Here is a 288,358-nt window from a genome sequence, read left to right as displayed (position 1 = left end):
CTACTGTTTAAAAAAATAATTATCTGACCAGGTTGATTTTCACAGTAATGACAGATCGTTTTTTTTTTATTATTAAATATTGATAGTAACAGGCTCTTAATTATCATTTTAAAAAGTCTTATTTATTTATTTAAAACAAAATGTAGATTTTTTTTTTTTGTCTGCATATTTGCATGGAAATATGACCCAGACATTTATTTGTGATATTTACCCAGGGCAGCGTGCTTTCCCCATCTTCATAACCTGAATGGTGCACATCAAAAACAATATCACGTTGTCATTTTCTTTCCACGTGTTTACCTGCCACATGTCTGTATAATAATAATTTCTTTTGTCCCCATTAATAAGATGAATGTGAGTCTGTAAGGAAAGCAAATATTCATTTAATAGACCAGATATTCCCTGAGTGTTTAGTGATCATTAAAACAGCCTGTTTGTCCATATAGTTGTTAGACCTGATGCATACACTGCACACACGAGCAGCCGGCATCTACAGCTCTTGGGCAGAGGAACAGCGCCATCTAGAGGATGCTGGCAGAAAGATCGAGGCGGACTCTCAAACACTGTGGTCCAGCTGCTGGTGTCCACTCCTTCAAGGTCAGAGACGAGTCAACAGCATATTTGCAAGCCTCAGTGTCAATCAGAATTCATACATATGCTTACAATATTTTGGTTTTGTTGTAAAATGAGTTAAACCTCTCCCTTGTAATATCTGATGAAATATTATTGAATGTATAAAAGAAACTGGATGTTCAGAGATGTGCTATAACATATGCATTTTGGCCTTGTAGGAATGGCTTGGTTGTGCTGTGATGCACGGAGACAAGTCCGCATGCAAGCTCTCACCTACCTACAGAGAGCACTTCTTGTGCACGATCTACAAACTCTGGACGCGGTGGAGTGGGAGTCCTGCTTCAACAAGGTGAACTAGCTCTGTTTGTATCTGTAGTTGAGGAGTTTAACATTTTCATTTTTGGAAAACAATTCCTTCAATAAAAAGAACTGAGAAAAGATGGTGATGTCTGTCTTTATTCAGGTCCTGTTTCCTCTGCTGACAAAACTCCTAGACAACATCAGTCCAGCTGATGTGGGCGGCATGGAAGAGACCAGGATGAGGGCCTGCACACTGCTTTCTAAGGTCTGGCCTAGGATTTCTTTGCTCTCTAATCCTAACTTAATCCTGAATGAATTGAAAGGAGATTATGCTGATTTTCATTTGTTGAAGTGATTTTGATAAGTGTTTTTGGTCTCCTCAGGTGTTCCTGCAGCATCTCTCTCCTCTGCTCTCTCTGCCCACTTTTGCTGCCCTCTGGCTCACCATTCTAGACTTCATGGACAAGTACATGCATGCTGGCTCCAGCGACCTTCTGGTGAGATCTCAGATGAGCATAAGAATCACCTGTACTGACTTGAAAGAAATGCATTTGGAACTACATGGGATTTTTTTTTTAATGATATCAAATTATTATTATTTTTTTATAAATAATGTCCGTTTATGTGTGAATGATTCCTTGTTCAGGTTAAGGGTGTCTGATATTGATGATATTAGATTGGGAATTATTAAAATGTCTCCACAATCTGCCTTTGCAGAGAGATGGGTAATATCGTGCCACAGTATGCATTCTATCATATGCAGTTCAAAGCCTGTTTTTTAATCTCTATTGTGGTTACACTCATGTGACATTGCATTTCATTGTCATCACGGAAGTTTATTTGCATGCATTTTAAAGCCTTGGCTTCAAACGATTTTACACGCATGCTGTTCTGTTCTGATTTTTCTGAGTGCACATTACCAAAGCATGCACAGAAAGCCAGTGTGTGAGTACTAAACTAAGATCTCTTTCATATCTTACTGTGCTTAAACTGTCAAATACACACAAGGTTCAGAAACACAATCGGTTGTTTTAACGAAGTACAAATATGTATCAATATATTGGATATGCGGATTGTCTTAAAGTTACAGCAGCCTAATATTCCTGCTGCTGTCTGTGTCCTAAAGGTGCAGTAAGTGATTTCTGAGAAACACTGTTGATATTTGAAATCAACCCAAATAAACACACTCCTCCCTTCATTGTTCCACCCTCAAAATGCATAAAACACGCAATGCAAGAGTGGATGTCTGTATCATAGCTGAAGCAAAGCAATATAATGCTTCGCAAAAAATAAAGTGAAGATGATGCACAAAAAACAAGGATAAACAAAATAGAACACTGTACACAAGAGTATATAAAAGCAAATATATAAAAGCAGCTCCAGACAATGACACTCAACTGTCCTGTTACTAAAGCTAACATTCAACAACAGCATATCTTGATTCTGTGAAACAGCAAAATCATAATCCTTCTGTTGTAATGTCTCTCAGCCATTTCTCTTTCTACAGTCTTTCTTCAAATCTCCCTCTTGCTCTCTCCCTCTCCTCCCCCATCATGAGTGTATACCCCCTACTGCTGATTGGCTACAAGTGTGTTGTGGTTCCTGGTCCGTTCTACTTTCAACAGCTTCTTTCAGAGATTGCTTACAGCACGTTTAATGTTAAACAAACAACACAAGAACAAGAGAAAATCAATCACTGTTCTTGACTGAAGAACTTTTGTAGCTTTAATAAGAATCAATGTATATTTAATTCATACAGTGAAGACTAAGCAGTGTTTTATTTTTTACATTTGATTTTTTGCTTGAATGCTACAGTTAAATAGACCTACTGTAGCTGAAAAAATGAAAGCAGTTTATTTAATTTGTATCTTATATTGTATTTGTCCTATTGTTAGTCATTTGCGTAATTACCTTATGTTTTGTTATCTTGTACGGCTATATATTTAAAGTAAAGAAATTAGTTTGGCTGTACTGCTCAGTAACTTGCAAAATAATCTTAAAAACCAAAATGAAAAATAATTGAGATACAATCGTGGATTGTGATCCTGCTTGAAACAAATGTGGTATGTTATTTTTGCTATATCGCCCACCCCTAGTTCAGGTGTACAAGATTTACAGCAGAAAAGTTCTTAAATCCTGAACGCTGATGAGTGTCTGACTTTTGGTGCACAGCTGGAGGCGATCCCCGAGTCTCTGAAGAACATGCTGTTGGTGATGGACACAGCAGGGATCTTTCACAGTGCAGACTCTCGTACAGGCTACTCTGACCTGTGGGAAATAACCTGGGAAAGAATTGACTGTTTCCTGCCCCGGCTAAAGGAGGAGCTCTTCAAACAGGCTGTCATCCCAGGCAATGATCACTCAAATATCCATTTACCATGTAACTGAGTTCAACCACATAACACGTTAACTGATACCTTTTGGTTTTTGTACAGAACCAGTGTGTAATGTTCCCGTGGAGCCCGTCCCACAGCCTGTTGCTGTTACTCCAGCCTCTCCCCCTGTGCCAGTCCCCTCACCAGTGCCAGTTGCCCCTGCAGAGCCAAATATTCCCAGCAGACCCTCGTCGCCTCGGGATATGCAGACACCTAGTGCCAACGGTGATCGTAAGCGTTATTGGTTATATGCTGAAGTAGAAAAGTTATTTTAAATTGTGATCTTTAATTTATTTGCAATAACTGTTTTTACTGTATTTTTTTTACCAAATAACTGCAGCCTTGGTGAGCAGAAGAGACATCTTTTCAAAAAGATGTAAAAAAAAAAAAAAAAAATTTTTCTGGTAGTGTATGTGGAAACTGTAATGCATTTATGATACTTTAATGAATAGAAAGTTCAAAAGATCAGTATTTATTAATAAATCTTTTATTTATAATGTTTCTTTACTGTTACTATTGATTTAATGCAATTGAATGCATCCTTGCTGAATAAAAGCATTCATTTCTTTTTTTTCTTTTTTTTCATCTTGGTCAAAATGTGGATAATTTTCAAAGCACAACTTCCTTTTTCTGTGTGCAGGAACAGATAGATCATCTCCAGTTCCTCCCTCAACACCTCCGATGCCCACTCCAACAAAGATGAGTCCTCCAGTGTCCCCGCCCCCTCTCGGCCAGTCTCCACTCATCCTGCAGCCCCTCGCCTCTCCGCTGCAAGTGGGCGTTCCCCCGATGTCCCTGCCAATCATTCTGAACCCGGCTCTCATAGAGGCTACCTCACCCGTGCCCCTGCTCCCCCGCCCCTCCGCTGACTGACCCGCCCGTCAAACGGAGGCCGACAGAGTGCCGCGGCGTTTGAAGGAGAAACACAGTGGAAGAAGCGTCTGATTTCACTGTTCTCCTGTTCTCCTGTAGCCCACACTATTCGATTATGTAACAGCAGGACCTGGAATAAGAGCGCATGAGAGGACATTGACATGCATGGTTGCCTCTCTTCGTTTCAAACATCAAAGCAACTCCCAAACTGCTCGGACTCGAATGTCCTTCAGTAAGAGATATTACATAGATGATCATATTTATTCAAAACCGGAAGGTGTCACCATGGAGGACAGTTCATTATTGAAGAGACTACATTTATTTCAGTCAGGGGGGGTCTGGTAGGTTAGCTGCACCTGTCAGAGCAGGTTTTTAATGTACTAGTGCTCAGTCGTTACTCGTGAGATTTAGTCAGTGATGACAGAATGGCTGATTGGTAGAGGTATCGCACACTGGGTCCAGCTAATGATACCATAATAATTACACTGCTCAAGCTAATTGAACCTGTACAGTATGATGAAGAAAACGTAATTTATTTTGACAATTCATATTGTTTCTTATTGTGGCTTTTACACTTTAATTACATTGCTTTACCGTAAATTGGTCCAGAGAACATGGTCACAGAAGTAGCCACTTATTTTTGCCATACATGGTTCCTTAGTGGGGAAATTAAAGGGTTCATTCACCCAAAAATGAACATTCTGTCATAATTGACTCACCCTGGTGACGTTCCAAACCTTTATGACTTTCTTTCTTCTGTAGAACACAAAAGAATGTTGACTTTCCATTGTATGGACCTTTGTATTTTTCAAAATATATTTTTTGTTCCACAGAAGAAAGAAAGTCATACAGATTTGATTTGACATGAGGGTGAGTAAATAATGACAGAATGTTCATTTTTGGATGAACTGTCCCTTTAAGTCTACAAAAGTTATTTTGGTTGATGATAATAAAATATGGCTTGTTCCCACTAGACTTGTTTTGATGATGCCACATAATTCATTATCGTGCACCTCTACAACATTCCAGACACGTCACTAATGTTTTCAACTAAATGAACCAGGTGAACTCTGAATGTCAGGTTTTATTTTATTTGGATGGGTTTATTTTATTCGCAAGTCGTCTTAAAGAGAGAGTTTTGTTGCTCAGGTTTATGCTGTATCGCTGTGGCGCTTCTGCTCTTTAAAAGTTTCCCTTTTGAGAATTTCTCCTGGCCATGATCATGATGATATTGATCAGTTCTTTCAACTATGCGTTTCTGCTGTTCTTTCTATCAACCATATCCCTTTATTGTGGTGATCTCGACTCTGGAAGTTTAGCAACCACTTTTAGTTTTTTATGAATTAATGAATGCTTCATAAAAAGTTGATGCCAGAAGAGAGCTGTTAAATTCACTAATATAAAAATATAATATGTTCTCAGACCCGCACCTGCGCTTGCATCAGCCGAGAGCTCCCGAGAACAGCTCAAGTTCATCTAGAGATCAGTGTATGACCTGAGACTCGTGGTTTCTCCTCTCAGCATGTATGTTTGGATCAGAAACTGTAGGTGCTTTAAGGAGTTGTACTGTAATTTAATGTAGATTGTCACTGCTGTACTTCAGTGACAGAAGATCAATGAAACCAACACAAACCTAAGAGGTGGCTGTGGACAGATGGACATTTTCTTTTCTTTTGTATGTGCACTTGTTGTACTGCATTCTTAGATACATCAGGAACTAATTCTGTAGTCAACAGGTAACTCAATGAAAATAATCTGTATATATGAATAAAAGTTAATGTACTTTTTACAATGTAATAAATATATGGTAAATATCCTAATCATGTGATACTGTGTTCCTCTTACATGTCAATTTTATTTTATTGCTTTCTTTTAACAAGCTGAGACCCAGTCATTTACTTAAAGTGACACTTTCAATAAAACTTTGCTGCCTATATGACAGAAAGGCAAAATATTTTTTGAAATCGCTGATACTGTACTTGACTAGAGAGAAAGCAGAGAAGAAAAAAAAGCTATTGTCTTCCCTTTGCCAAATAGGTGGGGAAACTTCAACCCATAATGCACTGGGCATGTTGCGTCAAAGGCCACTTCCACCAATCTGCAATGAATACACTTATCAGAATCAAATATAAGGTCTTTGCCAGAGTCAAATGGACTACTTGCACAACTGCTTCCGCTTTCTACTTATTACAACTCTGGAGTTTCTGGTAACAGCGTTCAGCGCACCTACATACATGAGAACGCAGATTATTACGTTTTATGGCTGTCAATTGATTAAAACAGTGAATCATGTTCTCTGCGTTAACATGAATTATCTTGAACTTGCCTAAATGTTCCTATAAATATATTTTCTTTCCAGCTGTGCATTCTGAATAATAAATCAATATATTTCCCCATAACCTGCAGCAGTCCAGTGCTCGTCTTATTATCCATGTTTTCTCTTACTGATCATATTTCATACCTGTTGAGTTTACATTTATAAATTAATTTGACTGATAAAACTAATTGCTTGTGTGTGCTGGTGCTCTTAGTCCAGTCTTTTAAAATATTTGAATAAAATAAGGCACAGTACATGCCTTAAATAAATTTGACGATGTTAAATATTTAATTACTCTTAAACCGTAACCCACACACACAGCAGAATGACAGTAAACTACTTTGAATATTAATTAAGAATTTTGGGCATACACATGTAAATTACATACAGTAAAATGATTGACAATGAAAAATGACACAATGATTAAAATATTTAATGCAAAATAAATAAAGGTTCGTATTCATCAGATAGGCCATCTGGTATATTTGCTTTACCAGCAGCTGCTTAAAACTTAATGTTCAGTTGAGTTTGGAAAATTCTTTACACAGTAGCCTAATCATCAGAATATCTCTTATCCTGTCTCTGAAAATGTCCAGATTTAAAAAAAAAATCTTGCAGACACCCATTTTAGGTTGCGTTTAGTCAACTAGGTAACTAAACTAGCACATTGAAAATATACATAACCGGAAATAAATTAGTTGTTCTATTTCAAAACGGAAGTGCGTCACAAGTAGTCAGCGTTTCTTTAGTAAGAAATACTATTTAGCAAACTTTTAGTAATACAATGGTGTCAACTTATATTGTTCCAATCCCGGCTGCAAGAATCAAAGAGTAAACGTTTAGCAGGAGTGAATTATTCGTTTTCCACCCCAGTGAAGCTTCCAGAGAACACTGCAATGGAAAAAACTGAATAACCAACGTGTTTGTAGTCAACATTTCAAACTGGATGACAACAAACACAGTGTTTTAGGCCAAAAGGAGGGGAAAACTGGCGTTCTGTCAGTTCCACCCAATCCACCGAAGCTAACGCCGTCGCATACAGGTAAGAAGAGCTGTTGCTTGCTATACTGTAAAAAAAAAAAAAAAAATCCAGAATGCTAGATATAAAACGATTTGTGATGAACCTACCCTTACAAAAACTGTTCTGTTAATAACCCTCTGTCAACCCCACTGTCCGTGGATTTCTGTAGTTTTCACGAAATCCTGGAGCTGTCAAAAGTCATAGACAACAATACAAAGCGAGCTGAAAATTGGCGACGTTACTTTAGATAGTTCACCCAAAATGAATGAACATTCTGTCATTATCTATCCTCATGTCGTTTATGGAACATAAACATATATTTTGTTTTATCAATTTAAGTCTACAAAACTGTTTGGAATTACATTGTGTGATGGCAGTATTTTTATTGTGTGCCAATTATTTATTTAACCTTATGTTTCAGCGTCCATGAAATAAAAAAAGAAAGATATTTGGCAGAATATTTCCCATTCGATAAAAGTGGATACGTTCAAACGGAAAGTTTTTTTTTTTTTTTTTTTTCCAGCAATTCACAATTTGCTTCATTCTATACCTATGATTTTGATTGTATAAATCCCCATCCACATTAGTTCTGTGCAAAACTGCTGCTTGGATGTTCTGTTTATCTTTTGTGTTTCATTGAAGAAAGAAATTATGGGTTTGGATTTGGAAGGTTGTGATCAGTGTTGGGGAAAGTTACTTTTGAAAGTAATGTGTGTTACGATATTGCATTACTCCCTCAAAAAGTAACTAATTGTGTAACTTAGTTACCTTTAATGGAAAGTAATGTGTTGCGTTACTTTTCCTTACCTTTTTATTTTTTAAGGCCCTTTCACACCAAAAGTGCAATAAATAAGCATCAGGTTGAACTGAAGTGAGTTTAAATAGGCTACACAAAGTATATTTGTGTTATTCAACATATTTAATTATTGCAGGTTTGCATCATATTCTAAGTTTGTATTTCACTGTTTTTATTCATTTTTAAGAATACTGAATCTGTTTCTGTGAGATGAGTAAATGCTTACATTTAGTCTAGAACTACAGTAACAATCATGTTTACACAGCGCACACAATGCTTCTGCACTTATGTCTTCTCAACATGGGGACAGGAGAGCTGTCAGTCAATAAATGGAAAAACAAGGTAACTGGATTATTTTTGGGAAAAGTAACTCCGATATTTTGTTGTTAAAAAGTAATCTGATTACGTTACTTGTAATGTGTTACTACCCCCAACACTTGTTGTGTCTGAGTAAATGTTTTGAGCAAACTATTGCATTTAGTTGTATATAAATGGAAGCTCATCCTGTGGTGTAAAACATTTTTTTTATTTCAAAGCTGAACAAGAAACACTTTTTTTTTGATAAACCAAAACTGTCAGAAACCACACTTGATATCTAGCCAAAAACAACGCTGAAAAGTTCAACTCTGAACATGGAATGTAAAAACAAGTTCATTCTAAGGATAAAAATGGCAAACAATGAAGATTAAGTTCATCTAGTCTAAATGAATGTATTTTCTTTAAAAGGAGAACAGTGAAACATAAATGTGTACAGTACATCACTCACAAATATCCTTGTTTAAACACCTTCAAATTATCTGCTGTCAAAAACATATACCTACAACATCTTTCACCAAGCTGCACTACACTCCACTTAGAACGCTCTTACTAGCCTGGATGCACTCTCTGCTAAAGCTCATGTTCAACTCATTTTACCTTCCCTCAATGTCGAGGCCGACAAAACCAGTCAAAGCAAAGCTAAAACAGAGCTGCATCGAGGCCGTTACGCTTTCAAAGAAATCAAACCCCCGACCGAACATCACTTGGTGTCCATCTTGGCCATCTCCTGCAGGTATATCCCAATGCTCTCGCTGTCAAACAGAACAAAGTAAATGTTCTTCAGAGAGGATGTGGTTGCTGAGACAAAATGGTTTGAAATGGCCTTCAGTATTAGCTGGGCTGCTGTCTGCTTTGGGAAACCATTTCTGCGGGAACAAAAGTAAAAAAGTGAGATGATTTAAATTTTCTGGAAACTATTTCTGGTCATAACCGCATCGAAACTCGGTTAACTACTGATCTGTAAGCCTGTGCTTACTTCGCAGTCGCAACTATCTTCAATGGCTTGTAGACGCGTTTGATTTTGAGAAAGTGAAGTGTAGGTAATTTTAAGCCCCATGTTTCTGATGCTCACCGTCCAGCGGGTAGTGAAGGGAAGGCCACCGATTTGAGCTTTTTCTCCTCGGCAGCAGACAAACAGTTCTTGACCGTTTTCTCGAGCTGATCTTCGCACTTCTCTGAACCCCATTGAGGGACGTGACAATGGATGATGAAACGTGCTGCCATCCCATTGGCTTGACTCACAGCCACTGCAAAGCAGAGGGAATAAGAAATACTCCAGTCACAACAACAACACAAACTTTTTTTTTTTTTATAACCTACAGTGGATTTCTTCTCTCTTTCTTGTTTTACTTTTAAAGGGGTGATGAACTGAGAAATCAAATTTTCCTTTAGCTTTTGACATATAAGAGGTCATCATACTATAAGAATATCCTGTAAGTTTCAGAACTGAAAACTTCCTTGTTAGTCCAATAAAAGCTTTTATTGACACCAGGCACAGCGAACGACAGGTTTTTCAAAGTGGGGATCTATGACGTCAAAGGGTATCAAACACCGCCTCCGCAGAAGAAGATCAATGCCTACTTCAGCACTGCCTCTTTAGCCCCGCCCACCGATTCGCGCATTACATGAAACTCATTATATTATGCAAAACTGTTATCCAATCATAGCAGTGGGCGTTTACTTCCGAGTCTTCAATGCGGCACGCCCATAAAAAACGAGTGTTTCAGGAGCTAGGCTCAAAACCAGGGTAGAAAATAGCCCATTACTTAATTTTGATGTTTTTGAATGTAAAAACCAAGCGAACGTCATAAGTTGACCTCAGACAACAATATAAAAAAATTTAAAAAGCCAGTTCATGACCCCTTTAATCACTTTTTGACCAAAAACAGTTTGGGCTGATTTTTTCCATCTTTGTAAGATACTTATTAGGCTAGTACTTCAAAAAGACCCCCAACACACAATCCAATGTTGCACTCGTTAACAAGTTTTACTTTACACAAGCACTAACAAGCCTATCTAGCCCATTAAATATTTCAGTACTACAGAACTGCTCATTCAGTACTGACTTTTTTAGATTCTGCTCATTTCCATGACTTTTCCAGGCCTGTAAATGATCAGTGTATTATTCCTGATATTTCCAGGTTTTCCATGACAGCTGTACTTTTTTCTGTATTAAAATATTTAACAAGGTCATTTCCTGCCCCTTTGAACATTTCTAGAGCACACACTAATTTGAGTCTGCTTTCTGTCGGCTTGTGTCAAGCTGTGTGTGTGTGTGTGTGTGTGTTTAACCTGATGCAACCTCCAAAGGACCCTGGCTTTTTCTCAGCTCCTTGACGGTCTCTAAGAAATCTTTTCCTCCTGCTTTCTCCAGAGCGTTACCTGTATCAAAGGAAAACTTAATAGCTTTTGACACATTTAAAAAATAGGTCTCTTGACAATTTTGTATTAGCTAACAACAATAGCTCTGCTTCCATCCACTCATTTTTATGCACATTTTGGGATATCTCATTAAAAACGCTGAACGGAAACGCCTAGATGAACAAAAAAAAATAATATATGTATGTGCTCAATTGAGGTGGTTCATTTTTTTTTATCCACTAAAAACATATGCACATTAACTACAATGGAAACACATTTACTGAATAAATCCCTCGATGTGCAACAAAAAAGCTAACATGACTTTGCCTCAACAGAGGATGTGATTGGATAACTGGACTAACCCAGCGGACCAATCGCATCGCACAGCATCTCAAATGTTGGTTTGATCATTCTGAAATGCCTGAGCCAAAGTCTGTCATCAGAATGATTTGGTTTAATTCCCTCCAAGAAGCATCTCATATGATTGCATTCCCAAACATCAGGCAAGATCACATTACGGCGTTCACTGTATTTCGTCAGCGCGCTCTGAGACGCAAGTCATTTATGATGTAGGAAAATAGAGCCAATTGCAGCAACTTCCATTTTTATTACAGATATTTTGTGCCAATTTCCCAGGAAGTGACGATTTTGTTCTCTTGAACACATGGGATTGGAAATGGTTAATTTTGCAACTTTGAATGGAAACATAGCTAATATTAATAATCTTGTAGTGTACTGACCGATTCCCTCTTTCAGATCAATCTCTGCGTTTGTGGGATTGATGATTCCCTCCACTTTGATCGTTCCGATTTTGCTGATTTCACTCTCTGTAAGGGACAGCTGATAAAGAAACCAGAGTTAACTCCTTATGCCATAAATCGCCAGGGTATTAGCTTTGCTACCATCAATTTCTGCAGAAATGTTGTCACAATGCATGATTTTACTGCCAATATAAGATTTTAAGGTGCCTTTTCTTTGTGAAAGATTTGTGGTGGAGTTTGTTCCATTTAAGTGATTTTGAAATGATTCATTTCTAATAATTTTTTGTAAATATTTACTATCTTTAGGTAGCATGATATCACATATAATTGCTTAATATTGGCCATAAAAAAATGTAAAGTTATATATGCTAATTATATGTAGTTATATTCCTAAATGTACCTTGCATTCAAAGGTATACAAAGTTTATAATGTGCTCTATAAGTGTTAAAACAACTTAAAATTACATCCTTTGAAGCTATTTTCACCTTTTGTCCAAGGAACAAGCTTTTCGCGGAGAGAATAGTAAATCCCTCTCCTGGTCCGTCTTCCACTGTTGTGTTGGCATCTGCTTCTTTGTCATTCTCTGTGCTTTTCTGCAGAAAGAAACATTTGTTGTATTCTCAGAGTCAAACATGGTACCAACGTATGCAAGTCCTGCACTTACTTTGGGTTTGCGGCCTGGTTTTCCTTTGCTCTTTTTGCTGGGTTTCTTGATGGGTTTCCTGTTCGCCCTCTTCTCCGGAACGGTCACCTGAGTCTCCACCTTCACCTTGCCGCCTCTCTTCTTGGAGAGCAGCTCAGGATGGATGCGAGGCAGAACTCCACCATTTGATATAGTCACCCCTCTGAGCAACTATTCAATAATACATCAAAACAATGGCATTGCTATTATTATTATTATTAGAAATATTAGAACAAAAGTAAAAATCTGCTCTTAAACATTTTGCTTCGCTGTATACGGTTAATTAGCCTACATGGGATAGAAGTGGGCTACTCAAACAAAGGTGGCAAATTCATTGCTTTTAATGCTCTACCTCCATGGTAGACTACAAAAAAGTGAGTTGTTTTTGGACAAGAATGTGCTAAATATTAACCCTAACCGCCCTCAGTCTATTTTAACATGTAACTCATTACCTGGTTGAGTTCTTCGTCATTGGCCACTGCCAGCTTGATGTGTCGTGGAGTGATTCTCCCCTTCTTGTTGTCTCTTGCTGCATTTCCAGCCAACTCCAAAATCTCAGCTACAAAAACATCAGAGCAATAAGAACCATTTTTAATAATTGAGCACCAATAATTGAGCACCAAATCAGCATGTTAGAATGATTTCTGAAAGTTCATGTGACACTGAAGACTGGCGGAATGATGCTGAAAATTCAGCGTTACCATCACAGGAATAACATTACATTTTAAAATACATTACAATAGAAAACGGTTACAGCCTTGGTGAACATAAGAGATTTCTTTATACATGAAAAATAAAGAAGTCCCTTATGGTTCTTAATAAAGACTTTTAAAAAACATTATTCAAACATATTTCAATCTTTTGACGGCCAGTGTAATTCAATTATTCATAATGAAAATAGGATATATACAAATTTTTGGTGGAAAGAAAAGCATCTGCTTGCTTTCTTGATTCCCACCTGCTAAGTACTCAATGACAGCTGCCATGTAGACGGGGGCGCCCATGCCAATGCGATACTTATGGGTTCCTGTGCGCAAGTAACGCATCATCCTCCCGACAGGAAAAATGACTCCTGCTCGGGCAGACCGAGACAGCTTGGTGATCTTTTTCTTTCCTCCTCTGGCTGACATCCTGCCTTTGCTGTGGTGAAAAATGAAAACATTTCTTCAATAATCATCTTTTTGATCAAGTAAACAATCCATTCAGCAACATGTAATCAAAACATCAATCATGTGAGTGACAGAGCAGACCCACCTCCTCTTGACTCACAGTGCCACTGGATGGAGTACCTACAGATAAATCAAGACAAAATGATTCATTGGTTAACATCCTGAATGTGACTGAACTCAACAGTCTCCATCTGCTTCAACAGATAATGATCACAGACACTCTTATCCATGTTAATGACTAAACTAGAACAAGAATAAAGCTAATACAAACACACGTTTAAAAGTTACAGCTTGGGTTTCTTCCATCTGTTGTATTATGTATTAAAACCCGAAGCCTTAGGGTGATATATCCTGTTCATTGCGATATCCGAAGAAAATTCAAAGTCTCAAAGTTTAGTTGGAAACTAAGGTGGGACTTTAGTAAAAGGGTAATTGTTAACATTTTGCGAATAAAAACAGGTATGAATATTTAAGGCCAAAGTATACAGTTTTGACGCAAACACTATAGCCGAACACATTGCCTTTCAAAGTGTATTTAATTTGATCGGGTACACAAACACAGGTTATCGTCGAATGCACAGTGGAAAGTTTCATTCTTGTTCAGTGTCTGCACTGTTTCTGCACTCCAGTCTTTGTACTGGTTTAAACGTGCACGTCTAGATGTTGCATCTATATTAGTTAGTTATTTTCGTCTCATCTGTTTGTTTTTCATCTTTGAATTGAATGTTACATTAGTTAATTATTAGGGATGCACAATATATCGAAATATCACAAATGTACATGCGATATGCAAATCGCAGCGGCTTGCAATAACTGGGGTCATGAACAAAAGACAGAGAAAATCACTCGCTGCTCTTGACTGAATAACTTATGTAGCTTTAATAAGAATCAGTGTATATATAATTCATACAGTGTTTTATGTTTACATTTGATTATTCAGTTTCTGTAGTTAAATCTAATGCAGGCCAGCCTGAAACCTAAACCCCCTGGTTTACACTGATGTTAAAATGACACTTACTACTTATGCTAGAGTAAAACACTGCTGTTCACTTCCAGAAGTTGTAGGGATGCTTTCTTCTGACAAAAAAAAAAAGTGAAAAGTATGTAGGTTAGAAAATTTTAAGTATAACTTAAGTTTATTTTACACACTTTAAGATGTATCATATAGCATATTGAATATTGCATTAGTTAATGGGTTAGGCTATCGCAAATCGCATTTTTCTTCCATATTGTGCAGCCCTATTAATTGTTTAGCTAACTAACGTTACTCCATATAAACTTAATCAGGATTCCTGATTAATAATAATAATAATAACATTTGTACCATTGCTGTTTGTCTTGCTGCTAGGCAGATTTACAAGACTAATAAATATTTCATGTCATATTTATTTGGTAAGTATCTATCTATCTATCTATCTATCTATCTATCTATCATAAAGCACGAAAATTACACCTTTTTTTTTTTTTTTTTTAAATGTGACCCGGGGTCTGTGAATGGCAGACTGTGAACTACCGCGTCGACAGACAAGGGCTCTTCTCTCGGCACAGCCTGCAGCGACCCCGCACTGCCATCCCAATTTAAAGGCGCAGCGCATGTTTTAAGATAAACAGCGAAGATTTATAAACATAGAGCGCGATTCCTCCCCGCTATGAAAAGTTTCGCCACAAATATATGTAATGAAAGACCCGCCTCCCGCCAGCAACAGCACGTTAACACCATTATATTCATCCGGGATGCGGTACGTGATCGAGAGGCCGTCGCCGAATCCGCGATTCAAAACGTATTATCAAAGGCCTCGCCTTCGCTTCACTGTTTTTTCATCAAATGCACATGCAAATCCGGACATGTTTGTTTTCAAACCACATTAGATCGTGCACAAATACATATTCTTGGTTTTTAACCCTGCTCCTCCCACATTAACTCACCCCCATTTTGTTTTTACCTCGTTGCATTTATATAGATTAAACACCCAATCTACATCGCAAGCGAGTGATGCGTTTCGACGCGACGCGACTGAAGCGTTGTTATTATCATCGCATCTGCAAGCGAGCTGCGTTCAGCTTCGTTTTTATATGGCGTATCGTCGCGCGCGTCGTGTACCGTGAGCTCGAGCTGTATTCGCATGCATCGCATCGCGCGCTTATCAACACAATACATCGTGCCAATATTTACCTGTTTGTTCTCTACAAATGCGTCATGTACGAAATATATCTGTCCTCTGACAGGCGCAAATAAGGAGTTCCTGGTATTCCTATTCCCTGTCCTTGTGTGCTGAGCCTCTCTGCTGTTCCTTAAAAAAAAATTGAGACAGAGAGAGACCGCGAAAAACTACAGCAGCCAGTACCACCGTACTGTCGATGGAGGCAGGCTTTAGGCTACTGCTGCTGCTTCTCATTTAAAAAAACATTACATTCAAGATATCAAATACAGTAACGCACCCAATGCAATCCATGCAAAATGCATATAGGCAAATAAGGGACATTATGTGGATATAATGATAATATAATATCAAGCCATAATTTCTCATCTAAGAGGTAGTTGAGAGCAGCATGCAAAAATAATTCGTCACAGACAGCTGCAGGTGTCTGGGTGATTGATGCTTACTGTAAAAAAAAAAAAATCTGTCTCTTCACCTGGTCCCTACTCGAGTAAGTGGTGATCTTCATTCGTTTTCACATGAATAGACTCTCTCCTGACGCCTGATGAACTCGATCTGATATGCACTTTTAAAAACGAACCTTCCGCAGACACGAATAATGGCCTGTTTCAATTGCGTTTAGTGTCTGTGAAATCTGTGCTAGACTAAACTGGTTCCACAGAGGGCAGTATTAGATCACAGTTAAAATATACTTGTTTGGTTGTTGTGATCCGGTAGGGGGCGGAATTGTATTATATTTTCTCTGACAAGGACAGGCATTGCTCGGGGACGAACTATATTAAAATATTTTATGTATTTGAATGTACATTTAATATGCGTTGTTTAAAATGCATGTTAATTAGCGTGTTAAAAAAAAAAAGAAGTTACACGTGGCAAGACTGAGTTTAATATTTAATTGTCATTTAATGATTTTATGTTTTCACTCAAAATATCCCAAAATACCCAAAATGTTTACATGTGAATAAAAGCCTAAATTCAATCTGATCATTATATAATGTGATCGAGTCTCTTCAGAATCTTTGGACTAAACCATTCAATTTATATGGATTAGTTATACAATCTTTTTATGAACTTTTTGAAGCGTCAAAGTGGTAGTTGCGTAGCTGTAAATGGAGAGACAGAAATCGCTCAGATTTCATAAAAAATATCTTCATTTGTGTTCCGAAGATAAACAAAAGTCTTTGGAATGACATGAGGGTGAGTAAATGATGACAGAATTTTCATTTGGGGGTTGAAAAATTACTTATCGTATATAAACTCCGAACTCTTGGCTGATCTAACCAAACCTTTCGCTAAGAAGAAGCGCTCCACTCTTTTTTGTTCCAGTGAAAAGGAGCCATTTTAAACAAAAGAATACTCTACAGTTATGTTCAAGCGTCTGAATGCATTTATTTATTTTATTATTTGAGTTTTGTGAATTGTTAAAAGATAAGTGCACCTCTGATGCTCTAGGTAAAAAGGATATTCCACTATATTTTAGCATGAATATTTTCTTACCCACTATTTTACATGCATATGTAGCCTATTTGATTACTTATTGTAATTGATTTTCAATCATTTTACATACGTGCTTCTTTAAAAGAGAACTACAGGATTTTGTGTGAACATGCTAATGAACAAATACTAGCCTATACACAGAAATGTATTTTGTATGTGCTAAATGTTTAGATGGTAAGCGACAGCAAAAATAGCAAAATCTAGTTCTGATTCATTAATAAAGCCCAGCCACTACCATTGTAGGACACAGTTCTGTGGATAGAAAGAGTCTGCAATACCCATTGTGTAGCAGATTCCTTAAGTTACCACAGTGAGACATTGAAAATGATTTCCCCAGCCCTGCATGCTCTTTTTGGGCATTTTCAGAGATAAAGCAAGCCTTGCCTTTAGAACGGGCCCAGGAGCATGCTGGGAAGAGTGACATGCGTGCTCTTAGCCAGACTGAATTGTCTAAACACCTGGTTCCAGCAATCTAAACACAGAGCTTGTGATGACTGGTCCTGGTCTACAGGGGCCCTCGGCTCTAGCATCTCTATGATATTACGCTCACATAGAAGTATGGCATATGCTCAATTAAATGTGATTTTTGGAAAAATGCCGTCCACTTAAGGGACTAAAATTATGTGATTGTGCTGAAAATCATTTTCTTTTCTTTTAATACTGCAAACTGAATGTCAATACAGACAGTTTGTTTATTTGTGATGAAATCTGATTTCTCAAAATATACATATGGTACCAAGCATAAAAACCGAGCATGTGTTCCATGCAAAATGAAGCTATTTTTGAATGATTTCCATCTGTGTTTTCTTATAGCTGTTTGGTGTCTTGACTGTGAATTAATTTTCCCTACTTGCTTATTTTAGCACTATTCCAAGTAATACGCCACTGATATATGTGTATATACCTTGTTATTCTCTCTAGATGTTTGAGCAAGTTATTATGGGAACCTGTCAATTTATTTAGTTTTAATGTATTGCCCATTATACATTTATCCTTTAGATTGCATTTTAAATGGAAAACTTGAGGCTTCAGTTTCATACATTTGAGCCTGGTTTCCATTGATGTTAGCTTGTTGTCTTAGTTGTTGTCAAGTTGAGATGTTTTGTCAAGTTATACCTGGTCTTGTAAGTCTCTGTTAGTTGTATATTTATGCAGAAATTTTTACATTGATAGAGAGTTTAGAAAGATCACCTGCAGATTTGAATCAGAATTGGGACATATTCTGATTATGTAAGAAGCGTAACCCTGATGACCAGTTTAAAGCCAGTGACACACTTAACGACTAGCTGAAACATTCTGAGACTGAACTGAACACACTTACAGACTGTTTTCAACGACTCGAGCAGATTGTACATCGACTGAACTCGGTGCTTTTGGGCATGATCAGTCTTATCAAATTACATTCATAATCGGCCTTACAGTTGTTGAGCGTGTCCCCAGCTTAAGACAATATTCAGTTTTTTATAAAGACAGTTGGCATATGCCTGTAGTGATTTGAATTTTGGTTCACCTTATCAGGAATATTTTCTTGACTAATGTTGATATGTGGCCAGTCTTTTTATGATGTCATCAAGACTTTATATATCAAAACAAGTGCACGAGTTGTTTGTGAGGAGTCCTTAACAGGAACAAACTGTCCTGCCAGGGGCACGATTAAAAAACCCAGCAGCAAAATAACCCCCATCACGCAGCTCCTGCATGGCTACCTTTGACAGGTATTTTTAGGCCTCAGACAAGTAGGCGATGGTGCGTCTCCCAGACCAGAATCCACAAAAAGAGAACACCCTTGGGGATGCTGTGAATAGGCTCTGTTCTGTTTAACCCGTCCTTCTAAGGTCTAGTGTCATTCAGAAAGAGCTTTAAAGAGAGAGAGAAAGATAGAGAGGGTAACAGAGGAAGGGTTTCAGATTACACTCAAAGGGGGCTGTCGTGTCAAAATAGGCCTTCAGAGTGGCGACAAACCATGGGCCACCGACCTTACCCCTTTGCCAAGCCGAACATTCCTGCCGGATATTTTTAGAGGTGGCATTTAAAGTTGGCAGAGTATCAACTCCCAGGCAATCTGCAGTATTTCCTGTTCCTGTAAAAGAGGGAGGTCTGCAACAAAAACGCCCACCCTGACAGGGCCTGTCTAAAAATAGATGCTTTACCTCAATTTTATAATTCTTTCAATTTCATTTACAAACCAGCACACAATAGAGCATTGTCCATTATTGAAAGTGATTAATTGTGGTCCTCCAACCGAAACTAAGGTGACGTACACACACTGATGCAGATCTGTGAAAAGGCTGTGAGCGGTTGCTTTGATCACTGTTTATGGATGACCAACACAACTTTGCTAGTTAAAGGCAATGTTTTTCATAAACACTTCAACTGGTTATACTGGTTGAAACTCTCTTCACATCCTGATAGCAATCGAGACGTGTTCTAAATATTAACAAATGTACATATATCTTCTGTGGAGTCTCAGGGCCAAAATATTTTCCTCCGATCATTGCATTCAATCCGAATGCAATTATAGGATGTCCTACCGGCCTGTCAGCCTATGTATTTGCATACCTTCGCGCACCCTGCTCGCAATGGCATCATGTCATCAGCGTGTTCGAGGCTATGCAGAGTTGTAGACAGACATTCACCGAGTGCCACAAACAAACAGCCAAAACAACAAGCTTATGCTCATAATTATCGTAAATAAGGGATGACAACCCGTGACGTTCTACTCTGAGCTGTTCTTTGTTTATTAGTTACTTTGGTAACATTATCGACGCCTAAATGAATCTGTAGCAGTCAGGCGGTACATGAGTTCATGTGTTTTGAAGGAGACGTGAACACATTAGGATTTCATGTAGTCCCATTATTTCCCCTCATAGAGCACTGGATTTGAGCCATCTCTGTTTGTATCTGCTCTGTGGAGAGCAAGCTGTCACTTATCTGACACTTAATGTTTGCTCTGCATTAAAAGAATACCCTTGACTCTGCCCACAGGGAGACATAGATCATTGGAAGTGTGTGAAATGAACAAGACAGCTTCCCTGTTAACAAGGGCAGCGGTAGTGAAATCAGCTCTAGTGTCACAGATGCTTGAATAAGTGCCTGCTTTTTTGTTGGAGCTGGGATAGACAGGATGGTGATGACAGCATGTTTCCTAAAGATAGTGTTTTCCGTGACATGGGCTAATTGGCGATGAAAGGCTGAACGGAACTGGCATTGTCGGATCTGAGTTTATGATCCTCTGACAAACTGAGAGTTTTATTGTACTCTTCCTTGATGTTATGAGTAAAATCCATGCATAAATTATTTTATTGTTTCCAAAGCGTAAAATCTATACTCAAGATGGTCTTTTCCATGACCTCACACTTACAGAATAAGGTTGAAAAGTATGAGTTCGTCAACGTGTGACTAGGTTTGCCAACAGCAATATAATATAATCAATTCCATTTTTTTAATACTATTTCAGTAAAAATGGCAGATGACAATTGACTAATTGTATGCCTTGTGCATAAAAATATGAATTAGGTGGTTAAACGCATTTTATCTATCTTTACCGACTAAAGTGTCACACACCATTATACACATACCAATTTAGCTTCTACTTTGGAAAATTATAACACTAGAAACAAATCCCTTCCTCGTGTACCACCTGATGTGCCGTTCAAAATAGTAACAGCAAAAGTAAGGCACAATTTGCAGTTGGCAGCCACTGTGTGAGATGCAAACCATTTGACATCTTTCGATGTTTGTATAAGTGAAACAGCTTGTAGGTCAGGACTTGATTTTATTCATCAGGAGTTAATTAGATTGTGACAAATGTGCATTACAGACCAGAGGCATCAGGCAAGGGGTCAAGGTTTTGGATGGGTTAGCATGGTCCAATTAGCCCCTGCTGGCAGATGCCATAACTACACCATTTTGGTAGCCAAAAAAATAAAAATAAAAAATAATTATAATTCTGTCTCCTTGACAGACATTCAAAAGTACCTGTGTATTGTAACAATATTTAGGGGTCAGACACCATAAATAGAGACCCCAAACTCGGCAGGATGGTCCCAACTGTGCGCCGTTTTTCAGGCGCACAGACACACACCTGTGCGACACTAGGTGGCACTATAATAAGGCAATTTGCATTTTGGATTGTAATTTTGAAACCATAAGGGCTAGAAACAATCCCCCCAATCCATGAGTCAGGCCCTACAAAATGTATATCTCCAATTTCATTTCCACCTATAAAATCTTTGGATTTTCTTCAAAACATACTTTTTCTAACCCCTCCTAGGCCGTTTGGTCTGATCTTCATTGAAATAGGCAGACAGCAGCTAGAGACAGTGCTGGCAAAAGAATTTTGATTTGTCAAACCATTGCAAAGATATAAGTTAATTGGCCAGACAATAACCATTTTTATGATTTGGCCTATAATGCAATGTCCAAGGGTAGCGAAACTTGACTCACAGGACAATCTGAGGATGCACATCAAGTTTCAGTAGGGGGTTTTAGCCAATAGGGGGCGCTATACCTAAAAACATTATGACTCCACAACTGTATGATTCATTAAGTTGAAAATTGGTGCATGTCTTCTGTGGTTGACGTCCTTGCATATCTAATATAAATCAGATACTTTAAAAAAACATGGCCAACAGCAGCCAATCAAATTTCAGTGGTTAATAACATCACATCTGAATGGCCTACTCTTACAAAAATGGATATATTTGTACATTCCATTAACAGTTTCTCATTGTTATGTCATTACTATGAGAAATATTCTCAATATAAAGAGATGATAATTGATAAATATTTGCCAAAACTCACTAGTTCTCCCAGAAATGAAAATTGTTATCATTTACTCCCCCTCATGCCATTGCAAAAGCTTATAACCTTCTTTCATTTCAACACAAAAGAAGATATTTAGCAGAACGTTTTAACTGTTTTTGTACAAACAATGAAATTCAAAGGGGCCCAAAACAGGACCAATAACACTACTTAAAGCCTTTATGTATAATGCATTATAAAGGTATTCATAATGTACATTACAATGCATTATATATTTCATAAATAAATAAATTGCAAAATTTAAAAGCATTATAATATTTGCAGATCACTTGTAACATCTAAAAATGGTTGTTTTTCATGTGTTTAATGCATTATACGTTCTAAAGGTGTAATGTATTATAATGTGGTTACAATAATTCATGAGACTGTACAATGCATTATATGGTGCTTTCCAAGGAATAATCAATGCATTATATATATAAAGCATTTAATGTTACTACTTTTGTGATTCACCGAAGAAAGAAAGTCATACAGGCTTGGAACGACATACGGGTGAGTGAATGATGACAGATGTTACAGTGAACTATCCCTTTACTGTCTTAGTGGTTTGACACATAGAGGTGCAGACCCTTCTCTAACACTCACTCGGTACCTGGAGGAGTGTGTCATGCAGCATATGTCAGACCTGGAGAAGACTTTGGATCTGGCCAGCGTCCTAGCTTTGCATCCATCTGGAAAACAAGTCTGGCCCATAAATCAGAGGATCCGGAGAGATATGCTATCACAGGCTGGCAACAGGACCCGCAACAGAAATGGGGGTCTATCATGAAAAAAGAGAAAAGTTACGACAGCAACATATAGAATTGCCTTCACAAATACAGATGTTTCTGGAAGTGAAGCAACTCCTTTCCCAGCAACAGCGTTCACCATCTGCTGAATCGCTCAGTTCACCTTTTCTGTGTACCCCTGCGCACCAAGCGCTTACCCAAGATAAACACTGCTATGTTGTGTGAAATGAGAGAGAAGTGAAGTGAAGTAGAACATTCGAATCTGAGCACTGACAGGGAAGCAGAGGTTTGATTGTGTTAAATGAATCCGCAATTAATCTTTGTGGAAAAGTTTATTATGCCCACCAAGACTTAATTAATTTGAAATATATTGTCAAATGTAATTTATTCCTGTGATGGCAAAGTTGAATTTTCATCATCATTATGCTAGTCTTCAGTGTCACATGATCCTTGCTGATTTGCTGCTCAAGAAACATTTCTTCTTTTATCAGTTTTGGAAAGGGTTGTGCTACTTAATATTTTTGTAAAAACCATGATACATTTTTTCTGGATTCTTTGATGAATAGAAACTTCAAAAGAACAGTGTTCTTTTATATGTGGCTTTTATATGGTTTTAATTGTGAAAGGTAGTGAGGTTCCGCTCTGCTTTTCCACGTAATACCTAATGGTACTGCCTCTATATTTATCCAGTATTGTTTGTATGGGATACTAGTGTTGGGCTTCAAAGGGATGCACACATGAGCAGCCTGCATGCCGCCATGTCTTTGAAATTCAACACTGTTATGTGATGTTGTTGCGGTAACTGTCCTTCAAAGTGACGAGCCAATAAACAAGGGGCCTAAACAGGACGTTTCAGAGTTGTCAAGACGTAGTTAGTATACAAGACTTTCACTATTAGCATAATGAATTAAATGTGTTTCTGTAGTGTAAATGTATTATTTCATAATAGTTATGATGATGTTAGTATTTTGACACATTTTTCACTGGAGTTTGTGGATGTAAATATCACGATGAATACCCCCGACAGTCATTGATTGTGACCCAGCAGGGGGCATTCTTACATCTGAGCTGGACACGGAAACAAAGGCTGTGACATGAGCTCCATTCATTGCGTCTCCACTTTTTATTTTTAGATGTGGCCAGGCACACTTTTGCAAAGCAGGTTCAGTGACCTCTGGAGCCACACTCATAATGGGGTGGTGACCTGTTGGCAGAGCAACCCGAAACAAATCCTTGACCCCTTGGGGACGGCCCGTGTGGCTCAGGCTTTCAGATATGCATCACCCCATTGCCTTTAATGGCTATGAAGAACTTCACCACAAGCCTGCTGTGTGTTTAATTCAGCCAGTGGAGGCTATATAAATATATAGATAAATGAATATGGAAACGACACACCTGTTGCTTAGTTGTACCAACAACACATAATGATGGAGAAGTGCAAAAGAGGTGTACCAGCTCCATCTCTGATCAGTTCATCAGATCAAATGTAATCCCTGCAAATAATTGCTGATCACAGGAGTGAAGCTGGTATCTAGTCAACAGGTTCTCTTGAAGTTACGAGCAAACATTCTTCCAGTAACATTGATAGCACCTTCTTTCAAAAGTATCTGGTCTTTAATTTTTGTCCCCACGACTTACTAATACTGTACATCAGCACGTTTTACTTATTTGTTCCTCGCTTTAAGTAAATTGTGTGCACAATATTATAATTTGTTTCCTCGTTTTCCCAAAAGTGGCCACGTTGTAATAATTTGTTCTTTTGTTTTTAGTTAAATCAAAATGAGGAAACAAATAACTTCAACATGGCCATGATTTACTAAAACTAGGGAACGAATTCTTACTCTCTCTATATATATTAGTCTGCATTTCATGTGCGGGGCTCCATAACTTTCAGATGTTTTTTCCTGATATGATGCACAATCCCGATATGATTTATGAATATAGCTGCGGAAGAAAGACACCTGTCCACTCCTCCATCACCAGACCGTCCTGCAATCTGACACAGCGTGCTAACCTGAGCAAGAATGTCACCCTGCGTGCCCCCGAGGTCAACACAGGGCATGTCTCAATGACAGACCTCTTCAGCGCGGCCTTGTTCCTCCAGCCCTGTGACGGCATGAGTGACACTGACTCACCTGCACCTCTGACCTCTGACCTTCCCTAAAATATACAGTGGGGTTCAAAAACAAAAAAGTTTATATATATATATATATATATATATATATAAAAAAGAAACAAAGACTTACTATGGTATAAAATTAAAAAGCAACATTTAAGATTCTGCACTATTTCTAGATCGCTAACTAATCATGTGACTCTTTGTACAGACTATGTAAGATCTTCTTGCTTCCATCAAATCATGCTGGAGAACATTCATATCGTTTTACATAAACTTGTGGAGCTCAAGCAGCTCAAGCAAAATACTAAGCAAATACTAAGACATTTTTTAATTTGTGTTAATTTGTTCAGTTCAACTTTGGGAGAATGCAAAATAGAAGCATTTTACCAGTGGCCTCTAGCTTTTAGATCCCACTGTTGTGTAATTTTGAAAACTGTAATGTTCTCCTGCACAATAACTTGCAGCACTTTCATATGCAGACAATAGAACATGTTATGGATATCCACAGTATACGACCAACAAAGCTGCCAAATGAAACAAACGCAATCTCAAGACTAACTGGTGTTGGACATTCTTAGCGCTGTGTGGATGACAGGTCCTTGAGAAAGAGGGTGATTTGTGGATGTTAAGGGAAGGGTTATGCTACAGCGACCCTGTAGGAGGCCCAAAGTAGCTCTGCAGCCTTTGCATGCCTGAAGATGTAGAGGACGAGATCCACAACCTCATTGCACGGCGCAGGACATGTGACATTTCCAGGTGGTCACTGCTTACACTGACCTGAATTCAAGGACTTTTCTCTGTGTGCTGAAAATGCTATAGTAAAACCAAAACCAGCCTTTGACTTTATCTCCAGCTAATCTATCTTATCTTCAGCACAAATCTGAATCTTTTAATTTTTGGGTTTCTCTTTATTTTGATGGTCCCTTTAACACATTCTGTTGACTAAGTAACATTGCACCTACATGTCTACTAACTCTTATTAGAGGATTAGTAGACTGGTAGGGTTTGAATAAGTTGGCATGTACTTGCAAAGGTACTTTTAGTTAGTAGAATGTCTGTTGGAGGACCATCACAATAAAGAGTTAGATATTAAGCAGACAGTCTACTAATACTCTGAGAGTTAGTTGACGTACTTGCAAAGTTACTTATAGTCAACAGAATGTTTAAAATGGATCATCAAAATCAAGTTTAAAACTAACTGTTTACTAAAATTGATATTTTAGTGCAACAGCCGCTATGATCCACACGGAGATCTGATCTCACCATCATCGAGTCCATCTGTGATTACATGAAGAAACAGAAAAAACTGAGACAGACTAAATCCAGAAGAACTCTTGAAGAAACCTACCTGCAAAAGTGCAGTTCTGTGATAAGGTTTAGGTTATAAATATTTTTGAAAGCATCCTCCCTTTACAGCATTTTTATCTAATATTTTTCACAGAACTGTACTTTTGCAGATAGGTTTCGTCAAGAGTTCTTCTGGATTTAGTCTCAGTTTTTTCTTTTTCTTCATGTAATCACAGACAGACTTGATGATGGAGAGATCAGATCTCCGTGCAGAACATCCCGGCTGTTGTCAGACTCCTTGTGCATACACAAATCTCACTGGATTATTACAATTAATGGCAAAAGGAATGTTTGGAAATGTAAACTGATATTTCCTACTGACACACTACTGCAAAAGATATAAATAACTGGCTTAAACCCATATTTATTTGGGTGAAAATACTAACGTGCCTAAGACTTCAGTATATTGGCAATGATGTGTATTGAATAGGGAAAAGATGTGAGTGTGATCTGATCACCCAACCCAAACATATGGTTTGCATCAGGTTTATTTGATTCGTTTTGTGTGTTCCTCCTTGAAATGTCCAAGGCAGATATACGGATTCTGGAAATGGTGTTCCCACTAAAAACAGCATGCTGGTTGAACAGATGTTAAAACGGTTTTAGAAGAGCCCGTGTATGAAAGTTAACCCGATGTGAAAAAAGGAAGATCTTTAAATAATCTTGTGACTGTACAGCTTTTGAGACTATAACATCAATCCACCACAACAATGGTGAAAAACAAATTGAACTGCAGCCAAGCAAGAACAGCTGACCTTTTGCATAAAGAAGTCACATGATCAGTCTCTCAAATTTGATTAGTGGCCTAGTGCCAAGTTTAAATGAATTTTTTTATTTTTTTATTTCAGTGTGGCGTGAGACTTTTGGATCTTCTCTGAGGCTTTCTACCATATCTTCACTATTTCTGCTGGTCTCTGTGGTGGTTTACTATGAGGTACTATGTGGTTTAACCTCAAAACCCATTATGTCCTCTGGAGATTTGTTCCCCATGAGTTTTCCCTCTCTTCATTCTCTCTTAAGAGATGCAGAGCGGCACTCGTCCGCGTCACCACAGTTATCTTCAGCGCAGCTCAAAGCTCAAATCCTCACCACACTATAATTACAGTCTGGCTAGCCTTTCAAGGGACGTGCTCACTTGAAAGCTTTTCTGTTCTTTTTGAAATGATATACGGCCTGTCCTGCGACCCTCAGAACTAAGAGGGAGATGAAAGGTCCCGGCCAAGAATGGGACTCTGTCAGAGACGAGTTCTGACCACAGAAGACCAGTGAAATCACCCTGATCCTGACCACTGTGTGCAGGAGAAACTATAGACTAGCTGGATCCATCTTGATTTATAGCATTAAGTTTTTAATAATTTATTTTTGCGTTTTGGACATTTTCTTGGTAAGCCATAATTTATATATAAATATAAATTATATATATTATTTTTTTAGGTTTAACCCCAAATATCCAATGAGCTATCAGACTTGTTAAAATCCTACATAACTTTATGTATAGGTGAGGAAAGTTTGGATTAAAAAAAATCATAACAGGCCATAATTCATTAATATGCTTCAGATAAACCGCAAGTTTAAAATGTGTTGCAGAAAGTTATGCAAAACATTTAAGCACTAAAAAAGCAGCAGAGTTATGCAGGTATTTAATGGGCTGGCAGCGTCTTATAGGAACGCACTATGTAAGATTATATCCGAGTGAATCAGCCAATGAGACGCTGAGCTTGCATGGCTGAAAAGTGTCCATTGGAAATGAGTAGAACATTTAGCTCCGCCCCTGTGCTTTGAAGGTTCTCATGTCTCTCATGCCACACATTGAAGACAAGTCCTTGAGGAAGGTGTGAATAACTGTAGCGATGAAGAGATGGGAAACGGATGCTCAGCCCTACAGTGTCATCTCTGTACGACACCAAACCTTGACTAAAAGACACAGCTTGAACGTTTTACAGACTGTTTGTCATGTTGCTTTGCTTGCTGCATATTTGAAATGGACTTTTAGGGTTTGAGTGACAACTTATTGTGGTCAATTAAGCAGAATAACATACAGTAGTCATATGCACTTAATGTTCTCATACAAGACACAAAGTAGCTGTGGAAAATACCAAAATTAGAACTTATTTTACCCAGTTGCTGTTTAATCACTTGGTCATAATGAGTCATAATTAGTGCACTTCTCCTGTAGTTTGACTATAACCTAAAAAACATTAATCTGTTCCTAATTAAATCGTGGTTTTGCTATGCTTGCATTTTTATTTTACAGCCCCTAGAAAACCCATTATGCTTCATTTCTGCAAAACTGCATGATGATGAGTGCTTCGAGGGGAAAAGTCCAAATGCAGACATGGAGCAAAGATAGAGAGAACTTGGCTCCGGAATTCAAATACCATATCCTAGATCTAAAAATATTGAAGCATTTATAGCACCTGTGTTCTGTTACATGCTATATGTGTCATATTAATCTGATTGAGAATTCGTTTTCGGTGTTTTGAAGAGAGTGATTTATTTAGTTCCTTGTTTGTCATTATGAAGGCAATGAAAGTTCATTAGATGAATTTGGCTCATTTTTGACTCATTTAAAGGTGAGTAATAGCAGACCAGCACAGCAAATATGTATCATAAGTAATGTTGCTGATGTGCAGCAATGATTTCTAGGTTGGCCAAAAAAAATAATACAAAAAAAATCATTGTATTATTTCATTAAGATATTATACTTTTGACCTATTTATTTATTTATTTATTTATTTTGATGACTTTTAACTGTACTAACATAAAGACTTTTTGTTCTTTCAGATAAGATTTTTAGCACTTTAGCGTACATTTTAAACATAAAGCGTAAGATTGCATACAGCATAGCTTAGTATTGCTGTAGCATAGCAAAAACCGTTTCAAAGAGGCAGATGAATCAAGCATAAAAAAAGAAACATCCTGTAAAAGAAGAGCTAATATATCAGCATGTGAGTCTGGTAATGAGCTGGCTAGAGGGACACAGTGACGTGCTCTTTCACTGCTCTGTGGATGCGTGGAAACATGAATGGCATAAAAGTGGGCCCGCGTCTATCTTTAGGGCATGTTCAGCTGTAGGCATAATACTCCCAGATGCCTGGGAACTATCAATTACACAGCTCTAGCACTCCAAAGGGCTGTCCTATCCCCCTCGGAAAAGGATGTTTGTGTTGTCTGTCCACCTTCTGGACAAGTGTTTCCCGTTGAACCTCTGTGGGCATACTGCCATGTAATGGAAAGCAAAATAAGTCATTCCCTATAGAGACTGGGAGTTATATATGGACCAGAAGTGTATTTAAAAAGTCACCTTGTGTATGATATGAATAAATACTGAAAGGCTGTCATGCTAGGTCCGGGTGAGTTTGATAAGAATATGAAGCCAAATCCATTTGTTGAAACAGAAATCTTTTGTAACATTATAAATGTCTTTACTTTCACGTGTAATCAATTGAATGCATCCTTACTGAATAAAAGTAGGGTACAATGCGGTAGGATGCCACCTAATATTTTACCATAAATTATCTTATGTCTTGTAGCACATAACATTACAATACTATCGAACATAAACAAGCTCTTACTTGTACCAGCTGACTGCAAATTCATTTCAGCATTGACAGCTCAGAGTAGAACGTCACGGGTTGCCATCTCGTAATTATGGTTATGACATGGTGTGAGCGCAGCATAAGCTCATTGTTTTGGTTCAGGAGGAACTTTAAAAGGTGGCGGCTGTTTGTTTGTGGCACTCTGTGACTGTCTGTCTACAACTCTGCTTAGCCTCGAACACGCTGATGACGTGATGTCAGCATGACCAGGGTGCGTGGAGGTATGCAAATACATGTTGGCAGGCCAGTAGGACATCCAATCATTGCATTCGGACTGAATGCAATGATTGGACGCAAATGTTTTGCTCCTGAGACTTCCACAGAAGATTTATGTACTTTTTATATATATATATATATATATATATATATATATATATATATATATATATATATATATATATATATATATATATATATATATATATATATATATTTATATTTAGAACACTTTTCTTATTGATTGCTATCAGGATGTGAAGAGTTTCAACCAGTATAACAAAAATTGTTTATGAAAAACTTTGTCTACCCTATCTTTAACATTTTTGACACACAATTAATGCATCATCATACTGCACATGCTAAACTTATATCTTACATGTCATGTTAAATAGGCCTATGTTACAATTTAAAAGTAAATGCCCATTTTTCTTGAGGGGGGCATCTTAACCTTTTCATTTTGTTTAGCTTTTTAGGTATTTACTTGTAGTCTCTGCACTTTATACTGAGTAGAAGAAAGTACTTTAACTGAAAAAAATTATACCCTTCACCTTTAACGCAATAAAAAAGATATAACGACAGTAATAAGGCACCATCATTCAGATTACTGTCATCTAGCAGTCTGCTGAGGGTAATAATATGTACGTTTACAGTGCACACTACTTATTTTGGTCTCACCCTATCACCAGCGCTGGACCCTTTCTCTGGGCGCCTCCTTCTCCCCATCCCAGATCTCCATCCTCCTCCCTCAGCTCCTCAATTCAGACGGCTGTCCCAGTGTGGCTGTTAAAATCATCAGGTCGGCTTGTTGGAGGGAGAATGAATCACATTGTAATAACAGACGTCAGCAGGTTTGAGGGGGAGGTCTGAGCTACCTGCCATAAATCACCTGCCCACCGCCTGCTTCAAGTGTCCAGTTCGGTGCGGACAGCAACGTGTAATCCGCACTTCTTAAGTGCTGTATTGAGTGCCGTATAATTTAGTGTGAGAAATTCCGAGAGACTTCCTGTTTGTCCTTTGTTTTAGAATGAACTTGTTCAGGTTTTGTTCAGCCATAGAACTGTAGTGATTAATAGCAGAAACTCAAAGTTCAAAAGTTGTACTTGGCAGAATCAAAGGGCTTTTAAGAATGACATGAATTCTGCTAGCCATCTATTTTAAAGGAAGTACACTCTAGAAATATGTTGGTTGAAATAGCTGGTCATTACCATTGTTTAATGTGCAGTGCTACCATTATGAAATATCTGAAATCATTGACTAGTGAAGTTTTTGAATATATGAAATGTATAATATCACATTGGCATATGTCTTCAGACCCAGCTAATTTGATTTAATTGACATGAATTGTAAAATATAATTATAAAGAGATTGACCGCCCTGTAGAGCAGCTTTAACATTAATGTTTGGGTGAACTGTCATTAAAGTCTTTTTGGAAGAAAGCAAAATAGTAATTTATGCAGGTTTTACATATTTATTTGAGTGGACAGTAAACTCAGCAGTGGGTGAAGGCTCAGAACTGTAAGGCTCTTTTGAAGTCTGACCTTCTTCCTCTAGCCACAGGTACCCGTGAGAGCCAAGGACAGGTTTACACCGCGAAGGGCTAGAGACTGACCACACTTCCACATAAAACACTTTAATCCAAACTCTCTTTTTCTTTCATGAGCACAGCTCACATCTGCACATTTGAAAGGCTGACTGCAGAGTTCTTTGAGAAGCAGATGTGCTCGTGCATAAACATGGAAACATTAGAGTTGGTCTAGGGTGGGTCTGGTACGGGGATCAGGTTAGCGATGTCTGCTGCTTCTAGACACAATTTTTTTGTCTTATTTAATTTGAAGTTCTAAATCTCCCTCTAGAGGTATATAATAGGTATAGCCTACATAATTTGGCCATAAAAATGGCTTATTTCTTCTATAGCAATAGAAAAATAGTTCCAACAGAAGCCAAAGCAACACAGACTGAAAGCCAGTCTGGAACAGCATATGTGAGTGGAGCGGAGCGACAGATTTACCCTCTTTGCTCAAAAGCTGTGTCCCGATTCAAAGGTTGCATAAAGACTGCAAAGGTCAAACCAAGTGTTGTTTAAGTGTAACTTTGCCGATTTTCAACCCACTTTGTATTGCTACAGTGTCAGTAGTACAGTATATGTAGTCCTAAATGAACAATGTTTTCTCGTTTTCCATGTTAGCTGGACTTTTCAGCAAAAGTTCCCCAAAATGCATCATCTGGTGGACTTTTGATAGCTCGAGGGCTTTGGTGCAAGCTACAGATTATACTTTAGGTTTTTCAGAGGTTTTTTTAGGCAACATATGAAAGAACCTTCAAATTGGGTCAGCCTTCGTTGCACCGCATCCTTCGAATGCAGCCCTCAAAGGATGCAGCCTCTGAATTGGGACTCAGCTAAAGTGTTCCATAATCACTCCGATTCAAATCCACTCCGATTCAAATCCACTCCAGGCTTTTCTTACTGAAATCGCAGTAGCTGCTATTTCAAGGTCACTGGTCCCGTCACACATGGAGACTGCACATTTGGAGACACTAATTACTAACACACTTCAGAGTTTTCACATAACGGTTTCTTTTGACTTTCATGATACCTGCTGAAAACATGCCACTGAGGACCAGTGAGGTGCTTTGTGTAGTCTAGAGAAGAACTTGATGATGAAACCTGTCATGAGCAAGTCCTTGGGTCACACTGAAAAGGAATTTGCAAATACTTCACGTCTTAAGAGAAAAAAGACAGAATTTGTGTTCCCATGCATATAAATTGATGTTGTTATGATAGACGTGGTAGGTCAGTCCATTTTGGAGATGGGAGTTTTTGTGGGGAGCTTTTCTGTTGAGTATCTAAACACATCCACATTGTTTCCCGAACACTCTGACACAAGCTTTTAAAGAAGGCTGTACTATTATTAACAGTCAGAGCACAATCCCAGTCCAGGATGCTGCCACCCCTGTCAAACCCTGTCATAACATTGCTCCTTTTTACTTCGGTGTGACTGGCATATTTTGAGAAACAAAAGAAACAACACAGACCTCACATGTGGCCACTGCTTTCACTGGATTTAAAGTCGTTGCTTGAAAGAGACAAAAGTAAATAAAGCCAGACACTTACTCAAAAGGGATGGTCTTACATTTAGGGGCTTACTGTTCTGGATGTTTATATATCTATATAGCTATATCTATCTATCTATCTATCTATCTATCTATCTATATATATATATATATATATATATATATATATATATATATATATCATCCGCATGTATATATCATGTCTATACTTAGCAAAAAAAGAAATGGCCCCTTTTCAGGATGCTGTATTTTAAAGATAATTTTGTAAAATCCAAATAAGCTTTACAGATTTATATTAGAAAATATTTAAACAATATTTTTCATGCTCAACCATAAACAATTATTGCACATTCACCTGTGGAACAGTCCTTAAGACATTAACGGTTTACAAGCGGTAGACGATTAAAGTCAGTTACAATAACTTATGACATTAAAGATACTGACTCTGAAAAACACCAGGAGGAGATACACAGGGTCCCAAATGTTAGTCATATTTGAAAAACGCTTCTCTGCTTGTCTGTTAATAATAAATAATGCCAATAACATGAGCGTTTCAACCTTTTAAACATTTTTTTTTTCTTTGTGATAATTCTGGACAGTTACACCACCTAAACATTTCTGATATTAAGCCCAATAAAAAATTATCAATAAAATATTTTATTCAGAAATAGAAAGCATGTTCATCATGTAAGATGTGCATTCAAATCATTGGCCATTTGAATTAAATTTTTAGTGTAGCTTTGATGCTAGATCTGGGAGGAAAATATCATCACATCATTGAACTAAATATAAGAGGTGAGAATAGCATGAGTTGATAGCAGAACGTACAGAATGGATATGAAATGTAAGTGCTCTCAGGTAATAACACTTCCTGTGCAGATTATTACGGCAATACCTTTGTCATTAAACTGTCATTTTAAAATACTAATGAAATAACAAATGATCTCCATAAAACCATTCGCCCACTGGGCAAACGGAACAGCATGTCTGCTTCTGTGAGTAAATGTATTCTCTATTCACTAAAGCTTGGGCTTATCTATCATCCATATTACTTGTGCTGACATCCAGAGCCTGCCAGCTGTTTTCACTTTTCCTCAAAAGTAGACTATTTAATGCTTAAGCATACTGCTCTCTCCTGTGATCTCCTAAATAACCGATGGACACACTCCAAGTCATCCTCTAGGCTTTTTTAACTGTTAGAAACAGGGCAGCGTACGTCCCACAGCTGATGACAATCATAGCAACACACTCCCGGCAATCAGTATTTATCTTAGATGAGGTGACATGAAGCCTTGGACTCTTCAAACAAAAGCCACCTCGTGATTTTAAGCTTTGGGTAAACCACACAATTATCCCAACATACTGGCAAAGCTCATTAACTGCGTTTTCAAAAAACAGTTCATGGTGTGCTTTGGGTTTGACCCTGAAGGAAAAGTGCTGTCCTTTAACAATCCCTATTACTCAATGGCGGTTGCTCAATTGGCCCCTAAAGTATGTGATTTATAATCTACCATCTTTGCTCATAGTCACAGAACGTTTTGAGCCAATCACCTGAGCCGTAAATGCCTCATGAAAAATCACATGACTTAACAATAAGGGTATCCTGCTGACCTGGGGTGAGTGTGAGAGAGTTTTAGGCCACTTGATGAAACCGCCTCTAAAAACGTACGTTTATTGATCTTGTGCATAAGTTTTTATGCCTCACAAACGTACTTATTTAGGGCCAGATTTACTAAACAGTGCAAAATTACATGAGAGCACAATTTTCAAAAAAGCGCCGATGGGAGTGGAATCATTTTCATAATGACCAACGCAATCTACCAAGACCAGTGCAAATTAGCGTCTGGTTTAAGACATGTTTTTTTGGGGGGGGGCAGTAAATAATGGCGCAAATACCAGTAAATTGACTAGCGCAAACCTTAGTAAATCACCTTGCATGATTCATTTAAATACTCATATACATTTTCTCATAACTAATAACCTCCCATAAATTTTGTGTCTGAAATGGAAGCTCCTACAAATGCATCTGCAATAAGGTCAGGCACAAAAATAACCCTGTCCAAGCCTTTTCAGCACAAGTTTTTCACTTCATGTCTTCAGTAAATTCTGACAGTAGTTTTTTAACGGCAAAAGCGCTGCGCTGGCGCAAGCTGTTAGTAAATCTGACCCTTAATATTCTGTGAAGTATTCAACAATGTTGTTGCAAATTCTGCTGATTTGTCTTCAAGAGGATGTTAAGCTGGATAACATAGATTGCAAAATTATCTTACATAAACATCAGTAAGAATGTGTAGAAATAATCAATAATATTTTGTATTGCCATAATTTTACAATAAAGTGTGTTAATGAATTTATGGAGTTATTGAGGATCGCTGTATCATTTCTAGAATTTTGCAATTTTTTTTGGAGGTTACACTATTTTAAGGTGACATAGTTACTTACTCAAATAAATACTGAGTAATATTAATTAACTACATGTACTTACTATAGAGTTACGGTAAGGGTTAGGTACTTGTAATTATGCATAATTAACTGTTATTACTATAGTAAGTACATGTAGTAACCTATAACTACGTCACCTTAAAACAGTTATTTTAAATTATAGTAATCTATCACAATATTACCATTTGTACTGTATTTTTGATAAATAAATGCAGCCTTGGTGAGTATAAGAAACTTCTTTGAAACATCTTACCAACCTAATCATTTTATTTATTTATTAAGTGTTCATTCCTAAAATTAAAAGATCATTCTTTCAAAGTGGGACCATTAAAAATGTTACTAAATGACTAAACTCTCTAGAAAGGTTAAGGAGTGTCAGAGGCTGCTGACATCACTTGACCGGTCACATGATTGATCTGTCCTCCTGAGGAACAGAGGAAGCCAAATCCAGCCTTAGAATTGAATGTCTGTTCCTCTGCAACAACGGATGGAATGAATATTTGAGCATAATCACACAGGACATTTATCACTATCATATGAAACCAACTGAACTTTGAAAAGCAGAACATCTGCATCTAAATTTAGCTCAAGATGGGTAACTGTAAGGACAGTACTATAGCATTCGGTCACCACACAAAATAATTCATTGCGGTTTCGGTCTCTAGACGCATGTGTCCTTTTTAGGTGGTTTCTGATTAAGCTCTAAATCACGTTGTAATCATAAATTTTCCTCTACAGATTCCAGCAGCATTTCTGCATGACTTGAGTTGAGTATCGATAGAGCAGAGCAGAGCAGACGGGGCAGATAAAACACTCTGCTGCATCCTCTCATGTTGTTTCTCAAGTCCTCGTCTGAAAAAGGCATCAGCAGTCTCTCTGAGAGAACTAGAACCCATTCAAGCCCACCGGGACTTGCGCAGGGTGCCTTTTCTCACATATCCCACTGTGGGGCGGAGCAGCATTCTTGTGATGTTTTCAAAAACAAAGTAGAAAAGCAGACTGCGTATAGGATTTGTGTGGAAAAGGAACCCTGCTTATTAACAGTGTCTGTTTATGACGGTTTGCATCAGTGAGAAGGAACTGAAGTTAGGAGATTGACACAGGATCTGTGAGCACAGAAAGCTCTGAAGAAGTAGAAAGCCTGTCATTGTATGAATAGTTCACCCATAAATGAAAATGTTGTCATCACTTACTCACCCACCCTCAAGTTGTTTCAAACCTGTATGAGTTTTTCTTCTGCTGAACACAAAAGAAGATATTTTAAAGAATGTTGGTAGCCAAACAGTTGATGGGCCTCATTGACTTCCATATAATCTTGTTCCTACCATGGAAGTCAATGGCTACCATCAACTGTTTGGTTACCAACATTCTTTAAAATATCTTCTTTTGTGTTCAGCAGAAGAAAGAAACTCATATAGGTTTGGAACAACTTGAGAGTGAATAAGTGATGACAACATTTTTATTTTTGGGTGAACTATTCCTTTAAATACTTTGCCTATTATTATTATTTATTTATTTTGTATTAGATTCCAGGAAGAATACACCCCTTTTATCATATTATTATTTCATAAAAAGGTTTCACTAAATATTAATTAATATTTCAAAAACTTTTATCCAACAAAGTTATGCAATTTAGTCGGATGCAGAAACATGCAGAAGAAACCCCACAGGTGATGATGTCATATGATGTCACAGAGAGCCTGCTATATTGCAGTTCAAAAGTTTGTGGTTGGCAGGATTTTTTTTTTTTAAGTCTCTTATGCTCGCCTTAATTTATTTGATCTAAAATGTAGTAAATATAGTTATATTGTGAAATTTGATTACAATTTAAAATAACTGTTTTTCATTTACAGCATTATAGCCACAGCATTTATTTGAAATAGAAATCTTTTGTTAGCTTATAAATATCTTTACTGTCACTTTTGAATGCAAATTTAATGCATCCCTGCTGAATAAAAGCATTACTTTCTTCAAAAAAAAGCAACAAAAAAAATCCTGCATCATATATATTCAAGGTGTAAAGAAAATGTTATTACTTTCACCAAATTACATTTTTATTAAATTAAATTGAAACTTCTTAAAAATTGTACAAGTTTAAAAGCGCATAAAACTAACATGAGTTCATTTCTAAGAACTTGGCACATGTATTTGGCACATGTATTTCCTTTTCTTTAACCTGGACATTTATGATACTATATTTTCATTCTAATTTGGCTCCAAAAAGTCTGTGGTTTGGGTGCCTTGTGAAATTCTTGACATGGTCCACAAAACCAGGGTAAGGTATATGCCCTGCGATAATTAGCTGTCAGGTTGAGGTATTACTCAAAAAAGGAAGTAATTCACAAACCAACAGGGGACGATATGCTGGGCTTTATGAAGAGACATTCTCATTACCGGCCAATCTTTATGGTGAGACAGTCCAATCTAAAGAGCGGCTCCTTCTCCCAAAAACCAGCTGTCTGTCTTTTGTTAAGGTTGAGCCTTTTTTCCGCCACAGGGAGTTGGGGAGAGAAACGCGGGATGCTCCCTCCCCTCTTGCCCTGATGGGCTTTGCAGGTTTGGGAATCAGGAGAGAGAGTGAGAGGGATATGTTTGTTGTGTTAGGGGAGAGATAGTTGGACTGGGAAAGTGATCAGGACACATGATAGGGGATGTAATGAAAGCGTCTTCCTTTTGCAATGCATTGTTCTCACTCTCTCTTCCGATCTCTTTCTCTTGTCTCCTGCATGTCACACCTGCTGTGCATCTCATGTCTCCAGCTCTCTGTCTCATCCCCAATTTCACTTCCTGTGTCTCTTTCCTCCAACACAAGTCCCACCACCAGGCACTACTTCAAGGTTTAGTGTGATTTGAGCTCAAATGACAGCATTTGTGGGATAATTAAGTACTATAGAATGTAATTTTGACGCATCCCTCAGTTTTCTAAATCATGGTTATACTTGTTTCTGCTGTTGGTGGTTCGATAACTCTGAATGATTCTGTTCCATTAATGATTGTTTTAGTACTTTTAAGGAAAATATATTTGGTAACAAAGAATGCAAAAAGTGGTAACAGTTTAAAATTTTACTGTCAAATGAATGGGCCCCATTCACTTAGCGTGTGTACGCACATATTTGTGTTGTAATAAATCGTTTCACCAATAACTTTTGTATTAAAATGTATTTATGCAAAAACCACCAACTCTGCATGGTCAATAGTGTTAAGATGAAATTTTATACATACCATAAGGGATTTCATCTTAAACGTATTTCTTCATACAGTGAAAAAGTAAGAAAAGGTGCGATGTAGATTGAGTGAAGTTGTATAAAAATGTAGATATGCATATGTACAGATGGGTCTGTATAAAAGGTGTTGATTGTATTTGAGCTGGTCTTGAGGATGGCACACTTGCTCAGCATACTTTTAGGCTAGAGAGCATCTTTAGAAAGTCTGTTGGCTGAGAGAGATGAAAAGGCTGTAAAGGAAGCCCTTAAATAGAGATGGTTTGGGTGTGTTTTAATTCAAATTACTAACCTTGGGCACATGGTAGCTCATTTAGAATATTTTAAATGAATTAACATTAGAGTGAGATTAAGAACCAATTCATAATTTTAGAATTAGGTCGACATTTTTGTGAGAAGTTCTCCTGTACGTACAAATTCAAAATAATCCATGTAATTATTAGCAAATTAGACCCAATGTATATCATTAATAAAACATTGTATTATGAACTAAACTTATTAGTTATTTGTGTGTGTTTGACCTACTAATAATAACTGGTTCCCTTTCGAGGGAACATTTTATTGATGCTATGGGAACGCTTTAGCGAAACCGGTGTCTGAAGCATGTGTGAAATTACGCCAATCTTATTGGCCACGGCAGTCATATGATGTCACCATGGGTGTGCCAGCATGTTTATAAAAGGGCGCCCTCATTAAACATCACCTGCTTCTTTGTCTTCAGAAAGCTGTTTTTTTGTGTGTGAGTGTGGAAATCTCCATGATTGTTTGTCTATTTTCGAACCAAATATGGTTTCCCCTACTACCTCCCTTTGCCCTGCATACGAGAATTTGGTCAGAATGATGGCCTGTGTTGTAGGCTTGATTCTGAGCAGACTCGGCTTTAAGAAGTTAATTCCTCACCGTGTACAGCACAGTCTGGAGGCGATAGTGTAGATCCGATTGGAGGTTTCGCATGAGATCGAAAAAGTTCCCCATGCAGATTTTGCCGAATTTGTCACTCTGACCAACAAAAGGCTGCAAAAGGCTGAGACTTATGTATGAACTGATTTATACATTGCTATGTTAATTGACAATACCAAAATTCCTATTTATACCTATCCAATACCTATTTTTTCAGGGAAATTAAAAAAAAAATCTGGGTTGTTAGCTGAAGGAACAAGTCGAAATTATTTTTAGTGGTAATCAATATTGTGCTGTTGATTGTGCCGCTGCAAATGCTGTTGAATTAATAAAGCTCAACTTAAACAGAGAACTCTTTCATCGCTGCCTTCAATTGTCAATCAAGGTCCTTCCCTCATTTTGTGTCAGTTAAAAGACAGTGGGATCAGAGAGGATATGGATGTTGGGTCACCAGTGGGTAGGGGTTTATAGCCTTCTCTGCTTACCCGGAGGCAAGGCAATGGCACGGCCAATCCCACAGTACATAAAACTGTCACACACCAACTGATGGTGATGAACAGTCACCGCCAACGTGCACATCACTGGACATTAAATAAATCCTTAAAATGAGCATTAGATGGTCTGAGTGTAATATCCTACAAACTATAAAGGGAAGGCCAGAGCTCCTAAAAATAGCTATTACTAAAGTTTTTTTTTATGACCTGTCCAATAAAACCACTATGGCATTTTAATGTGGACTTAATCTAATGAGAATGTGGCCTTGCATTACCTTTGCTCAGAGATTGTTTTATCCATTCAAGCTAAAATGATTTAGGAAATCATCAAAACACTCTTTATTCTCGTTGACCTGCAATAAAAAGGTTCATGTCTGTTGTAATAATGACTTGAATCAGTAAGCAAATTAAGCTAGCATGTGCTTTTTTAGTTAACAGAACACTTGAGGATAATTAGCTCTGGTGTTGATTCCAAAAGCCCTTTGGCTGATGATGTCACGTCACCATTAAGAACATGTTTATCATGAGATTCCACCATGATCACGGCTCAACTTGCTTTTCAGTTAGACAGCCTTTTCCCTCATAATGGCTCATTTGACCCATATGTTTAATGGATGTGGAGTACTTTCAAGGATTTTTACTCGCGTTGCAGCGTTCTTTTTCGCCTGCTGGGTCAGTTATGTTTTTCATGCGCGTTCCTGGGTCAAAAGAAACAAAGATGTGTGTGATGGAATGGCAGCTCTGAAGGAAATCTCCATCTCCAGCCTTCACAGCCTCATTGTCCCTCCAGGGGGTAAAGAGGTCCTTCTGAGGGCCAAAGTCCTAGCGCCCCCTATAAGTGCTTCTTAAGCTTCCTGCCATGGCCTGGCTTTGTTCTGCTGTTGTGAGAACAGGGGCTACACACAGAGTGCAGTGCCTGTGAGCATATGTTCTTCTAATTTGCTTTGATAACTGCCAGATGATGAGGCCGGGGCCCCTTTCGAGTCTGTGCCGTGAGGACCAGGATGGGACTTGTCTGGAAAGAGGAACGGTGGGAAGCCTAGAGATCTGTTCCTGGAATGAGGTCCCGCTTTCTCTTCCTGTGACATGGAGGCTGTTTCGGTCACTTCCCTGTTAGTGAACCTGCATCTGTTGTAAGAAAGTATCAAGGAACAAAAAGAAAATGCTGATGCTCTAAAAGATCTATAATGAATTTGTAAACCATATATTTCTGGTATCATAGATACAGTTCAAAAGTTTGGGGTCAGCAAGATTTCATATTTTTTCCTTGAAATTCTGACTTTTTTTCTCAGAATTGTGATATAAACTTGCAATGCAAGTTATAAAGTCAGAATTGCAAGATATAAACTCGCAATTATTAGAATTGTTGAATTGTAGATCATTGCGAGTTTATATCTCACAATTCTGAGAAAAAGTCTGAATTGTGAGATACAAACTTGCATTTGGCTATTTTTATCCAGCTATTTCCATTTATGGATGGAATGTACAACAGATTGTGAACAGACAGTGGGTGGTCTGAGAAACGAGACTAGACATATTTGTTGATCCTGGAACAACATTCCAATCAACCAATCAGATTTGAGGGACAAGTTTACAGTTTACAGTTTATGTCAAGTTTGGGTTAGGGTTTGGTGCGTCTACATCAGTGTTGTTTACCTACCATTTCCCTCTGATTTTAGGGATAAGTTATGGGTAGGGTTGGGTTTAGGGGTAGGGATTACATTTTCGGACATGTTACAGGATCAACAAAATATGTTGACCCAGGACCTTGTCTAACTTGGCAAAATCAGGACGTGTACTTGACATGATGGAGAAAAAGTATTGATGAACTGAGTTATCAGAGAGATGCAAAACTACTCTTCATAACCGGCTCACTGAAGTGCCTTGAAATGCGCAGCATTATTCAATGTGTTGATAATTTCCACTCAAACAGGAAGACAGGGTGGGACATTGAACATCTCCTGCCCTTTTTTAAGTAGTCAATAGCGTTTGGTTTATATCACATCTCGGCCAGAGCTGTTGAGCTCGGTAAAGCCACAGTTTCCTCCTAATCTCCAACCATTTCTCCTCCTAATCTCATCCATTATTGCTTTAAAATACAGTATTCTGTTCAGAATTCAAATGGGTCTGATATGTTTTGTGGTCTGCGCCGACTCGTGCATATGATCCGCTCTGTGCTGTCGTGTCTCTGGACCAGAGCAGACTGTGTGTGTGCGCAGTGGCGGTTCGCATGATACTAACGTGAAACCAGACTTCATTTGCCTCAATGGAAAGCATATTTACACTGGCTGAATCATTCCCTATCCCCTATATAGTGCACTATGTGAAAATAGTAAATGTGTGAACAAGTGACCGATTTTAGCCGCAGTTTCAGCGTCTATTTATTAATTAGATAATTTATTAATTATCTATTATAAATTGCTACAGTGTCTTTCATAATTTATTAATTATCTATTATAAATTGCTACAGTGTCTTTCATTTGCTCACAAAATGTGTTTCTTTAGTGTGTTATAGTTACTTCACTGGTCATGAAACTGTTCCTCAATTGTCCAATATAATCTGCTAGTTTTAAATCTGCACTCTCAAAGGCCTTCCACTCTGCAGAGCTGTTTATTTTATGTATCGTTCCTCTGTGCACTAATGGTATCATTTGTAATGTGGATAGCTGGAGCCGGTGACGTTCTTTTTTGAGAAGTCTGTGGAGTAGAGTGTGTCCATAACTCATGGATCTCTTCACTCTCGCAGCTGTCTGGGCAATTATGTCCTGCACACCCTCACAGACACACAGAGCGGAGATGAGATGGCACATTTTAGCAATCAGTGACAAGTCTCCACTTTGTAATTTAGTGCTAATGTCTATTTCAGAAATGAGTCAATCGGCTGGAAGGCAAGGTCACGTCATCCAGAGATGAGAAACAGCAGATGATCACTGCGATTTTAAATTATCCGATTATCTTTAAGCAAAGATTACTTTCAAAACTAAAAATTGGACAATTCTGGATAACTCTATCATAGTTAATTCAACTTCAGATATTGTTTTACTAACATACTTTTACACTAAGTAATATAATTTACCCAGCTAGATTATTTTTAATTGATCTTAACTGTGTTTAGAATTTAATTTAAATTTATTGTATTTAGTTTTCATTGCTAATTGTTCTCCTGCCTTTCTTCATGAGCAGAATATCCTCTTGCCAGGGCGTTATTGTTAACGAGTCTTGTTAGTGATTTAAGTCAATTTTTTTTTTAAGAAATTGTTACTTTTATTCAGCAAACATGCATTAAACTGATCAAAAGTGACAGTAAATACATTTCTAAGATTTCTAGTTCAAAAGATTTCTATTTCAAATAAATGCTGTTCTTTTTAATTTTGTTAATCAAAGAATTCTGGAAAAAAAATGTATCATGGTTTCCACAAAAATATTAAGCAGCACAACTGTTTTCAACATTGATGCTAAAAAAAAATCTGCTTTGCATCACAAATCTATTAAAAATATTAACATTAAAAAGTTATTTTAAATTGTAATAATATTTCACAATTGCTGTTTTTACAATATTTTTGATCAAATAAATGCAACCTTCCTGAGCATAAGAGATTTCCATCAAAAACATTTAAATATCTTAATATCTTCCCCAAACTTTTGAATGGTACTAAATATGTTACAAAACTGAAAATTATTTTAAATAATTGTTGAAAGCACAAAAAGTATCTTGAAATGATAGATAGCCGTTATATTTTCCACAGAAATGACCCTATAGATGAACCTCCTGTGCATGTAATCATTTGAAACCATGACCAGGAAGCAATTAGTTACTGTAGGGCTGGAGTTCGGACTGCAGGTCAGCCCGACAGATATTTCCACTAAAGCCCTGTCTCAGGAGTGAAGAGCTGGTTTCGTGCGATGCGGTTTCCGTAGGGTGGAGAAAAACAAAAGATACTATAAATATCCATTGAAAAAGCCACACTAGGTAAGCAGCAGTGAAGGAAATCACTTAAAGTGCTATGTGTCACTGCTGCTATGTAATGTCACATTCCGCTCTATGCTTCTGCGCTCCAGAATGGGCTAAACGTTTTTTTTTTTTTTACGCCGTAGCCAATAAATCTGTTTTGCCTCGGTAGATTTAAAGCACAAAGCATTAAATATAAAATATTTCAGTAAGCCGAGGTCACAGTGTTAAAGACGTAAACGTTGAGCTGAAACTTGGGGAAAAAGTTTCCAACAGTAATTAGACAACAGAAGTAAAAACATAGTATTTTACAGGGTTGAATATAGCTGTCAGCATGGTGATAAAATGTGAAAGATTTCCCTTCTGTTCTGTCCTCACAGGACTTCACTCAGCACTGATCTAGAGGTGGTCAGACAGTAGTGAACCAGGATAACAACAACGGAGTCAGCCAGATCCAGGCTATTAAATGCTCCATCAAGTAAGTTTTATTGAGCTGTATTGGGTAAACACTGCATGGAAGAGCAATAATAGTGACATCTTTCAACCGTTTTTTTTTTCTTTCGAAAAATTTGACTGGTCCTCATGATGGTCCACAGAATATGAAAGTCTAATGTGTTGAGAAGGGGCCAACTAAAAAAAATGTTGGCAAATCACACATTCAATGTCATTATTACCTGACAGATACCACTGAGAGCTGTGTGGTCACATTTACTCTTGCTTTAGAAAAATCTAGTTATTTTAATGGAAAGAAGAATTTTCAACCAAAACTATAACTCAATCAAAACTGCAAAAATGTACTTACATTTCCCTGCATTTTCCAGCTTAAATGAACACTAGTAGCAGTGAAACATCACAACTTCATACATTACTGGTGCAGATTATCAATTGCACAATATTATGTAATATTGAGGATTTTAGACTTGGACTCGTCCAATATTGGAGTGATTATTGGAGGAAGAATCATTAACAATTTGAGATATGCGGATGATACAATCTTGCTGGCCAAACGGGAAGAGGACTTATACATTTAATTTTGAAAATCAAGAAAGAAAGTGGAAAAAAAATGGAGCTGGCTCGGCACCATCAAAAACCAAAATGAACATTAAGCAGTGCTCGACAGGATAGCATGGGGAGTTACTGTCCATAAGGTCGCCAAGCATTGGATACAATTGTATGGATGGATCAAATCAAATGTTATGACCTTTTACCATAGTGCATGATTTGTAAAATAGTACATTTTGTGGTTTTCATCATGTAGGTTTTCTGATGTAGTAAAGTTTCTCAAGAGCTCATATGGTACAGCATTGCACTTTCAATGCTCGGGTACGAGTCCCATGAAACAAAGCCAATGACACTCCCCAAAAGAGCTCAAAAACTGTAGAAACAAGGTAAAAGTGCATGGCAAAACTCTAGAATAATGGTCCATCATTAATAGGTAACTATGCTGGAAGTAATGCTGGATGAGTAGTACTACATTAATAAAAAGGATGGGGATTTGTGGATTTGATGTACTTATCTAAATGATCATATAATGTCTTCATCAAATGACAAACGGGTCGCCTCCCTCACTTTATCCTCTCTACAATACAGCCTTAACCTTATTTATGCTCCTTAATAATCATGAAATACATCATGAGGCTCTTGAATAATTAGAGCTGTGTCAGATGCTTGTGTTTGTTTGGCACTGTTATCGGTTCCCACTGGATACAGATCATTTCCACTTGAACCGTTTGAATGCATTTGTGCTCTCTCTACAACATCCATCTAGTTAAGATAACACAAACATCCCTTTAGATAGTAAGAGGATAGAAGAGTGTGTTTGGCCTTTTTAAGAGTGTTCATTAATCTGTTCACATCTACCCTCCTCTTCATAGATGCTTGATGAAAACAATTCATATTAGTGGAAAACAGAGAATGTGGAATAAATGTTACGGTAATAGCTTAATGCTTAATACTCTCACAATGACCATATCAGGTATACAAGCCTCGAACTCTTCATGACAAAAGTAATAGACAGTTTTAGTAATGATAGACACAGATGTTTAAAAAAAAAAAGCTGGTTATAATGTCTTCTTTAAAACACACACGTGTTTAGTGTTAAAGGGATGTGCTTTGTATTGACTAAGATAATTATGCATATATAATATAGAATCATTCACATTATATCTTTCATGTACTTTTTACGTTTGTAATCACATACCACCATTACAGTTTTAAGTGTTACGAATGTAACATTAGCCAGTTAATTGTTACCAGATTGATAGGTTTAAATTCAAGTAACATTGGTTCCTTAAAGAGGAGAAATTTCAAAGCTTTTAGTTAAATGTTTTCTGTCTAAAATGAAAAGTGTTACACTTATACCTGCTCTCCTCTGTGTTTCTGCAAGGCCCTTTCTGTCTCCTGTGATCAGTTGTGATGCACCATGTAGTGTAATGCCTGTGGATGAAAATATTGACTTTTTTGGTTCATTCAGATGAAAACTGAACCCTGTAGGTGTTATGCTCCAGTGAAAGAGTTTGCCATTTTATGTCTGTAATAGACCTGTATTGATGTAGATAATCCATCTTTATTTATTCACCACTGCTTCCTTTCTGCATACTAACCATGCATGTGTATTGAACTGAACGTGATGCCCTGATTATAGACTGGTATCTGCTGCCTGAGGCTGAGGCCAGATGGTACAGTCTCCATCCAAAATATGTCTGCACTCTGGCTTTGATGTCTTACCCTACCAGTTCAATATGCCAGTGATTTCTCAGGAGGGCAGGAAAAGTTGGACTCTACAAATGAGAGAATCACTAAAGCAAGAACACAGGCACGGGCAGTCATTAAAGACTACAGAAGAGCTAATGTTTCCACCATATGCTTTGGATTGTAGCCTTTGAATAAATGGAAAATAATTACAATTTAAATCTTTAATCCATATGAAATGTATCTTATTGCATAAAAGCTTTAATGGCAGATTTAAGGCCAGACGAGCCATTATAAAACCAGCTACTCCAGACAAAATGCTCAGAATTAATAGCACTTGCACCATGTCTAAAGTAAGTGGAGCCTTCAATAGGCCACAATGTCAGGAACATACGCAAACTTCCTTTTGATATGGTGGCGTCTGCAGTCGGTCTTTGAGGAGATTTATCATCGGATGAAAAGGTTTCTGCGTATCGTTTTTGTCGCTTGACCGGGCTACTACACTTCAGTTCGCTTAAACTTGGACAAAGTGCACTTAAGTTAAATCACAACTACCAGTTGGACTGGTGATCTTCCAGAAGGGATAATACATCTGTTACTTTTTTTTCAAAGTCACAAAAACTAGTCCCAGAGACCCTGAAGAGCCCATCAGACTTGGCAAAAGTCAAAGTCACAGTTTGGAAATGAGTTAAAAGCATCAAAGGAGGCAATTAGTTGATGCACAGGCGAGCAATACGAGCAGACAGTAAAAACAGCTGCGGTGGATCTGCAGGGAAACGTTAGTGCTTCTGAAAAGATGAATGCGCTGTAATCTGGGAAGAACGACTCGGTGTCATGCCTGATATGTTTGTTTGAAACTCATCTTTTGTGCGTAAAAGGAAATGACAGTTTCAGGGCATGTAACAGTACAATATGATGTCAGATATATGTCTGAATGTCAAGGTTCTTTTGACAGTTGATACTATTAATGATGCTTTTATTTTTTTCTTCAAAGAAAGTGGTATTTCTATCAGCAGGATATCCCCAGAATCAACATGAGTGCCACGGAAACTCCATTGTTTGTCCATTGCTTGTGCAAAACTGGAGATTATATTGTGTTAACCTGCGTCATGTCCAGTATCTCATATGCTTTTTGACCTATTGTGCTTGATCGCTGACTTTCAGGAGATCTGCCCTCTGCAGTCGCTAGCAATTATACAACACTTCATATAGTGGTCATAAAGTGGTGGTTCATTTTCTTTTTTTAGCCCCGACATTATTTGTATAAGCACTTCATGATAGGCATCGCATCCTCCCAAATGTTCCCTATTCAGTTGTGAAGTGGTGTGGATTAGGAAGTACCCCTTGTTTCACCCTGGTCCACCCTCTGCAGATAACATGTTCATCTCTTTGAAATTACAGTAAATTCCATGTCAGTTCTGTATATTAAATTGCATGTCATCACAAACTTTTACATTTTAAAATGTCTACCCAGAATATCTGTAAAAAATAAAAAATTGCTGCCTTAAATTAAGTACAATCAACTTGGATGTTAAAGTCATTTCAACTTAAATTACATTAAACTGACTTAAAAAATGTGTTTTTTTTATAAGTTACTTATTTTGATGAGTTAAAGCAATGTAAAAACATATGTTGTCATAACTTATTGATCATATCATTTCTTACAGTGCATCATTCAAAGGTTTGGGGTCAGTAAGATTTTTTTTTCATTATTATTTGAAAGAAATTAATACTTTTATTCAGCAAGGACACATTTAATTGATCAAAAGTGCAGTATAGACATTTATCATCTAAAAACAGTTATGTGTTTTTACTGTATTTTTGATTTTTTAAAAATCCCACACTTTTGAACGGTAGTGTATGGTACGGTGTCATAATACTAGTTTAACATTTTTTAATAAATTATTAAATACTAAATTATACTCTTCTATTATATTTATCTTAATTTTTTTATATTTTTATAAATATAATGCCATTTTACTTAAAGATGTTGCATATTCAACTGATATAAAGCTTTTAAAATGCTGTTTTCATGTAAAAAATATTTTAATAAAACTAACAATATGCTATAATACATTTATGTATCATAGCTAAATTAAGAAGCATCATGTTCTGTGATATTTTTCTAAAGGTAAAGTATTTTTAAGAATATATCACATAAAAATTGCTACTACAAACTGAAAAATATCAGTGAAATAGCCAGAAGAGTGACTTTCTTCAGGGATTTTTTTTAAATAGCGCATGCAAGTTTGCAAAACTGCTATATTTATATGTAATATGAAAATTTTATAGATGACATTTGCTTTGATGTTTTAAGAGGTATTCTCAGAAAACTGCCGCTGGTTATGCCATTTACTAATTCATGAGTGGGACGCCATAGAGTGCTCTCCACTTTAAGATTGCATGCGTTTTACATAACACAATGAGACTGATCACACTGCAATCACATGGAAATGAACCATAGTTAATTTGCCCTGAGGCACATGTGGCTGAAATGGCAGCAGCCCCACTAAAGACATTTAACATTTCTCAAAATGTCACTCAGGTTCTGGTTGGAAGGAAGAAAGAGTGAACAACAACGTGAACAAGCTCTGTTGTCTTTGTTTCAGTATTACCTCTAGTAGATGATAGTGATGAAATTGCTGAAGTTCATGTAACAGTTCACTCATCACTCCAAAAGAGATACGTGTCGACTGTCAAGTCGAGTAAGATTAAGATGAAAAGACTTTGAACGAAACTGCCACCCAGCAACTGGTGCAATGGTCATTAATGATAACTCCAGCACCTGTGTCAACAGCCTCTGTGCCTGAGTGTAATGAGCGTCTTTAGTTCAGGCGGCTCTGTCAAGTCAAGTGCAGCATGGCTACAATTACCCGCCATTGAAGTTCATCGAACGGAACAGCCGACTCCCCTGTTTGTTTTTTTCTCAAGGAGAGGCCAGTTTAGTTTAATGAAACCGAACAAAAAACCTGATTTTGTCTCTATCAGTCACACAATGGGACTGCATAAGTGCCAATAGGATTGCTGACCCATCAGCAGCTTAGTTGCTGCAAAAATTCAGTCTGTGCATTAAAGGGTTAGTTTACTAAAATTAAAAAAAAAAAAAATTCATCATTTAACCCTTATGTCATTCCAAACACGTAAAATTTTTGTTCATCTTCACAACACAAATAAAGATATTTCAATGAAATCAAAAACTTTCTGTCTCTCCATTGACAGTTACACAACTACCACTATGATGCTTCAAAAAGTTCGTAAAGAGATCGTAAAACTGATCCATATGAATTGAGTGGTTTAGTCTAAATTTTCTGAAGAGACTGGATTGCTTTATGAACAGAATGTAGGCTTTTATTCACATATAAACATTGATCAGTGAACATAAGCTCATTCGTACTTGCTTGACGCACAAGAATGAACCTCATTGGTTCTTGCTGAAGCTCAAACGTGCTGCGTAACATGAGAATGAACCTCATTGGTTCTCGCTGAAGCTCAAACGTGCTGTGTAACATGAGAATGAACCTCATTGGTTCTTGCTGAAGCTCTAACGTGCTGCGTAACATGAGAATGAACCTCATTGGTTCTCGCTGAAGCTCAAACGTGCTGTGTAACATGAGAATGAACCTCATTGGTTCTCGCTGAAGCTCAAACGTGCTGCGTAACATGAGAATGAACCTCATTGGTTCTTGCTGAAGCTCAAACGTGCTGCGTAACATGAGAATGAACCTCATTGGTTCTCGCTGAAGCTCAAACGTGCTGTGTAACATGAGAATGAACCTCATTGGTTCTCGCTGAAGCTCAAACGTGCTGCGTAACATGAGAATGAACCTCATTGGTTCTTGCTGAAGCTCAAACGTGCTGCGTAACATGAGAATGAACCTCATTGGTTCTCGCTGAAGCTCAAACGTGCTGTGTAACATGAGAATGAACCTCATTGGTTCTCGCACGTCAAGCGAACATGCTTGAGCTTCTGTTTACCATATCTGAGGTTTATCATATCATGCACGCTATACCAAACTTTGAACAGCATGCTTGATAAAGAACAGTTTCAAAGAATTGTCAAACATAATGAAACTTGATGTAATATATCCTGAATTATTTTTTAAAAATAATTTTATGACCCTACTGACAAACATTTCTTATTGTTTTTAGTATAAATGTAACCATGTTAAGCTAATTAAATTAAATTCAAGAAATATTCTCTATCATATCTAACTTTCAAATAAATGTAAGGATTTCTAGAATAAAACATAAATACACTGTAAAAATTATTGTACAACTACAGCTGCCCTTTTTTCTGTAAAAACATGTTTTTGTGCCATTGGAAGTTCTGCTGTGAGCAAATGAGCAAGTTTTTAAGTTTTTATAGTATGATCAACATTAGCAGGTATATCCTGAACTGAACTTGTGAACTCTTCTTTGTGTCCATGTTTCGACACTTTTCCCCCTGCCCCGATGGTGTACCTATGATAGAGCCTTTGCACTTCCTCTCTGTGTTGATTCGGGCCCCTTCCTGTGCCCTCTGGGGTCCAATAAGTCACTGATTTTGGGGTAGATTCTTAATATTTTCTTACCACCCGGTTTCGTCTCTGCCCTAAGCTCTGTTTGGCTCTGTTGTATACTTGCTTGGTTAAGTTGGCTCTCCTTGTGGTTAAACTGAATTAAAGATGAGGTAACCGGAGCTGCACAGTAGCACTGATGCTGCTTAGCTTTGGGAAAATTAAGTCTTTGTGTTCCATTAAAATCTCATTATGTCTTGCCCCTGAACCCCAAACGCATCCCACCCACTTTGCCAAATGGGCCCCGTTGTGCACCACACCGAAGGCACTGGTGGAATGTGTAAATTCTTTGTTTATTGCCCTGAAAACACTTAACCCTCTTTTTGACCCAGGTTGGGTACCGCATCCATCCCCGAGGACATGCTGAGATTCAATGACCCAACTACTGCTGCAAACTCTAGTGGAGCGTCAGAGCAGTTCAGAGCACTGACTATTCCATACAGCACTGCTTATCCTAAATAAAATAAATGAATATGTCTCACGTGACCACTGTGACGAAGATCAAACGGGTCAGATAACACATTGTGCTGATCATTTATAAAAATGGCAGCCATTTTGTTCACTTATGATAGATACATTCAGCTTTTCATTTTGCAAATCTGTGTTGTGCAAGACAGTCGTCAGTCATCAGTTTGTCCACACCCTTAAATAAAAGGAGTGTAAAAGCCATCTGGGATTGGGAAAGTCCCTGCATATTGCCTGGTTAATCTATTCCCTGTGTTTGGTGTGATGATCCTCTTATGGTGTTTGAGGATGTGGAAAATAAATTATAGAACTTGATAGATCAGTTCAATAGTCCTGAAATAAATAAAACACATTTGTATGTATTTAGTTGATCAGTGAAAGAAGTTCCTTTACTTTCAGAAAGCATTGATGATCAACCTCAGGAGGTTGATATTATAAACTAAATATTTTTAGCTGTTTTTATTTTTATTTTACATATATTATAAACAAAGTTTGCTATTTGGGATTTGTCAAAATACAGTTTACAGTTTTTTTTTTTTTTTTTACTTTGTAAATAGTCAAAATAAATACAATTTCAAAAATAAAATAAAAAAAGATCTATTGAATCTATTGACAATTAATTGAATTATGACAAATTGTTTGAGATACATTTTATATGTGTGTAACTGCCTAATTCTCAAGCTATGATAATCTTATGCTAGATAATTAGATCTAACAAATATTTTAGTTCTTGCTACTAGTGTTGGGGAAAGTTAAAATAATGCATTATGATATTAAAAAAAGTAACTAATTGTGTTCTTTCTTGTGGAAAGTAATGCATTGTTACTTTTGCATTACTTTTTCTCATCTTGGCTAGGCTTGCTTGTTTCTTTGTTTTTTAATAACAAAAAAGTGCTATTTTTGCTAAATGTGAAGGCCTTTCACACCAAAAGTGAAATGAATAAGCCTCAGGCTGAAGGAAATGCACATTCACTCCTGTACAGTAGAGGCTCAAACAAACCTTTCAGCTGTGCTGCCAATCTGGATTGAAGTAGAATAGGATGCAGGAAAAGAAAGTTTAACACTCATACTTCAGCAAAAAATAGAAAATGAAATACAAATGAAATGTTTAGCTAAAATTATTTTTGTTTATTTGTATGGTTGAATTGTATCATCAAAGGTCAGCTGCAAAGAACTTTATTAAAGTGAGAATAAATACATAAAGTATATTTTATGTATATATTTAATTATTGCAGGTTTTCATAATTCTCTAAGTTTGTATTTCACTGTTTTTATTTATTTTGAGGAATACTGAATCAGTTTAGTGCAAGTGAGATGAGTAAATGCTCACATTTAGTCTAGAACTACAATAACCATCATGTTTACACAGCGCACACAACACCTCTGCTTCTCTTTTTCTCTCAACATAGGGACAGGAGAGCTGTCAGTCAATAAATGGGAAAACAAAGTAACTTAAGTTACTTTTTTGAAAAAGTACCTCAGATATTTTGTTGTAAATGTAAAATGCGTTACTTTTACTAGTTACTTGGGGGGAAAAGTAGTCTAATTACTTAACTTGCATTACTTTACTCTTAAACACTGATCACTAATGCCTCTAATGCTTTAAGAAAAAGTAATTGGACATCAGATTGTATCATATTCATGGAATTTGCCTTCCACAGAAAAAGTTGAATATGTTACATGGCAATTATGCTTCATATCACCATGGCCTTGAATAATACAATGGATACATTTGGAGTCCTAAGTAGGTTATCAAATAGGATGCAAAGGAAGAACCATTTTAGTAAAAGATACTGAAATTAACAATTACTCAAATAAGCCTTGTTTGTTTCCCACGTTCTGGCCAGTTGCAGTACAGAAGTGTGTTTTGAAGGATATTTTTTCTTTCTGATGCTAGAAGAGACAGTGGTAGTTTAAAATATGGTAAGATGGGTTGGCAGGAGGGTGTTTTGAGTAATTACTGGACCAGACTTTACAGCAACATCTCTGTGTTGAGGAGGAACTTTATACTGAGAAACACCTTAGAGCAGTAAAGCTCACAGCACCTGGGCTTTAATAGGGAAGTGCTGTTTCAGCTATGAAGTACCCAGCAGGTTGGATTTCTCTGAGCTACAAATTTATGACATTGCCCTTATTTTGCCTCAACACTAAATATAAACAGTGACAGCTGAGGTGGGATAGGGAGAGTGCTTTGAGGAGTTTGTGTGGAATTTGATTTATGCCACATGAAGAAAAACAAAGCCTTTAATTGGGTGTTCTGAGGGCAAAGGAAATTTATAGAGCAGCTGCCTGTTACACAACAGAATAGTGGTTTATTTTCTTTTTTAAAGTCTTGATGGCAGGAGGGTGAAAATACAAACAATCTACGCATCTGCTTCTTATATAGCGAAATATGTGATAGAAGTGCTAGGTACATAGCTGTGTTAGACACACAAGACTCTTTTCCACCATCAAACCAAACGATTCTCTTTGTGAAGCCATTTGAAGCCAGATCCAGGACATAGCACGGATACGGTTCTTTTTTCTAGTGTGTTATGAAATACAGTACCGTACATACATTTCCTAGTTGATGACATATAAGCATTGGAGCAAAAGGTGCCACCTAAAATAATAAATCATACAGAGGTAAAAGTTAAGTCAAGTCAAACTAGTCAAGTCACCTTCATTTATATAGAGCTTTTTACAATACAGATTGTTTCAAAGCAGCTTTACAGTGATAAAAGGAAATGAATGCAACAAAGATTGTTTTGGCTGTACAGCAGCTCTAGAAGAAAGTCATTGTCAAGCTAAAGTATAAGTTTTTAATTTCCGTTGTAAAAATCATTAGTTATTAACTTAGGTGCCACTTACACAACACCGTTTTCAGCTGAAAACAGAACACTTTTAATGCGTTCTGGCTGCTCATTTACATGAGAGCGGCGTGGAAAGTTGGTTTCAAATTGCACGTTTTTGAAAACAGGTTTTGAAAAATTATACCGTTATCTCCGTATAAACTTCAAAAATGTGAATCTGTGAAAACGGTGACGGCATGCACATGTATATTACGTTTTTAGTCTATAGGCATGCACATTTGAATGCGTATGTGAGCGGGCGTGTAGTCTTTCTTTACCAAGTGACATTGCCAATTACTTGTCTGTCATGCATAATACAGCGTTTTTAGTCGTTTCCGCGGATGCGTGTGAATGGGAATCAATTTGATAACTTACAGAGGACAAACCCTTTTGTCGTGTCGATGAGGCCTTTGCAGGGGATAGTCTAGTTGACACAGTCTCTGCTGACAATTTAGGGCTTTGGTTGTCGTCGTGTTTAGGCGCAGGTCCTTCATCTGATCTGGATACGGCCTGGATCCGGCTAAGTATGGTAAATATAAGCGTAGATGCCATTCTTCTTATGATGTAACAAGTACAGGTATAGAGAGATACAACCGATCGGATAAGAGCAATTTATTTGTAACTGTAATGAGAGCTGTCTCAGTATATGATACGGTCTAAATCCTGACTGGAAATTCTCACAGCTACCATTTTCTTCTAAAAAGGAACATAGTTGTGAGGATACTGCCTTTCCTAGTATCTTTGATCATGATTGTATATAGCAAACTAGCTACAAAGGACATTTATAGACGTGGTATTATGTTTAATATAGCGAAATATTATGTTTTTTAAAGGAGTTAGCTAGTATAATGTACCTTGCTGAAAAAAGTAATGTAGAAAAATATTGTAATCTATACCTTTAAACGGTCACATCACTACAGGCATTTCACCAGCACAGTTTGGTATTCCTGTCTGGGAATGATTTGTAATCATACCGTTCTGAACCGTGCATGTTTCTTACATTTCTACCTGAGTTAAAGGAATAGTTCACCTAAATATTAAAATTCTGTCATTATTTACTCACCCTCATGTTATTCCAAACATATATGCTGTTATTTTTGGTGTGGAACATAATGACTGTTTATAGTGGCTGTCATGATTCACACAAAAAAACACCATAAATGTATTCTAAACTTGGTCCATAAGACCAAGGCATTATTATGCCCTACATTAAAAGTAAAGTGACAACTTTGTGTTAAATTTTAAGTTGTTATTCGTTATATGTTTTATTTGTCTTTCAAAAACTCTCCTTTTGTGTTCAATTTAAAAAAAGAAAGGCATACAGTTTTGGAATGACATGAGGGTAAGTAAATTATGACAGAATGTTTGCTTCAAATTGAATGTACTATTTATGTCAAATCAGCAGTGTTAACGCATTACAAGTAACATAAGATAACGTTACGCAATCAGATTACTTTTTAAAGTAACTAGTAGTAATGCATTACTATTTAAATTTACAACAAATTACAACATTTCTGAGTTACTTTTTCAAGTAAGTAATGCATCTGACAACTGAAACCTCTCCTGTCTCCATGTTGAGAGAAATCGGGATCAAGTGCAGATGCGTTGTGTGTGCACTGTGTCAACATGATGATTATTGCAGTTTACTAGAAATAGTTATAACAACTCAAAGTGTTGTAGAGGATGACTGTGGTCAGGATGAATGTCTATATGCTGGTATTTCACTGATCCCCGCCAGTCTAATTTGTTTCTTGGGGCGTCTGATTAGGCCTTGAATTGCTGTGATTACAAGTAAAGCTCTCATGTTTTCTCAGCTGACAGTCAGTCGTATCTAGCTTCAGGCTAGCAATTAGACATCCTCTGCCCTCTAATAGTAAAAACATGGCCCAGCATTCAAGAACTGCATTTAACCTGAATTATCTCTCTGTAAAAGGGCATGTTTACTTTATATTGCTAGTAACCTTACATTATAGAGTGCATTGTGTTAATGTAGTGCTTTCTGTTAGCATGATTTATTCATTTAAGGTAAGTGAATTTTTAACATTCAGCGTAAAGCCTTATCCTGTTCTAATGTTTTTTTGTTTTTTTTATGTTAATGTTGCAACTTTCCTCTGTGACAACTAGCCCCAGACTCCTCTATTCCCCTGACTCAGTACTCCTCCTTCCCTGAACTGATGAGCAAAAGCTTAGAATGGGCCATTATCTCAAAACCAGCTGGGAACAAATGTGTCCTTTGTCTCTGCTGCTACAAAAGGTGTGTGAAAGTGACCAGGACATTTGTTTATTTTAGCTGCTATAAAAGTCTCCTTTCTCCCCTGAAACACAAACATTGTTGTTCAGTGCCCATTAAGGGATGAGGTGGGTTTGGTATTTGGTTTCTAGAACATTTTAATTTTAAAGTGCAAAAACTGACTTTTCTAAATGTGCTTCTTTAAGGCTCATGTATATTGATGTGTGGATATTTAAATTTCCCCTTATATATCCTCCACTGACTAAAGGGTGACCTCACAGTACCAAATGCAATTTGTGTAACTTTGCATAAGGAAAAATATTATTATGTGCAAATTTGTGGTGTTTTTTCATATCAAATCCTGTGTGAGATCTCTTTACCAAGCCCTGATTCTTTTTATATTTTTTGGAGGAAAATCTGAGGAATGGATTTAAACACGGTAGCATGAATGCTAACTACACTGTTATTAATTGCTGAAGGAATAAGTGAATGTTAAAATAATAATTAAAAAAACAAAACAAAAAAAAAACATGCAGGTGGGGATGTAAAAAAAAAAAAAGTGCTTATCATGGAAATAATATTATTAGAAAGAATTTACTTAAGTGCAAACTAAATGTAATGTTTTTAGAGACTTAAAGGGCTAGTTCACCCAAAAATGAACATTCTGTCATCATTTACTCACCCTCATGTCGTTCCAAACCCATAAGACTTTTGTTCATCTTTGGAACACAAATGAAGATATTTTAATGAAAGTGAGATATTTTTTGTCCCTCCATTGAAAGCTAACTACCACTTTGACACTTTAAAAAGTTCATAAAGAGATCGTAAAACTAATCCATATGAATTGAGCAGTTTATATGAAGAACTAATTATATTTAGGCTTTTATCCACATTCATCAACTCACATCAGTTGTGGTAAACGGAAGCTCAAGCATGTTCGCTTGACGTGCGAGAACCAATGATGTTCATTTCTCGTGTTACGCAGCACGTCTGACCTTCCACAAGAACCAATGAGGTTTGCGAAATCACCTCCTATGAATCATTAATTTTCCAAAGACTGTACTTCTACACTGCAAAAAATCTCAACTCATTATTTTTTGTTTATTTTTTGCATGGGATTTTGCTTCCCAAAAGTTGAGATATTTTATTTCATAATACTGAAAAAATGCAGGGTCGAGCTGCATAAGACAGTAAAATATTGCTGTTTACAGTGCCATAGAGATTGTGGATCATAAATGAACGGCGCGGAGGAAAGAGTCATTCGTAATACGTTGCATCATCATCAGAAGTACTTTTGCAGCTCTCAGAGAAAATAAAGTCCCATCAAGATGGTGAGGAAAACAAAAGGGATGCCGTTTCCCTTTATGAATAGATAGACAGATAGCGGTGTAGAGTTACAAAGCTTTCAATGCCCATTCCAGCTGAACTTTGTTCAACTCACAGCTGTCAAGCTCAGAGATGCAGAGAAGTCTTCACTTCAGCTTTGAAATCTATTATCACTCAAACATGTGTCATTTCTTGTGAAAGACACGGCAGGCCCATAGTAAGCCAACACTCCTACACTGGACCCATCTTCTTTCTTTAATGGGGATACGATCAGTCAGAAGAATGACAGGCTGTCTGCTTCACGTATCATGGAGTTTAATGTTGGATGTGCCGGAAGCATCCGTTTCTCTGTCCTCCCCCTCCCCACACCTGTTCAGACTGCTTCCTCTACAGCCAAGATGATCTGAGCAGCAGCAGGTTGATGGAAAGCAGCACACACACACAGCTATGCTAGCTGGAGGTCAGCTAATACATTGCATATGGACAGTGTACAGTGCAGGAAGAGCTTCTCAGTGTCTTCTCTTTTTCTCCTTTCACTGATTGGAAGCCAATGCATTTCACACCTGTTCATTAACATGGCTGGAGAGAAATGTGCCTGGCACATAGCTGAACATTTTAAGTTTATAATGAGAAAATGTGTATTACAGTGTCACTGAATGTCAAAAAAATTCCCTTTCAAGGACAGTCTGTTCACTCGGTGGCCACATTTGCAAAGGCTTCAACAGCTATTTCGGCATCCAAGACCAAGTCCCATCTATTTGAATGGGGGAATCCTGAAATCTCAAAAACTGCTTGCCGAACTCACAAGTAAATAACATATTTCAAATCAACAACAAAATCTGACATGTACTGTCCCATAAATGTTGTTTCTTATGCTCAAATAGCGTTATTTTTCAGGCTAGACCAGCCAATGCACGGTAGCTACAGTGACGCAATGACTTTAGCAATCAGCGATTGGCTCTTTTATTAGAAGCTGGGACGTATTCTGCCATATTGCGCGTTGCAGTTTCTCCCTATTCATAAGTAATAATTCACCGTCTTTGTTTATCTATAGCCTTTGACATACCTGCGTTTGCCCATGTAAACTCAGCACAGTGTGAAGCGTTGTGAATGTGATGTGGACCGTTGCTGACAGTTGGCTCAAAGTGGTAGTTTGTAGTTAAAATAAGTATTTTTCTCGAACACACCTTTTGTCGTGTTTGATTTGCATGTTTTTTTACATGATTTTCATCAACTTTGAGGCTCCAATCCACTTTCATGTTAATGGACTCAAAATTTTAAAAGATTTCTCTTTGTGTTCATCTGAAAACAGAAAGTCATAAACATGGAAGGCACGAGGGTAAAATGTCAAACAAAGTGGCATTTCTACACTTAACTAACCTACAATAATGTAAGCCACTAGGAGGCCGCAGACGGCTGTCGTTCACTGTATTGCATTAATAAAAAGCCAGTTAATATAAAGATTTGTAATACAAAGTATTTTTTCAAAATGAAGTTTTAATAGTATTTTCATGCTGTGACTGTGGGGGCGGGAACATGTGACGTAGCCATGACGTAGACATTAGCCTACAAGCCTCAGAAGGACTGAACTAGGAAGGACGCAGTCTCGGTAGGATGCAGCCTTCCTTTTGAGAAACACCCAATGAGTAAATGGGACACCCTACGGTGGCCTTAACGGACATGCGCACACGGCAGCCATTGTTAGTCCACAAGACTGAAAGTGCATATTAAGTGTGCCATTTGGGATTTTATAGACATGCCTTGGAAGAAAACATTACTGGTGTGCATCTTGAGACAAAACAATGGCACTGGCATAATTTAAGATATGTCAGTCCAAGTTACTTTCAGTTAAAACAGCTCAAACAGGCATTTTAGTCTGGGACTAGGCTTAAGCCTTGTCTGTGAAACCGGGGAATACTGCTCAAAATAAAGTGTGAAGTGAGAGGAGCTGGCTTCATACATCCAAGGCATTTCAAATATGGTTCAGAAAAGTTAAATTAGTTCTGAGAAAAGATCTAGGATCAATGTGCTATTTTATTTTATTTTTTTATTTTTTATTTTTTTTATTTTTTTAATAATTATTATCTAGATGTCAGTTTTTCCTGTTCTAGAACCCATATTACCTGAAACATAATCTATCATCACCTGCCGTTCATAACCCCTATGCATTGAGTAAACTGGCAATTTAACTGCACAATAACTGCAAGAAAAGGACATGGACTCATGGGGAGGAGCAATGAGGTGAGAGATCGGAGGGAAAAATACAGCTGTGAAAATAGCCCATAGATCACATGTTACCAGACAAATAAGCAGAGTGATTCAAAGGATGCACTTTGACTTAATATAAAGGATACGGAGTGTGAGAGATTTCAGCAGCATTAAACTAACACACTGATCATGTTCAAATGATTTTCACTCCACTGTTTGTAGTTCTTTCTTCATTACACTAACAAGTGCTCCACATCTGCATGTGTACCTGTTTCTAATTTGTTCTTTACTAAAACGTGTAGTCTGACATATGAGACAATATACCTAAATATGGAACATGTTTATTGAACTTTTAGACAAAATATATGCAGCATATTTTAATCCGTATCATATGTGATATATCAGTTTTTTTTATGGCTGAGCAAAAATATACAATTTGTTGCAGTTGCTGATATCTATATAGCTAAAAAGTAAGATGAAATTCTGCTAGCTTGTAATGTAAATCAATAAGATATCTATAACTGTATAGACTACTCACATAAAGTGCATATAAATATCAGATGTCACTCGATATCTGCCAAGTAGATTATATTTAAATGCTTAGTTTTAATTCTGGCGTGGAAAACAGCAATACATTGATGATAGTATCATATTTGATCTTTTTTAACATGATAGTGTTCATTTAGAAATATTACTAACAATACAAATTGCATTCTTACATTTGCATTATAAAAATTAGTAAAGGCGGAACATTTTAGGGTGTTTACACGTGGCGGTGTAAAAAAAATGGATACTTTTTTACGCAGCTTTTTTTCCGTACAGACGACAACAGGGTCAAAACGATCCCCATTCGCAAGGATTCCTTGAAAACGATTAAAAACGCTGTATTATTCATGACGTCACCATTTTCACTGAAATCACTTTTTTCCCCCATGGAGATGATAATGGTATCGTTTTCAAAAACGTGCACTTTGAAACCCGATTACAAAAGCATGTAGTGTAAATGAACTAACAAAACAGAAAAAAGTTTTCCGTTTTTAGTTGAAAACGGTGCAGTGAAAATGGCCCTGCAGAATTATAATAAAAGGCCTTTTGCTTGCTAAAAAAGTATAAACCGTAATCAGATGACAGAAGGCATGTAGAAGATTGTGTATAACAGGTTTTGATCATGTTGATAATTTAGAGGCCTTGGGAATTTGCTAATGCACATATGATAAAATAGGCTTTATAGTGTTAAAGATAACTAGAAATAGTAATCCTACAGTAAATAGACCCAACGGTACAATTGCAATATAGTGAGAAAACCAGAATGAATATATCTAGCAATGACTTGGAGCACCAGCAAAGATGAAGAAAGATGAACAGGTTCATTTAAATGGTCTTTAAAGTCACACACTACAATAATAAAATAATAGGATCTGATTGAATATGCATATGGCCATTAAAGTGCTTCAAATGAAAAGGAAGCAGTGAATGATGTTTTTTTTCTTTTTCTTACAGTTGTTTCCAGCATGATAGATGTGCCAATGAGCATTTAGACAAAACCTCCAGATGAGTTTTAAGTCCACCTATTAGTTATGCTGTCGTCTCTCTCTCTTCTGTTTTGCACAAAAGAAGTTGGCAAATGTTCAGAGCACACTCATTTGTACAGTAGATTAAGAGCAGACTGTATTAGAAATCATTACTTTAGGTCAGCTTGTGCCACAGGCAGACAGGTGCATACATATAGTGAGAAAAAAATGAACAAAATCCTCTCTCTCCGGCTTACCCTTAAAAGAAAAAAAGACGAAATTACCTGACCATAAGTGCTCTACAGCCTGTAATTTATTTGATGTGGATGTCAGCAATACTTTAATATCCAAAAAGAAAAGAAGTTTGAGGGTGGAGCCGGGGCCTAATTATAGAAGTGTGAGAGAGCCATACAGACTAGAAGGGGCCTGAGGCTTGAGCTAACCACTGTAACCCAGGGCCAGCCATCCTTTGCACCTCATGTCACTTAAAAAAGAGGGCAGCTCTGCGTTTTGGCCACTCTTCACTGCCAAGAGGCAAGGGGGAAATGAAACGAAAGAGGCGGGCAGAAAAGCTTGCTCTCATTAACATCTGCACAGGGATTAGGACACTCTTTTAACACGTGCAACCCATAACAGTCCCAACATGTAATAATACAGAGCTGGAAGCCGAGGTTGTAATTTTGATATTTAAGAGCCGCAGCTGTTTGATAGGCTGGTTAGCAGTCATGTGAAAACGCAGAGCAAGGAAGATCAACATGTTTTGCATGATGGTTACTCAGCATCACGAGAAGTCACAAGGAATTTGATTTTCCTTGATCTTTGATAAATATCCGTAGAATTAAAATGAATGGTGCCTATAGGAGGCGTCAAGCTTCTGAAATGATGGGGAAAAAACACCGTAAAAGTACCACAACGTGACCCAATATGTTAGGACAGCCGAAAAAGGGCCTTTTTCACACAAAAGGACTGACGCTCACATTAGCAAAATTTCGCAGGTTCATTGCATCTTGTCAATAGTGTATATGAAGATCACACAGAAGTCACTTTCAAATCAAATGGCTATCTGTTGGTCAACTCGACGAATCCGTGTGACCAACTTGAACCCGTTGCAAAATCTGCGTGTATGGGGAAATATTTCACCCTCACATGAACTTTCCAAATTGTGTGGATTTCTATTGAAATGACTGGATTTTACCTGTGAAAATTTGCTCAATAATTTTAACCTCCCCTTTAAAGGCACAACATCAAAAAGGGAGAGAGTGAAAAATGAACAAAAGATTTTGGAACAAAAGATTTCACTAACATTATATATTATAGGAATAAAGCATAACTGAAGACTTATTTTTCCCTTGTAAATATATAGCATCAGAGTCATTAGATACAGAATATGATTTTTTAAATATTAAAAAATATGTTAGTTGACCTGAACAACTAATTTTTTAAGGTCGACCATCTGGGCCATTATTTGTGTTTACAAAGAGCTATTCTTAACAGCGTAATAAGCGATTACATTTTAATAAGATATCATCAAATGCATATGTGGTTAGTGAGTCACTGGCCTGAATTTGGAGGCACAAAAACCTTTGAGAATCACTTCCCATAATATTTATCCTTCAGCACCACTCTAAAAGATCTCCAGACCACACGATAAATGGACCACAGATCTGATTTCTCAATCATCACCGGGGTGCTCTTGAAGCAGACTGTTTAGTATTAAAGGGTTATATTAGTTCACCCAAAGATTCTGTCAGTAATTACTCACCCTCATGTTGTTCCAACCCCGTAAGACTTTCGTTCATTATCGGAACACAAATTAAGATATTTTTGATTAAATCTGAGAGCTGGCTCACTCCTCCATAGGCTTCTATGTTATTGAAACTTGCCAGCCCAGAAAGAAAGACAATTGCAAAGACAAAGCGACTGGAATACTTTTTGTGTGCAAAACCCCCCAAAATAACGACTTTATTCAACTATTAATTTTCTTCTGTGTGGGACTCTGAGTGAGTTCATGTAGTGTAATAGCGCAGCGCTTCTTGGTTGTACGTCACGCATCACACACATGACCAGCGTCGGCCAATAGTGAGCCTACGTTCTGACGTACACAAAAAGTATTCTCGTCGCTTGATAAACTTATGGTTGAGCCATGTAGTCACTTGGACTATTTTAAACATTGTCTTTACTAACTTTCTGGGCTGGCAAGTTTCAATTACAGAGAAGCCTATGGAGGAGTGAGCCAGCTCTCAGATTTAATCAAAAATATCTTAATTTGTGTTCCGAAGATGACCGAAAGTCTTACGGGGTTGGAACAACATGAGGGTGAGTAATTACTGACAACATTTTCATTTAAACTAACCCTATTAGTATTAGTTTAGCTGGCAAACCTGTCTTTAGAGACCTAAATATTTTTTTCCTATTCAAACGCAAACATGACCTGTTCTATCTATCACAAGAAGGATGGAGAAAAATATTAATGAAACAATATTTCTGTCTCCTTCAAAAATGTGATATTGCAACAAATAATTGTAGTACATATGAGAAATCTGGAAAACACATGTCTCCCTTTAGATGGACTTACTTAAGCTACACTTCTTGTATACGGTAATAAAGTATAAACACAATAAAATGTTCACTCAACAGATCATTACTGCTGGAAAACGTGCTGTACTTTCAGAATAGAGTAAAAGCTTAAATACTGTCAAAAAATAAAAAATTAAAAAAATTACAAGAAAAGTAAAAGGTTTTTTTTCTAACAAAGCCTTGTCCTAAATTAGAATATTACAGCAGTTTGGAACTTTGCCAGCTTCAGGAGAGACTTGATTGGACTAGATTGAAGGTTATAAGCCTTGTGTAGTTTATCTAGGACAGTATGACGAGAGATTTAAAATGATGTTGGTCTTTCTATGTGCTAAGGTGTTCAGACTGGCTGCTAGGCAGTTGCTTGGGTGTTCAAGGTGGTTGCTCTAGTGTTACTAGGTAATTGATAGGGCATTGCTAGGTGGTTGTCAGGGTGTTTTGGCTGGTTGCTATGGTGCTGTTATAGATAGAATAATAGATCTAAGATAAATCTAGGCCAGTGCTAGGGTGTTCTGAGTGGTTGCTAGTGTGTTGTTAGGTGTGAGATAGATGGTTTGAATACTTTGGGATGGGGACTGACATTGAAAACAGAATTTTGTTTCATTTATTTCATATTATTTAAGAAATGATGCAGAGTTGAGCTGAATTCAAGACACTAAAATATTCCTCTTTACAGTGCAAGAGAAATTATGGATCATAAATGAAACAGCTGAAGAAAGATTTCGTTGTAATACATTGCATCATCCTCAGAAGTACTTTTGCAGCTCTCACAGAAAATAAAGTCCTATCCAGATGGTGAGGAAAACAAAAGGGATGCTGCATCCATGCACAAATATCCAAACCTCCCAATCTGTTAAAGGGATAGTTCACCCAAAAATGAAAATGCTGTCATCATTTACTCTTCCTCAAGTTGTTCCAAACCTGTATGACTTTCTTTCTTCTGCTGAACACAAAAGAAGATATTTTAAAGAAGGTTGGTAATTAAACAGTTGCTGGTCCCCATTGACTTCCATAGTATTTTTTTTTTCCTACTATGGAAGTCAATGGGGTCCATCAGTCGTTTGGTTACCGACTTTCTTCAAAATATCTTCTTTTGTGTTCAGCAGAAGAAAGAAAGTCATACAGGTTTGGAACAACTTGAGGAAGAGTAAATGAGGACAGCATTTTCATTTTTGGGTGAACTATCCCTTTAAGCAAAGATTCATAGATAGATAGACAGAAAGAGACAGGGAGACAGACAGACAGACAGACAGATAGACAGACAGACAGACAGACAGACAGACAGACAGACAGTCAGACAGACAGACAAATACTGTAGATCAAATACTGTATGGTATACTGTAGAGGATGGATGGATGGATGGATGGATGGATGGATGGATGGATGGATGGATAGTCGGGCCAAAGTGATCATACTTAAAGTCATCTAAATTTAGAGCAAGAACACACTGAATCTTTAAAGATCTTTCACTGTCAGTGCCCATTCAAGGACATTGAACTCACTGCATGATTACTAAGTAGCTGACCAGAAAATTGTCATGTTCAAATTGTGTCCAGATGCCCTTGCATTATGGTGAACCAGATGAAATGGCACTGCTTTGAGAATGTGCTGGGATGAACTTGAGAGAGAGAGAGAGAGAGAGAGAGAGAACAAAAATGAATAGATGGGGTTTTTCCTCATGCACTGATACACTCTGCAATATTGAGAATTTAACCTGTCTGTTAAAAGACATTTTCTAAGTTTCCACAATCTGTCACAAATGTATCTGACAGTTTGTGTTCACATTTAGTATTGCTTCAAAATTCAGCAGGGTATGTATAATTGTGCAATACATTGCACAACAATATTAGATCATTTTGAACAGGCAGTCTATCATGTCCAGATTAATTTTTCATTCTTAAAATCAACTGGCAATTACATTCAGTTGATTCGGCTCCTTGGACACCCTTCATTTCATGTGTAATGAACCTCTGTGGGGCCATCAGAGCCTCAGATGTGGTTGATAGTGGAAGGACATCTCTTGGTTTGACTAAAATCACAGCTGCACACTGTGGGCCAGGAAATTCTCTATTAGCTTTTTAAAGCTTTCTGTGGGCCTGTGGAAAACGCACTATAATCTAATCTGCCCGTGTGGTTTTGTAAATGTAATTAAAGCAGCCACTGCATGAGGTCGGCGATCTTGATTCTGGAGGTCCAAAGCTCATCTGCTCAGCTAACCACAGGCCCAGTTGCTACAGACAGCAAAACAGCAAACAAATGAAGTAGTAATTATGACTGGCATGACCTTTAATTTACAGATTAATGAAAATCTATTAAAAGAGGTATTTTGAAACCAATGTAAAAGCCTCTACGCATAAATATATGGCATGGCAAAAAAACACAAACACACTCTGAGCTGCCAGTTTGACAGAAAGGCAACGCTCACATCCTTGCGCTCAGGAGCAGAATTAGATATCATTCATACACTCTATCAGCCCTTAGTGCTGAGCCAAACACTCCCCTGACAGCCAACTCACATGTGTTTTGTGGACAGAGGACAATTCTTCTTTTGTCCTCGTGCATGGACTGCCTTGCTCTGGCTCTTGTTTTAGAAAGCACTATTTTGTGTCTTCTTTCTTGTTTAGCCTAGAAACTTTCCTCTTTAGAGATATTTGGTGATAAAAATGCAAGTTTGCTTTGTCCTTTAGCTGCAGACTTTGATTAGGTGGGAGTCGTGGGACAATTTGTTGTTTGTTTTTCAAATGAAGAGCTCTGCCAACTCACTCCAACTCACTCAACACAGATTGCGATGAAAGGAGAGACTAATCAAAGAGTCAGTGGTGGAGGTGGTAAAGATTGACAAGGGGGAGGCTAGTTTTTTTTTTACCTCTTGCTGATAAAGTTTTCTCAAACAGATCAACCAGATTCATTAGGAATTTACAGACACCTGTCAAGAAGATCCACATTGCTAGAGGAATGTTTTGAAAGGAGGGACTCTTATATTGACATAAACACAAACTCATGAATCTCAGGTCAAAGCAATGATCTATGTCATTTCATTTTACTGTATTGACGGTCTGACACCATATGCTATGCTAGGCTTATCATTTTAACATTTGTGTTGGCAATAAACTGGCAGCTTATACTAATTCATATTGTGACGCACTGGTTAAAGAGCTGGATTGGTTACCAAAAGGTTGCAAGTTTGAGACTCATAAAGTCAATGAACCATCACTGCAGTGTAACCCCAGGTTGTTCCAAAAGAATTGTCCCTGTAATAAGTGTACAGTAAGTCATTTTGGATAAACGGATGTCTGCTAAAATGACTACTTACTTGTTTCCAAGGCATTCATTAAAAGGAGGGATGGGAAATCAGACATAACTGTTAGCAGTGTTAACCTACTTTGTTCTTTGGCTACAAAAGAAACCTTTAGTTCCAAATAAACAGACAATTTTAATTGTTGATTGACTGATCTCTTAAAGCGATAGTTCATCCAAAAATGATGTCATCATTTACTCTCAAGTTTTTCCAAAAATGAAAAGAGATATTTTGAAGAATATGGGTAACCAAACAGTTGATGGGCCCCATTGACTTTAATAGTATTTTTTCCCATATTATGGAAGTCAATGGGGCCCATCAACTGTTTGGTTACCAACATTCTTCAAAATATCTTCTTTTCAGTAGAAGAAAGAAAATCATATAGGTTTGGAACAACTTGGTTGAGTAAATGATGACAGAATTTCCATTTTTGATGAGCTATCCCTTTTTTTTAAAAAAAAGAAAGATTAGATCCACATTAATTTTAAAGCTAGGCTATATAGCCTACTTTAACTGTGTCATCAATTGACAAAGTTTATATTAGTTTAGATATTTACAAGTTAGAGCTTTAACAGAGCAACATCTGAGCAATAGATTGTGTGGTTATCATGTCCACTTATAGGTGTTGATTCTGTGAGTTCACCTAAAAATATCGTATATCGAGATCAGGATCAAAGCCGGGGTCAGCTCCTCCGTGAATCCCGCCCTACCGTTTAGCCTAAATAATCCGAAAGGAGGGGCTTGTCCGCGACAGAGAAGCGAAGGGTCCCGTGGTGAGCGCTGCAGAGCCGTGTAGTGTGTGTGTGTTTGTGTGTGTGTCAGGTTTCATTCTGAGAGAGACTCAGGCGCGCAGCAGTCAGAGAAACCCGTCAAATGGCACAAGCGAAGCACTCGGACTCCCACTAGAGCCGGACCTCACTGAACCAATATCTCCATGCACTTCAATGAGCAGCATGCCTCTGTTGAGGTCGTTTTGAAGATTGATATTTTCACGTGAAAAACGGTTCAATTACCTGGAAGGCAAACTTTAATCAGTTTATTTGAACACGAACCTGCTCAGCCTGATAAAGTGGTGGATAAATATTAAATTGACTGTATAAGCTACGTCTCACAGACATGGAGGACATGAAATCGCTAGTATCACCTCAGTCCAGTCAGGAGAGGACCTGCGTTCAGCATCCCTGCCAAAAGCGCATTTTGACGAACTGGAAGGACGTGTGCGCTATCTGCGTGTGTTTGATCTCGTTTGGAGTTTGTGTGTTGCTTTACCTGAGGACGTCGGATCTGCAGTCCAGGGTGCTCAGTTTGGAAAAGGACCGAGATCCCAGTATCTCCAGTTGGATCTCTCTGGAACAGGTGGAGCCCGTCCTGTGGAGTCGACTGGATCAGATATTAGAGGAGGTGAGCGTGACTTTTATTCTTCAGATAACCTATTATTCTGCGGTTTTAATAATATCTAGTCATATTTTATACAAGTTATTTGCATGAGTCATGAAGTGCGAGGGCAGTGAAAGATAAGATACTCATGTTTTCCCACCTTGTGTTGCGTCTTAACGAGAGGTAGAAGTGCGTTACTCAGAAAGTTTGAGTAGAGAAACTTTGTGATTGAAGATGAGGAATATGTCTGGAATTACGTTCAGGTGTGTTAAAATATGAATGTAAAGAAACTGACGAGCTAAGCTCTCGGTCTCCTCGCCCTTGTCTAAGTTTGTTTATTGGTCCTCGTTGTTTACGCACTTTCTCTGAGCACTTTCAGTGAGCGAGCACTTTCAGTGAGCACTTTCGAGCTCTGGGAAGTTGAACAAAAGCGCATGCACATGGATCAAAATAATTATTTTTCTGTGCCGTTGTCTTGGGCTTTTGTTTATTTTTGACGAACAAATAGTAAATAAAAAATTGTTAATAAACAAAAAAATAATTAGGCCTACTAATTACTAATTTCTAAAACTAACTCTTTACTGACTGTAAAAACAAACTACTAGATAATATGAATTAGCTTATTAGTTGATATTAATATTTCAACCAATAAATGTCATTCAATGTCTCGCATCATGAGTAGGAAATGATTAAATCCTGATTATTAAATTACATTTGTTAGGTGCTGTAGCTTTCCAGATGCCAGATCAGACTCTTTTACATGGCTCAAATTTTTCACATCCTATTTAGCATTGCTGTAGAACAAGTGTCTATAAATAACACAATAATACAGCCAAAATTTCCTTCTGCCATTTTGACACATGCATTAGTATAGCTGTCTTAATATAAGAACACTGATCTGATCTGGTAGCTGCACCTGTATTTTTCACATCTGAGCCAATCTGTTAAATGATAAGCAAATCTGCTACTGTAAGCAGCAAACTATTATTTGCTGCATGCAAAACCTGCTGAACACATTGTGTCACCATACGACCACCTGTTTTACATCAACAATCAAGCAGTTAGTGCTCTCACCAGCTTCAGCACTGGCTGAGCGCACGTCGTCTGTAAGGATTGAGCCTGAAGTGTTGAGGTGGAGGAAAGTGAGTTATAGCATATACATATATATAATATATATATTCAGTGCATTGCCTGCGGCCGTGGTCCCTTCACACTGGCCTCTGGTGGATCATCACCTAGCTGCATGTAAACTATTTGCAGTTTTAAAAGAATCTTGGGTAGAATTTTGCTCGGGGGAAAGGCTACCATCTCACTATCTGCGGTTCATAAAATAATAGAGTCTGCAGAGGATGATGCAGGTGAATATTAAGTGTGTTAACAAGACTAAGCAGACTGTAGAGACAGCCAAGTGTGAGTCAATCTGAGGTTGAGTTGGAGTCCAGTTGAGTCATTTACGGATGAATCTCACTGAAATCTTTCAAGAACATGTCAAAGAAAGAATGTTTTGCTTTTTCTTTTTCATTATGACATGACAATTAAGCATATTTTGCTTTTTTTAATCTGCGTAATGCAAACAAACTGATAAAGAATGACAGTATTATTGTAATAAGAATCTAATGAGAATTATCCTTCAGCATAATTTCAATTACAAAAAGTAAAATTCCCAGATGCATTACAGTACTGAGAGTTTTGCTGGATAATGTGCTTAATTGTAATGAAAAATAGGCTTATGAATAGGCTATAAGAATTTAGTTTTGTTTAATACTTATGGGCCTTTGAAAGCATCCAAAGTTTGTTTATCTCAAGGGTGTTTTTATCGAGGACATATGCTTCTCATAGAGATATTGACTACTGACATTTCAGCATCACCATAAATTGCATCTATAAGTCTCCATTAAAGGTGAGAAACATATACATTGGAAGTGCCTGTTGAAGTTTAGAAAGGTGCTGATTTCACAATTTATAACAGAATGTGCCAGAATGTCCTTTAGGGGTTTAATCAAGATCTGGTCAGTGGGAAAGTAGCGAAATGAGAGGGAAAGATAATGAAAGAAATGGAACGAGAGATAAAGTTAGGCCTCTGGGCATAAAGTCTGTGGGTCTTATTTGTAATCAGACATTGGAATTGTTTTGTCATCCTTTCAAAATAGATTGTTAAAACCAGATCAAATACTGGGCATCGAGTTACCATTAAAGCTGGGAGGCAGAGAATGTCCCCTCCCTCCTAACTCATCCCTGCAAGCACTGGGGCATCAGCTGTCTCGTGTCATTACTGCAACCTTACCATTTACATCACGTCATCTTAAAGTCCCCATGAAATCAAAATTGAAGTTTTATGCTTTTAGTATGAATATATTAGAAAATATAAGCATTCAAAGCTTAGTCTCTCACTTCCGCCAATATGGATCAGTGATTTTGATTACATCACTCTGCACTTCAGCTTCTCATGAGATTTTCTGTCCAATCAAATGCTCTAGAATCTAAAGCGTCCCTCCCCCTACATTGTAAATAGACACTAAAGCTGCAGCTAAAATCGGTCACTTGTTCACACATTTACTATTTTCAACATGGTGAATGGCACATAGATAGTGCACTATAGGGGACAGGGAATGATTCAGAATGTAATGCTTTCCATTGAGGCGATTGAAGTCTGGTTTCACGTTAGTATCATGCGAACCGCCGCTGCACACACACACACAGTCTGCTCCAGTCCAGAGACACGACAGCACAGAGCGGATCATATGCGCGAGTCGGCGCAGACCGAAAAACATATCAGACCCATTTGAATTCTGAACAGAATACTGTATTTTAAAGCAATAATGGATGAGATTAGGAGGAGAAACAGTTAGAGATTAGGAGGAAACTGTGGCTTTACCAAGCTCAACGGCTCTGGCCAAGCTGTGATATAAACCAAACGCTATTCGCTATTTAAAAAAGGGGAGGAGCTGTTCACTATGTCCCGCCCTGTCTTCCTGTTTCAGTGGAAATTACGTCAACACATTGAATAATGCTGCGCATTTCAAGGCACTTCAGTGAGCCTTTAAAGTCAGCAAGAAAACTTTGCAAACCATGTTACTTCCATAATTTGATGCATTTTCAAGTCAAATGGTATTTCATGCGAAAAAAATGTAGGACAGGACACAATTTTTACAATTGGTAAATGACTGGATTGTGAAAAGTGGGTGTTGCATTCCAAAAAGTTGTTGAAAAACAGGCTATTCGTGACATCAAAGTGGTTTCAGAGCTGAGCAAGTTGTTACTTTTTGATGAAAGATTGCAAAACCAAAAAAAAATAAAAATTCTCTTTGGAATAACATGCACAGATGAATCGTGTGCACAATAAGTCCAGAGAGATGGGTATTAAGAAAGTAAATGGGGTCATTGTTGATTTCATGTTGACTTAAAGAACACCTATTTGAGCATAAAGGAACACACCCTAGCAGAATTAAATGCATCAGAAACTTCATGTGCTTCAAAGTGAAAGCTAATAAGTCTCTTTCTTTTGATCTTGTTCACTGTGCTTCCACTCAATGCAACTCTTCATGCTAACTTTTCATCACTGGTTATTGTTTTCTCAATGTCACGCTGCATTGCTGTTTATGAGAGCACTTAGCTGTAAGTGAAACAGGGTCTTGTAAGCACTTTCCAATGGTTTGATGTAAAAACATATTTTTTAAAAGAAGTCTTTTATGTGGACATAACCTGGGACTGTGGCACTGGAAAATCACGAGTTAAAGCTCTGGGAAACTGTTGCGTGTGCATTATCCCCGACATTGCTCCTGTGGAAAAGTTGTTTACGCACAGCACATGGGTCCTTCCAAACTGTAGTGCATTTTCCACGGCTTTCGTGCTTGCAGAACAAACGTCTGTTGGTTAACCCAGCTGTCACATGTTCTGTATATTTTCATCTTAACATTCTTCAGGTTTTCCTTTTCTTCTTAACCTCCATTAGTTTATTTTCTGTTTTAGAATATCTGTGGTGCTGCCGAGTTCAGTAGTGTGGAAAAACACTAGTAGTGTCTGAGAGCGGTCTGTGTAAAGACTTCTCCAGCTGGGAAGAGGCTTTGCCAGTATCAACCAAATAAAGCCCTGGAACGATCGTGGATAATATAAACTGGGGCAAGAAAAATGTCCAATAGCGGCCCCAGAATTATTTAGCTTGAGTGTTTCAATGTTAGATGGGGATGGCGTGACCTGTAGTACCACATTGTAGACGTTTGACAAGCTTTACAATTTGGTCAGAAATGTAGTCGGTCAGTGATTGTTCTACCATGCAGAAAGTGGGTTTGTCTATTTTAGCTGGGGTTTTGTAAGTTTAGGATAAAAATGGAATAGTAGCTCTGTTTAATGTTACTCGCTGTTCTCTAAATCCTGTTTATTTATAGTTAATCGTTCACTTTGATACATTTACTGCAATACACTGGGGTGTCCGTCTAAAATGTATGAATTGATTGGTTCCAAATGGTGACCTATGGACACATACATTCTTAATCAAATAACTAATAACACTGCAGCACCTGTCAACGTGACGCTTCCAATAGAGCGAACGGCTCCAGAAGCTATGCAGAGAATATAGACATTGTGCCTCTGATGATGGTTAAAGTGACAAATTTATATGTTTAGCTTTTGAGGTCAATTCAAAAATATATTTTCAGAGCGTTTTCTTTTGAATTTGAATCTGATTCAAATGTCATGTAATATAGTTTTTTTTAATTTTTTTTAAATGCATCCTTGATGAGAATAAGAGACTTCTTGCAAAACCATTTAAAAATCTTACCGACTCCAAACTTTTGTATATTCTTGTTTAACTCTTGATTGTGTGGGAAATGTTTCCTTGAAAATTGAAGACTGAAAACAACAAGGGAGACAAACAAACTAACACCAACTAAACTAACTTTTGCATTATACCTTACATATTACGTGGTTTGTTTCTGCACAGCTGACTTCAATGTCCTGTCTGTTTATTTCCAGAAACTAGCTGCACGTCTACCGAAGATCCGGGCGGCTCGGGATGCACCTCACGGCTGCCTCTGTCCACCAGGTATGCCTGTTAACCCCATGTGTCCCCAGCACACCCTCCCTGATCGCAACACACCTGGGACGCTGTGCTCCGCCTGTTACTTCTGATTTGCTTTTGAATGTGTGTTGCGGTTAAGCATTTTGAGCTTCCCTTTTGCCTGCAGGTATGAAGATATTTTGTTGCTCCGGCGTTAGATAGAGACGTGATCCCCGTCGACTAGATCTCATTTCCCATGTAATGTAAATGAGTGAAAAGAGTCTCCTCTCCCCAGCCCTTCGCTGTCCACTTGTGCCCTCGGACTGGCATTGCTATTTTGACAGGTGCAGTCATATTTTCATGTGCTGTTGGCAGGCATTGGCTTCACTTAGTGTTCGAGTGTTTCGTGATGCAAGTCGCAGTGTTGGGATGGCGTCATGTGGGCGTTCTTGAGCGCAGGGAACAGTCAGCAAGGTTCACAGCTTACACTAATAAGTCACATCCATGTGTTTGACAGGACTAGCCTTGTTCAATATTCATAAAATTAGATTAGATATTTTTTCAGGATTCTTTGATAAATAGAATGTTTAAAAGAACAGCATTTAAAAAAAAAAGAGAAATCTTTTGTGACAATATAAATGTTTTTACTGTCACCTTTGGTCAATGAAATGCATCCTTGCTGAATAAAAGTATTTACTTACTTAACTCATCATGTGACATTGAAAACTAGAGTAATGGCTGCTGAAAAATCAGTTTTGCCATCACATTACATTTTAAATATATTAAGAAAACAGTTTCTGTTACTTTAACAATATTACTGTTTTTACTGTTTTGTATCAAATAAAAGCAGCCTTGGTGAACATAAGAGACTTGTTTCAACAACTTAAAATATCTCAATTATTCTTTTAAAATGTATATGAGCACAAATTAAAATGGCCTGTCTGTCACACTGTTTATACTAATGTGGCTTTTTAGCAGCTACATTTTTACTTGCTTCCCTAACTTAACCTCCAGTGTGTCTGTGTGAATTTACACATCTCTGAGAACCAGGCCAGATGGTACAGACATCTCGGTGTTAATGAGGCTAGTCAGTACTAGTCATTGTTGTGTTAACTGAGTGGGAAGTGACTTCAGACAGCGTAGTGAAACCAGTTTAAGATGGACATGTCGTGGACAGGCACTCGTGAGCCAGGTGTGGGGACCGTTTAACAGCAGGCATCCCAGATGATGGTCGTGTTTGTTGTTGTTTGGTCTTTACTGCTGTGCCGTGGGAGAGTGTCTGATCTCGCAATACAGACTGCGCTTTTACTTCATTTCAACCATTTGATGAAAACCAGGCAAAAGATCAGCAGCATTTTTTTGTTGTTTGTTTAGCTGAAAGCTGAAGTGACTGTAGATATAGTTCAATGAAAGCACAGTCTGTACATTGTGCATGTTTTTTTTTAATGCATGTGTATAAATAATATGTGTATGTAAAGAAGTGTCCACATATATGTGGTTCTCCATGTCGCCAGCTGCCGCTTGTCAATCATTCCAGCACGCAGTGTTCAGATGGCTTCCATTCCATTGTTTATTTTGAGTGCTCAGCAGTGGGCAATAGTCTGTGACTCCTTCATCAAGCGCACACAGTATGTGTATAGCATTGATGTAATGTTTGAGCTAGAAAAGAGGCATAATAACTTTTCTATTGGCAAAGGTATAATTGTTTCAATTGTTTGCATAGGTAGCGTCTCCTCTTCCAAGTTCATAAAGAATGCTATGTGTTTGTCGTGTGCAGTTCAGCCCAAGGACAGTGTATTATTATTCTTAACTCGGCGTGTTTAAGTGAAGATGATGTGTGGTGTGGCTATCTGTAAGACTTACCTGGTGGTTTTATTAATTCTCTCTCTTCTCTGAAATGTGATTAGTCTGAGTCTGTACCTTTTACAGCACTACTACAATCTCAAAACACCTCGCATATGGGCTTGGGGAATGTTTCAACACATCCAAATGAGTTTATTTTTTCTGGTTTTGCAAATCCCAGGGGGCTGCAGAGGTTAAATTCACTCAGCTCGTGTTTAAAAACCCATTTGGCCCATTTGCATTCACTCGGAAATCCTCCAATATTTGTTTTTATTAACAAAGTCAGAGTCAGTTCATACACACAACTGTTTACCCTCTTGCTCTGCACATTTCAGCACTGAAGCGGTAACAGTGCCCACGTTTCTTACTGTGAAGAGAAGTATTTACCTTCTCAGTGTCATCTTTACATTGCAGGGATGAACTAGCCTATGTGGATTATAGGGTTGCATAATATTGGAAAAAATGGAAATTGTTATATTTTGTTTTTCTGTGATATACAAAGTTCTGTCATGAAAATTTATATGCCGCTTGCAGAACTAAATCTGCTTACAATCACATCATTCTCAATAGGGCACAGCTGATCGGTTCCTGCTTTATCAGTAGCCAAAGAGCTCACATGCTCAACCTTCAAATACTTGGTCAGCATTTGCTGTAGCAGCGCACTTTCAGAAACCCTCCACCTTTATTTAAGGTAATTTATGTATGCTATTGTACAGCAGCAGCATCTCTCACTTACTCACAGCAGAATGTCGTGTATATTGGCAGTAGCATGTCCTGTACTTGCTCTGCAGCAGCAGATCTATTCTGCCAAGACCAAACATATCTACATTGTCATATCCATTACCATGCCAAACACTCTGAGTTGTCATGACAGGAATATATTGCAATATGAAACATACAGGACTTTTGAATAGCTACAGTTGAGCCAAAAATTATTCAGCCACCAGATATAATTTTTTTTTTTTTTTTTTTGTAGTGGGTGCAGGACACTATAGTTCATTTATGTAAGTGAGGATAGCAAAATAAAGTAAACTGTGACATATTATACCCAAATATTCTTCATACAGTGACTACCAGTTAAATTTATAAAAATTTGGGACCAAAAATGATTCAGACACTTTGACCTGACCATGATTTTCTTTTATTTTTTGCTTTAATTGCTAATGCGACCTTTTTACACCATAGACTGAACAAAATGAAGCATTGCTTGGTAATTGGTTGACCTAAATTGCAGCTTGTGATGCAGTGTTGCAGCAGCTCCAGCCAAAGATATGTGCCAAGTTGTTATGAAACTCTGAAACAAACACAGGATCCCATAAACCCATATAGCATATATATCTGCATATAATTATTTAAACAAATCACAGCTTTTGCGATTTGAAAATTTTATGTTGCAATATCGATTTTATTTCTATATATTGTGCAGCCCTACTTATTAGAAAATTTGGCACTGTTTTAACTATGTACTTCACCTAAGCATGCCCATATTCATACTCATATGAAACATTGCTTTAAGAATGAATGTTCTTATGTTATATTTTTCATTCATTTTAAAGCTTGATATTTTGAACTTTTATGAGAATCATAGACAGATGCCAACATGGCAGATTGTGTGACATCCTCATTCTTAAAAACATGAACAAATCCATGCAAGGTAAAAGCAAATTTGATCCAGATAACATTAAATACGGTTTCACTTGAAGTGAGGATAAACGTGACTTTTGCTGACCACAACATGCTTTGTGTGGTGACCTATTAGCTTCCAAGAGCATGAAACCATTAAAAGAGACATTTAGAAACCAAACACTCAAACAAACCAGTTGAAATTACCATAATACTTTAATAAATATTTAAATACATTTCTATGTTTGATTTTGTTTACTTTTGTACAATAAACAGGTTTTGTTTTTGTTTTGTTGAGTCACCATTTTGTAAAACCGTTAAGAACTGCTGGTTTATAAGTGTTATAAGTCTATTTTCAGTGTGCATGTTTCTTAGCTGTGCCCCTTTGAACAGATGTGTATATATAAACATCATTATTAAAAAATTACATCTGCGGCTTATCATAGATGTGTGACAGTTCTGTTAACAGTGACTGATGCATTGTCGCTATTTAGTCATGGGAGAAAACAAGAACATAGTATGTATACATAAAGACAATGATTTATGGCTCTAAAAAATGTTTTGGAATGGTGTGTTTATCCGCCCTAGTATGGAAGAGTCACAATGACGTGAAAACCAAATGCACGCCGCTCAAGGTGTGAATGAACTGTGTAGACAATTGTGGCATGCTGATGGATATGATGCTCTTTGTTCTTGCAGAGATTTGTAAAAATGATGCCAGAGGTGCTTACTGCCAACAGCTTTGTCAGTGTACAGGAAAACTCCCATGACAGTTAGATTGAATCCAGGCCCAAGCGTCCAGAACACTCTTGAATCCACACATTGTTTCCCGAGAAGCTGAATGGCACTTTCTTGGATGTAGTTGTAGGAAACCGAGAAAAAGAAAGAGACTGCCGACCTCTTGGCATCTATGCATCACACACCCACAATGCTCTTATTTCTGAAAAACCAAAGACCCGATTCCCCAAAGGATTTAATGTCTTTGTGACTGGATTCCGATCCGCGGGCCAGCATTGGTGGCATTAGTTGTGTCACCAGGGGTCGTAAGGGATTGAGTAAGAGTGCTATCTTTAAATGTGTGCATCATGGACACTGGTTTGACTGCTTGTCTGTTGGTCGTCAGTTGGATTGTTGTGGCTGTCATGAAGAGCTGGATGAGCGGTTTCATTGCATGCTGATCTGAGGGGATTAATCACGAGTACAACAGGAAGGGTGAGAGGCTTCCAAAGCCTCAAGCTTCACTGCAGGAAGTGACATTTGACAGTTTACCTGGATGCAGTCCGAAGAGAAGCCACATCTAGTGTGTGTAATCGGAGATTGACTCCGGGAACTTTTATGTATGACATATTTGCCATATTTAACATCCTCCTCATCCCTAAAAGTACAACACAGCAACACAGCCAAGAGGAAATGTGTATTGCTCATAGGTTAATTGAGTTCTCGGTTACACTTCAATTATGTATCATCTCAAATGTTTTCCTCAATATGACTCAATAGAAATAAAAATACACACATTAGGCAACTGTCGACAAACAGCAAGAGTAAATGTGATTGTAGCATAGCTCTGGGTGAATTTGATGAGAAATATTTGAGACTTTTGATTGCAGACTTTGCAGTTTGAGACGTTGTTGTGATCTCTTTTGAAATTCTCAAGTACACTTGTAAGAATACTGGGGTGTTTTCTCTTGAGAAACTTCTGAGAAGTCAGAGACTTTAGCAAAAGTCTTCATCTGCTCTACATTTAATCTCATTGGTGTCTAGGAGAGAGATATAATTTGAGGGAGAGACTGTTCACAGCTCATTGAGGTTTGTACAACCCAAAAACAAACCTAAACGGACTGGTTAAATATTGCCATGTTTTAGTGATGTAGCTAGAATTGTCGTGATACCAAATTTCAGTCAGTATCTATGCCAGTAAAATTTCTCTGTACCATAACACAAACTACTGGAACTACCATTCTATTTAACTATTTGAAAATTTAAATAAATAAATTAGTTAATTAATAATGTTAATAATAATTCTAAGTAAATAATACATTATAACATTGGCATATAGCATTCACTCTCAATCATTGACAATTTAGGATTGAATCATGCATTTAAATACCGAGGTCACTCCCAAAACTTTGCATTGTGTACTTGGTAGGATAATGGTACTTTTGTTGTATTTAAATGGGTCACCTACAGATAGCAAACAAAGAGTCACTGAGGCTGTCAATTACTTCAGTTCAGCACAAGCTCTTGCAAAAACTCCCGAAAATTAATTTTGAGCTGCATTGAGTGGATTCCGGCTAACTTAAACACCTCAGATTGGTCATTGTGTTTGGCACCCAACAGAAATTTCTGTGATTGGCTACAATGATCAATACTTCAAAAGCACCTTGTAAGTAGACTCCTTTGACACTCTTTACAGAGCACTCGCACAAACACACAAGTGTTTGAAAGCAGCCGCTCATCAGCGGGTACAGAATGTCCTCAATACTACCGGAATTGCAGAAATTTTTCAATTTCAGTATCGAATTTGTTCTGAAGTACCGGTACTTTTGTCAATGCCAGCTGTAACTCCTTATACAACATTTATGTATAGCAGGATTTTGGATCAATGAGATTTCACTGTGGACAGAGCTACCCAAAGAAATAGAAAATGCACAAAATGTCCTACAGCTCATTGGTTGTCCGTCCTGGTACAAAAACTTTGAGATGACTTGTTGCTTTATTGTGTCACATTTGTTAGTATACAGTGTTATGTTATTATATTATGGCTGTTGGATATGGCGCACATTGTCAGAGTGGTCAGAGCGTCTCCAGAGCTCCCACAGGGACAGGGTGCACACAGCACATGGCATTCTGGGCACTCAGAGAATGTCCAGTGCATTGCCTGATGACAGACCAGTGCAGACCCCCTGGACTGGATCAAAGAGCACTGCGGTGTGTTGGTAAGAGAGAGAAATACACAGAAAGATTAGCGGCGACCTTAAAGTAGCTACGTTTTGCATGCTCAGATTAACCCAGTGCATTAAAACCAGCTGATACTATCACTTGAACAGCACATGAGAAGAAGGAAAGGAAAAACGCTGCAGCAGTTGCAGTTAAAAACACCTTAATGCTCTTGTAAACAAGTGGCTTCTTCTGATCCTCACAGCAGGGTCAGGTGAAAGGGTCGTGCTGCTGGTTATTTGAGGAGTTCCAAGTTCACCTTGACATGTCTGCTGACAGGAAGAGGGGCTTTTGGATCTCGTTTCCCGTGATTACTTTACACTGCAGCTGCCAGAGAGCAGTCTCACTCGGGAGAGGTGTAGTCTGTGAGTCATGACCGACACAGACGAGAGATCTTCAGACGGACAGAGGGAGTGTAAGGGAAGCAGAGAGGATGAGACTATGAGAGAAACAGGGTTGGCCAAAATTCTGAATTGAGACTTCATTTAACTAATTTAACTGTGCTTACGAGGATACTCGACAAAACTGGCATTTTGGCATAATTTTGTGTGTTTTTGTCTGTTCAAGCACTGTCTGAAGCGCCTTTCTGTGCACACGAGTCGTGTGTGTGTGACACAGTCAGGAGATTCTTATCTTATCTTATCAATATAGTCTTATCGCACTTGAATGGTTTAAAAGCATTTGCATGATTAAGAGCATGATCAAATATTGTAACTAGCCAAAGGATGATGGGAAAAAGCAGATGCTGCATTAATTGTGTTAATTTTTTTTGCATGCGTCAACACGTTCATTTTGGCAGTGCTACTACATATATATATATATATATATATATATATATATCCCACTTTATATTAAGTGTCTTTAACTACTATGTACTAACATTTAAATGAATCATTTGATACAATGTACTTGTAGTTTACATGTTTCTACATTGTACTTATATTTAAAAATACCAGAATGTAATTACATCTGTAATCAAATTCTGTAATTACACCTGTAATTACACTTTTGACCCTTCCCTTATCACGTAACCCAAACCTTAAACCCAACCCCGTACCACCACACCTGTCCCTAGTATTACCCGCATCCCACCTCAATAGCTGCACAAGTGTTTTGCAATACAACATGAACACAAAAAGTACATAACTAACAATTGTTGGTAACACTTTATTTTACAGTGTCCTTGTTACATTGTACATGTACTTACTGTAGTGATAACAGTTTATTATGCATAATTACATTCAACTTACCTATTCCTAACCCTATAGACCTTATGAAGCCCCGCCCCTTTTCAGCGCAGCGCTCGTTGTCTTTTGTCTTCTGGTCTGTATTTTCACAGCGATCTTGCGTATTTATAAATGAACGGCTCGTTTTAAAATCTTCCCGGTCGACTGACATTTGTTAAGACATCTGCTTTAAACATTACAGTCCTCATGATAACTTTCATTAACTTTACATTAAGTAAATCCACTTCAAAAGCTAATTACTCCTGGACAGCAATGCCATAGAAATATACAGAGCGACCGCAAAAATGGAAGTTAAAAGACAATATTCTAATGATGGCTGCACCCTTGTTTCTCTGGTGCATAAGGTCTATAGTAAGTACTTGTTATTTAATATTACTCAGTACTTAAATGTATAATTACAGTGTAACAAAAATAAAGTGTAACCCAATTTTGCAAGTGCGTAGTGGTTAAAGACATGTATGACCACAAATACTTTTTATTTTATTTTATGAATTAATTGTTTTTAATTTTATTATAAAAATTATAGTTTGATTTAATTCTATTTTTTGCTACCTAAATACAAATTCAGCTAAATTCGAAATGATTCACAACCGGTGACAAAGAAAGAGCGAGAAATGCTATCAGTCATGAGAGTGAGTAATGTGTCTGTTTTTCACATACCACATCTTGTGCTGGATATTTATTCCTGATGTTCTCACATAAGATATTCGCATTGTATATTTGATTCTAATCAGTTTGAATCTTGGTCGTACACATATTTGTGGCATGAGGAATCTTCGCTCGAAAACAAAGGAAAATGTATTATGAAAATTCAGTGGTTAAATATCTCAGCTAAAATATTCTGTTATTCTGGGAATGCTGCTCAAATAAGTAGTTTTAGGAAATGCACGGTCGTTCCTCTGTGGTTTGCCAAAAACGAGTAGCATTATTTTAGTTACAGATGCATGATAGTGAATCATCTGTGAAGGTGAAATTAAGTGTAATAGAAACCCAACTCCATTATGTCTATCATAAAAATACAGTTGGAATGTCTGTGATAAATCAAAACAAATTTTACAAAAGCTTGCTTGTCTGGAAATCTTGAAACATTATTTTAGTTATAACAACGTTATAGCCCTCAATTTAAAATCCAGAGAGGAATGAAAATTGTTTCTTAGAACTGGGTTTACATAAAGGCTTAATTATATGCACATAGCTCAATGAGAAAATAAACCAAAAGTGCAAATAATTTACCAAATTTTCATCAGTCACTCTCTGCTTGTTTATCCTGATACATAAGGAATCCAAAGATAGACACTTTAAGACAAACAAACAACAACATACAGCGTGATTGTGTTTTACAAACAATTGTGTCACTGTTGGTTTGCTTGAATGAACTTTAAAGTAAGCACAACATGTTGAAATCTTTGCAGACGTCATCACACCAGTCCGCTCTCTCATTCGTAGCAGCACGTAGTCTCTGGGGACCAAAAAAAAGGAATAATAATTAAGTTATTCAGGCGTTAATGTCTCCATTTACTATAAATGAGCGTGCAAATGGTGCATATTTCACTATAGGAAGATTTCTCACAAAATTTTTGAACAAGACAGAAATTCATGCAAGTTTTGATTTTCTTTGGACATGAGCCAACAAACACAAACATCTTCCCACCACGTTTTAAATTCATAGAAATTTTAAGTATTTCTGCAGATGGTGATAAAAAATTAGCAGTAAACTGAACCGATAAAATCTCCCAGCTGAACATAGGAATGATATCAAATGCTGCACAAACTCGTGGTCACTTCGACTTTTTTGTTTGAAATAGGACCGTTTAGTCACACGCTGGAGGAATAGTTTCATTTTGGAAGCCTGAAGATTCTAAATCTTTCTGCCTCCTAACAGATCATGTGTGTTTGCGTTCCCTGCTGAATTCCACTCATTGCACACACTGTACACTCAGCGCTTCACAAGAAGTGTGCTCAGAAAAAGCATTTTAGTTGGAAAATAGTTTTTGGCTGTTTAGCAGTAGCCAAATATAATATAATATAATATAATATAATATAATATAATATAATATAATATAATATAATATAATATAATATAATATAATATAATATAATATAATATAATATAATATAATATAATATAATATAATATAATATCAGTAGCCAAATATAATATAATATAATATAATATAATATAATATAATATAATATAATATAATATAATATAATATAATATAATATAATATAATATAATATCAGTAGCCAAATATAATATAATATAATATAATATAATATAATATAATATAATATAATATAATATAATATAATATAATATAATTTAATATTATATAATATTATATAATATAACTGGGATAGGTTCCAGCATCCATACATATAAAGCAGTATATTTATATTATATTATATTATATTATATTATATTATATTATATTATATTATATTATATTATATTATATTATATTATATTATACATTTTATATTATTTCAGATAGGTAAATGCATATTTTTCTTAAAAGGCTAATTTATTTTTCTATAAGGCCAAGGAAAGGAATATACTTATTATGACGATTTACATGATTTCATTATTCATTTACTATAATTAACATTTATACTTGTGAAATTACATTATGACACTACATTATGTTAAATTATGAATAAATATCTTTATTTGGTATATCAGGCACTGAGGTCAGAATTGTTGACAAGGGACAGTACTGTTCTTGGAAAATGTGGTTACTGCTACAATTTCCCTTACGATAAATGTTAAATTGAAAATGTATTGAATGGGACTCTTAACAAAGCCAACACAGCAAAATCAAAACCTAAAGTATATTGCCATTATGTTCCAGATCATTGAAGCACTGCAAAGCAGTAAATTTAATTGTAGGCAGACGTAGTTTTTGCATTCAGTCCAGGAGTCTGATAGTCTAATATCATAAACCAGTGCGGTCTGTGTGCATATGTGTGTGTGTGATCCATGGTCCTGCTCCCCCGAGGCCAAGTGTGTGCTGGCATCATCAGTTGAGGCCCTGCTTGCTGCAGATTTCCTGTGGGCATCAAGGTGCATTCCCTCACTTCTACTCACAGGGAGCTCGCTCACTTCTTGTTAACAGCTCTGGGCAGACGTCCAAAAACAACAGTTTTTATTGAATTTGAAAGGAGAAGAAAAAAATCTCCTATTGGACTATTTTTGTTCCTCAGGCTATTGCCTTAACGGTAGTTGAAATTGTAGTAGCACATTTCTAAAGGTTGTGTGTCACCTTTGAGAGTCTAAGACTAATTAAGTGCTTGAAAGTCTTAGCAGAAGAGGATGTTGCCTCCCGCTCAGAGGCAAATCTCACTCTTTAACTCCTTCAAATATTTCTGTTTGTTTTACGCTGCATTCAGATAGCATTCACACCTCCATACAATATTCACTCTACTGCTGGGCTCAAAAAGCCTTCCATTAATTTGTACAATATAGACCAGATATGACCGAAAATGCTCAGTCTTGCCAAGCATTGCACTGCCTTTTTAGTACTTTTCCACAGACATGTTATCAAGTTATATTTGTCACTATGTTCACAAGAGCATGATGCATTTGTTTTCTCCTCCAGACATAAAATTTGGGCATATACAAATATATTATATTATTTATCAGAATAATATAATAAAAAATAAAAAGGTTTGGACATTCTTATTTCAGATGACTAGAAACTGGAATTTTGGAGTAATCCGGATATGCATGTTATGGTGATGATGCATTTGAAATCAAAATACACATATCAGTTGATATCAGACTTTTAATATACTGTTCAGAAAATGCATGAATTGTGCTGAGAAATGTTGCGTTTGAGAGAGTTAATTCATGAAGACGTATACAGTATAAATGCGATCTGTTAAATTTTGTATGTTTTGAAGCATTAGATGCATGAATTTGTGCTCGTGGCCCAGGATGGAGATAGAAAAGTGGCATGCATTACATCAACCTTTTATTTGGTACAGAAGCACAGGCTTAGCTATTGTGTATTTTGCACAGGATCACAGGATTGTGTACACAGGATCTCTCCAGTCAGGAAAGAAAAGCTACACAGACTCATAAAACATGGCTTTTTTGGCTTTTGTCAGTAATTCTAGTCATCTTCAGAGTATATTACATGCAAAGTACAGATTTGTTTTCTCCTGCTCCATGGAGCGAATCAGGCAAGTGTTCACCTAGAACAAGTCAGATCCAAATCTGATTTCATCAAGCTTCTCACTAACAGAATTTGATCTTCAGTGACGGAGCAGGTTAGAATCTGTGCACCTTCTAATTTAAAGATTGTTGTTACTAGATGTTAATCTCCCAGATCTGGTCTCTGGATTTTAAACATGCCCTGTGTGAAAAGGTTAAAAGAAAAGGTAATTTGTTGTCATATGAAAGAAGAATATCTTCATGCTTAATCCTCCAGTTTTTCAAGCATACATGGTCCAAAATAATGAAGAAATCAGCCCTCTTCTGACTAAACCCTTGGCATCAATGCTGCTTTTAAGCTAATAAGGACTAAAACAGATGGCTCAGTATGAAAAGACTCACGTAGATGACTTACCTCTCTCTTTTATGTCCACATCAGGCACTTATTTGGTAAATCGTCCTTGGAGTCATGCTTATGTCATTTCCTCTGAAGTTCTGAATCGCCTTTTCATATGAGACCAGAACTCATTAGATCAGTGACGTGCATATCTGCGTTATTATTGAGAGGCACTAAAAAAGGATTAGGTCACATGAAGGTAGCAATTTTTAGTCATTCATGTAATGGCATGTCAGTTTAATATGAGGTTAATTTGACTTTTACTACGAGCAAATGTATTTCACATTATTCTTAATAATTAAACTAGAATAAAACTATTTAATTGAGGTGTCACCAATTGAATCCAAAAGTACCATGGGATATTATTTACAGTGTCATTAGTTTTGCTGGATAACACTGAATACCAAGAATATAATTTGGCCAATATAAAAACATTTTCCAATTCATTATTGAATATAACATTTTCCTTTGTCCCTCAATTCCAACCATGTCAATGCGAAACCAGTTTTTTTCCTGCTATATTTCTTGTGTTGGTAATAGAAGATATCCATTCCTGAATCCTGTTGACGAAATTACGGCAAAGTGACAGGTTTAATGTTGCACTGGTTTAAGGCTGGAGATAACCACAAAAGACTGCTGCTAATTTAGTAAAACAATATCTGTTTCACGCTATAGAAAGCCCTGAAGGCTCACATTGACCTCTGACCTCTCACCCCCCTGGGTCAGTGCTGATTACTTCTAATCCCTATGAAGTATTTATTGGATTGGACATTGGAGCCTTTTTTATTGTCACCTCGACACAAATCCAGTAATTTTTTGTGCTTCTTTTGATTAAATGAACTTTATTTGGCCTGCTTTTTTTCTGGACAGTGGCCTTTGTTTCAGTGTTTACAGTGTCCAGCCCCCATCGACCCCCCCATCCCCCTCCCCAAATCCAAGTAAAGCAATTAGGAACTAATTACGCCCATTAAACAGATAGACAGCATTTCCTTTCCTTTGTTTGTCCTGTCAAGTTTGAGAGCTTTGTCACCTTTTTTCTTTCTATTGTCTTTTACTGTGTTTACCTGAATCAGCCATTTTCTCAATCCTTCTACTCATCTGTGCTTTGCTTTCATCCCTCCTCATCTTCACTTGTTTTTTTTTTGTTTGTTTTTTATCTTTTACAAGCACATATTAAAGAATATTTCTACCCTCAAGTCAAAACGAGGACAGAATCTTAAAAGAAAAAGTTTTGGCTTCAATTCTTGTGATTTGCTACAAAGCTACGGTTTTCTTGAAGTTCTTTGATGTTTTAATTAGCATAACCTTAGGACATGGACATTTTATAGGTAGCAGTAAGCAATAAAATGACCCACATATATTTTTTTTATGTGTAACACGACCAATTAGTCATGTCATTTCAGACGTTTTTAATAAAGTACAAACACATGTATAGACTCTTTAAAACAAAAGCGAGCACATTTTAAAATAGTTTTAATTGTTTTTACATTATTTTATTTCTATAAATATAATTAGAAATTTTGGCTTTTAAAAATATATTTTTTTTCTCACTGTTTTTTTTTTTTTTTTTACCTCTGTATATGCTGCCAATGTTAGGTGACTTTATCCTTCCCCATTTAAATCAATATGTAAATTAAACATACATTTTTAATCTTTAGGCCAGATATTAAGCATGTACGCCAACACACTTACTTGGCCAACAAATTCTTGAATACAGTACCAAACCTCAGCACTCACTGGTGCGATAGAGTTACTTTCAAATGTCTGTGCCATCATTAAACCGGATGTGTCATTATTCGGGTTGCTAAATATAAACTTGTTTATGCTCTTGTTGCTTCCGAATGACAGTTATTGACCTAGTGCCCCTTGTGGCAACACTGAGAATACAACTCACGCTTGACGTATAAATTGCTCTGACCCATTTCAGAAGGCTACAATGTGTGAATCGAGCTGCCACTGCTAGAAATGTGTGTGTTCACGTGTTAGAGATGATGACTGCGTTTATCTCTGTTTTCCTGAATGTATTGGCTCCAAACAAGCAAAAAACATTCTCAAAGTCAATTTTCTTCTTGGAAGAAGAGCTGTGGGATTCCTGAGTTCTTGGTATCTTGGATGACCAAATTCACTGAATTGTAAAGTAGCAAATAATTTAGCCTCGGTGGAGGTTCATCAGTTATATGGAACTACAATCTTTTTTTTTTTTAAGTGAGTTTTTATTCAAGTATGAATTCAAATACTCCCACAAAGAGTTTTTGTCTTGGAAAGACTTTAGAAAGTTCCACAGATGAGTATGAACGACACAAAAATGAAGTATATGTGTTTAACAGGGAGACTGGACACTGACTTAACTTCCACTCAAACGTCAAAAAGCTCAAGACCTCTGGTTGACTTTCTGGTCAGGGAGATGGGGAAAAGAGCGAGGAAAGCATGAGGAAAAGAAAGTGGGAGAGAGTGAGGGGAAAAAGTTGCCTGATATTTTGGGATACAATTACCTTCAATCAAAGCATTGAGAGGCCTGAGACTGCCACGTGACATGGTTTGTCCATCCAACATGGGTGCATGTGAATGTGTCTATTTGAGAATCGACACACCAGAGCTCAATTAACAGTTAAACTGCCAGTGAAGCAAAACAGATGCAAGCTCAGCGGAGGGTCGAAATGCGGCCAGAGTGTGATCATTTCACACACCCCTGTTGTTTCTCCATCTCACTGTGCAAATGACTGACACTTATCAATTCCAATAGCCCAGACAGGGACTGAGTTCACAAGCTGTGGAATCAGACGAGCCTCCTGCGCTGTCAACACGCTTTAGGCTTCCCAGAAATCTGCCCGTTTACTCATTTTATAAGACCCTTGGATCTTGCCAACCGGCATGAATTTTAAGAGACTCTGTGGGAAATTACGTAAAATACTCAAGAAGGAAAATAAGACGGCGGCCAAATTGTACAGAAGTTTGCTTTGCTGAAATAAGGGAAAATCTGTTTGTTAATGCTAAACATTTAGGTATGCAATTTGTCAAAAGGCATTTTCTCAGACTCGTTTACGAAATATTTACTTTAGACAAATGAGCTTTTCAACCTCTTCCACAGCCGACAGATGGTTTATCAGTTGCTCTGGAGCGGAGGACCTTAAAGGTGCTTTACATTTATGTTGTTTATGTTTCACAGGCTCTTTTCCTAAACAACTAGTACGATAGTGTTTATACTGCCACTTATTGGCATGGAGGCAGCATTGTACAAAATAAAACGTTTTCAGATACAGCTATTGTTATTGAATTACATTCACAGGCATATTTTTCATATTTTTCAAGTGATGTCTGATCTCTGGTAAGACTACCATTGCGTGGAAGAAAAAACAAAACAAATTTTAGCGCCTCTTGTGGCAACACTGAGAATACAACTCATGCTTGACGTATAAATTGCTCTGACCCTTTTCAGAAGGCTACAATGTGTGAATCGAGCTGCCACTGCTAGAAATGTGTGTTCATCATGTATGCTGAAAAACAAAAACAAAAAAAAACTCAAGTAGTTTCTCAATGCCACTAATACGACTGAACCTTCATCTCATGTGAGTAAAGTAGTTTAAGCTTTGAAAATTAAACTTTTTTTTTTAGATTAGGGTCTAATTCTCACTATTAACCAACGATTAACTATGACTTTTGCCTCAAAAAAGTCATAATTACTGCTTAATAGTTAGTAAGGTAGTTGTTAAGTTTAGGTATTGGGTGGATTAAGAGAAGTAGAATATGGTATAAGGCATTAATATGCGCTTTATAAGTACTAATAAACAGCCAATATCTTAGTAATATGCATGCTAATAAGCAACTAGTTAATAGTGAGAATTTAACCCTAAACTAATGTGTTACCGTATTTTTATTACAGTATATAACCTTTTCAGTGTGACACAACTCTGGGGTTTGTCAAAAACAGTTTATTATTCACCTCTGGCTTTTCTTCTGGGCAGTTAATTTGGTGGCCTTGGTATCTAATTGATTTTCTGGTTATGGTAAGAGCCGTTTAAACTGAAAAGACTCTGGTTGTGTTTACTCCAGATTTATCTCCAGGTTTGATTGCGTTCTGTACCTGAGGTCAAAGGTCAGCTGTAGCTCTTCAACAAGCCGCTGTTGTTAAGGCATATCTGATGATGCCCTACTGGGAATGATTTTCCCAGCTGTGAAACAGGAGTGCGAGTGCCCACTTAGTTTGTGTGTTGGGGGAACCGATAGGAGCGATCAAACATGTAGAGGCCAGAGGAACGGGGAGGGTGCAATCATCTACAACTCCTTAGCCATCCTACCTTCCCCCAGCTGAGCCCCAGTTGGTTTGCTCATCTTGCTGTGAAGCATCCGTTTGATGTCCTCAAGATAAACAGGGTTATTTACAGTGCCGATGGCTTTTACTGAGGGGCCCTTTCTGGGTTGTCAAGCAGAGGTGTGTGTATAAACGTGGGACTGTGTCAGAACCTTGTTCTCAATTGGCTTGGTCAGAGTAGACTAGTCACATATACACGTGATCCATCAACGCTGACCTCAACTTGCCCTGTTGACCACAAGACGCTTTGTAGACTACATTTTCTTTTCATTTATAGAATAATGAAAGGGCGGTGTAATGAGTGGATAGTATTTAGTATGATCTCCCCTTTAATCAGGATGCTCAGCAAATTAGAGCAAACCTCAAATAAGCACCGTAACACAACCACACACTATGAGCAACCCCTACGACAGTAAAGTGTAGTCTGACTACAAAGTACTACTGACAGTTACGGTTTTCAGAGAGTATACAAATATTCATATAAATCATAGGCACCTGTGTCGTTACTTAGTTGTTCGAGGCTTTTGAGCTTTTTGACTGGTCTTTGACACCTTTTTTTCTCCAACATGATGCTAATGATAGAGACATTTCCACCAAAAGGTGATCCTGTTCTGGAAAAATAGACCTTTTAAACTGGCAGGTACTGAAAGTGGAACCAGTGATGGCAGAGGTCAGAATAGGGATAATGCAGATAATGTCCTGACAAAGTACAGTGCAGTTGCTCTAAAAAAGCAGTAGCTGTAATTCAAAAAGAAAACCAAAACTAAATGGTACAACATTTACAGTGCATTTAGGGTCCAAAATCTTGATTTCGGGGGTGGTCGTAACATTATTAGAATTAAGTTGTAATGTTTTGAGAATAATCTCATAATCTGTCTTTTACGTGAAGATTTGCAATATTTTGGTTACTTTTTGAGATTCTTCAGGACTTTATAATAGTAAGACTTTAATCTCATAATGCTACTTTTTCCTTTATTTGCATTAAAACACCTTTGTAAAAACATCAAATCAACAAAGTGATAGTAGACAAACACTAAATTATTTATTTGTGATTACTCCAATCACCTTATTTTCCCCCTTTGTTTGAGATAAAATATGATTCATTAAAATCTATGATTTCTATCTTTAAATCTATCTTTATTTGTTTTAGAGTTAACTTTTCACCATTTATTTGAGAGTCAGCCTATCATGACATATACTCAGTAAATTAAAATATGTACTTAAATCTAGGAATAAAACCAATAAGACCATGTTGCTGTATTGTTTGTGGTAAGTTAATTATATCCATTATGTCATCATTCGGCTCCCTAGGCTAAGTCAGGGCCTGCCGGCTGAAACTGAGTGCTTGTAGATAAAATCAAGCATGTTTTCAGGCTCCAAACCTATATTTACTGTACTCCAGCCCAACCAAAGCCACAGGGGAAGAGAAGGGGATTTAAGTTGGTCTTTCACAGTCACAGATGAGCTAGTGTGGGGATTGTGTTATCAACTAACCAAAGTGCACTATGGTAATCCAGGATTAGAGCACAAAGTGACTGTGTGCATGTGTGTTGCGGCTTTCTTTTTATGTGCCAACCCTCTAGATCCCCATGTTTGCCTTCTATCAGTTACAGCTCTAACTCTGGCAGGAACCTGGTAATTGATCTTAATCCAGAACTGAAGGTAAAGATGGAAAAGACTCAGAATTTGCTACTCCGCTCAATATTTCACTGTATGCGAAGCTCACGCTCCTCATGTACTGCTCATGCTCGCCCGTAAAACGAAGTTCGCTCAAATCCCGTTCTGACATGAAATTTCTCTGTACTATACGTCTTTCTGTTTTTAATTTCTTGAATAAATGTCTCAATTACAAGGCCTATAGAGAACACTTATAATATTTGTGGCTTTAAAGCAACATATTGTATAAAGTGGTATAAATAAACACGCTCTTGCAAATATATCTACATCGCTGTGATCAGATGCTTTCTTAACTGCTGTTTTCTCACCTCTGTCAATTTTGTAGTGTGTTAATTTGTTATTGAGAGGAAAGTGTGCAGCACATATTTATATATTCATCTAAACGTCATGGAATATTACCACTCCGCTCCTGATCACATGCTCTGCTGTGGACACAGTTCATGAAAAATATGTATTGGTTTTGTTGGTAATATGTTTTGTAGGTAACATTAATGGTTGCTCTTGTGATTTCTGTACTAGTGGCACCTAATGGAAATGGTGGATGGCAATTCTTTCCTCGTTAATTTTGTTTTTTAATTTCGCTTGCCATATTAAACATGACAAATCATTTATAGCAGTGTCAGTGTCTCATTGCAACGCTCTGTTCTTGGAAGGCAGAGAAGCAACTCAGCACCTTTGTCTTTTAACACCTGATGCCATAATTTCGACAGACTGTCGAAAATGTTTGGCTAGGGTTCATGGGTATATGTGACACAAGAGACACGAGAGATACACAAACACCTGCAGTTTTATTTCCAGCCATCCTACACACACACACACACACACACACACACACACACACACACACACACACACACACACACACACACACTCACACACATACACACACAAATAAACTCTCATACACACTTGCCAATTTCTAATGTCAGTGTTTTCTTTTCTAATGGACGAAGTGATCTTCATGGACTTGAATGAATAGTTCCCCCAAAATTCAGTGTTGATTCATGTTTCAAGCTGCTATACTGTTATTTTTTTGGAGCACAAATAAAATTTTATTAAAGAAACATTACACTTTTGAAAAAACACATCATAAAAGATTCACGAAAATAGAAGCAATGTTTTTTTTTGTTTGTTTGTTTGTTTTTGCTGTCAATGACATTAATGGGCAATTGAGTGAATAATAAATGTATGTACTTTTAGGTCTTTTTTGTCTTTTTTTGGAGTTAAGCAATCTCTGACTTCTCACTTTAACTAAAGATTCTACAAAAAAATAAAAATAATAATAATTGTGTTACACAGAAGAAACTGCCTACGGTTTTGAAAAAAACGTTTGGGATTTTCATTTTTTGAGTCCTTTTATCTTGTAAAGCCTGACATTAAATAATAGTTCGAAAACTAAATTATTTTAAATGCAACAGTTTATTGAACCTTGAACCTTCATCTAAAAATAAAAAAATTATGCATCAGGCTTTTATGGCTCATACAATATGATAAAAGAGAATATGGTGGGCATACTCGAGAAGAAAAAAACAACATCAGTTCTATTCAGAGGGCCAAACTGAGCAAAAATATACAATTTGGCACAGTTTCTAATATTTAAATGGCCAAAAAGTAAGATGAAATTCCACAACCTGAAAATGGATGGAATACCACAACCTAAAGGTAGACCGTTTTAGAATTATACTAAAAGGCATTTTACTATCAATCAGATTGCAAAAAGCATGTAGTAGATTGTGTAAAAAAGTTTTTCAGCAAAGTTTTGATAATTAAGAGGTCTTAGAAATTTGTGTTTTATAAATTATATAGTGGCTTTACAGAGATAAAAATCAAACCACACGCATTTACTCGTCCTGCTAAAATGATGGTGTCAACACACATTTACCTTCTCTGTCATTCTGCTGTGTTTATAGTCAAGTGACTTCCGAGAGTCTTATTCCTGAAGACTAAACATTGCTGTCTTTGTTAGGAGTTGGTGAATTTGCCGTCATGGCTGACACCTCCACCTCTCGCTGTCTCTGTGTGATTAGTGGTGTGTGTTAAGCAGGATTTCCCCACGTGTGAGGCCCAGACGATGGATTGGGGGAGGACTCCGCTGAGAGCCAGCGGTGGGCCCGTGCGCTTGAGCAGAATATATCGGCGTCTCATCTAACTTGCATTGTGCATGTGAGGTGCTGTAGGTAGAAGGTGCAGAGCAGCCGGTCAGCAGTGCTGGTATTTGGTTCAGAGTTCTGCATGGCTGATCAGAGGGACTGAGAAAAAGAATAAGCCACGATGTGAACAGGGGCCCACATTGTTCTGTGCATAACAGGCCAACAGCAGATGGTGGATGAGCCAATATGGCTTACATACACCCACATGTTGACATGAGTATGCTGGATGTCACATATATATTGTCATGCTGCCTGCTGGAATCCAGAACCTGCAACTGAGCAAGACTTGCCGGGAGCCTTTCGCAGTTAGATGTTTTTATTGGATTACGAGTTTCACACTACGCACTTTCAGTGCTTTGAAGGTTGATTTTTTCCTGGACTTCATTTACTAGGGCTTAAAATAGAGCCATTCATACTCAGGATGTTGTATTTGAATAAAATGTCAATTCCCATCTGTTCCTCAGTGATGGATTTAAAGGGATATACATTTTAAATTCTGTCATTATTTATTCACACTCATGTCGTTCCAAACCTCTGAGACTTTCTTCTGTGAAGCACAAAAGGAACGTTCACACCACCCTAATACAAACAATAAAAGTAATTGGGACCTTTGAGCTCCAGAAAAGCACCATGAAAGTAGTCTGTATTATTAGCTGATATTTCTAAATGTATTGGTATTGTTTGATATTAAATATTAGATTGTGCATGCTAATTTTTCTGTATTTTACAATTAGGTTAACTCTGATGTCAACACTCACTTAATCTTAAATTCATCTTAAAACAAATAATTTAATACAGTATCATAATATATGCACATTTATCATCCTTAATAAGATAATATGTGCATCCCTAAGTTTTGGAGCTCTACTTTTGTGTTGTGAATAAAAACCAAAAAACAAACATATGGTTTGGATACAACATGAAGGTGAAGGACAGAATTTCAATTTTCGGATGAACTATTCCTTAAATGTAATGCCAAAACCCTGATCTCCTTCAGTAGCATTTAATATAATATATACCGCAGCCTGAACAAATATACCCAGATATGAATCTAAGAGAACTTTTGTGTTATGTTTCGATCTTTCAGTTACAAACTCTGCATGACAACATCTGTCCCTGGAAACAGCCTGTGCGTACAGCATATCACACATTTCGTGGCGAAGAATACAGGCACAATGTAGCCATTAGGATGGTGGCGAGGTAGTGAGTTACTTGATTTCTGTGAAGAGCTTTCTGACTTCCTTCGCTGGTGGAATGCCTGGAGGGTAAACATATTGTGGGCCCCCTCGCAAGCTGGCCTATTCCTCTCCACCAAATGTGAGAGCCTCCATATGCTTAACTCTGAGAGGCTCTGGACAAACAAGGCCTGTTCCCTGTATATTTATGTTGTGTTATCGTTTTTTGAGTATGTGCGTACACATTATGTATGTGGAAGAGGTCACAGTGTTTTTTTCCTCTGTGATATAGACACCCAAAGCCTCATAAGCGATAAACTTTGTGTTATAAGCATAGATTAGTTGAGTCAAGAAAGGCCTGTATGCTGATAAAAACTCAAAAGGTTACTTGGATTTTATGAAGTTGGATGAGAGAATTTTCAATCTTTTTAACAATTTTCATTTAAAAATGTGGCTTTTTGTCTGGATCTATTAATTTATTCAAACAAATTAAGGTAAGATTTTACAATAAAGTCCCATTAGTAATGCATTAAATAAAAATTGACTAACAATGAGCAATACATTTGTTTGGTATTTGTTAATCTTTGTTAAAATACTGTACAACTATGCATTGTTAGTTCATGTTGGCTCAAGTCCACAAAATAATATGAACATATACAGCTTTTGATTTTAATAGTGTATTAGTAAATGTTGAAATTAACATTAACTAAGATGAATAAATGATTTATAAGCATTTTTCTTTGTTAATTCATGTTAATGAAATAATGCAGTTAACCCTTACGTTGTGGTCTGGTCATTTTGACCCGTATATGATGTTCTTTCATACTGAAAATGCTAGTTACTGTATCACATTGGACTAAAACTTACTGCTTTGCTCACACAGGGTATAACATTTTCCCCCCAAAATCCGTGAATGTTTGTGAATTTTTGTTTTGAGTATCGTGTTACACTTGTGGTGCTCCGGGTCAAAAATGACCGGCCTAAAAAAAACTGCTTATAAATCTCCTGTTATGCTATATTGTCTCCAAATATTGGATTCAATCTTTCTGTCAACTTGTTTTCTTTCAATTAGCACTGGTTTTGTATTTCTTTTTGGAGCTGATTTGCCATAGTCCTCATTGATCTGAGCTCATGTATCTAAAAAATGTTGAGGTGAATAAGCTTGAGTGAAATTTCTTCATTCATAAACTGCTGCGGATGAGCTCAGATCAATGAGGCCTGCAATAAATCAGTTCCAAAAAGAAATATGTGCTGACTGAAAGAAAAGAAGTTGACAAAAAGATTGAATTTAATATTTGGTGACAATATAGCACAATGGAAGATTTATAAGCAATTTGAAAGGTCGGTCATTCTTTTACCGTAAAGGATTTTCAACACAGAACAGGGGTTAAGTACGTTAATGTTAACAAATGGAACTTTATTGTAGAGTGTTACCCAAATTAAAATGTAATGTATTCCTATAATGGTAAGTATCTCTCTGTGATGTTCCTTAATTAACAATATTTTTAGTGGGGCATAAAGTAAAAAATATCAGGGTGATATAAGATAAAAAGACCCCTGACCCTCATTACTGTGTGCTAAGTTCAGAAAGTCTCTCAAAACATCAGGCAATTTAATCTTTTTAGCTTAGTTCAGGTTGTAATGTGGTGCAATTTTTCCCAAAAACGTAATGAGATTTTTTTTAACCTTTTTTACTATGAGAAAAATGTAAAAAACTGTTTGAAAATGAATGATTCACTGGGAGTGTGAACTGTAACACGCTAAACTTGATTGGCTCTTTTGGAATGTTAAATTTCATTCCATCATCTTTACACCCACTACACAGTGACGCCTGTATCTGCAGTAGCTGTTGGCACTGGCACCCGCTCCAGGTCTGGTGGAGAGAGGACGTCCTGGCCAGTTGTACAGGCAGGGATGGTTTATGCCTTCAGTGAGACGGCGTGTTTGGATTTCAGGGTCAGGTTGGCACGTAGTGGTGTAGGGTGACCGCTCGGCCAGCTGGACATTGCTGGAGCTTCCAGTGGGTCTGATGAGCAGATGGACTGAAGGCAGGCTAGAAAGATCAGCGCTGATCCTAGACAGGCAAAGAGAGGAAGATAAACCAGTGGAGGGGGGGAAAAAAAGAAAAAGATGGGGTTCATAGGGTTGAGGTGTGTTTGTGTGTGTTGTTGGAGCGCGTTCTGGGAAATGGCAGTGTGTGTGTTCTTGCAGCATGTGACAGGAACTGAGCTGAATCAAGTCTCTCCAAAGCACAGTACATCTCAGACTAAGTACTTCCCCTGCTTGAGATCTCCATGGCAATGTAACATACAGTATGTAAAACAAATAAACACACATGCATATACACACACATGAGTTCTCATATCGTGTTTGAATAAAATACTAATACTTCATCATTTTAATTGGATTTGATGTCTTTTAGCATAAAATCTTAAAGGAATAGTTCAAGCAAAAAAGTTTCTGTCTACTTTTCATTTACTCTCCTCATGTTGTTCCAAACCTGTATCCCTTTCTTTCTTGAGTATGGATTTTTTTCATGCAAATTCAACAAATGGGTCTGGAATGTTTGGGCTTCACAAAGGACATTAAAGCATTGTAAAATTATCATAAAAGTATTCCAAAAGTAGTCTGAAAATGACAGTTCACACCAAGGACGGTGAGTATAGTGATAACTATAAAGTTTTAATAATCATTCTAATTCTGTAAGGAAATCCATACCAAAATGCGATAACGACATAACTTTCGGAATAACTTTCAGAATAACTTTCAGAACAAGTTTTTTCCCAGCTGAAGAATAATAAAAACATTGACAGACAATCAGAATCCCAATAACTTTAAAGAGCGTGACATTTAAAAGTGTCAGAAGACTTAACTGCAGCATGCGCTTTTAATAAACAGAACTTTATTGTCCTTGGGGTGTACAATAATATAGTTACTGTTATAGTTATCTTTATAGTTATCATTCTTGGTTTGAATGGGCCTAAAGACTCATGCACTGTATTGGATACCCGAGTTTCCGAGTCTTCAATACGTTGTGTCCATGATTACTATTCTATCTGACAACAAAGTACTTGAATGTGACAAGCTCATAATCTTCAGAAGTGGAGAGTACGAAATTTCTGTTAGCACGTGAAGGCAGCATTAATCTTCCACTAACACATTAATTCCATTGCAGATATGGGTTCATTTGGAGTGTTCACATACACAATTCCTGTTTTTTTCACATATTCTTCAGTCTGGATGAAAGTTTTTGATGTTTGTGACCAAAAGAGATTGTGTCAGTGCAACCAAGGATACTGGTTTTGTGCCACTGAATATTATTTTGAGGCGTAATAGAGAAGGGTGTTGAAAAGTTCTCTGTGTCCCCGTCAACAGGCCATAACTTCCGAGCACACCGCAGCAACAATTTACAAGCACATTGTACATGCCTCAAGTTTGATTATTTGGGTTTTTGCTTCAGTTTAGTCTCACTTCAGTTTTGTTCCCAAATGTAAATCGTAGATAAATGGGAGTTAGAACACCACACTTACCAGCTTTGGGTTTAGGGAATAGAGGAATGTCGGTATTCCGGTCGCTCCTGACTCGTTGGATGCTGCTCCGTGTTTGTGGCGATGCCTGTTTCTCTCATTTGAGTTAGAAACATATAACGGAAACACAATCCTTTGTGATTTCTCCCTTTTATTCTTGTTTATTCTTTGTTCGGTCATCTTTCACCAAGACTTTTGTTTATAGATTCGTACATATTGCTGATTGGGGAACAAACTTGAGGTTTCTATAAGAGGCGAAGTGGTTTACAGTTGTTGATTTTTTTTTTTTACATCTGCTTAATGTCTTATTTTTTTGTATCACTTTAAAGTACACATACTGTACATTCCCAATTTGGAAAGTACTCCACTTCCTTTCTGGCACACATGGAATTCAGATCAAGGAAACAAACGTAAATCGGGGAACTAAGCTTATCACAAAAATGCATTTTACCACGGAAAGATACGTTTATATTTTTTTTTTCCTGGTTCAGAACCGGAAAGCATTATTTTATTAGTTTTACAGATATAATTACTCTTCCCATTAGATGAGACTTGAGTTACTTACTTTTTGTTGAACTATCACCAATTTCTAAAATGCAAAATGAATTTGTCTCTCATAACTTTTCATGTCAAAAAAGTCAGTTTTTGTTTCCTTTTTCATTATTCTGATTGGTTGACACATGAAATAAATCAGTAAACGCCTTTTGAACATGTCTATGAAGTAATGAAGAGGACTTGGAAATGTTGTAACTAGGTAAATTCCAGTAATTTTCCAGTAATTATGGTTTTACCTGTGGTTTTTTACCAGTGGGAAACTGGGACTTCTAGATATATCTGAGTTGCCAAATTGCCAGAAGATACCAGAAAACATGTCCTCAGTGTATGGATAGTTATGTCAATTTCATGGCTTTATTTAAAAAATAAAAAAGGACAAGCTTATAGTTCTTAAGTCACCCTTTGCGTTTTGTGTTATGTTAACTACTTAATTATTTGTTTGACAATGAATAGAAACTGTTTATTGTTTATATGGTTTATGCTACACTTTAAATATACCTTTACCCTATATATATTTTTTATATTTATTTTCTTCTATGGTTCCATGAAGAATCTTTAATGTCCATGAAAACTTCCCAATTGCACAAAAGGTTATTTATAATAGAAACAGTTTATTAGATCATTCAAATGTTCCTCACACTAAGAAAAAGAACTAAAAGGTTCTTTGCCAAACACAAAATTGCTCGCTGTAAAAACCCTCTGTTGGAAACTTTATTTTTAAAAGTGTACTTCCATATTTTGTTTCCAACATGAATGCATGAGAAGTCTAAATAATGACTGGACAATTCGTACATTTTCCTGGTGCACTTGAAAGCAGCATTATTCCGTGGCATTATCACGGGAGTGTATGAAAGGTGCAGTAAGCAATATATATAATTTTTTTTAATGCCATGCATACTACAGTATGTCCCTGATTGTAGCCTTATTTCAGGTATGGTAGAAATATACAGGTCTCTCCTGCGTAGTAACCCGACATTAGCCCTGTTAGCAAAGCCAGTGCATGGGTATTTTAACATGTTTTTAGCCATGTAATGTTTATTTCAACAGTTCTGCTTTTGTAATCAGCCGACAGGCTGCATTTATTTGATGGCCACTTTTGACACACAAGCCACAGTGTGTTGAGAGCCGCTGGCCAAACGCCAGCCCTGTAACACATATGGTAAAGACATTGAGCTGCTCCCTGTTTATTTCAGCAATGCCACTGAAATCTCCTTGTCAGACTTCTGTTTTAATAACTCTTGGCATGGCATGCCTTTTTACCCTCAGTAACCCAATATCGGCGGACGCCGGCTCTCTGAGCTCTCATCGCACTTCATTTTTTCACTCTCGGCCGCAGCGTGAATAGGAGCGGTAAAACCCTCAGCAATGAGGTCCTATGGGAGTTTAACAGTCTGCAGTTTTTCGCTTAACCGATGTGACAACGCTCAATAACGGATTTGTCTGCCTCGAGTCTCGGGAGAAAACTGACGCCATGTTGGGGGAAACCTCTCCTTTTTAAGTCCGTCTTTAAATTTATTTTTTAGAATGTGTGGTAAGTTGCAAAGCTATACAGATTGATTGGTGTTTATGAAAGGAAATTGTGCTGTCCTTTTGCAATCATGAAGTCAACATTAATAAATGTGTTGTTTCTTCATTCTGATGAATTGTGTTTTTTTTCCTTTCAAGCAAGTGTACTTTACTGCAAAGTCAGGTCTTTTTTCAAAACAGACACACCAATCTTGCTCTTTTAACACCATTTTCATATAGTTGTTGCATTCAAAGCTCCCAAAGGTCAAAGGTGGGCTCGCAAGCGTATGCATCGCAATTACAATTGTCAAGGCAAAACCATAAAACATCCCTTAAGCTTCCCTCAAGTGTCAGATTTTCTGTTCACCAGTAGTATAGGTGTTGGTTTAACCCTACCCTGATGACCATTTGTCTTGCACAAGTAACGTGTTTGTTGCTTTGGAGGATATGGGCAGGGTTGTGCAGAGTGTTCTTCAGAGGCAGAGGCTCAAATGTACAAAAGGGTCATCTATCACCATAATTCATATATAAGGGGCCATTTCATATCACCATTTTGCGTGTTCTTGACCGGCCTACATTTCACATAATACGAGGCCTATAGATGGCACTTGAACTTTTAACCATTTAACCTGATAGTTTCCTCAAACGGTAAATCAATATGCAGTACACAAATAAAAGTAAACTGAATACTACTTACCATTAACGTGACTTCTTTTACTGCATGGTTTTGTTGAGTGCTTTGTAGTCAATTCACATCCGATTTTTAAGCGATGCAATTCAATTGTAAAATGAGACAAAACGTGGATCCAGTTTGCTCCCATAGCAACGCATTATGGCAATGACATCTCAATCCCTGTTCAGATGGCAGATACGTAAAAATAAACAGGAATTTTCCAACTTTTGAGTGATTTGTTACTGTTTTGCACATGTTGTCATATTAATTATAATTCAATTGCTTTTTGTTTTGACCATAATATTGTTGTTCATAATTGTTGAGAACCCCCTTTTTGATTAATTTTGAAAAAGGGGCTTTATTTATGTATTTATTTCAAATTTGTTTCCCCCACTTCTGGAGATATAACCATTTTATTGTAAGTGTTTTGCTTTGCTTGGCCACAGTACAAACAAAAAAATTGTAACTGGCAGCGTAAAACAGCCATTTTAAGACCAGTCAAATCTTACACCAACCAGTTGCATGAGCAAGGGACTAAATGATCACAAAAACAACAGGCAGTTATCCAATTATGGCTAGCACTCATTTATCTGTCTTAGAGAAAACCATGTCATGTCACCTGATTAATATTTATGATCTAAGCTGTAGGGTGTACCGATTTCAGACTTCAAATTGATTAAACGTGATATTCATTTGAACAATCTTCATTTTGATCCTTAAAATCACAAGATTGATCTTTTACTCAGTGCCAGTGTTGTCCCTGCAATATATATTTTTAATTCCTGTTTGTTATCAGTAATTTTGCATTTTGGGTTATTTTTAGCTGTGCTGAATAAGCCCAGGTGTGACTTTCTCCACTGTTACTACCCACACAGCCTGTCTTCCGAAACTCGTCCTGCTTATTGGGCAGAGATCCAAATTCACACTGGATATTTTCACACCATAAAGGCTGTTTGATGCTTTCTCACGGTTACAGTGAGCATCTGACACTCTGCAAACAGCTCTGAGGTTACTGGGTACATTCAGCATTCTCCTAGTTAGTTCACTGCGGGTCAAGATGGATCACGATTTCAAAGAATTGCTTCATAAAGTTGCATATGTGAAAGTTTAAAGTGTGAACACCTTTTTTTTCTTTAGATACATTTATTCACATATTCTTCTAGACTGACTGTAACACACACGCACACACATTCTTTTCATTTCATAGCACTTTTGCTACTGAAGTATAATGACTTCAGCATCTGCGAAGGCTGGCAGGTGTTAATGCAATTCTCTCTTTATAATCTGCATTTTATTTGTAGTAGATAAGATGACCTCAGGGCCAATAACAGAGGATTTTTCCAATGGGTGGGGATGAAAAAGTGGAATTCAGTCGCTCTCAATGGCCCTATTGAGATTCTTGACGCTTCAAATCCATCCTGTTTCTGCTAATGAAGTCAAATGCTTGTCCTGCTGGCTTTGCCTCTGTGATTCATTGAACAGGACCCAACAAAGGTTCAGAGCAAATAAAAGCCAACCATATCTGCTTAAGTGAAATGTCAGTGGATCTCAATTCAGTCCAGCAAATTGGCCAATTAAAGAGGAAATAAAGCAAACTCTATTTAAACCAAATGCCCCTTGCACTTCCTGGCCACACTTACTGTGCATCATAGCTCAAAGAAAATCCGCCCCTTGATGAATCATCCTACACTACAGCTTGGTTTCTTTTAATCTAGTAATTAAACTCATGAGTGCAGGATTGTAGTATCATTTATATACATTTAGCTTAACCAAAATGGAGAACTAAGAGTGTATTAATTTGAAAATAGACTAAAGACGGTGTTCGAAAGCTTAAAACTGCTGCCTTTGGATGATGCATTCCTAGGTAGGAAGGCATCAAGGCACGTCTGAAATACAATGTTAGCTTTACTTCACAAGGTGTATTTGGTCAGGGTTGGATCTGAACTCTGCATGTAGGTAGATTTCCATGAACAGTATTGGGCATCCCTGGTCTAAATGTATGTTTTTGACCAATGGTTTTCTTTTTCTGATGTCATTTTTATCAAGAGATTAGTATTGTAATAATTCAACATTTGCTTAGTTATCGCCAAAGCTCTCTGTTTTGTCGCTATGCTTCCTCAGAAGTCTGCCTGAATCAGTTTCAAGAGGTATCTTTGTGTGCAAATGCTGCCTGCAAAGTCATTGACTGATAAGGCAGCGAGGCAACAAATCAGATGCCTAACCTTTCATTCGCAGCCCAAGACTTTCTTTGGTTATTCAGGTTATGCCAGCATTGCTATGCTGACCAGCTCAAACCAGCATAAACCAGCTTGGAAATGCATGCTGATCTACACTGGTCTTTTCAGCAGTCTAGTCAATAGTAATGCCTCTGTTGGGCGTTTCTCAGATTTCTAATCATGAATTAATTTCTGTGGGGCCAAATTTCAGTCGATGACTATCTAAATCACCCATTTAGATGGAAAAACAGCCAAAGAAAATCCACTGAAAGATTTATGTGGTGCACTCCAGTTCTCCACTTCACCACCTGGTACAATCGGAGTACAGTAGGAAACCTTTCTTCTGCTCAGAACGAAGGAGACGATGTATATTGATGTATATTTTTTCCTCCTGGGAGCAATTTGGGAGAATAATGGTAAATTCAGTGTAATAGTGGTTTTTCTGGCATCATCACAAAAGAGTCTTTGTAGTGATCTCCTGTAAGTGGCTCACCGTAATTATTTAATCCCGGCCGTAATGGCGCACTTTTTCTGCTCTATGGATTGTTGGGGAAAATATTTCTCCACCTAGCCTCATCTTGGCATGAGAATGAACAAGAACTCTGCACCAATTCAGGCTTTCTGGGAATTCTACAATTGGCAAGAAGTACGATAGACAGGATGAGGTGCACATTGACTTGGCTTAGAACTGTGTGCCCTTAAGAAAGCTTGCAAGGTTATTTTCCCAGCCTTCTAATGTTGTATGTCTCCTTTCTCGATTTTATAAGCAAAATACTCTGTTGCTGTTGAGCCTATTGTATGCATGTCAATGTTTTTTTATAGACTGGTAGGTGCAAGTGTAGTCAAGTGTTTTCCAAACTCTTTCAGTTGATAACTTGAGTGCTTCTGAATTTTGAATCATGGTATGAGGTTAATACAGCAGGGCCCAGGAGCGAGAATGAAAAACGACTTGTGCTGTGATCCTTTTTCAAACTGTGACTGCAGTTTAACGAGGCAACAAAGCGCCGAGGGATCGTCGTGAATGGGCCAACTGTCATCAGTGGGCAGACGGGAGTAGAAACACTGCCGTTCGGCTCCTGTAACCGGGCCTGCGCTCTCTTTGGAGTGGGAGCTGTTCAATGAGACGTCAGTCATCTGGATTGCACCAGGTTCAGCATGGGTTGGAGTGTGTGATGGACTGTATGCTTCTCTAGGCTTGAAACTTTTGTGGACCTATTGGAACTTGATAGGGCCTTTGTTTAAGGTTTATTGGTTCCCTTAGGATACTGGAGGTGCTTAGAGCACCACATCGCTTTTTCAAAGAAGTCAACTAATCTTCTCGGCCTTCTGGAATTGCCACATAACCGTATTTTTATTTGGAGACCAAGAGAACTTATATTTGACAAGGTTATATATAACAGTTGTGAAAAGTCATGAAATGCATGCAGTGATTTTTCCAGATTTCAAAAGGTGTGGCGAAGACTTTGTTCATCTTAGTAGAACAAAAGTGCAAAAGTTCATTTCTTTTCCTCTGACCATCACACAACTGAAGCAGAACTAGTTTACTTTTACTAAATTGTAGATTTATCTTTCTTGAATTATTGCTTCCATGATCAATAAGATTTAATATTTCATAAAAAAAATTTAAAAAAAAGTTTACAGTGCATTTTAAAGCGTTTATTGATGGTTAATGTGACCTGTACATGTCCAGGTACATAAACATCATAAAATAATTCTTAAAATGCATATGTGTAACAACATGTGTAATGTTCTTGCACTGAAGTTATCCATGTCTGAAAAGGAATCCATGCTTTGTTTGCACAACATTTGCTGTTTTATTCATGTCCCTGTTTCATCCTCTGCTTGGACTTTGCTGTGCTGCGCTTGCAATTTGGAAATCTGGAAGCTGAAGCATTCATTCTCGGGCACTATGGCATGTGTACAGGGGCAATCGGAGGACAGAGCATTTGGAGAAATTGGCAGATGATAAGGGGAGTGGAGCTGGCAGTGGATGGGTATTTTAGGTTGTATGGTATTCTTGAGGTTATTCCTGGGTCTATATAACAGTATCATCGGATCATCTTATGACAGTATTTCAGCTGGGTTAAGTAAGTGTGCCTAAAAAAAAATGGTTAATGGTTAAAATTTGTTTTAATTGTCACACAAAAATAGTCTTAATTTTCTAAATGCAATTTTTTTTCCTTTTAATTTTGGGGTTAAATGTAATCTGGACATTTTGAGATTCACAATATGTTTATGGTGCCATAGTGAATATTTTCCATTTCCATACTCTATATAAAAATGATCGTGATCAGATGTGAGAATGCGTGACTTTTAAACCGCAGAAAGCAATTTTTTTTTGCAAGCGCCCTCAGTGTGCAATCTTGAATGCAGCGTGCCTAAATCTAGCGTGAGAACAGAACAGAGCGTTTTTACTGTTATGGCATGGAAGAAAGCACAGAAACAGGGAAGGTGAGTTTAAGGCAGGATAACGACTTGGCCAAAAAATAAATAAATCAACATCTGTGGTTTTGGAATGTTTGATCTATATCATCGAGTCAGATAACTTGCAAGACCTGTCAAACTATTGTCAGCAAAACAGAATGGGCCCATTGACACAGAACACGGTCAAAAACGCGAGGCGGCGCCGCAGGTCTAGAGACGGTTTAAAGGCTGATTTTTTACCTTGAGTGTCGTGTAGAACAGCATGTCAACGAGCGAGATGCTGCAAAAGACGTGAATGCGACGGTTAAGGACATCAGTCTAGTGTGTATTTACATAGAATAACAATGGCACATTCCTAACCAGGTAAACTAAAATCGATAATACAGGTATTTGCGAAATGCACAACATACGAAAAGAGTTCAAAAAGTCATAAAGAAATAACCGACACGTCACGTATCATTTATTCAAAGACATGGTGCTTGCAAATATCTTCAATAAAGCCGGCTTCCAAAATAAATTTTATACAGACAAGTACAGTATGTGTGTAAGGAAATATTGTTTCAAAATCGTGATTAAAATCTTAATCACAATATTGGCAAAAAAATCATGATAGTATTTTTTTGTCCATATTATACAGCCCAACTATTTCAGAAATCTTATGAAAGGGTTTCCAAAGGTCTATGCAGTACCATTGCAGTTTTTTTAGGGGGAAATGATACCGAACTATTTGGGTCCTCCTCATAGTTTAATATTCAGGGTTCAGTACTATGAAAAGGGGTGGGGCCGGTGACTCGGGTGCCTGCGTGTCAGCATTCAACAGAAGATCTCCATTTCCTATCACTTTCCAGTCCTCTTGCATAAGGACGGTAACAGGTGGTTGTGATATGCGGCTCGATATTAATACTTTAACTGGCATAGCACTGCCTAAACATTTAATGAAAGCATTAAATGTTCCTTGTGTTTATAGTTCGGTGTTGTTTGTTGTGTGTACCACCTCTCGCTCTCTCACACAAACATACTCCCCTAGACATGCATAGTTTTACACCCAGAGTCCTCTAGGCATCATCACATGGGGTATTTTTGACGCCCAGGCTCAATTGGCCTTTGGATGAAGGTTGTCTGTAGAGCAGGAAGTGGACTCAAGTCCAGAATGCGTCAGGAATCAGAACACATGCTTCCACGTGTCTGTGTGCTCGGTTTCGACTTTCACTTTGGGGCTTTAAGGATCTCCACACCCAGTATACAGTCTACAGTCAAAGTGTCCACTCATCCCACTGCTGGCTGCACAGGCACAGTTTTTGACACGTTATCTGCTTCAAGTTGCTACTGCCGCTTGCCGCAACTCTGTGGTGATGTATTTTTAGCCCCGTTTTTGCCTTTAATTATTGCAGCCACGAGGATCTTGGTCCAAAGAATTGTGATGAAGTTATTACTAACCAACATTATATAATGTTGGTTAAAAACGTTATATAATAAAGTATTGAAATGCAATTCTTAGCTCTGCTAGTACAAATCTGTCAGAAAAAAATCTGCAAAACCTTTAGGGGTGCAACAGTTTGTCACTTGGGTAGTACCCTTAAAAGGACAAGTTTACCTTATCTACCCTTAAATGTGAATTTATCACCTACGAGTTGTAATATGTACACTTAAAGTACTACTGTAAACCTCTTAGGGGTATATTCTGTAAGGTGCAACGTTGTCCCTCTAAGGGTACTGTCCCAGTGAAAAGCTGTTGTACTCCTAAAGGTAAAAAAAAAATCTGAGACTGTAGCAAATAAGGCTTTACTATGGTGTAGAGCTATTCCTTTTGAGATTCTAAACTTTGGGACTGATTGTAGGTTGTTTTTCAATCAGGACCTGGTTTGAGGGGAAAGAAAGGCCGTGATGGGACTCCAGGTAGGTCTTTAGTAATCATATGCCTGTGCCTGCAACTCCATGGATTGCTGTTTTGTATATGCTGCTACATATGTGCTTTTAATAGCAAGATAAGCATGAAAACAAGCTTAAAGCATTCAGAGAAGCTAGCATTGTACATAATATATTTAGAGATGAACTGAGTCCTAGTGCAAAATTAATAGCAACAGAAACCTTTGGACGCAACACTGAAAGGTGTTTGGGGTCACATCCATCAAAATGGTATTTTTATTTCACACGATTTTTCACACTATTAGAGCAAAGAACTGCCTGCTTAGAAAGGAATAGACTGTGACTGACATGTATAAAGTCAATCACAGTTTGTTTAACTTTTATTTATCATTTAATGTGGGATTATCTGAAATAGAATATTACGCAAAAAAGTACTTTTTTATACTTTTATTAGTTAAAGGGTTAAAGGCAGGGTAGGTAGGAATGGTCTAAAAAACTTCTTTTTCAAATTTGTTTAAACTTTATGTACATATCAATACATAATTAAAATGTAAGTACTCTGAAAAAGAAAGTATAAAAATCGAGTGTCTGTAGACCTCTCAGGACTGTTTTAAAGACAGTTCATTATTTCCATTCACTCCACCCCCTCCCTTCTGGGCTCCTTCCAAAGCCACGCCCCCAAAACACATGAACGCGCGACTCCAACCGCTGAGCTGAAGACGCATTATTTACCTGAGACAAGCAGAGAGGAAGGAGCACAGTGCATGTAGTGACATCATGTCAGAATCACATGTAATAAAAAAATCTAACGCTAATTGCTTATGAAAATAAACAAATAAGATGTATTTTAGTACTCACTATCAAGCTAGCATATTGATATTGGTAAATTTAAAATATATATTTTTTGATTCGCTAACAAGCTAGTTATATAAGCTAAAAACAGGTTGCATTGATACACTTTTTTACATTACCATCAGTTATATTGTGATGAAGATGAATTTCGTGTAAGATTCATAACATATATGGTGTTCTGCATGTAGGGGTGGGAGATATTGACAAAAATGAATATCTCGATATTTTTTTCCAATATCTAGATATCGATATTCAGGCGATATTTTTGCCATCCTTCAAAGAAATGTGAGCAAACTGGCAAAGAAGGTCCAGTTGGTCTTTTGACTTGCTGCATTTGACCTGTATTATTCTAGGCTATAGAAAAAAACAATAAAGGAGCTAACTAAACAGAATCTGTGGCAGCCCCTACTTTTTCCACTTACAAAAAAAAAAAAAAAAAAAAACACTTAACTAGGCACTTCTTGCAACAGTGATTATTAAATCAAACAACAATATTGTTGATGATCAATCAACATTTTCAAAACGGTATAAATCCATTCATTTTTCCCCCAAAACGCTATAAATCCTTTTTTTTTTTTTTTTTTTTTTCTAAATTTATGGTTTGTCTTTTTAAAAAAGTTTTTGTCTTTTATTTTTCGTGTTTGCATTTATGAGGAAAAAACAATATTACTTGACATTTCTCCATTATGGACGCGAGCGCTCTGAAAGCTGCACTAAGACTTTCAAACTTTAACAGAGACCTCAAAACAGAAAGCACAAAGCCTTTCTTTAAAACGAATTTCGTTTTGTATTAATTGTATCTTAATTTTAATATATTTTTTTTTCATTAATTCATTAATATTTTCATTCCTGGATTAAATACATAAAGTAAATATAGGCTATCAATCACAACATAAGGTGCTTGAACTGGAGATTATATCATCATGAACCGAACTGTAGCCTCGCCTCACAGGCCTAAAAAATGTGAAATATATTTACAGAAATCTGGTTCTAAACAAAACCATCCAAAACAAAATAAAACTATGTAGCCTAAATGTGCATTTCTCCGGTGCATGCGTTCACTAGCCTACTGCGAAGATCGCGAGTCAAATATCGTCAACTTCATCTTTGCAGCCGACACAGAAATTAATAAACAATTAAAATGTCTTATTGCAATATTTTACACATTCATAATCATTACTTTTGCTGGTTCTTTGAGGCAGCTTTTTAGGTTTATGGCGTTTTGGAAAAGAGCTCTTCACGTACAAACACCGTTTCACCAAGGCACAGCAGCCCTTCAGCACATAAGAACAAAAAGAGAAAAAGCACGGACTTACTAATTACGAAACTTTGATGTGGTTGAACAGGTGAAACAGTCACAAATTCCTCTGCAACGCAAACATTCTCAGTACGAGTTATGAAGGAAGAGAACAGCATTACAGTTTTCAGCGCGTCCTCCTCTGATTGCTGTGTTGTGACTGGAAAAGTGCGTGCAGGAGCACATGCGCAAAATGTAGGTTTGTAAAATGTCCTTTTGTAAAATAAAAATAATTTTAGGGCGAAGCAGAGGAGGTCGTGCAAGAGGCCGTGGCGTGCAACTAGGGTCCGAGGAAGTAGAGGCTGAGGACGGAGTGGTCGCTGGAAAGCTACGCCGATATTGACACGCGTTTTATTTCTTTGTTTATCCAAAGACTTTTTGTTCATTACCTTTTCTTGTACTGTCTTCTTTTTTTGCCTTGTTTGCCTTCACTAACTGCATGCCGGTAATGTGAATTTTGATTGCTCTTTCTCTGCCATTGTTTTGCTATTCCTAGGTTCCGTGCCTCTCGAATTCCTCAAATCAAACGTGCGCGCGCAAGTGGGCAGATCCCGTGGCAAAAGGGTGGTTGCCATGGTTGCGAGAGAGAGTGACAGTCGCCTAAGCCAATCCTTTGATTCGTCCCGAATCGAAATAATGAGCTGTGTTTAATACAGATTAAACGGTCTAGAGTCACTTGATTTTTATACTCTTTTTTTCAGAGTACTTACATTTTAATTATGTATTGATATATATAGAAAGTTTTAACAAATGTGGATCTTTTATTTTTATATAGTCCTACCTACCCTGCCTTTAACTTTATATCTTATGTACACCCTAAATCTTATGTACATATTGGTACCTTACAGCAGTAATATGTACTACCATGAACATGTTAAGAGTAAATAAGGTACAAAGATGTCTATTTGAGGTTACTGCCTCAGTGACAAGCTGTTGTACCCCTAACTGTTCAATTTTTGCACATTTCCCCCCCCTGAAAGAGTACAGAATAAAATACAAATTCTCAGCACTAATTTTCATTTTCGTCCCGCAAGTTGCATAAAGCCTGCCAATGAGATGTTTTTGTGTGCAGGACAGTCTGTAGGTGCTCCGTTTGCTCCAGAGTGTTTATGATGACAAAGATTGATATGGAATGTTCAGAGAGCTATTCTTGCGTGACCACACATATATTGTGTGTGTTGTTCACTTGTTCTTTGACATTATTCTTGCTTTTTGGTCTAAAATAGGGCTTGCTGTCTCAGCAGCAGCTTTGATAAATGCAGGTTCTGATTTCTAAGAAAATACAGACTTTTCAAAACAGGAAAGGAAAGAATAATGATGGACCCATAGGAAAGCTTCGTCACCGGTGTGACTACACCATTACTTAAGGCTGCCATATTTAATGCACCATTGAGACTCACGGTGATCCACAGAGCTCAGTCCAAGTGTAGATGATCTTCTTGAGGAATACAGTAAACAATTGTTTTAAAGGAACTTTTGTTCTCTCTTGCATCCATTATAAAGTTGTTTTTTTTCCCTCGAGTCAAATATTCAGACTGTTACTCCCCTATGTTTCTGGCCACGAAAGAGAGAGGTGTTACCTTTTCAAACTCTTTAGAGGAACAAAAAGGTTCCTGGATGAAAATCCTGGAACGAACCCTTATGATTCTGGTCAAATAGTTCAATAGTTCTGTAACAAATTGCTTCAACGGACTGATTTCATTCTTGCAGTTGTCCTGACATAAGTTATAAAAGAGAAGTTTGGGAGATATTAAGTTACATAGGCGGAAAAGATTTGTCATCAGCAATTTTGAGTTTGCTCTTCCTTGATAAAGTTTGAAGCTTGAATCATGCTTGAAGCTGAGATCTAGTTCTGCTTTGATTGAAGTTTCTTGGTTAAAGGATGTAAAAGAGGCTGTAAATCCTACTAATGCATGTGCTCATAATTTGAGCTTTTATAATACTTAACATAAGGCTATCTAACTAATTTTGATCAAGCTGCATCATTGTTTGTTCAAAGCCAAGATATCCTGCTTATGATTTCTACAGGATTGGAGCAATGTTTTTCACAAAGTTCTACACATCCCTAACCCTTGCGTGTTCATTTATTATTGTAAAAGCATAGTTTTATTTAACACATATTTTCCCAGAGGTTTTAATCTATCCTGCATTTTCCACCAGAATCACTGTGGAAAACTGTTTTTAACCATTTTTTTTTTTTTTTTTTGGACTAACGATGTTAATTAAATCTGTTTCCACTGTGTTTTACGCTGCTAGTGTATGATTTAGCATTAGTTATGGAGGAGATGAACAGTTTGTGATGTCTGGGTGGGGTTCGCGTGCACAGAACAGGGGTGTGATTTATCTGTGCCGGCAGTCTTCCAGTGATGTGGTGTATTCTCCCACTCAGTTCTCAGTGGTCTGTTGCTTGGTGGACAGACTGCTCATCCCTGTTCCAGAGACAAGCAGCACTTTCCCACTGAGAGCTTTTCAATCCTGTCATCTACTAAATTATAAACATATTTTTTAATGCTTTATTTAAACGCTGTGACGCACTTCGTTAAACTACCTGCATGTGAGCTGTTATCTTCCTCAGAGATCGTCTTACGGTTAGAGAAATCTGAGGCGTTGTTCATCAGAACAGCCAGAACACCCACTTCGGATTCTGGTTGAACTACGAAAATTCAGACTTGCGTGACGTTTTTCTTTTCCTGTTCTTTGGGAAATAAAATCAGTCATTGTAAAATGTTTGATGTAATGTGCACATGGTCCAAACAAGAGTGTCTATTTTTCAAGATTATAATTTTTTTTTTTCCGGTGTGACTAATCTCTCTTTCTCTCTGTTTTTATTGCAGGTCCTCCTGTAAGTAGCCGTTGTCCCTTCATTGACTGGATTGTGGTAATGTGACCCAAACTCTGTGGCTTTCTGTGTATTTGTGTGTGTTTTGAGAGTGAATTTATCTTTCATGCATTTCCTTATTGTCACTGCTGATGGAGTGCTGATTACACAACTTTTATTTACATAATGGAAACTGTTCATTACGTATCCTTCCGCCACACATATAAACACCCACACTTTCATCCGTCAGAAGAGCTTGTGTTAAAGGTGAAGTGGACAAGTTTTGGATTTTGAAATACTTTCATTCTGTGGCTCTATCAAAACATTGCTTTGATTGTTTTAGGCATTCTAAGCATCCCAACATGGCAACACTGATTCAACCAATAATGTGAATGTAGGGCGGGGTTATCTGTTTGGGCAACCAATGACGTAGAGGTAGAGTGTTCAGGAGACTTATGTGAAAACAATCATCATTTTTTTTCAATTTTGTTTGGTGACTCGAGTGCCACAAAAATTACACACTTCTCCATTAAATCGCATGGCATTATCTTGGACATATCAATGTTTTCTTCTGGCTCTTGGACGTTGGGAATTTTGCTAGACACGAATATAGAAGATTACAGCATTTGTAGACACAGTCTGTTCAACTTAATATATCTTTTGAGGGCTAATGTTGCTTAATGAGGTTATAGTGAGAAAGAAGGTCAAGAGAAATATATATATATATAGTAGAGGAGAAAAGAGTTGGGCCATACAAAATTAGGTGCGGTTGGACAGCTGCAGTAAGAGGGAGAAGGTCGAGCTTGAGTGATTAATGAAATAACGGCAGCCACAGGCAAACACTCCTCACAGAAAAGACAAATTACAAATAGGGTCTCTTTAACTGTTTCTACTAGAAAGCGATGAGAGTAAATGAGAAGAAAATTAGACTTCTGCTAAAACCTACTGTTAAAAAGACTACAGTAATCTCACATTTGTCCTCTAAAGTTTTAGAAGACTTCAATGTCTCAAACTGCTGTCAGATTTGCCAGGATGCATTAGATTCAGTCTTCCATAAACTATCCGATAGTTCAACCAAATAAGAAACTCTGTCCTGCTTTATATTAAGTGTCTTTAACTATTATGTAGTAATATTTAAATGAATCATCATACAGTATACAATGCCCTTATTGTGTACATGCAGGTATTTTTTTAATTTTTTATAATATAAATATGGATGTATTTACAGCTGTTATTAATTTCTGTATTTACATATATAATTACTCTGTTGACCCATCCCTTACACCTTAACCTACCCATACCTCCAAACCTGTCCCTAACCTTACCCATATCCCACCTCAACAGCAGCAAAGCAAAGCAACAGGTACTAACCATTTTTTTATGTAACTTTTTAGTTAAAGACACCTAATATAAAGTGTGACCAGAAACTTCCTGTCGTCATTTACTCACTGTTGTAACATATTCAATAATCAGTGATGTTCATTATCATTGAACCTCAAATCTGGCATGACATGTCTTCACGAAAAGACCACTTTTTGTGGTGTTTTTATGTGATTGTTGGAGCTGGAATGAGTGTGTCCCCTCTCCCTTTCACACACTTTTATTTTAGTTTTTGGGGTGAACTGTTCTTTAAAGTCTTCTGAGTTATGAAAGTGAAACTTGTGAGCAATAAACTTTCCCTCTGGGTGAGCTACACGTTCCAGGACCCCAAAAAACACACATTAGTATACAAACATTCCAACACCTGCTCGTATAACCCATAAATTGAAGGTAAATTGAAAAGAACTGAAAGGCAGGTGAAAGTACTGTCAAACAATGCACACAGACTTAAACATTAAGTTGATATTTCTACTGTTGTCAAGTAAGAATGTTTAGATATAGTTAGTGAATTCTTTTAATCAAGTCAGTCTTCTTTAAACAAGTTTGGTGATCTATTGGCAATCAGTGTCAGTCTGTTTAACTACAGTGTTTGTTTTCAGTAAAGGGAGTTTGGCAAGCCTGGTCCCTGATCAATGGCCCTATAGAGGGCCATCCTGTTACACTGACCTATGGAAATTCTTAGAAGAGTATATACTGCAGATTATCCAACAAGAACACTAAGACAACACTCTTACTGATGTGATGGCAACTGTAAACTTCACCAAATTGGCCTTTTCCTGTGCGCTGAAAGTGAATACTAAATGTTTAAATACATAATAGTCTGGGGTTCTTCACAGGTCACTTCACAGGAGCATAGCCCTTTGCCCACTTTTGAAGGCACGGCTGGCCCAACCCAGCCTTAAACAATTAGTAGTGACACGAAACATTTTACATTGACAGAAAGCACCTTCGTTAGTGTGTTGAAAACTCCTGTGGAACGTTGCAATGGTCATGTCAAGCACATGCTGAACACTTGGTTAGAGGTGAAACACTTGAAAATAGGGGTGGGAATCAGCAGGGACCTTGTGATACAGTATTATATCATTTATGCTTAATGTAAATTGTGATTTTGCAATCCTTAAAGGGATAGTTCACCCGAAAATGAAAATTCTATCATTAATTACTCATCCTCATGTCGTTCCAAACCAATAAGACTTTCGTTCATCTTTGGAACACAAATGAAGATCTTTTTGATGAAATCTGAGAGCTTTCTGTCCCTCCATTGACAGCTACGCTACTACCACTTTGATGCTTCAAAAGGTTCATAAAGAGATCGTAAAACTAATCCATATGAATTGAGTGATTTAGTCCAAATTTTGAGACTTGAGTAATTAATGACAGAATTTGAATTTTTGAGTGAACTATCCCTTTAACATATTTATTTCTCATTCACCTGCATTGGACTATATATATATGGATATAACATCGATTATATTCATAGGTGAGTCTGTTTGTGTTTGTTTAAAAGAATCAAGTATGCATTGACCTCCACAATAATGCGTCCGAAATCACATACTCTCTGAGTAGGTACTTCTTGTAGGTGTCAATGCATTGCTTCACTGCTTTTTACAAATCCTCTCCAGTGGCCTCACAAATGTGCACTTTGTAATCTCTGCGGAAGTAGGTCATCTGTGTACTTTTTGCCTACTGTTTTATGAATACTACAAATTCTGACATGCTACTCTTTCCTCATACTGATTTTTATCTACTATGTAGTATAGGGAAATAGGCATATTCTGACCTGGGTTAGTAAGTCTCTTCTAAAATAATATCAAAACTAAATATATAAATTCTTGGCATGATGATATCGAAACAGTATTGTGATGTAAAATATCACAACACTTTATGCTGCTTTGTTTTGAAAGAACAGCATAATTAAATTAGTTTTCCCTGGTGATGTATTTGATGATTTGCCCGCTGAATATCTCTTATCCATGTAATGTTGGGCTCTAGGGAAGCGTTCGCCCCCGTTTTCCTCTGGGGTGCCCCTTCATTTACCCAGCAGCGCTGTGGGCTAAATGAGAGCCACATGTACCCTGCTACCGTGGATCTCAAATGAAGTGTTCTTCCGGTGGGTGACCTCTGACCTAGCCAGACGCTCCTCTGGGCCGGCCTGAGCAGTGCCCAGCAGGCCACAGTGGCCTGCTCCCACTCACCACCTGGGTCTGCACCTTAGACCTGCTATGCATACTTCAACACGTTCATATATACACGGCACATGTAAGCCAGCTCACTCGTACGCAGCATAGACCACTATACACACTCCTAATGGCAGCTACATCCAGCAGAGATCTGTTCCTCTCTCTGCACACCGCCGCTTATAAACACCTTCCAGCTGCGTCCAGGTCCCATATACCTTACATGTGTGCCTATGACCTTTGAACCTATAGATCCTATTAGTGGTCTTTCATTGTTTCCCACAAACTTCAGCAGTGATACAAATTAGATTTAAAGAGTGCAGTATTTTTGTGATTGACCAGTTACATAAATACAAAATAATAGTATTTTTGCTTTTTGGACTCTTTAAAGGGTACTTCACTGCTGGCAAAATGGGGTTTCAATAAAACTTATCTGCCTATCCAGTAGAAAGGCGAAAATAGTTTTTAAATCCGTGCTACTTGACTAAAGAAAACCGAGAAAAAGTGCTGTTGTCTTCCCCATTTTGGCAAATATTCGTAAAACTTCAACACCCATAATGCACTGTGCATGTTGCCATCAAAAGCCACTCCCAACGTGTTTGTAGTCAACATTTCAAACTGGATGACCATGAACAAAGTGTAAGGCCAAATGGAGGGGAAAAACTGTAAGAAACTGCCGTTTTCACGAAAACCCTGGAGCTGTCAAATAAACGTGTTTTAATGTGTTTCATATATACTACCTTTCAAATGTTTGGGGTCTGTACAATTTTTAAATGTTTCTTATGCTCACCAAGGCTGAATTTATTTGATTAAAAATACAGTAATTACAGTAATATTGTGAAATATTATTACAATTTAAAATAAATGTTTTTTTATTATTATTTTAATACATTTATGATGCAAAGCTGACTTTTCAGCATCGTTACTCCAGGTTTCAGTGTTACACAATCCTTCAGAAATCATTCTAATATGCCAATTTGATGCTTAAGAAAAATTCTTATCAATGTTCAGTTGTGCTGCTTAATATTCTTGTGGAAACTGTGTTTAAAAAAAATGCAGAATTATTTGATGAATAGTAAGTAATAGTAATTTATTTGAAATGTTTGTAATGTCACTTTGGATCAATTACATTCATCCTTGCTAAATAAAAGTATTATTTTCTTTAAAAATCCTTAATATTTAAAAAATCTTACTTTGAATGATACACACACACACACACACACACACACACACACACACACGTTTTATGGGGACTTTTATATAGACATAATGGTTTTTATACTGTACAAACAAACTATATATTCACTGAAAACTTTCTGATAGATGCTGTGTGTAACAAAAAAGTAGCTTTTCAATTATATTTCATATCTTTTTTTCTGCATACATAAAACAAAAATGTGTTATTTTTTTAAATTAAGTTTTCATTTTTAATATTTGAAAGGTGTATGGTCAAATCAAAGTGTACAGACAGAAGACAGTGCCACGGATGTTTTTGTCCGTCTGCAATAGTTTCCTCCCCGGGGCTGAGGCTTGATAGATGGCTTCCCTCTCCACACTGTAGTCCAAGAGGAAAGCCAACACACACACACACACACACACACACACACACACACACACACACACACTCACACTCACACACTAGTATGCAGTTCCACAGGCTCATGAAATAAACTATAAATGCATCATCAAATAATGAAGAGCGTCACGGTAGTGTTGAATGATCAAACAGCTGTCAGGTTTTTACCACTAAACCTCTATAATGACTAAATCATTTTTTTTCCACAGTGGAATAGCTCACAGTGAAGGAAGTAAACTTATTTGATTTGATTTAAACCAGAGCGATCTCCTCAATTGACTCTGAAGTCAAGCATGATATACAGGATTCTCATCTGTGAAACTGTTTTTCATGCATGCTTGGGCCTCTAAATGAACATCTTTTTTAATCAGACATGTGGTACCATTCATTGTTCACACTAGCACCAAATGCTTATTAAATACACTGAAATGATCTTACTCAAATATAAATCATGATTAGTGATGACATGAACTGAATTGACTTTAACAATGAAGAAAATCAGTTTCTTTTCCAGTTCTTATACACGCTTAATAAAGATATTTTTCAGGGGAAAATTGTGAGATAATTAGACTTATTTTCAGGAAATATTTTTTTTAATTATTATACAGACAATATTATATATATTTTTATCTCATTTGTATGTTTTTAAAATGATTATTTTAAGCATAAACATCACTAAATTTATAATTAGTAATGTTTAAAAAATGCCAGTGGGGTTATAAAATTAAACTTAATTTAAGATTTATTCTTTGAGAAACTTAAATTCTCTTAAATTCTTGTTTTAAGAATGTGTATTTTTACTGGGAAAAAAATATAGATTACAATTATTTTTGTGTGATTTATTTTTAAAAGTTAAAAGCCATTTAATAAAAGTAAACATGTTATTATATTAAAAAAGATTTTCTGGGGTCCAAAGAAAATTATGTTGTAAAAGCATTTGATGGTGTTTGCATTTGTGGAATGCTTCTTTGGAGTGTTTTCCTGCTGCAACCTTTGAGCCTTGCCACAATGAAATTGAATTTAGTTAAATTTAGTTCCTCAAAAAAATAGTTTTCATTATTCAATATTGAAATCAACATTATTGTAAAAGCAGACTGAATTTTATTATGGCTTGGCCGGGTGTTGGGTTCTTCTTAATCAGTAATGTTGACTGGTTCTTTCTTTATTCTGTACCCATTTCTCTCACCCCTTTTTCAGGGTCCACCTGGACGAGCAGGCTTTCCGGTAACTGTCTCATAACGTGTCCTATTGTCTGTCTTGTTTGGTTTTCTTGCACTTTACCTTTCTGTAGTAGTGTCTGATTTTTAAGAAGCTGTATCAAAACAATTCAACCACAAAACGAAAAATACCAAATTATTTATGTTGCATATTCTTGAAAAGCATGTCATATACAGCTTCTTTATTAGGACACACTGAGACCACCTTTTAACCAAGGGACTGAGATTATACAACCAATGTATTACGTTGAGAGTATTTAGCTTATTTTCTTAAATTCTTAATATTGCCAATATACAGTGGAGTGAAAAAGCCTACAGTGTATGACTACATCTAGGAATTTATATGACTACATTTAGGTAGGGGATTTGAATATGACTAAATTTATAAATTGTTTGATCTTGCTTCCACTGAAGTTTAAGATGTTCTTTAGATCATTCTCAAATCATGCTGGAAAACAAGATCATCAGGTTGTACATAAACATGTGCACTCCATTGTTATGCTTGTAAAATAATTTGTAATGTAGAAAAAGCATCAAATTAGGAATGACTCCAAAGTAGTGCACTGTGGTCTCAGACTTTTGGACCCCACTGAACATTGCCCTAAACCAGATATGCTAAGCTAGACTTAATGTAATGAGTCTCTTAGCTTGGCATCGTGGACGAGTCTCTTTTCCTTCAAGTTAGCATATTGTATTTTATACATGATTGTATTCTCTCTGGCCCTTTGGTGTCTGTCTGGATCCACTCTTCTGAATTCCTGCTGAAATTCTAACATTACTAACCAAAACTCAAACACATCTGTCTTTCATTATAGCATGTTAGAAGAAGTCCATCTTATTGTATGTGAACTCTAGTCCTACCTGCCAATTATAACCTACAAACCCCCATCACTCATGACAGCTCTTCTTGTGAAAATCTTTTTTTGTGTACGTTTTGTTTAAATTGTTGACAGGTCTGGTCAAAGTGTGAATGTGATCCCTTGCCAAAGCTTTTGATTGATTGCATCGTCAGGAAATGAGATGAAAATTAGTATTTTTGTAGGATGGAAGGTAGGGGTAGGAAGGGGAGAGGGGGCAAGTAATTTACACAAAATGTGTCCATTAGATTAGTACTTCAAAAAAATATTGATATTGGCTTTCACGCTCAGTTGAACTATTAGGGGATACTTGTGGTTTGTATATTTAAGCTTTGCTGCACATTCACATGTATATATGGCTATTTAACACTTCTGATTTGTAGTTAAGGATTTTGGGGCTCATTTGGATAAGTCTGGACTTTGTATTGTACTTCAAGCTACTTCTAATTTAAAGCTCTAGATATATCTATCTACAGTTATTTAATAAGTTATACTTAAATAAGTTATACTAACAGTTCATAGTTGTTCTAATTAATGCCATAAAGCTGTATTAAGTTTATCTCGAATCAGCACCTTGGACAGAGCCAAGAGAATTCAGTCAAGTGACTTTCCTCTTGGGACATTCAGCGGCAGGCAGCGAATTAACTCTGAAGGTCCAACTAAATGGACACTTCCAGGAACCTTTATCTTAACAGCTTTAAAACTTTAAAAACTAGGCACCTGCAAAGCTACAGTCCATGTGCTCAGTCATTGTTTGAGCAAATGTTTTGTTGACTTCTGATGAGTTATGGAGTCTTAGCCAACTCGCCCCATCGCCCATCCCCCCCTTCCATTACGTGTTACTCGAGTGAGTCGTCAGCAAGCTGTCAACGCTCCCAGCCCTTCTAATACACTGACCTGCAACGTCGGGAATGCAAATAAAAACAGCTGTAGGAATGGACAGCCTTGCATAATAAGTCACTTCAACATTGCAGGAGTTTATGGCCATGTTACATAGTGTAAAATGTTTGGAAAAGCATTAGTCCAGGCCTACAAATGGTGAATCCTTATGACCGTTTATTATATCAGGATCTCATTTCCCAAATGTTCTGGGGATTTTCTCCATAGTTAAAGAAAGTGGTGGGGTGAATTAGTGTGGATAGGTGATTATGATAGGATGGGTTGTTTTCATAGTTCATAGTTGTTAAACAGATATTTCACCCCAAATTGTTTTAATTCTGTCATCATTTAGGACTCATGTTGTTCTAAACCCGTGTGGATTTCAATGGAACTTAAAAGGAGAACATTATATTGTTGATTCCATTGATCATGATACCTTTATGGTGCTTTTGAATACTTTTTAAAGCTTGATGGCTTCAGTTTCTGTGCATTGTAATTGCATGGAATGAGGCATGGAAATGCTTCAAAGTTTTTTTTAGTGGAAGAAAGGTAGTCATGCAGCTTTAAAGTGACATACTGATGAATAAATGATGACAGGATTTTCATTTTTAGGTGAACTATTCCTTTAAACCCTTCCAAAAGGAAACAAACGGTCATGCTCCCACACTTTTTCAGTCACTTCATCATCTGTGATATGGTCAGCTAGCAAACATTGTCTAATGCAAGCACTGTGAAATGGCCCTAAAACAAATACTTGCTGCATTAACGCCATGCTTTCATTGGGATCATGTAAGCACTGATGACGCTTGATGTCTGTCTGCTACACGTTCATTTCAAATTCTTAAGTAGTTAACTTTTAGATTTTGAAGAAGTCTTTGGCATGCGTGCATCATCAGCTTTCAATTTACCAGTAGGTGAATGTTTAGTAATATAGACATTAAGTTGGCGTCACACTGGTCAGCTTAACATTTCCAGCTCTTCGTAGCCATACCACTTGAATATGTGGCTGAATGTAATTTAGTCTCTAGCGATAGTGGTAGTAACTGCAGATTGTAGAGATTCAGTCTGTCAGATTTATTGTTCCTGATTTTCCTCTTGACTTTGCATTGACCACTAGGGAGACAAAGGATCAATGGGCATTCCTGGAAGAATGGTGAGTGATTTGATATGCACTAAGCCCAACAAGCTAGTCTGTAGTATATTGCTGTAGTCTTGAATAATTGGTCATCAGTGCTCAGTGGCATGCCATTATTTAAAGCTAAACATTTGTAGCTAACTGTACAGCACATTTGCTTTGACACCAGTAATTTATGCCAAAGGCCATACTGATTCTATCAGATCCGATTGGACAATATTAATGTTTGCTTTAATTGCTAAAGTATGTCATATACAACATCCAGTATAATTGATTATCACTTCCTAATTTGTTTTGACCTGTTTTAGCTTGCACTGTGAATGTAAGCATTCACAAACTTTCACATGAATTTCTTCCAAATGTTTAATGTAGCTTTTCAGCGCAACTATATGATATAAACCAAAAACTCTATCTTATTTATTCAGCCATAAAATGGTTTCTACTTCATTGCCACCATTGATAGTTAAGGAAATGTCTTACTGAGATGTCTGAAATATTTCCGTCACATTTGAACAAGGGCTGAAGAAAAGAGTTCTTTCTGGCTGCATTTGATGAGAAATTCTCTCTCCTTATTACTCAGTTTGTCTTGGCTGCTCAGTCATGTAAAAATGATTTACTTGTTGAACTTTAAATAGAAAATAGACTTCAAAAAAGTCTTGTCAGTTACACTCTACATGCTGAGAAGGTAAAATTTGCAGCCAAACCTAGAGATCTTGGAAGAAAAGTTTTGTGTATATATATATATCCAAAGAGAGACAATATAAGATTCTCATTCATAAGATTTGTGCGTTTGGAATTGGCCATTTTTCAGATTAGCACAATGCATGATGTGTCGCAACAGAATTCAGGGTCATCCAAAAACCACATAGTCATATAGATGTCCCCCTGGAGCGCAGCAGCTACTCTTCCTTAAACATTTTGACTAAGAAACCGATAAAACTGCATTGTCCTCAAAGGAGACATTCCAGAATCTTGACCCTTGTATGGTTGCATACTCTAAGCTCACCCTAATGCTTTCTCTTGAAAAACAATCCCTACCTAAAAGCAGTCAGCAGCGTTCAGCTCAAACTGTGAGCCCCAAGCCGAGTTTTCCATATTTCACCCAGTGTAAAGCTACATTGTGCTCCTTTAGATTCTCACAGGAAGCGTTTTTTTTTCACTCTTCATGACTTATCCTTCCCCCCTCCAACCTCCTCCACTGACCAGTCTGTCTGTGAGAAAAGTTAGCAGCCCCCTCATCTACTATCCATTACTCCTCACAGGCCAGCAGTGTAACACTCCAGTGCTTCCGTTCCCCTGTAGCCTCCACCCCTCAACAACCAAAAATGCTCCAGTACATCAGTGTGTCCCATTCCCCAACCTCCAAACGCTCCGTCTCAGGCTGCTGCATGCCTGTGTCCTCTCAGAACCTCGCTAACCCTGGTTCCTCTCTCTGTCTCTCTCCTTCTCACTGTGCATGTGACTGTGTCTGCTGTGACTGACCAGGGCTTAAAGGGAAACCTGGGGGAGAAGGTAAGTGCAGGACGTCAGCCTGCATGTGCAAAATTGAGACTCTCTCACTGTGGGTGGCTGTGTTGATGCGGGTGGGAGGGGGGTGGGGGGGGGACGACGACCTGAATCCATTGCACAAAGTGCACAGGTATCGTGATTTATATCAGGAAGGCTTCAGGCTTTATTTTGAAGGGCCTTGGGGGTCACATTCGGAAGACGTTTCCCACAATGCTTGGATTACCTGTTTATTCTTGTAGCACTGTGAAGTTTTAAGACTCCCCAATCTAGACAGAGATGTTTGGAATGAAGCAGCGTGCCACTTCAGGACACGTCCAAAACTATTAAAATGTTGTGCAGTCACTAGAAGTCCCTTCGAGTCTGTATTTGGTATGACTGAGCACTCTAGACTGAATTTAGTACACTGAGCTTCAGTTCCTGTTGTGGCAAATGTGGTTTGAGCCATTCTTCAACCAGTTCCATCTGGCATCTTCGCTCAGTGTTTGTACAAGCCAGCAGTTCTGTGGCCTCCCTTCATCAAGCTGGAATGATATTGTAATGTCTGAGGCCCGAACAAGCAATGTGAGGAGAAACATATTCTTCATCCTTTACCATCACAGAAAAGAAGTGAAACTTCCAAAACACTGTGGTTCTAAAGAACTTGGATGGGAAATAAATAGTGATGTGACCACCGGGCCGACAAGTAGAGAAGCAGACAATATACGACCTTGGAAAGACCCACCACATTCTCATCCAGAATAATCAGTGGGCTTCCCTTGCTGTTTCAGGGGTTTACTTTTATCCCCTCTTTTTAAGTGCGGTCATGTTTTACCTTCCAGCAAGGGTAAGTCTTGACCCAACAAATTTTGGGTGAAGAACTTCACATCATTGGATATCAAAACTAACCCCCTCAAGATAAATGGGCACATTAGCCCTGAAACTGGCAGCCTTCGCGTTTCATTCCTCAAACAAATAAATTCAGTTGAATCATAAGTGGTTGCGTTGGAAAGCTCAAGCCAAATGAAAATCAGGCGAATCGGTGATTGATTGGTTGAACTTTGCAAGAACTGCAGAACTTGAGACAATGTATTCTTTAGACAGAAAGGATTACTTGTTGAACGAAATGAAATCTGTGAAGATCGTATCATTCATTAGTAAGACCAATTCTTAAATATCAGCAGAATTTGCTCCTGCTTTGGCTGAATATATTTGGACTCTTTGTCCAGTACCCATTCCTAGCTGCCAAATGCTTGTAATGTAAGCCTGTTCAAAGGGATATCTCTAAATCTTCAGTTGTCCTGGTGCACAGATCTCTGCAAGATTCTGTGGGTAACCATAAACCTTGGGGGCAAAGCTTAGGAGTCCTTTCCTTTTCCACAACCTGAAAATCAGTCTTGTACGTCACCCCTTTCACTCTCTAGTGACCTTTGTAGGTGACTCAAAAAAGTGCTAAAACAAATACTCCTTCGTCCTCTGATAAAGTGGGCATTGAACCAGAAAAATAAAAAATTGTCCACAATTTGATGGATGGCTGAGTCATCAAAGGTGTCTTCCTGATAAAGTTTCACATGAGAGAGCTAATTAGGGAAAGTGCTGGAAACCTGAGAGCTTTCCTGTCTGACCACAGAGCGTAGCGGGATTGCGCTTGGATGTTTGGTGCAGTGCTGCGGACAGGCAGACACCGTGCAAATCACCTAGTTTACGCCAGATAACCAGCCCGCCGGGCCGTTTGCTGTTTACTCAGCAGTGCTCCCTGACCCTCTCAATTCGCTGTCAAGATGTAAACTACAACTCTGAAATGAGAACCAGGGTCTGCTGACATTTTACTTACAGACCAAAATACAGTGTTCACCTCTGAGCCACATGCAAGCGCTCTCCGTGAGGCGGCTTAGCGAAAGAGTTATGTTAAACAGATGTTATAGGGTTTTTCAGAAAGGGTTATTCTATTCTGCAGATACAATATATTCACTGATACATTTGGCTTTGTGTACTAGGTGTAGTTTAGAGGATATCATTCCTTCTCTTTTCTGTCACTTCCTCTCCTCACTGTCTTTCTACCTCTCTTATCTGTCCGTAGGGAGCGCCAGGAGAGCCAGGTCTGTCTATCATTGGCCCACGAGGACCTCCTGTAAGTGTTTGCTCTGTCACTGCTTAAACTCTTCAACATCTTCCTCTAATGTCAGATCTCCAGAGTAGATACAGGTTATACAGTAGGTGCAGATTTAAGGAGCTTTTGGCCTCAATCCTATGATTCCAAGAGTTCCTGGCAAGGGGTTGTTCTATTGTTTTTCTTTCCGCACTTAACTTACAGACCACCCCAAAGTGAGCTCGATAAATTTATGGTCTAGGCTAGATAAGCAGGATCAGCGTCATCTAGCACAGTACTGTATGTGGAGAAAATCCAATGACTCTCGTCTAATCAAGACTTGATCTCTAAGGTGCACGAACAGGACAGGAATCCCACTGCAGCTTGTATGGAAGCACTTACACTTCATCAGTGTATTTCGGGGCTGTGACTCCCACATAATGACGCCCATTTGGAATCTCATCTTCATTAGCAAGAAGGAATGAAAACATCCCAGCCCTTGTCATTATAATCCAGACATTAGACGTGCAGATTGTGCTGTATCTGTTAATGAGTGGTCAGTCATCATGCGAAATGGGGCTTGTCCCCAAACTGGCACTCTTTCCCTTTCTTTGCATTCCATTCAGCAAGACAAAACTGTAATGTTACGCCGTCAGAAGCGCAATTTCCTTGTTGATTATGCCGTGCAAAACTTTGTCCTGTGGTTTCCCCATTCATCCAACACACTCTTATGGCAGGGCCATCAGACTGTTCAGACATCTGTTTTTCTGCTTGCTGATTATACACTTTTCTATACCTCTGACCCATCACCTCTAATAAGGCGTCAGGAGTGGACATCAGGCATAGAGAACTAGTGACAGGTGAAGTTTCATTGCAGGGCTGCCTCAAAGGGAATGTCTTCAGCAGTTGTTCTGAAAGCATAGGCTTTGTCCTCACCTCCAAAAGGGTCACAGAGGTTGATTTGAGGCAGAAGTGTGGAGAGGCCAGCGGAAATGACTGCTTTTGCCAGGCAGGTAGACCTGATAGGGTGGTAAAAGTTTCTTTCTCACACATAAGTGGAACAGTTATGGAGTAAACAGAGCGATCATTAGATGATGTGTTGAGTTTTCATTACATTTAGTTATTGTCTTAGCTGATCAGGTCAAGGCCAATGTTTTTGAAAGTTATAAAGATACAACATAAATACGAGCTATTCTTGAATACGCAAAAGGAAAGAAGAAATACTTTTTATTTCTTACTGATAAAAACTGAGGCTTTCAAAACAATTAAATAAATGTGATTATTCCTATGATTTCATGATATCGGTCTTTGGAAGGTCAATTAATTACATTAATTATATATATAGGTAACATTGTTACTTTGAAAACAAATACATTTTTGGAAAATCCCTTTTGTAGATTCCTTAGTAGCACTGGACCCCAGTTTGAAAACCCCTGTCTTATGTGTCTTTTGTTTTTTTCATATTTTGTTCAAGGTACACTTTGAAAAATTGTGTCTGTCCTGAAAATAACTGAAAAGTGATATGTAATCTGGGTTTAATTCCGAGATCAGATTGCGGTCAGAAAATTGATGTTGCATCACTCCTGAAGAATGTTATGGATTGCGTCCATAGTGGATTTTTGGTTTAGAGGATTTTATTTTTTTTATTTTTTTTGCTGGACTGGACTTGTATTCAATTGTTTTCTATTACTTTTTGTTACATTTTTGTGCCAACAAAATGAATGTTGTCAGTCCTGTTTTGGGTGATTCCGGGGGGGCACATGCTGCTACTTCCATTATTCCAGACCTTTAGGTTCCCAAGGCAGAGAAAATCAGCCATGTTCCAATAACTACCTGAGACCCAGACACACAATCCCCTTCATTAGCTCCGTTCACCTCTTCCTTGTAATTTTCTCTCAGGTTGCTCCAACGCTGTCTTTTTTTTGCCAGGCATATTGAATGACTTCCTTTTTTCCCAAGGGCTGCAAAAGTTTATTCAGGAAAGCAAACTTAGTATTGTTCACAGGAGAATGTAGCACTAATGATTACTGACATTTACTTATTCAGAATGTGAGAGCCAATTAGACAAATTAAATAAGGACAACTCTAATGTCTTCCAGTTAGTTCTTTCCAGTGTTGAATTTCAGTCAGTGTCCCACAGTTTTTAGAGCTTTATTTGTCTTTGTCTCCTCATCCCACACAAAGTGCTTCCTACAGAGCAGGAAGGCTCCTGTCCTTCAACCTCAATTACGACACAAGTTTAGAGGAACAATACTCCGTCTCTCAACACAGACCTCCTTTCATCGAGTTCACATAATCCTCATGTTTTTTCGTATAGAAAATAACTGCTTATCTTTTTTCTTTCTGTCTCCCCTCAGGGTCAACCTGGTACTAGAGGATTTCCAGGCTTTCCGGTAAGTGACTTTTGTCTGAAGCCAACTGAACAAACCTCTAGTTTATTTGTGAGTTTATAAAAGCCACCAATTAGCTACTGGTTGTCTTGACCCCTTATTTAATTGATGCACATGGAAATGACTCAAGGAAGTGTGACTAAATGTACAGTAGGCTTGTGCAGCTGTCATATAAGCACTGTAAGGTATATAAATGTCCTAGAACCCTTTCTATAGGCTATCTACCTCTTCTGGATATTAAATGCCTTTTTCAGGTGTTTATTACCCTGCATGATCACTGTTCAGCAGGACACATTGTTAAAATACAGTACCCTCAGTGTGTCTAGTTAGTGTTTTACCTTTACTCTCAAGGCAATATATATATTTTTTAATAAACATTGTCATATTAGCTAGTCTAGACAAGAGAATTGGAGCTGTTTTGTGCCTTCACAATATCGCCAACCTGCTGTTCTCCCACTTCTTTTCCAGGGCCCCATCGGCTTGGACGGGAAATCCGTAAGTTTCGCTTTAGTCCTTACAAATGTTTGAGTAATTGACACTCATGCAGGTTTGGAACCTCCGAACCCTTGCACGAAATTATTTGGCAGTAATTGATAATTGGCGGTCATTTTGGCAATGAAGAGGGTAATTATGGTAATAATAATTATGCCAATTATTGTAATAAATTCACTATTGTCACCATCATGACAGAAATCAATTATGATATGTGTACAAAGAATGAAGTAATTTGTACTACCTAAAAAGACTAAAGAGAATGGATTGTTTTGCCTTTGCCTTTTTCCCCCAACCTTACAGGGACAGAATGGTCCAAAAGGTGATATGGTAAGTATTTTTGTAACCATTTTAACCTACCATTGTTAACTGGCTTGAGAGATGCAGTGCAAAAACAATTTCCTATAAATGTGATCCTAAGAAAACACACCTTGGCTGGAATTAACTGAAGTGTTAAAATACAAATCTAAATACTTTTAGTTTAAAGGGACACACATAATGAGATCTGTCATGTTCACTTTTACTAGGGAAATACCGCTGGAGTAAAAACCATTCGTCATAAAGAGAAATATGTAAAGAAGTAAAACATATCATAAAGAAAAATTTGTCAGTGTCCAAAACTCACCAGTAGAGCTTTTTGTTTTCAAGATGGCTTGTTACACTGATGTTTATCTAGGCTGTAAGCATGGCCATATAAATTCACAAGAACAACACTCTTGTAGTTTGATTTATGGGTAGAGTGACTGAATGGTGTGTGTGGGGGTGTGTGTGTGTGAGAGAGAGAGAGGAGAGAGAAAGAGATGAGAGATTTCATTCAGTGGGGTTTGTCAAAAGTAACTTTAAGTATTTAGCCGCCTGTGGTATTAAAACAAGGACATTGGGTTGGGTCTGTCCTCTTAAACTGCGACTTGAAAAATGTAGTCAACAGTTTTCTTTTTCGTGATGAAAGACAATGGGCAGATAAACCATTCCAACCGCTTTAAACCATTCCTTATGAAATATAGTACAACCTCTATGTTCCTTCTTTTATAGCATCGTGAGAAAAGGCAAGCTTAGAAACTATAAAAGAGAAGCACATTTCCGAAATGACACCTTTATAAGACCGCATCAGAGCTGAACGGCCCCTGCTGAGCTTTTGAACATGCCTCACTGAGCTTTCAAAGTAATACATACTTTACACAAATATACCCTAAGATGGATATATTTATATCATTTCATTGATAAGTTTCTTCTCAGAATCTTCACATTTGCTTTGTTTTAACCTTATATGGAAGTATTACAGAAAAGATTTGTTGCTATTTCCGAATGAATATTATGACTTGGAATCAATCGAACTGTCATTTCTAAGGCTGTGGGTTACATGTCTTTCAGAGGGCATGATGAACTGTGGGGCATTGATTTATTAAAAGCAGCCACTGATGCTCTCTCCATACAAACACACAACGATACTTCTAATCTAGTAAAAACACTTAAAGATGGTGTTTGTTTTGTATTTCCTTTTTCAGCATAAGAAATTAATTTATAAGGAACTGTTTTGTGCGTTTGTGCATGTTATGACTGAGAGGTTTGGCACTGTTGGTTGTAAACAGGAAAAGATAATCCAGTAACACATCCGTATTGTAATTGTGATTATTTCCACAGGGTCCTCGTGGTCCTAAAGGAGTACCAGTAAGTATTTGCTTAAATATATTAATACATCATCAAAATTCCACAGGAGTTTTTATGTGGCAGTGGAATGTCATGCATGAATTATGTTGGATGGATTTTTAAGTGTTTTGTTAAAATTTAATTTTTCAGGGTGAACCTGGTCCAAAAGGAGAGAAGGTAGAGTCATGCGTGAAATGCATTAAAATAGCAGCTAATTTACTTACAATTTGTGAGGACGACACATGATAGATTTTGTTTTTCTTTGTTTTTCTTTTTTATTCTAGGGTGTATGTGGTGACTACGCTCACAGGGTGAGTGAATGTTTTATTGAACTTATTATTAATATCATAAACACCGTGAATGTTTCATTTATGGTTTAAAGTAAGCTACCAAATAAGGTTGTCTGGTGTTGAAAAACTCCAAGTATATGTTTTCATTCCAGTTTGTCAGAGTGATTTCTCTCGTTTACCCTTAAAAAGACATGTACAACATGTTTTGCGGTTAATTTAGAGACATTAACATAGAGGGAAAAAGGGAAGGAATAATGGATTGGCAGCTTGGATAGTCTCAGATAGGCAGCACATGAGCACATGCCAAGGCAGGGCCTCAAATTTGATCAGCCCTCTCTCAGGGAAATCACAGTTTCTTGTAAACACAGCAATTTTAGCAACAGCCTGCTGAATTAGATTTGATAAGACTCTCTGTTAAAAGGGGTTTTGGTAACAGCCCTAGCCTATTTAAAAGTAATTTTGGCCTTTTGAAGCTATTTTATCAATTATGTAATCTCAAAAACAACACGCAATATAGAAGCAGAAAAATAGTCTTGGCAGTAGATGTTTCTACTGAATCTGTGTTTTGCTTGAAAAAGAAAGTACAGAAACAGCAGCAGGACACGCACAGTTGATAGATTTGTTTCTAAGAATTTAATCACTGCTTTATTGTGTAAGTGTATACCACAGATATATCACATCAAAACAGTCATTTTTCATGCATGTCAGCCAGGCCACGTGCACTATTTAGAAAGCTGCACATAAGGGAGGTCTTTTTGGGTGGCTGTAGGTTATTTGCAGTTAGGGTTAAACCCAAAGGTCACTGCGCTAGACCGAAAGGATACTCTCTTCAGTGATGGAACAAAAAATGGGTATTATCACTTGAATGTGTGTGTGTTTATGTATCCATGTCCGTGTATTTGTATGTTGGGCCGTTTTAAGCAGGGGCTCCCAATGAAAACGCTGGCAGCTTTGCGCTCCAGTCAGGCTCTGATGTTGAAGGTTTGTGGGCTGTTCGCTGTCCCTCATCCCTAATACCGTGATATGTGGGTTACAGTCCTGCTGCAAAGAGAGACATAGCTGAAAACTGTGCTCTAGTTTATCCACATGCACTGTTGGAGGTGCAGAGAAGTGCCTGTTATTATAACTGATTGAAAACTCTACAGGAATTTATAATGACACATTTTATCACACAGCTGTTTTCCTGCTTTTTCTTTGGCCTTCTCAAGGAACTTTTATGGTTGTGGTATATCATTTTAAGGTACACTATGCAGCTGTAACTTTATATGTCATCGAAAATGCATCCAAATATTTTTTGGATATGTTAAATATATAAATACCATGTGTCTTTTATATTTTGATTGGCCTTAACACAATTTAACATTCTGGTTAAATTGGTGAAAAACCTTCTGCAGGGAGATAAGGATACTTGAAAACACTTGCCTTCCTTATTTGTATGTATTTTTCGCTTACTCGGAAATTCAGTGAGACAAACAATCAGTGCGCTTTTATATGATATTATAGATTGTGTAAATTGCTTTTTCATATATTACGTTTATACATTGGAATATGTACACTACGTTCAGAAGTTTGAGGTCAGTATGATTTTTTACAAGGATGCATTGAATTGATCAAAAATGATATGACATTTATGTCTCAAAAGATTTCTATTTTATATAAATGCTGTTCTATTCATCAAAGAATCTTGAAAAAAATGTGCCACTGTTTCCACAAAATTAAGCAGCACAACTGTTTACAACATAACATCATAATAACAAGAAATGTTTCTTGAGCAGCAAACCAGCATATTAGAATGATTTCTGAAGGATCATGTAACACTGAAGACTGGAGTAATGATGCTGACAATTCAGCTTTAAAGCTACAATATGTAATTTTTTTCGCCGCTAGGGGTTGCTAACCTCTTACAAAGGCGTAGGTTGATGACGCATAAGCGGAATTATGGAAGTTGGCGTCATGCCGATGGATCTAATAATGTTTATTGAGTGAAAACATTCATGCTTTTTAACATGACTGTGGTATGAAGCAGCGATTGCTAATGAGAGACAGATATCAGCACCACACGCGAGTCCCACGGATATAAAGGAATAAGGACATTTCATTCTACCAAACTACCCCAAGTGCAGAATTACTACTCACACAGGTCAGTTTATTTGACGAATTAAACTTGTGAGGTAACGCAACGCTGTTTCACTTGGTCTACACTATCATACTAAACTGCATTTGAGTGTGTTAAAAGTTATAATGTTATTATATTATATTACAGAGACTAGCAGTAAGCAAGGTCAACATTAGAATAACATACTGATCATATTCTAACATTTCATCATGTTGAACTATATAACATTGATTCCTTTTATGTACATTTGCTCACCTGTCTAATAAAGTACATGCAAGAGCGGCGTCTCTGTTAAGTCGAAGTTAGTCGCGGACGTGTAGCTCTCGGCATCTCGAAAACACTACGCTGATATTGATCCTCGTTTTATTTCTCCTTTTGTCCCAAAGTCTGCTTGCCATGGTCCATAATGAACGAAACTACAATAGCGTGAGCGTGCCGCAGTTGTCCAAATTTTGTTCAAATAAACACCGACTTGGTAAGCGTAAGAGCATACAGACCTGAAACTATTGAACAGTAGTGTATATTCCATGTACAGTAAGGTCCATTCAATGAGACCTCATTGAAAAAGTTTTTTAAATTAGAGTGCAAAATTGAATAACTTTTGGACTTTTGGAACCATAGATGTACATTTTTATGTGTAATTCACCGAGCAAAAATATGAAATACAGGCAACTCACAAGAAGGCAAGTTGTATAGGGTAATATCAACTGTTAGTGGTATATCTATAAGTCAATAACTCTTCAATCTGTGCTTTGCAATGATGCTGATCTCAACAGAAACGCCGTATTGTCAACGTCTGTGCTGGAGGACAGGCCACAGTAAGTCTGATGCGAAACTCTCTTTGTGGCAAGACTGAATCCAGCCTGGTCTACACAGCATTGCTGCAGTGTTACAGGTGCCGTCACAGTGGAGATGAAACATTATCGTTGATAATGTTTGATATGTGAATTAATAGGGCTGTCAGTCAACTACAAATGATCAAAATTGAATCAAATGCATAGTTTATAGTCTTTTACCTGCATATTACTAAACATAAATCTTTTATCTTTTATGTTAAATTTGAGATATTAATTTGATAATTGTGATCATTTTTACATTTATAAATAGCAAACCTACAGTACTCCACTCTGATGAACCTGTGACTGTTCAGTGATGCTGAATCCTTTTGGCTCTGTCTCTCTATCCCCTTGCCTTGCTTTTTCCTTACTGTTCACTTTCTTTTTCATTTGTTTTTCTGTTTTTTTTCCCTTCCCCTCCTCTTCTATCTCTGGCCCGTTTCCTTCCTTTGGCCTCCTGATGAACTTGTTGGCCTGGTGGTTTTGTGCACCCTGGCCCACCTGTGCTTTGTGACCTCAGCAGATGTTACCCATCACCGTCCGCAACATGCCCTCAATAAGCCCTCTAATCCTAAAGCGCCTCAAGGTACATCTCTCTCTGCCAACCTCCCACCCTCCCATCCCTTCCTTACGGATGCCAACCTCCATCCACCGACTGCCAGCCAGGCCTCTTAGTGCCACCTGTGTTGAGTTCACTAACAAAGCTCGAACAAACAGCCGGGGTTGAAATATCTTAGCCAATAGTTTCATTGTCTTGATATGACATAGTCCACTTGAAATACACTTCTTTCCTAAAGTAATGTCCAATTCACAAAATTTATAGGCTTATAAACTGTACCCCACAGCAAGAACTTCTGTCAGGCCCTCTCTGTATTCTATGTCCATCTGTTTTAACTGGACATTATCTCAATAAAATTCTCTAATACATAATGGATTGTCCTTATATGTCTAGTCCTATGATAATGTTGGGGCTAAGGATCGTTCAGGTACTTTTGAGCTGATTTTGGATATAAAAGATTAATACAGCTACTAGAGAATTTTGCGATGCGATTAAATATTTAAAATTATTCAAATTTGGAGTCTTTTAGTCCAGTTCTGTTTTAATCAGTAACATTTACAATACAGTTCAATTTGTTGTTTAGTTAATACATCAGATATCATGAACAATAAACAATTTTTTTTTGTAGCATTCATTATATTCATAATGTATTAAAGGCCACATTTGTCCTGGTTATGGTGTAATTACGCAAATTAGTTCAGAGTAATATTAATTGATATGCACTTAATGTAGGTTTAGGGTTTGTTTTAGTGTTAGTTTCTTGTAATTATGCATAATTTACTGTTAATACTATAATAGTAAACACATTTAACCTGTATTTAACACATGTATTTAACACATTAAAATAGTTTTCCCATGTTAACTAATGTTAGTTTATGCAAATTGTTAAAAATGTATTTGTATAAGTGGGAATTAACCAAAATTAAAGTATTTTTCTTTATTTAATTTTAGATATTGCATTAACTAATGTTGACATATTATCGTGGAGTGTTACTAACTGACTTTCAGAACATATGCATTTCAAATGAACAGTCTTTTTTTAGGAAAACAGACCAACAAAATCTTATGACATCAACTTGCACTCATAGGCGTGTCCAATTTGTTTGTCCAATCAGATGCTCTAAAGAAATGTTTACAGAAACACTCGTTAGGCCATTTCATGGGGTGTTCAAAATGTATATGTTTTATTCTTCGTCAGTCTACAATGACTCATCAGATTCCTTAAGAACAGTAAGCAGGGCTCCAGCCATAATAACAAAACAAACAGAAGTTTACAAAAACAATGACAGTCAAAAGATAACACAAAAATGAGACCGCTTAGCAGAAAAGTGAGGCTGTTCTAAAAGGCTCTCTGCTTTTACTGCCCACTCCAGGAAGTGCCCCTGGCACAGGTTGACCACGGTTGGCACCCGTCCTCCATCTTAATTCTACAGGTGTGAAGTCTGTGCACCCCAATTTCGAGTACCATGCTTGGAGACAATGGTACAGACTGTGGAAGACAATAAGTGTTAGGGAAAGATCTTTGCAGCTGATTGGATGGGTCTCCGAGTTAGGTCGGGTCTGTGCATTGGATGGAGATCATGGAATGTCTCCATTTAATGGATCCACATCTGGCCTCATAAATCAAATCTCGACAAGTCCTGTCAAGGAATAAATGGATAAAATATGGATCTGAAGCTGATGGATGTGTTTCGGATTTCTTTGAGCTTCAGACTTTGCTACTGAACGGAGACCATGAAAGGGTTTTCTTTGTCACGGTATCTGCTCTATTTGTGGTTAATCAGGCTTGTACACGGTTGCCAGTATGTAGGAGGTCTTAATTTTCTGTCTATAGTAGCAGACTTGGAAATAAATGCTTTTAATGGAAGGAAAATTATTCGAAGTTCTAACACCAAATGTTCCGTTTGCAGACTAAGCCTCTTTAATGTTGAAAACAGACATTTTAAAAATTAATTACACAGCAGAAATCTTACATAATCAGTTTTCCTCATGGTCTCTTTTCAGGAAGAGTAGGATATTGTTTAGTCGAGTCTTATTTCCTATTTTCACATCCCTCTCACTGTGTAAATACTGGACACTTTCCTGTAGATGATTTTGTTTAGTCTCTTTTTGTATTGAAGGTCTCGTCTTGCTCATAACTGAGAAGTACCCAAGATATTTTAAAACAGCCATAAGTGGATCATGTAGAGCAGTGGTTTCCAACTGGTCGGACACCTGGGAAAAGCTATGCTAAATGCAATTGATAAAATTAATAGGCTTAACGACCTTTCAAAGGGAGGAGAAAAATCTTCTCATATATTTTGTTCTTTGCGTAAAAGGCTGTGCGTCCAATCAAACTCACCGGAAAAAAACATGACTACATGGAATTTGAGTTCACTTACAGTGAGGATCAGATTCGAGGTTTCAGTTTTAAACAACAAAATATTTTGGGTTGCCACTTCATGTCCAATTCTAAATGGCATCTTTAAAAAAAAACTCAGTTGGGAACCACTGATGTAGACCTGACTGAAGAAGTTTCGTGAGGCCACTAGCAAAATTGTAGGGTTTGTTAAGTTTTAGACATTAGTTAATGGTTAGTGGGCCACTAAAGAGGTTCTTAAAAGCATTCCCCAACTTTTTCCCCAAAATATTCCCCCCACTATTTTCCAAACATGGTACTCTTAAAAACTAGAATAACATCAATCATCTCATCCTGACCCTTGACTTTCAACTCAACCTTCAAACTTGGATTCCTCTCAGCTTCAAATCCATTGTTTCATCATTTAATTATTGTAAATATTTTAAAAAAGAAAATCAAAATCACATTTTATAAAAGATTTTGAGTAAATATTCCATCAACAAATTTGCTCATTCTTTGATTTCATATCTCATTATTGTGAATTACTGGATTTGAATCGGAGTGGATCATGCCACTGATGTTATGAATTGTTATCCAAATTATTTCTTTATCTCAGATGCTAACTTCTTGTCTCTCAGCAGGGCGAGCCTGGAGCACAAGGACCACCGGGACCTCCTGGCCCCCCAGGGCCTTCAGGGACTCCTGGTCTAAATGGTGCTAGTGGGCCCCCGGTAAATCTCACTTTATTTATTTATTTATTTATAACCTGGATAATGTACAGTCAGCTTTTTTTTTTGTTGTTGTTGAAAAATAAACCCCTTTGTGTCATGTGTGTAGAGGAAACCAGCTTATAAATCATACTATATGATGTTTTACAGAAAGTTTTCTGAGATTGGTAGGTTTAGGGGACAGAATATACAGTTTTTGCAGTATAAAAAAGTGTGTGTGTGTGTGTGTTTTAACTATCTACCTAATCTTTTTTGGCATAGGGTAAACCCGGAGAACCTGGAAAACCTGGAAAAGACCCAAGGGTGAGTATTCGAATACATGCATTGTCATCCTTACCTTCCTAGCACGGATACTCGACATCAGAAATCTATATTGCTTCAAACTGAAATGTTGTTTCTTTTTCTTTGATTTTAGATGCTACCGGGGCTGAAGGTAAGCTTGAAAACCACACAGCTGTCCAGCTGCACTGCAATGATAGTATTTTCCACAGGCGAGTCATAAACAGGCTCACATGAAGTTCACACACAGTTCAGCAGCCTACAGGGTGGGTCTGCTCTGTCTATCCCAGTACAGAAGGGGTGGATACGCCATAATTGATTAACCGTGTTGCTGTTGGATAAGTATGTATTTCCCCTCACGCGTTAATTGCCACTGAGTTTATACTGGGGAATATTAATTGTGCTCCATTTAGAAGCACTAGTCCCTAATAGGAGCGTACTTCAGCTCTCTATAAAGATTGTCTGCCGGCGGTCTATATAAGAGCTGTAACTGGAGGCTTACTCCTTTGGACATGAAGTTCCCAATAAACGAATACCACTCTGCTTATAGTCCCTTTTAAACAAATTCTCAATAAAAGCCACAGAGCAAATAGGTCTTGGATGGATATTTGATTGTTTTTTATTTTGATTATTTTTATAGGGTGAACCCGGTGTACCTGGACTTAAGGTGAGTGTGTCCATCAAAGTTCACGAGTAGACATTTATTGTTTGTGTTATCTGAAAAGCCATTTTTTAAATCCCACATCTTAGAACTAGAAATTTGGCACTGCTGCTGATTGCTTAAACAAAACGGATCCTCCTTCTCAGAGGAGCCTTCAGGAATTAAGCAGAATGACGTATCAATTAATCATTCGGCAGAGTGATTGAAAACCTCTAAGTTGCAGGGCAGAGCCCTTAATGTCATGCTTATTAATCGCTATGCTAGATGAAAAAATTGAAACTTGGAGAAAGAAGCTTGGCACGTCATGCTAGACCATGGATAAAATATTAGTGGATTAGAAAGAACAACAATTCATCTGGTCAAACTCTTACCATTTGCTTTTTTCTCTAACTGATTTTTCCCCTTATCTCTCAGGGTGATCGTGGTGAAGGAGGTCCAAGTGGACCTGAAGGCCCCAAGGTAAGAATCTGTAACCTTTGACTGGTTTAAGCAGCTTAAATAATTAACCTGCTCCACAGGTCACCCATCACTTCTGGGTCAACCCATTACATAATCCCATACATCAGATTGACAGCCCCCTTTGAGTCTGATTCCTTTTGTTTTGTCAATCAATGTCTTGAAGTTTGGGTGCAGAAAAAGGCGTATTCAAATTACATACTTTATTTAATCAGGGACTCCAACAGAAGAGAGTGGGATTTCATCTAAAAGTGTCATTAGGTGTGACATCAGATACCCAAAACATATAGTTTTGATTAAGCCAGTGGGACGGCACCTTTATTGGTTGAGTTTAAATACCACTGGAGCACTAGAGGATTTAGACAAAGTACCGGCTGATAACAGCATCTGTTTGGGGTTTTACTGTCTTCCCCTTCAGCAGTGTGCTTAACTCTAAAGTCATTGAGTACATTATCCCTGAGGTAATGAAAGATTGAATTAAGATAGTAGATGGGGCTTAGTGTAATGCCTCCTATGCTTACAAAGCTTGAACAAAAATATAGTAAAAACAGTAATAGTGTGAAATATATTTACAATTTAGAATAGCTGTTTTCTATTTTAATACATCCTGTGATGGCAAAGTTGAATTTTCAGTAGCCATTACTCCAGTCTTCAGTGTCACATGGTCCTTTAGAAAGATTTATTGTTATCAGCAATGCTAAAAAGAGTTTTATTAAGTGCTTCTTAATATTTTATTTGAAACCGTGATTTTTTCAGGATTCTTAGATAAGAATTTATTTGAAATAGAAGTATTTTGTAACATTACAAATGTCCGTACTGTCACTTTTGATTAATTTAATGCGCACTTGCTGAGGATGTAACCATATATTCTAGAGAAAACTATCTTTTGGTCTTTTTTTCTTTCTTGAATACTTTCCTACACACAATCAATCTTTCCACACTTGTTTCCAGAATAGCACAGAACAGTGGGTCAAACAGCTTAGCCTATGTGAAGTTACAAGTGCATTGATTGACACTTTGTGAGGGATACATGTTGGCACAAAAACCACATATAATTTTTTCCATGTGAAATTGAATTTGCTTTGCTTTGAAACAACCTATATAGTTCGCAATCTTGGATTTGAGTTTCGCTTTTACCCGTGGGAACTCTGGAACAACCTGCATATCGATTCCCATCCAAATCTACCTTAGTGAACTTGAGCTTTCTTCCATCAGCCACATAGTTCATGTCCAACACACGCACCCAGTCAATATCTAAAGCTAGATTGATAGTAAGCATGTCACACAGTGAGCTTATGGAAAATTCCTCTATTCTAGAGTTAGACTGAAGTAGCTTTGTGTTTGTCACGTTTATGTTGACTTTTTTAAACTTAGCTCAGGTGAAATGTTTCGTGCTATAGCAGAGAAGCAGTTAGTTTGCACAACTGCACCACCTTCTGGATACTGGCAAGTGTTGCGCTCATAAAAACTCACAAAACCAAAGATTTATGAAGGCAGGTCAAAACTCATTCTCCCCTGTGTGCTGAGGTTGTCTCCTGTCAGGCCTCTCGTTTCTATTCAGAAAAGAGACGTCTTTACATTCATCTGTGAGAGAGGCAAAGGGCCAAGTCAATGGCTTTACAATTAAAAGGTTCAAATCAGAGGAGACATGTTATCCGGCACATTACCAACACCATTAATCAACAGCAGACTTTGTCTTCCTCCCACGAGACTTTATTTCTGAAAAATTACTGTCTGTCGCCTTCATGGTTGTTTAGTAGTTTACTCAGCAAAGCCAAACCATACAACATTGAATAGCACAGAAATGTTTGTTCAAATAATTCCTCCACTAAACAGGAGACTGAACTGGTTGTTTAGATAAATGATGTTGTGAACTGAAACTGTTGTCCTGTTGCTGTTATAGATGTAAATTAATTGCAAATTAGTTGTTTTGGGCTGAGGAAAAGTTTATTTTGCATTTCATAGCATACTGATCACTTTATTTGCTTTGTTTCTCCTTAGGGAATTAAAGGAGACGAAGGACTGAAGGTAAGAAACTCATTTGGTTCTGCTTGCTATTTTTTTAAATAATGTTTGGAAGTTTAAAAGTAATATAATTTTGACATGTTAAAATACTTTCAGCGGTAAGTAACCTATTCGTAGGTCGATCAACTCCATAAAGTGTAAACACTGTGTCTTTATTGTGCTGTGAAAACATTGATCTGTTTGTTTGATCTCGACCAGCCCAACATGGCAACATTGACTCAACCAATAGCATTGGTTTGGGGGAGGGGCTAACTGTTTGTTTAACCAATGGCAGACCAACTTGCAATTGCGTGTGGTGACACATAATTTGCACACTTCACCTTTACATATTTTGTTGTTGTTGTTGTTCTGTGTATGCAAATCTTATATTTGCATTCAGTTTTGATTTTCATGTCATCTTTGTGGTTTATTAAAGTGGTAACACTTTACAATAAGGTCTCATTTGTTAACATTTGTTAACTACATCAGTTAAAGGATTAGTTCACTTTTAAAAAAAATTTTGCTGATAATTTACTCACCCCGATGTCATCCAAGATATCCATGTCTGTCTTTCTTCAGTCGAAAAGAAATTAAGGTTTTTGAGGAAAACATTCCAGGATTTTTCTACACAGAATGGACTTCAATGGCAACCAACTATATACCAACGTTCAAAGAAGGTTCAAATGTCCGTCTCAATGCAGCTTCAAAGTCTCTACACGATCCCAGTCGAGAATTAAGGGTCTTATCTAGTGAAACGATCGGCCATTTTCTAAATATATATATATATATATATATATATATATATATATATACTTTTTAACCACAAATGCCCGTCTTGTACCATCTCAGAGATCGCACACGACGAGCGACGATCGTGTAGAGACTTTGAAGCTGCATTGAGACGGACATTTGAACCTTCTTTGAACGTTGGTATATAGTTGGTTGCCATTGAAGTCCATTCTGTGTAGAAAAATCCTGGAATGTTTTCCTCAAAAACCTTAATTTCTTTTCAACTAAAGAAAGAAAGACTTGGATATCTTGGATGACATCGGGGTGAGTAAATTATCAGCAAAACATTTTTTGAAAGTGAACTAATCCTTTAACTTGACCTAGCAGTGAGCAATGTATTAATCTTTGTTTATGTTAGTTAATAAAAATACAGTCGCTGCTCTCTGCTTTTACCCATGCTAGGCTGCATGAATGAGCAGGGAGTTCTTGCCCTGAGGTGTGTTTCCCAAAAGCATCGTTAGCCAACTATGGTCGCAAGGTCGCTTGTACACTTGTTATTGCAGTGCACTCTGGGATTGAATAAGTGCGCTCCATAACGTCCACTGTGGTTATGGACACCACTACAAAAGGCTGTCCCCTCAAAAATAGTGCCCTGTTTAAGGGTATAGCGGGCGATTTCGGACACAGACACATCATTTTCAATTAAGCCTGAATTACTTGGTTAGCTGGGTCAGGTGCATTTAATTAAGGTTGAAGCTAAACTTGCCCTCCATGAACTGAGTTTGACACCCCTGGCTAAAGCATCTTGAAGGAGCAGTATAGAGTATAGAGAGTAAATCTAAACATCTAAAGATTTATGTTTGTATAACTGAGGCATTTGCTCCTACCGAAGACATACATCTGCTGGAGTGATTACACAGTTTCTCACTGGGGAGGTTCTGGCCTGTAAAGAGGAGTGGGACACATGTAAAGTTTACACCTGCTGATACACAAATAGTCCCTACAGGATACAGCTATCCAGACTGTCTAACTGCTTAATGCTGAATGTTGTCCTCTAAAGCCAGCAGTGACAGACAGCCTCACTGAACTCATCTGCGTAAGATTGGCACAAATACATGAGAATGTGTTTAACATAAAAATACAAAATGCCTCTGTTTAAATAGATCAAAATAAAATACAAGATACTGTGTGAAAAAATGTATCAAAATAAAAATACAGTATTTCGTCATTTGAAAATACACAAAATACATATAAATTAGGCCATTCCGTGAAGTATCACTATTAGGCTGAAATTTATCTGGACCTATTCTGAATGCAAAGAACATTTTACAGCTGTTTCGAAACTTTTGGTTTCATTTCACCCACCTCTTCCCTTCCCCTAAGTTATTACTTTTTTTAAAATATATTTTTCAGTGATAGCTAGTGAACTCACCAATTATAGACAAGCTGATGATTAGTTTTCATTTCCTTACTGTTGATGTGCATTTCATTAGCGAGGAGTATCATTGATGTGCATTTCATTGGCGAGGAGTATCCTAGATTACTTAATATGGTGACACTTTACAATAAGGTTCATTAGTTAACAATAGTTAATTATCTTAGTTAACATGAACTATTGTTAAATAATGAACCTTATTGTAAAGTGTTACCCTTAAAATATTTTAAATGACATTAAATAATAGTTGACAGCAATTATTGGATTTTTGCAACAAGTAGAATTAAACATCACATTCTCAGCTTCTTGTAACTTTTAGAACTCAAAAATTCAAAGCTAAGCTTCTTAAAGGTGCAGAAAGTGATTACTGAGAAACGCTGTTGAAAGTGGATCGGACTGAGCACCACAACACAAAATCCCTTACTGCTTCTGACTAGCAAATAGCTTATCGTGGTTTCTGTCTGTGACGTAGATAAAGCATACCTATTTTTTTTATTATTATTATTTTTTATATATATATATACTGTATGTCCCGTCACAAACTTACTGTTTCCTTTAGAAAATACTATACAAGAAAGAAATCTGTGCTCTCTAAACAATTTCATGGGGGGTGTATAATAAACCCTGTGTTCAGATGAGAGAGCAAGCTGAGGCTTGAGTCCATAGGCCAGACATCTTATGTGAACTCTGTCCCACCGAACTCCTTTACAAGCCTGAGTTTGATGGAATTTTCATTTCCTCTGCACATCCTCTCCTCCCCCCGACGTCTGTCTCAGGACCACCCTAGAGCCCTATAGTCAAACGTCCTGATGCTCACAGGATCAGAGGCTTGCTTTAGATCATCATCCTTATTGATTTATTGTTTCTGGCTTCTTTATTTGGATTGTGCCAGAAGAAAACACTTTCTCATCTCATGGTTTTGTTTGGGATTACACAATCCCATGTCTGCATATGTTCTCCGGTTGGCCTCCAGCGGTTTGTGTGTATTTGTGGTGTACAGTTTGTTTTGATCTGCTGAAGATGTTCCCATCTGTGCATTTGTGTAGGGTGAACAAGGGATGGATGGGCAAACAGGAGAGAAGGGGGAGAAGGTACTCTGAGCTTGAGAAATGTAGTTTGTAGTGCATTTAACTTTTGGTGTGTGTATGAAGCAAGAATCTAACTATCATGATATCTGCATGGCATTGCATGATCAGCAATGTTCTCAAACTTCTTGGATATAAACTGCAACACGATATAAGAGACTTGAGATTGAGAACTAAAGTGGACAGGAAGGGTTTAGTGAACAACGTCTTAAATTCTGCTCTGTTCGTTCATTCATTTTCGGGTCTCTTCTAAATGTGCATTCTTATAACTCATCCACCTTCATTGACGTGTGCACCACTTGTAGACACCAGCTTATGTTACTAAAGTGAGGACTCGCAAAGGCTGAGGGCAGGACATATTCTTTGCAACTGAAACCAGGATGTGCACAAAGACATATGACTCAGTACCGGAGTCATGCTGGGAGACCAGAGGGATTGCACGCTAAGAGAAAAACAGGCCGCTAGCTTCAAGACATTCCCTCCTTCCTTCATCTGATCACCTGTGCATCTGATTTACGGGCTTCTAACCCTGCTGTTTGTGGAGAGTCCCCTGTTACACACAGCTTGATGGACTTAGCACACTTATTTTTTGCTACCTGCCGTTGTCCCTGCCAAACACATGCTGCCATATTGTTAGGTCTGTTGTCATGACAGTGTTTTGTGTTTCTGTATTGGAGCGGTCTGTTTAAGTATAAGAATTTTTTCATCATCAGACTCAGCAGATGTGCCAGCTGGGGAACTGACAGATGAATAAGCACATCTGCAGCAGTGCTATATTTAGTATTTTCTATACATTTATATACATATACATCTTGATCAGCTCCTCTAATTGAATGCAGAAAGAGTTTTTTTGTGTGAGTTTGGGATATGATTGAGGTTGCAGGCTTGGGACCAATAGCCCGCTTGTTTGAATATCATTTAGGGATTTACATGTAGTTGCTATGAATATGAATGCTATGAACACAACACTGTATGTAACAAATTAATGTAACAAAAACGAACCAGAAAGTGGTACTTGCATATTTTATTGGACATAGTAGTTCTAATAATTCCATGATACTCTTTGAAATACCTTGAAATGTAAATAACATGATAGACTATCATTCAAAATGGGTTTTTTTTAAGAATCATTTATAATACAGTATACAGTATTTATAGCAGTAATATTGTGAAATATTACTACAATTTAAAGGATCTGATTTCTGTTTTAATATCCTGTGATGTTAAAGCTGAATTTTCAGCATCATTACTCTAGTCTTCAGTGTCACATGATCCTTCAGAAATCGTTCCGATATGCTGATTTGGTGCACAAAAAAACATTTATTAGCATGATATTTTTTTTTTTTGGAAGTTTTTTTTTGGGACATTTTTTCCCGAGATTCTTTAATGAGCAAAAAGTTCAAAAGAACATCATTTATTTGAAATAGAAATCTTTTGTAACATTATAAATGTCTTTACTGACACTTTTGATGAATTGAATGTATCCTTGCTTTATAAGTATAAAACAATTTAAGAACTTTTGAACATAACTATGTTTAGTGTACATAATATGGTAATAATCAAAGTTTTGGACAATCCTATTATACAGTTTGAAATAAAATAATTATATTAGTGACCAAATTTTTTATACAAAACTATTTCTTGTAACTATATTTGAACTTAATATTTGTCTAGATTCCAGCTTTACTCACTATGTTCATTCTCACAACTGACTTCATGAGGTGCATCCTGGGATACTTTGCGAACTGTATCGAAGTAGTTCACATGTGCAACATGATGATGACAGTAAAATGTCTTTTAAATTAAAAAGTTAGTTTCATAAAGAAATTCTTATGTTGGCACAATTTATGTTTGTATAGATAACTCATTTCAAGCATTTTAGCATAATAATGAGAAACAGATTAAAACCAGTGTGTTCAAACTTTGAACTAGTATTATATTAACAATGTGTACCATCACTTTACTATGGTACCGACACAGCTCCTTTTTGTTGGGGAAACTGCTTTCTTCCATCAAAAACATCTGCCTTTCTCATTAATAGGCAGTACTAGGTTTTGTGTCGTGAAAGCCAGTGAACATTTATGAGATAAAAAGGAGATAAGCAAACGCTAAATTTACTCCTTTTACTCCTGCAGCCAACAGTGGGTGAGCCTCATCTGTATTAAGTGAGGCTGCTAAAGACCGTCTGTATTTCCCTCTAACTGGAAGAAATGCAACTCACATTTACAGAAACAATCAAACGTGCACACACACACACACAGAGTAAAAGACAGATGTACACCCACGTAACGTGTGTTGTCCCTCTGCCATTACACTCTTATGTCAAGTAGGAATGAGAGATGATGGCGTGACATGAATTTAAAGAACCTCCCAGTGAAGTGGACCTCCAAGATCAAATGAGAGCCGCTTTGTTTCTTTCTCTTTGACATTGGCTCTCAAAACTTCTCAGTTACACGCTCCCCTCCAGACCGAGATTGCTAAAATGGAGAGCCCAAGGGCTATTAAAGCAATAAGTCAGAAGAAGCCGTGCATTACAGTGATTTTACAGGGTTTTTATGCACTACATAATTGAAGTTGTAGTGAGCACTTGCTTTAAACATAAATCCAACATAAAACAAGAACATTAAAAAAGAATTGTTCGGCAAAACAGACAGTGCTGTCCCAAACTCAGGCCATTGGCTGGCGTGAGTCTGGCCACACCCAATCCGAATGTTCAATCAAACAGATTGAAATTACGCTTGGTGCTGCTAGTGCCTCAAAAATCACACACTGTGTCTTTAAAAGTCAGAACTGAATTTTTAATAGTTGTTTTTCTCTTCAAACAAGCATCCTTTGTGCCTCAAAGAACTTGAGCAGTTCATGATGCATGTCTATATATAAATGGAAATTATTAGGTTTATTTTGGAAATTCCTTTCACCCGTCTTCCCTTTATACCTCGGGCCAAGAACGTATACCAAGCTCTCGTATTTCATAGGAGCCAAAGCAAGTCATTACTTATTATGAACTGTCCTGAAGGAATCAATATTGTCAGCAAAGAAGGCAGCCACTTCTTCTCAGTGCTGATGACTGTTCTCTTCACCTTCCCAGAGTGCCCCTCAACTCCAAAGGCTCCGTCCTCATCATTTTTAGCCTGAAGATTAGCACTCCCATAAATCACTTGCAGCCCGTGTCAGTCCACACACTAGCCTCTGCCCCACCAAGTGCTCTTCACTCTAAAATAGAAGCAGACGGGGTAGAATGAGACATGACGCTGGGCAGCAGGGCCTAATGGAATGGTGTGAGTTGATTGGAAATGAAGAAGATCAAAGAGACTTCCTGTTTTCAGCATGGTCCAAGAAGTTTCTCTTTCATTAATTAAAGTGATCAACCATCACTACATCATTCCATTCCCTAAACGGGACGGGTATATGCAGTCGGACTCTTTCATCTACTGGGAACACGCATAAACTCTCATACAACTTGTCCAAACCCAACCGCCCTTTCTGGTCCCTGATTGGACGGTGTTTATGAAAGCAGCTGAGTATGACAAGCAGTCTTGTCTCAAGCCCAAAAGCACACCAGAGTGCCTTGGATCATTAATACCCTCTCAAAATGCACACGTGGCGTCTGTCTCTCTTGATAACCTGCAACCCTCTCCAAGGTCTGACCACTGCACCTGTCAAAGCGGGTTATGCCAAGCTAGGCTCTGCCATCTGCCCTCTGCTCAGACTCACTGGAGTCTTCATGCCATCTTTGACCTCTGCCCTCGACTGCCTGTTGTCTGGCCGCCAGTCTTCGAATGTCATGCGTTGTTTTCTGTAGAGGCTTTCTGGACATGTTGTAAAATGCTTCCCTTGTGGCACTACCATGTAATGTCATGATTGAGGACTGACTAATCTACCTGTTTGTTTGTGTGTTTGATAAAACTACTAAAGAATCCAGCTTAGTTTCCATACTGGTCAAAGCTGGTTTATGCTGATTAGATGTGCTTTGTCTAGCTGGTTGACCAGTGAACTATTGCTGGTTTACTGTGTTGGGAAAACTTTGCTTTTAAATGCAACACATTACTATGTTGCTTTAATTATTATAGAAAGTATGGTGTTAATATTGACTTACTTTTCCTCACTGTCAGCTGACTGAAAATCTCTTTCCTCCAGTGGAAGTTCTTGGCTTACAGTCATCTTTTCCATTAGAAATACATTGGAAATGTATATTTTATATTGGAAATGCTGAATTCCACTGGAACAGCATTTTGAGAACATAAATCTCAATTTAACAAGTAAAGTCACATTTACTCTTGTTCACTGTTGAAATAGCCGTTGCAATCGAAATCTGCACTATCAGGTATTTTGCTTGAGGGCGAAAGATTTCCCAACACAGATTTGGTCACACGCTTTGACCAACAGAAAGCTGCATGGTTTGAAAGTGACTTCTGTGTGAGCTGTGCTTCATGCATCGCTAGATTCACTACAATGTTGACAATTGACCAAAAGATTACTTAATTAATGTGTCTATTTGACACGTTACAAGTCCCAACACTGCCAGCACATAGAGCACAACTTGCAATACAGTGGTGAGCAGATGTGCTGGGCAATTCTGGTTTGTCATCATGTCTAACAATCTGCTGAAGCAAAAGTCTTTCAGTGGTGTTTTGCATGTGTTATGAGTGCAATCTTTGGTTTTGGCTTGTGAATGTGCGACTGCTTAAGTATTGAAATGATGAGTAATTGTTGATGATTTTGCAGGGTGAGCTAGGGATGCCTGGAATGCCTGGGAAACAAGGAGTGAAGGTAGTTCACTTCTTCTGCAGCCTATATCTAATCCCATTCCCTTTTACCCATGATCCCCAGCCTTTTATAAAGAACTATCCTTTTTTCCCAGAACCTTGCATGCTCTTCCAGAAGCATTCCATTGCTAAAATGCTCCTTTGAGAGCTCAATCTTATCTGTTATGATTTTATGTAGAACTGCTTTCACACCAAAAGGCGATTAATAGCTCATTATTACTGTACACGGCTCTGTGGAATACTTGATTCTGATCACTGATCACCACTGAAAACAGATAACGCAGGCTCATCCGGGTTACTGAAGTCAGCAGCGCTATACGCTTGCTAGGAACGGTTTTTCTTCGTGGAAGTTTTGCATTTGGTGAGCAAATAAAATATTAAAACTAAGTCAAATCAATATTTTGTGTACAGGTATTTAATTACACCATCCAGTATTGTGGACTCGCTCTCGTTTCATACAAACGCAGCTGCTGCCATATTGTTTTGTACACTGTTGGATTATAAGGTACAAACAGGAACGATTTTAAAACAGTTTAATCTGAAATCAATATCTCTTATCTCCATAATTATTTATATGGCGAAATGCTGTGTAATAAGTGGTATGACTGTGTACTGTATCTCTTAAATGTCCGTCTAGTTTGAACTTGCCGCGCTAGCAAACTGCTCTCTCCGTGGAAGCTTTGCGTTTAAACACCTAATAAAATATTTAAACTTAGATCAATATTTCATGTCTAATTATTTACTTACGTGGCAAGTAGCCGTGTAATAAGCGGGAAAATGTACATCCAGCTGGTTGTTGTCTCAGAATAAACCCCCTTCAAGCTGATGCAAGACCGCTTCGCGTCGGGGTCTTCATTACCCTGTCGGGGCTTTATTCTGAGATAACAACCAGCTGGATGTACATCATCCCTTATTTATACAGGCACGTCACATATGACCATCTCACCTTCTGACACTGTAAAGTGGCGTCTGAGACTTGAGGAGGGAGATGGCAGGAGAAAGACGGATGGTGCCACAAGCAGTCAGATCCCCCAGTCACCCTCGACCCCATTGGGTTGAGTGTCCTCATGCAGCCACAGCTGTGTCTGTAAATCACTGCCTTCATGTCTGCTCATTAGTCTGAGATAACAGACATGAATTAAATAACTGTCATGTGCTCTTTACTATTAATAATAAACCAATTGTAGCGGGGTGGCTCATTGCGGCACTGCTAGTGATCAGCTATTTGCGTGCCTGGAGAGCACAAACTTCGACATACCAATCTAAATATTGATTCCAGCATGTGCTTTCTAATTGCTTCAATAGAGATTATGACATCTGATAGAGATAGACCATTGGGGGTTTACGATAGAGGTAAACAGTGTTTGGCTAAATAATTACAGAAAATAATCTTCGGTTGAAATTAAGAATGACTTTTTCAGGCAAAATATATGATGTTGATTCCTTTGTTGATTTTCAAAGGTCAGCATTTGAGGATGTGTTTAGGTCTTTTCTCACTGTTTTCCTTTTCTCTCTCTCTCTTTTTTTTCTAATGTTGAAATCTTGAATCCTTCAGGGAGAGCCTGGTTTCCCAGGCGTCCCTGGACGAAAGGTAAAGGCCTGGTTTGGTGTGGCTGTATCTTTAACACATATTGAGCATATGAAATTCTTAAAGAAATGTTTCTGTCACTATGAAGGGTCAGGCAGGTGTTTCTGGTATCCCTGGAAAACGGGGCTACAAGGTACACCTGAATGCACGTTGTGGCTATGTCTTGCATAGGTGCTTGTTCTGACATTATTGAGGGTGAATTTTACTCACCCTTTTGCAGTTTCAAACCTGAATGACTGTGTTTTTTTCCATGGAACATAATGATTAATTGTGACATTTTGTAACATTTTATTTTTGCATGTTTTATTTTTTGGGTGAATTGCATTGATTTGACTTTAATTATACATGCATGTCTGAAAGACATGTGTGAAGTGGTGAGCTGAATGTCTGCACTCAATGGTGTTTGTACACCTGGAATTATTATTTGCGGTCAAACAAGACTTTGTGTTCCATTTATTTTCTATGCACATGCAAATACAAACAATCATTACATCTGCATGGTTTACCATGGTGCATGGTGTTGCAACAAATGAAAGAAGACAGTTTGTTTTAACATTTTTAAAAGTTGTGATAAATTAATAAATGAGTGTTTCTGCTAAACAGAAGCCCTACAAAAGTGGCCTCATATCCTGTAGCCCATATTTGTTGTGGTGTCTGAAATAATTGAATCTAATGTGACCACACCTTTATCCTCGCTCCCTGTGTTTAAGTGCCACATCTGTTGTGAATTAAATACGCTAACTGTAATGCTTCAAAAGCAAATGGGAACAAGATGCTCACACTAGAATGTTTTATACGCCTTCATTAAATAGAGCTGCGCCTTGAATCTTTGAATCAGTCAAGTCATGGTTAACTCCTAAATTTGTATTTATTGCCAGGGAGAAAAAGGCGAGTCTAATGCTGCAGGAACTGGTATTAAAGGAGAACCAGGTACCCCAGGACAAGCTGGACCCAAGGTAGATAGCCCGCATTCTCCACCAACTAGCTCCAAGTAACCTTATATCTGCTGCTAAATTGCTTTCTTTGTGTGGCATGACATGCCCAGTCTACCAAAATCTGCTTACGGTTTAGTAAGAAGTGAATTTCAGGTTCATTATTGTATGTCTTTTCACAGGGTGAGAAAGGTGATCAAGGCATAAAGGTGAGCAATTGACATTTTATTACCCAAAATGAGTGCTTGCTCATTGCAACTCTAGATGACCTAGTATCATTGTTATATTTTAAATGCGTCTTTGGAGAACAATAGCACAAATTAATGCATTTTGCCTTGCAGGGTGAAACTGGCCAGGAAGGCCCATCTGGACCAAGGGTGAGTAGAGGCTTACATGTGCACAGTGTAAGGTTTGTCACTGGCACAGAGAATAATGCAAACAGGTCACCTGGTTTGTTTATCGTGTGGTTGATATCAGAAGTAATGTTATATGTTAATTGATTGATTGTTCTCCCATCACTCAACAGGGACCACCAGGTCCGACCGGGGAGCCAGGAAAAACTTTAATCAACAACAATGAAAATGTATGTCTTTATTTTTTATGCATACAAATGTTGCTTTATTTATAATTTGGTCAATTTGCATATTCCTTTCTCTGCCTTGTTGTAAAAGTTTCAATAGATTCATTTGTAATGTATGAAGGCACTAATTTAATTTTGTTTTTCAGGATATTCGCAATGTGCATTCAGTGGTAAGCATCAATGGCCTTTTCTGTATTTGTTGTGTTGTTTGGAAACTGGATAACATTTTGTTTGAGTATCCGGACAAAAAAAAAAAAAAAAAAATCGCAGTTTGGATTTAAATAAGCAAATGCTTAAGAGTCTATGATTGGATAATTATAAAAAATTTATGCACCTCTTGATGGAAATAAATGTTGTGATGTTTTTTTTCAATCAAGAAGTGCATTAATTTTTGCTCAAGATCTTGTATTGAGAATGCAAGAGTCCAGCACTCTGTAAAGTCTCCTCCAGCACATCCCAAAGACTTTCAATGAATTCAAGGTCTGGACTCAGAGGAGCCAATTCATGTGTGAAAATAATTCTTCATGCTCCTCACAACCATTCCTTATAATTCGAGCCTGATAAATCTTGTCATTGTCATCCTGGAATATGGCCATGAAACGTCTTCCTACATGGTTGTTTTAAGAAATGAAAAGCTGCACACTCCATCAGTTAGGGTTAGAAGAACTGTTGCCAAACATATAAGATGCTATAAACATAATAATCACTGAAATAATGATCCAGTCATAGACTCTTAAGCATTTGCCTATTTAAATCCAAAGAGCGACTTTTTTTGTGGCCGGTCGGTGTATAAACAGATAAACGGAGAACAAGCATATATTTTTGTCATTTTAGGGCGCTCCTGGTCTACCTGGGCCTCCAGGGCTTCCTGGGACCCCCGGTTTGAAGGTAGCTGATCAACTTCTCTCATTCTTAACTCTTTTATCCTTGATTTATAACATTGGGAGAATTTCATACTAAATTCTGGTTAGATTTGAGGAAGTATTTTAAGAAGCGACATATCACTGTACTCCACCCTGTTCTTTTGCATTATACATCCCTTTTTTTTTTCTTCAGGGTGACGTTGGACTTCCAGGTCCCCCTGGTCTTGATGGGGAAAAGGTAAATAATAATTAACATTTACAATAAATGAAACCTATTTTAAGCCACTAATCTGTGAGTAGTCCTTTGGTGGATGTATTTACTCAGCTCTTGATCCTTTCTAATGCTGAGTGATTGCACCTGTTTACTTCTTAGGGTCCAAGAGGAAAGCCAGGAGAACAGGGACCCATCGGCCCTCCTGGACTAGAGGGACCACGGGGAGAAGGAGGAGTCATGGGCTTCCCTGGCCCAAAAGGAGACAAGGGAGACATGGGCCCCTCGGGATCACCTGTGAGTGACTGCACCGGCTTTCCCATCACAAGTAGTCTGTCTGGCTACACCTGAGCTGTTGAATAAACACAAGCGTCTTGTGCCCTTTAACCCCTGCATGAAACAATATTCTGATATTACGCAACGTATCATAATATTCAAATGATGTAAACATCATGTACACTCATTAAACAGATTGCCATTACCAAATTAAGCCAATATTTGTTTTTTGAGAAATTTCAATTAATAAATAAAAAAAATAGGCAACTCAGTAAAACGACAGCATCTTCGATATTTTCAGAAGACAATGTATTTGTATTTGTGTGTTTGGAATATTCTGAATTGCAAGAACATTGGAATATTCCAATAATTGTGGAACATGTAAACATCTTTTTCAAATTAAAGGCTTAACCAGAAAATAGACCTTAATCAGAAAACGATTTGCATGTAAATTTGGTTTTGTTTCTTTGAGCAAGTGGGATCATCCTGAAATAGTTTGTGGTGAGTGGGCAGCATTGCATCCTTAAAAGCCTACAATTTACTAACAATTAGTCCTATCTGTTGGATGTTATGAGTTCAAAGGTCTCTTGGTTGTGGACTTTGTTTTTAAGGATGTCCCCCCCAACTTGACTTTTCTGTTCATTTTAATTGCTATTTCACATTCTTTCCTCATTCTGTAGGGTTTAGATGGCCCTACTGGAGAAAAAGGGGTTTCAGGGCCCCCTGGCCATATTGGATTGCCAGGCCCAATGGTATGCAATGGTGCCCCTCAATCAAACGTCATTGTTGAAAAGACATCACATGACTTTGGGGTGCAGTGTATTTCATCATGCCAGTTTTAATTCTGTTGAATGAATGGTAAAGTTGAGTATTCCTTCTCCTTTTGCTTTTTCATAACGTCTTCAGGGTCAGAAAGGTGAACTTGGAGAGAAAGGAGATAAAGCAGAGCTGGTATGTTCCACTTTTTTTAGCAGTTGATTTGCACATTTTGGGGGTTTTAATGGGGTTTCAATAGATATTAGCTTAGCCTATGGGTTTTCAAAGTTAGGAAATATTTAGAATTAAATATCTTAATGGTGACTCTCCTATCTGTGTTGTTTTAGGTCTATGGGCCTGCTGGGCCTCCAGGACCTGCAGGGCCAGTTGGGCCAATGGTGAGGGCATTGTCTACTCCATAAAAGCTGTTATCATATTACATATTACAGATGGATATGTGGGCCTAAGGAGCATCAGTGCATTTCTTTTCCATTTGATGGTGCATTTATAAAGAGGAACTCGTTTTAAACAGCTCAAAATGTTTGAGTTTTAATGCTGACATCTCATATTTATTTTTTGTGCTTATCAGGGAACTCCAGGTTTGTCAGGACCAAAGGTAAGTATCCCAGCCCAAGTCACTTTATATTCCAGTTTAACTAACTTAAAGGAATAGTTCACCCAAAAATAAAAATTCTGCAATCATTTACTCACCCTTTTGAAGTTTCTTTCTTCTGAACACAAAAGAATATATTTTGAAGAATATGGGTAACCAAACAGTTGATGGGCCCCATTGACTTCCATAGTATGAAAAAAAAAAAAAATACTATGGAAGTCAATGGGGCCCAGTATTTGGTTACCCATATTCTTCCAAATGTCTTATTTTGTGAAAGAAAGTAATACAGATTTGTAGCAACTTGAGGGTGAGTAAATGATGCCTGGGTGAACTATCCCTTTAATTTGAATAGTTATGTGCCTTGCCATATGTTAAACAAGACATTCAATCTTTTATGTTCTTTCTGGGTCAGGGAGAGCCAGGAATAGGCTTGAGAGGAGAGAAGGGATCACCTGGACAGAAAGGAGATAAAGGAGACAGGGGCCATCTTGGACTCCCTGTAAGTACATTTCTGATTCTTATAATCTAGTGTTTAATGCTTTGCATGCATTGCAATAACAATGTAAGATAAAATAGCTGTCCGATTCATCAAATCAATCCTTGTGATGAATAAATGATGAGTACGTCATATCAGTGATACCAGTGAGTAATTAATTTGTTAATATTCATACAATCTTGTCAGCTGAACCAAGATATTTTTGTCTTTCCTGAGTGCAGCATTAGTGGAAAAGCATGTTTTGTGTAAGGTTTGTGCTTTAGACCCGTTAATGCAAATATCATTGTGCTGATATGTCATGTGTCTCTGTAACTAGACGTCATGGTTCATGGCTAAGTGTCACATTGCATGAATCAGTGGATCTCAACATTTGGCAATCATATATACAAGTGCCATCATGTAATCATCTTGTCACATTGTTTTATACACATTTTAATGGATTACCAACGAGTTCCTGATGGTTTCATATTACTGTAACTGACTCACTTTCAAAATACTCTATGTGGTTATTTATAAAATGTCTCCTCTCTGTTTGTTAAATAGCATGCTATAGGTTATGTTACTGTGAATTTCAGGGGTCTTTTCCTGACTTCTGGTGTATATCTGTGGTGTCAAAGTCATTGATAAACTTGTTATAGTCACATCATCAATGGCACAGTAACTCCTTTTAAACAAATAAGAGAAAAGTGTTGAAAATGTCTAGAAAATCTTTAGAATGCACTGCACACACACAAAAAAAAAAACTGTTTTAATGAGTTTTTTCTTTTCTTCTTTTTTGCTAATTTTATCTAAGCATAAATCTCACAATGTTGATTCTTAAGAAAAGCAAAAACATGTTACCAATGTGGTAAGAAAATTAGAAATTAGAGCCTTATGCAAGTACATTTTACGTAATGAAAATTGTTTACAGATTTTTACTGGAAAACAAGATCAAATTCTGCTTAAGAATATGAAAAAACAATGAACCAAAGCTTTTTGTGTTGTGGAAGGGCTAATATTACCCAGTGCGCTCCTCTGTTCCATAACATAGTGAGCTGCCTACCTATAGTAGGCATAATTTCAAGGCATCGTAGGTACACTCCTTCCACAAACACTTGGCTGCACCAATAACCTTAGATTTTTTTGTTAGCGTAGCAAAATGCTATCATCAAAATAACTTAAAAGGGTCATGAACTGGATTGTTTTATTATTTTATAATGTTGCCTGGGGTGCCCTTATAATGTTAGTATGATTTTTACATCAAAAATCGTCATAATTTAGAAATAAAAGGCATTTTTCCTAGCCTGATTTTAGCCTCTGATTCGAACGCTCTGTTTTAAGGGGCGTGTCTGCTTTTGAAAATTTGATTTCTCAGTTCATCACCCCTTTAATAAAACTAAAATAACTTAAATATAAATATCCTAAATATAAAAGAATAGCAGAGTCCATACAACAACTTTAACGGCACAGAGAAAAGATATCATTGAAATCTGTTCCAGAACAATATTTTCCAGCTGATGCCATTGACAGCCAATCAGAATCCATCCTGCATCTGCTATTGTTATAGATATCTTTATAGTTATCGTTCTCGGTGTGAACAAGCCTTTAGCTTCAAGTCAACTCTCCTATGCAGAGATTGGAGCGCTATTTGTGTTGCCGCCTATGTATAGTGTTCCAATTCGGTCACTTATGAGGTTGCGCTTCACTTTAACATGCCACCTTAGAAGGTAGTAGACGGCAGTGCAGCTTACTAGGTTTTGGAATCGAACAACTATTTACAAGTATTATTTTTAGTTTTAGCATCTCTTCTGGAATTTAAAACCCACCTGTTGTTATTTTATCACCTTTCATAGAGCTGAAAGGAATGATTGAAAACAGCATGCTGTATTAAGGGCCGGTTTAAGTCGCGTTCACTAGCAGTCACTCTATAAGAAGCTAAAGTCACATTGAAAGGAGTTACTGCCCGTCTCTTACATGTCATCTTCAACATGTCACCCCTCCATCAAAACTAGTGTTGTTTTTATGTGGCACACAAGTCACTGCTTCACTCACCCACCCTCTCCTCCCCCCACACTTCTCCCCTCCCTCCCTCTCCACCACCTCCATCTCTCCTCTCGCTCTGTAACTCTTTACACACTGTCCAGGGGGCTCATGGTTTAGACGGCAGGCCTGGTCCAGTGGTGAGTGGCGCAAGACCCGTTCCCATCATCCTCCCCTCTATTTCCATCCTTCCCTCTCTCTTTTCCCCCTCCGCAGTCTGCCTGCTTCACTCTTTCTGTCTGTCTGCCTCTGCTTGAGCCGTTGCTTGCTTGTCTTCTGCGTTTGTGTCTTTTCTGTGTTGTCTAATGGTCAAGGCCTTGTTTAGATCTCTATTGACGTTGCATCGGCATGAGTATGACTTTGATTTGACTTTGTCCCTAAGCCTGTTTGGCTGTTGCCTCTTGCTGTTTCCAGAGGTACCGCGCTCAGTTTATTTCTCAACCTGTCAACACGCGAGTGAGTGAAGGGGAGCATGACCAAACACTTATAAACATCTCGCTCGCTCTCTCACTCTGAAACGCACTTTCTCTTTCTTTGAAAAGTACGTACTTAGTGCTCTACCAGTGAATAATCCCTTTGCATTTCATGCCGTCGCAGCCCTCTTTACCTTTATATATATATATACTCGAACATGCCTGACCTCTGTTGACCTTTCGAAGGCTTAATTCCCTTCAAGCTTCAGAGCTTTATTTCATTCCAAGACAAGCTTTGACCTTGTAATGTCATACCAGGAGAGAGCATGATGGGATGCGGCTGCATGAACAATGATTACAGTATGGCATACGACTGTACAAATGGCTGAGAAGCAAGTCTCCCGAAAAAGCAAGATGTCTAACAGCCCTTCTCTTGAATCCTCTCCAAGTCATGAGAGGAAAGTGGAAGATGGATTCGCTGTTGTATTTACTTGTGTGCCTGTTTATTTCCCTTTAGATCAACAAACTTTGGAGTTTTTTCGAGTTTGGACCTCAGATGACTGTTTTCAAACATACATAAGGAGTTTAAAATTGCTTTTATTCAACTCTGAAAAGTTTGTTGATCTATTGGTGCTCAACACTGACTAGTTTCTCTCCCTTTCTGACCTCGTCACCAAACACCATCCCCTGTGTTGAAGCTCATGCATGTCACTTTCTTTGTTCAAAGGGTCTGATAGGACCAGCGGGAGTGTCTGGGCCTGCAGGACCAAAAGGAGAAATGGTTAGTGCTCCCATCCTCATGACAATTCACCAAATGAAATATTTTTGAATGTACATCACAATTAATTGCATTATTACTTAGGTGATGAATAACTCATGATCAGTTGAATTATTACATGCTTAACGCACACGCAAGATAGTAATGCAACAGTTTGCTCTGCTAATTCAACATCCCCTTGTCAAAAACATTCACTGATTGTATAAGGTATAAAGTCCAATGTAATACAGTTCAATATAATGTCTATGCATTTTTTATTACTGTACAGGGGGAAAAGGGCGATATGGGAGTAGCAGGACCAATTGGGCCTCAAGGCATCCCAGTAAGTGCTGTACCAGAGCACAATTTAACATTTTAAATATTGTAACTTTTCCAAACCACATATAAGTGCATTCAAATGAAAAATAGACCATCATTAATGTCTCTCCCCCTTTCATTCAGGGTTTAGTAGGACCACCGGGATTAAAAGGAAATCGGGTAAGATTATAAATGCTTTCTTGATCGTAGTTTGTTTGCAGAATATGTTATTGTGACTTTGAAGGACAATAACATGAGTCCACTTTCTTAAAATAAAGGGATGGACGATATTTCTAAACCAGCATGAATCTGCCAAACTTTGAAGCATTAGCTACTGTTCATTATTAAATAAAGGTGGCTATTTAATTTGTCATTATCAGTTATTATGCAGTATTTAGCCGGACTCGGACTCAGACGTCACGTATAATTGTGCGTTATAAAGTTAGAATTGCAAGTCTGAATCACAATTCTGACTTTATAACGCGCAATTTCGTCTGAGTCCGAGTCTGAGTTGTTTTCGCAATTTAGATCTCGTAATTCTGACTTTTATAAGCAGAATTGCGAGTTCATTTCTCACAATTCTGACTTTATAACTTGCAATTGTGTGTCACAAAAGTCAGAATTGTGAGATAAAAAGTCATAATTACCTTTTTTATTTTTTATTCTGTGGCAGAAACAAGCCTCCATAGAGCTCGGCTTTATCGACTGTATTTGTTATGGAGGTTTTTTCAAAGACACAAGCAGAAGCATGCTGGGTGTAAGAAATTAGACTGGCTACTGCTCACTGCTAGAAAATATGTGTATATTATATACAGTGGGGTCTAAAAGTTTGTGAAAATAAGAAATTAAAAATCTAAAATGAACAAACCTGGAAATAAACGTCTTAGGATTTTGACAAATTTAAAACACAAAAACGTTATGACAAATAATGAGGAAAAATTTACGTTTCCGCACTATTTTTCAGTCATGATCGATCAGATGTCCTTGCTCCCTTTGAATCACAAGATGCTCTGTGAATCTTTCTCAAATCATTCTGAATTGAGCATCAGATTTTATATGCACACACACACACACACACACACAAATATTTATTCAATTGTAAGTCAAATTGATATGTTAATCATTTAATTTCTATTTTATAAAATGTATTAAATATACAAAAATGCTCAACAGTCTTTTGGATGCCACTGTATATGTTAATTGTTCATGATAGAATTGTTTAAACATATAATCTTACTCCAGAACTGTTTATTTGTCAGTCCTTATTTGCAATTTATATATTTTAATAATTTATTTGCAGTATATTTAAAACATATTTGTGCATGATTAATGCAAAAACTGACCTATGATATAAACGGCTAAATTTGAATTTAAATTAAGAGTTATTATTCTATAAAGTAGTACATGTGAATTGACCATTGCTTTTCTGTGCTTTTCCTGTGCTTTCATCCTCCTAGACTGTATGCCTGTCTCCTATTAACACTAATTTCCTCAGTTAATGACTGAATGTCTCCCACCTTGAAAGTCAGGACATGTCAGTGCTCCTCCCAACATCCTCCACTGGTTTCACTGGTTTTGATAAATCTGTCAGCATGCTGCTGCTCAGCTCAGTGGGAAGGTGCTGTGGAGGACCCTTGGACACGGTGCTGTTTTTACTCTTGTCCTTTCCTTGTCTTCCTCTCTTTTTTCCACAGGTCTTCCTATCCCCTTTTCCTCCCCCCGCACCCTAGCCTGTGTCCGTGGCTCTTTTTGCCGAGTCGGGCCGGGTCGTCCTCTCTGTCCCCCTCTCACTCCCTGGCCTCCTCCTGCTCCTCCTGCATCCTAATGTCGTAGCCTGGGTTAATACTCCTCCTCTTCCTCACCTCCTATACTTTTGTTCATATCCTTGACTTACCTCCCTACCAACCTGCATTGATTTTCTCCCAATTATGCTAATGCACAGAGTTCTTATTGTTCCACGAAAGCCACATCTGGATCTATTTTGAAAAGGCACATAACCAAGCAATGTGGGAAATGGCATTATGTCGGTGTAGAGCTCATTCTGGCATTCTGATGAGAGTATTTAGGACTCCTGATGTGAGCCAAAAGTTCAGAAACAGTCTTAAGGAATCAGTATTTGTCAAACGGGATTAGAAAATGAGCTCCATGTTGATTCATAATGTAATTTTCCTGCCTCCATTAAGTGTTAGAATAACTATCATGATGAGGGCTGTTCGGAATGTTAGAACTCTGTATTAAAGCATAGAAAGGTCCCATTTATATAGCTTAAATGTAATGGATTCCTCCAAAGAACCCTTAAACTTTGCGTGCAGCCTTGAAGATAAATCATGAAACACTCTAGAAAGCAAAGCTGGTCTTAATTACTATAGAATAGGGATGTTGATTAAACAGTTTTAGTGCCTCGTCAGCTTTTGTACATTAGCCTTTGTAATTTAATTGCATTGTTCTATATGGAATCAATCACAGATTGTCTACTTATTAGAGCCAACATTTGCTGCCAAGAATAAGGAATAAAAATATATTCCCTTCAAATGTTTAGATGTAGGGATCAAAAATGATGTTCAGTCATCATCATAACCCATTACCTTTATTCAGCAAGGACACATTAAATTGATCAAACGTACCAGTAAAGAAACATTTCTAATGTTACAAAAGAGTTCATTATATTTCAATATTAAGCAACACAACTGCTTTCAACAGAACAGTTGATAATAAATGTTTCTTGAGAAGCAAGTCATCATATTAGAATGATTTCTGAAGGATCATGTGACACTGAAGTCTGGCGTAATGATGCTGAAAATTCAGCTTTGCATCACAGCATTGAATTGCATTTCAAAATTCAGTATATTAATAAAATAGAAAACTGTTATTTTAAATTCTAATAATATTTCACAGTATTACTGTTTTTACTGTGTTTTGATCAAATAAATGCACCTTGGTGAGTGTAAGAGACTTCTTTTAAAAACATTAAAACATCTTACTGACCCCAAACTTTTGAATGGGAGTGTATATGTAATTGAGGCTTAAAAATTTGGCTCCAAAGAGCATGACCTTTTCATAAGTCAGTCGACTTATTTAACCTTATTTATTAATTTTTAGATATTTAGTAAATGTGCATTCAGTATTTTTTACACAAAGTTAGTAATACTTCAAAAACATATTTTTAAATCCCACACTAACCACACTGGCTGACCTCCTTAACCCCTCCACTTACCCTCCTTAAATTATCCCAATACTCATTGTAGCTCAGTTCAAAAGCACATCTACTTTTAGAGTGTCTTGTAGTTATTCTTAGTGATGGTGCTTTTCTTACAAGTACTGCTAGTAGACTAGGAGGTCTGACTTTTTTCCGAATGCACTGTTGTTTGCAGGGGGAGAGGGGCAAGAAAGGCAACAGGGGGGCCAAAGGGGATAAGGGAGACCAAGGAGCCCCAGGATTAGATGCCCCGTGTCCGTTGGTATGTCTTTCGTTCAACGTGCAGCACTAAGGCAAAAGGAGACTTCACGAAAGCCACGTCTCCTTATGTCTTTGTGTAATAAACACTAACAACTGCCCAGAAGAGTTCTGGTCCAAGTCTTAGAATTACAATGTATATACATATAAAGAGACTTTGTGCTCATATATTTCTCATACATTACATAAGAACTATTGTAGATAGGGATTTGAATTAAAAATGACTAGGCACCAGAACTCTTAATGGGATTTTTGCTTTTCAGGATTAGGGCTGACAGGAATTTGGTTCTGATGAACACAGTGGGATGGAGCCACTATTCAGTAAATCATAGTTGAGCTATGTGGAGTTTACATCCCTGTGGACGTGGTGAACAAATTCCTGTCAGTCACAGGTCCAGTGTGCTCTGGACCAATCAGACGCTGGAGCACAGCGGCCATTGTGGGGGTGTGGCTGGACGACGGGATGTTTATTTGATTGATTTCATAAACAGGGTTTCCGAGGCTTTAAAGGGGAGAAAGGTGAACCGGGGCTGCCAGGCCTGGACGGGCTAGATGCCCCGTGCGCTGTGGTATGCTGCTGTCTATCCCTTTCCTTATTCCGCATGCTTCCTGCTGTCCTGAAGCGAATGCTGCAGCATAGCCCGTTCGGAATGAAGAACAAATGAAGAATAGAACAGAAAAAAAGCTTGCATGGTATCTCAGCATTAATATCTTTAACTCTGTTAAATCTACAAACTTTCAAGGGGTCATGAATTCAGAAATAATTTTTTTCTTGATCTTATGACAAGTCATTGTACTATAAAAATATCCTGTAAACTTCCTCGTTAGTTCAAAAACAGCTTTTATTGAAACCAAACTCCCAAAACGACACTACACTATACACTACTCAGTTTGAGGTACATTATGAGATGTTGCAACTGTAATTTATCACAATCAGCTTTAACAAGTGCATGTCCATCAACAAACCGATTATTTTACTTGTACTTATTTATATACCGAGTATTTTTCCAATTTATTGAAGTGAACGTGTAAACTGTATCAATAACAGTGCATACATTAGCCGAGCTCTAGCGTGAATGACTGATGTTACATAAACGTTAGTAAAACAAATCTTGCTCCATGCTTAATCTTTCCTCAGAGTAGTGAGAACGACAGACAATCTGCATTAATAGACACAGTTTTAGGTAATCGTGGCCCACAACTGATTAGCAGAAGTATTTCAGTAAGACAGTGATAACGTGAGTTAGCCAGTTAGCAGGAGACCAACACAATATAAAACTCAGAACTAAGTATTTTGAACACCATCTTTCAAGAGCAAGCGGTTTGTGAATCCTGCATTGAACTCTGAGATTTGAGAAGCAGTTGTCAGTGAAATAAAGGGAACACAGCAAAAGTTTAGGATTATACTGCTGTGATATCGTGGTAAAGATTAATTTTAACCACTGGTTCTTCACATGCTCGTCCTTGGGCAGTGAAAAAAACTGGCTTTACCTTCACATTGTGTAGAGCACAGCGTCTTCTCGACATGATGCTATCCAGCATCCACAGGAATCAGCTGTTGGTTTGAGGTTGAAGTTTTCCCTGGTCTGCGCACGCAATAAGTGGGCGGGCAATATGCTAATGTTTCGTCTTGACGTCACAACGTCGAACAACAATTCATTTCATTGACTCAGAGTCAACTCTTACTTTTGAAAGACAATAACTTTATATACAGTGCACGATGTTTTCATTCACTTAGAGCTATGTTACACAATACATGAAAGGTCATTTTCAAAAATCCATAAAAGGGGCACTTTAATATGCAAAACGGTTCCTCAGCAGTGGGCATCTACTTCAAAGTTTCGAAAACGGCATGCCCCTCAAAACTGAGTGTTTCAAAGAGAAGGTAAAAACCGGATGGAAAATAGCTTATTACTTCTAAATTAGGATGTTTTTTTATGTGAAAATATTGCTAACATTATAAGTGAACCTCAAAGAACATTATAAAATTTAATGAAGAAATGCAGTTCATGACCCCTTTAATTATTAACCATTTTTTAAAATTTGTTTCAGAAAAAAACTACATTTATTATAAAAAAATATATATATATATTTATATAAATCTAACCGTTTGTTTTCACCAATACGTTTTTTTGTGTGTGTGAATTTAACACTTGCTTAGTTTGATTTCTGTAAAATGTACATATTGAGACTACTTGTAAAATAAAATGTTTGCTACTTAATCAGTTTTTTTTTTTTTTTTACATGAATGCATGCATTCAGTTTTATTTTGTATTTATCTGTGAATCCAATTTTCATACACTAACCTGCATATTAACGAAATAACACTTTTCACCACGTCTGTTTTTGTCCGGTAAAATGGAGCACCCTGGATCACCACAAATATCTGCATGAAAGAAAGTGTTCAATAGAAATGCCTTGTTGCAAAAAGCAGGTATCTTGACTGCTCATTATTTTCTTGCTAATTTACCCGATTGAATTAAGAATGTAAACCCTTTGGTTTGAAACATCCAGGTACATCATCTTTGCATATATAAAAAGAGATATATTATTATTATTATTATTATAGTATTATATATTTATTCTTATGGTTATAGTTTTGAGTGCTGCTTTGTAAGTGTTTATGTTTGTGTGAATGGATACTTGATTGGTTGGTTGGTTGGTTGATTGATTGATTGATTGGTTGATTGGTTGATTGATTGATTGATTGATTGATTGATTGGTTGATTGATTAGGGGAAATGTATGTTTCAAAAGTGCTACTGAAATGGTTATGTATAGTGTATGTACACGGATACTGTTATGTTTCCTATCTCAAGAAAATTAAATGATTTTTTACTATTCTTCACTTCTCCTCTTTGTTTTAGGGTGATGATGGTCTGCCAGTACCAGGGTGTTGGAATAAAGTGAGTTCTCTTGACTGATCATATTAACATTTTGCTTTTAAAATAATTGCATCCATGCCATCCTTACTATGATATAACTCGTGCAATGAATTCATGATATGGAGGTATAGATTTAAAGTTACTATATTAACTGTCATCTACAATCCGTTTGTAATCATAATGTAATACAAATTAGTTTATCATTTTCAATCTGCTGCAATATAGTACTTTACGACCAGTTGTTTCGAATCTGATTTGAGCTTTATTAGCGATTACACTCTTTTCTTTCTATACAACATCTGATAGGAAACAATCTATGCCTCCATTTGCTTGAAAGATGTGTGCTTTGAAAATAACATGTGGTCTTTTGCCTCTTGTCTTGCAGTGATGTTAATTCCTGAATGCCATGTGTGATTGTAAATAGAATATTTATTTTTGTACTTTTTTTTGGCCATTGATCTGTTATAAGGATGGAAAATACAACAAACCATTAAAATATTGGCAGGACTTTTGTACAGATGTTTATTTTTATTACTGGTAATGTTTTTTTTATGTAATGGACTTTATACTGTACCTATGCATTATGTCAAAATGTTTTGATCAAGGAAGAAATATACTGTGGCAGCATATGCATGATATTTGTGCATTATGTTAACTGATACGTGCCTATTAACTTATTGTATCATGGTGTTTTAATGTGTTGTGTCGGACCACGCTGCACTGATTAGTGGGGCTGGAGTTACAAATTGGCCTTGTGTGTAAGAGGAAACCCTTTGCTCTGAGAATAACACGGACATGTTCACACCAAACCTAATGATCTTACACTGTAACTGCATATGTTTACTGACAATTAAAATGACTTATTTCAAAGTCCATTCTACATGCAGTATAATTATCAAGTCAGTAGTTTCAGTGCATAAATTATAAACATTTGCACTGCATGACTTATTTAGTGAGCATTTCAAACTGTTTTGACTCCATATTCACCTGCCAAATATATTATTGCAAAAACTGAATTAGTCAACTGCTTCATGTAAGGAAAAAAATGTAATCTTCATGCAGTGCTTTGCCTCCATGGGCTTTATGTAAATATGCCAAAATCTTGCCCTTTCAGCAGTTATTTTCTGTTTCTATTTCTATTCTTATCTCTGACAATTTAATAATAGAGAAATTCAATTTTTTTTAAATTTATCTCATGTATTGCTGCTCACTGTCAAGCACATCTTTGTGTTTGCTAATAAGCATCTACACTACTGTTCAAAACCTTGGGGTCAGTAAAATATATATACTGTATATATTTAAAAGAAAATGCTTCTGTTCAGCATGGATAAATACATTTAAGCAAATGTGACACTAAAAACTTCTACATTCATTGTTGCAAAAACAGTCTATTTCAAATATTTGAACTTTCTATTCATCAAAGAATTCTGCAGCAAATCAGAATGATTTCTGAAGGATCATGTGACACTGAAGACTGGAGTAATGATGCTGAAAAGTCAGCTTTGCCATCACAGGAATACATTCATTTTTAAAAAATATATTACAACAGAAAAGAGATGTTTTAAATTCAAAATATGACTATTTTTACAGATTTTTTTATTTAAAAAAATCAGCGTCTTTGAGCAAAAGAGAGTTTGAGTAAAAAAATCTTACCGACCCTAAAATTTAAAACAGTAGTGTATGTCCCGTTTTACCTCAACTATCGAGTACAAATGAAGAATAAAAGTTAGTATTATAAACTTGCAATTTACATTATAATATGTTGATTCCCAAGACACATCAGGGTCATAGAAAAAGGCCCTTAGCTAAAATGGTTTTGTTTTGTGTTCATTCAGTGTTGAAGTCATTGAATTGTGTAGGATTGCTGCTGCTTACATTGACAAGCTGTTCGGGTTCCATTTTGCCTGTTAATATGGAGTTAAGCATGGTTTGTAATCATCAGTGTCTATAAACTCTTTATTCGTCTGTAATACCTCATACTAACATGTGCCTTAATGCTTTTACTCTGCCAAAGTAGTTTTGAGACATATCAACCGTAATGTAAAAGAAGCTATGCTGTCAACATGAGGAATATAAGACAATAAATGGCTGTAAAAAAGTTCAGCCAAAACGTTTCCTAACATGTCTTTTTTTTAACTGTTTGTTTGCATAGTGATGACATGTTGAAAAATTAACACGCTCTGGATGTTCACATGCTGCAGGTTTGCTTGTTACCGTGATTTGCATCTGACTGAAGTGTGAAAACTGCATCAGGTTATTCAGTTATTCTCAGTGTTGGGGAAAGTTACTTTTAAAAGTAATGCATTACAATATTGTGTTTCTCCCTTTAAACGTAACTAATTGTGTTATAGTTACTTTTTATGGAAAGTAATGTGTTGCGTTACTTTTTATCATCTGGGATGGGATTGCTTGTTTGTTTTTAATAAAAATAAAATAAAAAAAAATCTGTTTTGGGCAAATGTGAAGGCCTTTCACACCAAAAGTGAAATGAATAAGCCTCAGGCTGAAGGAAATGCACATTCACTCCTGTACAGTAGAGGGCGCAGCTCAAACAAACTTTTCAGCTGTGCTGCCATTCTAGCTTGCAGAAGAATAGGATGCAGGAGAAGAAACTCCGAAGCTGCGTCCAAAATCGCATACTGTCTGAGTATGTACTACATTTGAATTTGAACTTATTTCACGACCGTTAAAAAAGTATGTTCTAAATAGTGTGAATGTAATCTGGACATACTACATTCGCCATGTTGTCATTATCATGTGACCTGCCAGCACCAGTTACATCGCTTCACTGCCATTCATAAATCCTCTCCCGTGGCCTCATGGGATAGTAAAGTGTCCATCGAATGCACACTTCAGAATATCGCTGGAAGTAGGTCATCCAGGGACTTTTCGCCTACTGTTTTTCGCATACTATATAGGGAAGTATTCGATTTTGGACGCAGCGCAAGGCTGTATCTGAAATCACATACTCTCTTAAACAGGTACTTATTTTGAATAAGTAATTACTTCACGACCGCTAAAAATTTACATTCTATATATGAGTGTGTGTAGTGTGAATGTAATATGGACATACTAAATTTTCCATATTGTCATTATCATGTGACCTACCAGCGTCAGTTACGTCGCTTCACTGCCACTCATAAATCCTCTCCCGTGTGCTCATGGGATAGTAAAGTGTCCATCGTATGCGCACTTCAGAATCTCGCTGGAAGTAGTAGGTCATCCGGAGACTTTTTGCCTACTCATTTATGAGTACTGTGAATTCGGACATACTACTTTTGTCACCTACTATATAGTATAGGGAAATATGTGATTTTGGATGCAGCCCAATACTCACTTCAGCAATAAATGAAAAAAACGAAACATTTATTTAAAGTAATTTTTGTTTATTCGTGCAGTTGAATTGGATCATCGATGATCAGCAGCAAAGACAAGGATTAATAAAGTGAGATTAAATACATAAAGTATTTTGTCTAATTTAACATGTAGTTATTGCAGGTTTGCTTAATATTCTGTGTTTGCATTTCACTGTTTTTATTCATTTTGAGGAGTACTGAATCTGTTTTTGTGAGATGAGTAAATGCTTACATTTAGTTAACTACAGTAACCATCATGCACTTACTCCTGATTTCTGTCAACATGGGGACAGGAGAGTCAATAAATGGGAAAACAAAGTAACTTGCTTATTTGAAAAAGTAACTCCGATATCTTGTAGTAAATGTATAAGTAATACGTTACTTTACTCTTTATTTGGAAAAAGTAATCTGATAACATAACTTGCTTTTCTTGTAATGCATTACCCCCAACACTGGTTATTCTACATGCATGTTGTCTGAAGCGTTCTCAGTCTCCAAGTCAGGAGTAAAGTGTGTCAGTGCATTACAAATGTGCGTTTCTTTTATTAAAAGGGTCAGAATCCGTTCCAGCTAGCCAAGAAGTAATCCAGCGGTGAGATTCACGTGGTTCTGGTTTGATTTCCTTCATAAGCAACACAAAAACTTGAAGAGGTTTTGGACGATCTTTGAGTTTGGGCTGCTCTTTGGTGGCTGTTTGAAGGATTTTGTTTCCTGTATAACCGTCCTGTAGTTCTGGAAGGCCCCAGAGGGCGGCAGATATGAACAGACTAAAACTGACTGAACTACAGAAAAGACGATAATTCAGAAGTAGCCTGTCATTTCTCCAAGTTTTACACACTTTTCTTTCTCTTTTATATTATTCACTATGTGAAAGAAACATTTTAGCACATTTTGTTCCTTTTTAATGACAATGTTATGTACAATTATTAATGTTTGTGAGCAGAGGATTCAGCGCAGCTCATTGAACATGCAGATGTGGTGTTATTGTGTTTCCAGACAAACCAAAGAAAGAAAAATCTTTGATGATTCCTTATTCAAACTATCACTGCCTTCTGTTGAGAGTTGTCGGTAGAATATAACCTCACACTTCACTCATAGTACATATTTACACTATACGTTTTATTTAACATGTATGTACATAACGGTTGTGCTTGTACAGCATAGTGATCAACCTTTAAAAATGAGAATAAAATCACTTGTACAGCTAAAACCAAAAAGTGAACATGAAGGACTATCACTGTAACTGAAATGCTGTGTACCAACTTTCACCATAAACCTCCTAAAATATATATATTTTTTAAACTAGTTGCAACAAGGGCATTTGATGGTGTTGCAACATGCATGTACATTTCACTGCTGTAAACATAAATGTCAATGCTGACTTGATCTGTATATTTTGCAAACTCTTTGAAATGAAAATAACTGAGCGCAGTTTGTTTGGATACTTGTACAGAACGGCTGTAATTTTAAGAATGTATGAGGCAGCTAATGCAAGAAATAATTAACCAGCAGTGACGCATTGGCCGTTTAATTTATTGTTTGGTTCACAACATGTGTGACCTTCAGATAAACTATTTGTTTATATGAAGTTTTATGGCTGCGAATAATTAGAGTAAACATCTTGAACTATTAATGCAAGTTATTGTTATCAAATTCACAGAATATGGAGTACTGCTAGGGATGACAATATCACTGCAACCATGGTGGGGTTTGTAAGGGAAAATATACTAATGTCCTAACAATAATTATGACCTAGATAAAATAAAATAAAAAAGATTAAAAAAAAGGAAAATTAGATGTGGTAGCAAATGTACCAGCAGCTATTTTTAAAGTAAATGCAAGCATTCCTTACGTTATATTTTGACACCTGTTTCAGTCAAAAATTGGTTGTATATAAACCCATTGTATAGTTTCATTAAATCTTCTATTCTGTCAAGTTTTAATCGTTTAAGAAAATGTTATACAGATAACATATAACTCATTTAAGGCTAAAAAACACCTATTTTCTTATCAGTATGTAGGCCATTGTTTTCATGGTCACTATTAGAGGATAAGTCAGTTAGGCCTAAGTGAGAAATAACAATTAATTTTAAATTATGTATGTATTTGTAATATTGTTATTGGATTATAAATGACAGGGGTCTACTTGTATTTGATTTTGAAGACATTGTGTGATATATATGTGTAAAAAATGAACATTTCATAATGATACACTCAAAAATAAAGGTTCTTCAATGGGTTTATTGGACACATTTTCACTGTATAAGGTTCTTGAGTCGACTATGTCAGTGTTTCTCAACTTGTGTGGATCGCGGAGTGTGTAGTCAAAGAAACAACGACAAAGAAAAAGCTAATTCTAAATCTTTTTCTGATGCGAGACTTTTATTTTGAAAGACGTGGGTGAACGCAAATGAGATGTTGTCAGGCTATGTCAGTGTCATTATTCTAACATTATTTTCGTAGCTTGTTACGAAATAAAAAGTCTCTCGCCTCATAAAAACGAACTTTTCTGTTATGTTAGACTTTGTGCTTTGCTCGCGACGCACAAATGTTAACAAAAAGTTTTTTAAGTAGCCTATCGGGCTGTAAATCATGCTGGTTTATGGCATAAGCCAGTAAAGCCCTTCTAATTGTAACCTTTATTTTTAAGTGTTCACAGCAGTATGTTTAAAAACATGTATTTCTATGTGTTTTTCCCTTAGTTATAATATGATATTGGTTGCAAATAGGCCTACTAATCATTCTGTTCTGACGTAAGATAATCTATAATGCTCAAAAGAGGAATGAATCAGATCTTCTGCAATCTGTATTAAAATAGCATTAGGGGCATGCCATGTTATGAAGTGGTTTTCATGTTATTGTGCACAAGGCTTCATTTCTTTTTCTCAGTATAATTTTGCACATTGAAGTGTGTGTGACTTTTTTCCATGTCTTGAACAAGAATATAATGTTTGTACTGTAAATCATGTATTTTTTATTTCCCTGTTGACAAATGTTTTGATCTCATGTTGTCCGACTTTGTACAGTGTACTCTTCAAATAATGTGTCACTCCGATATAACTATGTTGACTAAATTCAAATTTGTGACAGCATTTTTAAAATGCTTTATAATCAGTTATTTCCCATATTATAGGCTTATATTGACCTTTAATGAGGAGTACACTTTCAAAACAGCTGTCAAGCCCATAGGAACATTAACCAAACTTGCCAGTTGCAGTTTTGAATGCCAGTTTATTCTTGGATCATTCTGATGTCCACATCACACACTGCCCATATTTGAGCACTGTTGTCTTTGTTCACCTGCTGCTCACAGATTTCTTTCTTTAGATCATTTACAAGTGTTTCATACCGAGAACAAATTACCTGACAGTTTGTGTGATATCTTTGATACTGTTGTTGTTGTGTGTAATTGAACATGGATAAGAGGGCATTTATTACAGTGCTTTTACAGGAAGTGCAAATGCAAGATGAATTGCAACCACTTGTATGGTTATTATGCGCCTACTTGTATACATTTACATTTAAAGTGTCAATCTGACTAACATGTTACAGTCTGTTTGACTAAAGATTGGCTTTAGGGTTATGTTTATCTTTTCCTTCCATTTCCCTTCTTTAAATTGTTTAAAATCATGCATTGAATGAATATGTAAAATGTTATTATTGCTGATTCAATATATGCTTTTGGAGACACCGTTATTATTATTTAAAGTTTTGTCAAGTTCTTTTTTTCATAATGACTTTCTTTTTTTAAGATAGGCTATCTAGCTTTTTGTTTATTTTTCAAAAAGACATCAGAACTGTATTATCCATGCAGTGAAATAAAGGAAATGGAATAATGCAAATGCACGGACTGAACTGTTCTGTTTGGGAAACAAATGCTGGTTTTAAAGAAATTGCAAAAACAGAGTTAAAGGGATAGTTCACCAAAAAAAAAAGAAAGAAATCTGTCATCATTTACTCACCCTGAAGTTTTCCCAAACCTGTATTAATTTCTTTCTTCTGCTAAACACAAAAGAAGATCTTTTGAGGAATATGCCTAACCAAACAGTTGATGGGCCCCATTGACTTCCATAGTATTGTTTCCCATATGGAAGTCAATGGGGCCTATCAACTGATTGGTTACCAACAATCTTCAAAATATAGTAAATTATGAGTAATAACAAGTAGATGATGACAGTACTACTATTTTCATTTTTGGGTGAATTATTCCTTTAAGACATGCTGTTGACACAATAAGAAACATTAAAAAAAGAAATCCAAAGACAAAATTTGTCATGAAGAAAACAATGTTCCAAAAAAAAAAAGAAAATTCTGAAGATGCTTTTGATGTAGGCCTATTTATAAAAAAAAATTGCGAGAGAACATAATCTCTTATGACAAGATAGCTGAAAGCTACAATGAAACGTTTTCCGTGTCGTGTGTAATGCTACACTGCCACCGCTAGATGTCAGTAGAATCCACAGTTCCGCATCAGCGCTCAGTCTCGTGAAGACAGTCCTGTTGCTGCTGCATCCTGTCAGCGCGCGACTCAGACTCAGACCGATCGCTCACATGAGGACAAGCAGCGTTTCTCAATTATCCACAAATAAACAGCTGTGGAAACTCTATTACACCCTGACAGGTGGTAAGTAGTAATTCAACATTTGCCTGTCCGCTGCGTTTAATTTCGTTTAATATCAAATTTGCAGAAACTGTATGTCATATTTTATTCAATTTGTTCGTTTGTTAAGGTCTTTCAAATTCATTGTCTTAAATGACAGTCTAATTGTTCCTTCATCTTAAATCAAATCTCTCGCTAATGCCAGGTGTCGTCTTGATTAATTCAATTTTGAATGAGCATATTCAGCTGCTCAGTTCAAAGAATTATCCTCCATTCATAGTCAGTAATGTTGTTGATGTCTTTTTTTCATTAATGTCACATCATTATTGTCATGTGTTTTAAATGTTATATATTTACACAATTTATTATTTACGATATTAAGTATATTTTAGCAGTGTAAAATTACAGTGTTAATAGTTTTTTTTATGCAATATTTACACAAAATTCAGAAAAAACATTCAGTCTCATGCTTCTAAATAATATTTGATCAAATAATTTGTTTTAAGGAAACTGGTAGCACTTTATTTTACAGTCCTGTTCCGCATGTACATGCTATGTACTTATTATTGCACTTACAATAACTGGGTTATAACTAGGCACTAACCCTGAACCTACCCCTAAACTTATATTACCCAGTACTTTCTTAGGCAAGTACAAGTACACATACTATAAAATAAAGGGTTACAATTTATGGTTACACTTTATTTTAAGGTGTCTTTGTTACACTGTAATTATACATTTAATATTAAGTAATATTGAGTAACTACATGTACTTACAATAGGGTTAGGATAAGGGGTAACACTTTATTTTAAATAAAGTGTCCTTGTTACATATTTTACATGTACTTACCATAGTAATAATAACAGTAAATAAGGTATAATTACATGCAACTAACCCTCAACCAAACCCTAATCCTACTCTAACCCTATAGTAAGTACATGTTGTTAAATAATATTACTCAGTACTTTAATATATAATTAAACTGTAACAATGACACCTTAAAATAAAGTGTAACGGGATTAGGTTTGGTTTGGTTTAGGGTTAGTTGCATGTAATTATGCACAATTTATAGTTATTACTATAGTAACTACATGCAACATATGTAACAATGACACTGTAAAATAAAGTGTTACCCATTTTATTTTGAGGTGTCAGTGTTACAGTGTAATTATGCATTTAAGTACTGTGTAATAACAATTAACCACATGTACTTACTATAGGGTTAGGATTGGGGTTTGCTTTAGGGTTAGCCGCATGTAATTATGCATCATTTATAGTTTTCTACAGTAACTACATGTAATGTGTAACAAGGGCACTAAAATAAAGTAAAGTGTAACCAGGAAACATAATATAGTATTTATAAATATGTTTCCTTTAAAAAAAATTTTTTTTATTAAATATCATTTAGAAGCATGAGACTTAAGTACTGTAGATTAAATTGACATGCCCTGTCCAGATAACCCGAAAATCTGTATTTTGTCTTCTGATTGCAGTGGCCAACCAGTGAACACATTTAAAAGCCCAAAGGCCTCTCTATGGTTCCTAGTCACTCTCTGATCATGGGGAACGGTTCGATCAAAGCTCCTCGACTAGAGGAGACCTGCCTGTCCTCCGGTATAAAAGAAGCCCCTGTTTGGGAATCTGTGGAGCCCCTGAAGATGAGGATCGCCCATCTGGAGGAAGAGTTGGCACGGAGGGACCAGGAGTTCCGTGCGCAGGAGAAGCGGTTACAGAGCCTTCAAAGGGAACTAGAGGCAAAAGTTTCCCAGATCGATAAGCTCCAGGATGCCATCGGGTATAACAGCCTCGGGCGCTCCCCGCCGGCACCACTGAGGCACAGCCGCAGACTTCTGAGTGTGATCAACCAGGGCTCCACACGCTTTCACAGAGTGGCTGTGGAGGTGCATCGACGCCTTAAAGCTAAGGAGGGCGTTTCAGCCGAACCTACATCGAGAAACTTCTGTCATGACCACAGGGTCCATCACATCTCCACTGAGAGACCTCACATCCGCAAAGACTCCAGGTGAGTGTGCGGAAACTGACTGCACCACTGGATTGTTTGTTTCATTATGGAGTCAATGGAATACTGACTCCCTTGGAAAGGTGGAGATAGGAGTAAGGTTTAGCCAAGCCTTTGTAGTGTCTCCAACCCCCAAACGGGCTTGAAAGCCTTGATTTCCATAACACACTCTGAAGGGGATGGAGTGGCTAAAGAGAACACAAACCGTGGGCTATTTGTATGCATGGACAGGAATCATTACTGTTTTAATTAAACACGCTCTTGATGGCAGTCTACAAATCTCCGGCACTAATTCATTCATAAGATCCATTTGAGGTCAGTAGAGAGTTTCAGATGTGATAATGCGAATCAGCCATAGTATAGTACTGAAGACAAAAAAGCATCTGAAACTGACATGTAAAATGTAGACGTATCCCCAAGTCAAGATTTTTCAGCCCTGCAAAAGAAAGAATGAAAAATGTATGCTTTGTTATGCCACAGGAAGTAAATTTATCCAAGAATTAAAATTCCCCAAATTAAGTCTATTTACACATTTATACATTATACATATAATTCCAAACTCGTATACTTTCTGGCAAAAAACACCATTAAGTATAAAAACTTTAGATTTTTAGATTTATGTACTGCATTCCAAGTCATGTGATGACTTTGTGTGAGGAACAGACCAAAACTGAATAAGAATTAATAAGAATAGGAATTGTTCTTATAATACTTAATGATAATTTCTTAATTTCTCTCTGATCATCTTCCCCTCCGCCTCATCATTTAGTTTCGTTCGAAATTAAACATACGCTGCCATATAATATTTAGACATTCTTGCAACTGATTTGAATTTTTTACTTAAGTTGATTTCAGTTTAGTCTGTTCCTCACACAAAGGTTGAGAACACTTGAAATGTAAAGTATGCATCATAGTGCTTTATACAATACAGATTTTTTACAATACAATAGACAATACAGCATTGCTTCTTTTCCTGTAGCACTAAGAAACTGATCAATGAAGCCATCATGAACAATGACTTTCTGAAGAAGCTGGAGCCTCAGCACACTCGAGAGATGGTGGACTGCATGTATGAGAAGATCTACCCTGCTGAGCAGCTGGTTATTCAGGAAGGAGAGCCGGGGAACTACCTCTACGTGCTTGCTGGTAAACTCCAGATGTTTTTGTTACCTGCTTTTCATACTTTACGTATTTCTGAAATCAAAATATTTCACTGTACTCTTTTTTTCTCTGATTTGATTATCTGTGTTTAGAGGGTTTATTAGAGGTCATTCAAAATGGAAAGCTCCTGGGTCAGATGCGTCCTGGGACAGCCTTCGGAGAGTTGGCCATTCTCTATAACTGTAAAAGAACAGCCACAGTCAAAGGTGTGTGTGTGTGTGTGTGTGTTCCTCTTTTGGTGTATTTTTGTGTTTAATAGTTTACAGCAAGATAATAAAAAATAAAATAAGAGTAAGAATAAAATATTGGCAGTTTTTTTTACAATAAAAGTCAATGTGGTCTAAATGTGAGTGTAGTTCATAATGTTTAAAACATCAAAACATCATATAGATGTGCTCATGTTTTGATCTTTTAGCATATGTGCCTTGTAGACTGTTTGTGTGTATTGCAATGCTGCAGTGATACTGGTTGAAAAGCTGCTGTAGGTAATGATGTTAATAAAAATTGTAATGTCAATGTAATAATTAAATCCTCATTTATTTATTTTTTCAGTGAAATGATTTTGCTTCCGTTACCTAAAAACTGAAAGGTGCATTTTTTAAAAATAAAACATTTACTTTTTACTTAACACAAGTCCAAAGCATTACATTTGGATGCAGTCTGCAAAATATTGAGTTATATCAAACATGACCTTTTTTCTATTATTGCTGACCCACTTTTATTGCAAACATTGGATTTGTGTCATAGTTATAGATTTGTGAAGTGGAACTGATGGTGATTGCATTTCATTAGCTGTGACTCAGTCCCACATCTGGGCTCTGGACCGGCAGACGTTCCAGACTATCATGATGAGATCCACTCAGGCCAGACATGAGGAATACTTTAGCTTCCTGCGCAGGTACATTCATGCCACTAACATTTGTGCATATTTATCAGTTGTCAACTTCACACACACTAACAAACACACACTTCTCTGCTTGGCTGCTTCAACACACATTCAGCGCTTATTTAAATGCTTATTGTAGACCTACAGTAGTCACATATGCGTATAAGTGCATCATAAACTGATGTAAAAATGTAACTGTTAAAATAATGTTGGTTGGCGCAAGGGTTGAATGTGTTATAATGAAGAATTTCTGTCCTTATTTTTTTGTGCACCTTTTGACATAATTTTTACGAATTCGATTGCATGCTGTTTACCTTTAATGCTGATTAAACATATTGTTACTTTTTTTTTTAGTGTGTCTTTGTTGAAGGATCTACCAGAGGAGAAACTTGCCAAAATAATTGACTGTCTAGAAGTTGTAAGTTTTCAGCATTTTATTGTGTCTATAGCATTGTCATTTGTTGGTAATGCATATTTATTTCTGAAATGAAATAAAACCAAATCATATTCATGTTTCAATCTTTTTTAGGATTATTTTGACAAAGGAGAGTACATTATTCGTGAGGGCGAGGAAGGAAACACTTTCTTTATCATTGCTAAAGGAGAGGTATGCATTATTGCATTAAGTATTAATTTATATATAATCCATTAAATATTATTTTCTTTTTTATTTCAATATTGTAGCATTGTGCAATCTATCTGCTTTGCCAACATGAATATGCCTGTAGGAGTCAGCAGACACATGGCCCATAGAAGCCCCAATGAACTAGTGCTTAAATGTTAGTCTATGGCAGATACCTGTACCATTGATTGTAATGGAGCAAAGATTGATTTTAATTGAATAAGAGACTGGAGATTAATTATTTTGAGTCCCACCCAGAAGCCATAATTAACTAGTAACCTGTATGAGTATGGGATAAGATGTTGCGGGCTTCGTGGATCTATACAATAAGTCAGGCTAGGACGATTCAACTCTAAAACATCTCTTCTGGAGCGGGATGGACGACATCCTCGGCTAGATTCTGCTGTTAGGGGTTGAGTACACCTTGTGGCTGCACAGATCCTCCCTCACGTGGGAGTCATCAAGGACAACAACACAATCTTCGACTCTGCGGTACATGTTCCATCGATAGCAGCAATCTTACTGGCCACTCCAGACAGGACTAGTCATCCCAGCCCGGAGTGTCGCATATGGCATGAGAGATCTTCCGCTATGGAACTGAGTTCGACGCCCGAGCCCGCCATGAAGATTGAGCCCGAGCCAACACACGCCACGGACCATATGTGAGACCTGCCAGCCAACGGGTCTGTCCTGGAGCTAGAGCCGGAAGCCTCCTCCATTCTGAGACTGGAGCCCACTACCAGGTCCCTCCTGGAGCCATGCCGTGGGGTCAGTTCTTTCCTGATCCGGTAGAAGTGTGCTGGCTCATCCACCTTATCATGGAGCCATCTCCAACCCTTGTCCCCACCCCTGAACTTTTCCCAGAGACTTCTCTTGATTATCCTATTCTCTCTGTTCACCTGCCCACTCCATTGTCCCATCACCATTGCTGGCTCCGTCCAGTACCCAGGACTCACTTGCTCCACTGGTTTCGTGCAGCTCCCTGGCTCCGCCCCCACCACATATTCCCACCAATTTTGCCTCAGGTCTCCTCTCCGTCTGCCAAGCTCTTCAATACAGATCCCCTGGCTTCACCTCAGGCCTCCAGGCCCATGACTCCACCTCGGCCTGTCAGCCCATCGGCTCCACCGGGTTCCTCCTGCCTTCTGGCTCAGCTTTGGTCCTCTCTCTCAGGTCTCTCCCCATTCTGCCAAGCCCCCATTGTTGCCTTGGTCCCTTAAGCTGCCTTCCAGCCCTGCGATCTGGTCCGTCAGCCCTTCAGTTATGCTGGGGTCTCCATCTTGCCAAGCTCCGCCTCTGTCAGTCGGCACCCAGGCTCTGTCCATGAAACCCAGCACAGCTCTGCCTTGACTCCTCCCTCCGTCAACTCCGCCATGGAGTTCCCTTCGATCAGCTCTTCCTTTTTCCTGTCCTTCGCCCGCCCCTCGTCTTCCTCCTAAACCCTCTCCCTGAGTTCTGTCAACCTTCTGTCAGGGTTCTGTGTAGTTTTATTGTGTTTCTTTTCGTGTGTCTTGGTTTCTTCTATATAATTTTTAGCGTTTTTCATGACCTCAATTACTCCCTGAAGTAAAAAATCAAGAAGTAAAATGTACAGTAAGATGTTTTTGTGTGTTCTTTTCCAGGTGTCTGTAACACAGACTACAGAGGGCTTTTCAGAACCACAGGAGATTAAGACTCTTGGAGTGGGTGATTACTTTGGGGAAAAGGCTCTCATAAGGTTTGGAGAGGGTATAATTTTGAAGTGTTTTTAACAAAATTGAACACAACCAACAATGACTCCTTTGTGACTGTGGACTTCCTGTAGGCCAGGAAAAAGACTTATTACATATCTCTACAATGTCCACAGATTATTCGCTAAGAGCTGTAAGAAACAGAGATTCTGTAGGAGTGGATGTGGGAGGTGGAATGTCAGTCATCTGAAAAGATGTTCATTCTCAATGTACCATTGTTGAAGAGCACACTCAGTACTGAAACAACCACAGAGATGCTCACATAGGCTACTTAGACACAGGAGAGCCACTTGTCATATTCACTAATTTGTAATAATGATTTAGATTCATTTGAAGCTGAGATGAAATGCTCTCAATATGGAACAAGCAAATGTTTTTCTGGATGTTTTCAGTCACTGTTTATATATATATATATATATATATATATATATATACATAATCTCCAAACTGGCACAACATCATTATATATGTCTTATTATATATGTCCATTTCAGTGAGGATGTCCGCTCGGCTAATATCATTGCAAAGGAAAATGACACACAGTGTTTGGTGGTGGATAGAGAGTAAGTGATGATTCTTCCACACTAACAAGTAAGGTTGTCACCATATCATAATTTGATTATCACACAAATCGTAAGTTGTTAATACCAATTTTGATACCACAGAGAAAAAAAAAATTAATATGTTATTAAACATCCTGTGTTATTAAATTTTTTTTTATATAAATACCGTGTCATGTAGCCTTCAGGTATTTCTTAATTAGGTATATCTTGTTTCAGATTTTTCAAATAATTATCAAAGAAAACTGTTTATTTTACAGTAATAAAATAAAAGAACAAATTAAAAGTAATAAATATATAATAATAAAATGATAAAAATAAAAAAGATTAAATTGTCTTTGTTATTACTCTATTGGATACATGTCACTAATAAATTGGTGGTTGTCTGGTATAACTTTAAAATTATAATTGTATAGCTTTTTGCAGCTTTTAAATTAGTCTTAATTATTTTAATATAGACTACTGCTACATCCCTACTAACAACATACAATGAAAATAAATGGGTATAGGATTTATTTTGAAACAATTTTCCCTTAGGAATTGAAAGTAAATTTGACAAATAATTACAAAGACAAAAAAACAAAACAAAACAAAAAACATTGAATTAAACTGTAATCTTTGTTTTATTTACAACTTTGAAAAATACAATTTTACAGCATACTATTATTCTACCTATGACTAAAACAGTTACTATCACTGTCTCTGGATTTTTAAACAGTAACTTCAATCAGATGGTGGGAACCTACGAGGAACTGCAAGCCTATCTGAGGGAGTATGTGGAGCAGCTTTCTCTGAGTGATGAGATGAGGAATGCCATGTAAGAACACATCTAATGGAAACAGACACAGCTAACTACTGTAGGCCTACTCTATTCCTGTATGTGACAGTCACAATCATTTCCCCACATGCAGGCCTCAGTCGCCTCTTTACGAACGCTCTCCAGAGGCAGCAGAGTTCAGGAGGCTGAAGGAGAAGGCTGCTGGTTTGTCCAGTTACTCATTCATGAAAGAACTTCAAGTAGTGGCCACACTAGGGATGGGAGGCTTTGGACGAGTGGAGCTGGTTAGATTTCATTTATACAGCATACATATCACTCTGATGCGTGAATATATCTAGTAAAAAGTTTTGCACCAATGGCATGTAAAACAAAAGTGTTTTATTTTGTTTATTGCATGCATTTTGTGTCTTAGGTCAAGCTTAAAGATTCAGAAGATACTGCGTTTGCTTTAAAGTGTATTAAGAAAAAGCACATTGTGGACACCAGGCAGCAGGAGCACATCTATTCAGAAAAGGACATCCTCCAGCAGACCCGTTCTAACTTTATTGTCAGGTCAGTCTAATAAGCATATCTTTCCTGCCGCATACTGACATATTGTAATTGGAGAAGTGTAAACACACAGGAATAATAGTACAATTTATATTCATATAATCCTCAAGAGTGATGAAGGAATCTGTAAACAGATTGGGCTCAAGAACAAGACTTAAGTTCCCCCTGAAGGCCACTAAATTAATTAATTAGTTAAATCAATATAATGGACTGAATGAATGGCTTGCTGCTAGACCGCAAGACTGGTGAGAGAAACGTAGGTAAACAGACTGTTGTTTGCTGTTTGTTAATTAAGGTCTGATGGATGAACTTGCCCTTCAATTAGACTTGTTTATTAGATAATGTTGTGTCAATTATGATAAGACTTTCCGGTGTTTTGAAAGCTGGCAACTTTGATATTTACTTATGTCACTGTCACTAGGGCTACAGACACTATTTATGGATATCATAGCTGTACTGTCACAGCTGGTGCAATGCAAAAAGGTGTGAGGACTCAAGTGCTGGAGAATGATGTTTATTATAAAAGAAAACAAACACAGAACAAAACCCATGAGGGGGAAAACATAACTAATAAATACAAAACAAAAACAGAACATGAACGTACTGGGGAATGGGAAACATTAGACAACATACCGACACAGACTGCAAACAAGAGGGGACTTATAAAGGGAACTAATCAGAAGGGAACAGGTGGATGAACTCAAACAATAATCAGATAACAAGGGGGAGGGATCCGACAATGACCCGAGCACATGGCCCAAAATAACAAAACACCCATGTGCAGCACAAGACAGGACAGGCATGTGACATGTACATAGAAAATGGCCAAATAGAAAATGGTCTTGACTTTGATTATGTGTTCATACAGGGGTCAATCACATGATGCTGATTTCTTTTTGTCTGGATTTATTAATTTACACAAAAATACATAAAACATGTAGTTCATCATACATACAATCATACATACAATGATATAAACACACTATGAACAAATAGAATTTCTGAATATTTTTATATATATATATATATATATATTATATATATATAAATTCTAAAGTGTCTAATTAAAATGATGATTTTCTTTTTTAAATAAAACCTTATTAAGTAGTTTGGCATTATAATTTATTATTATTTATTGATTACTGTTGATTTCATATTATTGATTATTATTCCTAAAAGCAATTAAGCAGTACTGTTCAAGTTGTATAATATATATATATATATATTTTTTTTTTTTCATTTTTTTTTTCTTCTTTTTCTTTTTTCTTTTTTTCTTTTAATTATTATTATTATTTTTTTAATTGTTTGCCAAATCTGACGTTTTTTACCCCCCAACCAAAATATGCCTATGATGGTCACACCACATGACATTTTTAGAGCCATTAAAATAAACTTGTTGAAAATGGTATAAAAGCTTTCAACACGTCAACTCGTACATTTCTACAAACTTGGCACATGTGTTTTAAACCAAAAGATTTGTCCTCTTCTTCAACTTTTTTCACAAGATTGGAACTGCTGAGTGTGCTCAATGCATTAAATCTGCATTCAATCTAACTATTTAAATCTACACATTAAACCTGAAATTTGTCGTTTATCAGACACTTTTATCCAAAGCGACTGGAGGCCACAGTGTTCTCAGAGCTCAGTAACCTGCTCCTTTCCTTCAAACAATGTGGTGGAGCGGACTGAGTCATACTGACACACTAGACATTTGTCTTATATTTGTCACAGTGGTGTCAGTGCCATTGTGCTTTTCATCTGTGTCAGAAAAGGGGCTTCTACTTTGCATGTTTCTAGGAAACTCCTCAGGGAATTTCAAACCATGCTTATATTCCTGTCTGAGTGTGTGCTCTAGCTCATTTTATTGCCTCTCTGGCATTTGTAGATGAAAAGCTAGCACAGCTTTACATGCAAGTCTAGTTCTCTATGAAAGCTAGCAGTAAGAAATGCTAAAGAGACACTAATCGAGTGTGTCAGGCTGCCCTTGTGTGTTTCAGGTTGTTCCGCACATTCCGGGATGATAAGTGTGTTTACATGCTGCTTGAGGTTTGCTTGGGAGGAGAGCTGTGGAGCGTGCTAAGGGACATGTGAGTGTAGGTTGTTTTGACACTGTGCATATTGCATATCACAGCCCACCATCTTTGATAAACATTTATTTTGATCACATACAGTTATTATTGACTTATCACTAATTGATTCATAGCTGCTAATAGATGTAGAATACGTAAGTCTTTTAATTTAGGACGTCATGATGTTTTGATTTCATTTAGGAGTTGCTTTGACGAGCACACTGCCCGTTTCTGTACTGGATGTGTGCTGGAAGCTTTTGATTACCTGCACGGCAGAGGCATCGTGTACCGAGACCTGAAGCCAGAGAATCTTCTTCTGGACGGGGAAGGCTATGTCAAAATGGTCATTTTACATACATCACTAAATACCATGATGAAAGGTCCAAAAGTCTGAGGCCACATTCATTTTTTTTTTTTATGTGGTAATAAAAATTAAAGCAAAAAAAAAAGATGTAACATGAATAAGAATTATTTCAGATTTTTTACTATTTACTATTTACTATAGTTTTGCTTCAGTCAGTCACTGTTTGCGGATACCATAAAAATATATGAGAAGTGTGTAAACTGAATCATACCTGTCGCGCATTTGTCTGTGACCTCTTATAAAACAGCTTTTTTTTCAGTGTGACTGTGAACTCTAAAAATTTATTAATCCAAAACGAACGTTTAAGAGCAACCATGTGGAAGATTAGCCAATGGGCTTTGGATTCATAAAATAAGCCGTTTTTTCACAAAAGCCGTTTATTCAGCGTGGTGAAGCCTCTCTTCCATTGACATCCACTTTTTTTTTTTTACGGCCTCTGCGTACCACAGTGTTTTTTGTTGTTGTTGTTGTAGTTTTTGCTAACCTTGCAGGCTTGCCTTCAAGTTGCTTTGTCGCTGCTCTTAACTAATTTGCAACTGATCATGTGACAGTACAGACGGTAAGATGTTTTAACTTCTATTGAAAAACAAGATGCTCTTTGGATCATTCTCAAATAATTCTGGAGAACATTATCATCAGGTTTTACATAAAAAACATATATATTTTATATTTTCAATTAAACTTTTCATGCAGATATGATCATATAATTTGTGATTATTTGTAATACAATCATTTTCACTAGTGGTCTCAGACTTTTGTACCTCACTCTGTATGGGAGTCTGGAATATGTAGCAATGTCTCAGACTTACACTGAGCATCCTTATTATCTACGCTGTTTTGTTTTTTTTCAGACTGATTTTGGCTTTGCCAAAAAGATCGGACTAGGTAAGAAGACTTGGACGTTCTGTGGCACTCCTGAGTATGTGGCTCCTGAGGTCATCATGAATAAGGGTCATGACTTTGGAGCTGACTGCTGGTCCATGGGCATCCTTATCTTTGAGCTCCTAATGGGCAGGTAATCATGTGTGTTTCATATCATGTGTTTCATCCACCAAATGCTTCCACAGGACTGAGTTTGTAGGCTGACTTCCCAAAAATGGAAATATTGAAAAAAATGGAAACTTTTAAAGCAACTTCTGGTTCAACCAATACTGGGACGGACAAACAATGGAAAGTGTTTGGTAGAAATAATCAGTTTTGCAATTTCATTTGGTGCCACTAGTGGCACAGAAAATTGCACATTTCAACTTTAAAGAGCACAGATTTCCCAGACCTTCAGAGAATCGATTCTGTTGCTAAATTGGCACGGCCTTCCCTGTGCCTCTGCCAATACTCTCTGCATCATGTTCAACATCCGTTTTATAAAGGGCAGGGCTCTCTTGACCAGAGCAAATGGTCCTCTACAGTGAAATTAGCCGTCATGGCTTTCACTGTGTACTCTATTGCCTCAGGCTTCAGTCAGCATCACCATGACAACAGAGTATTGGGGATGGGACTATGTAATATATGCAGTTGCAGTGTGATTAACCAGCTGGATGAAATCTTTATGATTTAATGCCACATGAAGTTTACATCTTCTCAAAGCTTACTGATGCATACTGTTATCTGAGCTCATTTATTTACATTCTTGTGCACAGTTGCGTTATGCATTTTTGTGACGTTAATCATGTATTGTTTAACTCAAATTCACAAAGTGAAATACATTTTAGGCATTGTCTGCTTTATGGTTTAATTTGAGCAGTTTAAGTGGCTTAAATTATGATAAATGATCTTTGATTGTGTTTGAAATATAACATCTCCCACACGACTGTCAGCCCTCCATTCACAGGCTCTGATCCGATCAGGATCTACACTATGGTTCTTCATGGGATAGAGAAGGTGGACATTCCCAAGAGGATCAGCAAGCGTCCAGAGGATCTCATACGGAGACTTTGCAAGTATGTTTCTCTCGTTCTGACACTTTTTTCAAACTGATCTCAAATACGCAGCAGTTCACTGGCCAGAGGTTTTGTAAACACATAATAGCATATTACTGTGCATTTCTTTTGAAACGTGTTGTCATGTATTTAAATATATTTGTAATGATTAAGTTGCAAGATTACATTTAATATTATAATAACTAAATGTAATATCAAATATTATAATCAAGTACTTTACATGTTCTTTTGTATGTTAGTCAACACATCAAAATAAGTGTACTTCTTTAAAGCACAACAAATTAGTATAAAAATATGATTTAAAATGTAAAGTAAAACATTTATAAATGACATCCCTCTTTATCCACCAATTTTAATGAATTCTTTCTGAGCTTGTCGCAGTAGATTGCTAACTTGAAGCATATGTGTGGTGCTGCCATAGAATTTGGCATAACATAGTCTTCTTGACTGGAGTGTGCTATTGATGCCTTTATATGCTGCCTATGTAGGGAGCTTACTAGATTTTGGTACAGAGACTCTGTCATCATATGCTCCAGACATGCTTTCACTTCAGATATGATCATCTGTACAGATTGTAATCAAGAACAAAATAGGATTTGATGTTCACTGTGATTGCAGCATGTCCTGATTTTGCCAAGTTAGACAAGTTCCTGGGTCAACATATTTTGTTGATCCTGGAACAACATTCCTGTCCGAAAATTTTATCCTACCATATCCCTACCCCTAAACCCAACCCTACCCATAACTTATCCCTAAAATCAGAGGGAAATGGTAGGTAAACAACACTGATGTAGAAGCACCAAACCCTAACCCTGAACTTGACAAACTGTAAACTTGTTTCTCAAATCTGATTGGTTGATTAGAAGGTTTGTATCAGGATCAAAAAATATGTTGCACTTGGTGAAATCAGATTCTGCATGTATCATGCATGTGTCAGTATCAATGTGTCCCTGTCAATGTACTGTATGTTATATACAGTATATTTATTGTTGTGACTTGTTCTCTTGCTTGGCCTGTATGAGAACAGTCAGAAACTCACTCATCTTCCTCACTGTCTCCAGACTCAATCCAGCAGAACGACTTGGGAATAAAAAGAATGGCATCATTGACATCAAGAAACACAAGTAGGTCAATTCACAAGTTCGCTTGATCATATAATCATGTTGAAAATATAGTTAAACAGGTTATGTGCTGTCCTTGACACTACAAGTGAAGATTAAATACAAGTGTACTTATTGAGTAAATAGTGACTTTTGTATTACTATTTATTTCTTAAATGTTTTATAATTTTGATTTCATTAGGTTTAGTGTCATAACTCCGTCTCTGTAGCCAATGTTATGAATCCACCAATCCTGGCCATACATTTTTGTTAATATTAACTTTATTTGTCTCACTGTACACTGCAGGCCTTACACTCTCATATTCTCATGTAAGTGAGAAGTCAAGTCAAGTTTATTTATATAGCGCTTTTCACAATACAGATTGTATCAAAGCAGCTTCACAGTATTAAATTAAAATAATACTTCAATGTTTGTTTCTAGTGGAAAACGTCCACGTTTGGTAATGCTGATCAATAGTATTGTTGATTGATTAATTAAATTAAATATCCCCAAATATCCCCAACTGAGTAAGCCAAAGGCAACAGTGGCAAGGAACTGAAAAACTCCATCAGGTGACCTAATGGAGAAAAAAATTATAGGGCGATAGAAGATCCGTTAAATAGACTGGAGCTAAGCCATTTAGGGCTTTATAAGTCAGTAGCAATACCTTGTAATTAATACGGAACTTTATAGGTAACCAATGTAGTGATGATAAAATTGGTGTTATATGATCATATTTTCTTGATCTAGTTAGAACTCTAGCGGCGGCATTTTGGACTAGCTGTAACTTGTTTATTGGGGATGCAGGACAACCGGCTAATAAAGCATTACAGTAATCTAGTCTCAAGGTCATGAACGCATTAACTAATTTTTCTGCATCAGAAACTGATAGCATGTTACGTAGCTTAGCAATGTTTCTAAGGTGGAAAAAGGCTGTTCTTGTAACATATAAAATATGATTTTCAAAAGACAGGTTGCAGTCTAGTATAACACCCAGGTCTTTTACTGTAGAGCAGTGGTTCCCAAACCTGTCCTGAAGGACCCCCAACACTGCACGTTTTCTTTGTCTCCCTAATCAAACACACCTGATTCAACTCATCAGCTCATTATCACATGGGTTAATGAGCTGATGAGTTGAATCAGGTGTGTTTGATTAGGGAGACAAAGAAAACGTGCAGTGTTGGGGGTCCTTCAGGACAGGTTTGGGAACCACTGCTGTAGAGGATAAAGTAACAGGACATCCTACTATGTTAAAGTTGTAGTGTGAGAGGTTTTGCCCATACATGCCCATACATTTTTGTTAATATTAACTTTATTTGTCTCACTGTACACTGCAGGCCTTACACTCTCATATTCTCATGTAAGTGTTTCATTTTTCAGCATTAAAGAACATTAGACACACCCGGGAGTAGACTGAACCACTGATCCATGTGTCTGATCACGGGTTGTGCATTGTTGAGTCTGTTTTGCTGCTGGTCTGTTCGCTCTTTTGTATGTCACAGCACAATGGGTAGCTGAGCTAGCCTGCCAAATTAGCCTCAATGCATTCACAGGGGGAGCAATTAGTGACCAAAATGAGACGCACAGCTGTTGCCATCTTCCACAGAGCAGTGAAGCCGCAGACAGCAAAGTGAAGCACTGGGCCCATCCTTTAACAGTCACACAAGTGATAGAGCGTAAAATGCATGACTGGACCAGTAACAATCAACTGGGACTCACCACACTTATTATGTTACTAAAACTCTGTGTGTTTGTATTAAGAAGCTGTTGTTTTTATATTCATTATGCTTGAGTATTCTTATCACGCAGGGGTGATTCAGGTAACGTACACACAAAGAGCTCAACATCATTTGTATTATGTCTCTAAATTATGTTCAGAGCATTATGCAAATGAAGGCGCATGCTCTTGATACAGGCATGAATATGCATGTGCAGGTAACAATGTGCCGTCAGACGAGTGAGATCTGAGATATAAAACCGTTCAAAAGTCAGATCATTTTTACAAATAAAAACCCTGCAAGGACACTTTAAATTGGTCAAAAGTGAAGACATTTATAATGTCTTAATACTGTTTTCAACATTGATAATAAGAAATGTTTCTTGAGCAGCAGATCAGCATAGAATGATCATGTGACTCTGAAGACTGGAGTAATGATGCTGAAAATTCAGCTTTGCGTCACAGGAATAAATTACATTTTAAAATATAGTAAAATACTGATGTATTTACAGTATCTGTATTTTAAATCAAATTAATTCAGTCTTGGTGAGCTTCTTTCAAAAACATTAAAAAATCTTACCGGCGCCAAACTTTTGAACTGTAGTGTATCTTCAGAATTTTATAGTCATATTATGAGGAATCAAAATGTTTGTCTATGAAAATATACAGTAACTTTCAGAACTCAAAACATCCTCCCCAGTCCAAAAAGACCATTAAACTGCAAACATTCCCTTGAAACATTTTCTCACTACACGGAAAGTGACAGATGAGGCTGAAGATGTGTGCAGATGCTGTTACTGTACTGTGGAGGTTTAGTTTGTTCCATTGTTTTCTCACAGGTGGTTTCAAGGCTTCAACTGGGAGGGACTCAGACGGCGGAAGCTGACGTCTCCTCTGAGGAGAGAGGTGAAGCATTGCTCCAACAGATTTTAGGCTGTGTCCCAAATCGCATACTCTCTTGAGTAGGTGCTTATTTTGAATAAGTAATTACTTTGCGAACTCTAAAAAGTAAGTTATATACAGTATGAATGCGTGTAGTATGAATGTAATCTGGACGTACGGTATTCGCCATGTTGTCATTATCATGTCAGTTGTGTCGCTTCCCTGACATTCATAAATCCTCTCCCGTGGCCTCGTGGGATAGTAAAGTGTCCACTGACTGCACACTTCAGAATCTCGCCGGAAGTAGGTCATCCAGGCACTTTTTGCCTACTCTTTTATAAGTACTGAGAATTCGGGGACACTACTTCTGTCACATAATTTCTTTGGCTCCTATATAGTAGGGAGATTTGCAATTTAGGATGCAGCCAATGTTTTTACATATGTCTTGAGAAATGAAAGCCAGTTATCCTAAACTTGTGGTATTTTCCAGCTAAAAGGACCTCTGGATCACAGCCATTTCGACATGTTTCCCCCTGAGCTTGAAGAGCCTCCAGATGAATTCTCTGGCTGGGATAAAGACTTCTGAAAACAAGCTGTTTCTATGAGCATCGCTGTGCTCTCAACTAACTATTTTCAGACCGCTTCACTGACCAGTTTGCCTTTATAAGTGAGCAAAGGCTTAAAGACGATCTAATATAAAGTGATGGTGGACAGTGTCTGGACTGGAGAAGTCTCAGTATTACCTCGTTGTGCTTCATGGAGCATTCTGCAACCTACTGACTTGTTCAGATGGACAAGAATCTTGTTAAATCTCATTTGACAAAATGAAAGGTTATTGCAGTGATATCTCATTATATAGATAAATCACTGATGCCTGACATCTGTCTATTTGTGACATTTAAACTTAATTTTTTAAGACCTAATATGTCATTTATACATTTTGATGGAAACGTCCTTTCTTTAAATTCTAACTTTATAATACTAAAAATATTTTATGTACAGTTGTAAATCATTTATTTTCTGTTGTACGTATTGTGGTTTGTCTAAATTAGTGTATTTCATTCTTTGGATCAGCGTCTAGATATTTCACTAATGAGAAAAACAACACTGTCATCTACTGGTAAAAATCTGCAAGCACAAGCAAGAGAGACTTCACCAATGTGTTTCTAAGTAGCACTCAAAGTAATCAGTGTTCATAAAGGTTGTGCAGATGGATCACTTAAGATGTAGTACACACACGGTTTTGTGCATTTTATGCTGGTCTTCCACATGCAGTTGCTCAGACCTGCGCAGATTCTGTGGCATGTGCTTTTAGAAGCTTCATTTTTTCTAACATAAGAGAGACTGGTAGGCTAACATAATAGTTGAAAATTTCTTCATTCCGTGAATCACAAAAAAATCTTACCAAGTCAAATATCATCTCAAAATAAAAATAAATAAATTAATACATTTAAACTAAGCACATTTTCCCACCAAATTCGATTATTTTTAATGCATCCACGTAGCCTAATGGTTCCCTTTTGTCTAATTCTTAAAAGATAAAAGCAAGAAAAAAGCACTACACTTGCTAATGGCTCCAAATAAATACAATACAATAATGCAGAGACCGTGTGGTTAAGCTTTCGATTAGTGATGAAGACTACTGGATGAGTTAACTACATGGTCTGTCATTTATTTATTTATTTTGGAACAATATTAGCCTAATATTTATCACAATAATACAATAGAATTTATTGCAGTATTAAAATTACTACAATAATTTTAAAAGAGAAGACGAAAAACCACATGTAAGCCAGTGCTTGCGTAAACTTAAAATTCATAAACTCACGACACATGAAATATCCTCTCAGAGCATCGGAGTCTATTAGGACCGCCACAGGAGGGAGACACAGAGCAAAGATGACATGTTTACTACAGTAAAGAACTGTGGAGACTAATGGGACTAATACAACAGTTAATTATACACTTACCGGACCTTTGCTAGTACCGAAATGGGCCCCTTTTGCCTTCAGAACTGCCTTAATTCTTCGTGGCATAGATTAAACAAGGTGCTGGACACATTCCTCAGAGATTTTGGTCCATATTGACATGATAGCATCACACAGTTGCTGCAGATTTGTCAGCTACATCAATCGAATCTTCCGTTCCACCGCATCACAAAGGTGCTCTATTGGACTGAGATCTGGTGACTGTGGCCATTTGAGAATAGTGAACTCATCATGTTTGTTCAAAGCAGGAAAGCAGTTTGAGATGAATTTGAGCTTTGTGACATGTAGCGTTATTCTGCTGGAAGTAGCCATCAGAAGATTGGGTACACACTGTGTGTGTAAATAAAGGGATGGACATGTTCAGCAGCAATACTCAGGTAGGCTGTGATGGACCAAAAGTGTGGCCATACTTTCATATTTATGCCAAATTCGGACCCTATCTGAAAGTTGCAGCAGAAATCGAGACTCATCAGATCAGGCAACGTTTTTCCAATCTTCTATTGTAATATTTTGGTGAGCCTGTGTGAACTGTGGCTTCAGTTTCCTGTTCTTATCTGACAGGAGTGGCACAAGTGTGTTTTTCTGCTTATGTATCAAGGTTTGATGTGTTGAGCGTTCAGAGATGTTCTTCTGCAGACCTCGGGTGTAACGAGTGCATATCTGAGTTACTGTTGTCTTTCTATCAGCTGAACCAGTCTGGCCATTCTCCTCTGAACTCTTGCATCAAGAAGCCATTTTCACCCACTAACTGCTGCTCACTGGATATTTTCTCTTCTTCGGACCAGTAGATCAGCAGTTTCTGAAATACTCACACCAGCCTATCTGGCACCAACAACCATGCCACGTTCAAAGTCACTGTTCCCTATTCTGATACTCAGTTTGAACTTAAGTAGATTGTCTTGACCATGGCTGCTTTGCCAAAATGGCTGCTTTTCCAAAACTTTGGCAGCTGACTTGTTGCCTCACTGCCTTAGGCAATGACTTTGTTGGCAGTGTTTGCGCAGAATGCGCACAAAACTGATTTCAGATCACTTCTGAGGCAGTGTTATAGTTTAACTCAATTGTCACGGAATGAAACGCAAAGGGTTGTGGGATATCAAAGGAGACATCCAGCCTTCAAAAATCTATCAGATGAAGGTATATCTAATGAGACAGGAAGTGAAACTTACAATGGTTTCGGACGGGCCTTAATGCCTTCGTACCTTGGAATGCATCTTCTGAAGGCAGCATTTTTAAGCTTTCAGACACAGCCCATGTCTACTAATGCATTGAGTTGCTGCCATGTGATTGGTTGAGTAGATATTTGCGTTAACGAGCAGTTAAACAGATGGACCTAATAAAGTGTATATTACTTATTCTGCTGAGCAACATTTATTCTGACTGACTCATAAAGTATCACTGTAATAATATAATTTATGATATAGTATCACTGTAGAGATATCATGTATGCTATACCTGAATTACCTTCTTTCTAAACTGGAACACAAAATAAATAATGAGAATAGTGTGATGTTTTTTTTGTTTTCATTATGGGGAGCTATCCTTACTATGACAAGGTCAATATTTGGCTGACATATGTGTGCCTATGCATGGGGGTCTGCAGGGGTCCATTCTGTGATACAATTGTTTCAGTTTTTTTATATGCTAAAAAATGGCTTCCTGCATGTTCGTTATACATTTGATTTACATTTTATGAAAAAAGATATGAATATTAGTGACACTGGTGGCCGTTAAGTGAACTGCAGCCAGCAACTTGCTCGCAGTAGCACTCATGCACGTACGTACGTAACGTTACTAGAGACTGAACGTGATTTAAGGCCACGATATAATTCACTCGAAGTTCTTTTTAGTTCTTTGCTTAGAAGTAAAGAGATTAGAAATACCTTTGCAGGACATTGTTAAAGGACAATTCCGGTGAAAAATGAACCTAGGGGTAATTAACACATGGTTACTGAGTCGATCGTTCCCTGGGATGCGTTTTCATGAAAATCGAATGTAAATAGTTTTATCTTTAAAAACAGATTAGCTCATAACGCTAGTATATGGGGCACAGAGTAAGTAAAAGTAAATCGCTAGTTAATACCACTAACAAGGCTCAAAATAGCCTCACACTAACACGGTAGCATAATGAGGGTCCCTACATGCAAACCGAAGCATTGAGAACTTTGTAAGTGTACAGACAGTTTAATAAGAAGATACTTTATAAAGACAGTACATTACACGTTTACAGACAGGCGTCATCTTGGAAAACAGTCTCGACTAGTCGAGCCACGAATGCCGTGCTACGTTAGATTTCACTATGCGTAATTCCTATCGACCAGCTCACTTAGCATGGCGTTCGTGACTCGATTAGTCGAGACTGTTTTCCAAGATGACGCCTGTCTGTAAACGAGTAATGTACTGTCTTTATAAAGTATCTTCTTATTAAACTGTCTGTACACTGTTTTTAAAGATAAAACTCTTTACATTCGATTTTCATGAAAACGCATCCCAGGGAACGATCGACTCAGTAACCATGTGTTAATTACCCCTAGGTTCATTTTTCACCGGAATTGTCCTTTAACGAACATCCAGACGCTGTCCACGCTACTGAGAGTGACGTTTAGATGTAAATATGTGCTGTGCGCTTTCCTCTCATTAACAAAATAAACACAACAAAAATGGCAGCGTGAGAAATCAGCAGTTTAAAGCTCTGCAATTCACTGGCATCATGTTGACAGATGAGGTAATTAAAAGGACTATATATGAATCTTCAAATCACTTTTTTATCGCCAATGTATGAGCAGCTTGTAAATAAATTTTAAAAACGAGACGTCCCTTCCCCGACTTCCTATAAGCTGTCTGAAAGCTGCATGCCACATACATATTATTTTTTCAACTCAATTATGTCGTAATAACGAGATCTTATGTCGTTAAAACAACATATTTTCTCGTAATAACGAGATCTTATATCGTTAAAACGACATTTTTTTTCTCGTAATAACGAGATCTTATGTCATAATAACGAGATGTATGTTGTTAAAATTACATATTTTCTCGTAATAACGAGATCTTATGTCGTTAAAACGACATCTTTTTCTAGTAAAACGAGATGCTATGACGTTACAACGACATTGGCCTTATAAGGACATGTGTAGTCATGTACAAAATTTATCCACTGATAGCCAATCATGTCTTTATCATACATCTACGTTCAAAAAGCTATTCCCGGGGAAGCTTCAATTTTTTCCAAATGATTGCCCCCCTGCCTCTCCCTCTCACTTCTGTCATTAGAACCAACGTGACTTTTTACTGTGCCGAGTCGAAGTGCTACCAAGTGCTATTCCGCCATACATTATAGTTATCCCTTTTAAAAAGCACCACGTTTTATTTTGTGTCACCATACTTGGTCGTGTAACTAATCGTGTAACTGTATTTAAATAGGGAAAACGTGGAGGGGTTTGGTCGCTTCTAACTTCATCTCTGTTTGGATCCTAATGAATGAACTGGGCTAAGCTAAGTGCTATCAAAGTGTCGCCGCGCGCCAGAGCGATTGAGTGCACACTGAGACGAGAGAGGTATGTATCAACTCGTCTTATTTAAGGGAATAACATAGTTTAATATGAAAAAACGGTGGAGTGTTCCTTTAAGTGCATATCCAAGTGTTTGTGCAGAGTGTGGTGTGCGCACTACATGACATGGAGGCGCCGGTGCCATCACTCGCATTTTCCTATCAACAGTGGAAACAACTTAAAATACTCCATCATTTCTGGGCATACAGAAAAGAATAATACATCAGTCGCAACTACTTTTATTTGTGTAAACTCACAACAACAAGAAAACGTTGTGCTTTTGTAAAATAAAATAAAACAAACAGGGCGCGCTTTCATGATCTCCGTGAATTGGAGCGCGTCTCAAAATTTAACTGAAAAACAGTAGACAAGCCTCACAGACATGAGAAATATAGCTGTCTATATAAAGCTTATAAAAAAATGTCCACCAACGAAAAAAATCCAATCGAAAGCAAATACATATGGTACCATCTGATTATGTAGGCTAATCCTGTCCATATAAAGGCGCATCTAGGCTAGCGGAGATATGGAGATATGTTTGCAGGCAGCCTACACTGATTTAGAAAAGACTAGTTCATTAATAAACAATTAAAATGCTTTTTTCAGACACATTTATTATCATTAGCCTAATTTTGCCAGTGCATTGCGACAAGTTTTATGCATGCGCTCGAATATAGGCTATAGCCTATTGGGTTTAGTAATTAGCTGCAATATGATAAATATAAGAACCTCATTGTGTAAGAAACATAGGGGGAACAGAATCCGACGGCAAACAGTTCAGCTGTCGAAATCCGTTCCCCCACCCCAATGATGAGAGATGTTGATGTATCGGCTTAAAATATGCTTATTCTATTCTGTGTGTGGATGGATATTAAACAGCATCAATTTGATAAATATTAGAACCTCAGTGTGTCAGAAATATGGGGGGAACAGAATCCGACGGCAAAAAAACAGCTGTCGGAATCCGTTCCCCCACTCCCATTATGAGAGGTGTTGATGTAATGGCTTAAAAAATTCTGATTTTATTTTTGTGTGTGGATGAAGCTTAACTTGCATCAGTTTAAAGAATTTTTTTTTTTACTTTTATTATGATAGGACAGTATAGTATCAAGAAAGTTTGACGAACCGGGACTTGAACTCGGGTCGCAATAAGCTGAAAAGCAATTCATGCTATTGCACAGTATACTGACCACTAGGCTAATGGGTTTAGTAATTAGCTGTAATGTGATAAATATTAGAACCTCATTGTGTAAGAAACATAGGGGAAACAGAATCCGACGGCAAAGAGTTCAGCTGTCGAAATCCGTTCCCCGTCGAGAGATGTTGATGTATCGGCTTAAAATATGCTTATTCAATTCCGTGTGTGGATGGAGCTTAACTTGCATCAGTTTAAAGAATATATATCTATTTTTTTTTTTTGCCTTTTATTATGATAGGACAGTATAGTATCAACAAAGTTTGACGAACCGGGACTTGAACTCGGGTCGCAATAAGCTGAAAAGCAAATCATATCAGTGCAGAGTATACTGACCACTAGGCTATTGGGTTTAGTAATTAGCTGCAATGTGATGAGAGATGTTGATGTATCGGCTTAAAATATGCTTATTCAATTCCGTGTGTGGATGGAGCTTAAACAGCATCAATTTGATAAATATTAGAACCTCAGTTTGTCAGAAATATGGGGGGAACAGAAACTGACGGCAAAAAAACAGCTGTCGGAATCCGTTCCCCCACTCCCATTATAAGAGGTGTTGATGTAATGGCTTAAAAAATGCTGATTTTATTTTTGTGTGTGGATGAAGCTTGACTTACATCAGTTTAAATAATTTTTTTTTTTTGCCTTTTATTATGATAGGACAGTATAATATCAAGAAAGTTTGACGAACCGGGACTTGGACTCAGGTCGTAATAAGCTGAAGAACAATGAATGCCAGTGCAGTATGTACTGACCACTAGGCTATTGGGTTTTGTAATTAGCTGCAATGTAATAAATATTAGAACCTCATTGTGTAAGAAACATAGGGGGAACAGAATCCGACGGCAAATAGTTCAGCTGTCAAAATCCGTTCCCCCACCCCAGTGATGAGAGATGTTGATGTATCGGCTTAAAATATGCTTATTCTATTCTGTGTGTGGATGGAGCTTAAAAAGCATCAGTTTGGTAAATATTAGAACCTCAGTGTGTCAGAAATATGGGGGGAACAGAAACCGACGGCAAAAAAAACAGCTGTCGGAATCCGTTCCCCCACTCCCATTATGAGAGGTGTTGATGTAATGGCTTAAAAAATTCTGATTTTATTTTTGTGTTAGGATGGAGCTTAACTTGCATCAGTTTAAAGAATATATTGTTTTGACTTTTATTATGATAGGACAGTATAGTATCAAGAAAGTTTGACGAACCGGGACTTGAACTCGTGTCGCAATAAGCTGAAAAGCAATTCATGCCATTGCAGAGTATACTGACCACTAGGCTATTGGGTTTAGTAACTAGCTGAAATGTGATCAATATTAGAACCTCATTATGTAAGAAACATAGGGGGAACAGAATCCGACGGCAAAAAAAACAGCTGTCGGGATCCGTTCCCCCATCCCAATGATGAGAGATGTTGACGTATCGGCTTAAAATATGCTTATTCTATTCTGTGTGTGGATGGAGCTTAAACAGCATCAGTTTGATAAATATTAGAACCTCAGTGTGTCAAAAATATGGGGGGAACAGAATCCGACTGCAAAAAAACAGCTGTCGGAATCTGTTCCCCCACTCCCATTATAAGAGGTGTTGATGTAATGGCTTAAAAAATTCTGATTTTATTTTTGTGTGTGGATGGAGCTTAACTTGCATCAGTTTAAAGAATTTTTTTTTTTACTTTTATTATGATAGGACAGTATAGTATCAAGAAAGTTTGACGAACCGGGACTTGAACTCTGGTCGCAATAAGCTGAAAAGCAATTCATGCTATTGCACAGTATGCTGACCACTAGGCTAATGGGTTTAGTAATTAGCTGTAATGTGATAAATATTAGAACCTCATTGTGTAAGAAACATAGGGGAAACAGAATCTGACGGCAAAGCGTTCAGCTGTCGAAATCCGTTCCCCGTCGAGAGATGTTGATGTATCGGCTTAAAATATGCTTATTCTATTTTGTGTGTGGATGGAGCTTAAACAGCATCAATTTGATAAATATAAGAACCTCATTGTGTAAGAAACATAGGGGGAACAGAATCCGACGGCAAAGAGTTCAGCTGTCGAAATCTGTTCCCCCGTCGAAGTCTGTTCCCCCACCCCAATGATGAGAGATGTTGATGTATCGGCTTAAAATATGCTTATTCAATTCCGTGTGTGGATGGATATTAAACAGCATCAATTTGATAAATATTAGAACCTCAGTTTGTCAGAAATATGGGGGGAACAGAAACCGACGGCAAAAAAACAGCTGTCGGAATCTGTTCCCCCACTCCCATTATAAGAGGTGTTGATGTAATGGCTTAAAAAATGCTGATTTTATTTTTGTGTGTGGATGGAGCTTGACTTGCATCAGTTTAAAGAATATATATTTTGCCTTTTATTATGATAGGACAGTATAGTGTCAAGAAAGTTTGACGAACCGGGACTTGAACTCGGGTCTCTGTCCGTTCTCTGTGGATATGTCTGGAAATTGTTGCTACAAGGAAAAACCTTATTTGCTCCCTCAATGAAATGCCAAAGCAGTCTGCAGCTGGATCTCAGCCAGTGTATGTGTGTGTGTGTGTGTGTGTGTGTGTTTCAGGACAGTGGTGGCCTGAAGTGGGATATGCTTTGTGACATTAGTGGAGATCTCATCCAACTGGCCAGCCATACTTGAGGAAATGCCAAGAGGCAGGGGTGAGCTGTTGTCATAGCGATGCATCAAGTATGTCCTCTTTCTACTATTCTGCCAATCAGTAGTGTATTAATCTCAGTATGACTCAGTTCTGCTCAATGAGCAAATCACAATCTCCTGCAGGAGGAAATTATTCTCTAGACAGATATAAAAAAAATCGGTGTGCCCTGGATGGGGAAACATCCACCTCCTTTAGGATATTGCAGATCTGGCAGATCATTTTTTGTATATTTCAAAACAGCAAATCAGAATCTATTTTAGTTGTGGTAATTATGACACACAACATACACAACAGTGTGATTATAATTATTAATTTTAGGCATTTAGTAAGGCATCACTATTATGATAACTGCATAGTGTGTTTCACAATGCAAATAGTTACAAATAAAACTAAGCTACATATGCGTAATGTTTTGTTATACTGCAAAACTTTAACATTTATCGCAGTTTTGTCATGGACTCCTATTCAAACACAGATCAGTTGTTTTCCTGTTTGGCTTTTTCACCTGCACTGACCCACTTTTGTATGTTCTCTGTATTAAACTACACAAAAAGACATAAAATAATAATAATGCTGCCCCGGTGTCGCCCCACTGGAGCACAAGTATGCGTTTCTGTAAATCATCAGTCGCTGGCACACATCAACTTTATATTTCCCAGAGTCATTCGTCTGTTTCTGTGGTATCTGTAGATGCAGAGGGTGGGTATGACATATTTTATGACTCCATTGTGTTGGAGTTGCTGGAATGTGTGCAGCTACACCGGCCCTCCTGAACCTCTGAGGGTACAAAAAGAGGGCTCTTGTTCAACAAGTCTCTCAGCTCTCATAAAATGTTCTATAGACTGCCCCAAATACATCAATTGACAACAATTTAGTTGTATTTCTGTAGAGAATTCAATTAAAATGTGCTGTATCATGCTTTTGTTACCGCAATTTCCTGGTTGAAAATTAAGAAAGGTTAGAAAATGTGGCGTTAGTAATATGGCCTAGCTCATAAAATGTTTTAGAGACTGTTACTATTATTACTACTAATATATATTTAGTATTTACTTCAATGCTACAATTCATTCATATCCCTCTGGTGCTTTTAACCATTGCCACACAATGACTAAAGTTGACTGACTTTGACTCATGCATTACCGCTATCTACCAGATGGAGGCGCTAATATCAAGTGTGCTCAACTTTGCCATGCTGATAAACAGCTGAGATTTTATAGTACATTTTTACAAGTGTGGTGCACACTTATAGAGTCTATGACTTCATAAGTCCCACATATGCTATGATTTTACATTTATTGTTTACTGTGGTGGGGAAAATCACATTAGACCGTTTATTTAAAGCTGTTCTGTTTGTGCAGCAACCGCTTGAACTCTGCTATCATCTGTATTAAAGGGTTAGTTCACCCAAAAATGAAAATTCTGTCAGTAATTACTCACCCTCATGTTGTTCCAACCCCGTAAGACTTTCGTTCATCTTCGGAACACAAATTAAGATATTTTTGATGAAATCTGAGAGCTGGCTCACTCCTCCATAGGCTGCTAGGTAATTGATATCTGCCAGCCCAGAAAAGTTAGTAAAGACAATGTTTAAAATAGTCCAAGTGACTACAGTGGCTCAACTTTAAGTTTATCAAGCGACGAGAATACTTTTTGTGCGCAAAAAATAAAATAAAATAATGACTTAATTCAACCATCTCTTCCATGTCATTCTCCTAAACTGCTGACGTAGTGTAACAGCGCAGCGCTTCTGGGTTGTACGTCAGAACATAGGCTCACTATTGGCCGACGCTGGTCATGTGTGTGATGCGTGTGATGCTGGCCAATAGTGAGCCTACGTTCTGACGTACAACCCAGAAGCGTTGCGCTGTTACACTACGTGAACTCACTCAGAGGCCCACACAGAAGAAAATGAATATTTGAATAAAGTCGTTATTTTTGTTAAAAAAAAAAAAAAGTGCACACAAAAAGTATTCTCGTCGCTTGATAAACTTAAGGTTGAGCCACTCTAGTCACTTGGACTATTTTAATAATGTCTTTACTAACTTTTCTGGGTTGGCAGATATCAATTACCTAGCAGCCTATGGAGCAGTGAGCCAGCTCTCAGATTTCATCAAAAATATCTTAGTTTGTGTTCCGAAGATGAACGAAAGTCTTACGGGGTTGGAACAACATGAGGGTGAGTAATTACTGACAGAGTTTTCATTTTTGGGTGAACTAACCCTTTAAGTGAGAGAAATCTGAGATTCTTCATACTGAGAGTAATGCTTATATTTGCTGTCATTCTGCCAATGACCTCATGACCTGGATTCTGATGTTTTCTCACCTGATCCTTTAGTCACTGCATATCCTATAGTCTAAATATTAACATTGAAAGGTGTACCTCCCAACATTTTGATCTAAGTCATTATCAAATTTCATTTTTAGCTTTTGTTAATTTTATTTTGAACTATGACAAAATAGGGGGATATGAGATGGGTGGAAAAATCATATTTCAATGTGTTTTGGTTCTCTCACAAATCTTTTGCAATTCACCAAGAAACTGAGTATTCTCTTCCATCTAATTTTATTTTACATCATCATTTCCCTTTTGGGGCTTTGTAAGAATCAGAGTGTGTACAGTATATGACTATAAGGTCTATTTTTTAAGTGCAGTACAGTACATCAGTACATGATGAAAGAAATGTAAACCAAATGATGTTATTTAGAAATATCTTATTTATTAAAAAATACATTTGAATAACAATGCAATATGCATAATGAATTATTCTGTCCATTTGGTACACTACAATACACAAGATGAGTACAAATCGCTCGTCATCATATAATTTTTCCCTAACAGACAAAGAATTCTGCCATACATCAGCTCTCATTAATTTTTACACACAGATCAACACCATTACTCAGAACAGTGACTGAAACGATAGGTCAAGCGTACATCAAAAGACAGTACTACATGCTTTAATACACTTTCCTGGCCAGAACAATATCATGTTACAAAAGTTTGATTAGAAAATGTGTTTCATCTTTCACACGGAAGGCTGCAAGTGGTCTGCAAAGCAGCTAGACCTTATCTAGACATCAGTATTTTAGTACCTCACTCGCCCAGCTGTCAACAAAGACAGTCAAACACTTAATGCTCACTTTCGGAGCTTAACCTAATGTTGTCCAGTATACCTGACTGTTTTCACTGTGGATTAACTTTAGAGTGCAACAGTTGGGTTCTGGAAGTACTCCATTCATTTTCTCCTTTGGGAAATTGATTTTGAATGATAAGTTATAAACCCTTTAAGACAGACCTAGTCTAAGTTACGAGTTTGTTAATCCATGGTATTTGCTTCTCCTGAAGCCGTCAGCCAGCATTATTTCAGCTTATTTTTAAAATAAGTGTTTAACAGCAGAATTCCTGGTAAAAAACTACATTATTACTCGTTGCTATACAGAATATAACACCAGTTGGAGAGTCAAAAAAAGCAATCCTCACCAAAATAGCTCTTTAACTCCACCCACTCTCATGAAGCACTGCGAATGGCATAATCCAGTCAATTCAGATGTACTACATCCGCCATGTTGTTACTGGTAAAGTGCCCATTGAATGTGCACTTCAGAGTGTCGGCGGAAGTAGTAGGTCATCCGTGGACATTTCGCCTACTGCTTTTCAAAGACTATGTTTCGGACATACGTACTACTCTTTTGTCGTAATGTTTTTCGCATACTATATAGTAGGGAAGTGTTCGATTTCGGACACAGAGAATCACTCTACACTCTCAAAATACTTAAATGTGTGTGTGTGTGTGTGTGTGTATATACAATATTTTCCAATTAACTTCAAATATATTGCTTTTATATATAAAATAAACATTAGTAAATGAGTAGTTTTATATTTCTCCATCATTTTTAATTTGATTATGCTGTTCGCAATGCTTCATGGGATTGTAGTTCTTTCCCTCACTAAAGCTGTTAAGCACACAGTCTTATACCTTTTGTATTTTTGTCAGATTTTCAAAAACTTTTTTGCTTAAAATCAAAGTTTGTAGTGTTGTGATTCAGCTCGTAGCTGATTGGCTTGGTTCATGGCATATAACTCTTTAAGAAAGACAAAATACCAATGGGAAAAAATTTGTGGGGGAAAAAAACTCTTCCAGAACCAGCGCAGTTGAAAAAGAGCGTGGGCACTGTTGCACTCTTCATAACTTTTTATTTTCATTATTGTCCCTGAGGTCCACTAATAACTTCAGTAAAGTTTATGACCATTGAACTTTTCCAACTTTTTTTTTTTTATTGTATTTTATTTATTTATTTGAGCTATTTTCAAACTTTTTTACATTTTTACTGTCATTATTTCTTCTGTTGTTTATGATTAGCAGCACTTATCTAACTTAAATTAACTCACTATGACTGGGCATAACATTTTGGGTTTCTGAAATATTTTTTTTAAAGGAGTTCTGATAGTGACAGTATGATTTACAGTATGTAATACTGCTTTAATCCAGCTCGGTTTGGTTAGTTCACTGTATATTGCATTTTATTCGGTTTAATTAACCATTTATGTCTTTGGACTGAAATTTGGCAGGCACATAGGAAGCACTTGTTAATTCATAGTTTAGGATGATATTTCAGGTTCATACTCTGGGCATTGCTTCATTTTGAGGGAGGCGAAAGGCTGCACACATTATATAACATCAGACAGGCGAGCAGCGTACAGAACTGCCATAAGTAATTTACATGTTATCATAAGCCCCGTCATCACATTGATATATGTCTGTGGATGGAGGAATTCACATGTGGGAGCGCCCCTCTTCCACTCTCATCCACACATACTGTATGATCCATGCATCATGGATACATACATGCATATTTGTTATGTCTGTATATACACACTTACACATGGCAATTCTTATAATTGTGGTACAAAAGAATGTATATAAATTTATAGCATGCGTGTTCAACATTTGTTATAAATTGGGTGTATTTCAAGTATTTTACAATTAGGACAGTGTCTGGTAAATTGTCCCAGACAGAAATTTACATTAGACTATATTTAAGAATTTACTGTAATTCCCTTTTTTGGAAATCGCTTTCTGTAAAGCATCTTTCCACGTTTATATAGTCTTTAATAGTACCTCATTAGCTGACAAATCTAATGAGTGCTTTATAGAAATGTCACGTCACTCAAACAAGCTCCATCAACAGGTTCCATCAACAACTTAACACCTGCATTAACATATACACATCTCACCTAGTATTATATACAGTACACACAATACCAGTATTTTTCTCTCATTACTCAAATCCTGTTCGTATTTTTCTTGTGCATTCTCTCCCATTTTGTTCCTCAGTCTGGAATAACCTGCAAACTGCAAAAACCATCACTTTGTCCTTTTGCTTTCTGGAAAAGCTGCCCCATCGCCGGCCATCTGCTCAATGTCTGGTGAGAAAACAAAAGCTGAGAGTTAACATGCTGCTCATTCACTATGTGCGTGATATCAGTTGTACTGAAACAACACTGCCGAGAGATAGAGCCTTACTGTCCAAACAGTGCTAAAACAACAACTGACCTGGAACACAAACCCTCCTCTGCACACTGGACATCACTGGGGACCAAGCACTGAACACTTTGTTGTTTCTGTTTTATATTGTTTCTGTTCTGACCTCTATTTCTTCTTCCTCTACTATGGGAGTCCATGACAGACCATAAATAACTGTATGATGAAAAGTTGTGAAATTTGGTTCACTAATTAAGGCGAATAGTATGAGCAACTTATGGCCAATTCAGACCTTTAGGGTCATTTGTTAACTTTTGTTTTTTGTTTTTTACAACTACTCAAATTTTGTGACCCAGTCATTTCAAAAGGTGAAACTCTCACCAAGCTGAGTGCAATGAAATCAACAGTGCCATTTACAGTACAAACAGGAAATTAGGCGATATCTCTGCAACGCTTGATAGAAAACTGCCTCTGCAACGCTTGATAGAAAACTGCCTCTAATGACTAATTTAAAGGGATAGTTCTGAAATTCTGTGATCATTTACTCAGCCTTATGTTATTCCAAACCCATAAGACTTTGTCTTTGAAACACAAATGAAGATATTTTTAGTATTCTCTCATTAAACCAGTGAGATTTGTTCAAATGCCATTTATCATATTTGATGTGCTCTATGTGTGTGGGCTGATCAGTGTTTATATGTGAATAAAAGCCTAAATTAAATCTGTTCATCATATAAAGCATCATATAAATGTTTTTAAGAAGACTTCAACCACTTATACTACAAAATATAAAAAATATCTTCATTTGTGTTCTGAAGATGGTACTATTTTGGGTTTGGAATGTCATAAATGATGTCTATTTTAATTTTTTGCTCAACTATTTAAGGTAAAATTATAACATTTGCAATAATTGGCATTAAAATCTTACATTTTTTCTGAAGAATGCAATGTACTCAATGCCATTAATGTGCTTGGCCACAATTTTGCTGCGGGCAGCAATATTTTACATTTACAAGCGACTTGCGGTGCCTTCAAGATAAATTTTGTCTATTTACTATTCATACATGTTATTATTAAATTGTCAGTTTTTGATCTTCATGTTCATAGTTATTGCACTAGGAACTGGCAGATGATGTGTTTGTTGGCCTACCTGATCAATACTACTGTGGCCACTGATAGTCCAGCTTCTGATGGCCCAAAGCGATCATGGAGTTTCTGTTTGTCCTGTGGCGCTCTGCTGACATCACATCTGGGCTGTAAGGAAGATTGAAACCATTTTAGCAATCTTAATCGTATCAAATTCTGACACATTTGCAGTCATTTGGGATTGAATTTGAAGTATGCTTTCCTTATCATGGCAAATATTGGGAAACTACTTAAAATATTTTTTTTGAATAACCTTTTCTATATAGCACCAAAGAGAATGTTAATGCCTCATTAAGTTAGTCTGAACTAATGGAAGACAGTCTGACCTAATTTTTCAAGTTGCATTGCACTTATGCAACACACTGAATATTACGAAATGAAAAAAACAAATACTGTCAAAATACAGTAAGCGTAATGTATGAATCACCGGTCCATATGGATATTCCTCAGAAAATATCTACTCTCGGGAGGAGAGTGCGTTTAGCATAGCTCCCATATCTCATCTAATGAGTGAAAAACATGGGGAATTCTCCTACTCCCACCAGCATACCTCCAACCTGACACTGCAGCCCTGGAACTATTCATCTGAGTCTGTGCCAACCTGTGTGGGATCACTGCTAACTTGGAATAAGTTGAGATTCAAGATGTCTTTTGTAGAGGAAAAAGACATTTTTAAGGTGTTCGTCCCTAAAACGCTCTTCCTTATGCCACAGTTAAAATGTGTCTGTTATTACTGTAGTTCAGAAAGTGATATAGAGCTGCAATTTGGTCAGCAAACTTGGATCTAGCTTCTAGCCTTGCAGAAAACCAATAAGCACCTTGGTTAACCAATCAGTGTCGCAGTATAAACTGATTTATTAACATTGAAAAATGCGGTTTTGTAGATGTACTAACAGCAAGTATAGTGACTGAATCAGGGTTGTTATTTTTAACAAACTATGAAAAATCATAGTTGATATAAAGCTGAAATGAAGTTAAACTTAAATGAAAATTAGAAATGTTGCTTTGGCAACTAACTGAAATAAGTTCAAGTTTTAGTATAGCCTACTAAAATTAGTAAAACTGAAATAAAAATAGATTAGGCCTAAAGCTAATTAGAAAAATTAAAAACAGTAACAATACCGGTGCACTAATATGTATTCATTCATGCTTAACTAATGTACAGATAATCATGAGTTCATGTATGACTCATGAAGGGCTATTCATGGTATCCCATTGCAGACAGCTGAAAGTTGAAATAAATGGCTTTGTTCGACCCATTGTGAATTACACAAATTTTCACTATTATTTACTAAATGTTTAAAGAGAATTAATCTTTGATGACACATTTAATTATTAGCAATTAATATAAGACTTAAACTATTAATCAATCATTAATGAATGGCTTAGTTCTTTGTGAGTCATACATGAACTAGAGGTCATGTGTGCATTAGTTAAGCATGAATTAAAGGTGCAGTAAGTGATTTATAAGAGACGCTGAGAGAGAGAGAGCAAGAGGGAGATTTGAAGAAAGACTGTAGAAAGAGAGATGGCTGAGAGACATTACAAAAGAGAAAAGGTCAGAGGAATATCACTGGAAAAATAAGTATTCTGATCAGGCAAGAGCTTTAGGACCTGCGTTAATATTAGAAAAGCTTTGCAGCGCTGGAGAGACCTAAGTGGGAAGACCTGAAACCGGATGCCAAGGTTGTTGTTTCTGCTCCATAACTGAGTAACACTGGTTTCGGTGTTTCACAGGACCAAGATATGCTGTTGTTGTAATGTTAGCTGTAGTAACAGGACAGTTTTGAGGGTCATTGTCTGTCTGGAGCTGCTGGCGACTAACAACCAACTCTTACTTGTATTTACTGTATGTTAATTTTTTGTTCATCCTTGTTCGTCATCTTCGCTTTATTTTCCATGAAGCATTATATTGCTGCTTATATTGCTTTATAGTGTTACCAAAACTAATAAAAATTACAAAAGCACATTACAAAATCATTAAAACTTAAAGTTATCTTTAAATGAAAATAAAATAATTCAAAATACTAGAAAAGTATAAAAACCACTAAAATAATACTGGACTGAATGAGATCCAATACCTAATCAGTGTTCTGCTCTCTGCTCATTCATACAACGTGGTGCTAGTCACCGACTACCACATGAGCCCAGTGCTGAGGTATTTAAGAGGAGGCAGCATTCAGACGAGATTAGGACGCCCAGCAGTTTACCAGCGTTCGGTTGTGATGAGAGTCTTATCTTGCATCATGGACACATAGTGAGTCATAACATCAAAAGAGCCATTAGTACTACTTGTGTTTGTGATGCAGTTTCCTAGAAGTTACTGTAGTCCAAATGGGAACAACACAATAGGGCAGTGTGCAAAGCTTGAATTAATTTCCATTCTGATTCATTTTTAATATCAAAACTAATTGTCTGTGAAATAATGTTGATCAGGCTTTTAGAAATAATATATATTCTATTTATTTATAAAATAACATTCAATGAGCCTTCAGAGGGAGATCAAATCTGACCATTGTTTTGAGTGCTAATGATCCGAAACTCCTGAATTATTATGAAAACAGGGATGGAGTACCAGTAAAGCTGTGGACATGATCTCTTCAAGGAGCCTGAAGACAGTCCCAGCCTGCTCTGGTTCCTCAGTTTAGTCTTCTTCACCAGTTCCTTCACTCTTCCCCAAGTATAGTTCTCACTCAACTACAGACACACAAAGGTACAAAATTATTTTAAACAGTAAAAATTCTATCGTTAAAACCTGTTAATTGGTTAAACGAAAGTTCCTTTATGGCGAAAAACTGAAATGGATCGAATGGCAAATTTGATGTAATTTTACACAGTTATATGTACAGTTTGTAGAAGTGATAAAAGAACAAGTCATTTTGTAATTGACATTCCCAGAATTACCCGTGTGACACTTTACATTTGATGTTTCTTCTTAGTTTTTTTGTTATCAGTTATATAAATGAAGGTTTTGTTACATTTTGTGTTGTTAAATTATTATTGCATTGTAGCCTTTTAGTGTCGTGTGTTACCATGATGGTGTTTTGTGTTGTTTTTTTTAAATGACACCATGCACCTTTTATATAATTAGTATTTACGTGTGATTAACTGATTCATCATGGCTTTCTTTTTAAGTTCTTTAAAGTTACAAAACAGATTTTAGTACTTTTGAATATTAACATGATTTATCAGTTAATGAAATATACAGTTGTGCTTAACTATCCCTCTTATGTCATAATTTCCACATCCCTGAAGTGGAATGCTTTTTCATCTAAATAATTGTCTCTAATGTGACTAACAGTTTCAACTGGCTCTACTTCCAGTCCTGAGCAGCTTCATTTTCATTTCTGTTGACTAAACTACCACAATCGAGAGTAATTTAATGAGTAAACCAATGCATGAGACAGAGAGGCTTGACCAAACATTCACTATAATCCATTTCCCCTGAGTGTTGAAAGATGTGTGTTTGTCAAAGTGATTCAGTGTGTTGAAATTCAACTGCCTCACCCGTCTGTGAGGAGCAGAGAGGACCTCAGCGCTGTCGCACAGGTACTTGGCTTCTCCCTCTGTGTAGCTTCTTCGATTCAGACACCTTTTCCAAACGGGAAGAGCAGGTTGACAGCCCATCTCACCATCTGTACAGGAGAAAACATGCTCGTAAATAGTTCTGTCTATGAGAGGAACTGACTAGTACTCTTGTGAATTCGTGATCTATGACTTAACTCTATGTCCTCTGAAGGGTGTGGTGCATATAGATACTGAAACATACATTAGCTCTGTTTTCCCGCCCACAAAAAGTCCCAGAATCCCTCAGATATGCTTCTTCTCTCTATATGGAATTCCAGAAATTCCACCTATCACTAAAGTGTTCATTTCCCATTTCTCCAGAGACTAATGTTTGGTCGCCCACCCACCTGATGGAACATGAGATGGAAGGAAAGCAACCAGGAAAAACATGACTTTAGTGCTACGTGGAAAGCAAGGGTTTATATGTGGGACACTTAGAGGGGGTTATCTAGATAGATAGATAGATAGATAGATAGATAGATAGATAGATAGATAGATAGACAGGCCTATCAGTCTGTCTATCTACATAATCTTCTATAATATTCAAACCATCAGCATTTGTCAATGTAAACACAGATTAATCTTATCCCTGTATGTATGACTCCAGGTTTGTTTACACACTGACCTCTCACGCCTGTCCTGAGGGGGATGCGCGTGACCTCAGGGATTGTGGTCAGGTCAGACAGCGTGCTGCTTGATGCTGTTAGGCTGTAGTGATCACTGTGAAAGTGTCTCTTGAGCTCTTGGAAGGCCAAGCTGGCTGCTCCACAGCTGCAGTGATGTATGAAAAAGTCCTGAAAAAGAATTGAGAATTTGTCTCATACATATAATATTGAGGCCATTTTATTTATTAATTTTGTTAGTCATCTATTTATGAATGCATATGCATACATTGTAAATGTACACATTTGTAAAGCTTTTGTTTTGTATAGATAAAATGCTCCAAAACTAAATTAAAATGTGGTCATTTGGGATAGAAGAGCACTCAAAATAGTTCACTGTATGATGCAAATTCAATTTGCTGATGTTCACGCCCATGGGTCAAGGATGATTGCACATACTTGGCCCGTAGATTAGACATATGGTTTAGATTTATACAAGTGTAAAATTACTGAAGCCCTCAAACACGTCCATTCACTGACAAAATCTATGTGAATAGATTTTTATTTCAATATATTTTGGGTTTTCTTGCTGCTACATAAATGTTACATTAAAAATATGGTTAATTTCTATGTTATCTGATGTTATCGTTATCTTGCATGTCAAGATTTATCCAGCTGTGATATAGACCATATAGTAACTGTACTTCTTAAAGGTTACTCTTTTCATGGAAATATCAGTCATATTTCATTTAAACATCAAGGTTTACTTCTAAAATATCTTGTGAGAAAGTCATCTTCACATTCTGTGTAATAGAAAATAATAGCTATAATAGCTATAAAATGATGATAAGAGCTCAGGTAATTAGGTCTTGAAAGAATTTGATGAGAAAGTTTAAGTTCATATTGAGAAGCAAAAGTCTCCATTTGCTCTACAGTTCAAATTCACTCTCAACAGTTAAATCATGAGACAAAATCAAAATGACCCTGATTTTGCTTTTCCTTTGGGAAATGTCTTAATCTGGGTCACTATTTTAAGCATTTTCCAGATGTATCCCACATCATCATTTGCACCACCTCAACAGCTGAAATCTGCTGGTGTCAATTCCACCAATCTTTCTTATAGTTACACATTCTTTTCCAAACCAGATGTGCAGTGTAGTAGATATGACTTATGCAAAATACAAGAACCTATGCTTTAAAAAAAAAAAAGAGTTTTAGCATTTTAAGCCTCTGAAATTCACATGACAGTGTTTCATGTAAGTGATAAGATGTTTCCCAAAATCTGTTTACCCAAGATTATCCTATTGTTTCCATTACATCTGTATTTGCACGGTAAACACTTTCTGACTGATGAGGTGAGGATGCCATGGTGGATCCGTTTGCTAAGGATTTTGTTGTTGTTGGCACTGAGAGCAAAGACATGCTGAACACTGATTCCTCTTTAAGTATCAATGCATCATAAAGATCTTTTGATGTATTTGAGAAGAAAGAAGCATGAGCATTGAACATGGACTCACCTTAAAGAAAGAATTCATCTTAAATGTCCCATAAACCAAAACACCAGATCCTTCAACATATCTTTTGATCGGATTGGTCACGGCTGATAACTGAAGAGATCAACATGTAGGACTAACAAGAGAGTAAGAATGGGGGTAACTGCATATTGTTTGAGTCCTGAATGCTTTTTATGAGTACAAATGAAAGCATCCTGTGTGGGTTTAGGGGCAGGTGGGTAAAACAGCCAGAGAGGAGACTGGCGAGACAGCTTGGTCCATTATAGTGGAGACTGAGGCACGTTTCAGGAGTTCCCCTGCCTTTTGATGTGTGTAACAGCATGTTGCTGCCTGTTGCTTGTTCTCCAAAGACACACACAGCCCAGGGAATCGAAGACCCAGGGAGATCACACCTTGTGGTCCATAAACTATTCATGTGTCACAGTTTTTCTTCTTGGAATTTTAAGGAATAAAGAATTTGACAATTGACATTCAACTGAACATTTTTTGATTCCTTTACTTTACGATTCCACTACTTTTATTACTGAGCATTTTAGATTTCCAAATACCTGCAGTACTCTGACTCTCTGGCGCAAGGAACAGTGTGTACGTCTGCTTAGACCCTGACGTGGCACTAAGCACTTTTCCTTATCAAAGACCATTTTTATAAATATGAAAGTTGGTGTGGATTTTAGCGTACACACACTCAAATCTTCCCCTGATCTCACAGGAAAAAAATTGATTGGATTTGTGTGAAAATGTATAATTTGTATGAAAAAATTATGAAGCTCCATCCCTAAACCTATACCCCTCAGTGGGAGGAGAGCATATCGTACAAAAACGTACACATGCGGTTTTTATGGATTTATCCGAAGTTGCAACAAATCAAAATAGACGTGAGACTGTGTTGGATCTTTTTGTCTTTTGACCAGTTGGAACCAGTTCTGAGAAAAAGTGATTCCCAAACCTAAAACTAAGGCAAAAATATTTCATGCAAGCACGCATGCATGGTTTCTGTAAAAAAGAACATTTTTAAAATGTCCTCCTTTCTTTTGCCCCTCTTTCTCTCGTGCTTTCTTTGATGACTTTGAAGAGCAGGCTCCCCACTGAGCTCACTCACTGTGACCATGTAAAGTCTTTTCTGGCCCCAGGGCCCGACCTGACAGAGCCAGTTTAGAGTTGACTCTCTGAAAAACCATGAACAAAACTGTTCTCATCCAACAGCACAGCATCCAGAGGTCAGGAAGACGTCTACGCAATATACTGTCACAGCCTTTTAGTCACTAAGCAAAGGACTAGAGTGAAGAGACTGGGGTGAAGGACTGGCAAAGGGGAAGGTATATTAAAAACGTTAGCAAATTTCACTCAGGAATTATAAAAATGGGTTTTATCCTCCATCACGTAATAGAAAAAAGAAAGAACACAGAGTGATATTGAAACCTGCCACAACAATGAAAGTATTCTCTCAACCTACAGCAGTTTCAATGGCTGCTGCACTATGCACACAAGGATTTGTGTATTGTACAGGATTTGATATACCGTGATTTACTGATTTTATTTTGAAAATATTTAAAAATACATAATTAGCTAAATAAATGAATGTCATGAATAAATGTGGGACATTTTCAATTCTTTTCCTTTAAACTATTTCCCTGCCTTTGGCGGAATTCCCCGGCAATCCATATTTTTACTGTTATACAGTAGAAGCATTGCTTATCTGTGGTGGTACTAGGCCTGGGCGTGCTTAATGACCCCTCTGTAAACCCGAATAAGTTGGCAAAACTCAAAAAGTTTGATGTAACTGATTACGTCAAATTTAAGAAATTCAAAGTTTAAGTAAGCAGAACTGGCAGATTTTTATTTTGTACTTATACATTTGAATGGCTCTTAACTTGAAATAAAAACCAACATAGAACCAAACAGAAACATCTAAATTAGCATGGCAAAATATGAAACACTACTAAATCACCCACTTAACATTAATCTTGTACAAAAAAACATTATATATAGTAACAGTTAATTTGAGCATTTACTCTCCCTTACGACTACGAGTGTCATGGCAAACCATGCTGGAAAATAGAAATCCCAGCCCAGTTTCAGTTAAATTTAAGTTTGTCTAAATTAAAAGACACAAGTTCATAAAACTCAAAACAATGGAACAATTCAGATTACTTAAAATGTGTAAGTTTTGTGAACTCAGAACAAAAAGAAATTTCTAAATACTCATAAAAGTTCATTTGATTGAACAAATTTTTTAATTTAGGTTTACCTTATTCAAGCCAATTAATTATTTTGAGCATTAGGGCCCACAAGGATTTCCTATATATTTTGTCAATGTCACTTTCATTAAAAAAAGCCTCTTAAATGTTAAAGCAAAGCCTCTGTTCTTTCTTTTGATTTATTGCATGTTCAGATTTTCATACAAACATATTTCAGCAAAATATTCTGGAGGTCTCGTAAACGTTTTTTAAAAATGCTGGCGGGGAAAGAGTTAGTATAGGCTTTATCCCATTTCTGGGGATTGCGCCCAGCTTTCGAACTTGCATCCGCATTCAACAAAGACAAGCTCCCTTCCTGGTCTCAATATTTTGGAGTTATGTTACTAATTCAGGAGAGGTACAAATCCAAAGGGAAAAACAAAGGCCGACATGTTAGAAAAACATCCATAACTTTATACAAAACGTTGTAAAAGTGCTGTTTTTCCTGTGGCTTTTGGCTGATAACATTCAAGCCAGGTGCACTCTTGTTCTTGTTCAAGCACATTTGCTGAGTTTTTATGGGTTCCACATTGTTAACTTAATTGAATCTGAACAGCTTTATGATTTACTAGAATTCATTCACATGTTGGCATTTTGCAGTAAATAACTGCTAAATGACATAAGGTAACACTTTAGTGTCGGGTCCAATTCTCACTATTAACTAGTTGCTTATTAGCATGCATATTATTAAGATAGTGGCTGTTTAGTACTTATAAACCACATATTAATGCCTTATTCTGCATGACCATATTCTACATCCATAACCCAATACCTAAACTTATCAACTACTTTACTAACTATTAATAAGCAGTAAAGAGTTTATTGAGGTAAAAGTCATAGTTAATAATTGGTCAATAGTGAGAATTGGACCCTAATCTAAAGTGTGACCTGACATAAACCTTTCTGTTTACCATTTTTTAACCATATTTTGTTTAGCAAATTAATTTTTGTTAGGTATAAATCAATACTCATCTGCTTTTCAATCAGGCCTTTTATCAAACAAAATGCATTGCATGACTGAGAGAGCTTCTCTCAATGACCCACTAAACAAAGACACAGGAAAAGACTTTCGTCCTGACTAATGTCAACATGGGACGCATAAAAACAAATGAAATCCATGTGAGGGGACATCAGGTCCTTTGAAACGAATACCCCATCTGTGTGCGGGTCGAAAAGGGCTGAACCCAGCAGCTCTGTTTATTAAATACACTTTTATCCATCATGACTGAAAACCCCTAAACCCCACTCAAAAGAGCTGGATTTACATTGACGCAGTATGAATCAATAATCCTTTGCCCCAGGCATCAATATGGGGCTTTGACCCGCAACAAATTGTAAATCCAAGACGTCATCTTTCAAACCCAGACCTACAGCAATGTCTTTAACTAGTTTCAAATTGAGAAGTATGATGTGTTTTCAAAACTTGATTTTTATTCTCTGGGCCAAGCTTATAAAGATGAACACTGGCACTGGTGAATGATACCTCTTTAGTCTTGATTACTCGGCCATCCTTCTGCAGGCCACAGATCTGTTTCTGTAGTCGGAGGTTGTGTTCCTGTAGCTGACCGATCTTCTCTATAAGTTGGCAGATGTGCTCTAGGTACCCCAGTCCTGAGCCCAGTGGGTTGGACTGATTGGCCTGGTTCACCTAGTTGTCAAGACAAAGACAGAGAGAAAAATCAGTACGATTAACTACTCATTTTATTTAAATTTTCATAAAACAATGTAAAAATGGGGGCTGTAAACATATTCACGCTGGCTGGGACTGTTCCCTTTGGTAAGGACCCCCCACCCCTCTCTGGACAATAGGTGGGCTCTAAATAAGGGGATTACCTGAGATGTTTATGTACACTATAAGGGGTTAAGCAACTTTTGTTAAATAAGTCAACAAGAACAGTGTGAACTGTATCCTATTGTTTGAAAGCCAATGGCTCATTTGATGGGCTAATGAGCACAGAGCAAAGCAAAGGTTCCCACAGTTACTGATAAAGATCATTCCAGGTGTTCAGGTGAACCAGAGGGTCTTAAACTGATGACGTAAGCACCATGATCTCCACCCATTATTTAACACTAAAAGTATTTTTACTATCTCAATGGAATCATTAATAGGATTTATCACAGCTCTGGAAACACGTTTAGATGAACAAAATGGTCTAAAATAGAGTTTGCCAACTAGTCTGCTGCATTTCATTAAACAAATTGACACATTCCTGGAGACCAGCTATCATTAGACAACTGTACATCATTAATTTTTTTAACCAATACTGACACTAGCTATGTTTCCATCCACCTATTTTATGCGCATTTTGGGATATCGCTTAAAAACCGCTGGATGGAAACGCCAAGATGTGCATAAATTCTAAAAAATGTGTGTAAAGAGTGCATGAGCTCGTTTGAGTCAGAACTACAATGGAAATTCATTTACCAAATAAATTCCTCGATGCGCATTAAAAAAAATCATGTGATTTTGCGAGATGGGACGGCATATCCGGACTAACTAATCTGCACGCTCTGAGATGCAAGAAATTTATCATATACGAAAATTATTATATACAGTGGCTTCTCCTACTTTTCTTAGTGATATTTAGCACCAGTTTATCAGGAAGTGACGATTTTGCTCTCTTTGACTCACTGGAGGGAAACGGTGCTTCATTCGCAAATGTTTTATGCGATATTCCAATTTGTGGATGGAAACATAATTTGCAACTTTGGGTGGAAACATACTGCTGCATAATGAAATGGCTTTATGAAGAAGAAAAAAATCCAAGTCTCAAGTGTTTGGACCCCACACAACTAAAAGCTTGAATTTTCTTTTGCTTTTTAAACTGAAGGTAACTAGTTTAAATGTGTGATTTATCGTTAGGAAACGTGTTAGATCCGGTTCCTATTGTTTATTTGTTGACTCATCCTTCCATCTTTGGTTGTAGCTGCAGATGCTCACGTTTTTCAAAAAAATTCAAAGGAAATTTTGAACAAATATTTATACAATCATCAACATTCCAAAAAGTGTCCCAACAAAAGCAGGATGTGAGTTCAGGTCTCGGGCTTTTCCACCCCGAAAGCTTTTCCGTGCCACTTGCGTCCAGTCCAGTCCCAAAGCCCAGCATTAATGGAAACACAGGGGCTAAACAATAGAGGACATGACGGAGATATGAAATACTAGGAGCTGACATCACTCGTTTCCTCAGAAAGAGTGTGAGATCCTCGGCAGGTCACGCTTCTGCTCCCTTGAACATGAACTTTTCTCATGCTTCTCTAGTAACACTGCACTATCACACTTCCATTTTTGATTTAGATGGATCATATAAGACATTTCTTATTTCATTTGATGTCCACGTATACTCTTTTTTACACCACAAATTATACAAGACCTTGTTAAAGTAAACAAAACTTGTTAAAGTGTCTCTTTGAGGCTCTTTCAGGCTTGGACCTAAACAACACATTTTTTCTCTACACATTTGTAGACAGGTGGCTCACACAACCAGGTGCTCTCTCATAAAGCAGCAACCAGCACTGATGCTTGATGTGGGGTAGCCAAAGGAAAGTAATTGTTCCAGGCCTTTATGACTGCAGAAACATGACAGATCTTATCTGCTTCCCCTTGCCCAGGATCCCTAGTGACCCAGGAGAAGGGAAGACACAAATGTTTGGGAAAGCACCACTCCCTTTCTCCCCCTGATTCTCTTCTCATTGTGAAGGATCTGCGTTTCTCACGTGTGTTTCTGCACACAAAGCGGGGAATGTTTTCTTATACACAAAAAAAAACATGGAGATGATTTTCTATAAAGCTGTTAACACTTAAGCTTGACGTTGTGGTTATTGATGATTTAGCTCTTTCTGCTGTGAGGATGTGGTTTTTAAACCGTACACTGAAGATCAAAACAAACTGGGGAAAACAATTGTGCATATGCCTCTGGGTTGGATTGCAAAAACAATATTTTTCTAATTACATAAGCTCTGTATATGAGGGAAGATATTATAAACCCATTCAGGCGTGTCTGAGAAAATAATCCTTTATTATTTGAAATATTTCACTGGGTCTGTTTTAAAGCAATACTAAATGTGACACAACTGGAGAGGAATGAGGAACCAGATGTGTATTCAGAGATATAGGAAAAGGTATATGGATTTTTATGGTGGTAACCAAGAACATTGAAAACAATGGTGAGTTCAAGAAGCTGATTAGATGAGATTTAGAGAGAACAAAATTGTCACTGGGAAATTAGCGCAAAACATCTGAAACAAAAATGGAAGTTGCTGGAATCGGGGTAGAAATACTGGCTCTTTTATCCTAAATCATAAATGCGCAGACGAAGCGCAATAAACGCTGTCATTTTATCTTGCGTTCAGATGCTGGTGTTTGGGAACGTGATCATGTGAGACGCTTCTGAGAGGGAATTAAAACACATCATTCAGATGACAGACTTTGGCTCAGGCATTTCAGAATGATCAAACCAACATTTGAAATGCTGTGCGATGCGTTTGGTTCAATGCGATGCTTCGATTAGTCCAGTTATCCAATCACATCCTCTGTTGACTCTGGCAAAGTCACATGATTTTTTTGTTGCGCATCGAGGGATTTATTCGGTAAATGTGTTTCCATCATAGTTTGTGTGCATGTTTTCTTATTGGATAAAAATCAATGGAGCGCGTATGTTTTTTATGTGCATTTTTAGAATTTATGCACATCTTGGCGTTTCCATTCAGTGTTTTATTTTACGCAATATCCCAAAAGGTGCATAGGTGGATGGAAACAGCTGTTGTTAAACTACAGGACGCATAATTCCTCTAGAGTCAGACGATTATTCCAGGTTCACTTGTTTTTTTCTAAAGATTAATTTACGGCCCATCACAACCCAATACTGTGACCTCAGGCGATACTGTTAAATCCTGATGGAGATACATGGTGCTTGTGTTCTTCTTGAAGTTAGCACTATATTTTCATTTATTGTACTGGCGGTTATGAGCCTTAAACAAAGCTGAGAACTAATATTGTTGGCTGATATGATCTCTCACAAAACAAGCTTTGTGTATTTATCCAAAGACGTCCTGCTAGATGTGTTGATATATCCTGTGTTTTTCTGTGTATCTGAAAACCATTGAAAATCCTTTAAGTGTCACGACCTGTTACGTCACATTCCGGAGTGTCAGCCAAAAGTTTGAGGCTAGATGTGGCACACACAGCGCCGGTCTCCACGCTTCATCTATCATTAGATTAAAGCCTAACACTCGCATTATGGAAATGTTGGCGTTATGACTGTGTTTATGTGCTACAGCTGAGGAATTCAACTCCTCAGCTGTAGCTGTCCTGGGGGTGGCTGAGGAGCTCCAGAAGGGCAACAGCAATTACGCTGTCTTCATTCCTCCCTGATACCATATTTCGCTCTGCTCCACACATCCGTCAACTGAGACTCAAAAATGCTTTTAATGTCCCATTATACCACATACAGAGAGACTAACATATTCAAGCTAGCTGGCAACCAGCCGAACACATGCATTTGATTAACATATAAGAGTCTAAATCTCTTTTACATGTTTTATAATTCCCAGTGCCATCTTTAAATATTGCGAATGAGCCTTTCTACAAGCTGTGCCTTCGCTGGTCCATTTCTGATTGCTCAGGGTCACACATAATTTGAGCTCACAGGACTCCACAGAACTGGAAGTTGTACATCATCTGCCCCCTGTGCATTCATTTCTGAAATATGTTGGCTAATTTGATTATGCTTTCATCTATTGATAATAAATTATAAGGAGTTTTGAGTTATGGCTGTATAAAGGGTTTATTAAGTGCAACTGTGACATGCTTTATGTCACATACTGTATTGGGGGTTTGGAATGCTGAAACACTAAGACATTTATCAAAACACCTGTGTTTCACAAAAGACACAGTCATAGGTTTGGAATGACAATGAGGGTGATTAAGTGATTTATTTTTATTTTTGAGTAAAATATCCCTTTAAAAGCGTAGAACTGTTTGCTCAATTTCCCCCTAAATAAGTGCAGAAAAGATGATATAATATAAGTAAACAATCAGTCTATTGTGATTGGCATACACCTGCTGTACAGTTAAATCTTCACTGTAGCTCTGTGTCCTTCCTACCCTCATAAGTTGGGAACAAATCAGATTAGAAACGAGGAGGAGGGAGGCCCTTTGAAGTCGCCATGTTTGAAGCGGATGGGAAAAAAGCTCATAGTCCCTTTTCAATATCCTCTTCCTCAGGCCACAGAGCTCCATTTAACAGGCAAGGGAATTAGCTTATTAGCTGTGGTGACAGGTGATGATGAGGGCCGAGTTTACCGCCCTGGCTACCTGTCATCGCAGCTCCCATAAAGTCGACCATTCGTCAAAAAAAAAAAAGTCCAGTCACTGGCCACCAAAAGACCTAGGAGCTATCAAAGAGGCATTATTTGGATAAATATGTGAGTAATTTGAGCTATTTGACACCTGTTTGATGCATCCAGGGAGGCTTGGACGAGCATGGTGGACTGAGGGAAACAGTCCAGATGAGAGGCATTGCATTGGCTGTTGCAGCTGTAATCGACTCAGCCATCTGCATGCTCTCTCAACACAGATGAACAGGTGCTGTGTGATGTGGCCACGTTAAAGGGGAGAGATCTGTACAGCACACCCCGCAGAACATCCTCTCAGCTCTCAAAACTGTACTCCAGCACACATCTCAGGCCCTGTTTACATCTGTTATTAAGATGCGTTTTGGTCGATCGGATCAAAAGTAGACGAGGGAGACACACTGGCATTTTAATACGTCTCTTTTGTCCACAACTTCTGTCCTGATTTCTTCGAGGGGAGGGTTTATAGGCTGGTAAATGTATGGATTTTTTTTTTCAGATCTTTTGATCTAATGGACAAAATAAGCTCACGCAATTTACATATGAACGTGCCCATTGACAATGGAAAAACACACGGAGAGCATCAGCTTTCTGCTCTGGAAACCGCAAGACCACGCCGAACACTGAGTGCGTGTTAGAAATCAGGAATGGTGAGAGAACATTGTGCTTGGTACATTTTTCATCTTCAAACCTAACTTGGGTCTCCAGCCGGCAAAGTTTAAAATCCTGTCTGGTTAGTGCGCTTCCCATAATGTTTACGCATCAAGTCCGTTGGCAGAGAGTTTGTCGGTCTATTGCGGCTGTTCAAACACATTCGACCACATAAATGGCTACTGTGGAAGCAATCTGGTTGAATGCGTTTTCGACTAACTGGAAGTGGTCGAAAGTGGACAAGCTCAAAACGTTTTAGACTCAGTTTTACACCTGTATTTGGTGTCGTCCACTTGTGATCCGATCGACCAAAATGCATTTTAATATCAGGTGTAAACGGCCTCACTGAATGACCTTTTGTGGCTGCTACGGTCAGCAATTGCATTTAGCATTTAGAAACCAAACTCAAATTGTAAAGACAAGCTTTTGCTTTGAGTGTCTCCAAAACAAAATTCAATATATTTTAAAACGTATTTTTTAAAAAAAAAAGTATTTTTTGTATTGGTATTGTGTCACCAATGTAAAATTTGGGCCCTGAAGAAAAAAATGTTGAGAATCACTTACTGTATGTAGACCAACCAAATATATAAATATTAATATGAATATTATGGGCTGCTTGGAAGCGAGCTGAAGTGTGCTCATTTTTGTGTGCTATATTTTCATTTCGTGGGGGAAAAAACTTTACAAATCAGCAGAAATGCTAAAAGAAGCCGTTTCTTTAGAAAGAAAAAAAAATTCTACGGAAACACTGCTGACAGGAAGGCTTTTATCCTGTTTTCCTTTTTGGTCATAGCATACACACTCAGTGATGAGCTGATGACGTCAAGCTGTGGAAAGACCGTCATTACGGCTAATGAGAAAGGATATGTGTGTGCTTCTAAACTGTAAACAAGCTATTCATTTTATCATGTTCACAATGAATATTTCACTGACACCCTTCATCTCTTAAACAGCTTAATTTCACATTCTGCACTTGTATCTTACATTTTAAGAACAAAGGACTGTTTTCAGTTCACATAATGTCAATGAAGTGCTTAACTTCTGGATGCAATTAGCATTATATTATGTTGTGTTTAGCAGTGGTAAACGATCGTTGTGAACTTGATTGACAGGAAGAGCATTTCACTCTGATTTTCACGGGGGTATGAAACAACTTAATTTCAAAGACATTATTTAGATTGCGGATCTCTTAATCACACTGTAAAAAAATTCTTAATCAGTGTTTTTGCCTTGTTTTCCAGTAAAATAGGTAAACACCATTTCAGATGTTTACTTCTATTTCATAGACATTTCTACATATCTGTAACTGTTTTTACAGTACACGCCTTTGTTTTTGATTTTCATTAAAAATACCTTATCTTTAGAAAAGACTAATAAAAAACATTATTCTCCCATAAATGCTGTGTAATTCATAGCAGTGAGGTAAAAAAGAGCATAATGTTCTTGTTTAAATCACATTTAAATGCTTGCTATACCTCACTTAGCCTGCAGCACTCTTCCATGTACTCATCCAAGCTGTTGCTGGTTTTGCTTTTCCTCAAAGGCTGTTGCTGAAATTCAGGTCCTGTTTCGCCATCGTAAGCTTCAATAGAACACTGGTTCCTTGACATCGTGTCCTCAGCCATTGCAGTGCCTGTTATTTCCACCTGTGCTGATATGATTTCAATTTCATCTTCACAGTTCTCCATGGTATTCCTCAGGGTTCTGTCCTCGGACCTCTCTGAATCTGCTATCAGGTCTATTAAATCATCATCAGCAGCATTCTCATCCTCTCTTCTGTCTCCCAGAATGGTAAGAATATCTTGTTCAGCACATTTACAAGATATTTGTTCAGTTTCCAAAAAGACTGAACTGTCTTCAAGAGGATTGTCAGCAGGTACATGAGAGTTCAGGTTGCCAGAGTCACATGAAGACCCTCTACTGTGGACCACAAAGCTTTGCTCTGAACCAGTTGGGGTGGATGGGGAAGTTGCTCCACTAGTCATCTCTACCCCAGAGTCCTCAGATTCAAATTTATATAATCTTTGAAGCTCAGAATCAGCAAAAATCGAAGATAGATAGTCTGTTTTTGATTCAGTCACAGTTGTATCTGGAGCAGCGCTATGGATGGAGATCACCTCATCAGCCTGGAGAGGCTCTCTGTTATCCTGCTCAGACATTGAAATGGAGATGGTTGAAATGGAATCCTCAACATTTAGTAGTTTCTCAGGGAAGTTGTTGAGGAGCTTCATTTTTGTTAGTACAACTTCATTCTCTAAAACAATATCCCCTTTACCTGCAAAACAAATAAAAACATTTTAATAATTTTGTACTTTCACAATATTAAAATCATAAAATACCATCAATTTATAAAATCACGTAATCATTATCCCTTTGAAATTTTGTAACGCGCAACTAGTACCGCCAGATGGAAATGCAATTATTTTTTATTTTTTTATTTATTTACCCTTTATTTTACCAGGTGATGTCCCATTGAGATATTCAAATCTCTTTTACAAGGGAGCCCTGGAATATTGAATATTTCAATATCACCACAAAGCCACAATGTTTACACTTCTCAGGGAAACCAACTATCTTCTGGACTTATATCTGTCTCTAAACATTAAATTGGGATAGGGGAAAATATTTCAAATTGCACAAAAAAAAGCTAAATTTCACTGCATACTTCAGCTCACATTATTCAAGTCATTTAAAAGAATTTGTATGCAGACATGCTTTCCTATGCAGAAAGAAGAGAGCTTATCTCACTATAAAGCATTCTTTAGTGTCAGTTTTCTACAAAGAGCCATATAGTTCTGTCCTGTTCTAATCTTTGATCTGTGCATTAGCTTCATGATGAGGCTCATCTCTTTCATAGTATTAGAAATCTAATACATTTTAGGTGTCATTCATATAATTTCTTCATCTCACTGTTTCCATAATAAAAGTCTGTGCTTGCATCTTCAACTGAAAAAAGTGGAGGACTTTTAAATGCACTTGTCAGTCGAGATAAATAAGACAAATTAAATAAATAAATATATATATAGCACAGTTCTCTTTTAGTTAATTTGTTGTCTCTTGTTTTGTTTTGCTTTTATCTTGATTGTCAGGAAGAGGTGTGACAAGAGGCTCTCAGTGGAGTGGAAATGAATGGTTAATTAGATGATTCACAGGATATTCATTCTGAATATTTTTAGAAGGAAATGCTTCACTAATTTACATACTGTGAGGAAATTGGCTTTTAAACAGCTTTTAGCCTTGACCTCAAAGTTTGACGTACTCTTCACACCGATACAATGTTAGGTTAGAAATCATATGGTAGGCTAAGTTATTTCATGAGGCTTTGAAAAAGATAACAATAATAGCCACTTTAGCCATTCCCAGCTCGATAGAGTGTTTTTTGTGTCACTTTTAATAATAAGCACTCCCATGTGTTCTGAGAGAAAATAATTTATTATCTTTTTTTTTCAGATTGGATAGTAACTGTGAAAACACTGATAGTGTTTCAATTACGTGAGGTCATACCACCTTTGCTTTTGCTCCAGGTTTTTTCCCATTCAAATCAGTGCCTGTGTTTTTACAGTCCTTTCTCATAAACCCATGTGTGTACACAACACCTGGACTCCAGTAACTCCTGTGTAAAATCAACTACAAACAGACTTCGTTGTTCAATTTTATCTAATCTAAATGAAAAAAATATATATATATACCATATTTACCACAATATGACCATATTTACCATATTTAATATATATATATTTACCACATAAAATTTCGCGTACCATTTATACGCCAAAAAAAATGTTTGCGTGCGTATGATACACACTTTATGGCGTGTAATACGCACGCATTACACACCCCTAATACTACCCAATGGGTTTACAGTGCGTATTATTTGCACGCAAAAACTAGGCATATAAATGGCACGAGAAATAAAATTTGTGCTATATACACACTTTCATGAGATCGTGTTGAACAAATAGGTCCTGTTTCATATTAGTCTAATCCTTTTTTTGCTAACTAGGTTGAATTCAAGTTTCCAGGAACGGTAATGTGTCTGTTCATGTTGAGCACAAGAAGACACTATAATATGTGAAGAAACATCCATGAAATACAGCAGCATTTTAGTCTAATCAGAGTTTAGATTAGTGGGCTACTCTACACCATGCCATGCAAAAATGAATCATAAGAGACTGAAAAAAAACAGTAATTACCTACAAGCAGTCCCAACATGAAACCCAAGCATACAGTAATTGGAGTTCTCTGTGTGAGGCCCTGAATAATATTTTAGCTAATTTACTTCTACAGGTCAATTAGACTGACCCATTGGGTCAGTCTTTCATACACCCGTGCTCTCCAGCTGAGACTACAGAACTGCTGATGGTGGGACATTTTTGATGCCACTCAGTAGGGGCAAGTAGTCAGCATCTAAATCCCCCTCGGTTTTCAATTAACATCGCTCAGACGTGGCCGCTTGTAAAGAGAGATCAAAAAGCCCTCGCTAGCCCCTGGCAGCCAGGAATGTAAGTAATGCTAAGGTCCTTCATTCTGCAGAGTATAATGCATTGAAAATAAAAACAGGTCAATGATAATGTTGGCGGGAATCAAACCCCACATATTTCTGGTCCTTATCACTCGGGAGGCTGCAAAAATCTGATGGGGGATTATTTCAGAAGTGAAAGACAGGTACAACACTATAGGAATATCGACACATCATTTTGCAGACAGTCTTTGTCAGTCTTCTTTGGAAGCCACATAAGACAAAATACTGCTTAGTCCATCATGATACTTTGTCATAATTTTGTGCTTAAAAATTAAATTATGGCATAAAAAGTCTAAACTATGAGATAAGTCATTATGAGATAAAAAATCGAAATTACAATAAGCTCTCATATTTGTGAGATATAAAGTCAAAATTATGAAATACTAAGTGGAAGTTGAGAAAAAAGTCATAACATGAAAAGTTGAGTTTTCATTTATGTAATAATTATGATGTTTTATCTAAATTTTGACTTATGTTATAGTTATAATTTTAACTTTTATCTCTTATCTATAATTATAACTCAGTATCTCATTTATAATTTTGACTTAGTATGTAAGAAGTTTTACTTTTATGTCATAATTTTATCTTTTATCTCATAAATATGAGAGTATGTCGTAATTTCAACTTTTTATCTCAAAATGATGACTTAGTATCTCATAGTTTAGACTTTTTATGCTATAATTTCATATTTAAACTCAAAATTATGATATAATATGTTATAATTTCGGCTTTTTATGTCATAATTATTATTTACCAAAGCATGATTTATTTTCCTTGTGTGGCGGAAATGGGCCTCCATAATCTTTTGAGGTTGATTTGTGCATATTTTCTTATTCACTGATTTCTTTTCTCTCTTTTAAAGCAGCACTGTTAGTCACATGCCACCTGCAGTAGTGTTTTTCTTCTAGGTCAGCGGAGAATGTTTTTCACTGTGTACAACTGGCAAGTTCCTCACATTTTTGACCTGATAAAATACTCTGTTCACGTTCAAGAATCCTGGAATCATCTGCTCCAGTGTAAAGTGTGTGAAGGTAAAAATACTGATATATTCCAGATGGATATTATAGGTCAGTGATGTTTTTAAGGCAAAGTCTAATAAATATTTAATTTGAAGAATTTCTGCGAGACATAACTACTCAAAACATATTGTGTCAATTATCTGTCCTGAAAGGGAGAGGAAAAGTCTGCTTCAATAATCAAAAGTTGCTGCTATTCATTTGAGATGAAGAATGTGAGAGTCATTAAAGGCCCTCGATAGAAACATTCACAGGGATGAAATGTGAAGAATTCACAAGCTTCGACAAGAACATATTTACTCCATCTGGCCTCACCCACTCATGTTTACCACATTTCAGCACTGCTATGTTTGTGAATTCTGCTTTACTAACACAAAATTAAAGCCTACGCTCAGTTTAACTGACATTATTAGTATCATCAGTCAGTACGATGATATACAGCTATGCACTCTTGACAGTGATGGGAAGTCTGATTCATTTCTCTGGACCGGTTCATCAGTTCTTTTTACATCATCATGTCTGACATGACGTGCAACTGAAGCCATATGCAGACAGACACCCTATTTTATCATAATTATAAGGGTGTTCATTGCCATAAATATTACGTACTCTGATTTACTGCTCATGTTTGATAAATGGTCATGGATATATAAATTTTGTCTACTTTCATGAGTAAAGCCTTAAAACTTAGCATGCTGAATGTGGTAGGTGAGCTCTGTTTAGGAATCTTCATTTGTAAACCAAAAATAGTTCTTAGCATAAAAAACCACAGCTTTTGTTGAATTGAAGTGCAGCGTTTTTCTAAATGAGTTTCAGCTACTTGACAGTATTGTTAGGGGATGCAGTGGGATAAGTATAGTGGGACGGTCTTGTCTGTAGACACATCCATTGTGATTATGGGTGGAGAGGTCAGAGGCAGGCCAGGGCAGGTCTTCTATTTTTACAGCCAGGAGAATGTCAGAACCCTGTTAGCACATGGGTGGCCAGACTGAATGACCCCGAGAGCACGTGAGCTAATAATCGGTTTGCTAGAATCCATATATGGACTGTTTTAACATAGCACTGAAGTTCTGGCCTTACAAGCCATAACACAGGAACCTATATTATATTTAATAAAGAATTTTTTTTAAGTCTTGCATCAGTATTACTATTTCTTATTTTACCTTTTGTGCTAAATAATACCGTTAGAGTGGTTGAATGGAAAATGAAGATCTGCATCATTTACATTTACCTTCATGGAGATATTTTAAATGAAGTCTGAGATATTTCTGTCCCTCCATTGACAGTCTGCGCAACTACCATTTTGACATTTCAAAAAGTTCATAAAGGGATCGTATAACTAATCCATATGAATTGAGAGGTTATTCCAAATTTTCTGAAGAGACACAATCACTTAATATGATGAACATTCATCAACTCACACATTAGATATGGTAAACGGAAGCTCAAACAGGTTTGCTTAATGTGAGAGAACCAATGAGGTTCATTCTCGTGTTACGCAGAATGTTTGAGCTTCAGCAAGAACCAATGAGGTTTGTTCTGTTCATCATATAAAGAGGTCGAGTCTTCAGAAAATTTGAAGATTTGTGTTCCAAAGATGAACGAAAGTCTTATGGGTTTGTAACGACATGAGGGTCAGTAAATGATGACAGAGTTTTCATTTTTGGGTGAACTATCCCTTTAAGTTCATCTTTATATGTTTTTTATTACAACTTTAGAATTACAATATTGTCTTTGAAGTATGTTCTGACAAGAATTTATGGTAAAAATATACATTAATGTAATTTCTATTGAAACGTGTATGTCATATATTTAAATTGTAATGATGAACATTTGTAATAATGAAGTTGCATTTTAGTTCAAATGTAACACTAAAATTATAATCGAGTATGCACAAGTGCTTTAGTATGTAAGTCAACACATCAATATAAGTGTACTTCTTTAAAACTTGGAAAAAGATTATTAAAACAATGATTTAAAATGTACTATAAAGAGAAACTTTTAATTTGACATCAGAGCATTTTTTAAAGTGCACTGAAGTGTGTTAAGAAACAGTCATGAAACATACAGTACTCTTAAGTACAGTTAAGATGCCTTTTATTTCATTATCTGCAAGTATAGCTTTTTAAAATATATACTTTTAAGATTTGAAGTACACTACAAGTGCAATTCAGTACAATCAAGTGCACTTCTTTTTCCCAAGGGGCAAAACATTATAAAAACAACCACCCAAAAACACCAAGCATAATTTAGGTGAATTTCTTATGGGCAAACCACACATTCACGATTCCAAGATTGTAAATAAAGTTGTAATCCATTGACTTTTCTGCCTGAATTGCTCCTTGCTGAAGGAGGTGACAGAGGCCAGATGTCAGGTTTGATGAGGTGTGAAATACAGCCCTACACCTTTTCTCCCTTCTTCCTAATCTAAAGCCAGCAGACCTTTAGTGCCTCACACTTCTCTGTCTCTCTCATCACAATGCCAGAACATTTTCCCTGTGCTCCCCCAAGGCAATGGTTTTGACCCTAAGGAGTCTTTCCAGAAGCACATTATCAATGTGAGCTGAACGGCCCAGTCTTTCATTATCTAACAGCATTAGGATAAGGCAAGAATGTGCGGGAGCAGTAACATCAGTCAAGCCTTCAGGCAAACTCACCCCACTCTTCTCCCTCATCCCCTTTTTTTGAGAGAGAGAGTCAAATTTGATTTTCTACTTACAGTTTTCAACTTATGACCACAAGGTACAAGTAATGCAGAATTGACAAACAACAGTGAAGAATTGGTTTTCTGTGAGACCCTTTCAATCTGAATGTCACTACAATAATGGTGACATCCCTTGTCTTGTCCCTTCAGGACAGCTTCATATCCGTATTACCTGACTGAGTCATGTGTGTCTGTGATTTCACACACTAGCTGATCCTACGCATGAAGAATTTGACTCTGTGCCTGGTTGCAGTTATGAGTCACGTATAATATAACTCAAGTAGAGGAGAAGAGCCCCTCTCAAGAATCTGTCACCACTAAAACATTCACATCTGATATCACTCTGTTTCTTATGTGAGTTTTGCTTGAGGTTGAAACACCTGTCTACCTCACTGTCTTCCTCTATGGCAACACTGATCATCTAAACTGTCATATATTGAGAATCACAGCTGCTTATTGAACTCTAATTTAGTCTGTATAAGACATAAACATTCACATGAGAGACAATCCCATTGATATCTGTTTTGCAAGGTTCCAATTACAACCAAAAAGGTTTTATAAATGTTTTATTATAACTTTTTTAAGTTACACAAAACTCTTTATTCTCTTTTGAAATACAAATGTACTGATGCTTTATAAGCCCAGAAACCAATAGATGGATGATAGACTGAAAAAAAGTTGAATCTTGTATAACCTATAAAAAAAGTTGAAAATTGCTTAACTTATTTTGATGATTTAAAGCAATGTAAAAACATATGTTGTCATAACTTATTGATCATATTATTATTTTTACAGTTAATAGAAACAGATCATGTATTCAATTCATTTCTCGATTTCAGTTTTTATAACTGATATTTTTGGTTTTGCTATATGTTCAACATTCTGGTTATATGATGTGTAGAAAGGCATCTGAAACAAGAACCCTACATTGAACAATCACAATTACAGTTGCATAATATAAAGTCTAGACAAAATGTGATTTACACTAAAACAAAACAAATGGCTTATAAATTGTTTCTCATTAAGCTGATGTTTGATTTGAATTTCTTACTAATTAAACACAAATCTGCCCCTTGTTTTGCCACATGTTTTTCTAGTTAACACCAAAGCAACACTTACAACTGCAGTTGAAAACAAAGTCTGTGGCTAAAGCTTGTGGGTTTTCTATATGAGCTCAGCTTTTAGAGTTAACTTAATTGAAATGACATCAGCCCAACTACCTGTGGAACTCATCTGATGAAAATTAGATGAATGTTTCTTTGAAGATAACACTAACCATGTTCAACCAAGCAGATAACAACTCAGAGTTCAAATTACAGGTTTCTATCCTCCAACACCTCAGCCAGACAAATTACTACCTGTGCTGCAAATCCAGGTGTTGCATGGAGCCGACTGGGTGACTTCATGCATTCAAAGCAAAAGATCGCATATTGAGTCACACAACTTACCTTTCCTCCAAGGAGCAAGGATAGCAAAAGACTTGTGCCAGCTGAACACCATGCTTGGTTTCCTCTTCTTAAGACTCATTGTTGATGTGCAAAACTTCAGTAGCTTTCGGTGTCAAGAGGAAAAAACCCTCCTCAGTGGCTCATTCAAGCACACCTCATACCTTAATGCTGGTTGATCTTCCTTCTCCTCAACTGAGTGCTCAAATTGTTCAAATGTTCCAGAAATCTGTGCTGCTCGGGGAATATCCAGTTTTGAACATACTGCCGGAAAAGTTTCATACACGAGTGTATGTGAGAGAAGGAGGCTGGTTGTGAAGGAGTGTGTGTGCTGTGCTCTCACTGAGGAGAATGAGCAGACCATCAGCAGCTGGAGGAGGAGGGGTGACGGACTGCCAGATGAAGGGAGGGGAAAGACTCCGGAGAAACCTTTGTGTGCGTGTGTAGAGAGAGAGAGAGAGAGAGAGAGAGAGAGAGAGAGAGAGAGGGGGAGAGATAGTGGGAGAAGTTGGAAAATATGCAATCATATACCAATGAATAAGATTGCTTCATTGCTTGAGGAATCCTCACTAAAGCTAGCATAACTTGGGTTTGAGGTCAATCTACATCCACTAAACTTTGCACAGAACTGACTTTTTTCTACATGTATTTTGCCTTATTTTCTTGTGCCCCCCCCCCCCCCCACCCACACCCACACCCACACCCACACCCACACACTTTCATGACTGTTTCTTTACACGCTTTAAAAAGTATACTTTTTACTTTAAAGTGCATTTTAAATGATTGTTTCAATAATCGTTTGTCAAGTTTTATAGAAGTATTTTGATTAGTTGATTAGCATACTAAAGTACATGTAAAGTACTTGAAAAATTTTAGTGTGTAATTCAATATAATATTTAAAGTAGCTATATACAGTATTAAAAGTACTAAATTGCAACAGTATCATTACAAATGTGTAATTACAAATATTTTTAAATACATGACATGCAAGTTTCAATAGAAATGGTCAAATATACATTCACTTCTTTAACCACATTTCAAAAACAATGGATTAATGAAATTACATATAGGCTAAAGATGTACAAAGTCCTACTTAAGTGGGTCAAAAAACACTTTAAAATTTGGCTAACTGCATTTAATATAAATTTAAGCTATAATACATTTTAAGTGTCCAAAAACATTATATTCAGTTCAAACTTAAGCTTATTCTTTTAAAGTAGGCTATATATAAGTACCTTTTTCAATATGCTTAAAACTTCAGGACTTTTTAAACCTATTTTAACTTTTAGACAAGATTTTGTAAAGCCAACATTTTACAGAAAGAAAATACCCAAGAAACATGAAACTGAAAAATGTCTTCTCATAAACACATTCGGGCATATTAAAGACTTCGAGATGTAAAGAAAATTGATTTACTATAATCAACAAATTGTTCTCAGCATAAACATCAGTCATGGTTATTTAAACCTATCTTTTTCTAAGTTGTGCATAGCTAAATTGCTCATATTTCATTATGCAATACTGAATTGTAAAAATATGTCCAACTTTTCTTAGAAAAGGATGGAATTCAGATGCACCCACACACTACAGTTTTCAGGGTCACAATGAAAGGCTTTCTCAGCCGCTCCTTAGCTCAGACGTGGGAGGGAAAGTTAGAAAAGTAATGCAGCAATAAATGAAGCGTCCCATTGTTCTGTGAAAATAAACAATGCAGTAATTTGTCACTTTTTTGTAATGTTTATCACAGCCTAATTATATCTTTAATAGCAGATAAGGTTGTTTTTATGACACTGCTGCTGACATCCGAAGCCGTTCTCGTTCTCAGTTGTTTTGGTAAAGAACAGGTGAGGACATTGGTTGGGTGACAGGCACAGTCGAGTGGTTAGAGATCGCCCTGGGGTAGAAGATGAAGCTAAGAATGGGTAATTACCTCAGACAGGCCTGGACAATGCTGAGGTCTCCAAATGCAGTCTCATTGTAAAACCAAATGAAGAGCATGAAAGACTCCGGTTCCCTGGATTTGTAATGCCTGTTGAATATGATTATATACTTGCCACTAGCTTGCATGAAACCTTTGTTATGCAGTCAACCATTACACAAAATTTGGCTTTTTACTGTAAAGATGATGTTTTTTAGTTCACGACCCCACGCAAAGTTTCCAAAACAACTGTTACAACAAAACCACAACTCTAAAAATGACGACAGCAGTGAAGAGACTAAGTACAAATAACCAGTTTCTGAATTAATATGAGGTCTTAAAAAAATGCTTTTGTAATAAGCAGACAAATTACCTGTCTACAATAACAATTTTTTACAGGATTTTCTCAACTACTATCCACAGGTGTTATATTTTCATTAAATTGACTGTAAATAAATAATTTATAATTAAAATAAATATATTACATATATTAAAACTAACATACAATCAGTAATAACATACAATCCATTACTGATTCCAAATTACATGACAGAAATTGTAGTAACGTACCATTACATTACACAATTTAGGTAATTTAATATAATGTAATCTTTTTGATTACTTTTAGATTACTCTTGACCTCGTAACTCTCAATGAATTGAATAGGATAATATTGTACCACATTGACATAAATATACAAAGAGAAAAAATATATATTCTATTCTCCCTAATTATTCTTTTTCATGTTTTAGATTTTCCTTTCTAAAAAACATATTGCTTTTATACATTCAGAAAGTCTTCTAGTTTTGTGAAATTGCACACACAGACCAGATACTTGTCGTGTGGATAAGGAAAATTGAGAGGCTACAAAGCATTTGACCACTGGATTTACACAAATCATTTATCAGCTTTGCAACATTGCATATCCAATCAACTCCTGACACAATTATAATTATTTTAATTATCACTCAGTAAGTCATTTAATCATGTTTTGCTGTCTTTTGAAGTATTTTTCTTTCAAACACATTTTTTATTTAAAAAAATATTTATTTTGCATTTTTATGATTTACCTTTTTTTTTTTTTTTTGTGCTTTTCATTAAACTCACAAACCCCATGCAGTTCCTTAATGAACCCCAGTTAGGAAAACCTTCATGTTGTTGATAACAAACAATCAATAAATTAGAATGGTTTTACTGCCATTGTGTGTGAATAACATGTAATCATGTAACTGATAAAAAAGTAACCCTGATTACAAGTAATTTAAAAATTACAAGTAGGCTACTTAATTTTTTTAATCGGATTACGTAATCCAGATGTAATCAGTTATTACACACAGTTCCATGATGGGAACACATCTCTGAAATGTCTCCCTGAAGACTGTGCACAAATACATCTGGTTGTCTTTTGGAGCCACACATAGATAGGATGTTTAATAATAAGGAAAAGTTGGACAAATGTATGTTTACTTGGGAACCTACAATGTGATTTTTACAATGTCTTGTTGGTCTTGGATTCTGCAGACATCTATCTCTCCAGATTTTAAGCTCTGTATTTCGTATTGTTATATAAGTCTGATTTTGAAAAGCGTTGTAGTGGAACATTTCATGCTGCTTTGGAGCTTCATGGGTGTGCGGCATTGCTTCGTAAAGACTCACAAGGGGGTACAGAAGCATTCCTGTCATGAGAAACAGCTCTGAGAGAGTGGAATGTTTTAACAGTGATCTGATATTACATCATCTATTTGAAGATTAAATATGCAGAGGAGTAGTTTTTCCCTAATGGAAACTAAAGTGTGAACAGGGTCATTTTTAAAAGCCGGAAGGTCACAGTGATTAGGCAATACTAAGTTGTTATGATTTCACAATTGACAATATTGAATTTCGCTCAGAATTCTATACAGGTGTTCAGCTGTCTGAATCATTCTTGTGTTTTGATAACGAATCAACGTAATGAATAACACATGTTCTTTATTTCTGCTTATTTGCATTCCTTTGTTTACTGCAGAGGTTGCCATATGAAAGTTTGAGAGGTTAATCATTCAGATTTGCGGAAGTGACGTATATTGAATATTTTCTTTAGATGTTGGTTTTGCTTCACTGGTAATGTCACTAACAATGATTCACTGATTCAAAAACTATGAGTCTAGAATTAAAAATCAAAATGTGATGCATGATGCAGGTGTGATTCTATTATTTCAGAGGAGAATTGTGCTTAATAATCACAGAGAGTAAATGGAAAATAATTTTGTGTTGCCACAAAATCAAGGACAATGGCGGCGCTACGCTCTAGTAGAAAAATGAAGGCAGGGAACAAAGTGGGCCTACATTAGGCTGACACCTCATTAAACAGCAATATATGCAGCAAGAAAAAAGATAAAAAGTGTCTTTGATACAGAATTTTTTCCCCATTTATTTCCACTTTTCATCAGAAAAGTCCCTTAAGGATAAGTATGTTTAATTGTATTGAATTGTACTTGTAGTGTACTTCAAATCCTAAGTATATTGAAAAAGGTACACTTTCAAGATTGTTTCTTAGGTCACTTAAGTACACTTTGAAAAGTGCACTTTGTTTTCATTTCAAATGAAAAGTTTTACTTTAAAATACATTTTAAATCTGTGTTTTATAATCTTTTGTCATACTTTGAAGTACACTTTTTTGATATGTTGTGTATACTGTGTTGTTTGATATAACATTTGAAGTTAATATATTTTAAATGTACTAAATTGCAACTTCATCATTTCAAATGTTTCAGTATTAATGTAAGAGTAAATGGAAAATAGGTCAGAGGGGGAGCAAGATACAGAGAGATCAGTATCACCTTTCTTGTGTCAACCTGCACAGTCACCCCGTAGACCCCTTAAAATCAAAATGTATAAAACTTAATGCTGATCAATACAGTATCAGCTACGATGCAAAACATATATACACCAAATTTCCATGAAGATTTTTGTTACAGAACAATTTTCTACATGTTTTTAAGGATTTTCTTAATAGTTTTAATTAAAGTTTGTGGAAAAATGTCATATTTAATATTCATATATAGGGGAACATTCATATTGTTCCCCTATATATGAATATTAAATATGACATTTTTCCACAAACTTTAATTAAAACTATTGAATTCATATAGAATTTTTAAGTAGCCTAGAAAAATGCTAGGTTTCTCAATTAATATGAGGTCTTTAAATAGCTTTTATAATAATAAGACAAGAATTATTTAATAGAGTGCAACAGTGTCCCCCGTATTTTTGGAATTTTAGAACTACTTTTTAGTTTTTACAGGATTTTCTCAAATAATACTACATTGTTTTGACCAAATTACATTGTAATTTTGTCCTTGTTTTTCTCACAACGCTTCACATTCATGTCATCTTAAATCTCCCTCCAAACCTCACATCGCCCTGTGGGAACAACAAAGCAGTTTATTACTCTATAAGACCGTCATTCTCCTGAGATTCTAACATCTCAGGGAGCAAAATGTTTATAAATGACTTGAGAGCTGTATATCTTGGCATGTTTATTAAATATTACAGTCCAAGCAGATTCCTGGTAAGCAGAACCATATGGGCCTCCAATCTTTTGAATTAATACTTTTTGTTTTGCTGATAGTAAGGGCATATCTGGTTCAGATGTCCTAATTTTTATCCTGTTTGACACACTTCCATTTTTCTAAACTTATATCAGATGGTTTGCATGGTCCAGTTTCAGGTGTTCCCTGTTTTGATGAAAACCAGAGATATGTTCCACAACAACATTCATCCAGCCTTTAGTCACCAAGCCCCAGAGCACCTTCACCCTGTTTGATATTCTGTCACATGATTTTAAATCAAAGTGTGTTTTTGGCTTTTGCAGCTGCGGTGAAGCCGGACAGACCCCCCGTCACACCCCAAACACCATTTTTCCCAAATTCCCCAAACATTTTCCCTAATCTCATTTCCTCAAATCGAAGACCGTGCAACAAAGACATCAAATGAAAAGCGGGCATCAGTTGAAAGTTGATTTTTCCTACTTATGGTGGCATGTCCTTCAGCACATTGCCAGAGAGGATGTATTTTTCTTCTTTGGGGATTTGTTTTGCAGATTTGGGGTTTTCCTTTTTATTATTTTGTGGAAAGGCATCCTTTTACATGTGTTTATCAACAGCTCAGATCAGTCTAATTTCAGTGTAAGTGCTTGACATTAAAGAGAAGAGGATGTTGCCTAAACCAGGAATAACCAAATTAGTGGTAATTTACTTCCAGAAAACTTGCCACTTTGTGTGATCGGGAATACAGTTGTTTTGATGTTTTTCTCCTAAGAAAAAAACATGAGAGCTATCAGTATTTCTGCCTTCCCAAATCTGGCATGATTACATTTGGCTTTTCCTCCACTTCAGAGGTGTTGACTTTACTTAAGGCCAGTGTTTACATGAATATTGCAGGAATTGGGTCAGATGGGGCGGGGGCTTCACACACTCTGTTAGATATCTGTGACCTTAGTTATTCAGTTATTCTCTATGTTATCTTAACACTGAGCACTTTTAATAAACGTGTCTGCTGGCGGCATTTAGACAAAAAAAAAGTTTTGATTTTCCAAAACTTCAGCATCATGACTTCATAATCGTGAATTTCTACATTCCAGGGTGCATCACTGGAAAACCAGAAAAACAATCTCTCCCCAAACTAAGAAGTCTCTCTTGAAGCTGAGAAAATGCTGAAAATATGTGTTATAAATAACTGTGGCTTGCTTAGTTCCGTCAGACTTTGGCTGTTTTCATTGTGCTAAAGTGATAGTTCACCCAAACATGAAAATAAAATGTACTCACCATCATGTCGTTCCAAACCTGTATGACCTTCTTTCTTTGGTGGAACACAAAAGAAGGTCTTCGGCAGAATGTCCAAGCTGCTCTTTTCCACACAATAAAATCAAACCGTGTAATGTGTCTTTCGACCTTTTATTTAAATTTTTTATGTGAAATATTCTTTTTAATATGTTTCTGACATTAACTCGCTCCCTGACATTAACAGAAATTTCCGTCATTTATGACACAGCGCTTCTCTGCCTTTGACGGAAATTTCTAGCAGTCCAAAGCCGCTTTTCCACTGTCGGTCCAAATGGTTATAAGAACAGTTCCAGTTATATTTCCACTTGAGCTTGGTTCGGCACGGCACAATTACAAACCGTTCTCGACCCACAATTCTCACCGTGCTGGTAGAATGCATGTAGTGTTTTATGGTATACGGTAAGGGGGCGTTATTAAGGCATTTTATGAAATAGTACAGAATCTCCTGATCAAAACACAGGTGAAAAAGTAGAAACAAGTGATAGAAGCATTGCTTACACTCATGTAAAATAACGCAATCATCAAACATTAAACAGCATATACAGTCAATCAAAACTGCCTAACATTACCGAATGGGCTATCCTCCGAGGAGGCAAGGGAGGCAGTGCCTCCTCAAAAAACTGGATGAAAAAATAATCCATATTACAAAAATAAACAATGCAAAAATTACAAAATGTGACATTAAAAGTGTATAAATCGCTCATTTTTCTACAGTTGCAGTGGGAGGTCATGCCTCTCTTGCCTCCCCTGAGCCCATTGAGTTTTAACAGACACGCTAAAGTGTGTGATGGATTTGGTGGGGGGTAATTGAGAATGAATGGGGGAAAGTCACGTGAGAGGAGACAATGCCTCCATCGCGCTGTGATTGGATATGATTGGTTCATGCGATAAATCCCGCCTCTTATTTTTGTGTCTGAATGAACAAAATGGGAAGACTAATTAAAAAGTAAGTACAACTCAGCCATCGCTTTGTAACGTCAAAATCAAACTTGAAATGGCCTGAAAACATGACAACTGTGGGGTTTTTTTAGTAAGAAATCAGCTTGATGAAATTAAAAGTACATCTTTTTGTCTGTGACCAGTGTTTATTGAACTTGATTGATGAAAATAAGTTGACTTTTAAAAAGGAACAGCTGAACATCAGTTCACATTGCTTAAATTGTTACTGCCTTTAGTTATTATTTTGGAATAAATGTAAAATGCTTAAAGACACCAACTTGATGAGATTTATACTTTCAATAAATAGAACATTAGTTAATGTAAAACATTCAACATATAAAAATACAAAATAGATTTGTATTTGGTTTCTCTTTTTTCATGTAATGTTTGTTTATAATATTTAAAGTGCAATTCTGAATCCTGTTTGCCTCTATGAATGTAAATTACATATAAATTAAAAGTATTTTAAAAGCATTCTCAATTTTATTTAGAATAGCGCAGAACGTTGTTAACTTAGTCAACATTCAGAAGAGAATTGAACCAGATCTCAATATAAAATGCCACAAAACTTTTTTTCTGACAACATTTTTTTTTTACTATTAACCTATTAACCTCTGTTTGCCAGGACTTATTTAGTCTTCATCAGCTGAGCCTTGTTGGCAACAGCACAGAAGAGTAAGGTAAGAGCAGCTGCTTTCCCCATCTCCCATTCATAAAACAAAGACAGGAGAAATTAAAAATATCTGTGAAAACTCCCTGCTGTCTATGCACATTTAAAATGATGACATCACTGGCTACACCTGCGTGCTGTTTTCCTCCAGCATCAACACATGTCTTTGGCACATCGTCATTTGATCTCTTAAACAGTGAATAAACCTATGTTTATCTCCAATGAGAGGACAATAAAGCCAGCCTTTAAACAGGATGATTTATGATGAGTACAGGAAACCTTGAAGTGTTGGTGACAAAGACTCAGACAAGTTCCCTCATGTGAACTCCCTGAGTGTTGCCACAAAATCAAGGACAATGGCGGCGCTACGCTCTAGTAGAAAAATGAAGGCAGGGAACAAAGTGGGCCTACATTAGGCTGACACCTCTTTAAACAGCAATATATGCAGCAAGAAAAAAGATAAAAAGTGTCTTTGATACAGAATTTTTTTCCCATTTATTTCCACTTTTCATCAGGAAAGTCCCTTAAGGATAAGTATGTTTACTTGTATTGAATTGTACTTGTAGTGTACTTCAAATCCTAAGTATATTGAAAAAGATACGCTTTCAAGATTGTTTCTTAGTAGTACACTTTGAAAAGTGCACTTTGTTTTCATTTCAAATGAAAAGTTTTACTTTAAAGTACATTTTAAATCTTTGTTTTATAATCTTTTGTCATACTTTGAAGTACACTTTTTTTGATGTGTTGTACTGTGTTGTTTGATATAACATGATATAACAGTTAATATATTTTAAATGTACTAAATTGCAACTTCATCATTTCAAATGTTTCAGTATATTTTAATAGGTGACATGACATACAAGTTTCAATGAAATGGCATTATTCAGTTTACCATACTTGTTAGTATATATGCCTGTACACTTTAACCATTTTTGAAATTACAAAATATGTACTTAAGTCCTACTTAAGTGGGTCAAAATGCACTAAGTTCAACTCATTGCATTCAATATAAATTGACTAAAAAACATTTTCATTTATTTGTAACTTAAGTGTCCGAAAACATTACATTCAGTTCACACTTAAGTATATATTTGTAAGTTATTTCCATAAAAGTGTGCTAGAGTATACTTCTTTTTCACATGGGATTTCATATTACAGGTCATAATTACAAATGTAAATATAAGGTTTGAAGCAATACTCCAGTGAGATAAGAGTAAAATAAAGTGGCACACTTTAAGGCTAAAATTACAGACAGAGAGCTGCAATGGAGGAAATGGGTTAATAGGTCGTTTCCATATGTTTACAGGCAGCCAGCTGTCCATGATAACCTTCCTGATAACCCGGACGGATCCCCCACTACTCCAACTTAACACGCCCTGCACATGTATGGCCACCACAATTTCAACCCATACATGCTATTATCCTGAAAGAATGCATAGCTCAAAGTCTCCACTTACACTCCATTGTTTGGATATCACCACTCCTACAAATTTCAAATTTCGGTCAATCATTTGCTAAGGTGACATTACTGTGCTCACCTCACTGTCAGGCTCTTTGTGTTACACCAAAATATGTAAATCATCTAGTGTTTGGTCAGTGCAAACTGACTATTGAATTTTTCAGTACTTAGTTGAATATTACGTTTTTATGTCTTTGTTTGGTTGTGTCAATCAATATTGGGGAAAAAAACAATGTTCAAAAATGTTCCACTCTTACGAAATAGCTCACCATAAAAATGTTCTTGATTTATATAACTATACAGAGCCCCGCAAGGATATGGGGGGGGGGGGGGGGGGGGTATATATTGTGGTTTTACTAATTCGTTCCTTCGTTTTAAGTAAATCGTGTGCACGATTTAATAATTTCTTATTTTGTTTTAGTAAATCGTGGCCACATTGTAATAATTCGTTCCCTTGAGGATGAAGCCATGATTTACTAAAACAGTGGAATGAATTAATAAGTCTGTGGTATCTGTCAGGAGTTAGTAAGCTATGAAGCAGACGAGACAGGAGAAGCGAACTTCATCCATCTTGTTTATTCACTTATGTTCTCACACACATCATGACATCATACATCACTTCAGGTATAACCTCAACAGTTCTGACTTCCTCCACAACACAATTTACTCATGAACGTCATGAGTCGTGAGAACGAACATTTACACGACAATGATGTACTAAAAAAGGAAAAAGACAACTATGTTTTGTACTACTAATACTACTAATGTACTACTAAGTACTACTAATGTTGTCAAAATGGTCCTTGTTCACGCGGATCCCAAATGACTGAAAATGCTGTATTCTGCTGCCAGGCCAGTAGTTGGCGATGTCACTTTGTAAGAACACCAGGGGTCTATAAACAGAAGACGTAATAAGCATACACACAACATCGCCGTTTTCACAAATTCATGTTTTTGTAGTTTACGGTATACGACGATAATGGTCTAGTTTTCAAAAACCCTGTTTGAGGCCTGTGTAAATGAACGGCCAAAACGGAAAATGTAAATTTTTAGTTGAAAACGGTGTTGTGTAAACCGCCCCTAAAACGAGAGAACAATTTTTTTATCACGATATATATATTTTTTGTCCACGTGACGTGCGGGTCTCCGTATACGCCACATTCTACTCTTAGTAAAGATGCTTTTTGGAATGATAAATACATATTACATCCATATAACATTTATCTTAGCAGGTTTGCCAAGTAAGTCAGAATATAATTTTTTTATGTAGGCTACTGTATGTAATGTTGAATGAATGAATGGTAGAGATTTTTCGGTAACCTATTTACAATAAGGTTTAATTTGTTAACAAACATAATTTAACATGAACTTATAAACAATATTTTTACAGCATATAATTTTAATGTTAATTTCAACATTTACAGTTGTATCTGTTAATCATAGTTAATGCACTGTGAACTAACATAAACACTTGTATTTTTATTAATGAACATTAACAAAGATTAAAATATTATATAGGTAAATGCTGTAAAAAAAAAAAAAAAAAAGTTAATTCATGTTTGCATTAATTAATGTTAACAAATTAGACATTATTGTAAAGTTAGCGATTTTTCATCTTAAAGAAAAAGAGGCACAAGATATAATAATTTTGTTTGTGGAAATCAACATAATTCCACATATCCTGTCACTTGAACTTAACTTGTATTGAACCCAGAATATTCCTTTAATATAGACTGAAATGTAAATTGATCAAAAGCCACTCAGGCCTATTGTAATTTTTTATTTTTATTTTTTACATTTTACAATGACCTGAATGAATGAAACCCTTCCCTGACACATTCTGTCCTATCACTGGATGTGAGGCTATTGGATTTCAAGCATAATTTGGGCAGGTTTGGCCTCAGGCTCTGTGGCATCTGCAGCGGTTCATTCTTCAAGATGGAAGAAAGGAAGGAAGGCCGTGACGCAGAGCACACACTCTCCCAAAGGAAAGATAAGACTGCTCTGGGACAGTGCTCAAGTGGGAGTCCTGTCCTTTGACGAAAAGCTGTTTTGTAAATGGATCTGCTCTTATCAAGCGTGAAGAATTTCAGAGCCACCTTTGTTTCACTGCTGTTGGCTTATGCTCAGAGTCCACTGAGTGTGCACTCAAAATCAAATTAAAAGCAATAAAGCATGAGTTGACGTGTTTTTCAGCAAAGCTCAATTATGTTCATTGATCATGCATTACTAAGATTGCAGAACATTTTTCTAAATTAACATGTGTTAGATTAACTTAAAGAATTATATTGAAATGTATAATACAGAAACACTCTATTACACATTGTGAAGCACGTGTCTTCAAATTGCTTTTCTGAATTAAACCGTTGGGAAAAGCAGGACAGTATTAGTAGGCAATAAAATAATTAAGCCTGCAATTAATACAGATCAGAAGTGTAGACAGTTAATTACAGAATGTGAAACAAATCAAGAATAGTAAGTATATTATAAGAGTTTTTCCTTATAAATGCAGCCACTGCACTACACAATATGGGTTCAGCAGCCAATAGCAGGGCCAGGCTCACCTAATTTGAACTCAACTGGGAATCAAAGAAAAGCAGAAAAGCAACTCTCTACTGACACTTTGTGGTTAATTCAGACCATTGCATTAGATGTGTTGAAGAACAAAAAATCTATCTATCTATCTATCTATCTATCTATCTATCTATCTATCTATCTATCTATCTATCTATCTATCTATCTATCTATCTATTAAATAAGTATAGGCTATATATATATGCAGTGCTGGGTATAGTAACTGATTATATAGAATGATAATTACATAATCAGATTCCAGACAGTTGAAATATATTTCCAAATGAAATATAGTAGCCTAGCAGAAGATGAACTAGAATGTTAATAAAGCTTTTTTTAACGTGTTTTTTTTTTTTTTTTTTTTTTTTTAAACAAATAACTTTTCACTAATTTTCAGATAGTGAAAATGCATTTGAATGTGTGTGAAGTTTCAGACAATTTGCCAAAAATAACTTCTACCCTAGGACAAAGTCAGTTATAAATGACGGCACGGCACCCTAAAAAAGGTCAAAGGTCAGATGTAGAAGAAAACTACTTTTGGAAAAGTTTAGCCTTAAATGTAAAATATAAAGTTTTTTTTTCTTCTTTAGCTGTGATTTCATAACTAGTCCCACTGAGGGTTAAACATTTGCCTTTACGACGATATAAAATTGTTTATTAATGCTACGTTGCTTGGTAACCGTAAACGTCATACTGGGATGAATAATTGTTTATTATTGAGAACAAACTGAACATTTTCAGGTTCAGGTTCGTCATTTGAGGTTGTACTGTACTATAGCCTACATAAGTGATTTTAACTTGAGCAAAGTGTGTTTTGGGCACGACATGAAGCGGAGTCACCTCTCATTACTCTTATTAATAATCATTTCCCTTCCATATCAGCCTATATATAGCTAATTTTACATTATTGTGAAAGTTATACAGCAATGTGAGACCTGACAGAACGTGACCAAGGTTCTTCGAGCTCTGACCATCTATATATCATCTTTATGCCACAGGTTTGACTTCTCCACTTCCAAGTGCTGTTCAGTCATGAAACTAAGTTACCTCGGGAATTTCATATGGGTTTCTAGAATAGCGTTTTTCAATTCAATAATGTTTGTGGACAATTTAAGAAGTTGCACGTTTTGTTCTACTGCGACAGAAATGATACTTTACTGTGTAATTACAATTACACACTAGTCATTCATACAAGGGTAATCTAAGCGCCGCCGTTTCTAAAATGTAAGTTAGTTGCCCAAATGACGTTCTTTTAGGAAACCCATCGATTAAAAAAGCTAATTCTCCTCAGGGTGTTTGTTAGGACTGAACAGCTCTATACATAAATACTGTGTGTGTGTGTGTGTGTGTGTGTGTGTGTCGGGTAGATCAAACAATCTTGCTACACTCAACATCCACATTCCTCTTTGTTGCACCGAATGAACTGTACTTTCGCGGGAAATATCAACTAGGCTGTTTGCATTCGCACCGCAGTAAAAAGGGGTTCAAATTAATTATTAATTCATCTCAAGCACCTTAGACATCTCTTAGACTTGTTTAGCAATAGGGAGTCATTTTTGAATTGTAATTCAACGGTTCATAGCAATATGTTTCTATAGTATTGCAATAATAGCGAGTCATTAAACGACCAAAGTTTAGACGCCCACCCCTCCAAAAGTGAGCTGTAATGGTTTCGTCCACAGTGGCGCGAAACGCCTCGCGCCCTACTGCAAAGTTTCACGTTACACGCGCGCGGTTGGTGTATCTGCTGGTGGTGTGTTTGCAACTCATGTGCTTTTAGGAGAGTGTTTGTATAATTTTTGTTTTTTTGCAAAGAAAAGGTACCGTTTCGGGTACATTTATGCTATTTGCATTCCTTTCTACAGTTACAAAACGCGTTCTTATTTTTGTTGTGTACGGCATTGTTGTATGTTAACTAATCCGGTCATTAGTTAGACATATTTGCTTTACCTACTGAACTGCACTACAGTTATTTGATAAGGTTTCGGAAACGTTTAATTCTACACCTAGTTTACCCAGAAAGCTGCAGAAATGAGTGGGTAAGTGCCTTCTTTGTGCATGAAGTATAAGGTGTTGGCAGAGCCATATGTTTTAATTGACTTCACTTTTACGTTGCAGCATTGTCAAAGAAGAGACCCGCAGTGTTTCTCCTCACTGCCCCAAACCTAATGAATCTGAAGAGCCAGAAGGTACTGCAGTGGAGGAGACCACTATGGGTGGGTAAAACTAATCACATTCACAGTAAATCCTCTAGAAACGGTGGCAGACCTGTCTGTGCAAGTCCATGCAACATTCAGTTAATCTCCTGCATGTTACAGAAAAAAGCCAGCCTGGAGATATGGTTATTACCAAAGAGATGGAGGAGGAGGAGAAGCATTTAGTGGAGGAGGGAGAGAAGAAAGAAAGAGAAATGATGGAGGAGGTAACCCGTTATATAAAGAACCTTATTTATATTGATATGAAAACCTGGAAATATAAGGGAAATTTAAAAATAGATCCTGAAAAAGCTTGGATATCTAGTTGTATTCAGCTCCAAAATGTTATTGTCTTTATGAGTGCAACTGCAATACCTATTAAATGATATTTTGTTTTTATCCATTAATAGCATACTGTAAATGTAATGGAAAAGACATTTAAAACGTATAGACCCTTGAGGCTCTTGTTTTGCACAAGTCACTTTTTAAAAATTAAAAATATATTTTTTTATAATAATGCTATTTTAACAGGCCAGGCAGACGTGGGAAAAAGATTCTCAAGACATGCGTTTTAAAAGACTTCAGCACCTTTTGGAGAAAAGCAACATTTACTCAAAGTTTCTGCTCACAAAGATGGAGCAACAGCAGCAAGAGGTACGAATTGTGTTCAAAAGACAGGAAAGAGTTGTCTTGCTGGAGGTTTATGATTTCCGGACGTAAATCTAACTTCAATGTGTTTATCTGAAATGAATTGTAACATGGTGGAATGGCGCGGATGTTGATGTGTGTGAGCAGAGAACTGTGTGCCATTGTTGCTCTGCTACACCTGCCCCTGTTGTACAGTGACTTTAAAGGCATTTAAGACCAACCTTTTTTCTTCACTCTTCATTGAAGTGTGATATCCACCACACTAAAGAAATCTAATGATTCTGTTCAACATAATCAACATTATGCACAATCTTATTGACTGCTGCATTTTAATCCAGAAATTAAAACCTTTTTCTAAAAATGCAGGAAAAACTTAAAAAAGAGAGACTGGAAAAGAAAGCTACTAGTCAGAAGCAAAAGGTAAGTGTGATCCTGCTTTATTACAACATTTTGACCAATTTAAATAAAAGTAAAGGTGTAATTATTGATTTTCATGTCTTCCGCAGGGCAATGCTAAAAAGACCGTAAAAGGTAGGCCCCTCAGATTGCATTTCAAAGAAGTGAGTTTATACAGTGTTTGGTGTGCAATACAGTAATCTGTTAATTGTTTATAGTTGAGAGAAAGAAGCGTGAAAGGGAGGAGGATTACAAAATCGCAGATGTCATTTCCAAAGAGGTGAGTCTTCAATTTTGTTTGTTTTTATGACACCAAAAAATGTGGATTTTAATTACTGATGTGGATTTTTCTCTCTTTTAAGGAAATTCTGTCAAAAGCTAAAAAACCCAAAATGGAGGAGGTAAAGTTTTATTCTTTTATGGCTTTTGTTTTCAGGCATTGTAAAATCAGTTTATGACATTCTTTTAACTCTAAAGTTCAAATTATACTCAAGTATAATTGTGCACACAGTCAAAAATAGCCTTTCAAAGTATACTTCATTTGATAGCGTGCCATGGACTGCCACCGGCTGAAGTTTATCCTAGTCGGCTTTTAGTTGTTCATTCAAGTTATTTTTTGGGGGTGAAATTCTAAACCATAATAATGAGCATTTAAAATGCCCTTTAAATTTGCGCTCCAGCACGTGGATAAAGTTTGTCGCAGCGTCACTGGTAAACATCGCTTGAACTTTACTGAGATCAGAATGCATAAAAATAAATAGCCTATAATATAAATTACAGTCTTATCTTTAAAAAAAATTAAAATAAATTAATGAAAATATTTTTAAAATGTAGGGCATGAATATAAATCATAAACGAATAAATATACAGCAAACTGAAACCCTTAAAAGAGAAATATCAGTGCAAACATTATCAGGCCAACGGACAAGTAGCCTTAACACTGAATGAAAACTCAGAGGTCAAAACACAAACAAAATAAATACACAGTATATAAAATTTAATCAATAAAATAGTCAAGTCATGTTTGAGGTTTCACATTTCTCTTTAAAAGTTAAGAGTGATTAAAAAATTTCTTTGTGCATGTTTAAATCTACCCCCTGTGATCTACTGTTCTTGGTGTCTCCATGAATAATTTGTTGTCCATTTCTTTCTTGACTGTGAAGCCAATAACATTTTGCGCACAGTTAGAAAAATCAAGCTGTGCACTAAAGTATGCATGTACTTTAATGTTGACAAAATTTGTGTCATGCATACCTTAGCGAATGCATAGAAAACATATATAATTGGGTATACTTTGGACTTTAACTCTGCTTGGATGAACAGCATTTGAAGCTGTTGTAAAATTCTGATGAGCGCACACTTTGTATTAAGGCCAAGTTGCAACATTGCTTGGCAACCATATAAAACCTACAGTTATAGACTAATGAACTACATTACTTTTCTTGATCTGTCTTGTAAAGGAGGCACATGCATCAGTAAAACTGGAAGCTGAGGATATAGAGCAGCTGAGTGACTCAAACTCGGACATTAAAAGCAGGCTGTCTGAGACTTTGCGGGAAAACAGCAAGCAGATGCTGGATCCAGAGAGAACTGTGAACGGCCAACCGGTACCTGCACAGCAACCCAGTCTCTTCACTGGGGGTGTGATGAGGTGGTACCAGGTGGAAGGCATCGAGTGGCTCAGGGTAAGTGCATTGAGCAGTCCTGAATGAGTAACGACCAGCAGAGGGCAGTATAGGAATCCTCAGTGTCTGAAGAGAGCTGGGCTGTTTCTCCCTAAAGCATCGAAGTTGATCGTTGAGACCATTGGTGGCAATTGTTCTATGATCAACTTAAGCTTACGATGCTTTTGGGAAACGCAGCCCTGGTTAATGTTCAATATGTATCTCAATATTATGTGTATGCTTTGAAATTGTGCATGCTGGTTAAATTTTAACCAAACACTCATGTCTTAATGCTCTCATACTTGTGAGTTGAAAGACAAGGAAGTTGTGTAAATGTGTATTATGTTTGTATAATGGCTAATAAACTGGTTTGTCTGCTTTGCAGATGTTATGGGAGAATGGCATCAATGGTATCCTGGCTGATGAGATGGGTCTTGGGAAGACCATACAGTGCATTGCCCATATTGCAATGATGGTTGAGAAGAAGGTCCTTGGACCCTTCCTAGTTGTGGCTCCTTTGTCCACTCTTCCAAACTGGATCTCGGAATTCAAGCGCTTCACCCCAGAGGTGTGAATCAATAACTGTAGTTCATCTTCAGTGAAATTTTTACTTTGACAAGAGCTAACAATTTGACAGCTTTCATCCATTTAACTATTGATTGTCTTTTTTGTTCTTGCTCTCAATGTTAAGGTGTCCGTCCTGCTGTATCATGGTCCTCAAAAAGAGAGGATGAGCCTGGTGAAAAAGATCCGTCAGCACCAGGGTACCCTCAGAATGTGCCCTGTTGTTGTTACATCCTTTGAAATAGCCATGAGAGACCGGAAGTCTCTTCAGGTAAACTGATCGGGAATTGCTTATTTGGTACTCTCATACAAAAATTAATCTGTAGCTGGTCATTTACATAAAAACATAGACTGGCCTGCTTTGAATCTGAAAAGTAAGACCGGTTAACTAGTCTGACCAACTAGCAGTTAGCCAAGGGCGTCTTAACATAGTGGCTGTGTTTATGCGCCTGGTCGTCTTGTGCACAATTCATCAGGACAATGCTTTTTGTACGTTTAATCTTTCATCAAAATGTCTTAATTTTCTCAACATGGAAGTATGTGCCACTTAACCAAAGATGTGGGCAGGACCAAGCAGTTTTGAATGAATGGAGGGTTCTTATGTTTGTCTCCTCAGCATTTCCACTGGAACTATCTGATTGTGGATGAGGGCCACAGGATTAAAAACTTGAACTGTCGGCTGGTGCAAGAACTAAAGATGCTGCCAGCTGATAACAAACTGCTGCTGACAGGAACCCCCCTGCAGAATAACCTGTCTGAACTGTGGTCTCTTCTCAACTTCCTCCTTCCAGATGTGTTTGATGACCTGAGAAGGTAAGTCACATGTGGCTCCTATCATGCAGATTATTCTTGAATAGAAGATTCTATATTTTTTTTCATGTAAATTCAAACTCTGTATTTAATATTTGACGATATTTTTCCCTGCAGTTTTGAGTCTTGGTTTGACATTAGCACCATTTCCGACGCAGAAAATATTGTGGCTGGTGAGCGAGAGCAGAAGATCCTTCACATGCTTCATCAGGTATCTTCACTTGACAATAATAAAGTTTTGTAGATGTTGCTACAGCTACACAATCTTAAATGTTCTTCAACCAACTAGCCGTTTTGTAAGTATATAATTTTTCTGTTCTTCTGCTTGTGGTTCTGATGCCATTTTTAACTTTTTCAGATCCTCACACCCTTCCTTCTGAGAAGACTGAAGTCAGATGTCACACTGGAGGTTCCACCTAAGAAAGAGATTGTTGTGTACGCACCCCTCACCAACAAACAGGAGGCCTTTTACATGGCCATTGTTAACAAGACTATAGCAAAGATGCTGGGTCAGGAGAAGGTTAGTTTTATGCAGTGTTAAAGGTGGGATCAGTAGTTTTTGAAATATGCTGTTGGCCAATGTTGATGTTTGAAATCACCTCTCGCATTGCTCTGCCTCCAAAACATACAATCCAATCCTAACAGCCCTTCTCCGAGACGGTCTCGAACCCCGATCCCCCTGCAAGCGAGGCGAGTGCACTAACAATGACGCTATACACCGCATTCACTAGCCGTCGTCTGCGCGACTTTCATTAACTGGCCTCCGTTACGCACGCAATCCAAGAGTGGATGTCTGTATATACAGAAGCGCAACAGAGTAATGCTTCACGAAAAATAAAGCGCAGATGATGAACGAATTACAAGCAAGCACAAAAAATTTACGTACACAATAGTAATTATAAACAACAGTTGGTTGTTAGTTGCCAACAGCACAGCAGCTCCAGACACACAATGACACTCAAACCCAATGTTATTAGCGTGCGGACCCGTTTCTAATATTAACACGGGTTCTAAGCTCTTCCCAAGACATAACCCTTTATTTTCCAGTAATTTCTTCTGAGCTTTTCTTTGTATCGTCTCATCTCTATTTCTGAAGTCTTTCTTCAGTTTAAATCTCGTTCTCTCTCCTCCACCATCATGCGCTGATTGGCTAATGCCCTAATGCTGATTGACTGACACATTTGTTGTTGGTGTCGGACCGACTAACATCCAAACAGCATATTTCAAAAACTACTGATCCCACCTTTAAGGCCTGTTCACACAAACACGAATATTCAGCATGAAAATGCAGTCCGATTTGTCATGAAATTTATTCAGTCCAATACGTGAAAAATGGCAGATGGGCTGAATGAAAATGCAAATTCATTCTGGTGACGCTTATGGAAAAGCAGAAATACCTACTCTAGTACATAAAGTGCTGTGTAACTTTCTGTTTCTGTCACCAGGAGAAGAAAGCCCTGCTGTATTTACATGTTTTCAAACAGCCGCTCAAATTTGTGTTCGCTAAGGTCTTGCATCATACATCAAACACATGAACACCAAATGAGCAGATGCATTAAGATGCTGTTCATTTAATTTAAAATGTTTATTGTTCTGAAAATTCATGTTGTGAACAGGGCTTTTAAATATTAAATGAAAGTTTGAAAGTTAGATTGTGGTTGAAAGTATTTATTCATGATTAATGTCTTTTATTACACATCTTTAAGGATGATTCGGGACCTGTGCAGCTGACGTCCAGTGGCCGGCCAAAACGCAGGACCAGGAAGCTGGTGGACTATTCTGAGAAGGACACTGACTCTGTGAAAGACCTTGAGAAATATCTAGAGAAAGTTCAGAAAGAGATGGAGAGTCAGGAAAGGTCTGTTTACTAATTTTACCTCTGCTCTAAACTCAGCTGTTTAATGTCACAAACAATGTTTTTTAACATGACCATGGTTACTCTCTCTTTAGCCCCAGTCCAGTGATGGATGTGTTTGTGCCGGTTGATGCTCAAATCAACTTGAAACTGCAGAACGTACTGATGCTGCTGAAGAGGTGTTGCAACCATGCTTACTTGATAGAGTATCCTCTGGACCCCGCCACTGGAGACTTCAAGGTACTTCACTTAATATTAGATGTAGAATAATGAGTGATCACATTTGTAAGGCAATAGAACAAGTGCAATAATCATCTCATTGTGACAGATTGATGAGCAGTTGGTGGAAGCATCAGGGAAGTTTCTCATCCTGGATCGAATGCTTCCTGAACTGAAAAGAAGAGGGCACAAGGTAATGACCACTTCTCATACATGCATTTTAATGATTAACCGCTCTATCAGTGAGTGTCAAAATCCATTGTGATTGTAAGCCAATTGTGCGCACATTTAATTGTCTGTATAAATTGTTGTATGTGTGGATTATATGTAGGACTGAGTGATACATTGGATATTTGGTGCTAACAGTATAGCACTTTATATGGCCATTGAGTTTCCTAAAGATGTTCAATGCTTTCTGCATTAATTTTGAATCTGCACTACCATTCAAAATATTTTTGAAATAAGTCTCATTCACCAAGGCTCCATTTATTTGATCAAAAATACAGTAAAACAGTAAAAATGTGAAATTCCAAAAAAAAAAATTATTTAAATGCTTTAAAATGTTTTAAAGATGAAAAAGCTGAATTTTCAGCAACATTACTCCAGTCTTGAGTCACATGATCCTTCAGAAATCATTTTAATATGCTGGTTTGCAATAAGCATTTCTTTATCAATATTGAAAACAGTTGTGCTACTTAATGGTGAAAACTATAATTTATTTTGGTTGTAGCTGTATTAAACGGTCTTAATTGCATCCACATCCTTGTTTATTTTTCAACAGGTGCTGATTTTTAGCCAGATGACCTCCATATTGGATATTCTGATGGACTACTGTTATCTCAGGGGTTATGAGTACAGCCGACTGGATGGCTCAATGAGTTATTCAGACCGAGATGAGAATGTGAGCAGCAGTTTGGTTAAAACAAATTGCCATTGCATTACAGTTAGTCAACTGTTCACTGAACACAACCCACACTATTTTTCATGCAGATGAAGAAGTTTGCTGCTGATCCAGAGGTGTTCCTCTTCCTCCTGAGCACTCGAGCTGGTGGTCTCGGGATCAACCTCACATCTGCCGACACAGTCATCATATTTGACAGTGACTGGGTATGATTTTTTATTTATTTGCATGCTTTTAAACCAATTTAGAGTTCAAAGTTAGAATTCTGTTCTCTCAATTTTTGTGTGAATGAAAAGCCTCTTCAGCATATAATATTTTGTGAATTTCATCTTCAGAATCCTCAGGCAGATTTGCAGGCACAGGATCGGTGTCACCGTATTGGGCAAACAAAGCCTGTGATGGTTTACCGCCTCATTACGGCCAACACCATTGATGAGAAGATCCTGGAGAGAGCCTCTGCCAAGAGAAAGCTAGAGAAGATGGTCATTCATAAAAGTATGTAACTATTAAAATGGCCACATTACCAACTTTTGAATTTAATTAAACCGTTTAAGGATTGATCTAGTTTATGCAATGACTGACTTTTTTCATTTTTCTCTCCCACTTATGTTTGTCATTATAGATAAATTTAAAGGTTATAAAGCAGATCTCAAACAGACCAAGAGCTGCATGGATGTAAATGAGCTTGTAGACCTGCTGAAGTCCAGAGACTACGACGGGTACAGATATTCATACTGTATATCTCAACTGTTGCAAGACTTTTTATCCATCACAAAGTGTTGCCAAATTCTGCATTGTAAGTTGCATCATTAGACGCTGTCCTGACATGATTCATGCTGTTGCAGGGCAGTGAAAGGCACTAAAGGAAAGGTCATCAGTGACAAAGATCTGGAGATCCTGCTGGACCGCAGTGATTTAACGAGTAAGTAGATCAATGTCCTTCACATCTCAGATCTTAATGTTTCTTTATGTAATGTGTGTTCAGTCCACTGCATAGTAGTGGTAATAAGTAATGATATGGATATTGTAATGCCCCTCTAATGCAAATCAAATCTCCCTTTTCAGATGAAGCCAAGAAGCGTTTGAAACAGGAGAAGGACAGGGTGTTTAAAGTTATTGAGACCAAAGATGACAATGCTGACATCAGTCTGTCCTGAGAGCTTAGACACTTGAAGCTTGCCTTTAGGCCAAAGTTGAGTTTTTCCCACTGCTTAAACTGATCAAGCATCGTTAACTGGTATAAAAGCTGCCTGCTGGTTATACAGAAAGATTGAGATCTTTTCTATTTTAGACTTATGTAAACCACCACTGCTGCTTTTAATCAGTCCATCCTTGGTTATGAATTTATTTTATCAGTTTTAACATAGTTTTTTTCATTTCATGTCTCTTTTTTTTTTTTTGAGGGGGGATTTGCACTAACGAAAAGAATCCCCTACTTTGGCTTCTCTGTAAATACTGTTGTACATTTCATATGTAGTTGACTGAATAGGATTCATTTACATAACTGCTTCAAAGCACTTTGCTAGAATACTGTAGAACACAAACGTTCCTTGTTTTTTTGTTTTTCATGTCTTTGAAATATAATAAATATTTTATATTCAGTATTTGTGAAGTTTATTTCATTTTGCATTTAGAAGAATATGATGCAGAAGTGTGAATGCATTGTTACATGGAAGTTTGCGTGTGCATTCAATAGCTGTGATGGGAACAAACCAACAGATGCCTGCATTCGCTCTACAGGGCATGTTGCTAATGTCCATCAGAAGACAAAATCACTCAAGTTCATTTTTGCTGTTTGTCCTCCTCTTCTAGTTTTCTTCTTATATCCTGGATCACTGTAGGAAAGAAACAAGTCATTTGAAAAATGCAATGCGAAATATTACGAGATAATATTTGCATTACAAACACAGGATTCATATAGTTGAGTGTCTGACTTAATGGCCATGTACTCAATGTAACAATTTTTTTTAACATTGTTGAAAACGGTTGTGCTGCTTAATTTTAGAAACCTTTGATACATTTTTTTCTGATTTATTTGAAATAGAAATATTTTTTAACATTACATAAGTTTTAAATATCACTTTTGATCTGTTTAAAAGGCTCATTTAAACTGGGATTTTTTAAAACTTTTTCAAACAAGATTTTGCACTTTCTAATTGACAAATCAAATAAATATAATGTTGACATCAACTTCTTGAACAAAGGGTCAGAGTTCATGCAGCTCAAGTGCTTATACATTCAGATATTTGTGTTAATTTCATTGGTAATTTGCAATACATTTGCCATTAAAATTAAAAAAAGCAAGTGGTGTCAGATTATATATATTAGGAATCAGAAATCATACCATCATCAGTAGGTGAGAACTTCTGTGCATTTCTTTGATGTTTTGTTGTGATGTCAGTAATGGTCATGGGAGGATCAGCTGCATCCATGTGGCCCATCTTCTGTGTGATCCTGTCGCTGATGCCGAGGTAATCCTTACGCAAGTCTTCCATCTCTGCTAACAGCACCTCCCTCTCTCGCTCAAGCAAACCAATGGCCTCTTTGAGTCGTTCTCCCTCCCTGGCGCTTGCCATCTGAGACGCCATCTTTTCTTTATGAATGGTCTGCAGCTTCTCTGTCAGGACTTGCTTGTCTGCCTTGAGTTTATTGACCATCTCCATCAAGGTCTCGCACTCTCTTCTCAAACCATCGGACTGCTGCAGACAGGCATTTTGCTGCTCCTGTAGTTGAAGTATCTCCACCCTCTGCTTGTTATGAATCAATTTCGATTCATACTTCATGGTCTCCACCTGCTGAAGTGCTTTGTCTCTTTCTGTTCGGCACTTCTCCAGCTCGGCGTTCAGTTTTTCAGCCATGTCCTGAAATTCCTTTACGTTCTTCTCATTGTCGGACTCTTTGGAGCGCGTCGTCTGAATGAGCTCTTTATTCTTCTCCTGAGCTTTACGTAAATGATCTCTGAGGTTTGCAGATTCACTTCTCATGGCTGATGCCTCCTCTTCAAGCCTCTGATTAATGCTGATGTTCTTCTTGTGTTCAGCATCCATCAACTGCAAGGTCTCTCTACACATAGCGAGATCTCGTCCCGCTACATCTCTCTGCTCCTCCAGAAGTTTCTGCTTGGTTAGCAGCTCTTGAGACACCTCCTGAAGCTTCTTTAATGATTTTTGACAGCTCCTTTTCTCATTGAGCTCCTGGTTGAGCTGGTCCTTCATTGTGACAGCACGTGTTTTGAGACGCTCATATTTCTCCATCAGTGCTTTAAGCTGCTTCATCGAAGTTTTGTTGTTACTTTTGGCTTCAGCTAGTTCCTCCTTCATATGTTCACAGGTATGATCGAACCTGGTGGTGATCTCTGTATTTTTCCGCTCCTCACATTTCAGCTTTTCAGTAATAAGTTGGGTTTCTCTCTCCTTTTGCTTTGATTTCTCTTTCATATCTTTCAGTTCTTGTTGCTTGACCAACAACAAATGGACAAGATGTTGGTTTTCCAAATCCTTCTGTTGCAGTTGTTCCTTCACGACTTCAAAGAAGTCAAGATGTTTGCCCTTGAAACTTTTGTCAGCTCTGCTTTTTTCTCTGCCCTTAGATATTTCCTTCAAAATGACTTTGGGTGGGTTTGAGGAACATTCAACAGATCTTGTTGAATTAGACCTAATCAAGTAAGCGAATGGTAGGTGTAAAGCTTCAGAGTTACTGCCCATCTGTAAATCATATTTTGACCCGAGGATACTCATTGTAGCCTCTTCTTTTTTAATCAGATCTGCTCCGGCTAGAATTCTGTGCAGGGATTCCATTGTCTGCTCATTAAAATCTTGATTGACATTTCCATTTGTGTTTTGTAGTAAACTCTGTCGCACTTTGAGGAACCTGTTCTCAAGGGTATCCACTGAAGCATGTTGTGATTTAGCACATGGGAGTTCTTGTCCTTTCTTCCACCCACTAAAAAGCATGTCATTTGATTGCACTTCACTGCTGGTGGCTCCTGGCTGATGGCTGCCTAACTTATCAGGAATTGGTCTGTCTAAGCCCTGCTGTGTGTCTTGAATGCCATCAAGTTTACACTTGTGCACAGACCTTCTGGTCCGTTTGACGTTCGGGTCCATTTGAGTTGAAAAATTCTTTGTACTGCAAGACATTCAGGCAAACAAAGCTTTACTTGTAATAAGAAGCACTTTATTGATGCTGAAATGAAATAAAAATAAATTTATTCAAAAGCTCTTACCTTACTTGCATTACTTCCCACCATCCAAACGAACTGCAACAGAAACCTACTGTGCGACTCAATCCCCATTGTTTAAAATGTTTTAAAATGTCTATCACCATAGAAACAGGACCAGTGCTGGCAACGCCAAGCGCTTGGGAAAAAAAAAGAAAGACGTTATAAAAATGGTTTTGAACCAAACCAGTTCTGCTTGAATGGCTGTAACGTTAGAGCTGCAGCACAAAAGCTTCTTTTATCACTCTGGTGAGATGCAACACTTGTGAAGTCCAGCATGTTTTGGTGAAACTTAGCTGAATAAAATAAGAGCAAATATCTGATTTTTTTGACATTTCAATTTGACATTGTGTAGGTTTTTTTAAGTTAATTTTTAATAAGTTTATTTAGTTAATACTTTACAATAAGGTTGAATTGGTTAAATTAGTTAATGCATTAGGCATTATGAACCATAAACAATACTTGGTTGCCATTTATTTATCTAGGTTAATAGTTAAACATACTATTGTTCATATCATATTCATGTTACTCATAATTCATTATCTCCGGTTTCACAGACAAGGCTTAAGCCCAGTCCTAGATTAAAATGCATGTTTGAGCTGTTTTAACTGAAAGCAATTTGCACTGATATCTTAAAATATGTCAGTGCCATTATTTTGTCTCAAGATGCACACCAGTAATATTTTTTTTTCCTAAGGCACAAATGCTATCAGGTTTATTACACTTCTAGTCTTGTTTGATTTCTGGTTCCATTTGAGTTGAAAATTTCTTTGTACCACAAGACATTCAGGCAACAATGCAGACAACAATACTGAAGGAGTCAGAAACAGCAATTTTAAATATTTTAATTGTTTAAAAAATAAATTAAATGGCATGACCTTAAAAGACTGACAAATCAAGTCATCTCATGAGCACTCCAATAGGTCAGAAGACACAAATGAAAGGGGCTCTGATCTTAGAGAAGTACAACAAAAGGCAAATAGATCACATTCATACACATCTCAAAACATCCTCTGATGATCTACAGCTGATATTCAGATACTCGTTTACATGCATGAGGCTATGATACAGTCTAAAACGACACTGTACAGAAAGAGGCCCAGTAGAGCAGTGACTTGGATGGATTTACAACTTCAGCATTCCTTAAAAGCTCTAAAAATATCTCGCAAAAAACCCCAGCAAAAAAGCTGGTATGCTTTCACACTGAGTAACTGGATGTGGTAGAAGGCTAAATTGAAAATGCTACAGTTCATCCACTGAAAGCAGTAATTAAACCGTTAAGCATATAAGGGACTTAACATCTAGTTTTTAAATTACCTTTCAGATTATAAAACAGTTGTAGTGCTTCCCTGATAATCCCTCAAACCAAGAGAAATCCAACGCTGTATGTATATCTTGCTGACTTAAACCTGAATTGATAAGCATTTGTAATGATGTTCCTTGCTGTTAACAGCGTCATATTGATGGTGTGGATATTGGTCAGGGCAAATTATGCTGTAAACTTTGGTTAGAGTCTACATGACCAAACATCAAAAAACTACACAACATAAAAGCAGTGATTGTTCAAACACTAGGCAGATAAGGCACAGCAAACTGTCAGTTGGTCTTCAACTTCGTAGCTTGTGTCACCTGATCTGTAAGCGTGGCTCTTATAGAGTTCACAACAGTCTGTCGGACATTTTCTTCCATGTATTGCTCAGTAAGTGGCTTCAGCACCTAGAATGGACAAAGAAGAAAAAACATTAACATTAAGAATTTGATTTTTAGATTTTCTGAAGAAAATGTGAACAGTGGTTATCTGAACATTTTTAGCCTGTTGCCAAATGGTTGCTTGCTAGGGTGTTCAGGGTGGTTGTTTACAGGTCAAAGTCAAAAGGAGTCCACCAACAACTCCCAAAATATGTAAATCTATTGGATTTTTTTTTACACACCTTAACCACCAGGCAAACATTGACCAGTCCAATTACTTAAAGTAACCTTGCCTCAATTACTGTATAAAATGTAAGAAAATGTAAGGATTTCTTTTATATAAACTGATGAAATAAGAGTTGAGCACTTTTAGAAAAAAATAATATTTACTACTAAAAAATGTCGATTTTATTCAGTTATGAGATTGTATTACCTTCAATATATGTTCTGATATTATGAGAACCCTGGATTTAAGGTTTTGGGTTTGTTCCAATTCTTACAACTTTCATTAATATTCAAAAAATAAATAATATTTTTAATGAAACTTAAGAATCAATAAGGTTTGCTCTTCTCGAAAGCTTAAAGGGTTAGTTCACCCAAAAATTTAAATTACCCCATACTTTACTCAACCTCAAGCCATCGTAGGTGTATATGACTTTCTTCTTTTAGCCAAACACAGTTTTATTTAAAAAAAACTGGCTCTTCCAAGCTTTATAATGGGAGTGAATAGAGCCTGAGTTTTTGAAGCAGGCAGTGAAGTAATACAGTGATTATAGTTTATAAAGTTATAAATATGGATATTTTTCTTACAAAAACACACCATTTCACTTCAGAAGGCCTTTATCAACCCCCTGGAGCCGTATGGATTACTTACTGGATGGATGTGCTTTCTGGAGCTTCAAAAACTCAGGATCTATTCACTCCCATTATAAAGTATGTCAGAGCCAGGATATTTTTTAATAAAAATTGATTGTGTTTGGCTGAAAGTAGTAAGTCATATACACCTAGGATGGCTTGAGGGTGAGTAAATTATTGGATAATTTAAACTAACCCTTTAAATGTGCTTGCCTGAAACAAGCACAAGCCTCATTGGTTCTTGCGCATCAAGCAAACACATTTGAGCTTCCGTTTACCATATTTGATGTGATCTATGCATGTTGACCAATGCTTGTATGCGAATAAAAGCCTTAATTAATCTTGTTTATCATATAAAGTGATCCATTCATATGGATTACTTTTAAATTTTGGTGAAATTCACTTTCAATAGAGGGACAAAAATCTCTCAACTTTCATTTTAAATATCTTAATTTCTGTTTCGAAGATCTTATGGGTGTGGAATAACGTGTGTCCCTTGTTAACGGGATAATGAACTATGTTTTTAACAAAGCAAGACCTATAGTAATAATACAAGCTGAACAAATAAGCTTTCCATTGATGTATGGTTCGTTTAGGATAGGACAATATGTGGCTGAGATACAACTATTTGAAAATCTGGAATCTGAGGGTGCAAAAAAACCAAAAACAAATCGAAATATTGAGAAAATCGCCTTTAAAGTTGTCCAAATGAAGTCCTCGATGTTGCTGCATTCACATTTTTTTTTTTTGTGATATATATACGGTAGGAAATTAACAAAATATCTTCATGGAACATGATCTTTACTTAATATCCTAATGATTTTTTGCATAATATAAAAATCTATAATTTTGACCCATACAATGTTTTGTTGGCTATTGAATCAGGACTGGCTCTAAAATTCATGGATCCTATGACAAAACTTTTATTGGAGGAACCTCTCTTCTCTGGGGCCAGTTGCATAAACCTCTAAGACTAGTCTTACAAGTTCAGTACAAGACATCAATTTATTTTCTTTAAGACGGTTCATAGCTTTTTTAAATCCGTTACATAAAAACGTAGATAAGCCTACTTTGATACCGAAAACTAAGACTGACTGCCCCTGACTAACTGCTAGTAGGTCATACTAGAACTTAAGACACTGTCTTAACATTATGGCTATGTTTATGCAACCAGCCGCTGGACTCTACGAGTAAGCTAAACTTAGAGGAACTTGATGGGCCTCGCATTATCTAGGAGAAATGCTAGGAGTTTCCAGGAAATGGGGAGTGAGAAGTACATGTGGAAGTACATCGAGGAAGCAAAACTCACCTGTTCCCACAGGGCCTCTGCTATGAGGTCTATAGCCACGCCCACTTCCCGATACTCTCCTGAGTATCTGACATACGCCCAGGCACACAACGAGAGCAGAGCCACCCCCATCACAAGACTGGCCAGAGCTGCGATTACTGATAAACCAATGAAACCTGTTACAGTGGAGACCATGTAGGTGACAAACATGACAGCAAACAGAGTGGCCGGAGTTCTCGCCGCATAGAAAATGTTCTTGCTTTCATTGTGTTTCACAAAATTTGTGTACACTTCATCCAGCTCTGTCTCTAACTGCTGCTGGTAGCGCTGACAGAACTCCACACCTCCCATTTTCTTCACAGCGCAAAACTTCTCAACGGAGGTTTTCTTAAACTCTTCGTGATAGCGCTGGAGGTCAACTGGGGCGATGTATGGTTTGTCTCCTCCACATACCTGTGACACACACAACAAAATGATAAGCTCAGACATATTTCCTAATCTATCTAATGATCAGGCGTAGATTTAACTAAACCATAACAGGCATTTTCTTTGAGTTATCTAGGCCAAAACTACTATTTTAGTGCAATGGCCTCAAGTTATTTTCAGTTATATAGGCTAGCTCATTTCACGTCATGATCCTGCTATATTTAAATAGAATTTAGGTCCCTCTCCATCCATGATCCATTTAGTAGTGAAGAATCTTGACTGAATGCACTTGATATGCAGGATGCATTTGCTCACACTCTTTCCTTTTTGTCTGCATGTATGCTGTCAAAATAGAAGAAATAATAGTGTAACTCTACCTGCTCCATGACTCTGTTATAAGTGTCTTTCGCTCCAGCGACAGCTGTCAAGTTGTTCGCTTCAGCAGTTGCCTGAGTAAAAGAGGCACAGTGAGCATTTAATACCTTCCATATAAACAACCATGTTTTGGGGTCAGTAGGATTTTTTTTTTTTTTTTTTTTTGAAAGCTGTTCTTTTGAACTTAGTATACATCAAAGAATCCTGTGGGAAAAAATGTTTCATGGTTTCCACAAAAATATTAAGCAGCACAACTGTTTTCAAAATTATTACAGTATTTTTTATCAAATTTTTTTATTTTTTATTACCATGCCAAAACTTTTGAACTGTACTGTAGGTGACTTTAAAGATGGAGAGGAACATACCTGCACCATGGATTTAGGATGTGGAAGCTCTTCCCCTTGATAGATTTTGATATATGCCTACAAACAAAGGAATATAAACATGGGTATTTTACTGGATGTTTATAAAGCATGTTCAATGGCACTGTACAAAAAGGCACACTTGTGACCTCACACCAACTGAAGTCAATAGCCGCTTTCCGACCAAGTAGTTATAGGAACTTAGTTCTAGGAACTGTCCACTTCTAAACAGTTCTAAGAACTACTCTCCCCCAAACTCGGTTTTGCTGTTTGCGTTCGCACTGGCCAAGTGGCCATAGGAACTGGTAGGAGGGGTAAGGGAGTGACGCAAGCACGGTGACTTTTATTTTGACGGCACGACGGACCTTTATTTTGGCGGCGCTGAGAACGCCAGAGCAAACAATGCTCGCATTCTCTGTGTTTATTAGTTAGCGATCTGTCTAACAGTACTGTTTAATATGTTATTAGATAGAACTGTTATAGAAAGTAGACAGTATATGAAAAAAGGTTATTAGCCTATGCCGTGTGGTTGATGTGCAGTGTTGCTAGCTGGGCAGATAAACATAATCATGTTTGGCTTGGTCCCCTCAAAGTTGCGCTGGATTTTCTCTTCAGCATAAAGGTTTAGAGACCCATCTATCACTGTTTTCCATGTTTGTATAGTTTATGAAGTAAATATATATAGGCTATAATCTGTGTGTTTACATTCTAGCTGTTTTAAAAATGGCGGGTGCTGATGTTCCGCGTGCGTTCGGTCAATCAGCGTACACTAACGTCACGGATAGTTCCTATAGTGCTGGTTTAGACCCTACTCTGAAGTAGGACCCAAATTAGTTCCTACAAATGGAGTTCCTAGAACTAAAATCGTTCCTAGTTCCTGCGGTGCGAACACGCCGACATCCGGGTACTTTAGCCAATAGTTCTAGGAACTGTGAAAAGGTTCCTCCGGTCGGAAAGCGGCTAATATTAATGCATTCATGTTGCTTGACAGCTGTAAACAGGCCACTGTCATGCTAATGAACTATTTTATAGTGTGATTAATCATTTACTTAAAAGATTAGCTCACCTAAAACTGAAAATACTGTCATCATTTCCTCACCCTCATGTTGTTCCAAACCTGTAAACCTTTGTTCATCTTCAGAACACAAATTAAGATATTTTTGGTGAAATCCGAGAGCTTCCTGACCCCTCTATAGACAGCGACGTCACGTCATAACCACTTTCAAGTACCAGAAAGGTAGTAAAGACATCGTTAAAATAGTCCATGTGACTACAGTGGTTCAACCTTAATGTTGTGAAGCAACGAGAATACTTTTTGTGCACAAAAAAAGGAAGAGAAGAAATTGAATGAAGTCGTTATTTTTTTCAGGTTTGGAACGACATGAGGGTGAGTAATTAATGACACAAATTTCATTTTTGGGTGAACTATCTCTTTAATTGAAACTAACCAGTTTTTTGCCTTATTATCAATAAAGACTTGCATCATTTGCCACACAAATTCTACAGGAACACTTGAATAGAGCCTCTTCAATTTAAATCCTGACACAATTTACAGCTAATCTGATTTGTGTTTACAGCTGTTAGTGCAGCTAAAGTAATCAAATCTGACCTTGAAGTACTCCAGCAGGTCTCTGCATGTGACTTTAGCTCCACTGATCTCTTTCTCTACCAAGTTCTCTGGTGCCAGCAGTAAAGGAACTAGATTCTGCAGCTCCTCCTTAAACGCATCATCAATGTCTGCAAAATAAGAAAAGAAGAAGTTCATGATGAGCCTAGAGTTCGGACGTTCATGTGCATGTCGGTATCTGAGAGAAATCTATCCTGACCTTTCAGTCTGCCATCAAAGTGAGGGTTGGTGGCCACCTTCAGACCTGGATGTGGCAGCAGAAAGCAGTCTATGCTGGAGAAACAGCTGTGAATATGCTTCCTAACACTCTGCAGCTCTTCGTGTTGATTCTGCTTCACCTGCATAGCACAAATGAAACATTCACAATTTGTTCAACATGCTGATGCTCTGTTCATCTGTGTGCTGCATCTCACCTGTAGTCTCCTCTCCAAGAAGCGATACCCTCCTTTGAGCCCATAGCTATGCTCGTAAGGGAAACACCAGTCTCTGATCAGAAACAATAGTTTCTGAAAAACAGTAAAAAAAAAAAAAAAACATTTTAAAAGTGAATCTCAAGACCAACAAAATTAGAAAAACAAAAATACTGATGATGGTGTGTAATCGATGCCCAATTTATCATTCAAACCTTTTTCAGAGAATAAAGAAAATATTAATTTCCAAAACATTATTCTGAAAAAAATATCCATTTTCAGATTTCATAGTGAATTATTCTGGTATGGAAAAAAAGAAAGTGCTGTTTTAAATCACATTAGACTTTGTGAATTATTATTATTATTATTATTATTTTAAAAAAGGACATATTTTATGCTCACCAAGAATGCATTTATTTGATAAAAACAAAAAACAGTAACTGTGAAATATTATTACAATTTAAAATAGAAAATTTTTCTAGTTTAATATATTTTAAACTGAAATTTATTCATGTGATGCAAAGCTGAATTTTCAGCATCATTACTCCAGTCTTCAGTGTCACATGATCCTTCAGAAATCATTCTAATATGCTGATCTGCTGCTCAAGAAACATTTATCATCAACGTTGAAAACAGTTGTGCTGCTTGATATTGTTGTGGAATTATTTTAAGGATTCTTTGAGAAATAGACAATAGCAATCTTTTGTAACATGCCCAATGTCTTTACTGTCACTTTTGATCAATTTGATTAATTTCAGTTTAATTTTGATCAAGCCCTTGCTGAATAAAATTATTAAAGGGGTCCTATTATGCCCTTTTACGAAGTCTTGATTTAGTTTTTTGGGATGTACTCAATTGTTTAAAAGAAAATCGCATTATTTTTCACATATCTTTTACAACGCGCCATTTCAATGAAGACCCTCTATCCAAAATACGAAATGTGCTGCAAGTAGTTAGCTGGGCCAGTGTGATTGATTGACACTGCTTAGAGTGTGTCCAGGAAATGTCCCGCCCCTTCATAATAGCGAGCTCTACTCACTCAACTCACTCAGATGCAAATTGCCTATTGAGGATATCATCAATTTCAAACCAATTCAAGCCTGATTTAGACTTAATAATAATCGTCAAACAAGAGGATTGTGCATAACGGATTTCAATCACAGACTATGCAAGCACAGCTTTCACAGTTTCAGAAACTGGGTTTTCTTTTCTTTTAGTAATTTTCTTAAAGGGTTAGTTCACCCAAAAATGAAAATTCTGTCAGTAATTACTCACCCTCATGTTGTTCCAACCGCGTAAGACTTTCGTTCATCTTCGGAACACAAATTAAGATATTTTTGATGAAATCTGAGTGCTGGATCACTTCTCCATAGGCTGCTAGGTGACCGAAACTTGCTGGCCCAGAAAAGTTATTAAAGAGATCGTTAATATAGTCCAAGTGACTACAGTGGCTCAATCTTAAGTATATCAAGCGACGAAAATACTTTTTGTGCGCAAAAACAAACAAAAATAACAACTTTATTCCACTATTCATTTCCTTCTCTCTGGGCCTCTAGTTGGTTCACGTAGTGTTTTTGCGCAGCGCGTCTGTGTTACACGTCACCACGTAGGCTCACTATTGGCCGACGCTGGTCATGTGTGTGATGCGTGATGACGTGTAACACAGACGCGCAGCGCAAAAACACTACGAGGCCCAGAGAGAAGGAAATGAATAGTGGAATAAAGTCGTTATTTTTGTTTGTTTTTGCGCACAAAAAGTATTCTCGTCGCTCGATATACTTAAGATTAAGCCACTGTAGTCACTTGGACTATATTAACAATCTCTTTAATAATTTTTCTGGGCCAGCAAGTTTCGGTCACCTAGCAGCCTATGGAGAAGTGATCCAGCACTCAGATTTCATCAAAAATATCTTAATTTATGTTCCGAAGATGAACGAAGGTCTTACGCGGTTGGAACAACATGAGGGTGAGTAATTACTGACAGAATTTTCATTTTTGGGTGAACTAACCCTTTAAGACGATTTAGATACAATGTTATACACCATGTACTAGTGATATTTATCGGATATGGTAATCTATAGTATAATATGTATTAAATATGGGCACCAGTGTCTGAATTTAGCACTTAGATCACATAGATTTTTTCATTTCTTGAGCGGATACACCAAGGGTAATTGTAGAATTATTTTCAATATTAGGGGGGCTCAGCAGGCAAAAAAAAAAAATATATTGTTTGTATACTAGGGTAGGCATGAACAATACAGTAGGTTCTACACTTTCAAGTCAATCCCTGAATATTACTTTAATTTCTAATCATTTTAAATAACCAGCTAATATTCATTAAGAATACAGACAAACCTTATATTACTGTAATTGTCTAGATTGGTAATATGTGGGTAAAATATTTTTCTCATCACATGTACAGTAATGTTTTAAACACTATTATTTTCTTTACATTTGTGCAGTATAAAGAAAAAAGAAAACGGGGGGAAAAAAACAAGCCTCACAAAGTCTCATGCCATTTAGATGAAAGGAACATTTAAAAATAATAATAATAATATTAATTAAAAAAAGCCCAGATTTTTCAGTGGATGGGAAACCGTCTTGTATTGCTCCTGCATCATATTATGTAAACTGCATTTATGACAAATAACTACAGTTGTATATGTCATGACAATCTATCAATAAATGCACACACCTTGTCCTCTGCTTCTGATGCTGGCGCCGCGCTGCTGCGGATTGAAGAACACGCTGAATAACATGGACTAAAATATGGGGAGGACTAAAAACGCCGTTTTCATACGAGTTTTAAATGGGACTGAGGCGATCACGAATTATGTACATATTATGGAGTTAATCGCAAATTTTGGGGGGCTGGGTGGAAATTTCGGGGGCTAAAGGCCTCCTAAAATGGGCCTAGTGACGCCCCTGAGATACACAGAGAATACAGCACAAATACATTCCATCAAAACAAATTATATGATTCTTCAATAACGGCTTTAAAATGGCCTCTGAAACATTTTAAACATCTGTGGCATGTGAGGCACTTTTTGCCCTGAGTGCTGGTTAATTTGTGGCTATGACAGGAGGAAATAGCTTTCCTACCTGAAATGGTTTCTCATAGATCTCCTCCATTGCAAGTCGGCCGTATTCTGTGAAAAGCTATAAAAGACACATGATGTTACTGTCCCACTTACACTGTAAACAAATCACTACAACATACACCAACAAAGAAAGTTGCTACCTGGAGATGCTGCAAATCATCTTCTTGGATATTCTGAGAAAGATTATAAACCTAAAACAAACAAGGTACAATGTATGACAAAGCCCCATGTATTGTAAACCTTTACTTATGCATGTGCATCACTAACGTGCTTCTACATACCTGCACAGAGCTGGTCATGGTGCTTAGAGCAAAAACAGTGGCACAGTCTTTGATGGTGGACTGACTGTCAAAGGCTCCCTGAGTGTCCACCAGCAGCACAGCCACCTAAGGACACACATAGATTAGCCTTATCACACAGTCAACATATCTTGACAGTGACATAATACACATCTTCAACTGAACAACCCATTCACCTTAGTTCCATCTTCCTTTTCCACAACAAACACCTCACTCCAGGCCTGGATTCCTGTGGTCTCTCTCTCACAGCCACCCCTCCAGGAGAAACCAGTCAACGGCTCATCATCTCCACCCATCCATGACTCAGATGACTACAAAGAAACAAAATGGATTGTTAATATGAATGTCCCGAAATGCACGTAATAAAGCATGCATGCTCGCACATGTGACCTAGCTGGTTTTATACTGTACATGCAGGACGCAGCGCACACGTTTAGACATGTCAAGGATAGGAGTCATCAGGAATTTGTTCTCAGGAATAATGATTCAGATAGACTTATTTTTTACTGATGTGTTGTAGCTCTCATGTCTTGCATATTTGAATGCATAAGGGTAGTTGACCTGTTATTTTACAGTCCTCACAGATAAGGGCAAATAAGCTTCGAGACTTTGTTTCATTTTACATTTAGTCATTTAGCAGACGCTTTTGTCCAAAGCGAAGAAGTGCTCAAAATACGAAGTTCAGGCATTGTTCAGAGTAGCATAAGCCCGATAAGCGAGGATTTAAAGGAAAAAGGAAAAAAAAAAATTTTTTTTTTTAAATGAGGTTAAGTGCTCACGGAAGAGATATGGGTTTTCAGCTGTCTTTTTAAAGTTGCCAGGGATTCTGCATTCCGGATGAGGGTGGGGAGAGCATTCCACCAGCATGGGACAATATTAAAAGCAACAATGCACAACTTTCAAATTCTGTCTTTCATTTTTTCATGAAATACAAACAATAAAATCCGTTTTATCACTCTTTCATATGCCGTGACAGATCACTGTAGCGCCTCAGTACAAGCCACACATGAACCAATCATCTCTTCCTGTTTACTACTACTTAGAGCATGAAATAAAAATGAATGAACATCAGAAGGTATGTTGAAAGAAACGTATCACGTATCAAATGTATCATGTAATCGCTCAATCAGTGTTTCAAACGGGGGAAACATCAACAATTTGTACAGCTTGTATACTGTTTATATATTGAAAGCTATTTAATGACCATAAACTAGTTAGTTAGAAAAAAAATAACTCTAGAGAGGAGTATTTTGATAAATATATGCACTATATTAAATTTTCATTACATATTTACTTAACCTGTTAGTGTTGTCATTATTTTATGCTTGAATAAATCTGTCATGTAAACAAGTTTATTATTGATTAAATGTTTATATTTCACCAACAAATTGGAGTAGAAATATTTCTGTTTTTATTATATATATATTATATAAAAAAACACCTTATGTGCCATTTAAATGTTTGTACAACTTAGTTTGTTCAATTTGAGTGTTGATTATTAAATACATTTCATTAACTGATGGTTAAATAAACATTATTTTCGAAACGTTTTTGTTTTCAGCCAAGTGTTTCCTGAATTTTCGGTTTCAGCCCAGAATTTTTATTTTCCCAGATATTATATCAATCAAAATTAGATTAAAAAACAGAGGGAAAAAAAGGAATAAAACAGTGACCAATTTTAGCATCTAAAAGTTTTCATTTACAAATATACATTTAATCCAAAATTCTAATTTGTGTCCATTTGTCAACTACCCATATGCTTACATCACTGAAAGAGGGTTCGTTCTAACCTGATTGTGCATGTAACGTAGCATGAAATCCAGCAGGAAGGACTTTCCCTTGCGGAAGGCACCGGCCACAGACACCACAACCACGTTGAGATCCTTGATATGTTCCTGCATCAGGATTTTTTCCAAAGCAACAGCATCCAACTCAAACTTATGATCTTCCTCGTTAGCGATCACAATTTGAATGGGTCGAGCCCCCTCTGGAACCGGGTCCTCCTCCGGCTCAAGCTCTTCCGCTACAGCACATGGTGCCACACCATTAGTGTCAGGGCTGAACTCCTCCAATGCGCTCAACGCCTGAACCGGCCGGCACAGTGGAACATCTTCCACACCGGTCATATCTGTAGAGAAAGAAAAAAAACTGTAAAAAGTCATTAGCAGGGTTATTATCATTAACTACAAGTAAAATACTATAAATATTTTTGTTAATTGAAATAAAGGTAAAATAACAAAATATAAATAGTATGTGAAACACAAAGTAAATGGAAATAAGACACTGAAATTTAAATTTGAAAGTAATAAAATTACTAACTGAAAAACTAAAAAACTAAAAAAATAATTAAAACGAGTAGTAAAATAAATAAAAAAGACAATTGCAGATAAAGAAATTAATAAATTAAACTAAAATTTAAATAAAAACAAAATATAAAAATAAAAGTTAAAAATAATAAAAACAATAATAGTATATAAATAATAACTAATAAAATAATAATAAAAACAATTTGAATATATATATGTATATATAAAAGCAGCTTTAAATTGTTCACCGTTTAAAATGTCAAAAGTAATCGTAGCCATCTCCGCTTATGTTGTGCAAGGGGTTATTGGCCAAAAAAAGCATGCATGAATAAGAAAAACCCACATACTGAACACAGTCCTTGATGGTCAGACATGGGTTTTCTGACGTTCGCAACTTTGCTTTTTAGCACTCAAGCAGCTCATTACTGTGGTCACTTTCTATTCCAGGAGTGTGTGGGTCTCTGTTCTAACCCCATGCACTTTATCCATGAGCTGTGATAAGCCTAGATCCCTTCGGCCACAGGGCTAAATTTGGTCATTTTTGTCGTCTAGTTAAGACATATGTAACGCAAAACAAACACCCTCTCCCCTTCACTTTAGTCTCTTCAGGCTCACAGCCAGATGAACTGAGCTCCTGGATCAGAGTCAAGCAGTGTCAGAGTGAGTTAACACACACCAAGGACACACTGGACAGGGGACAGCTCATTCAAGACTGCTTTATACACATTCACACACTATTATATTTATATATATAAATTATATTTATTATATTTATATATGTATATATATATATACACGATTCTGGATAAATTGAGAATATTAAGCATATTTAAAAAAAAAATAACATGGAATTTATTAGGGGTTGTGATGTTAATTTCTGCATTCTATTTAAAAAATATTTAATTATTTGAATTGATATATTTTTAATCAGTTTGAATGAATGATTTAAAGTGATAGTTTTTGTCATCATTTACTCACCCTCAAGTTGTTTCAAACCTGTATGAATTTGTTTCTGTATGAGAAGATATTTTTGAAGAATGTTGGTCACAAGACAGTTAGTTACCAAGAAAGAAAAAGAGAAAGAAGAAGTAAAACTCATACAGGCTTGGAACAATTAGAGTGTGAGTAAATGGTAAATGGAGTAAATTTTTGGGCGAACTATCCCTTTAATGACTCACTCATAAACTTCTTGTTAACTAAAAATAATAAATGCAGTAGAATTGTTTATTGAAAGTTCATGTTAATAAACGAAACCTTATTGTAAAGTGCTACCAACATGACATTACAGCAAAATTTTCCTCCAATTAATTCCAAAGTGAAAATGTTGCTAGTTTTAACAACTAACACAGGTAAAGCAGACATTGGTATCAGCTTTTGAAAGGCCCAATATCATTGATGCAGACTACTAACTTGAGACATACAGGTACAAATCATGGGTACAGGTACAACCTGCATCATGCATATGTCTATCAGTTTCTTATCAGATTTTAACTGACTGATATGTTTGCCCAGATAAAAAGTAACTTGATATAATTGTCCTGTGTCCAGTAAATCAACATGCTATTATGTTGATTTACTAGACACACCAGCGAAACTCAAAGTAAATTTACATGGCAAATTACCCTGGTAAGATCTCAGACTAAACACACAGGCATCCACCACCCTAAAGCTTAAGGAAGCAAACAAAACCCACAACTCATGCCAAAAAAAAAAGCGTTTGAGATGAATATGGATACAAAAGATTCCTTAAAACGAGTTTGATAGTTTCCTGTACGAAATCTTTGATAACCGGTTCGTTTCTGCGCGCGCGCACGAGCACGTCAATCACAAAACAACTGCAGAATTCAGTGAAATACTAAAATAATTTAAAATGACTGTCAAATACATCTCCACTCACAAACTATATTTAAATTGGATTTTAAAACATAACACATACTGAACGGCCATGACAAAGCAAGAAGTGAAAAAAAGCCTGGCTCCAAAGTTTGCACGGTTGCAAATTAAGCCATCTAATAATAGCTAGCATAAAAATAACCGAAGAACTCACCGAGAACACTACAGTTTACTAATAATCATGCGAGTAGAGTGTGTCTTTCACTCATAGAACCGTTATGGTGTCAAAATGACAGGTATCTCAACTCAACTCCCCGAAGCGCGTCTCACGAGGCTTTTAATTCCAGTAATGCGAGTCAACAAGAGCTAAATGTTTGTCAAACTCTCTCTGTCAGCTCTCAACGCATAAGCGATCTGCTCTCGGGCGCAAATTGATACACACCTGGTCAAATTTGACCGTGAACAGAAATAACACGAGTTCAAGTCCCGTTTTTAACTTTTAACGTGTCAATAAACACAGGCAAACTCAAACTTACAGGGAAACACAATGACTTTGAAGAACGGCTTTTCGATAATTCGAGATTTGAAATGAGTCACCTTCATTAAAGTTGTGGCACTTGTGGTTCTTTGCTGAGAAATGCCGATTCCTCGGTCCGCTGTCTTCCGCCATCTTGGTTCTGTTGAAACTTTGCTGCGTGACGTAACAGCCCCAGTTTCTCTCGTACTGTATATCAACTTCATGCTCTCATTCAGAGACGTTTGGGAAAACTAACGAAGATGGGTTTGTCTTTGTTGAGTATAAACTTACAATACAATACTTAGAATATTGATATGTTACAGAATAAACAAAACAAACAAATATATTTAATGAATTTAATCATTTATGCCTTAGCAAATGTGTGGCATTAACCATGTGGGACTCCACTCTTTATAAAGATGACCAGATTTCTTCCACTGAAGCACACAATGCTCTTTGGATCATCTCAAGTCATGCTGGACAACATGATTATCGTGTTTTTACATCATTTTTTCATTCGAGAGAGAGAGAGAGAGAGAGAGAGAGAGAGAGAGAGAGAGAGAGAGAGAGAGAGAATGCATTTGCATGCAATGCATGGCCCCAGACTTTTGGAGCCCAATGTGCACGGAATACCATAGTGCAATTTTTTTTTCTGAGAAAATTATTGGAAACAAAGGAGGTGTTAAGATTTAAAGGAGGAACCCTCAGAGAGACAGCATTTCTAGTTCTATTTTTAGACTGACACACACATTTCAAATCCATTTGCACACATTGCCCTGTTTCATAAATCTCTAGGCCAGAATGTCAGAAAATAATTATTGAAAAATAAATAAATGATGAATTCATCGAAATTTAAAAGGGAACAAACTAATGTCTGATAATCATTTAGCAAATGACACTGCGGTTAATGTGGTTTGTGAAAAAGTAATTCTATTACAACAATTACTGATCACTATCCAAATATTATTATAATTATGGTCATTGTAACAGGATTCCATCAGATTAATATATTCAGATCAGACAGAGCTTCAGTCTTTAGTCTGTGCAATGTGCAAAAGTTTATGATTCTATGAGTTTATTTTATTTTAGCATCAACGTTTAGTCTTGCAATTAAAAATTGTTGGTAAATGCATATTACAAAGTCAGAACAGCAGCACCAAATGGGCCAAATACTCTACATAAATGCGCAGTACTGCCCCAATCCAGATAGTGGCAGTATGACACCAACAAACAGAAGCGATTTGGACGGTAGTGATCCTAGGGTAGTGATGGGAGAAACGAAGCTTTTCGTCACTTTGAATCGAATCAATTGAACCTCGCAAAATGATTCAGTGATTCGAAGCGCTCGAAACGTCACACGCTGGTGACCCCTGCTGGTCAGAGCGAGATAATGCAACGAAAACTCAGCTCGAACATCCATAAAAACACCTTTTACAAAACAATTGCAAATGTTTTATTGAAGGTGTAATATATTAGATGCGATACAAATAATCCAATACCGTTAAATATCAAGTGTCTTTATAATATGTGTTATTTTATTAAACTGTAGGACTTGATTTGTTTGTTTTATGTAGAGTTTTGGTTAATCATACCAATAAGAGACTTCTAATAACAATTTTTCATTTTTCTTATACAAATGTGTCATTAAATGTCTACAAATTTATAAAATTGATCCGAAATCAGATCAAATCTGGTTCATGGGTTTACATAGATAATCATCAACCACTGATTTTATTATTATAATAATTATAACTTTTTACAGTCTATTAATTTATGAATAATAATAATTATTATTATTATTATGCTTTAAACAACAAAACAATTCAACATACAGTTTGGAGCTAGGTGAACAAAAAATAAAACACACACACAGTCACACACACACACACACACAAAATAAAATAAAACATACATTCAAATTGTATCATTCAAATATTTTGAACTCAGAACAGATGAACAGTTTAGTTTAGTTTAGTTTAATAGCTTTTATATTAGTACTAGTTTGAATAGTAGAACAGTAATTTTCAAATTCTTTAAGGACTCATTAAACTTATGAATGTGAAATTTGACTTAAAGTTAACAGATTAATTACAAAATTAATTATCATACTTTAAAATAATGATTTTATTAATTATCATAGCAAATCAAAATTAAAGACACATAGACACATAATACCATAACCTTTTCACATGACTACAACAATCAACCATTGACATTTACATTTCGAAACAGTAACGAAGCCTCGTTTACTGAAATCACGTGACTTTGGCAGTTTTGTAGGCGCTCCGAATCACTGGTTCGAAACAAATGATTCGCAAAGGTTTTGAACTGAAGCTTCACGAAGCATGTTTCGAAAGCGTTGATCACTAGACTAGTGGGCGGTACTCTGTAGTTTATTAACTCAAAGTGTAGTCATTTGTACTACGTGTTGTAAGTTTCTTTGCAATGGTGGATTTGTAAGTCCCGTCTAGAGCAAACGGGTTGATTCATAATGACCGAGGTGTGTAAAGAGGAGTTCGGCACTGCAGTGGGTCCAGTGGAGAAATGGACCCTGCGGTCCGGCAGTGTGTGTGTGGAGATCATCTCTCTGGGCTGTGTGATAAAGTCCATCACAACAGAAGATCGCAGCGGTCAAAGTGCGGATTTAGTGTTAGGATACGATGATTTAGAAGGCAAGTTCTATCTTTCAGTTATGAGAGCGTTTCATTATTGTGCATGACAGGTATTTTAGACTGACATGTTGATTAGAGACAGCTTAAAATAATTTCTTGACCTGTTTTAACAGTTTATTTGCTTATTCCTACCGGATGTATCCTCTCTGTACAGAGAGAAAAAAAAAAAGAAACAATAATGGTTTCTGAGAAATTGTTTCTGATTAAATGGAGAATACACGAAGGCTTTTGCTTTTTAGAATTTTATTAGATTAATTCTAGTTTGTTAAACATCTAGTTTGTAGCCTATAACACTTCAGAATGTAACGTTAGTCAGGCATTTCAAATGAAATTCTCCCAAAAAACAAATAATCCAAGCTGCTAAATACACATTCATTTTACAGTGTTAAACTTAGTGTCAACAATTGACTTTTGGAAACATAATTTTTACTTAATGATATTTTCAAAGATTTCTCCATATGAAAAAGCAACTTGTAAGTAATAAAATGTTCCAATAAAAATTGTAATGTCTTTGAAAAAAAATATTGAACTGACTAAAACATCCTTTTAGTTTCTTTCATTCATAGGCTGAAACATAAAAAAATAAAAAATAAAAATAATTTTTAAAAAATATTTAAGTGCACTGAATCACTGCAGAGGCTGTGCTAACAGAAAGGCTGCAAATAAGTCTTCTCTTTATTGCCCAATTTGTGCTTTTAAAAGTCCAACATTACAGATATTGAGAAAGCAGAGTTGCTGATGCCCTTTATGAAATATATATAATTATGGGAAGTGAATGAACAATTGCACAACCTTTACTCATTTCACAAAAATCTTTGAAAACAGATGTTCACTATTCAAGATTGTTCGTAGATTTTGAAATAAACACAAGGGGAACTATCATTTCTGTAATCCAGAAAATCTGTAATCCAATGCCACATTTCCTCAACCTTGGGGCCTCAGCAGACTTCCTAGTGGGCCTCAAGATGACTTAAAATAATTAAAAATTAGACAAAACAAACTTTTTAAACAACTAAAATCAAGATATTTCTTTATAATGGCATGGCCATTTTTATATAGATTATACATTTTTCTAGCAATGCCAAGCTCTAAAATATTTATATCTAGAAATCCTTATACAGTAAATGAGCATCTATAAAAGTCATGCAATGCTGCAAATTCATTGGTTAAAGAGACTGGGAACCCTTAAAGGGATAGTTCACCCTAAAATTAAAATGAAGTCATAATTTACTTCATTTCCTTTATTTCACTGTAGGTTATCTCTCAAACCCTCGCTACTTTGGAGCTGTGATAGGCCGGGTTGCAAACCGCATTGCCAAGGGCCGGTTTGTGATAGATGAGAAGGAATATAAACTGGCTATAAACAATGGACCCAATGCTCTGCATGGAGGACTGAAGGGCTTTGACAAGGTTAACAAACGCATATATGTCTGTCCCTTTTGTCCCATTATATGTTATTTGTCATGTCTTTAATGTGAGTTAGCAGGCATTGTTGCATCTGGCATTTCATTAAGGACATTTGTGTGTTGTAGGCCGTGTGGACCACAGAGGCTGTGGATAACGGAGTGAAACTGCGTCACAGTAGTCCAGGTGGTGATGAGGGTTACCCTGGGAACCTAAACGCTTGTGTCACCTACACACTGGAGAAGAACACACTGAGTGTGCTATACCACGCACAGACTGACCATACTACACCAATCAACCTCACCAACCATTCATACTTCAACCTGGCTGGACAGGTAGGGCTACATGCTCAGAGATTTTGGGCTGTTCCAGACAAAACATGATCAATCGTGGCGATTTCTGTGGTCGTGGCTCCTAAATGGTGGTCCTACATCGTACAGTGAGAGAGGTTCAAAGATAGCCTGCGATACTAATAAGAATATGTATCTTCCCTCAACCCAACCTGCTGCCACTTGTGTCTCTGCTGTGTCAATGTGCTTTTTTAACATAATGTCTGTATTATAGTGGTAACACTTTACAATAAGGTTCCTTTATTAAACATTAGTAAATGTATTAACTAACATGAACTAACAATGAGCAATACATTTACTACTGTTTTTGTTAATCTTTGTTAATGTTAGTTAATCAAAATAAAGCTGTTCATTGTTTGTTCATGTTAGTTCACAGTGCATTACCTAATGTTAACAAGATTTTAATAAAGTATTAGTAAATGTTGAAATTAACATTAACAAAGATGAACAAATGCTGTATAAGTGCAGTTCATTATTAGTTAATGTTAACTAATGTAGTTAACTAATGAACCTTATTGTAAAGTGTTACCATTATAGTAAACTTGTACACTGTATTTATCAACAGGATTTGAAGAGTTATATCTGTTTTACTGCTTTTTATATTTGTATTGTTCACTGTAATCTTCTTATTGTGTTTTTTTAGGTAGACAATTTTAAGATCTGTCCAGGGACAACGGATGAAAAATAGCCTTTTGGCTAATTCTGGTGCATTTGCAGCAATGCTAATTAATGTACACTGTCCCTGTCAAATAAATTAATAAATAAATGGTGGTCCTACATCGTGAGAGTACGTTTTTAGCATGATCATCTCACAGTGTGTTTGCTGCTACGACCTAAGTCTACTGACTAGCCAATAAAAATGCTACATGAAATGGCGTATTGATCAATGCAACATGGCGCTAAAACATAAAACTACTTAACCCAAGCTCCATTTGCAAGATTGACATGCCAAGTTGGCCTCTTTTCCGTGTCCATATTCACCTCTTTCGCTTCATCCACTTTTTTTAAGCACATAAAAACCACAATTGCCAAAGTGCGATTCATCTTGCTCTATTTGTTTACCACTAGCACATGCTCATGACATTTTATTCTTCTATGTCGTAGCCTACGATTCAATAGGTGTCATCATCGTACAGTCTACATACATGTCGTATCCAAGTTTATTAGATCCATGTCGAACTTACAGGACTGTTGTTGACTATATTTAAGATTTTATCTTAAATATAGTCTTTTGTCTTTTGTGGACACAGCTGGTGTATTCCTGCTATCAATAAATGCTATTTAATGTCCCACGTTCTACAGGGATCACCAGACATTTACGACCATGAGGTGACCATCTCAGCGGAGTCGTACCTTCCCGTGGATGATACAATGATCCCCACAGGTATTGTTATCACATTGTTTATTTTAGAGAATTAGATCTTTTTAGAATTTAGATGTTTACAACTCTCCAGAACAGAAACTGTCAAACGTGGTTTTGTGTGGTTTCTGTACTATGTACAGGGGAGGTGAAATCTGTGGAGAAGACCCTGTTCGACCTGAGAAAGCCTGTTCTTCTTGGCTCTAGATTGAAAGAGCTGCCTGGTCCAGGGTTTGATCACAACTTCTGTCTGTGCTCACCTGGTGAACCGCCACTGGAGAGAAAATGTGCACGGTAACGTGTCATTTGTATTGGAATCTTGACTTCATGATATAACACTTGATGCATCTTATTATTAGCACACATGTTGGTCTCTGTAGAGTGGTGCATCCTGGGACGGGTCGTGTCCTGGAGGTGAGCACTACACAGCCGGGGGTTCAGTTCTACACCTCCAACTTCCTGGATGGGACATTGAAAGGGAAGGGTGGAGCTGCTTACTCCAAACACAGTGCCTTCTGTTTAGAGACCCAAAACTGGCCAGATGCTGTTAACCAGGTAATGTAATTAAAATAACATTTTCATTCAAGTGGTGGCACTTCATTAATGTACACTACCACTGATAATTTGGGGGTCAGTAAGATTTCATTTTTAATACTTTTATTCAGCAAGGATGCATTGACATGCAGTCAATTTTAAATTGTAATCATATTTTACAATATTACTGTTTTTACTGTATTTTTGATCATCAAATGCAGCTTTGGTGACTTCTTTCAAAAACATAAAAAAAAAATCTTACCAACTGCAAACTTTTGAATGGTAGTGCACATTATACTGTACATCATATACACAGCCTATTTGTGAACGTTTATATTTATGCAATGTGTTTGCTTAGTTAAAAGCATAATGGTTCTCAATGAATGAGATGTTCTACCTGTTCTCTGTCTCTCATCAGCCTCATTTCCCTGATGCTCTGCTGAGACCAGGAGAGACGTACACACACACGACATGCTTCACATTCTCTGTGGTGTGAATCTACATGAGCATGTGAATTTTACTTTTCCAACATTACTGCACTTTTTTTCCTCACAGAACATTACATGTATTGCTACTAAGTAAAAAACACAAATTTTTTAGATGTCTGGGTGAATACTATAATAGAGAAAAATGTTGTCATGTAATGAGGCATCTATAACATTTTGACATTTGCACAAATTATATCAACATGATATAATTAGACAAATGTTATTTTGTAACACAAGTGCCAAAAACTGTTAGAAAATCTGTTAATTTTTAAATCAATAAAAATAAATATATCCACAGATCTAATATGATGTTTTATTTTATATATAATAAATGTTTTTTTCTAAATACATTTCATAATGCATTTTTTTTGGCAAAATGACATATTCGATTGTAGTCCTACATCATCAAAGAAGTGAATCATTCCAAACTCTAATAATGTATTTTATATTTGACAATTCATACTTGCATATGCCTCAAACAGTTAAGATTCATGCACATGCCTGGTGTTGGTGCTTATTTCTGTAATATTGCATTTAAGCAGTCCAATAGGAATCTATTGAAAAGAGACCAAAGCTTTTTGAAACTTTGCTTGTATATTTTCTATGAAATATCACTAGGGAAGTGACAGAAATAAAGTTTCCCATTGATTCCCTTATTGATTTTTACATGACATGACATGAAGGCCATGTATAGTAACCCATACTCTGAATTTTCCTCTGCATTTAACCCATCCAAGTTAGTGCACACACATTAGTAGTAGTGAGTAATGAACACACACAGCCATCTTTGCTGTGGCATCTGAGAGCGATTGGGGGTTTTGCCTTTGCTCAAGGGATCCTCAGTCATTTCCTGCAAGTACTGAGACTTGAACCCGCAACTGTTGTGTTACCAGTCAGACTCTCTAACCATTAGGCCATGACTATATTAAACCCCATGTTTAACATGTTAATGTACACGTAATCTTAGAGGTGAATGCATTTACAACTGTTTTAAATACAGAATTTTTAATATAGAAAAATGAAATGATGGGGGAAAAATGAAATGATCCTTTTAATTATGAAATTAAAACTGCCAGTAGGTGGCGGCAAATCGCTGTCTTAATGAGTAAAGCATTCATTCCACTGGTTTCTTCAAAACTGTGGTTTCATTCTGGAACATGGCAAGTGGGTGCTTCTCATTTCTTATTTGTGCATCCTTGTTTACTTTCCTTGTTTCCTTTCCTTGTGTTTTAGCTCCACCCCCTTTGCATGTGAGGGAAGAATGCACCAGTGTATCTTCATTCATAACTCCTCAGGAAGCTTCCTTACTCCTTGGCTGTGTCCGAAATCGCCCCCTATACCCCTCATTCACTATTCATTCACCCCTCATTTTCATACAGGCCATGGCGGTGGAGTGCATTACTTACTGTTTTCTTTGAGACAACAGTACCTGCTATCTGCAGGTCTTTTTGAAGCTCTCCACAAGTGATCCTTGGCTCTTGGACAACTCTTCTGATTATTCTTTTCACTCCTCTATCAGAAATCTTGCGAGGAGCACTGGTCGAGGCAAATTTATGGTGAAATTATTGTCTTTCCACTTCCGTATTATGGCCCCAAAAGTGCTCACTGGACCATTCAGAAGCTTAGAATGGCGCCTATAACCAATGCCATCATTATGTTTTGCAACAATTAGGTTGCGAAGGTCTTGAGACAGCTCTTTGCTTTTACCCATCATGAGATGTGTCTTGTGTGACACCTTGGCAATGAGACCTTTTTGTAGGCCATCATTTGGGACTGAACCAGCTGTTATTAATTTCCACTGACAGGGGGCTGGATTGCTTTTTAATTACTGTAAGTTTTCAGCAGTTGTCTTGGCTTTCCATGCCTTTTTGCGCCTCCCTTTCTTCATGTGTTCAATACTTTTTCCCTGTGTCATTTCACATTATTACACATAACTTAATTTCTGAACTTATTTTTGTTTGTTTCTTTGTATGTATGGCTTACTTGGGTTGTTACCAACATCTGGTGAACATTTCATGTCAATAGCACCTTTGGAAATATATTTACTGAGAAAAATGATGACGTGTTCAATACTTATTTTCCCCGCTGTATAATTTATAATATATATACTCTCTCATGGAAACTGTAACATGGAAACATGTATACACCTTAATTAAACAATTTAATAATTAATTAAAAAGGCATTTATACCTTTATGAATTTATGCTGTAGCCTGAATTTTGGGTGCAGTTTTATGGAGCCCCTAAAGGGACATGGTGATGGGGAAAAAATATTTCAATGCTTTTCGTGAGTCAAACAAAAGAAATAGTTCAGCCAAAAATTAAAAGTACTGTATGTCATCATTTACTCACATTAATGGCGTTCTATCTTTCTACTAAACAGAATCTATCATGCATTGATGTAGTTTCAAACAGTAACAGCTACATTGTTGTCACATGACCTCAACATGTTGTGAGTGATTTCCAGTTATCATTATGTGGACGGGAAAAAAATTAAATAGTTATTTTGCATTTAAAACATTTTTATGTAAAATGCCTTGACATTTAGCAATCTGATCAAATAACGAGTCATGGAAGAGATCACAATATTTCTTCTTTTCTGTCACTGAAATGGAAGGTTGAGTTTAGCACATTGCATAAAGCCTACATTATTGCATGCAGTGCTCTGGTTGTAAAGCCTACTGCAATTTATTTGCAAATGACTTTCTAGTATACCAGTATACCAATATTAAATTTCCTGCAAAAATAAGAGTATAAAAGTATGCCATCACAACCATAGCTGTGATGGCATACTTTCACACAAACCATTTCACACAAAGCTGTACTGAATGTGTTTGTTGCATTTATTTAGTAATTTATTTATTTAGTAAATTATGCAGTTCCTTTTTTTATTCGCTGTGCACTGTGCATTTGAGAATTGAAGTGTTCTCTGTGTGTTTTCCTGTGGTTTATAACATCAAATACAGAGATAAAAGAAGGCATGGATAAGTAGTGCGAGAAGGAATGTTACTCCAAGAAATATACAATTTTCTTTATTAAATAAAAAGGCAAAAGTGCCTATTCAAAACTTTTTAAAACAAAAATTAAAAAGAGGGCAAATGCTACTGAGAAAGAACAGAGTATTTTCTCTCTACACATTTATTGGAATAATAGTACACATAAACTGTGAAAGGAAATGAAACATGATGTTGAAATTTTTAATCTTGATTACATTTCATTTCAAAACAAACGAAACTGAGGCTTAACCATAGATTTATAGCTCTACTGATGAGTCATGAGCACTCACATGACTGAATCAGGCAGAGAGTGGTGCAGGCCTGCAGGGATGACGTCAAAATCCAGAACACAGTGGTTCCCTCAAGATTTTCATATATGATGGGGTTTTTTGAATTTATGAGTAAAATTAGGCCTGCGGTAAACATAACTTGACGCTACTTTGATGTTTTGCTCTACAACGTAAATTACAATCTTTAGGGAACCACTGGCGAATTAGTCTTCTGGCTGATTTTGCACCACTCTATTATTGACCTAATATATGTGTCGAGTTTAAATCTCTCTCTATCTGTAACAAGACTCCCTCTTCTCCACCTGCAGTTTTTCTCCGTTTTTTTACCACCATAATGATCAGTGCACATGTAAAAAAAACAAAAAAAAAACATGCATTTGTTAGGCAGCCAATAAATCAGCACATGACAGATGTTCAGAGCCAATATATTAACCAATCACATAAACCATAAATTCTGACTAATTAGCTGCAAGAAATATACATTTTCTAATGGTTTTGATGAAGAGAGGTGTGACGTGCGCTCTCTTCGGCTTGTTAAAGACCACACTTGCTTGCAGCATTCTAGATCAGTTGCAGAGGTTTGACAGTGCAAGCTGGAAGACCTGCCAAGAAAGCATTACAATAGTCCAGTCTGGATAGAACAAGAGTTTGGACAAGAAGTTGTGTTGCATGTGCCAATCGGAAGGGTCTGATCTTCCTAATGTTGTATAATAAGGCAAATCTGCAGGATCGGGCAGTTCTAGCAATGGGGTCTGTGAAGTTGAACTGATCATTAATCACAACTGGTTCCTGGCTGTCCTAGGAGTTATGGTTGATGAGTTGTGATGAAGTGTTGGATTGGCTGAGACCACAAGCTGCTCTGTCTTTGCAAGGTTGAGTTGAGGTGGTGGTCCTTCATCCAGCAAGACATCTGTCTGTCAGGCAAGCTGAGATGCAAGCAGATCGTCGGATCATAAAGGGCTTTCACACTCCACTTTTTGTTCCATTAACCAGCCAAACCTTGACTACTTGAATGCTTTAAAAAAAAAACAGATTGAGTGGCCCATCAAGTCAACTCCTAAACCATGGTGTGAATTTGCAGGACAACTTGCACTGTAAACCCTAATGCACAAAATATTTAATTGATTTGAGGGTAAACTTAAATTAAACAAATTAGTTCAATCAAATTCACTTTTTTGAGTTTTTAATTAATCTGAATTGTTTCATTGTTTTGAGTTTTATGCATTTAAGTTGAGATATTTAAGTTGAGGTTACATGATAATTTTTAGTTGAATGAATGAGCTTACTCAAATATTTCATTTTAAGAGCAATTAAAATGTCTAAAAGAGTACAAAATAAAAATATGCAAGTTCTGCTTAAAAACTTAAACTAAAAAAAATCTTAACTTTGAGATTTTGATGTAATTGATTACCTCGATTTTTTGAGTTTTGTCAACTTATTTGGCTTATTTGACGCATAACTTGTCAACTTACAAGTTGACGTGCAATACAGACATGTGAATGTGACCAAATGTGCAATAAAAATATAAATATAAAAAATAAATAAAGTAGACTGTTTAAAATCAACTCCTGGGAGATAAAAGTGCCCCAAGTTTAAGAAACACCTCACATCTAGCGCTCAGGGAATCAGACAAAAGATGAAGAATGTAATCGCTGGAAGAACAGAAAGTGTGTCAAAACAAACCAAAATACACTGCTATTTGAAAAGAAAATATCAATACAAAACGTATTCCTTTTCCTAGAATTTTGGCCTAGATTTTAACGTGCATATTTTACCCATCAAGTATTTCTCTCAAACATCCCCCTGGAGAAAAACAAATCCCCCTTTTAATTTGTTCCTTTCATAGTTTTTTTTGCAATAAATGTTGCCGAACCATTTCCATGTTCAGAGGCTCTGAAGATGGAAATGGGACATATTCTAAATATAGTGACCACAACAAATAATTAATCTACTACCAGCACACTTAATTATTTGCATGACAGTGTATTGTAAGACTGGAGAAACTGGAAGAACTGGAAGAGAAGGCTACTCTCTGAGAAAACAAAGGAAATTAACATTTGAACTCTCTTGCTATATTACCATCCCCATTCGAGACACGATCACACTTGAGTTGATCACCTCCCAATTTACACATCATCACCTTCACCCATCCCTACCTGAATTCACCCAAAAATCTGGTTTACTATGAACAATTATCATACAGCATTATACATGTTTGGTATCATTTGAAATGTCTCAGTGCGACTGGTACAAAGGTCTCATTCCCACAGAAGTAAACCAAAAATGTAATAAGGTGTGGAGAGTTTAGAGATATCTTGTTAACTGCTGTGGGTTTGCCCCCATGTAAATCAACTTCTGTCCCAGTAAGTCTGGGACGGTGATTAATGCAAATTCCCACTGTGAACTCATGTTTACATTTGAAAAGAGGTTTCTGCCTTGGTCTGAGTATTTAGAGAGATGCTGAAGAAGGCTTGTGGCGATTTGTAGCTCAAATTAGCCTGTGATGCTGAGAGTGGCCAAGACTCTCAGCATCATGTATTTTCTAATGTCAGGTTTGCATCTTATCTCTTTATTCCAGAGCATTTGATGTTTTGTATTTATTATCTTTGAACTGATTATGAAATTAGCATGATACATTTACCTGGCTGACATAATAAATTGTAAACATTTGATTTTATTCTGGCTGACTCTGAAATTGTTTTCCCAAGTAGATTAAACAGATTTGCATGTTCCTGCAAGTTTCGCGTCAGATTAGTGATGACTAATATTTGGCATCAATTCAAGTGTACTTGGTTTGCAAAGACAAGAAGTGAATTTCCGTTTAGATCAGCAAATGCTGCTTGATCAGTCTAAATCTGGGTATGTCTTACCTCTGTTTTAATTTAATGTTACTTTAGATACAGGGTAAGTGTATGTGGGAAACCACTGCATGGCCAATCCAAAGCTATTATAAGAGAAGGAATGTTCAGCTTATGTCTGTAATAGTGGCCATACCTCTACTGAAGTAAATGTTAAGTTAAATTCAAGTGTATGCAATTCCATGGGAGCTATACCAAAGTATCTTTGATTTTGTAAATGTGAATGTGACCGATCTCAGGTATATAGCAATTACCTCTGTTTGATGATCAAAACTGATGGGCTTGTGAACGTGAGACCCGCGTTAAACAGAAGACCTCTGAGCAACATAGTTTCCTAATCTGGAACGGGTAAAATATAAAAGAGTTAAAAAGAATAATCAAACATTCGCTCACTTTTAATGATGCTCAGATATCATTAAAACCCTTTTCATTTATGGAGTCAGGTGAAATAACGAGGTAATACATATGAGAAAATGTATTTCATTTAATCTTGTTGTGTTGCATAAAAGGAAAGACAGTAAAGCGCAAAAACCTTCACCCGTATTATTGGAGACTGCCATTGGACCTATAACCGGGCTTACAGTATCCATTCAACAAACCGCTAATTAAAAATAGATTTGATTTGAAATGTAACTTAGAAATGTTCTACTGTAAATATAACTATTAATAACATCTTGAACTAGAGAATGTGAATGTGTGTTCAGACTTGCTGCACGACTCTCATTGCTGATGGAAACTTCACAAAAACCTGACAACATTTATGCACCTTTATACATGGCAAAATATAAATGCATGTCCCCATAGCAACTGTGAAGAAACATGTACTGCATAGACGGTACAAATGATATTCAATGTAGCCTTCGAAGCCTACAATAGATGTTTTCCTATAGGTTCCACACACATGTCAGCCAATTTTACATCCCATAATCTTATATTCTGTCATCCAAAATATCTCTATGGTAGAGAATGTCCACACATCTGCACTCATGAGTTCTTTTTCTTATTAAGCGTAGATTTTCATCAGGATCATCTGTGAGCATTTAAACCCTGTGAGCATCTTGTCATACAGGGATTACCGTCAGAAATGTAGGGCACAGAAATCCTGTAGGTGTAGAAATGTAATAGAAAAGAATTTCAGCTTCACATACAGTTGTGCACCTGCACAATTTGGTACCAACTCTTCAGTCTTTAGCCTCATGTTGCTTTGAAAACTCAGTTATCAGATAATAATAATAATCTAATAATTGACGCATGCTTTTAACTGGGTGAACTATCCCTTTACTGATCCATAGAATTCATTCATGCAATTCAGGTTTTCGTTGTTGTTGTTTTTACAGTGAATAGAGAACAGAAAAATCTTACCTGTTCAAGAAAAAAAATCAAAAGCAGCTGTCAATTTTTTGTGTCAAGCTGTCAGTGTGTTGTTATTGTTGTAGTTTCTGTTGTTTTCTTGTTTCATTCTCTCTAAGGGACAAAATAAACACTGGAGGTTATTCGGGTTGATCACATGGCTGTATACAGTACCAGTACCAAATGGAATTTTAAAAATGCATCGAGGTAAAACAGCACAATTAAATATGCATTATCAAATCTTCCATGCCTGCTCGACCATGATAGAATTTTGCACGTCACGCTCACTTCAGGGCACATATGAATTTATTCAATCATGTCACCTTTCCAAGCATTTTCTGAAAGTCTTTTATTCAACACATTACCTGAAGGCCGCGAGTGCAGGAGAGTTTTAAAAGGACATTTACCTCATCAGACGAGTTCTGAAAACACCATGAGATGAGTTGCTGTACGCAGAGAAAGCACAACATGAACGGATGTGAGACCTTCACCTTTGATTTCTGCCATTTGGTTTAAATTTTGCATTTACATTTTTTCGCACAGGATCATATTTTACAAATGAAGTGCATTTGAATCTGTTCATTTGAAGCATTATTATATATGCTTTCGATGTCATTATGAAAACAGTGTCATTCGGAAAGGCAGAAGTTGCCTTTTTGCCCTCGCTTTATGTTTAACCCCATTATGCTTTGGCATTTCAATACTTCAACTCTGTTATGAGAGAAAAAAGTGAAAGCAGGAACTGTAAAAGACTGTAAAAATGCTAGTAAAAACTTAACATCGAGTTCCCTTGCTATATAGAAAAAAAATGTAATAACATTTGTAGCACAACTTACATTTAATGTAATTTTACAGTAAAATAAACAGTAGTTTTACAGTAATTTATGGTGGAAAAACTGTAAACTGATTTTTTTTCTGTTTTTTGTTATCAGTTATGTACATTTGGTTTTATGTTACATCCTATGTTGTTAAATTAATATGTATTATTTACATTATTTTAGTGTCATGTGTGTTACCATGATGGTGTTTTGTATTTGTATGCATGAAACTGAGTGCACCTTCTACATATTAAATATTAATATAAGGTGCACACAGTTTCATGCACACTTATGTAAAGCTGTTAGTGATGACCTTTGATTCATCATATGGCTTTCTCTTTACCACCTGTGTTATTATTGTGGTTTTCAGTATATGTAAAATTTACAAAACAGATTTTTATAGTTTAATAGCAGCATGGCCTTGCTAATTCAACAAAAAGGGGCTGCTGGATTTGCTGTTTTTTTGTAAATTACAGTATTAAATAGTTAAATTTACAAGTTTTTCAGTAAATATGTTAACATTTTAACAAAATTATTTTGCTGAATTATTCTGGCAACCACAGCTTCCAGTTTTTACTCTGTAAAAATAACAGGATATTTTTCCTGTGTGTGGTGCAATGATTTTTGCCATTATTAGACAATTCGCACTGACCGTTTACCCCTCTAAAACATTTAAAATGTATTGGGGACGGCACAAAACATGCCTTTTATCAAAAATATAATGGTTACAAAGGAATTTCCGAGGAATTTGCATTTTGTTTTTCACCTCATTTTAGAGAACAGCCTATAAAGAACAAACATGTTTTTGAATCACAGCCACAGTGTACCTATCAAAACAAACAATATTTTACCAGAGCGAAAATATCTTTTCCCTCAGAGGGAACATAGCAATCAAATGTCACTCATGTTTTGTTTTCTTTTCATTCTAGATCAGGCCGCGTCTGTAAATATCTTTCTTCTTTTTTTTTTCAAACTAAGGTCTGCATGCAGAATTCTGAAGCAGGAGCTTCCTGATCCCTCTGCAAACACTTCTTGCCTCGCATCCTTGTGACATTTAGACAATGAAATTTGTCTAAATGACAAACTTTGCTAGTGCAGTAATCCAGACTGATAGCATTCATATGTATATGTGGATATCATAACACTGGGGTTTTGTTAGTGCTGTGTTTTTCATGTATGCACATGGATTATGGCATCTGTCACCAACCATCTTGTCTTTCTCTCTCTCTCTCTCTCTCTCTCTCTCTCTCTCTCTCTCTCTCTCTCTCTCTCTCTCTCTCTCTCTCTCTCTCTCTCTCTCTCTCTCTCTCTCTCTCTCTCTCTCTCTCTCTCTCTCTCTCTCTCTCTCTCTCTCTCTCTCTCTCTCTCTCTCTCTCACTGGCAGAAAAGCTCATGTTAGAGAACAGCTCACAGCAGTTTGTACATGAATAAACAAAACTGCATTATCTAAGCCAAGGGGGTCTAACATTTCTAACTTTCGAAACCAGTGAGCCATTGGCATCATCGCACAAAGGCTGATGCTAATTTGATTATTATTTTGCAGCCCAAAATAAAATGCTTTAAAATGGTTAAACTTTATAAAGAAACTTACTATTGTTTAGTTTCAAGCTAGCTGTTGTAATTTTAGTATTTTATATATTTTAATTCAATCATTAAAACTAAACTCGACACTTGACCCATTAATAACACTTATATATATATATATACTTATGTTTAATTTGTTAACATTAATTAATGCATTAACTAACATGAACTAACAATGAGCAATACATTTGTTACTGTATTTGTTAATCGTTGTTAATGTTCGTGTTACAGTGCATAATTAATGTTAACAAATACAACTTTTAATTTTAATAATGTATTAGTACATTGAAATTAACATTAGCAAATATTAATAAATGCTGTAGAAGTGCAGTTCATTATACGTTCACGTATAACTAATGTAGTTAACCAATGAAACCTTATTGTAAAGTGTTACCAATATTTTTTAGTGACTATTTCTGCAGGTTACATAGTTACATCAGTAGGTGGCAACAAATGGCTCTTGATATGGCTCTTACACACTTCTTTTGTCACATACATTTTCGCTTATAGGGAAGTATGCAATTTCGAATTTCAGCCATTAAATC

General features: G+C 37.0%; 9 protein-coding genes across 26 annotated transcripts in view; 5 read left to right on the top strand and 4 right to left on the bottom strand.

Moving 5' to 3' along the window:
• The window catches only part of gbf1 (golgi brefeldin A resistant guanine nucleotide exchange factor 1), a 78,357-nt gene extending 72,416 nt beyond the window's left edge, over positions 1–5,941 (top strand). Inside the window, exons 32-38 of the mRNA XM_084093539.1 lie at positions 447–597; positions 792–922; positions 1,037–1,138; positions 1,257–1,370; positions 3,046–3,223; positions 3,309–3,479; positions 3,889–5,941. Coding sequence (XP_083949665.1) covers positions 447–597; positions 792–922; positions 1,037–1,138; positions 1,257–1,370; positions 3,046–3,223; positions 3,309–3,479; positions 3,889–4,121 — 1,080 coding nt within the window. The 3' untranslated portion in view covers positions 4,122–5,941. The remainder of the gene's footprint in view (positions 1–446; positions 598–791; positions 923–1,036; positions 1,139–1,256; positions 1,371–3,045; positions 3,224–3,308; positions 3,480–3,888) is intronic.
• A 2,824-nt stretch (positions 5,942–8,765) lies between these two features.
• Positions 8,766–15,962, bottom strand: macroh2a2 (macroH2A.2 histone). 8 transcript variants are annotated; one of them, XM_084093529.1, is made up of 11 exons: positions 15,721–15,913; positions 14,566–14,624; positions 13,633–13,667; positions 13,337–13,518; positions 12,831–12,937; positions 12,361–12,549; positions 12,182–12,289; positions 11,675–11,774; positions 10,866–10,955; positions 9,646–9,820; positions 8,766–9,439 (listed from the first exon to the last, which is right to left on the bottom strand). In XM_084093529.1, exons 4-11 carry the CDS (start codon positions 13,506–13,508, stop codon positions 9,274–9,276), a joined length of 1,107 nt encoding a protein of 368 aa, XP_083949655.1. In that variant the 5' UTR covers positions 13,509–13,518; positions 13,633–13,667; positions 14,566–14,624; positions 15,721–15,913; the 3' UTR covers positions 8,766–9,273. The 8 variants fall into 8 exon arrangements, with proteins under 8 accessions (XP_083949655.1, XP_083949656.1, XP_083949659.1 ...); XM_084093530.1 differs by having other exon boundaries at positions 14,566–14,621; positions 15,721–15,823; XM_084093533.1 differs by lacking the exon at positions 15,721–15,913 and adding an exon at positions 15,491–15,706 and having other exon boundaries at positions 14,566–14,621.
• A 52,629-nt stretch (positions 15,963–68,591) lies between these two features.
• On the top strand, positions 68,592–170,307 carry col13a1 (collagen, type XIII, alpha 1). Of its 10 annotated transcripts, XM_084093518.1 has the most exons (43): positions 68,592–69,208; positions 74,156–74,233; positions 119,758–119,784; positions 122,631–122,666; positions 124,134–124,160; positions 126,214–126,264; positions 128,580–128,615; positions 129,081–129,107; positions 129,408–129,434; positions 130,746–130,772; positions 130,902–130,928; positions 131,036–131,062; positions 134,514–134,579; positions 137,529–137,621; positions 137,880–137,921; positions 138,034–138,051; positions 138,538–138,564; positions 138,973–139,017; positions 141,016–141,042; positions 144,229–144,273; positions 148,993–149,037; positions 150,589–150,624; positions 150,710–150,754; positions 151,500–151,577; positions 151,736–151,762; positions 151,895–151,930; positions 152,080–152,136; positions 152,280–152,303; positions 152,968–153,021; positions 153,190–153,234; positions 153,370–153,504; positions 154,164–154,235; positions 154,390–154,434; positions 154,587–154,637; positions 154,829–154,855; positions 155,265–155,351; positions 157,472–157,507; positions 158,508–158,561; positions 158,827–158,880; positions 159,000–159,035; positions 162,227–162,313; positions 165,176–165,214; positions 165,579–167,307. In XM_084093518.1, exons 1-43 carry the CDS (start codon positions 68,924–68,926, stop codon positions 165,579–165,581), a joined length of 2,211 nt encoding a protein of 736 aa, XP_083949644.1. In that variant the 5' UTR covers positions 68,592–68,923; the 3' UTR covers positions 165,582–167,307. The 10 variants fall into 10 exon arrangements, with proteins under 10 accessions (XP_083949644.1, XP_083949646.1, XP_083949647.1 ...); XM_084093520.1 differs by lacking the exons at positions 157,472–157,507; positions 165,579–167,307 and adding an exon at positions 169,102–170,307; XM_084093521.1 differs by lacking the exons at positions 154,164–154,235; positions 157,472–157,507; positions 165,579–167,307 and adding an exon at positions 169,102–170,307 and having other exon boundaries at positions 134,517–134,579.
• Positions 170,308–173,076: 2,769 nt separating this feature from the next.
• On the top strand, positions 173,077–190,889 carry prkg2l (protein kinase cGMP-dependent 2, like). Its single transcript, XM_084093619.1, has 19 exons — positions 173,077–173,173; positions 174,644–175,173; positions 176,150–176,316; positions 176,424–176,537; positions 177,124–177,229; positions 177,572–177,635; positions 177,747–177,824; positions 179,462–179,556; positions 180,064–180,132; positions 180,848–180,946; positions 181,041–181,191; positions 181,320–181,459; positions 183,454–183,543; positions 183,727–183,868; positions 184,741–184,904; positions 185,704–185,826; positions 186,888–186,950; positions 189,484–189,550; positions 190,017–190,889. Exons 2-19 carry the CDS (start codon positions 174,686–174,688, stop codon positions 190,110–190,112), a joined length of 2,316 nt encoding a protein of 771 aa, XP_083949745.1. The 5' UTR covers positions 173,077–173,173; positions 174,644–174,685; the 3' UTR covers positions 190,113–190,889.
• A 10,733-nt stretch (positions 190,890–201,622) lies between these two features.
• On the bottom strand, positions 201,623–230,586 carry LOC311069732 (uncharacterized protein). The gene is made up of 8 exons (XM_084093118.1): positions 230,169–230,586; positions 221,954–222,753; positions 214,960–215,124; positions 209,749–209,917; positions 209,064–209,191; positions 208,132–208,253; positions 205,561–205,664; positions 201,623–204,352 (listed from the first exon to the last, which is right to left on the bottom strand). The coding sequence occupies exons 1-7, from the start codon at positions 230,245–230,247 to the stop codon at positions 205,571–205,573; spliced, it is 1,557 nt and encodes a 518-aa protein (XP_083949244.1). The 5' UTR covers positions 230,248–230,586; the 3' UTR covers positions 201,623–204,352; positions 205,561–205,570.
• Positions 230,587–244,271: 13,685 nt separating this feature from the next.
• Positions 244,272–253,404, top strand: hells (helicase, lymphoid specific). Its single transcript, XM_084092391.1, has 23 exons — positions 244,272–244,587; positions 244,667–244,764; positions 244,867–244,970; positions 245,275–245,397; positions 245,758–245,811; positions 245,898–245,922; positions 246,006–246,067; positions 246,150–246,188; positions 247,248–247,472; positions 247,837–248,019; positions 248,143–248,286; positions 248,632–248,828; positions 248,943–249,036; positions 249,184–249,345; positions 250,532–250,683; positions 250,776–250,920; positions 251,009–251,092; positions 251,681–251,800; positions 251,890–252,006; positions 252,136–252,295; positions 252,423–252,519; positions 252,646–252,722; positions 252,866–253,404. Exons 1-23 carry the CDS (start codon positions 244,580–244,582, stop codon positions 252,955–252,957), a joined length of 2,562 nt encoding a protein of 853 aa, XP_083948517.1. The 5' UTR covers positions 244,272–244,579; the 3' UTR covers positions 252,958–253,404.
• On the bottom strand, positions 253,400–256,298 carry cccdc110 (coiled-coil domain 110 molecular ruler complex subunit; the record flags this gene model as incomplete). The annotated part of the gene is made up of 4 exons (XM_084092643.1): positions 253,400–253,635; positions 254,145–255,928; positions 256,026–256,158; positions 256,265–256,298. The coding sequence occupies 4 exons, from the start codon at positions 256,296–256,298 to the stop codon at positions 253,583–253,585; spliced, it is 2,004 nt and encodes a 667-aa protein (XP_083948769.1). The 3' UTR covers positions 253,400–253,582.
• Positions 256,299–256,848: 550 nt separating this feature from the next.
• atl2 (atlastin GTPase 2) lies at positions 256,849–271,320 on the bottom strand. 2 transcript variants are annotated; one of them, XM_084092186.1, is made up of 13 exons: positions 271,191–271,320; positions 268,245–268,582; positions 266,631–266,765; positions 266,437–266,541; positions 266,296–266,346; positions 266,157–266,213; positions 263,055–263,147; positions 262,841–262,979; positions 262,624–262,751; positions 261,018–261,074; positions 260,655–260,726; positions 259,873–260,304; positions 256,849–257,735 (listed from the first exon to the last, which is right to left on the bottom strand). In XM_084092186.1, the coding sequence occupies exons 1-13, from the start codon at positions 271,261–271,263 to the stop codon at positions 257,616–257,618; spliced, it is 1,800 nt and encodes a 599-aa protein (XP_083948312.1). In that variant the 5' UTR covers positions 271,264–271,320; the 3' UTR covers positions 256,849–257,615. The 2 variants fall into 2 exon arrangements, with proteins under 2 accessions (XP_083948312.1, XP_083948313.1); XM_084092187.1 differs by having other exon boundaries at positions 268,245–268,602; positions 271,191–271,272.
• A 2,104-nt stretch (positions 271,321–273,424) lies between these two features.
• Positions 273,425–278,268, top strand: galm (galactose mutarotase). The gene is made up of 7 exons (XM_084092185.1): positions 273,425–273,782; positions 275,038–275,192; positions 275,315–275,521; positions 276,839–276,920; positions 277,040–277,190; positions 277,277–277,451; positions 277,849–278,268. Exons 1-7 carry the CDS (start codon positions 273,602–273,604, stop codon positions 277,924–277,926), a joined length of 1,029 nt encoding a protein of 342 aa, XP_083948311.1. The 5' UTR covers positions 273,425–273,601; the 3' UTR covers positions 277,927–278,268.
• The last annotated feature ends 10,090 nt before the right edge of the window (positions 278,269–288,358 follow it).

Source organism: Abramis brama (assembly GCF_963993115.1).
Source record: "Abramis brama genome assembly, chromosome: 19".
Classification (NCBI taxonomy): domain Eukaryota; kingdom Metazoa; phylum Chordata; class Actinopteri; order Cypriniformes; family Leuciscidae; genus Abramis; species Abramis brama.
The sequence above is the reverse complement of the archived record's forward strand: the minus strand, read 5'-3'. Positions and strand labels throughout refer to the sequence as shown.

Excerpts from the sequence above, each read along its gene's own strand:
- LOC311069732 (XM_084093118.1), bottom strand. The coding sequence starts at position 230,247 with ATGAGTCTTAAGAAGAGGAAACCAAGCATGGTGTTCAGCTGGCACAAG. Across the intron at positions 222,754-230,168 it reads CCTTGCTCCTTGGAGGAAAG|GTAAAGGGGATATTGTTTTA; the intron begins GTAAGTTGTGTG and ends TTTGTTTTGCAG. Across the intron at positions 205,665-208,131 it reads TCATGTCCACAGCTTTACTG|CCCAGATGTGATGTCAGCAG; the intron begins GTACTCCATCCC and ends TCTTCCTTACAG.
- prkg2l (XM_084093619.1), top strand. The coding sequence starts at position 174,686 with ATGGTTCCTAGTCACTCTCTGATCATGGGGAACGGTTCGATCAAAGCT. Across the intron at positions 179,557-180,063 it reads GGGGAAAAGGCTCTCATAAG|TGAGGATGTCCGCTCGGCTA; the intron begins GTTTGGAGAGGG and ends TGTCCATTTCAG. Across the intron at positions 183,544-183,726 it reads TGGAGCGTGCTAAGGGACAT|GAGTTGCTTTGACGAGCACA; the intron begins GTGAGTGTAGGT and ends GATTTCATTTAG.
- col13a1 (XM_084093518.1), top strand. The coding sequence starts at position 68,924 with ATGGAGGACATGAAATCGCTAGTATCACCTCAGTCCAGTCAGGAGAGG. Across the intron at positions 157,508-158,507 it reads ACGGCAGGCCTGGTCCAGTG|GGTCTGATAGGACCAGCGGG; the intron begins GTGAGTGGCGCA and ends CTTTGTTCAAAG. Across the intron at positions 158,881-158,999 it reads TTGGGCCTCAAGGCATCCCA|GGTTTAGTAGGACCACCGGG; the intron begins GTAAGTGCTGTA and ends CCTTTCATTCAG.
- hells (XM_084092391.1), top strand. Across the intron at positions 245,923-246,005 it reads TGCTAAAAAGACCGTAAAAG|TTGAGAGAAAGAAGCGTGAA; the intron begins GTAGGCCCCTCA and ends AATTGTTTATAG. Across the intron at positions 247,473-247,836 it reads AAGGCATCGAGTGGCTCAGG|ATGTTATGGGAGAATGGCAT; the intron begins GTAAGTGCATTG and ends TCTGCTTTGCAG.
- galm (XM_084092185.1), top strand. The coding sequence starts at position 273,602 with ATGACCGAGGTGTGTAAAGAGGAGTTCGGCACTGCAGTGGGTCCAGTG. Across the intron at positions 276,921-277,039 it reads TGATACAATGATCCCCACAG|GGGAGGTGAAATCTGTGGAG; the intron begins GTATTGTTATCA and ends TACTATGTACAG. Across the intron at positions 277,452-277,848 it reads GGCCAGATGCTGTTAACCAG|CCTCATTTCCCTGATGCTCT; the intron begins GTAATGTAATTA and ends GTCTCTCATCAG.
- macroh2a2 (XM_084093528.1), bottom strand. The coding sequence starts at position 13,508 with ATGTCAGCCAGAGGAGGAAAGAAAAAGATCACCAAGCTGTCTCGGTCT. Across the intron at positions 12,938-13,336 it reads TGTCATTGAGTACTTAGCAG|CTGAGATTTTGGAGTTGGCT; the intron begins GTGGGAATCAAG and ends ATGTTTTTGTAG. Across the intron at positions 11,775-12,181 it reads GCTTGTTCCTTGGACAAAAG|CTGTCCCTTACAGAGAGTGA; the intron begins GTGAAAATAGCT and ends TTTCTTTATCAG.
- atl2 (XM_084092186.1), bottom strand. The coding sequence starts at position 271,263 with ATGGCGGAAGACAGCGGACCGAGGAATCGGCATTTCTCAGCAAAGAAC. Across the intron at positions 266,766-268,244 it reads TACGTTACATGCACAATCAG|TCATCTGAGTCATGGATGGG; the intron begins GTTAGAACGAAC and ends GTTTCTTTGTAG. Across the intron at positions 266,542-266,630 it reads AAAAGGAAGATGGAACTAAG|GTGGCTGTGCTGCTGGTGGA; the intron begins GTGAATGGGTTG and ends GTGTGTCCTTAG.